The sequence below is a fragment of the Lampetra fluviatilis genome, chromosome 2 (genome assembly GCF_964198595.1).
Source record: "Lampetra fluviatilis chromosome 2, kcLamFluv1.1, whole genome shotgun sequence".
In the NCBI taxonomy this organism is placed as follows: domain Eukaryota; kingdom Metazoa; phylum Chordata; class Hyperoartia; order Petromyzontiformes; family Petromyzontidae; genus Lampetra; species Lampetra fluviatilis.
Window position 1 is genome coordinate 14,633,846 of NC_136276.1, and position 274,240 is coordinate 14,908,085.

Genomic DNA, 274,240 nt, shown 5'->3' on the forward strand with positions numbered 1-274,240 from the left:
GGCGCGTGCCGCGGGAGTCTCCGGCCGCCGTTCCCGCTCTCCGCTCGGTGCAGACAAAATGGCGTCCGGCGGCCGCGTGGTAGCAGGCGCGCCCAAAATGGCGGCCGACGACTCCGGCGCAGCCGCCCCACCCAAGACGACGGCGTCCTCCCGCGTGGCAGGAGCAATGGCGGGTCCCGCTTCCATAGCAGGACCCCTTCCCGCGGCGTCCAGCTGATCGGCGATCTGGCGACCCACGGCTGGTGAGGACGCCACCGCGGTCACCAGGCTTAGCAGAATTGCGCGCAATGACTCAATCTGCTCCGCCATCAGCCGCCATTCGTCTCTCGGTCCTGCGGTGGTCGCATCTTCCCGCGGTCGACGCTGAGAGGCGTCGAGGCGAGCGTCGTCAGCCGGCGGCACCAGGGCTGTAGCTCCCAACAGCTCATCTTCCTCCGACAGAGGCACGGGCAGGTTCTTTTTTCTGAGGTGCTTAGACATCTTGACGATCGTCCAAACAGTCGCAGAATTACTTCTGACACCAGTGTAATAATCCTTCAGGAGACGGCTTCGGAATCGGTCCTTTTATTTCCACTCCACAATACACTTGCTCACTCACTCTCCGTTGCTGGCAGACAACGGAGAGAGGACAGACCACGCACTAAGTCCCCACCGCGCACGTGGCAACCCCAGCCCCCGTCCGCGCGTGACCCTGCTCTTGTCAGTTTCAGTCTGCTCCCGATCGTTCTCCTCCACTCGCTCTTAATACCTTCGTCACGTGGTTCCCCCAGCCAATCGTTCATGGACAGCTTCGACCATTCTCGATGGTTCCCTGTCAATCCCGGGACCACGCCCCTCATCCGGCTCCCCATTAGCTGGGGCCCCGAATGGCTAGGCCAATCACTCCTGATGACCTGTCGTGATGACGCATGGGCCATGGTCCCTATCTCAACCCTTATTGGCTACAAGCAGGACCGGCAAGCCAATCCCCACGTGAACCCTCTATGGCTGTTATTACATAATGATGAACTGGTTCAACAATTACTTTGTATTCTTTTTGTTCACAATAATACATCTGTAGTGGGTTCAACTGAGTCGCAGACGTAGACTATGGAGGCAGCATATTTATTTAGTTCCAACACATGGAGTAACTTCCCCTTAACAGAATAACAACCTCGGGTGATGACCACCCAGCTAACTACACTAGTTACGACGTAACTGTTACTACGGACCTGGGACCAACAGCGTCTGCCCGGGTCCACGTGCTGGAAGACTCGTAGAATGGAGATCGTAGACGAAGGGTTCTTTTCCCAGGATGAACAACCCCGGTCCCTCTCGGGACCCGGCTTATATTCTCTGCGGCGTGGCCGGCTCCGCCCTTGGCCACTTCCACATTCCAGAACCATTGGGAAGGATCTGGGTCCCTATCACGTGACACCCCTAGCCCCCTCCTGGGGGCCCCTCTGTCATCTTAACCGGTCACGTGTCCCCCTGGGTCAACCAGAGTGCCATGGCCTCACACGACCTTCCCCTTTGGTCAGCACCCACACACCGTGTCTTGTAGGGCCGGCACTGCACTTACAGCATGGTGACATCCAGCGATGTCACTACACATCCATCAAAATACATGTGTAAAAAAGATCGTACTTCGCAAAGGTGATTCTGGTCGATATCGGCTGGCTAGTAAAAACCTCATTCCAGCCAGCCAGTAACGTTCACAATCACCAATGAATTGTTTTGCCAATGCCCATGTATTACATTTCAATGCTGACTACCACTGGAACCTCTTTGACCACCGCTCAAATTACCGACGCCAACAGAACTAGCAGAACTGGGATCATTAGTATTGTGGATTTACTGGGGCTTTTTAGTCTAAATTAACTCATCTGGCACTTATAAATTGTATGAAGGCATGTACAGTCACCAAAACTGTCGACGTAATTATATTGCATTAACCAACAGGACACTTCGATGACCACAAAGGCCTGTGAACTGTTGTGGCGCTCCAAAAAGAAAATATTGCAGCAATTTTGTGCAAAGTGAGTTTCCGACGTGCAACAAGGTTTTATTCCACTCACATCTGTCCACAGTGCGTGACAGCAGCATATAAATACTTAATGGGTTTGGTAATGGAATGACTTTGCACACATGGGTAGGCCACCTGACAAGGAGCAAGCTGAAAAAATGATTTCACTCACTTGAATTTACGTCAATTCAGGGTGGCTTGGCACTGTGCAAGGCAACATTTATAATGCAGTGCATTCCAATGGCATATTCAAATTTCTGTATGCAGTGTTATTAAGCTATTTCTGGATAAAGGGCATTATTATCAATTATAATTTTTAAATGTACTTAAGTATAGCATAGTATATGATTGAAACATATCATGGCATACTGTAGTTTACTTTGACTTTTTAAAAATACAAGTGACGTGACAGACATTTTTCTTAGCAATACACCCACTACGTATGTGGGATAGAAATTACAGGCAATCAGGAACACGTGGATTCGAGAACGTAGACCAGTTAGACACATCGTATTGACGATTAATACGAGTGAGTGGGCTTGGGCAGGGCACTTTTCTAGAAAGAATGGGGTGGTTAACACAAAGGTTAACACAAAAGATAGAGTGGCGGTCAAAGGAGGGAACGCACCTGAGAGTACATGTGTAATGGCCTCGAGGGTGGCACCATGGTGTAGCGACAGTGCCGAGTGAGGAGTGGTACTGTAAGGGCAGAGCCCGGGTGTCACTGAAAGAGAGGTTGCGTGAGGACGTGACAGCCAGTTGAACCCGAGAGGGCACGTGACCGGACGAGAGGGGCAGGGGGACCCCCAGTTCGGGGTGAAAGGATCAAGTGACCCAGGGTTCCCACGAGGGTTCTGGAGCAGTTATAAGCGGGGTCTCGAGAGGGATCTCGGCGGTTCAACTCTGGGAATGAAGTCGCCATCCTCGATCCTCTGTCTCTGGTCTTCACACGTGGACCAGGCAGCCTGTTAGCTGTCCTGGTCCGACTATATAGTTATCCCTCCGAGTGTTAGTTAAGTTAACCGTGGTGGTCATCACCCTATGTTGTTATCCTGTTAGAGTTACCTGTTTGTGTTAAATAAACGTGCTGCCTCCAAGTTCAAGTGTGCGCCTAAATTAAACACACTACACATGTGTAGTGAGTCACTTCGGAACCACTATTCAGTAGACAACAACGTTTATTCTACATTACATAACTCCGTTACACACAGGACTACAATACACCTGACTATAACATGCCTATCTCTTGCGCACACGGGATAACTATAACCGTGTCAGAGCAGCCAACGTGCTGTCTGACTCACGATGTCGGCTTCCACTTCACATGCAGACAGCCCCAATATGCGAGCGGAGCTCCCTTTTTATCCCTCTCGGCGCGACCTGACTCCACCCTCGGCCACGCCTCCCTCTGGAACATTTCCGAAGGTTCCAGACTACCTTGCATGTGCCACCTGCCCGGCTCCGCCCTTAACCACGCCCCCTTCAGGAACCCTCCAGAAGATTCCCAGCTACACTTCCCGTGTCCCCCCCTCCTCAACCCGGCCCATCACGTGCTTCACCGATGCCGGGGTGACTCGTCCTCACATGCCCCCCTCCGCCAGCAGCCCTCATCACGCTCCCGCGTGACCAAATATGCGGCAATTACTCGCTGCGCTGGCGGAGTGGCTGCTATTCCCTGTTTTGTCGGTAGGACTCATTTGCCTCTTTCTGCGAGCACCCAGTAACACGCCCCTAGTGACCCACTGTATGGTACTGCACGGTGTGCTCGCCTCTGCACCCATATTTTCTTGTTTTACAGCACTTCGCGCTACGCGCCGTAGTGATCCATTTTACATCACTACACATGCGTCGCAAAGGTGTAGTGATAGTGATGAACTTAGCTAATGTGTAGGTGAACTTAGCTCATGAGCTATCATTTGTGGCCAGGTCACTTCTGAAAAAGAAGCTAATGGCTCAGTGGGCTTTCCCTGGTAAAAAAGGATACTTTTATTTGTATATATTTTTAAAGTTATTGTTTACCTTTCGTATACTTTGCACTCCTATCCTGTTTTTGTATTGTTTGTTGTTGTAACGTTCTGACCCGTCCTTAATGGATATCTTTGAGAAAAACCTTCATAGTTCATCGGATTCCTTTATTATAAATATAAATTATCATTCTTATTCTGAGGTGCTAGATGCATTGTATGACTGAGAGATATAGGCATGATTTTGAAAGACCTTCATCAGTGGATAGATCGTGATTGATGATGATGTGTTCACTTTAATTAGCATTAGGATGTGTTGTAGAGCAGTTTTGGATGTTAGTTCAAAATCGGCACAGAATACGTAATAATTTTATTTCATGGGTTAAATTCATGAGGGGGAAAAATTATGGTTATAAATGCAGTGCAGAAAAAAAATCCGAAGTGATTCTCTGTTCAAATAAGCAATGAGGCGCAGTGCTCATCGCCTATTTAGAGCCCTGGGCCAGTGTATGTAATTCCGAATTCCTATGGTGGGGGCGAGTCTCTCTAGTGTATGGCAAGCATGTGCAAATCACACATCCAAGTTTAAGTCTGTGCACCATGCGAAAGCTTCGGGAGTTGTGCGACTAATACTGCTCAGTCGGCCGGATAGCGGGCGTAGGATGCAGTTATTTGCGATATGGTCCATTGTCTGGTTCGGGTGGCCACAGTCACACTGTGGGTTGTCTTTAATTCTCCACATGTGGAGGAGTTCTGCGCAGTAGTTTTCTTGGCAGATCAAAGCCGTGCGGAGTAATGGTGGGATTGTCGATGAGGCTTTTAATTGGAGCTTCCGCAAAACTCCATAGTGTTGGCCAGCGGTCTTCAGTTGACCCCACGTCATCGAATTGTCTTGCGTGATCCCAGATTGGTTTCCGGGATTTCAGACAGGTTCATGGAGGGTTGAGTAGGTCCCGGTATAACAGTAGAGGCACACTTCCTCGCATTTTTCCCAGTTGGTTTGATATCGCAGCATCCCAGCAGAGGTTTGCTGGAACAATGTTGGCCAAAACCGGTAGCTCAGTGGAAGTGCATTTCAGTGTGCCCGTTATTGTTTGAAGGACGCCGTTAATCTGGACATCTAATTTCTTTGTGTGGGCGCTTGATGTCCAGACTGGCATGCAGTACTCAGCACTGGAGTACACGAGTGCGAGGGCGGCCGTGTGGAGAGTTTTGGTGGCGGCTCCCCACGTTGTACTGGCCAGGGTGCGTATCAGAGTCCCTCTAATTTTTGTTTTTTCGCACACCTTTTCGATGTGCTTTTTGAATGTGAGGTTTTTGTCTAATGTTATGCCCAAGTACTTGGGATATGGCCCGTTTTTGAAAGGGTTACCACAGAAAGTCACTTCCAACTGGGCGGTTATGTCATAGTTATTGAGATGGTGGATTGAGACAATCGTTTTAGGTGGATCCAGCCGTAGTCTCCACCTTTGGAAGTAGTCTTTGTCAGTGTGTCACTAAAGGGTTTCAGGTTTGTTCCATGAGTAGCCATTGCTATGTAGTCTGCATAGACAAATTTGCGGGATAATGCCTTTGGCAGGTCACATGTGAAGTTGCTAAACAGGATTGGAGCCAGTACTGATCCTTGAGGTAACCCGTCGTTGACATACTTTGGACGGCTTTCATTACCGGAAAATGTGTACCTGGAAGTTTTGGTTGTGGAGCATCGAGTTCAGCAGATTCCGTGTTAAATAGCACTTGATGATGTGCACTGCCTTGAGTAGGAGCTCATGTTTCCAGATGGCGTGATAGGCGGATTAAAGGTCTATCGTGGCGGTACCAGTGTTTTGCTTTAGCTAGAATCCAGCTTCGATGTCGCTGGTGAGGGAAAGGACCTGCTCATATCAGGTTCTGTCAGGTCGAAAACAAACTTGTTAGACGGGCAGGTGTAGCTCAACTGTGGGCGCGATGCGTGTGAGCAGCGTGCGTGCCATCAATTTATATACCATGGGTAGCAGTGAGATGGGCCTGTAACTTGAGGCCTGATCTTCTGGCTTTCCAGGTTTCAGCAGGGTGACGGATTTTGCTCCCTTCCAGACTCTGGGGATTGTGCCACTTAAATGGACAGTGTTAAACAAAGCCATGAGCCAGTCTTGGCCGACAGGTCCCAAGTTATTGAGGAATTCGGGATAGATGTTGTCATTATCTACGGCTTTTTTGGCTTTAGTGGCCCGTAGTGCGTCAACGATCTCTTCCCTTGAGTACAGATGGGAGAATGTGGAGCTTATTGGTAGGCTCCTCTCGGTTGCAGTAAGGTATTTGCACACGTCTTGTTTGTGCTACTTGTTTATTGCGGCTTTTTTACAGGTGAGGAGGAGAGATGCGATTTGGTTGCCGGTGACTTGCGGCGCCCTTTTTATAGGTAGTACGCTGGCGCCAAGATGGCGAAAGAGATGCCACATTTTGCAGCTGGAGTGTGCCAAGTTAATTTCTTCAACTGTTTCTCGCCATCACTGTTGTCGGACTAAATTTAGAGTCTTTGTGAGTGCTGACGCCTTTGTCTCATCGTTAGTTATTTTTAATGCTTTCATCACTCTCCAGATTCCAGCATGAAGTGAATCGCTTTTGGTGGCCTCTGGGGATGTTGTTGGTGGCCGCTTTGATGATGGCGGTGACAAAACGTTGTAGTTATGTGGTATCGGATCGATGGCTTGCAGCGCGATTTCTGTTTCGGCCTGGAAGGCCAACCAGTTTGCCTTTCGGAAGTTGCAGCGAGCAACTGGTTTGGATGTGATCATCGGAATCTGAAGCCTGATGTGGATGACTGCTGGTTGGTGTTGGCTTCTGGGGAACGGTCCGAGGATTTTCCTCATTGCGGAGAGCGGGAGGCCATGGTGATCTTTGGACACAAAGCAGAGGTCTGGATTGGGGCGAGTCAATCAATAAGACCACCACTGTGTATTTCCCCCCACAAGGTGGTACTTATTTTAGGATCCGAGAGGAATGATAGGCTGAGTCAAACCCTGACTTGAACTCACAACCATCCCATTAAAAACCAGGTAATATAAATTGATACTACTAAGCAGTACTACTGTGTACATGTTTGCGGTTCATTTCCTAAAGAAGCTCCCAGCACGTGAAGTGAAACGTTGGACATCATGCCATACAACACGCGGTCCAACCTGGAACACACACTGGAGAGCTACTCGACAGAGCAGTGCTGTTGTTAGGCTTAGATGCTCTGATGCTCTCACTTTGTTCAAACACACATTGTATAAAAACACATTGTTGAACACTGTAGCAGATGATTTTGGATAATATAAATACATCGACCTATGCTCCGTATCTCAATGGGTAAAATATGTATATTTTGCACACAGATGCGAGCACACGTTCATATAGGCGTGTATTTTTCTGAAGGGGTTATGTTATAAGTCGCTGGAGAAACATAACAAACATAATTGTTGATATGATAATATAATTTGCAATTGAGTTAAACTCCACTATATATCTAACAAGTACCACGTAATGTACTCCGGATAGAATGAGGATATAAAATTATTGGAAGAAATAAAAGGAGCATTGCTACATCAGAATTGAAACATAATGTAAGTATCGTGCTGCATATGCAGAATAAAATATTTTACTATAATGGGTTTATTGGAATGAATGTCTCATCTGCAGAATGTAGACATTCGTTCCGATATAGCATAAAAAGACACCTCTTTTGCACGTACACAGATGAAAAAACTTGGACTTCATTTATTGTGACAGCAAAACTATTTCTAAAGTTCACGGTAATTTCGCGGTATTGATTGACAATAAAACATAGATATCTCATGATGTTAATCATAAATACATAAGCTAATTGTAGCCATTCTTTATTTGCTTAAGGAATGCAATTGTTTGTTTGGGATATATTTGCATCAGGATACATGGTGTGCGTCTTTATTTTGTCTTAACAGCACCACGCTGTCCTGGGACCAGCAGGGGGGTTGCAATTCTTTTTTTCTATAACCCCTCGGGATGTGCTTTTTGACTGCAATTTTGAGAAGGGAATTGTTCTCGGATATTTTTGGGGGGGCGGAGGGGGGCATATGGCGGATGGCTATGTCGGCCGCATTTGGTGTACGTGTTAACAGGTCGCTTTTATAAAATGCCTTCTCAGTTCTGGTTGCAATTTTATCACCGGCACCCCATTTCCAACGTGTATGAGGACAGGGCGACATTGGACGGTGTTTTAATTGGGCATAAGTTTGCCCGTGGTGGTCGGTGGTCCGGAGAGTCTTCTTTTTTTCAGTGTACAGAGTGAACGTCCCTCGCTGGGTTGAGTCGTCGCAGGAGGATCCATTCCTGCATTTGAGGCCCATCGTGTACGGTATTCTTCACCTTGTCATCTGCTGGGTAGCCCAACATACATTGAAAGGGTGGTTTACGTGCGGTAGTGAAGGCCATTCGTGATTTCATCGGCTTGTAAACGTTCGTGATGTGCAGGTCACCAAACTTTCGCCGTTGGCCGGGTTCTGCAAATGTTCGCGAATTATTCATACGACTGCATAAACAACCTCGCCAACCTCTTTGGTAGAACATTCTGGGCAAGCTCCGGCAGAGGGCGCGCCACTGAGGACCGACATCATAGCCCGGAGCTCCGCTCGGGGGCCAGAACATCCCGGGGCCTCTCACTGAGCGCCACGTGCTCTGCTTCCGGCGTCGTCATAATCGATGTTGAAGCCAGTGCATTCCATTGGCCGCAATCACCATGCTGATACAAAGGTGGGGATATCCACTGCAGTATGGTATGTACTAGGGCTGAACGATTAATCGATTTCAAATCGAAATCGCAATTTGAAACAATGCGATTAGCAAATCGCAAAGGCTGCAATTTTTTTGCAATTTGAAAAGTCCTATTATTTTCTTATTAGAATTGTTTTGTTTTATTTTAACGTTATTAACTTAACAATTGTTTTATGTTTGATTGTTATATTTCAATACATTTTTAAATAAATACATGTTGGAAGAAATTCATATATTTTACGTTCTCATACTTGCATTAGAATATATTAATCAGTTCATATTTTGATGGTATCATGTGGTAATGTTCCATCACATGTTTTAAATCTATTACACAGTGAATATTGAACTGAAGCTTGATTTTAAAAAATTAATCACCAATCAAATCGCAATATCTGTCAGAAAAATCTCAATTGGATATTTTCCCCAAATCGTTCAGCCCTCGTATGTACACACGTAGTGGTATGTACAAATAACTACCAGGGCTTCGAAATTACAACGTTAATTTATAATTCACGTTAAGTTCTATATTTAACAATTTAACGTCATGTAGTGAGCCACAATTGCGAGGACAAAGTCAAAAATGTGCCCTGAGCAAATGTACTCAAGCCTAGGACTGGCCTTGAGGATCCAGGACTAATATATAATTGGCTTACCTGAAAAGTGTGGGGCAATTGATCATTGTTCATTCAATGGCAGGCACAGGCTGAACTGGCTGTTTGTCAAGTTTGAGATTCCATGTTACATTGTTTACACTCCAGATTCAATTTAGTCTTGAAAGGTTTTATAAGATTGACCAATGCACGACACTCGTCCGTGTGTGGCCGTGTGAATATAAGCGTCTTGGGGAATAATTGCAAACTAGAACAACATCTGTTAAAGTTTCGATTTTTAAGCTTTCGTGACTGCAGAGATTAATCTTCTTGGTTCTTTCGGTAAAGTCACGTAGAAGGGAAGTAATAAAATAATAAAAATTAAACATAATAAAATAATTCTCACGACGTTTCGGCTGCTTGCGTTGTGGCCGAAACGTCGTGAGAATTATTTGATTGTTTTATTTTTATTATTTTATTACTTCCCTTCTACGTGACTTTACCGAAAGAACCAAGAAGATGAATCTGTTAAAGTATTTGAATGTGATACATGTAATTTAGTACGTGAAAAAGTTATTCTATATTCGGGCAAATCGTTTCATTGCATTGCTGTTAACCGAATGAATATAGAAAATTAGGGAGCTACCACAGTTTAAGAGCACGCTAGAATCAATGGCGCCCGCCCCTGTCCACCAAGCGATATAAATGGGGACACCACAGATGTTATTGAGACGTACATTACTGTATATTATTCACCTGAGGCTTGCCATCATGTGGTTTACATGTTTGAGCATGCCGATAGGTGCGTTCACATTACTATAATCCCACTGGAATCGGTGATTAATTATTAAAATGGTTACCGGTTTTTATATAACACCCCCAAAGTTTATACGCAGAAAAACGCCTCAAGACATGAATATACAAAATACAGTATTATTTTCTTGCTATAACGTGTTTCAATTACTCAAATTGTGAAACTTCTGCTGGCTCATTACAGTAAAATTGTTTAGAAAAATCGGAAATGCCAATGAATGACATCGTATATATCTTTCCACAAATGGCTTCTACGTGTATGGCAGTAATCCATACCTTTTCCACAAATGGCTATATGCAAAACGCAACTGTATTTATATAAGTCTGGTGGCTCCAACATCGTCACTGCAGTTTGATTAAAACCCATACTCCACTCCCTCTAGAAAACCTGTGTGCAATGGTACAGCATTGGATTTTTTAATTATTCGAAATTATTAAGTATATAATAGAAAATTGAAAATATCACTTGTGTACATATTTATTCTGAAGTTTATTTTCTCATTAGAAGTGGATAATGAACCTGTATAAATTGCCTTTCTAAAACCTCCATATTTTTAAAATAATAATTTAATTAGCATTGAACAGTTGCGAAGCACATTCTGTTTATGTTGGTTGTCTTCACAGTGTTTATATTTATGGGTATGTATAATGCTTATGGGAATGAGCGTGCACATTTATAGTAATGTGTGCGAGTCTGATATGATGACATGATGTATAAGCAGCCGCTGCATTTGAATTATGCAAATATTTTGTCAGCCTTCTGTGACCAATGTAGATGTCCACATGTGTGTGTGAATGTGATCGCTATACATATACATGAGGCAGGCTTTTCCCCGTATGTTCAAGGAGGCTTTTAGACATTATTGCACTATTATATCTTTTTATTTGTTAAAAAAAATTGTTACACAGCTAAAAATCGGTTTATTTATTAAATAAATCTGCAGAACACACCAGCGACTGACTTGCGGCACTGCCTCTTAAATATACCTCATGTCATCTGTACATTGGTGTCATACACATGATATCATTGTGATCGACGAACCCAAACTCAAAGTTTCAGGATTACAGCTGTCTTGTACATTTCATAATGTCTTTAATCTGATTTTAATGGTTTTCAAACTGTTATTTCCTTAAGTATAATTAGTCATAAGTATATTTTTCAAAATCAATAACCATTCAGCATGTGGCCATCTCTCAAGATTCTGCATATAGATGTAGTGGTTCAACGCGCGCATATTCGAGAACGGCTGCATGTTCTCGCTGGGTAGCCAGAAGAGGTGGTTGGTGAGCATCAACAGCTAGGGTCAGGATCAGTGGCGGCTGGTGATATTTATTTTTGGGGGGGGGCGCATTTTTTTATTTTATTGAGGGGGGCTAATAAATATAAAGCAGTACCAAAAACCATTTTGACTACTTGAATATAAATTTTGATGATCTTTATTTACATTTCAGACCAAAAGAAGTACCAAAAAGCATGTTTCCTACTTGAACATAAATGTTTCTCTTTTATATACATTTCAGACCAAAGTACCAACAAGCATGTTTCCTACTTGAACATAAATGTTTCTCTTGTATATACATTTCAGACCAAAGTACCAAAAAGCATGTTTCCTACTTGAACATAAAAACTTTAGTTTCATGCTATTATCAATATGGCTGCGGCTACTTTCATGACGTTTGCATTTGTCAGAGAGATGTTTGAGGTCTCTTACCCCCGTCGTTGTCCACAAAACTTCAGTGCCGACACTTTGAAATAAAAGACAGGGAAAACAAAAAAGAGAATTGCTAACATCACATCCAGCCAGCCACCTCCGTTTCTCATAACAAGCGCGGGTGAAGCTTCGTGTGTAGCTTCGTCCTCTGTCACTGGCCTGCTGCTGGATTTGTAAATCGGGTTGGTCCGGTCCGAGATCCTTTATCTTTTTTATTTCTTCCAGCGAAAGCCTTGTGAAAGGGTTTTTTTGTAAATAAATTACAGAATTTGGATGAACTGCTGCCATTGTTTACACAAAAATTTGATCAGCCTAGCAAGTGTCGAAGTGGTGTCGCCTGCGCACTCGCAGTAGTGGCCCAGAGCGTAAATTTGAATGACAGGTGACGAGAACCAATCAGATTGGATAAAATAACATGTATCCAATTCTGATTGGCCAGGGACGCAACGACTTGCGCCCCGAGGAGAATCTTTAAGAAACCAATTAGTGACCAGCTTCAGGTCACATGCTGTCCGAAAATTTAAAGTCTCACATAGACATCCATTTGTCCGACGCCCCGCATGAAACACATTGAAAAACATAGAAAATAGTTGACCGATTAAAGCCAGTTTTTATTAAATGCTGATGCTTTTCTTACTACCAGCCGGCACATCGTATGAAAAAAATATTTTATTTATGTATTTTTATATAATTTTTGTATATGTATATTCTTGAATCTTGATGGGGGCGGCGCCCCTGCGCCCTCTATTGACGAGCCGCCACTGGTCAGGATGACCATTGGGGTCATTCTGTTGGGGTAAACAAGGGGGGAGGTGGACCGCAATTCAAAAGACCGATATCTGCCAATCATAGAGGGTTCTTCTGAAGAATGTTCTAGAAGGAGTCGCGAGGGATATATAAGATGGGCAAAAACGAGCCCGAGAGTCAGTATGATGAAGACAGAAGAGAAAATAAGCTGAAGCTGGACCCACCAAGCTAGTTAGAGTATTATTGGGCGAGAGTAGTCCTGTGTGGACCTGGGTAGGCTAGAATAGGGTCGCTAGGGGTAAGCACAGTCCGTACGTCGGCACGCTTGACCCCCGGGGCTACCGTGGTGTCGACCTGCTGAGACAGCGAGACACGGGCCCCGGACAGACCAGGAGTAGGACGCTAAAGGCGTGAGGGGTGAAACAAGGAGAGTAGAGAATAGGATAGGGAAGGAGAGTATGGAATAGGATCGGGACACGGCGAGTGAGGGAGCGAACGAGCGGCGGATCCTCGGCTTAACTAAAAAAGTGTTATGTAAACAAACTGTAATAAAGTGGCCCGGACAGAAGACAAGAAATTGTCCACCTTTATTTACAACACTACATAAACACTATGAAAACAACTTTAATTGAGAAAAACATAGTTCTTGCACCACCGATGAAGCTGCAGCGTGGCCTGTGAGAGGCTTCTATGCCAGCAAAAGGATGGGGAACAAAATGAACAAATACAGAGGATGGGAAAATAAAAGTTTATTGGATATGGTGCTGCTTTTTGGTACAATGATCACTTAAATGCACTTGGTTCTAGACTTGAGTATTGCGGTAACTCTGTCATCTATTTATAGTGCATAGCCTGAAACATTTAACAGCCATAATGTGCTGCTGAAAGGGTCATAGGCCAAAAAGCAATTAAAGTCCATCTCATTACGCTGCCTTGTAATTCCATAACACACCGTGGAACCAACCCCATCAGAATAATACACAACACTTCCGCAGAACACAGCACCTCAACCCCCCCCCCCTAGCTTGTTCAATAGATTGACATAAGCTCCCCTAACGACACCATAAAATATTCAATTAAGCATTTTATTTGGGAGAGGAACAACGATAGGAAGCACACGGTGTCTTGCATCAGATTTAAATTAACATAGCTCAGTCACAGAGTGCAACGCCATTTTCCTACACTCCATGCCAATGATTCGTGATATTTTGTTTCAAAAACTCTATATGTTGTGACTAACAGTGATCATACATATGTTCGCGAATGTTTTATTGAGAGCTTTGAACATGCATGTAATTTAAAAATACAACTATGTTGATGGCTAAGCATACAACGATGTAAATGTATAGTTACGTTTTGTATATGCAGTTCTGCAGGAAACAAACATTATAATCAATTTGTGTCCTCACACTTAAGCTTCTCCCCATTGTTGGTCTGGAGTCAGTGATACTAATTTTTTTTACAACTTTTGAGGTATAATGAGCTGAGTCAAGCACCAATTAACCGCACTTTAAATGTCCTGTCTCCCAGTTGAGTCAAGTGCTCTGCTACATGGCTATAGCACCATCCAGATAGTGTTTAGTAACTGGACTATGCAGTATATCCAGGTACAGTTAGCTGAACACATAGGATACACATAAATCATGAAGGCACAGTTATACACAGTCCTTTTAATTTTGTACCTTGACGTGGATTTATTGTGTGTGTGTGTGCATGAAACCACAAAACAGGGACACACATGGCTGTATATTATGGTTATCTATTGCATGGAAAGGAAAGGCCTGCATTTAAATGAGAATTAAGGGTGAGCACAATTAAATAACTGTTATCTATATAATTCATAAACAGTTTCTTAAAACGTTAATTAAGTATCACATCAAATGTATTTGGTTTAATAAGATGGCTTAAATAAATGGCCCTTGCGAACATTATGTTCGCATGTTGCCAACTGCAGCGTTTTATTTTGTTAACGCTGGAATGTTTTTTTTTATCATGTAATGAGTCATTATTTTCATTCCAGCAATTAAATGCATGTAATCATATAAACCGTAATTAATTTTGTGATATCACACAATTTAATTATTGATACCGGTAATGCCTGATTGAATGTCACATCCCTATGTTACTGTTGGATGATTTGGATAAATGTCAACCACACAGCTCCCTGTGGGGTTCGCTCCTCGGCCACCTCATTTTAATCCTTTGTTCGTTACAGTTTGGCTGACTTAGCTAATATGCATTCCCCTACATCCTACCCACTGCGACCTGAGAAATAATTGTTCCATTTTACTGCACTTCACAGTGAACAATCTACAGAGGGACTAAATATGGAATGGAACAGCCTGAGTTAACCCGAATGACCCTGTATGGAGCATGTATGTGTACAATAATGCATATTTAAAGCAAACACTATCTATAAATTATGAGAAACTCTATCACAAAAGGAAATGTATGCTGGTATACTGTATTCTGAAACCAAATCCAAAGATTGTATGAAACTGTGTATGAAGAGATATCTACATATATGGTTTACTGGAATGCAGTTCTCATTTAATAAAAAAAAATGCTTGCTGCAAACATGATTTCACAATGTGCATCGTTATTGTGCTACTGAGAGCGAACACAGATTAATTATGCACTTGTTTTACCACCAAATTAAGATACTATTGGCATGAGCTCTCATAACCGTTTTTACTTACTCTCCATAAAGAGGTCTGTTGAGATTTGGGGCATTCTCAATATGTTCGTATTTATTTGGTGTGTTACATTTGCAAGTAATGCATACAGCATTGCATGGCACTGTCGGGTAAACTTACAGGCACTCTTGTCAGTGCGTCAACCAGTGCTAGTGCCGTGTATGGTGAATACTTGTGCATTGCAGGAAGGCACTGCAATAGATGAAGTACCTTGGCATGTTAAGCTCACATTAATATAATTTACAGAAAAGAAATTAAATTACAAATGCTGTATAGTTACCATGGGAGAATGAGTGGGTACTTCGAATTAATCTCCCAGATGTATGAAACATTTTAGTCAATTAATTATGCACCATTTATCCTGATTTAAACAAGCTGGATTCTGCCGTAAAATAACATTTGCAGAATTTGTATAAACTGATGAAAGCCGCGTTTGCTTTTTTTAATGCGATGCAAGCCCGTTGTTCCTATCGAAATTAAACTGTAACTGTGGCTAATATTCTAGTGTAATTAAAAACAAAGTCAACGTTGTTTTTAAGGCACTTTTAATGATAACCACACTGTTTTTTTTACTACTTCGGTGAACAATAGCCAAGAACACGTGGTGAGCAAGCACTTATAGCAAATTACTTAATAGCCAGAGCATCTTAGGTATGACGACACAAAAGGCCGAGCATTAGCGCTGCCCACCGTAACTCTCACAATCAGGTAGGAGCTGCTTAGAATGGTGCATGGATCACTGCCCAGCCACAGGGAGCAGGTTTGGAGTAATCCCTTTAGGTTTCAACAGGAGCATGCGTTCAGTGGGTCAAAGCTCAGAGAAAACCCAGCTTTAGCTGCACACAGAGCACTCCGGCTGTGCTCGCAAGGAGAAAGCAGTATCAATAATAAAGGTCATGTTCTCATTTACAAGAGTATTTTGCCAGACAGGTGCGCACCCAGCATGCTGCCTGATATCAGCAGGACATTCCTTTGGAGTGAAACATAATGCATTATTTTATTAAATTCACATGCACAGAGGATAAAAGATGCATAATTACTTCTTTTTTACGTTATCAGTAAATGGAGAGTATTAATGTTTCTTTTCAACGTGGAATGATTCTCAGTTTTATTTGTCACAATAGTTAAAGCCACGATTTAACCTCTTTTTTTGGAAATTTTAAGATTTAAAGTTGCACCTTCTGGCCTAGATCTTTATGTTAACTATCTCCGTTTTGCCTATAATTAGCTTTGCCCTCTGGTTATGTTGAAGAGCACTTGCATTGCACCAGACTACGATTGCTTCCTGTGTTGAAATTTCTGAGGACAGAAACATTTCTCTGAAAATCTGGGGTTTGGTCGACAGAATCAAGTCTAGCTCGTTCATAATTTCACTATTTGAATCAATCAATATTTATTTTACGGGCCAATATCGCCCTCATTAAAATAGGTAGGTATCAGTGCACATTACAACAGAATGGGAACGGCACAGGGGCATGAAACAACAACATTTAGATTTTTCCATGTCCATTTTCTACATACATTTATTAAGGTGTTAAGTTTATTAATAACGTGTTTTAGGCTCACGCTTTACCCTTTCTACAATGATTCAAATTCTTCGAAGAGCAAAACAATTATTGGCTGATGATGTTGGCTGGCATTGCTTTTTCTGCCATTGCCACTTCAATCCTTGCAACCTTGTGTCAGCACCAGGTGATGTTCACGATACTAATCTCAGCAAACCTTCACTGACGTGAAGGTAAATTCATGTTTAGTGCTAATTACAATTTTAGCAGGCTGTTGGCATAGCAACAAATGAAAACATGTGCAAATTTAATTTTAAATTTACGTAAAATTATGCCACCAGCTGTCAGCAAAATAAATTAACGCAGCGTTGCTCACGTGGACGTGGGTGTACACGATGCTTTGGCTGAGAAATGTGTTCGGTTCTAATGACTTGGGATAGGTACTCATATTTTTCAAGGGAGGGGATATTGTCATTCGAAAAAGTAAGGAGTATATACAGCAAGGAGTTTTGATTGCTGCCATGCAACCACGTGTAAGAAGAGCAGCCGCGTGACAGCGCGGCGCAATGCTGATATGTCTTAGCACACATTATGAATGTAAATGCATCATTGCAATGCTGAGGTATTGTAAGCGATGTACGTTGACATTCATACTCGCACATGCAATCATTAAAAGAGGCATAAAATGTTCATGAAGTAGACCTATTCTTATTGACGGGAGTCTGACTTATGCATCGTTGACGTAGAATATATTATTCTTTAAGAACCCATAACTATGTATGACTATAAATGCATTACTGATCTAATTCTATTTTCATTCACTCGAGTCAATTAGTTTTTTAAGTGATAATTTGTTCATGAATATCTTGACATTGATAACACAAAGTTGTGCCAATTATATAATTTTTGCCATTTTTGTAATTATTAAATAGTTTATCTGCAAACTGCATAATGTTTCAGCGTAAATTTCTACATATTATATTAATGCTCTCGCTTTTTGTGAGCGTTTTCATTTTCAATTTAGCTAAACTGCAAAAATATTTGGGATCACAGCGGTGCCTGTTAAAGAGTCCCTTTGCAGTGTGGCGACCTCCAGTCGAGAGGGGCAGCTCATTACCTCTTCGTGTTGTTCCAGGCATCAGACTTCACCACCGCAGAGCAAAACCTCCTATGGGCTGTTTACGAGCGAACAACTTTTCCTCCGAACGAATCCTAGCCATGGGAAGCAATTAAAGCAGAGACACTGCAGCAGAGTTGATGGCCCTGGCAAGTTTATTATTTTCTTCACCGCTCCGTGTTCCCGGGCACTATGAAATGTCCCACGACGCTACAAGCTGCGTTTGCGATTGCTACCCCGGTGGGCCTTTTCGCCGCAGCAAAATAATTCAAGGCTTTCCTCCGCCGCCCCCAACCACCCCCCTCAGCTCCATCCAAAGCTGCTGAGCAAAGTCTATTCCACAATTCCTTGGCAGCTACGTGCTTCCTGTTTAATCAGAGAGACCACGGGGGCACCTCCCATCTGCAAGTGCTTTATTATGAGGTGATAAATAATGCATCTCTCTCATAAGCAGCGGTCACCTTTCCCATCATGTTTGAGCAGCAAATACCCTTGGGCTGCTGGGCATAATAAAAAAAAAACTAAGCAAAGAATGAGAACTCACCAAAGACAACCATGTTCAATATTGTGCTTTGGAATATTCTTCCACTTTTTATAGCAATTTTTAATATTTTCAACGGTTTTGCATAGTTATATAGGTTCGCCAATAACTAACGCATCAAGTAGTTCAAAACATGTATTTCTTTAAATTTTGACTTGAAACTTTCGTGACTGAAGGAATTCACATTCTTTGTTTCTGTCGGTAAAGTCACGAAGATAGAAAAATTATAATAAAAATAAAGTTAATAAAAAAATGAAAATGAAAAAAACTATTAATGTAGACTGTAGCCTCGTTCTTAATCGGAGTGAGTGTACCGGCAGTTTATGATGTAGACTGTAGGCTGGTTATTATGTTTGGTGAGTGTACTGGCAGTCGATAGTGTAAACTGTAGTCTGGTTTTTAAGCTTGGTGAGCGTATTTGGCATTCTATAATGTAGACTGCAGCAATGGTTATTAAACTGAGTGAGCGTACTGGCAGTCTATATTGTAGACTGTAGCCTGGTTCTTAACCTGAGTGAGCGTACTGGCAGTCTTTAATGTAGACTTATTCTTAGTTCGTTGACAAGGTTGTTATTAATCTGAGTAATAGCCCAATTTCGGATGGTCTAAAGTCGGTTTTGACGAAAGAGTAGAACTTCGCAGTCACCCCCAAACACATACCAGTGGGTTACATTATTGCCCAGGTCGATGTAGCTCTTCAGGGTTTGGGACACATCGCTGCAAATGTGACAAGATCTGAAATCGCTGCAATCCTCAACAGCGCTAAGATACCAGTCAGCAACATCAGTAAGGAGGAGCATTTTGAGTTATCTCCATTGAAAAAGAGGGATGATATCGTCATCCTCTTAGCCGACAAGGGCAATGCCACGGTCATCATGGACAAAACCGTGTACAATAACAAAATTCAGGACCTACTTAATGATGGTAGCTACACAAAAATCAAAAGAGATCCCACCAACAGTCTTGTTACAAAAACGAACAGTATCATCACTGATTCAGCTTCATTAATTGAACAGACCAAACGGTTTTCCTTAAAACCTTCTGCTGTTAGACCACCCAGATTACATGGCTAACCATAAAGAAGGTACACTTCTTCGTCTCATCGTCTCCACCATTGGCTCACCCACCTACAAACTGGCCCGATATCTGCCTGCGACATTGCAGCCATTCACTGGTAAGACCACCTCTTCTGTACTTAACCCAGCTCACCTGGTATGGTCAATTAAGGACATCTCACTGTCCCCAGGTGATTTGCTCGTTAGTTTCGATGTAGTTTCTTTGTTCACCAAAGTTCCTGTGCCTGATACTATTGCAATCATTGAAGATTTGGTCCAACAAGGACTGAATGCTGATGTACTGGTCCTGGTGAGACACTGTCTCACGAATATATACTTCATCTGGAATGGAACATTCTACAAACCAACTGAAGGCACCCCAATGGGTTCTCCCTTATCTTCGGTTGTTGCCAATATTTTCATGGAAACATTTTGAGATGGACGCCATCCAGGCATCCACTCTATGCCCGTCCTTGTGGAAGAGGTACGTGGATGACACGTTTGTCATCTGGCCACATGGTCGACCGGCTCTGAACCAATTCTTCAATCACATCAATTCCATACACCCAGCCATCACATTCACCATGGAGGTAGAAGAGGATGGCATGCTACCTTTCTTGTATTGATGATTTTGCAAGTCTAGTAACGCATTCAGTGCTACAAAATTGGCACTTACTGCAGCATATTATGGTACAAACTTGTAAATATCATCACGGGATAGTTATGCACAAAATGTTACCAGAAGACGGAGGTTATGTTGTACGCAATGACTCTGAATTAAAGCCAAATTACAGAGCACGAGAGCATCTAACCATCCTATAAAACACACCCAGTGACCTCGGGCAAAGGACGAACGTCTATTAAGACATAACGGTACAAACAATTCCACATGGTACCAAGTGGGCCACATATACGTATCACAGTGCAAGATGCACAGTTTGTTGCTTTTACTGAAGACTGCAGCAACAACAAATTTGTATAGAAATTACAAAATGCTAATCCTGCAAGTGTGGATTAAGTTGGTAAGGAAATTACTTCACCACAGCGATCACTGTGAATGGTGTTAATTGGGAACCACACTGCGTCACATTTGGGCAATGTGAGAAACAAAATGTGCGAATTAATAATCTATTTACTGCTCAGTAAATTGCATGTATTCACACCTATAGATTGGTATGATGCATACTTATGCGCATTAGCAATGCATGAATTAGGACGATATCACGGTCTGGTGTGATTGTTTTAATGGCGTACTGGACTGGGTTAAATGCTAAAAGAAACGTCCCTGTAGAAAAAAAACACAGTCCCTAAACATCACGTATTATCAAGGCTGCCTTGTCACACACAGGTGCTCTTTCACAAGTAGCAAAATGGTGGCACGTACAGGTGCAACGCATTTAACGAGGAATTGCTGTGGGCACCTTGACACGGCGACCAGGAGTGTTTGCTTAATGTGCTCACCTAAGATCAATTACGATGTCCACCCACCACTGCTTCCTGAAAGGTCTGCCACTGGGTTCTTCAGTGTCATGGGCTGTCTTTAAAATCCCTTAGAGTAATGGATATAATGATCTTCTCTAACAATGAAAGACCAAATGTATCTGGTATGCATTGGCAAAACAATTCCACTGACAGAAACATCATAAGGGGGCTTAGACTTGGTTCTATATTTTGGCGACTACATACTCCAGGGAAGCAACAGTTGAGATTAGATATCGATCGTCATGGACCTCTGTGAATGTTGGTGAACCAATCAAGCCAATAAGTCCTGTCAGACTTACACGCGTAGGTGACGATGTCAAACTATAGATTACACACACATCTGAGCCACTGACGCGGAACAGAGCTGTATGAGCACACATGTCACATCACATTACAATAAAGTGATAGTTTTCACTCATTTTCAAATGTTGGAGAACACTAAACAATACTTTTCTTTACTTTTTTTTATTTGGTGTTCATGAAACTGCATCAACCCATTGCAAATGTGAAAATGAAGTAATTGTTTTAAATAAGAAAGACCTTCATGGTAATAAATTGTATTATCATTTGGATGCTAGTTATACTTCTCAAAACTGGGCCAACCTAATTGACACTGGGAAAATGGGAGCGTGCTCAGTTATTGTAAAATGAGTTTAGCGGCACAGTTGCAGCACACCTCTCATATATATTATATCAAAACCTCTCTTTCCTCTCATCCTTCCTGACATTTTTCTTTCTGTCCATATTGATGCCCATTCGTTTATGAAGAAAAACATATGCTCTACATCAACGCTTTGCTTTAAACAACGTATTAAACATGTTTTTACTGGGATGCACTAAGGTATTTCCTCTCCATTACAATGTGGCCCACGTGGAATTGTGCGAGTTTCATTTATGACATGCCAGACAGTATACACTTTAGATGTGTTAAAATAGTTACAACAATTACCAACCAAGTTAAATGACCAAAATTTGATTTGAAGCTTTCGTGACTGCAGGAATTACTCTTTGGTTATTTCGTAGAAATATTTTTTGTAAAAATAAATGTATTTCTACGTGACTTTACCGAAAGAACCAAAGAGTAAGTTAAGTGATCGTCTGCTCTGGTAACGGACTTATTGTGGGGGCAGGTGCCAACATGCCAATACATCTTGGTAATCAGGACTGACTCCATTTATAGCATAGTAATTGATTGCAGCTCCTTAAAATTCCCCACACTAGTTTGGCCAACGGCTTAATATTGAATGCTTTGTTACCGTACCATTTTTCAATCGGCCATATATAGTGCGGGTGATCCTAAGGACCGTAATAGATTGCTCTCTTTGTTGCTGGTGGAGTTGAGAGGCAGCCCTGCCGCTTATTTAAACCCCTCGTCGAAGCCGCAAGCATGTTGTGTTGAGTGTACTTGATGGAGCTATTAAACGGAGTAAAATACTAAAAACACCATTCTCTCCCTCTCACCACCCATAGATTCCCCCCCGCCCCCTCTACTTCCCATATAAGCGTTATTCACATGTTACGACTGACACAGTTTAAACTGCAAGGGTTGCATACTACTGTTTAAATATGTTTCATATAAACACAGCCAAAGTGGCCTTAAACTAATGCATTTGAATTGGGCATTGGTGGGTTGCTTATGGTTTTAAAACCACCGATTATGATACAATCAATATTGTATAAAGCACACTATTCATTGTTTTCCTGCTTTTATAAGAGCGCTTTAAAATGAAAGTACAGTGGACAATGCGCTGACCCTAATCTAAACCCTGAATTATTTTGTACTGAACACAACATGATTCTAAATTACTTGTGTCACCGATGCTGGTTATAACTTTGGAGTTTGGATACATCATTTGTCAAACTGGCCGATATCATTCGGTAATGGGATTCCTGTTTGTTTTCACGAGTGTAGTTCTTGCACACGTTCATAATAAATTACGTTAAATATTTGTTGCTGGATTATGTGGATAGTTTTATTGGTCACATGAACAGGAACATTTTTAATTACTCTCCACACATTCCCCTTATTCTTATTTTGCAATCCAATTATGAACCAAATTCGTATCATGAAAGAAAAACACAAGACATGAACAAAATAAAAAAAAGTATTCGTGCATCAGCTTACAAGTGGATGCTACCTATTTATATGCGCATATGCTGTCCTAAATATATTTTAATAGAATACAACTATTATAAGGTGCAAATAACACGTATCGTATTATTAAATAATACACATAAAACAAATAAATATAGATAAATAAGTAATACAAACTATGAGCATCACGTAAACATTTATCTGCTGATGCCACTATGTGTGTGATAAAGTGAGCTCATAGTTGATGGCCATATTAAAACAAGAAGACCTTCATACAGGAAAATGTGGTCATGGGTATACATGGATTATTACATGGGGCCCTCTCAGCCGTGTGGTGGCTGACTGCTCTGTGGGGATCTTGAAGGTCCCTCTGTATCTCCGGACATACATCACCAGGTTTTCAATCTGCTCTGGTCAAGCCTCACGGCATCCGTGCAGTGGCAGCAGTTCAAAAGCAAATAGTGGCCATCCCAGACGCACACATCTAAATACAATCTGAGAAACTTTTCTGCTTACTATTGCTACCACAAAAAATAAACTTTTCTGCACAGCCTACGGTTTTGTTGAAGACTGATGTGCATTGTTGACATGCCACAAAACATACCGGATAGGCCATCTGTGCATGCCTATATAAATATGACTTCTGCAAGTGTTGCTTGTAACTTTTGTGCATAGTTCAGTTATATGTGTAGCAAAGTTATGTGTACAGTTTATTAAGCTATGAAACGCTGATATTAAGCCAGTCATAATACAATTTCAAGTTTATGTTATAGCTTGAATTGCAAAATATCATATACTGTATTAGCACTGTATTAACTTTGCATGTACGTTTACTGAAATCCAAAAATTGCAGTGGAACTAAAGGGAAATTGGCCGAAAGGCACAATAAAAAAAATTGTACAGAAGAATATTTTACCACTTCTCGTTTTGTAGATTTTTGCACGACAAAGAACATGCATGCTCCTGGACGCTACTATGAAATATGACACTCCTCACAATTTCTCAATGTACCTAAATTGGGTAAAAGATTATCAAACATAATTATATCCAACCATACAAATCCTTAATGCATCTGTCGAGGCCTGACAGCACAGAAATTGTTATAAGTTTTGAATACATGTGAAATGGTGCAGCTGAATAGATCAATTGGACAAGGGCTGAAATGTAATAAGTATACACACTGCAGCCAAATCGCATTACTGTGCATAAATGCTGGAGCATGAAAGTGGGAGAGGTCATTATCTTGGCCACATTAAGATGGTAATTGGACTCTATGCGGTTAATTAACCATTGTGCAATTAAGTGACCCAGTCTACCATTAAGTAATGTGGAATAAAATTGGACACAAATACTTAAAGTGATATTCTAGTGCTTGCAGAAGATTAATTCATATTCCTTTTTTATTTCCTTTTTAAATACATAAATTGGAAGGCTTCTCGTGTTGAAAAAACATTATACAGTAACTTAAATCAATGAAAGTACTGTACAGTTAATGGGCATGAACTGATTTAAAATAAATAGCATTTGTGATTTGTAATCTGATAATGCAGGTAACTCGAGCCATTCTTGTACATTAATTTAAGTTACTGTATAATGTTTTTATACAGTAACTTAATCTTAATGTTTGTCAATCCACTGCTGGATGAAGGCCTTCCCACACTGTGTGGATTGAAGTTTTTTTTATCATACTTTACAACTTGCCAGTGTAGGTTGCAGGCAGATGTGCGAGCATAGAAATACAATACAACAATGTTTTTTTTTCTGAACTGCCCTCTGCTGTCCCCAGTGTACCGCATAGCAGCCAATAGAACCTGTTCTAGCAATGCATGGTTGTCACCAATTCAAACACTATCCAGGCTCAACTCTCTTTAGTACCGAGATCTGATGGTATCGGGTGCATTCTGGGTAAGTTGGTCATCTTCCATCAAGATAAATATATTTACGAAATATATAAGTTATTTATTGGTGTGTAATGCTAGTTTTTGATCGGCCTTTTTCATGTAATCTCTCTGCGTTTTATATATTGTCAAAATGTGTATCACTTCATGGGAAGTGAATAGTCATTATCTCACGACTGTTCAACGCGAATATAGAATTTAGAATATAGAATGTCCACCAATACGCAAATGTAAACGTGTGCTGCCTGATTACGCTGTTGAGCAGTGAGACACGGGCATATCCATATCGTAGTAATTTTTTTTAGAAAATGTAACTTTAAAATGTAATTAGATACTCATCACAGTATACTTTTTAAGGCATACCCTACCATGCTCTTTAACGCACAGTATACAGAAAAATAGTACCTTAAAGTAAATTCAGCATTCGATTTGGTCTTGGAAATTACTTGTTCAAAATGCCCATTGTGATAGAGTAAATGGATTGCACATGTCACAAAATAATTTAAGGGCAAAGCAGGCTCTCCCAAGTGCTTGTCTGGCCGTCGAATAGGCATGACAACACAATCGATTATACACACACGTTGATTTTTCAGATTTTCAAAATTCGTCATTAATTCAAGGCAAATTATTAGGTACTTGGCGATTACAATTATATACATTTATTGCCTAATTCTGATCATTAGAGTTTGTGAACTTTGTATCGGATCACACCACATATTCATTTATATGAGAGTTGTGCTCAATTCATATACAATTTAACATTCAGAACGTGAATGTATCACGTTCGGGTGGGATAAAATTCAGACATCAGAACTGCTCATATTTTTTCCCACCAGTACTCAATAATCTGCATCCAGTTTGTAACATCAATTTGTTTAGTGAGCACTTTGAAGCCTCCGAGGAACATGAGTGGTAAGCCATCAGCACCAGGCCAGCCTTTTCACAGAAGTGCCATTTCCATTCCACTGGTGCCATTTCACAGATGTTTGCTTAAATTATATTCAGTCTGAAAGTAAATTAAAATGTATATATATAATAAATAAACAAATAACATCCACGAGCATGGCTACTATGAATGCATAAACGGCTTCACACTTCATCATTTGAGCAGTTTTGCCTTAATGTTAGAGCCATACTCTGCTGAAGCATGACATTGGCCATGACCATATAGAGATGTGTAAGCACTAAATGCCTTAAGCAGAACGGCATTTAATTTTGCAAAATGAATGCTTTCCTTGGCAAGTTTACATTTCACTTAACATGCACTTTTCTCACATGTCAATTTTGTTTTATTGCAAACACTGAATAACGTTTGTTCAGTTCACTCGGTGTCTAAAATGTTGAATTTGACCGAACGATGACGTTTATATTAAATACGTGTTGAATCTGGATTGAACATACAGACTTTTCCATGCATGAACAAACTCTAATTTTGACATTTAAGTCAACGAGGCAATCGGCTGAAGAGAGCTCGCAAGGCTGCACCGAAGGTCTTTATGCTGCACTCGATCAAAATCAAAGCCTCAACAAATAAAATGCGGTCACTGCCGTGCAGGGCATGTACTGTACGCTTTTGTTTAATAGCAGTATTTCGTTTGTTCTTCCCCCGCACCTCCGATTAGCACGGTTGGCTACGTACGGTGCAAAAGAAGTTCAACATACATACATTCATTTAATTACATTACATGTCATCCAGTGAGACTATTTAAATGGTGATTGAGATAGTGACCATACATTGATCGATAACCGAGGAGATGGAACACTGAAGTCAGAGCACGTGGCAGTTAAACAGCACAGCGCTGATTATGATAACTTACGACTGAATTTTCTTTCTCAAGAGCGGTGAACTGAAAGGATGAATTTTCTTTAAATAAGCAAGCTTTAATTAGCGTCTCTCTCTGTGTCTACGAGATAAACACAGACAAAAAGAGATGCAAAGAGACAAATGGAGATACTCAAAAAGGTATAGTAAAATAGCTATGGGACCCTTTCACCATCATCAAGCGATTAAATGATGCATATTGTCTCACAATGTAAAAATCATTAACTGTGGACCCATATGGCTGATTTTCTCCATTTGGGTTTTGGATAAAAATAGCAAAACTTCTGTAATCCGCAATTTTTTTTCACAAACCTAGGGAGTTGGGCATGGCTAAAAACTCCTAAAATACATAAAATACCATGATTTTTCGTAGTATTTTCGTGGTGTGCTGCAGATTAATGGGGTCCATGGGGAAGTCCCCCTACATTACCACACGTTTTGGAGGTTTAATCTGTTCCATGAAATATATTATGATCGTAAATTGACGTAGTTGTATTTGTACTTGGGTAATTTCCAAGTAGATATTGCAATACTTAATTGTATTTCAAGTACTCTCGTTCATAATATTTAATTACAAGTATCCACTGTATTGTTATATGTTGGCAGTAGTCCTGTTCTTCGTCATACAATGAGAAGCACAAAGGAGTTGACCAGAGCTTAAAGTAGGTCAAGGGAAGTTTTCAGTCTCCACGGACTATCCTTTTCACCTTGAGCAGAGTGGAATTCTCCAAAGTCCCTCTTATAGCTTATCACTGGATGCAGGGCTGGGATTTGGAGTTTAAGCAGAGTACAAATAAAATTCTGCACAGATATCAAAATAGAAAAAGTAGTAGGCATTTGGATAGCTCTGTCGGATAAACAACTTAATGAAAGCTTCAAGTTCATATGTGGGCATGGGTTTGATTGCTCATCTATGCAGCAACAACTATAATTTTACATCATGGGACCTCCTTTGCCAGTACCAATATATGTGAATAGGTTTTTATCCCATTTCTCTTGGCTACAAAGAACACATTTTACAAGGAATCATGTTTGCATTAACCACAATACTTGTGGTCAGAATGCAAACAAAAAACATACTCTGATAATATATGCATTGTATGTGAAACCTATTGGTCCACACCAGAGACGGCTTTCTTTTGAGCCTCGTCTCAAACGGTGTTAGACCAGAGGACGCGAAAAGGCGTACATCACAAAGACAATGCACCATCAGAGTAATGAGAGCTCGGGGTGAGCATCTAGATCATGTTTGTCTCTGTATGAGTCTCTCTCTGCTTGTGTGTCTGTCTCTGTGTCTCCGTGTCTATGTTTTGTCTCTCTCTCAAATTTAGCAATCTTTGGAAGAGCGTAATCAACCAGGTGGGGTGTTGACTGTTTTGTTGGCCGACTCTCTGTGTTGTATTGCATTCTATTTCCAAGTTTACTATGTTTGTTTTCTCATTCATTTGTACCTGATGATGGTTGTTTGTGTTGCAATCGAAACGTTGTATACTATTATTATTTTATTCATTTCTACGTGACTTTACCGAAAGAACCAAAGAGTAATTCCTGCAGTCACGAAAGCTTCGAATCTAACATGTCTACTTTTATGGAATTAATACGTGTCCATCCACAATTCTAAGGTATACAACCTTAAACTGATACAGCCATAAGCTGATAGAAGATACCCACCAGAATCCAGGTGCTATAATAAAAACAATGAATGAGTAAACAATCGAATACACAGTTAATATTATATTAAGCCCATTTCCTGGACTGCATAATGTCCTGTCTGACAACTTCCAATTTTAATGTGCATCTATTATGCCACTTCTTGCCTTTATTTGACACAATTACATTAACCTTTAGTTACGTCGACTTAGCTAACACATCCTAATGTTTCTATCAGTTAATGATTGTCACTTCAAGATAAATTGAGATTATTTCGGTGAGGATGTTGTTTTTTTTCCAGTGGTCTTCTTTGTCAAAACATGCCGTGAGAATTTGGTTTCCGAAAACAGATGAGATCAGGTGCTTTAATAGGACATCGTGCTGGGTGATGATTCATGCGGAAAGCTGCACAGGCCATTAGCTGGATGGATTGAGAAGACCCACCGGTGGATGATTTTGAAATCGGGAAGCCGAACAAACTCCCTCGATTCCAGTTGTTAGAAAATGTGCATTTTCTGTGCAGCTACAAGCAAGCAGTTAGGATAACAAAAAGTGATATGGTAACATAAATAGCAATACACTCATGTGGACTTTTCCAGATTTATATTCATATGATCCTCAACGATTTTCCCTATATCTCTCAAAATAATTTATATCAGATTGTACGCCTCATAACTTAAAACGTAATCGCATAGCATTCATACATATTGAAACAATTTTTATTTTGATCCATTTCAATTGAAGTATGCACGCGATATGAGTAACTAGTGGAGAATTATAGCACATGCCGTAATTCATATCATTGCAAATAGCCTGCATTATTCTCTTCATTTTTATCCATCTCAAAAAAACCCATGTATGGCAGGTGACCTTCCTGTGGTCACAGTTTAATCAGGCAAATATGCCAAAGAAACTGCGACCTTGTGCTTTCGCGTGAGAAACGGCCTGCCAGTCTTGTCATGCAGCTAAAATGGCATCACAGAAATATACGCCCAACATTAAAATCTGCTTTTGCATTTTAAGGGCATGGAAGGCACACTCTCCCAGCTACAGGTTTGCAAAATTGTATACCTGCAATGGAGAATACTTTTATTGCATTTTTCATATTGCATAGGGCAAGGGTTTTTTGAAATGCATGGCTACAGGTATATTGCGCCACTGGCTACACCATCACGGCAATGATAGCATTTTCCCCCTGAACTGTGACCACCATCCTGGATGTGCGCGTGTGGTTTCATTTGTGCTGGAAGGAAAACAAACATGAATTGTCATCTCACATTAGTTTGAGTTCATGTAATTTTTCTAAGTATAATTTCCTATACAAACAAAACGTTCGTAGTTAAATTCAAATTAAAATTTCTGACAGTTGGATGCTATATATTCCAAATAGCATATGAAAGAAAATGTTTTTTTTTTAAACAGGCTTTTGAAATTGCCGTTAGAATGATTAGGGAGCCCTGTGAAATTTTGCGGATAATATTTTGTGAGGTTAGAAATTTGTGACATTACAAAACCTGCCACATTTCTAATTTTTGCCAGGATTTTCTAGCCAAGACAGAGCAAGCTCTTATTTAGACGGTCACTTGTTGTTGTGATCGAAACGTCGTGATTTATTATTTTTTATACCTACGTGACTTTTCCAAAAGAACCAAAGTGTATGGATTCCTGCAGTCACGAAAGCTTCAAATCAAGAATCTTATTCAAAGTCACGTAAGAACCCCAGTGAAATTGTTTCTGGTAAAACCACCAGACTCCACAGTTAGGCTGGTGAATTAATCTGCTAGGAAGCTTGCAAATGTCACATACCAGCTGAGGTCGTTATCATTAGCACAAGGCTCGATACACACTCTGCAGAGAAATATAATTTTGATTCATATAACAGCTGTTCTACTCACATTACGTACAAATGCAACACAACCAGCATAGGGATAATTACATAAAAGTTATTTAAGATGGAAGTTTAAATAATTCAATTGAATGTAGAAAATGTAAAAATGTATGTACATGTGATCAACAAAAAATGTACTATCTAACATTGTCGAAGAAGTATATCAATAATAAAATGTAGTAGCTTCCAAGAATCTATGGTGATATGCGAGCAGGTTTTTGCAGTCCCTGTAATATGTAATGCCCCGCAATTTTATTGCAGAATGTTGCGAGAAAAACATGCAAATTTAGGAGTTTTTCACCACTTTGCTCTAAAATAGATGAAAAAATACGGATTACAGCAATGGCGTGGCAATAATCTTAAATGCATAAGCATTATAGAAGTGTTTTCCATTAGCCCCCCCCCCAATTATGGAGCAAATCTTCCATAGGGGTCCATACTGAAGAATGTTTCTATTGTTTAGGCTTGAATTCCAAAGTGCATTAAGGCTTCTGGTCAGCGGACCAGGTCAGCACAGTTAGTCTGTCCAATGTAAACCAATGCTTTTTGCATATTAATTTGTCTCTCTGCACCTCCTTGTGTCTCTACATCTCTGTCTCGTTCGGGATTTCAGAGACATAGGGAGAGACACGTTTGAAGTGCTGCAAACACGTGTCTTACTCTCTGTGTTGGGGGCAATGCGACGTTGTGTGCAATGGACGGCTGAGCAGCAAAGACATTGTTGTGCTGCACTTTTCTCTAATGCATGTACACACCGACCCTTACTGACCAGCATGGTGAGCCCCGCAGCATGGACAGACCCTCATTCAGCAGTGAACTGAAATAATAAAATAATACACACCCATGTACACAAGGTTAGGGCATACTGTATGTTTTGTTTCAATATAATCGTGCTTTCCTCATTTAAATATGCTGTGATGTCATACAAAGGGTGCTTACATGACCTCACTAAATATGGCTATGTATTTGGACTGGGACTTTTTTGCAGTCTATTATTCAATGTAAGCTTATAATTACGTGGGCGACCTTGCCCTGTGCTGAAGTAGACCTTCTAAAACCTACTGCTGAAGTCAGACACTCCAGAAGTCTCCGCAGGTATTATTAAACTGTTATATTTTAAATGTTATGCATACATGTTTAATAGAAGCGTGACACACCCACGTGCCCTATGCAATCTACAGAGATACATAATGCATATTGTGATGTTTCTCTAGGCATTTTGAATGTGGATTTCATTGAACCGCATTGGCCGCTGGGTCAACATAAGGATTGTATATTAAGCCTGTAATGCTCAGGATATCACGCCAATAGGCAGCACAAACAAGGTAAATCGATACGCTTTGAGAAAGAAGAGCAAGATTGTCAATGTTGTGGACAATTGGCCTTCGGCTGGTGTGTTGATTAAAATGTTGCTCGTGTTTTTCGTTGTGTATATATATATATTTTTTTATTTTTTATTGTCATACATAAATACATGTAGTGACTAACCGGTCAAGGTATATTTAAAATTCATACACCATCTTGAGATTATGTATACATGTTTTAACGACGACATCTATAATTCGTGTACAGCAGTGGCGCAAGATGCGTTCAGGCTGTGCAGTCCACGCAGTGTTGGAACCTCTATTATTCACGTGCCTGCAGGGCCACAGGTGTTGTCAAGAAGCGTTTATGACCACATCGTAGGGTGCTCTCAAACAAGAAATATACGTATCTCTACACTGGGAGAGAAAAAAAAACATCCTCGTAAAGTCTGTACAGGAATTATGTTATATATCATCTAGAATACTTAAAAAGGTGTATAGCAAAAAAATGTAATTAACGCAATAATGTTATTACTCATTAACCAATTAGAGATGATATAACAATGTCGCTTCCTGCTGTGTTATAAGAACAGCACTCCCCTGCACCTCACCTCAAGCTATATCACTCTGCCTAATGCAAAACAATTAAGCGGAGTTAATTTGCTCGAATTTCATTTCTAAATGTGGTTGATTCACGTGTGTGAATATTCCAATTCTGCGGAGTGCACTTTCCATCATATTCAACTGAGTTTTATTCCATAAGCCTATTAAATAGGGAGATGTATTTCTATATATCTTTCGTGGTAATTTGTTTGGCATCTTCAGTATAGTAATGGGAGCACAAACATTTGCGGCTTGTATTGTTGAGCGCAAACGAAAGTGGAGACCCTAAGTAGGTCATAGATTCTATAGGTCAGGCACGACGGAGGATTCTCATTGGGCTTCATGATCAAAAGAGAAATGGATATTCCCCTTGAAGAATCTCACAAAGAAACATTGCTGTGAAATCAAAGTATTGTGTTGCTTTGAAGAACATGCGCATTAAGTGAAATCTCTGGGGAGACAAAACTGTCTAAATGGGCATCCTCTATTGCATCATCAGGCCACTTCGTGCGAGTGTCTTTTATGGATTACAGCTCAAGACAATAGTGCTTTGTTTTAAAGCTTAGCCATATGTAATGCATCAACCTGACTCAAAGCTTTTTGATACGTACGTAACTATATACTGTACTCTTTGGTTATTTCGGTAAAGTCACGTAAATAGAAAAAATAACAAATAGATCACGACGTTTCGAAAGCAACACAAGCCATCTTCTTCAGGTGAAACAATACAGCAGGCCGACTGCTGAGGCAGGAGGAAATGTAGCGAGAGAGCTACTGCCAACCAAAGGTTATAAACGTTTGTGGTGGGTACAACCCAAGGGTGAGTGGGCGGGACTAGGGATGGAATTTGCAAGTCAATGTAAGATCGCAGGGAGGGTAAAGGGTGGGTGACCTCGGCTAATCCAAGGAGGGGGAGGGGGGCTGCCGCAACGGGCGAGAGGGTGGGGGGTGAAATTTAGAGAGAAAAAGGTGATAGAGATAAAAAAGAAAAAAGATATCAAACTTAGAAAACTTAATTCTAGATTTGAAGCTTTCGTGACTGCGAGGATTCATACTCTTAGTTATTTCAGGAAAAACACGTAGGTAAAAAATGAAATTAAAATTAATAAAAATGAGTAATATTTTTATTAATCTAAATTTCATTTTTTACCTTAGAAAACTTAGAAATGTAATGCCACTCAGAGAGTCGGCCAACACAACAGTTAACACTATACCTGGTTGATCAACGTCCTTCCAAAGATTGCTAAATTTTGCATCCATCTTCTCTGCGATTACATTTGCTTGCAAATTGCATTCCTAGTCCCGCCCACTCTCCCTTGGGTTGTACCCACCACAAACGTCTATAGCCTTTGGTTGCAGTAGCTCCCTCGCTACATTTCCTCCTCAGCAGTCCGCCTGCTGTACTGTTTCACCTGAAGACGATGGCTAGTGTTGCTATCGAAACGTCGTGATTTATACGTTATTTTTTCTATCTACGTGACTTTACCGAAAGATCCAAAGAGTATGAATTCCTGCAGTCACGAAAGCTTCAAATCAAGATTAAATACTGCACATTATACATAATGATGTACGAACAAACTACATATATGCACGGTTTAATATTTACACGTGACTTTGAAAATGTGTTAATCAGGCAGTGATGCACATACATTCCAGCTCTCTTGAAAAGGTACAAGTCTCGCAAGACGTCATTTTTTTTATTGGACTCAAACAGCATTTTGGACACCTACCTGACATCTTCTTGGTTCTTTCGGTAAAGTCACGTAGAAGGGAAATAATAAAATAATAAAAATATAACATAATAAAATAATTCTCACGACGTTTCGGCCACAACGCAAGCAGCCGTCCTCAGGTGAAGAACAGGTCTGTCGGAAAGACAGCGTCTGAATGAACACCACCAAGCTTGGCAGCGTATATTTAAGCTGGGTTGGAGGGGGAATGATTTGCTAATTCCTTTGTCAAGGCGCCCTTCCCCCTCCAACCCAGCTTAAATATACGCTTCCAAGCCTGGTGGTGTTCATTCAGACACTGTCTTTCCGACAGACCTGTTCTTCACCTGAGGACGGCTGCTTGTATTGTGGCCGAAACGTCGTGAGAATTATTTTATAATGTTTTATTTTTATTATTTTATTTTTATTTTTTTTCTACGTGACTTTACCGAAATAACCAAGAAGATGAATCCCTGCAGTCACGAAAGCTTTAAATCGAAATTTAACCTACCTGACACTTTGGGGTAAAAACGGCCATCCTTGGACGCGACCAATGATCCCATCTCCCAGCTGTTGCTCACCCCGGGACTCGGATTAATTGGGCGCCAACTGTCCTCAATCTGCTTAGCATTCAGGAATGCTTGAGGGCAGATTAGTAGTAAGAAGGAAATCTATTCTGGTGGGTAGATGTAGGTGATGGTGTCACGAGCCATGTCAATTCACGCAGCCTGATTAGGGAAGGTGGCTTATGGATATACTCGTTATAACTTGTTGATCTATTCATTTAGTGCTTGCAGAGAGTTTGATCAAAATAGCTTTAAGCTAAGCTTTTTAATTGAGTATAAATCACATCGTCATCAGCTATGACGACGATGATGATGGATGAAGCCCTCTCTACGCCGTTGCCATGCCACACAGCGCTGTTGCTCCCACAATTCATCTCACTCTGGCACCTGAGTGGATTTCGTTGCTGCACTCCAATTGTGGTTGTTCTCTTAGGATGTATTTTCTCCATTGGCTATCATCTCATCACCAGCCTTGTACATTCGTCATCATACTTTCCTGCCCAAGCTAAAAGTCAACATGTCTCCAATTTATATTTGTTCTCTGAGTCACGTGTTCCTCTTTCTGTTTCTCAGTGTTATTCCAATCATGCATTCCCTTTGTCAGTGTCAAACATCCACGGTATATACTGCATGGCATAGCAGCTTATATGCACTGATTGAAAATGTTCTTCTTTGAGAGACCTACACACTTTCAAGAAACAGCAACTCGAGTGCTGGAACGTATGTGCATCACTTGCTGATTGACACATTTTCAAAGGCGTGTGCAAATATGTATCCTTACATATATGTAGTTTGTTCGTACATTATTTATACGGCACAGTATATAGTTATATATGTAAACGCTTTGAGTGAGGTTGATGATTTACATATGGCCAAGCTTTTAAAAAATAAACTGCTTTTTGTGTTTAGTTTGTTGACCTTCCCCCACACCTCCGATTATCACGGTTTGCTGTGTACGGTGCAAAAGAAGTTCAACATAAATACATGCAAGCACATTTGTATGTTGGTTTTCATCGTCAAGTTTAGTACTCTAAACCCACTCCAACCCTCTCTTGTTCGACGCTTTATTTAGTCATTTTGACCCTGATCTGCCGTCAATAATTGCCATTGGCAGGGCCAGATTTATGGATCAGCAAATGGGACATTTCCCTCGGGCACAGAAGGGCCCACAGAAATTTTATTTTATTCAAAAATATATGACTCTTGCTTAATATCATCATCATTTCTATATGTATTTAATATGCTGTTGTATTTGGCTGTTTTAATGCAATCCTCCAGTTCTCTTTATGGGACGTAGATAGACCCTCCCATATTGCACCATATCAATCTCTTATCCCCCATCCATGCCTTGAACACGTCCCAGTGGTAGCAAGGGTTCGGAATTCTGTGTGTGTATCTGTATGTGTCTGGTCAAGGCTATATGGGGGGTCTTTGTCTTGAAGAATGTGTAAGGAGAGGGGGAAAAGAGGAGAGAAGAGGCTATCCTTGCCCAAAAATCCTAACAATGTTTTTTAATTAAATTTGGCCCTGACTATATATATATGAAAATCTGCACTGTTTTTCAATTTGGTCGTTCCAACAATTATTCTGAAATGTTATTCTAAAACTTGTTGAGTTACTTTTCATGCCAATATATAGTTTTGAGCCTAATTTGGCAGTCCTCTTTGTTAAGTTATTCGATCGTTTCTTGTAGTTAATTTGTGATGGTTGTTATCATGACTTTTGTCAGAACATGCGAGATTGTAAATGTCTTCCTCTGCTCATGTTTATATCTTTAACCAATACAAATTCCAGAAAATATATTGTTAATTTGCCTGGAACAGCCTATTCTGGATGGAACAGCCTTGTCGATTATGTATCTCCTTGTCTGACTCCCCTACTGATTTGTACTTAGTTACCTTCTTTGTGTAGTCTCATTGTACAATAGAACCCCTTTTATTGGCACCCTATTACCTGCAACGCCTGCTATCTGTGGGAATTGTAGGATTAAGGTCTGCGAAAACCCCAATTAGCTAGAGGCATATTGTTCCTGTTACGTGTGATAATTATTTGCGTTTTTACCCAAAGTGCATAGCAGAGTAATTTCTGTTTACCGGCATTTTTGTTCACAAGTCACCCAGGAAATTAATCCTATTACTCACAGGTTATCCTCACTTTTTTTTATTAAACATGTGTTATGATTAAATAAATGCAGGTGCAGCAATTTCTTTGATCACACACAGCACAATACACACAGGCACAATTCAACTCACAGAAACACACTGACTTAAACACACAGTCACACACTTATAAGGAGATACACAAATACGGAAACATGGCAGAGAGACATGGAGACACAGACATGGAGACAGACGCAGAGAAATACAAAGACAGATAAAGAAATGGAGAGAGAGACATGGTGAAAGAGAGACAGGAAAACACTAACAGGGATGATGGACGATGGTCAACAATAATATCAAATTGGTAGCCGAGTAATGGAATGTGTTCGAAAATATGTCCACTGAGGAGATGGAGCAATAACATCAATTAAGATGTTGGTGCTGGAATGTTGCATGTATGTATGTTGAACTTCTTTCGCACCGTATGTAGCTAACCGCGTTAATCGTAGGTGCCGTGGAAGGACACGAAACTAAACACAAAAAGCAGTTCTAAATAAATTAGTTTTCCATGTAGATTTAAATGTGCATAGCTCCAGTGGCTTCCTCATATCGGAAGGAAGAGCGTTCCACACGGCCGCAGAAGCGCATCTGAAAGTGTGTGATGCAATGACCATCTTTGTTCGATGGTGAGCCAAAAGCCGCTGCGAGGGTGAGTTCGTGTGATGGTTTGCATTACAGCTTCGTAAGGGGTTATGGTTGCTTGAGGAGGTCTCATCCAGCAGTAGATTGATCGTGGCTGCTGATGCTGATATAGTAATGAGACCAACTGATGGACGGCAGCGATTGGTGGTTCCATGTCTGTTGTGCTTGATGGTGGGCAGTGGCAACAGTTATTTACTAAAATAACAAAAAAAACGTGAAATATTACATTCACGTCGGCATGGGCAATAGTTTATGGAGACATTCTACATGGTATGTTTGGCAAAAAATAAACGATACTTGTACCTGTGTGGATGACTTTTGCAAGGAATAATTTATGGATATATTTTCTTAAATCATTGACCTGCATATTTTTTTATTGCATGGTGGGAGCATCAATGTGCTCAGTGGCAACGAGACCAGTATCAGCCCGGACTCAGCTGTCGCATCCGGGACTGCACATGGGCCCATAAATTCGCGACTTCACTTGTAAGTTGCAGGTTCCTTACACTGTATGATTCTGGCTTTAAACAATTGAAGAATAAATTTCGATTTAAAGCTTTTGTGACTGCAGGGATTCATCTTCTTGTTTCTTTCGTTAAAGTCACGTAGAAAGGAAATAATAAAATAATAAAATTAAAACATAATAAAATAATTCTCACGACGTTTCAGCCACAACGCAAGCAGCCGTCCTCAGGTGAAGAACAGGTCTGTCGGAAAGGCAGCGTCTGAATGAAACGCTGTCTTTCTGACAGACCTGTTCTTCACCTGAGGACGGCTGCTTGCGTTGTGGCCGAAACGTCGTGAGAATTATTTTATTATTTCCCTTCTACGTGACTTTACCGAAAGAACCAAGAAAATGAAGAATAATTACCAGTAGATGGCACTGGTGATACCTTGGCTATGTTACGAAAGGAACGTTCCACAACACTAACCAAATATTGTTTTCACCTGAGTAACATTTGAAATTAATTACTTATTCAATTGCCTCACAAAAATATATACATGTGCATGATCCTAATTTAAAGTTAATTGGAATATCGGATGTTTCAAAAATGCCAACTATACACTTACATCTTTCTCAAAACAATTAAATATAACGTATTAACATTTCAATGGCATTTGTTTTCATTACTTTAAATTGTTTAACTTTTCTCCAATGTCTTCCTCAAGTTAACCGGCGAAACATATTTGTTGTGCATTATACACGAGTAGTTTATCGAAATATATCTCATTTTTTACTTGCAGGTCAGTCTGGGGGTTAATAAAGATGAATTATCTGCAGTGTTTGGCATTTACAAACACCCTACTCTGTAGGCACAGGTAATTAACCAAAACAGTGTGCCAGCAGAATAGTTAAAGGTCGTACCTGTGGGGGGGGGGGCGGCACGGTGGGGAAAAATGACCCCGTGCCCACACAACATGTTTACTGCAAACGATCGCATTTAATCAAATGCCCAAAGAAGGCTGAGCAAAAGCCACAACAGTGCCCCCTGGGTTGTGCCCTGTGCGATCTGCCGCTAAGAGTATTGTGATGGTGGCATAAACACAGAGGCGCTGTGTGGGCTGGGTGCAGTCTCTCTCTGCAGGGACGTGTAATTAATGGCCGTGGATCACAGGGTGTAATTCCCTCGATGCGGCAGATTGATGGCACTGTCATGCAACCCGTATGGCACAATGAGCATGCGTATCCATCATTTTTGCAAAACATTATAATAAAATAATAAAAGCAATCTGTTGAGAAGTGCCAATTTAACCATTGGGGGGGGGGGGGGGTTGAAAAAAGCCTCAAATTGTATATCTGTCTCTGACAAGAGAATACTGTTTTTCATTAATTCACATTTTTGATGGTGCACACTGTGTGATACATGCATCTGTGCGTATGTGTGGATATGCACACCAACATTTATATTAGAGAATTAAAGGGAACAAAAATATATGGAGAAAATATTATCCACCTCATATTTGCTGACGAAATAGTCCGTATAATGCCCACTGGGAATGAACTGCAGGAAACGACAGGAAAAGTCACAAAAATATGTTCCTGCATGGTGAGCTCAAAATAAATATGAACAAGAGTTATGCACAACAAGTTTCTAAACAACTGGATATATCACAACTTGAAAACACAACCTGAGTCTGAAACGTGGACATTAAGAAATGAAATAGAACTAACTTTGAAAAGTCTGTAAATGTATCATGGAGAGGTGCTGCTTAGAGACAGGTAAAGGAAAACGGAGATTAGAGAACAACCAACATCATACAGAAAATGTCAACAAAAGTGGGGTTGGGCTGGATGCGATGCTGGAAGAGATGATAGCCAGTTTTCATAACTAATTATGGATTGGCAGCTAAAGGAGAGAACATGTTCAGAGAAAACGTTCACTGTGGAGATGGAGCAACGGAAATCAGCGAGATGGATTGTTAAATTGCAGGACTATGAGAGATGGCGACAGCTTGGGAGGCCTTCATCCAGCAGTGGATGGATCTTGGTTGATTGTAACGTGAATAATTAAGACATGCGGTACACACTTTATGTTAAGTGATATAGATTTATGATGCACTTTTTATTTAGAGAACAAATCACATCATAAAGCTTGGAATATGTAGTATTATGCGTCTATTCAGAGTAAGACATCAATGTGTATTTATGTTAAAATTGGCACTGTGCAAGCCTGAGGCTGAAATGGAAATTCCACTTATTCTCTGATGGGGGAAATAATTATGTAAAGACATGCACAGTGCTTAAGCAAGCTATACAAATAGCTTCATAGATATAGATACTTTTATAATTGTTGAGTGAAATGTTTTCCCAACAAGTTTCACCATAGGAAAAAAATCCACAAGCATAAATCTGTTAAGTCAATACTTTATGATCAATAGATCAATCACACATATCGAGCAATGCACATGCTCTGCCAAAACATTAATATATGTATATGCAATAGTGTGCAAGTTGTGTATATGCACTGTGTGAGGTTAAACTGTCATGTTTTTGTGGAGGGAGAAACGTTGGTTTCAGTCCAGCTCGCACATGTCAGTTATAATTGGCACTTGTAGCCAGAATGTGACTCCTCTAGGTCATCTCAGCCTAAATAAGTACCAGACACAGTGCCTGAGCACCCGCACCTGGGAATATGTTTTTTCGGAATGTGTGCCTGCCGACCCCATTTCATGCAAACAGCGCTGGCCTTCAAAGCTTCCGAATGAACGGAATAAAGATGTGGTATTTTAGAGTATGCTCAATATGTATACATACTAAGGCCGTAATTATAATATATATTGGAGGGGGGGGGGACACACATCCCCCCCAATATTAAAATAGGCTCAAAATGTCCCCCCCAATATAATGATATAAAATAAATGTATCTTTATATGATTGTGGTTATGGTTGTACTTGATTAATCCCTAATCTCTGCCAATACATACAATGAAACAAGAAAAGGTAAAAAATATAAAACGGCAATTTAATACAATACACTATTAGACATTATTGTAAAAAATAAATAAAAAGTCCATTCTATGTGTTAGTGAATTTTTTAATATTTCAGGCAGGAAATGGTAGGAAATTCGTTTTCAAATTTAGATTTTTTTTCTGGGGGGGGACCCCAGACCCCCTGGAAGGTTTGGTCCCCCCCCAATGTTGGCTCCATGGCTACGGCCTTGATACATATAATATCATGGGATGTGGTGGGACATTGGTTAGACCACTGCACTATGCACCCGGTTACCTGAGTTTGCTTCTCAGCCATGGCTAGCAACAGTGCTTTCTGAATCGATTAGGGCCCTTCTATTCACCACCCTGCACTAACCAATCTGGTGAGGGATAGTAAATAAACCAATGACCTATACAGGGTTTGGAGGCTTTCTTCCAGCAGTGGATTGACAAAGAGCTGTAAATTACGTATAGAAAATGTCACATAGTGTATATATGTAATGGATAACGTGCCCAAGGTTATGTATACAAGGCTATATATGTGCACAGTGGAATACATACATTAATACAGGGATATTCACTGTATAAATGTGTAAGTTGAAAATTTCAAGCGTTCTTTTACGTGTCATTACGTGTTTGCTATGTACGTGTCAATCAATAACCTTGCAAACGAGATGTTCGAGCGGTTTTTCCATTTGGATGTTATTTTAATTAACAAAAGAAGCTCACACGCACGCGCGTGTACCACGCAGACGAGGTAACATAATTGCCCGTGGAGTAGTTTCCCCCCTCTTGGCGCTGTGGCACGGGCTTCGCCCAAAAAAATCCCACGTCCGTGCAGGAATCCCACGCCAGATGGGCTTTTGCAGTGGCCCCCCGTGTGGCCTGGCCTCGCTGTTACCGCACTTACAAGGAGGAGCCTCGCAGCGCTACCGGGGGGCACCGTCTGTCCCCAGTGCCGCATGAGCCAAAGCGTCGAGTGCTGCTCCAGCACCGATCACTTTGGGGAGATTTATATTGTCGGCCCGAGTAGCACAGCGTGTTCTCCTTTTTAAACTTTCAATTAAAACTGCCAGTGGTATATTTTTGCACTTCTAGGCCTTGCGACATACAGCTTTGGCGTGGCCTATTTTTTGTTATGCCTATAATTCAGTGGCGTGCGTGTATCCTGACCTCCGTACTTAACCTGTGCTGGAGGTAATAAGTAATTCCTATCAATTTAATTCCAGGCACGCGTGCCATTGTACAATATGTTGATTTGACTTCAAGATTTTAGTGTCAAATGTGGGACAAGTACAAAAACAAGCATGATATATACACGCATGCGTGTGCATATGTGACAAAATATCCCCATATAGCCTTTAGCGAGCACCTATCAAGGCACCACAGTGCACGAGGGGGTGGGTTGGATAACGCCATGCCAGGATGCAGTTGTTAATATTTACAAAACGCATCAGGTACCTTTCTTGAAGCTAAGCCAACCTAGGAGAGGCACAGGACCAATTCAAATATTCACCACTGTTATTGGGCGTGAGCAGGAATTGAACTCGGGTAGCTGGGTTTGTACAGCAAAGTCCTAACCACTGTACTAGCACTCACTACACTGCACAGCCAAAGACAAAGATCCCCCGTATAGCCTTAACAGACTGTTGGGGCAATTGTTGTTAGCGAGCACCTATGATGGCCGGCACAGTACACGAGAGCTTCGGTGTCCAATACCACGCACGGCCGCCTCTGTCTATCCAGTGGTGATGTTTACATCCCTCATCAAATACTTATTTGGGGCTAAGTCGACATAGGGGAGGCCCATGACCGGTTCAGATAATCGTCACTGGCTTTGGCCGTGACTAGGAATCGAACTCGTGTCGCCGCCACGTAGCACAGCATGCTAACCGCTACACTACCGCTGCCCCACACATTTACACACACACACTTACATTAAAAATGTCCCAACATACAATAGAAATGGGAAATCTCATTTGGGCATTGTGAATTGGTGCAACATGAACTGCATTGATAATAGACAAACTGCAGTGTGGAAGCTACTGTTGCTGTGTTTTATTGCACAACACAATGTTTCACAGCTCTGTGGCTGCAGGGAAACGTGAATGAGGTTGACGTGAGCCCAGGTGCATGCCTTTCATTATCCGGCACTGGCACCCCGATACAGACCGTTTCTCTTTGCCGTGCTTCACGATGCATTTCAGAACATCTTTAATGTTGAAATTTTGTTCTTGAAATTTCTCTTGGGTGTGCATGAAAATGAATTGTGTTAGGCATCATCGTTGGAACGTCAATGGCTCTTGATGATGTTGTCCAGCTGTTACAAATGATCTGCTCAATTAACACCGTGCACGTTGAATATCTCCGCACTTTGTCAGCTTGCTGGCCCAACCTATCACATTGGTAAACATCCCTCGTCTTCCGCTCCGATGGAACCCTAGTCTTTGAGCAGATCCTCTTTAAACAAACCGCTTTCGTGCTCGTTTGCACCAGCACCGCACACATGCAAATTGCTGTCTTTAGGGTATTACAGTGATAATGGCATACTGATGCACACAAATGTAGTAATATTATAGCACCACCGCCATATTCATATATAAGCATAATTGCTTACATACTCGTTGTTTGTGCAGCGGTAATTAGACAGCAATTACAGAAAGGTCATGCGTGTACTTGTGTGTCTGTGTTCCATATTTTGAAGGCTCTCTCTCCACCTCCCTATGCACTGAACTGACCTTAATCGAGTACTTGTTATTAAATGGCACAAGTCGGTAAATCTGTTCAGTCCACTGCATGCACAATATTGTCTTCAACTGCATGCTTACCTTTTCTTGCCGACTTGCAAACGTAGCCTGTAATCCCTGGTATTTTATAGTATGGCGGAGTATTTTTTAACGTCAAATTAAATTTCAACATCGAAAGACGGATGTCTGTTTTGGTGTGCATTTACACTTAGGCCATCGGTGAAGCCGTTAGCCTTCACAAACTACTAGCAATGCACAGACGCTGTTGATTTAAAAGGACAGGTCAGTCCAGCTGGTTTGTCATATACAATGAACGGAGTCAAAAGTTAAACACCAGGATGGAACTCATCCCTGTTGGTGACCCTTAGCTAGCAGTGGAAATTCCACATTTCTATAACAGTGTCAGTAAATCCATATGGCAACCACTGCTGACTTCCTACGAATTTGTAGGCTTTTCCTTGATTCTGGAAGTCAAATGAGTCAAGCTGATCCTAAACTTGGATGGTGTATTAAATATCAAAATTGCACACAAGAGAAAGTTAAGAAGTGTAAATACCCTCTCGTGAAAACCTATCATGCATCCTTAAAACAACAAACCATAACTGTATTCAAGCAGGCAGAGAAAACGCTATTCAGAAGCCAACAATATATTTTTCAAAACGTTTCAATTTCTATTCACATACAATGTGCACTGTGAGTAGTACACTATAACATTCAATCAGGTAATGGATATTTTGCTGCTTGGCTTCACTTGGAAAAGCTAGCCTCTAGTGAATTCATAGAATGACATGTGCAGCTTAAAGACTCTATCAAAAACCCATTCCAGTCTCCAAGGTTGTTGATGCTCGTGTAACAATATTGGAATGTCGTTCACGTGTAATGCATTATTCCCCCATATTGGTTAGATACTTTGTTGTGTAAATATTGCATGTGAATTGAGTAAACAAATAGTATACAAAACCTAATGAAGCTGAACATGAGATGGTAACATCACTGCCAGCCAGTTGCTATATATTCCCAAATGCCAAGAGCAACATCAACAGAAAGTGCACTTTAAAAAATACAGCTACCATCCAACAAAAGTACTGTAAACTCGGTTTTACACAGAACAAATTAATGTTGTTGCTACTGCTATTCCCATCATGACCACTCTCTCATCACAGTCACCCCTACCACTTTGGGTTATCCTTTCTATCAGCAAAACCTACCTCACCCTGGGAGCCCATGGCCTTGAGTGATGCTCATTTATGGATGACTAATATGCAGTTAACTCAGAAACAAATTACCGTGCACACTTTGGTTGACAATAAACCTGATCGTGATTTCTCACCAAGAACTTCAAAACATCCCAATCTCCGATACCCGACCACCCTACTAATTCTCTATGTCTGCCTTGAACAGACACTCCAAGCCTCACCTTCTCTATCTTAAATGTGTACATCGATGACTTTGTCACCACTTACACTGCTGTTGTTTACCCTGATCAATATCGAGAGGTCATCACGGCAATACCACTGATGTCACCACACCTAACTTTTGCTTATGGTATTTCTGCCAGATCCGGCGAATGCCGCAAAGCTGACACTGAGCTTTCAAGGTCCGCTCTTGGAGTGTGGTTACCATCTGGTTTAAAAGGCAATGTATGTCATTCATTGAACCAAGGTGATCTGTAGCTCAGCTTTTGTTCACATGGGAGTGGTTGCTGCAGCTTGCCCCTCCTGTTCGCAATGCCAGAAGCATGCGTGAAAGAAGATTTCCCAATAAGCTCTGCCTCCTGAGGGCACTTTTATACATATGTGTACAATGCAGATAATGCAAGAGCTCCAGGCCTTTATGGGCACATCTCATTCACCTACCTCCACTTTTTTACAATTTACTTTATGTGCCTCTGGAAAACACTTCCATTCCAGATAGTTACAGTATTTGTTAAATAAATTCTGCTGATTGTTATCACGTTGTCAATGTCTATTTCAATTGTAAAAGGCTTCTATATTCGTATTGATTTGTGGGGTAGGCCTTGTAATGATATGACCAAAATTGTGTCGTTAAGACCCTCCACCACCCATCATAACAAATACAATACAGCAATTGCCCCAAGTGCATACAGTGTGATATATTTTGTGTTGAGTTTGTTGTCCTTCCCCCACACCCCCGATTCGCATAGTTGGCTAAAAACTGTGCGAAAGAAGTTCAACGTACATGCACATACACCCTCCGATGCATCCGGGTGATCTATCCGGATGCTGGTGTTAACATATGTTGTATATTATTGACGCTGTCAAATTTAAATTGAATTCATTCCTTATTTAGAAACATGGCAATTTGATCAGTGATTCCAGCAATAGTTTAATAGTTTCAACAGTTACGGGTTATTTGTCATCTATGTCATTTTTTATTTCTACTATGACTTAAACCTCTCTATATTTGATATTTACTCTACCCATTACACTGTAAGGCTCGTTGAACATGCTGTAACTCGCCTCTCAATTTCTCAGCAGCTGACACAGTATTGACCTGGTGCATGAGTGTGTTGCTGAGGGAGAATCGTTGTTTTTTGATGGTTAAATTATTACATGTTTTCTAATGATACAACTTTTTTTTTTTTACCATGTGGATTATGTCCCAGCAGAACATCTAGGAAGGGTTGAATGCTGCCTTTCTCGACCTGCAAGGTGAACTGAATGGCCGGGATGTTGAGAATTAAGGTGAGTAGGAGAATTATATAATCTATCCCTCCTGCGGGGCGGATGTGTTATCCACAAATCTAAACAAATGAGTTGGTGTTTTATTTTATTTGGTGCATTTGTGAACAACAGCCATATCAGACATCAGTACATCTAAATCGGCATAATCATTGGTTCACTGCAGGTAAAAAAAACTTACTCCTACAAGGCGTGTTGTGAAGTTAAGAGATGTACATGTGCTCGGCATTTGTTGAAGCACTTACAGCTTCGGAGAAACAAAACCCTACATTAACTGTTTGGCCACATGGTCATCATCATCATCACGATCAATGGGTAGATAGCCCCATAGGTGTCCACTGCACGTTTCCCCATTTGTTTCCACTTTCCTCTGCCTTGTGCCAATATGCTATGAGACCTCCTTTACCAGTGGCAAATAGGTATTTACCCTTTCAACTGGTACAAAAACTGACACCTTTATACAAGGCATCATGTTTGCAATAACCACAACACAAGCAGTTGAGTTGTACGCCTTTTGGCGTCATCTGGTCCAACACCAATGGAGACTAGGCTCTAAGAAAAGCTGTCTCGGGTGTGGACCAATCAACTTCAAGGACAGTGCATATCATTATCATTATCAGAGTTGTTTCTTTTTGTTTGCATTTTGGTTGAGAGAATTGTTAAACTCACCAGTGAGCTTAAACAATAATAATTGGAGTGATTAATGGTTGTACGCCACGTGACAATTTTATTTATATGGCTATGTCAGGTAGTGGAGAATCTTAACAAAACACATTGGCTAGATCATTACATGGCCTAACCCAAACATCAATTATGAATCATATTGGCTGGAAAAACCTACGTGTTAAGTTAAAATGCATGTTGTTGGGCAAATATATGTTTTATTCTCAGAAATATAACAAATTAATGTAAATTATATTAAAATTGTGGTTTCATAAACCTGCATGCATGAAATTATATTTAAATCCTACAGATTTAATCAATGGATTCCGTTTGGAGTGAAAGAAATGAGGTTGTGAGAAAAGAGAGAGGAGTTGGATACCATGATAAGAGGGATTGTGATCGGGGTGAATGAATGCACTGTTGTAGGCTACCATAGGGCACAAGGGAGAAGACAACGCATCTGAATTTATGAGCTGGTATAAACTGCACACGAGGTAGGGACGAGTGCTGAGTTGGTGGAAGGCTGACGGGTTCGAGTGTGGAAAGTAAGAGGAGGTGGTGAGGAGGGGAGGGTGTTTTTTTATTAGAGGAAGAACACGTTATTATGTTGTGGCCTATGGCAATATGTGCTTGTATGTGTGTGTGCATGCGGGTTAGTGTACGTGGCGAATATCTGAACTAGTCCTGGGGCTCCCCTAGGTCAACTCAGCCTCAAATGAGTATCTGGTGCAGTGTGTCGTAAACATCGCCACTGGGGAGACAAAAGCGGCCAGGCGTAGTGCTAACCACCCACCCCCTCATGTGCCGTGCCGGCCTTCATAGGTGTTCGCTAGCAGCACTTGCCCCAACAGCCTGTTAAGGCTATACGGGGGATATTTGTCTTTGTTAGTGTCTCAGAAGAGCTGGGAATAACAATCGTGAGAATGTAACTCAGGCACTAAATGGATTAATAAGGATGGACGCTTGCATACAATGAATACTCATTGGAGAGATCAAGTGTACATAAGTATATATGTCCTGTAGTGTCTTCGTATAATAATAAAATACAGCTTTTTTCCAATCCCCTGCTGGACCAAGGCTTCATTATTACATCGTTGATCATTTGGGTTTCATCACGTTTGCCAGTGCGGGTTCATGAAGGGGGATGGGGGCAAAACCAGTTCAGATCTGACTCGCCACCGATGTTCGCCTAGGCTGGGAATGGAATGCAAATTGTCGGGTTCATAGTGCAGCGCACGAACCACTGCGCACCTGCATACATGAGTCAATAATAAACGCTAAAGAAAACTAATTAGAAACGTCGTATTCATCTCTCGTTATAACGACAAACATGTACCTGGTAATGATTCATGAACTTATTTACTGAGTTTCGACGTAATGGGCTTTGCTGGCAACATTCAGAGAGCTGGTTTCAACATTCATAATTTATTTGATGTAATTGTGTGCGTTATTTATACCTGAATAGTAGATTTCTTTGCTTTTTAATTCGTTTTTTTTGTCATTCATTGCATAACATTTAAATACTGAAAAATATACATTTATACCTACCTACCTACCTACACTTGTCACGACGGCTGCGACTCTAACCAGGACAAGCAGATTGAGAAACAAACGAACGAACTACCTCGATTTAAAGCGTTCGTGACTGCAGGGATTCATCTTCTTGGTTCTTTCGGTAAAGTCACGTAGAATAGAAGTAATAAAATAATAATAATAAAACATAATAAAATAATTCTCACGACGTTTCGGCCACAACGCAAGCAGCCGTCCTCAGGTGGAGAACAGGTCTGTCTTCTCGACAGACCTGTTCTCCACCTGACCTGTTCTCCATCTGTCTTCTCGACAGACCTGTTCTCCACCTGAGGACGGCTGATTGCGTTGTGGCCGAAACGTCGTGAGAATTATTTTATTATGTTTTATTTTATTTATTGTATTATTTTCATTCTACGTGACTTTACCGAAAGAACCAAGAAGATGAACTACCTCCACTTTCAACGTCTATTTTTTCATGTTTTTAGCGTGGCTATTAATATTTTATATATGTTTAAATGTTTGCTTCTTCATTGAAATTGATGTAGATTGTGTCATTTAATTTTGCAGAATAAAACTAATCTTTAAGCTTGTGAACCCGGGTGAGTTTAATATTTTATTACGAATTATGTAATTTAACTAAATGTATATTTATAATATTTGTTATATTCAGTGGCATTACCAAACATCTAAATATTGAGAATCTTAAAAAAAAACGCTTTCATAATCTTAGGCAATTTTACAGTGTCTAATGTAGGGGATGTGGATATGCAGCAGATGGTGGCCTAGAATTTAAACATCAATAAAGCCGTCTCGGAGCTATAATTTATGGCTTTAATTGACATAACATTGCTATAAGTAGTGTTTAAATTACAATGGTGTTATACTCAAATCGATAATAAATACGTGAATTATATTTCAAAAGTAACTACTTCAATAAAAATATAGACCTGGGTAATAATTGTCATATATTTCCTAGCTCATATTTGATTGTTTGATTTACTTATGTGTATTTTGTCAGTCTGCTTTCATGGGTTACTTTATAGACGCTTTAAACTACAGTAAAGTGTCTGGCATTACATCTAATTTGTTGGCAGCCTCTTATTAACACTTTTGGCATTGAGTGGTTGATTCATGGCTAATGAGGCACTAGTGTGTGAGCGCCTTAGACCTAAACAGTTTAACGCTTTTATGGGGGGGGGGGGAGTTCATGGCAAACCTTTTCCATAAAAGCTCCTAGCATGAACAAGCGGTCTCTGAAAAAACAAATCTATAGCTGGACTGATTCCACCTGCACTGCGCAGCTGATTTGTTCAATCGATATTGAGTAAAATTGCAACTTAATCTATTGCTTTCTTTCCTCGCGCTTTTTTTCTTACTCCAAATGCACACATTATTAAATGCTGTATTAGATGGGTTTCATTAACTCGTTCATATCCTTCAAGCCAGATGAGAACCCGTGTTTAGATGGCTCATCGCGGTGGACTCGGGAAAATACAGAGAGGAATTACAGGCACGAGTGAACAAATGATGTCATGTAACAAAATTGCTTAAAACACGCCAGTAAGCTTTTCAAAAACTTCATTGCAAATTATTTACGCTGCAAAATTACAAACGGCTGTACAGTGTTTAAGTTGCTGGCGCATACACGTCACGTGTGATCACCTGTTCTTAATGATTCTGGAGCAGACACTTTTTTATAATAAGGAAGGTTTAATAAGTAATGTAGGAAATTGATGCATTGCACCAAGTATCGCTTCTTAATGATGTATGCCAGGTTATATAATTGTACGAATGGTGCTATTCTTGCTGCACACGCAAAGCTAAAATGTCATTGTGCCTCAGCTCCAAGCACGTGGAGCATAATGAACGGCGATCGCTGCTCAAGTTCTGCATTCGGAGTTAGGGGCCGTCCATAAATGACGTCACGCGATTTTGGCCTCGTCACTCGGCGTCACAAAAAGTCAGACCCCCCTCAAATATGACGTCACAAAGCTCTGCCCCCCCCCCAAACCATATTTACATTTTGAAACTAAAACATGCTTCAAATCACTTGAAACTATTGTCATTGTAGTGCGTATTTAATGTGGCGCTGCACTCTGATGTTGTAGGACAAACACGTATTAAAAGGAGGCGTTGGAAAGCTGAAATTTAGCATAAATTTAATTTGAAAATATTCAACGTCTAACTAAAACTGCAGATGTTCAGAATATTATATTGAAATTATCTTATATTTTTAAAATATTAAAAGTAATTATAACTATTAAAAAATACTTTAAACTTTGTAGTAGAACGAAGCAAAATGAAGAGTACAATTATAACAATCACATATTCATTCCACATAATGAAAAGCCCTGGTAGAATCATTAAAATCTAAATGTTTAATAACAATCATTTTTTTTTTACAAAATGCATGCTTCTCCATTCTCCCATGGAGAAGCAAAACGGTCCTTCATGGAATAAATAAAAGGTGACCTCAGTAAATTTAAATAATCAAATAGTTAATAATGAAAATTGATCAAAATTAGTGTGATAACAATTATATTGTTTATATTTATTTAAAGTTGCTCATTTTGATGTGACGTGAAATTTATCAAACCCCCCCTCCCCCCCTCGCCACACATCGTCACAAATGTCTGACCCCCCTCTCCCCCCTAGGTGTGTGACGTCATTTATGGACGGCCCCTTAGGACTCGGCCCATGATAGGCTGCATACACTCCACCGCAAACCAGCAATGTTTCCTTTCCAGGGAAAGCAGTACAAATGGTAATCTACCTGGGTGATGCTTCGATTGCAGTGTTTGACTCATGACTAAGCGTATCATCATCCTCTCTGGGTTAATTAAAACATATAACACGTTGTGCAAAGTCAGCAGGAGTTGTCCTACGGGGAAAGACTTCCGACTAGCTGAAGGTCATCAACATTACAGTGAGGGAAAAAAGTATTTGATCCCCTGCTGATTTTGTACGTTTGCCCACTGACAAATAAATGACCAGTCTATAATTTTAATGCTAGGTTTATTTGAACAGTGAGAGACAGACTAACAACAACAAAATCCAGAAAAACGCATGTCAAAAATGTTATAAATTGATTTGCATTTTATTGAGGGAAATAAGTATTTGACCCCTCTGCAAAACATGACTTAGTACTTTGTGGCAAAACCCTTGTTGGCAATCACAGAGGTCTGACGTTTCTTGTAGTTGACCACCAGGTTTGCACACATTTTAGGAGGGATTTTGTCCCACTACTCTTTGCAGATCTTCTCTAAGTCATTAAGGTTTCGAGGCTGACGTTTGGTAACTCGAACCTTCAGCTCCCTCCACAGATTTTCTATGGGATTAAGGTCTGGAGACTGGCTAGGCCACTCCAGGACCTTAATGTGCTTCTTCTTGAGCCACTTCTTTGTTGCCTTGGCCGTGTGTTTTGGGTCATTGTCATGCTGGAATACCCATCCACGACCCATTTCCAATGCCCTGGCTGAGGGAAGCAGGTTCTCACCCAAGATTTGATGGTACATGACCCTGTCAATCGTCCCTTTGATGCGGTGAAGTTGTCCTGTCCCCTTAGCAGAAAAACACCCCCAAAGTATAATGTTTCCACCTCCATGTTTGACGGTGGGGATGGTGTTCTTGGGGTCATAGGCAGCATTCCTCCTCCTCCAAACACGGCGAGTTGAGTTGATGCCAAAGATCTTCATTTTGGTCTCATCTGACCACAATCTGAATGATTCAGAGGACCCAGTTGTCCTCTGAATCATTCAGATGTTCATTGGCAAACTTCATACGGGCATGTATATGTGCTTTGTTGAGCAGGGGGACCTTGCGGGCGCTGCAGGATTTCAGTCCTTCACGGCGTAGTGTGTTACCAACTGTTTTCTTGGTGACTATGGTCCTAGCTGCCTTGAGATCATTGACAAGATCCTCCCGTGTAGTTCAGGGCTGATTCCTCACCGTTCTCATGATCATTGCAACTCCACGAGGTGAGATCTTGCATGGAGCCCCAGACCGAGGGAGATTGACAGTTCTTTTGTGTTTCTTCCATTTGCGAATAATCGCACCAACTGTTGTCACCTTCTCACTAAGCTGCTTGGCGATGGTCTTGTAGCCCATTCCAGCCTTGTGTAGGTCTACAATCTTGTCCCTGACATCCTTGGATAGCTCTTTGGTCTTGGCCATGGTGGAGAGTTTGGAATCTGATTGATTGATTGCTTCTGTGAACAGGTGTCTTTTATCCAGGTAACAAGCTGAGATTAGGAGCACTCCCTTTAAGAGTGTGTTCCTAATCTCAGCTCGTTACCTGTATAAAAGACACCTGGGAGCCAGAAATCTTTCTGATTGAGAGGGGGTCAAATACTTTTTTCCCTCATTAAAATGCAAATCAATTTATAACATTTTTGACATGCGTTTTTCTGGATTTTGTTGTTGTTATTCTGTCTCTCACTGTTCAAATAAAACTACCATTAAAATTATAGACTGATAATTTCTTTGTCAGTGGGCAAACGTACAAAATCAGCAGGGGATTAAATACTTTTTTCCCTCTGTATATTCGACATTCTAGTAGGGAGACACTTTGAGCGTATTCCTGAGGAAACTCTCAGCCCGTAGAGTGAAACGTTGGACATAATGCCGAACAACACGATGTACAACCCTGAAAACCCAATGTAGAGTTAGCGCACCGCGATAAACCTTTTACAGCAGACACTTTGATGTTAACTTGACTTGATTAAAATGCATCCAGAGGGGTTAAACTGTGAAATGCAACACAGTAATAAATAATTGTAGTCGATGTTCTCTTGTGCACACATCTAATATCCCGTTAATAAAACTTTAACTTTCCTTCGTGGCATTTCATTACTAACGTCTAATTTTAATACCACAATATTTATTTTGAAAAGAGGGAACAGTTACTTTAATCTAATTTTTTTATTTGCACATATATTAGCTTTTGGCACGAGTTATGTATATGTATAAAAAAAAACTATAGCCACTACTGCCAGTATCTGTATTGTGTTATAACAAACGGAATAATAAATAAGAAAGCAGAGTTCTCAATCCACAAATGGACGAAAGCCTCCCCACGGTCAATGTGGGGAGACTCAGCGTCGGTTGGGGAATGTGGGGAGGGGCAGGACCCGTTCTGATATCACGTTGTTTGCCATGGTCAGGCATCAAACTCTGGTCGACCGATTCAAAGTGAAGCACGCTAACAATAAACCACGCCGCTCTTCAGTGGGCTAAAGTAGTGAACTATTTGTCTTTTGTCAACGTGACCCTTTTTTTGCTGATTGGCCGTGTCGGGTGGTGGAGGGTTACGACACATTTATAAATAACGTGATCTAACCCAAAAACGTTTATTATGAATACTTGCATTAGACAAAAGCAAGTGTCAGCCATAACTAATAAGAATGCTTGAGGAGCCATTTCATTTTTTGTGCCGTAGTCCATGTGGGATGCGGAGACCGTGGAGGGAACATGGTGGCTGTAAATGAGATGCCCCGCAGAATTTACAGCAAACGTGGTGGACGCTCACTCACTAATTAGGTCCCCAGTGAGAGGTGCTTCCGCTCTTGCAGAGTTTTTTTGTCTCTTGTGAGATGACATTAGTGAAGGAGGAGGAGGCATGGGTCCGAGTGCTTTTCTGTTTACTTTCTTTCAGAACAAGTTCGAGTTCTACTTTAGTTCCTTACAGGAAAATACAAAGATTACAGCTTTTGTAGTTTTCCTGTAACTCACCGATGCTGTTAGTGGTATATTAGTTTAACACATAGGCTTCCGCTACCAATATGATCCATAAGATAGTTTTTTTGGGTTAGATCGCGTAAATATAAATGTGTCGTTAAACCCGCCACCACCCGACACAGCCAATTAGTGGGGTTTGTCACATAAACAGAACATGCCAATTCATTACTAGTACAGCACACTGGGCTGTTGGAGAGCAAATCCACAACATTTACCATCTGAGTACGACGTTTCACCAATAATTACAACGAGCATCATGAGGCGGACAGGCAGATTTTTTTGATTTTTTTGCCAGTAATTTGTACTCATTGTAAATGTTGTGGATTTGCTCTCCAACACTGTGTGCTGTACTAGTTTAATAAAGGACTTTGACGACACACAGCTTAGTCTCCGTCTCTGTCTTTATTCTTGTTATGCCGTTCACATTCCGCCAGTCCCGACCGTGGACCGGCTGTTCCACTGGTTGCACTTCCGCACACCGTTGGCTGCCAGTGTGCTTGGAGCCGTCTCCAGCCACATGGCCGATGGCGCTGGAGACCTTCCACGGCTCGACGTGGTCCCACTTCGAGTCTATGCCAACTGCCACGAGCCTCTTCCGGATCCCCCTTGTATTCCCCTCTCTCGTCATCCCGTCTCCACCTTCCACCACGCCCTTTCCGAACCTTCCAGATCATGCCCTTCACTTAGCGCCCCCCCCCGGCTCCGCCCCTAGGCTCCGCCCCTGATCATCCGGGCATCCGATTGGACCGGAGGTGGGCGGTGGACCTCCCCATACGCTCGCATTACACTAGTAACGAATTATTATTTGTTTCTTTCGGTTAAGTCACGACTAAAGATAAAATAATAAATTAAATTAAATAATAGAATACGACGTTTCGATTGCAACACAAGCAATCATCATCAGGTATAATGAAATAGCGACATAAAATCTAACCAGAAAACTATAGACAGACATATTAGCAGACAGATATCACCAAGATACATAGCGAGAGCAACACAGGTAACAGAGAGGGGTGATCGTCTCTGTGTGGTGGCGTTAAATAGACAGAGGGGGGGGGGGGCGGAGGCAGAGAGAGGGAGGAGGGTTAGAGAATAAATTAGCATATCAATGAGTGGTCAACAGACGTGGTGCTGCGAATGCGATGGCACGGCAAGCAAGCCTGAAAATCAGGAGAAGCATGTATCTTGGTGATATCTGTCTGCTAATATGTCTGTCTATAGTTTTCTGGTTAGATTTTATGTCGCTATTTCATTATACCTGATGATGATTGCTTGTGTTGCAATCGAAACGTCGTATTCTATTATTTAATTTAATTTATTATTTTATCTTTAGACGTGACTTAACCGAAAGAAACAAATAATAATTCCTGCAGTCACGAAAGTTCTAAAATTAAGATTGAACCACTTCTACGGGGAAGTTTTAAGCTTATCTTTTTTCTCTCTCTCTGGCGACTTGTTTTCTCTGCCTGTGTCCTCTCTTTAGATTGTTCACACTTAAATTCTAACTTAGCAATCTTTGAAATACGTAATCAACCAGGCTATGCGTTAATTGTGTGTTGACCGACCCTCTGTGTTGTATTACATTACATTTCGATATTTTACTAGGTTATTTAATTTTAGTGTGTCCTCCTCCTGATTTTCAGGCTTGCTTGCCGTGCCATCGCATTCGCAGCACCACGTCTGTTGACCACTCATTGATATGCTAATTTTTTCTCTAACCCTCCTCCCTCTCTCTGCCTCCGCCCCCCCCTCTGTCTATTTAAGGCCACCACACAGAGACGATCACCCCTCTCTGTTACATGTGTTGCTCTCGCTATGTATCTTGGTGATATCTGTCTGCTAATATGTCTGTCTATAGTTTTCTGGTTAGATTTTATGTCGCTATTTCATTATACCTGATGATGATTGCTTGTGTTGCAATCGAAACGTCGTATTCTATTATTTAATTTAATTTATTATTTTATCTTTAGACGTGACTTAACCGAAAGAAACAAATAATAATTCCTGCAGTCACGAAAGTTCTAAAATTAAGATAGTAACGAATTGGCACGTTCTGTTTACATGACAAACCTTGCTAAATGGCTGTGTTGGGTGGTGGCGGGTTTAACGACGCATTTATATTTACGAAATCTAACCAAAAAAACTACATTATGAGTGGTATATTAGGTTTACCACCATTGCGTTTCCTTAAAATAGCTTTGTTTTGTGTATTAAACCCCATATTGTATATGTAGAGTTAATAAATAAGGCTAATAAATTACTCATGACGACATTTAACCTCGAGTAGCTCTCCAATGTGTGTTTCTAGTTGTACCACGGGTTGTTTGTTATGATGTCCAATGCTTCTGAAGAAGCTCCCAGCAAGTGGAGGCAAAATGTCGGACATCGTGCCAAACAACACGCGATACGACACGAAATCACATTGGAGAGTTGTACAGCACAACCGTTATAATATTATATACGGTAGTAATTTAAACTTTTAAAAAACATGGCGAGATATATATTATTGTCAACGAAATTAAATTGTATTCATTAATGTTTGTCATGTTAAACACTTGTCGGGGAGATTCAAACAGAAACACACAGCAGGTTATTCTTACAAATTGTCTTCTGTATTAGCAAAACTTAAATTATTAATGACTGAAAACACACTGACCTTTCAATTGTGCTCGATGACAAAATGTAAATAATAAATCCTGTAAGAAATTTAATTTTAAATATTATTACCACTATCCTTCACTTATTGTGTCATAGTTGTCAGAGTTGTAAATAGTGTTTTGATGATGTTCATTATTGCAAATAAACTATTGATGAATTGTTGAGACATTACTGTGGGCAGGAATCAATCAGCCAGTCAATCAATAGCCTTTATTTGTACCAAGTGAGAACCCATTGAGACAACATTGAGATTTGGAGAAATTCATTGTGCAGGAGACGTGCAAATATCCAATATTCCAGGATAGGATGTTATGGAAGAGAAAAGTGGAATGATATATATTTAAAACAATCACGCAACTGGCATTGAATCTTAACATCTGATTTCATATGTATGCAGTGCGTTACCACAATAATGTCTTAATCAAACTGGGGTTCATTAATCAATATGATTTGCAGGCATATTTGTGATTGATTTCTATGGCTTAGAAATTATTGGAGCCCAGCTGTGACAGCAACTAATCATTGCTTGACATTTCCTTTGCAAAAAAATGAATAGGTTCCCTATCATAATAAAATATATTTCCACATTTGTGCATAAGGCATTAAACTAAAGCATGCGGGTCTTTTTAGCTCTCTTTTTATAGAAAATGTATGCGATAAGTGTTTCCTTTCAGTTGAACGACTCACTCATGCTCATAATTTACATAAATAGTGCATATATGTTCAGTACTCTACTTGATGTGCATTGCCATCTGTATTTGTATTGTCTGCTTTCTGTGTTTCTATATTTATTCCCATATCCTATAATGTATTGTTGTTTTTTTTAAACACATTTCATTATATATTCCGAGGATTGCATGCGATACCTGTCAACAAATCAAAATATATATTTATAACCAGGTGTATACATGTGTCATGTTTTAAAATATAATATAATTCTACCATTTTATTTTTTATGACTTGGTTTCATCATTGAATGCCACAACATATATTTCAATTCAAAAAGGACATTTGTAGAAATCCAATGGAACAGCTGAAAACGAGATGATAGCCGGCAATGTCGTAGCGTACCGTGCCCTCATGTGAACACGCGGCTTGCATCTGTAGAATGTTCTGTGGAGGCCTGTGGGGAGACTTTAGCTTCACGCTGCATATTGGCAGCGGTGAGCCTCAGTACTATTTACTCGCCATTTCTGTGCTGCTCTGTCCAAGGAATGGATGATCCCATTAGTATGCTTGGCATGCCTTAGAAAGACTGACAGATGTTTCTAAAGAACGTTAAGAAAACGTGCGTGTTTTTTTTCATTATAATTGATCAGCTGATTACAAAATAATATTCACAACCACATTGCACTGAATTGAACATTTGTTTTACGTGGGATTCCTCACGCGATAGCCTGCAACAGCCCCCCCGCCCCCCACCACGGGGAATTACCTACCAAGATGGAAATACATTTCAAGTTGGCGTGAACGAAATGAGCATTGAGAGAATACGTCACACAAGGTCTGCAAACTTAAATGGGTACGTGCCTCACTTAAGAATAGATACAATATATTACTGTATATTTTAGGGGTACTTTATCATCTATAATGACCAAATCGCACGGAATCTGACCGATGAAGGCAGAGCTGAAAGGCTAAGTAGGCTCTGAGCCTGGATTTTGACGACCATGCACAGCATATGTGGTGAGCAGTGCAGCATAATCCATTAATATACTCCACTTCTATGCTGCAACGTTTATGCTCAGCTGACCATTGTGGTGAAATATGGTCGATTAACACCCACAATATGCATGCTATGTGGAAGCCCTCATTCGGCAATATATTGGGATGTACATGTACACTTTACACAGAACCGGCCCTAGACCTTTGGGGGCCCTAAGCAAAATTTGGTTGTAGGCCCCTTTGATGTATGATTTTTTTCACCCACTAGCTTGCAGTGACTCTAGGGGGCCCTCTGTTGGCCACGGGGCCCTTTGCAATTGCAAGGGTCGCTTAGTGGCTGGGCCGGCTCTGACTTTACACATGTAGTTTTGGTGATCTGTGCCTAACGCCTGACACTGTGTACACTGAATGGGACCTTTTTGCCAGTATCAAAGTATAAAAAATAAGAATAGGGGTTGTCCTTTCTGGCAATAAAACAGGTGTTAAATGTAAAACCTCTTCATATTTTTCATACTTTGATACTGGACAAAAGGTCTCATTTTAAAGCTGCTCACCCCGAGCTTTAAATGCTCTGATAGTGGCGTTGTCTTTGTGCTGTTCGCCTTTTGGCGTTCTCTGGTCTCGGCCCTAAAGAACGCTGTTTATGGTGTAGACCAATCAGTTTCAAGGACAATGGGTATATTATATTTGTTTGCATGTTCACCACAAGTAGTGTGGTCAATACATGCTTCATTCCTAGCAAAATATTTCATTTGGCGTTTGAACATCTTAACACCTGTTTTATTGCCAGAAAGGGTAAACCTATTCTTATTTTTCATACTCTGTACGTTGTGTGTAACGCTGGGTATGCTACCTGTATTTTCACGCAATTTTTTATATTTGTTTGGTTTTCATGACAGGCTTATTAAACTTGTAACTAATTATTAGTTTCCTACAAGAATAATACATTTTCTCCCAAAATCTACCAGCGCCACTTTTGATAAAAGCGCCATTACAGAATAATACGAAATAATCTATTCAGTTAATTTGTGTGACAATAGTTTTTTTTGGCCATTAAATAGAAATTGAAATGAAGCAGAACATGAAAATTTGTCAAAATTAGTGAACACCGACCTCTCCCCTTCTGGTCAATAATAAAGCCACTTTTTTCAAATTCACATCAATTCAGAATCCAGCAAGTTATTGTAACTGAGTGCAAATTCATTTTGGTAAAAGCGACCTTCTGCTCACATTTTTTGCGAAAATTAGTGAACACCGGACCTGTCCTTCCAGTTTATATATAGTTTTTTTTGGTATTCACATCAATCCAGAATGCAGTAAGTCGATACTTATAAGAATGAAATAATTCCTACAGCAATTATACATTTGCAACAAATATGAGTCGAGAACCACGTGTTACATTTTTATTATTCACTCTCACAGGTGAGGACAATTTTCAGTTTGGGAAAACAATGTTTGATTGAAACATTTCCTTTACTTTCTTCTTGGTAGAAAGGTAAATCAAACAGCTCTTACAACGCTACGATAAAGGTGATTTACAATTGTAATTTTTTATTGACAGATTTGTAATAAATTACTCTCAGAAAGAGTAAATTACATTCAGTTCATTACATTCCCTAATTTAGATTTATCTCAGATTACTACAGAAGAGTCAGCAGAAGAAAGAAGACGTCGATTAAACAGAGAAAGACAGCAGATACGGTGTAATCGCCAAAGTAAAGAAATACTGGATCCTTTACGACGTGAAAATACCCGTCATATGACTGGCAATTACACTAGTTGTTTAATATTACAGTTGCACATTACATGACACCTCTGAAATCGAATATATTCTCACACATTCCATTCGATATTAATTGCTGAATCTATCCATCGCGAGACCTCGAGTAAATGTAAAAGATTATATAAAAGCAGGAGCAAAAGATGTGTTCTGTGGGGGTATATCTGGTTGTAGGGGTTTGAGGTCAATTCTAGCTTTGAAGCTTTCGTGACTGCAAGGATTCATATTCTTAGGTTTTTTCGGTAAAGTCACGTAGGTAAAACATTACAATTAATAGGTAGGCCAGGTTGAGTCACAAACCGTACCTCTCCATAACAAAGTCTCACCCTCTTAAGCCTCACCTTACCATATGAATAAAAAGTGTGCTGTACTTGGCCCTGCCCCCCTCTCCAACCATTATATAAACGGAGTGGTAGCTCCTGCAATCTCTCATTTACTTGATACAGCTGTCGTGGCTGTGACGGTTCCACCTGAAGACGGAAGCTTGTGTTGCCTCCGAAACGTCGTGATTTTTATTTTATTTTACTTTTATTCATTTTAATGTTTAACCTACGTCACTTTACCGAAAAAACCTAAGAATATTTTGAGGTAAAATTGAGCTTGTGGGAAGGTTGGCATGGTAAATTATAGTCTTTTTTCAAAGCCCCTAATTTGCACTGTATGTTTGACTGAGTTGCCTTAAGGAATATTGTGCATCAGCTTCAATCGGCATTTGAGTGGTAAAAGAAATTGTCTATTACCACACGCAACATGTTTTAATGTGTATCGTGTGATGGTCTATAACTGGATAGCGAACTGCTGCGAGCACTGAAGGGCAACCAGCCTACACCGAGAGTATATGTGCCGGCGGGTGAGACAATAGAGGAAATGAGAACCTTCAATGTCACACCGGTATTTTAGCCCGCAGCCTGGATGCCTCGTATGAAGACCATTGAATATGAGTCGAGAATTGTCTTGCAAGACTGACCAGGAGAAAAGAGGGCAGAAATCACATCAACCCACATCAGTCTGGCCTGGAATTTCTTTCACAATGTATTCTGGATGTTGGGATCCATTACACCGATTATGTTGCATGCAACCTCCCACACATATGGTTGGAACCGTTGGACCAATGTTGGCTCAACGTTCCATGTTTACTGGGCTATTGGTGTTTAAATATAAATGCTTACTAACAGTTAACATAATACAGGTGAACGAAATGTATTGTGTGCATTATTAAAGATGTTCTTACAATTCAACTGAGACGAATCAATTACCTGGCCTGGCCTTGCAGTTCGATGGTTGGAGCACTGTGCTATCGTGTCTTTCAAAACATGAAAACGTTGAATTTGTATTTATTTATATGGGTGGAGAGTTGTCGAGATACTTCTGGTTGATTGGCGGGGTTAAAGTCCCTTCTTTACCAATGGAAATGGTATTGCTGGAAAAATGTAATAATGGAGGCGTGACGAGGTGGTGGGTAAAGAGAGTTTGAGAAGGTGCGGGACTTACAAATGAAGACAGAGGTCTATCAGTGAAGCGTCACCATATTAAAGATAAACGCAGGCTTTCTTCCCATTTAAATTACAAAGACGTTTGACAAGGACCTTTCCTTACATTTAATTAAAATGACATTTTAAAAAAGCAGTGGGTCTTGAGTCACTGATGGGCGGTTTGGAGGGCAGGGAGACCTGATCACGACATAGCACGAAGGGTGGCTCCAGTCACCACTGAGAGGAGAGGGCCCTGAGTGTGGGAGGAAGGTCATGGGCAGCATCGCTGCTTTTGTCCTTGGCCCGGTGTTGCTCTGCGGCCTGAACGGCCCTTTTTTATCGCAGGGAATGAGGATCACAGAAACTCCACTTTTCACTGCCCACACCCCCTCAATATGTTGGGCTCATTTGGGATTTTCTCCAGCTCTCTATTTCAACTTCAGTGGCATAGCAGTGCAGTGCTGGAATGGAGAAATCTAATATTGAGCATAATTTTAAATATAAATGCAATGCATTCCATTTACGCATGTATTGCTTTTTTGTACTTGTTTCAAAGAGAATGCATGCATTCAGGTGCTGGTTATGACATAGCCTATTTAATAAAATTGACAAATGGCTGCCGCTTTTGTTTGTAATTTGATTTAGCACCTTAAGTTGCATCTAATAGGATTTGGCTGCGGGTCACGTGTAAGGAATGCTTCTTGCTGAACAGGTCTTGCTATTTTTATTCTTAACAAAAAAAATGGCAAAACACACGCATCCTTCATCTTCAGAGCATAACATTCATGGACATCCTGGAAAATAATGGCAAACATTAGAAAACAATTAAATTGAGTTGTATTCATGCGTGTAGAATAGATATTGGAGGTTGAGGCGATGAGTGTGAATGTAAGTCAGGTTATAGATGTGTAATTGAAGTGTACCAACGGGAATCGAAGCAGAAGATGTAACTTGGGTGCGTTTTGTTCCATGGCATGCTTAGCTTGTGATTATACCATTATATAAAATCAGATTCTTCAACATCACAACCTTATACGTTGTTTTAGTAAAATATGTGCATATGAATATATCCATAAATCGTTCAGAGTTGAGAATGACAAACATCATTTAACCTCCACATAGCTCTCACGTACTGTAAGACACTGAGCACTACTTAGCATAACGATTATTGATAGGCATAAATGTGTTATTCTGAAGAGCAAAAATAATTGATTTAATTTGTAATTCGTGTGGTAAAAAAACGTGCTCTCGTTATTTCATTGATGAATGTGAAACGGCAGTGCCACGTATACGTGTGCATGTATGGTGATTTGTGCAATAATGGGAAGCGGTAGTGTAGTGGTTAGCCAGCTGCGCTACATACCCAGCGACCCAAGTTCAATTCCTGCTCATAGTCAAGACCAGTAACGATTATCTGACTCAGCCTTAAATGAGTACCTGATATGTAAACATCGCCACTAGGGAGACAAAGGCGGCTTGTCGTGGTGCTTGTCAAACACCCCCTCGTGTGCCGTGCTGGCCTTCATAGCTACTCGCTTACAGCACTTGCCCAAAAAGTCTGTTGAGGTTATATGGGGGGTCTTTGTCTTTATGCATTAGTCAGGTCGAACGCACCAGCATGTCACTTTGCCTCGCCAATAAATCCAAGATTTTGAGTTATATTGGCAATTCCAAAGACGAGCACAATTTACTAATGCATATCGATGGCATTTAACTCAAATTATAAAGTAATTCTATGTATTTTATGTTTTTCGAACGTAAATGTTCAGATTCATTTATCAAAGTGACAACAAATTGCAAGAATAATTACAGAAATTTCCCTGTTTTAATATCATACCTACTTCCCAGATACACGCAATACTCTAATAGCACGTGAAACATTCCAAAGCAGTTTTTTTAGCATTGTTTCTCACCATGACAGACGAATCTTCTGCTTGAGTACTATAATCTCCAATCAGGATTCAAGCGCAAGTCTGCGTGAACAGAGGCTGTAAAATCAGTCTGCCGGCTCCCACGAGACAAGACTGTCGTGGATTGCTTGGGTTTCAACGTGTGCCTACTTGCCATATTCATATCCTCAGCTGCATGGATGGATTTAAACATATACATGCCTTATGCAAACATTAAGGAACAAATAAAATTTTATTTTAGTAAATGGAATAAACCATTCTCGTCGATTGGTGAATTTGTGAAGATACAGAATATTTTCGAGAATGGCATGTGGATGATAGTGCAAATGAAGAAGCAATAAAAGCAGCTTAGAGTGCGATAGCACACTTCATGTGAGATAAGACCAGCTGCCATTGTATAGTGCACCGATGCCAGTCACAGTTGGATGCCACACCAATGCGGATGTGTTTATGAGGCTCTTGTTATTGCTCAGTGAATGCTTAATGATGCACTAATAACAGTAGCGCCTGAACTAAAATAAACATTTTATAACCACAAGCAAAATTCCAGTCGTATTTATTGCTGTTTAGCAAAGTACTATGCCGAGCCAAATGTAGGAAGACCGTAATTTGAAACGTGTCTGTGATACAAACATTATCGATTTATTTTGGCATTAGTTAACAATGACAATAAAATTGTAAATACTCTTTCTCCTGCCCAGCCATCTGTGCGTGGTCTGGTTTACAACATCCTTAAATACACAGCCAAGATATAAAAAGCTGACCTGTTGGAAAGCCTTTTGCCCGTCCAAGGACGGGTGTATTGTAGTAAATTTTGAAACTGGCAAGCGAAAAGCAGACCGCGACGTGATATTCATTGCATCAATTCGTGTGCAATTTGTAAGGGCGCGTTGACACAGACCTATTTCATTTGTAAGGTTATAATTCTTTGTTCATCATGACGTCCTCTTTACTTCTATGTCTCAATAGCGTTACGGATATCGCGTGACGTGAGGGTTCTGCCTTTGTAGTGAGGGTTGTAAGTTGACGCCGAGGAGGGGAGAGGAGGCGCCTCGGCCCCCCAAGTATAGTGACGTCAGCCGCTAATTATTATGAATTGGGGGAAGGGGTGTCCATTTGGAGGACGTCACCTGCTCATGAGTATTAATGAGGGGGGCTGGTCCATGTGGAGTGCCTTCACAAGCGTTGACAGACATTCCTGGGTGATTCTAGTAGGGATGGGGGGGGGGTCCATTTGGAGGGCGTCACCTGTTAATGATTATTAATGATGGGGGCTGTTCGATGTGGAGTGACGTTACGTGATCATGATTATTAATGAGGGAGTGTCCATGTGGAGGACGTAACCTGTTCATGATTATTAATGAGGCGGGCTGGTCGAGGTGGAGTGACGTGATGAGCGTTGCACACAGACATTTTTGGCTCATTATAGTCGATAATAATAATGGGGAGGGTGTCCATTTGGAGGACGTCACTTGCTCTTGATTTTGATTTAGTGTGCTGATCTTAAAGGTGGAGTGACTCATGCAGCCAGCTATGGCTGCAGGGTTTTGGTAGTACATGTTGTTTATGCCATTTATTGTGAAAATTCTGTCACAGTTCCTATGATTGCTTTTTCATTGCTTTCATGGCTTTATTTTGGTGATTTCGAAAAGTTTATTGGTTTAGCCATGTTTGTTTGTTGTAGTACAGAGTTAGACTGATGGCCTTAATTTAAGCTGTCTTGTGGTTGTTGTTGTTGTTGTTTGACTTGCATCCCACTGGGATTTTTGCACACAGCGTTGGTGTACGGTGTTTTTTCTGCAATATTTTGCTGTCTTTTCTTGGATTTTCTGTTTGCACTTAGTCACATATTCACTTTAAGATGTTTTTTTGTTCATGTTTTTGTTTTTTGTTTGTTGCGGTTGCACCCGATTCAAGAGCTGAATGGCTCACAGGGCTATACCTAATAAATGAACTTGAACTTGAATTAATGAGGGGGCTGTTCGATGTGGAGTGACGTCACGAGAGTTAAGAACAGACATTCCTGGGTGATTATAGGAGGTATTTAGTGTTGAAGGTGACCTAAATCTCTACCCCTTATGGCCATAAAGTTTCAATTCATTCATTTCTGTTCGTTACAAAAACAACAATTATTGTAATGGGAGCATTTTAGAGAAAAGTTTTAAACCAGAAAGTACATTTTGTAAAGGTTTTATAAAGTGTGACATATATATGTAACATTCTGAAATTGTGCAACATACTATTCTATCATCTTTTTTCTGGACAATCGCTCGTATCGTCTGAGTATGATGGTGACGCCAGGATAGTGTATACTTTCTACATTTTTGAAACATACATGAAATATTAGCAAACATACATTTTATATTCTGCTCCATGGCAGGTATGGGGGTGTTGATTACACAGCAACTTCCTGAAATGGTGTTGAGTTTGGTTACGTGACCAGGAAGTTATGATTTAAGATTCTCTAAGCCATGCGGCAGGGTGTCAGCCATTACACCGAGTACAAAATGGAGGCACAAATAGCCTCTCAGTGAAGACAGGTGCATCTGTTCATTGTGGGACTTTAAGAAGCATTTTCTGTAAGTTCGTTTATGTTCTTATAATACTTGGAATGCTGTTATAATGTTAGGATTGACGTTATAATGCTGTAAATGCATTTATAATGCTGTCATGATAAATATGAGGTCTAGTTAACAACGAAGCCTGCCACTTGCATTATTTTGAATGTTACTTATAGTTGGATTAGTAGAGCCAGACTTGTACCCATGTAACTTTAATGCGATCTTGAGAGCAAGGATGAAGAAGTATCTCATCCACAGTTCAGTGTTATGTGCAGCGCTGTACATTTAGGCTGCAGTATGGTGATTACACGATTGTGACCTTATTTAACACAGTAGCTTATGTAGGTGCCTGGTCCATTTAGGACCTATTGTTGAGTTTCATGTTATCTAAGACAATTTTAGGATGCTTCTTGTGTTCATTCATTGTATCGATATTGCAAGTATTAACAGATGCTGTATTTTTTGCTGTGTTTTCCCATCAGTTTTACCTCGTTCTAATCATTAAATACATCGGAGTCAGATTTTCACCCTGGCTCTGACAGTTTATTGAATGCGAGGTTAACTACTCGGATAGTGGTGCAATGCAGTGCACAGCGTGGCTGAGACATTTTATTTCAGGAGTGTTTTACATATGTCCAAGATAATGAAGAAACTAAAAATGGATTTTAGAGATTTAATGTACAATAACACGGACACCACAAAACATAGAATATTTTAAGAGAGTTACGGAACTAATATCAGCAAATGAGACTTTAATCACTATACGTCATAATTATAAATGGTTTCAAAATATATTGACTATGCAAACTATTAACAAGTGCCTATAAAACAAACTAGTTTGCTTCTATTAATATATAAAAAAGATTGTGGGTTTTAATTTGTAGCATTGCAGTTTGGAATATTGTACATTATAGAGTGCAGAAAGAAGCAGCTGTAGCATGTTTATTGAGACGAGTTTGATTCTTGGCCTCGGATAAGATGAGTGGCTCGTGTGGTATTTGAACCTGTCCTAACCCTCTCCTAAGTCAAATAAGGCTTACATGGCGTCTTATACAGTATACACACAGCACTTGCAATGGATCACTGTGGCGGTATGGGTTTGTGAATTACATATTTATTCATGAAACTCCAAAACATGCTTTGCTGGCAGATGGACAGGAGAAGAGAACACTGCAAGTGGGATCTTGAATCTGTTTGGATATTTGATTATCTCCTTTAAGCATCTATTTTCTTTGGGTACCCCATTTTCGCCCCACATGCAAAACTTTGAAAACGAGTATTTTCCTGGAACACAACCTCTTCTGCATCATCTTCATCTTCTTCATAATCATCATCCGCATCCTTATCAACAGCAGAAGCAACATCGGCAGCAAAGGCAAGTGGAAACAAAAATATCATTGTCATTCTCATCAACCTCACCATCAGATGTGTTAATAGTTATTCACATCATTATGAAAATTATCATTATTAAACTCATTGTTACCTTCATCACAGGCATGATCAAAACATCATAATCCAGATCATCATCTTTCATCTTCACCATCACTTTTATCTTCTGCACGTGCGCGTGCCTACCTCCATCCTGTCACTTTCCGCAAAGTTTGGAGCAAAACAAATCTGCTTTAAATGATGTGCAGGCATTCCACAAAATTTGGAGGCAATGGAGGCAACCTGAATTATGGCTAAGTGACTCACCGTGTCCTGCCAGTGCTGCCTGCGCAAGCCATCCCCTCAGTGTGATTGACGTGATTCTACATGACTGAGGAAAGTTTTCACATTCGCTCAAACTTTTCTCCATCGTTGGCCTCACCCCATCTCTAGCATAACCCTGGCCACTAAGGGCCATTGCACGCTTGCAGTATACACGGCTGCAGATGTGTGCAACTAGCCACACATATACTGCAACAGTGGAATGGAGCAAATTTTCTATAAAATCTGTAATTCCACCAAAAAATGAAAGAATGGCAGCCAGTAAGGATTCATGAACTGAGGTTCCTCTTGATAATTGTGACCTGAACTACTAAATTCCTGTTGTAATGTTGAGGCATTAGATCATTGTCTTTGTGCAATTTTATATGCATGTAGTGACACAGCGCTTACTGTTATACAGCAACTGGAACTGCAGGTGGACACTTAGCGCACACGCCATTGAGCATATACACGGGTGTACCGGCAGGGCAGAGGAACTGGGGCAAGGGTCACGGTAGACCTCGTGGGGAGGCTCCTGGAACCAACTAGTGGGTTCGAGAAGGGAGGCGCGGCTAGGGCATAGCCAAGCCGCACCGAGGGAAATATAAGCAGCGGAGAGCAAGAACTCTGGGCTGTCGGTTCTGGGAGTGGAATCGTCGTCATCATCGCCGCCTTTGTCGCTGCCGCTTTCGCTCGATCATTGTAAGGCTGTACAGTAGTTGGCTGTCTTGGTCAATGCTGTCGGTAGAATGTGGACAGGGTCATGTCTGGGCCGGATCGTACGGCAGCATGGTCGTGGGAAAGAGGGCGTTGGTAGCGTGAACACAATAAAAGGGAAGGACGGTGCTTCCTGCGGTGACCTCGTCTCCGATTGAGTGTGTGCATGACACACGCTACCCACACATACACACAAGCCTCGAGGAGAAGGAAAAAAAGACCTACAATACTACACGCGTATAACAACACACATAGAGGCCCCAGGATGTGAGCAGATATCTCTGTCCTCAAAAATATTCAACACAAAAAGTGAACGCAGGCTAGAGCGATGTAAGTTACAATTGAATATTGCCAAAGCGAGCACAAAGATAATTATAAGTAATACCAACACAACTAACATAAATAGTTCACAATAATTTGCACTGATTTTAAGTATATAATTAATCATTGGAAAATAAAAAAAACATGCAATGGATGTTGCCACAATAAATTAGATAAATAAACAGGGGTGTATATTGACGACAGGGCTTGAGCCATGGTGATTGTGACTCAACACGAATAAAGTCCAGCACAATCCTCTGGCTTTCCAGGCTTTTATCATCTGATGTATTAATTGACTCGCAAGTTTTTACACTAACGGTGGGCAAAGATACGTGACCGATCTAATAATATGCGTGAATGGAATATAATGGGTGCAGCCACACACCATTCATTACTAAACCAGTTTGTTTCCATCAATTATTGTTCCATTGTAATAAATGATATTAATTTGTATAACTTTGCGTTTTGGCATGTTCCTATGATTGCCAAATCAGCCATCCACTCGCACGTACTGTGGGGTGGCATCACCCCAGGGCCGTGACTACCGCGGCCGTCCGCTTCCCGGTCGCTGCTCTGCGGCGCTGCTATCACCCTCGCTTGAATATATAAATGTCTGTAAGAATCGGTTTTACCCTTTCTGGCAGTAAAACAGGTGTTAAGATGTTAAAACACCAAACGAAAAGGGTAAAAGCTATTATATTTTGATACTGACAAGGGAGGTCCCATCTAACCTATAAATGTATTTTTTTGTCTGTCTGTCTGTCCATCTGTCTGTCTGTGTGTGGCCAATACTTGCGAAGGATTTGGCTCGTAAACTGTGGGGTTCACTTTTTAAAAAGTAGCCAGGTACCATGCCATAAGCCCCGCAGTGAGCCGTCGCTATTCAATTATCTCATCTGTCAACTTTAAAGTAGTTAAAATGTAGCGCTATTTATTATTTATTTCCTTACGCCGCTCTGCGAGCGCCAGCGGTCGCAAACAGGTTTTTATTCCTTACCCGCACCCGTTCCCGCCCAGCCATTGCCTGCAGCGGGTACCCGTACCCGGTTACCTTTATGAAATCCTGTACCCGGCCGACTACCCGGCCGACTACCCGGCACACGATCGAGCTTAAGCAGTGTCTGGCAGTCAATAATGGTCAGAGTCCTTTTATTATCGACTGTTTTGGGACGAATAGCTCTAGTACAGGTCCGGGTTGGACTGAATGACCATGAGATTGTCCAATGCCGACGGCGAAAGCATTGTGCGTCGCTTGGAGAAGGTGTTGCTGGCCGCGGAAAAGTTGCACTCAGCTATGGAGCTGGAAGCAGGAATGCAGAGCACCGACCGTGCCACGCGAGCCATGATCGGTAGCTGAGCAGCAATTGTCGTGTGCAGAGACGTACCGCGCGTTAACCACCATGTCAAAATACCGTCGTTCGTGTCGAGCCACTTCTTCTCCGCCTTGGACAGTTTGATTTCGCGGTAGGCGGCCAGCTCCCGATCGACCTCATCCTCCAGACTCAATGCAGCATCATGGGCTTGAGCGCCCCGGTCCTCTTCGTCAGACTCTGATGAAGAGGAGTAACGACTAGAGCTCGCCGCTTGGGTCAGGTCGATGGTGCGTGAGGACCTAAGACGCTTCGCCGGATGCTCGTCCTCGTCGTCCGCGTGGTCAGCTTGTGATTTCCCAATAAAAATCATCATGGCTTTCAGCTGTTTGATCGCTGCTTGTTCTTGGGCAGGGGTGACGCCGAACTTGGCCAGGCGCTTCTGCAGGCCGGGGTCCAGGAGGGCGGCGACAATGACCATGGGCTCCAAAGTCCACTTGGCGTCCTGCGTCTGATTCAGCAGCATCTTGATGGCCGCAATGTCGTCCGAGTTGCTCTGCCGGACGGCAAGATGCTGTGACAACACGTGCCTCTCGTAGACGACTGTGTGGATCGTTGGCGACTTGAACACCTCCAGCCCTCGACATTTTGGGCCCAATTCCAACCTACCGACGGGGCCACAAGTATCTTTTGTCGGGGTCGAATACCTCACACGTTGGCCCATGGCGTGGCCCTTCAATATCAATCGGCCTCGTCTATCACAGATACCTTTTTGCATGGGTATGTATTAGATAAGGGTGCCCCTGAGCAACTGTTAATCGATCAGGGTCAGAACTTTTCTTCCTGGTTGCTCAAGGAGGTCTGTGATCTCCTCAGCACCAAGAAAATCCGGACCTCGCCCTACCACTCTCAAACCGACGGGATGGTGGAGCGGTTGAATCGCACCCTTACATCCATGCTGTGCCACTACGTGAGTGCGTCTCAATCAGACTGGGACCTGTTTATTCCGGGTGTCCTCGCCACGTACAGGTTGGCCCCTCGCTCCTCAATGGGGTTTTCGGCCTTTTACCTAATGTACAGGAGGAAACCAGAGCCCCCGATGCACGTGCAAATGGGCGTGGGGCTGTCTAAAAAGGGATCCGCTGTGCCTGCTTCGATGAAGGTCACGCTCGACAGGCTGCGTGACGCACGAAAGGCGGCTGTGGACAATTCAGCCAGCCAACAAGCAACTAACAAATGCTTATAAAAGCATCAGGGTTCTGGGGTTCCATGGGTAAAAGGGGAGAAGGCGTGGCTACATTGTCCACAGGTGCCCATTGGGACGTCCCTTGGCAGGGCCCCGTTGAGGTCGTGGAGGTCCGCCGGCCACAGCGTGTGCACATCCACTTCGGCCGCCGGCACTGGATTGTCCACCAGTCTAGGTGGACAATCCAGTGCCGGCAGCGCATACTGTCGTGCTGCATGGTCACTATGCAACACTTACCTTTGACTAAAGCACTACTGAATAAACCACTCACACTAAAATTGCACATGTTATCACGTTTTCAATTATTGGAATTGTTTGTACAATGAAACGACAATGTTTGAAGTGGGCGCACTTTGTTTATCGTAATACTTTCAGTGGCTATAGGGGGGTGCGAAAGTTTCAGCTGAGGCTATGGATTGCACAATGGGAAGGGCCTTAACAAGTGTCTACCAGACGCGGAATTATAATTGCTGAGTCCCTTAGGCCGCTGCTATTGGCTGAGCACTATACAGTCGCGACCATGAGCTTTGTTTCAAACTTCCAATGGCTTTGTTGCCAGGAGGCAACGGCGTTACCGTAGTGCCGCTATTGTCTGAGCAGTGCGCAATCTACCAGTGCTAAAACTGTACAGGGGTAACTACCGGTCCAGTAACTGTCATTTGATGAGGTTGAATGCTGGTAAGCCTAACAGTACGCTTACTTACGGTACTTATCTACCAGTTATGTGTTACTTATTTATTGGATATTTACTTTTGCTACTTATTTACTGTTTTAAGTTCACTCGTTTCCGATTAGTTTGTTTTCTTTGTGCACGTTATGATTTTAATGTTAACAATTCATAGTGGAATGTATTACAAATGTAACTTTGTATTAATATGATGGAATTAAGCTGCTGTAACGACGTTAAAGATATGAATGCATGCGGGGTATATGGAGGTGCGGGCTATCTGAAATTTGTTTTACACAAAACGCTATTTTTGCGGGGTATATGCGTCTGCGGGTTATATGCGTATGCGGGCTATATGCGGGAAAATACGATATTTATGCGATCTAACCCCAAAACACCTGTATTATGGATGATATTGGTCACGAAAGCCTACGTGTTAAACTTCTTATTCTTCTCCTCCAGTTGCTAAGACCTGGCCACGCCAGAGACCTCCTCCGCAGACTCCAGTTCCACCATGGACGCACTCACAAAGAGCGTTTAGCCACCCACCCGTCGCCTTATATAGCCCCCCAAACTGCTGAAATCCCCTACAATCCGGTAATTTGCATATCCAGGGGGGGAGCTGGGCAGCCAAACTGGATGACTCTCTGATGATTGGTTGCCTGGGATCTCCGCCATCTGCTGATTGTATGGCAACATCAGAGGGGTCCCCCCCCACCCCCGAATTAAAACTTCACAGCGATCTGGCTTTCCCTGTGCAGGAAATGTAAAGCTATAACATGAACGTTAAGAAATGTCCAATGCTCTGCACGTGATGGTTTAAGCAGTACAGTGATCCCTCGTTTATCGCGGTTAATGGGGACCGGAACCCCTCGCGATAGGTGAAAATCCACGAAGTAGGATTGGTCCCCTAGGAATTTATGTATATGTGTGTGTGGGTACCAGAATGTTTAAAATATGTATATTTATACTTTTTATATATATATATTTTACTTAAATCTATTTAATTATAAAACCTTAATATTATACATTCACTCTCTCTCATACGATACGTGTTATGGTGTTCTACACTCACCAATGACAGTAGTATCTTGAGACTTGACTCCAGTAATGACGACGACGACGATGACAATGACAATAACGACAATGACAGACCTGTGCAGTTCGATGAATGTGATGATGAATGATGATGATGATGGTGTTACTGCACAGGTATAATGAGGCCTTTAAATCAGTTCGAAAAATCCGCGATGCACTGAGGCCGCGAAACTTGAACCGCGAAGTGGCGAGGGATTACTGTAATTCCAAGTCAAATGATGTCAATATTTTTCGAGATATCTTTTTGAAGATATTAAATCACAATTACAGTTGTTTGAAAGTAATTTGTCATGATTATTAATTTATATAAATATGTATTGTGTCCTGAGTAATGCACCTTACTAATCTCTAAAGAAAAAAACATTTACATTACTAAAAGGGTGAGGGGCCAGATCACTAATCCATGCCCACTCACAATGGAGGTGTGCCCTAACCTCCACTATATTGATAAATAGAACATTCACCCACAGTGTCAGTTGCAACATATGTCACCCCTCAATTAAATAGTTCACCCTTAAAACAAAGTAATATATGGTGGAACTCATATATTTTTAATAGCAGACTTGCTACATCCACCTATCCTTCTTTACACCAATATTACAACACCTCATCTACTCTGAAACTACAGCAATTTTTCAAATACACCACCCAAGATACCATAGGTTTAGAATAAATATTTCAATTCCAACGTTTTGGACACGACTGGGGCTCCAACATGCGAGGGACCTTGTTCTTTTGGGCAGATTTTATGCTACCTACTCCACAGATTAGGAAGGAACCAAAGATGGCCATTCCTCCATTGTCTTCTTTTTAGCAATGTCATGACGTTTACACCACACAATCAACAGGATCCCCTTTCCCTCCCACATGGTGGTATCGCCCACTCAACACTTGGGAGTGCTTTCTTTAAATGTGGCTCGCCAGCAAAATGCACCCTCCAATGTTCTAACCTTATAAGCCAAACTGAAGAGTAACTGATTGGGCATACCCAAAATATTATTAAATATCATCCAGCTGTCGATAGGCCAATGCTAATGATGAATACAGCAACACTCATCATTTTACAATGTTGATGTAATTTTTCAATACGTGTTTTGAGTTGTTCATGTAGTAAAAATGTAAAAGCACAGTGTGTTTATCAAGAATAGGTAATGTATTTTCGTGGCTATAGTAAATTCCAAAATAGAGATTTTTCTACCTGTGCTCTGAAAAAACAAACCCTTTGCAAGATGTAATCAAAAATACAAATTGTGTCTTTTAACTTCAAGGCTAGATATGGTGGCTCTTTTAAAAGCTTAACCTGATGTTGGTGACGTTCATTATTTATGCGGTACTTTAAAGTTATATTGATTTTTTTGGTGATCTTTTGTGGATTAAAAGTGATAACTACATTTCCATATAATCTTAAACTTTAAATCATAAATGAGGAGCTTTTCAATTTTTAATGTCATTGTAGAAACCATTGAACATTATATGTATACCTTACACGGGTTGTTGTGAAATAAATAAATATAATATAGCTGGATTAAATAAACTGGTATTTTTTGTTGTTCACGGACCTTAAATCTAAATTCAAGAATGCCAGCTCTAATCAGTTCCTTGTTTCTGCTTATATTTCTTGATTATATAAAATATAAATACAGGTATATACTCAAAAAATTGTAGTTATATAATAATGTATATTCTAAATAAATACAGGTATATACAGTACGAAAGTGTGATGTCTGTATTCACATTGTGGCTATAGACTGTACTTCCCTGAGAAGTGAAACACCGTATTTATGTAAAGCAGAAGAGAGATATGCATATAAGATTTAACTCACTAACCCTGACCTTCCACCAGAGGTGTGGACTCGAGTCATGTGACTTGGACTCGAGTCAGACTCGAGTCATGAATTTGATGACTTGCGACTCGACTTGGACTTGCATAACAATGACTTTGTCCCACCTATGAGATGTGGACTCGAGTCATGTGACTTGGACTCGAGTCAGACTCGAGTCATGAATTTGATGACTTGCGACTCGACTTGGACTTGCATAACAATGACTTTGTCCCACCTCTGCCTTCCACATATCATACTGGTTGCATGCAAGTTATGATGTTGACTTAGAGAGTGTTTCAAATAAATGGCATCAATTGTAAATGTACTTTTAGCTGTGGTGCATTGTCTGAGACACAAGCTTGTATCCAAGAGCTAAATTGGAACCTGCGGTGCATATAGGTATCTGTTTTTGTAGTTAAGAATGTATAGGCATTTGTTACTATCCCACATAGCACAAGAAGGAAGGTACATTTATGCTACCCAATTATGAAGTGCATAGTTGCGCATCACTGAGCCATGCAGGACTGGAACAATGACTGTGCTGATTAGCAGAGGGGAGGTGACGAATGGGTGTGAATAGGGACAATGGAGAGGGCAGCATGGCTCTCAAGGTGATGCAAGCAGCAGCTGCTCCCAGCACAAAAGCCAGGGCTGCAAGGGACTCGAAATCAGCTTTCCCCATGCAAACCGAGATGATAAATGAATTCTGACCACGTAGAGTTCTAACATAAAATAAAATACAAATTTTAAGTTTGAGATATTGCAAAATTATTTTAGTCATTACTAAATGCCACGAACAGTGAACATAAGAGGAACGAGGTATTCAGTGTGTCGTTTACAGCCAACTCGTGGTATTTAACCTTAATGTTACTAAGACAGGGATCAGGGTATTCCAGTCAAGTGGCAGAGATCCAACTTTTACCAGGAACCTGCTACTTCACAAACTGAACTAAGTTGTCCATTTTTGTAGCCTACAAGTTAGTTACCATTTTGTGAACGTTGCATTTGCAAATTTTCAACAAATTTTGCAGATAAAGAAAATGTCACGATTGCATTTCATAATGTAAAATAGATTATTATTATTATGTTTGTGATTAACACGTGTAATGTTTGTTGATAAATCAGTGAGATACAAACAAAAATTTGGTAATTTTCTCCAAATTTATTCCAACTGCACGTTTGGTGTAATATCATTCGATAAAGAATCATTTTGGTAATTTCACGGAGCAGTGCATCCTGTATGCCAGAGAATGGTTGTAGAAGAGATTAATCATAGGAATTCTGTAAAATCCTTCAAGTGGCAATTTTAATCCTTTACATAGTAGGGGTCGCACTTTCTCATCCACTGTGCGATGAGATTGTGTTTGTGTTTGCCACGTGAAAGCCAAACTAGTCAATGTTGAGTGAGGTTACACCGTGAGCTCATTTATTCCAGATTTGAAGCTTTCGTGACTGCAGGGATTCATATTCTTAGGTTTTTTCGGTAAAGTCACGTAGGTAAAAAAATAAAAAAATAAAATACATTCAGTGTAAATTGACAGTAAATTTAGCTGTGACGGTCCCACCTGAAGACGGAGACTTGTGTTGCCTCCGAAACGTCGTGATTTATTATTTTATTTTATTATTATTTTACCTACTTGACTGTACTGAAAAAACCTAAAAGTGCCATGAGCTCACTTCATGAGTTGCTGCCTAAATTTTAACCCACGATCTCAGCAGTATTGGCTCATTCCTCTGAGCCACTTGGGTCATGAGTGACATTTTCCCAGTATGAATAATTTGTCATTGTGATTTTATCACAAAAGGTACTTTACTTTCGTATTAAGAGAAGGCTAAAGGAATTATCACTGGCAGCCACAAGCTTATTTTCAGGAATGTTGATTTACTCCAATTGCCAACAATCTCTCAAGAGTTTACGCTGGGGTTAACTTCTACTGGCACTGCCAAGTAAACACAAAACGAATTGATGTGTTCCCCCAACCTCCCCAATCTATGAAAGCCTATGGTATCCCAAGGAACTGCGTAAGTGTTGAGCAGAATATTTGGTTTAATGACCGTGGGCATAATGTGAAGTGTTCAGTCTTCACAAGTCACTTCAATACGAAGTCGCGTTTTTTATGTATTTGAAATTGAGCCAAACGGCGTGCTGTGTTAACATTAAACCGTGATATTAATTTAAATTGCACATTCAAAAACACTGCTTTAGCTATAATGGGCTTGTCATTCTGCAGCTATAAATGTAAAATTATTGCTTGTCTAGGTGAGCCTTGGTTGAAAGGAGATCAGACAGTTGCTAGCTTCGCTAGCTGGCAGGATATTGCATAGTGTTGTGTGTGTAAGGCATGGTTCTATTTCATGCGTTTCTCACAAGCAATATTAACAATAATAGTTCTAGTTATACAGTTGCAATACTGTTATTCTTTACACTGTTTGCCAATAACAGATCACTTCGCAAATAATTTTAAAAAAATTTAAATGTTTTTTTTTCTTTCTGCAGTCCTTGATGAGCTTGAACCATCAGCTCCCTCCACTTGAACAAACTTGAACTCAAATTTTCTGCCATAATGGCTTAGTCATTTGATCTGATCCAAGCCAATTAGGTATTCAGTGAGCCCTTTCCAGTGTTAATCATTCATCATCATTGCGCTTTTTTTACTGAAGTAGAAATTACATGCACAATAACTATGCTCAATATGAACATTTACATGCTGATAATAATGGTGGAGTGGTGGCCCAGTGTTTTGCACACCGCGCAATGAGCCTAGTGACCTTGAGTTTGATTCCTGCCCATGAATAACATAAATGTTCATATATATTTACGGTCCTTGCCTCCTCTTCATCAACCCACATGAACCAACATGGTGAAATAGGGGCAACAAGCCATCCAGAAGTTGATTGACATAGGGCTATACATTATTTAATTATAATCATAATAATAATACCAGATAACGTTTTTTTTTGGAAACAGTTCATTGCATTAGTGTGATTATCAACAAAATAATTGTTCACTAAAGATTGGGCAGTAGATGTAATATTATGATTACGAGCAATAAGAGTACTATATCCACTAACTGCCTACTATTCCAACATTATCAGTCAGTAAACTCGGCACACATTGCATTACATGTAAGCAGTGCTATACAAATATAATGAAGCAGATCTCTCAATAATAGCACAAACTAACTGATGTAGTAATCTATTATTTGCATTCTTAATTTCCCATTTAGTACATGGGTTGGAACACTGTTAGAACACAATATTCCAACGGCAAAGAAGTACTGAGCAATTTGGCCACAAAGAACCTATTGTGTCATGATTGCTAATACAGGAAATTATGCAAGCGTGCGTTTTATTCTCCATTGCACACATTTAGCACACAGTTTTAATTGCTTTGCAAATGCTTTTTAATTGGGTTCAGTTCCCAGTGAGAGTTTCACCCACATTCACTAAATTCAAAATGTGCACGCTATACAATTTTAAATGATGCACAATTGTGCACTGAACAAATACTGCACATAGCATTTATTGGGTCACGTAAGGTTTAAGGCAATATCACGTTCCTAAAACATTTCCACCAGTGAGATCCATCAAACCCATGTCCTTAATATTGGCACTTGTACTTGCCCCTGTCGATCAGAGAAAGTTTGCTACATCACGTGTGGATGGGCTAATGTTGACATATGTGCCAGATGTCAATTCAAATTGCCATATTCTCATAGCTTACTTAAATTGCATAACTATTTAGTTTCCACTCATATATGAAATGTTTAAATTTAGTTGTTATTTTATGCTTCAGCATGTAATTATTGATATGCAATTCAGCTAAATTTAGAATTGATCTTAAACAAATTCATACCAGTCAGTCAATGCTCAGTGTGTGACGGGGCACATCCTATTTAAATTGCTAAAACCACACGTGCCTCTACCCAGTGGGAAAGGTTACCGCTAAATGGGATCCAGATGTGCAAATCAAGTGAAGCTAACTGTCCTGGCTGATTAATGACTTGGTGTTCTGAATTGCAAATTTCATGTTCTTTTCTTTGGGTTGCATTTGCAGCTCTGTGGCTCTCATTTATGCGCTCAGTTCTCAGTTTTAACAATGAAGTTGGGCACACTGATGTTACACATTTTCAAACCTCATTTATCTGATACATTGATGCAACTCAACAGCAAGTTGCTAAAACTAGACAATTTTGCATTCATTAAAATGATAAAAGTTGGCCACCTCTTAAAATTCACAGAAAATGAAATCACGTGAAACTTGTGATATCCTTCCGATAATGATAATAATGAACATTATTTAGCTAATTACGTATGCAGCAGACACTCTCCTCACCAAGACACTGAGGCAGGTCTGGATTCCAGTTCGTGTATTCAACCTCCGTAACACACAGCTCCCTCCTTCATACACCGCTCTCTCCTCCCGTCCCTCCTTCGACGTGTCCTCTTATCCCAACAGTCCCCTCTCCAATTTCCTCCCCCTCCCCTCATCCCTGTCACCTAATTTCCAGGAAATCACGTATTGTCACATCTCGGTCCATGTCTCCTCATCACCCGCTACCAATTACAAATACGGTCATACCGCGGAGTTACTGCAGGTCAAGTAGGTGCAGGGATGGACATCAACGTGTGTAGTGCGGACCGTTATGGAGAAGGACCGTTACACGAAAACAATGCTGCTGATTGATGACTGTGATGTTTGTATTCGTCATGTTAACTACTTATAATTGTGTACAGTTGCAGTTAGTGTGTGATATCTGAACCGGTCCTGGGCTCTCCTTAACTAAGATGCCCTGACCACCGTGGTCGTGGTAAAGTATGGTGAAAACAGCCCTCGAATCCAACAGTGTGGGAATGCCTTCATCCAGCCGTAGATTGGCAAAGGGGTGGGAATTATTGTATCATTTTGTTTATTACAGGCACTAACCTGCACTGACCAGCATAGTGAAGTATGGTCAAATAACCCCTCATATGGCATGGGAAGGCCCTTGCCAAGCATATGATTTACACACTGCTGTATATATTAATAATATTTTAATTACAGAAAAATATGTGCAATAGAGTGAATTATAATGCTGCAATTGATAATGACTCATCAATTTTATAGATTTTTTTTAAGTATGTAATTACAATAGTAAACTAGGAATATGTGTTACTAACTTCACAAGTCACATCTGATGGCTGTGTGGTCAGGAGGCTGCTTGTCACTGTCCAGATAGTGAGATAAGCTGATAAGATTGCAGGTTCTCCCCAAGCTTACAAAATTAATCCTGGACAAACTGTCAATAAGCATGTCCAATCAGCTTGACTTACAATCCATGCTGAGCCAGTGAGGTCGATAAAGCAGCAGATAACGCCTGAGAAACCAGCAGGCAGCAAGCACAGAGATAAGGAGAATGAGATCTCTCAAGACAGCTGAAGAGATGGTTGTTGCTTAAATAATGTAAAAGGTATATAGTAAACTACTGTGTGCTGATTCTCTCATCAAGAAAAAAAAGTGTCATACTTCCTTAGCAGTAGGGCACAAGGACACATTTAAAAACTCCCAACACATTTATCAATAACACGGCTCTAAAGAATAAAAATAGACGTTTTAGGCACTGACCCTTCTCATTAAGTGGGTGGTTATGGCTTGTATGCAAAAATGTTTGTACTCCGCATACACTAATTCCTTACTCTCATGATTGGAGAAGTTGATGTTTGTTTTATTTTTCACGATTAATTATGTTTAGAGTTTGCATTCTTGCGTAATATATTTGAGTGCAATTTTGTCTGCAATTAATTGGGAAGTGGACCAATGTAACTCAAAATATAAGGTCCACGCGAAAAGTGTAACCAGGCAGAACATCCATAATTGTGACAATACTCGCCTTGACACGCTTGTGGGTCATGTGAAGATGTTATCAGCAATCAAAATACTTTACATCAGATGTATTTTCAAATATATTTTTGACGTTTAAATATAACTTGTTAATTAATCCAAGACACCCTTGCATATAAGACTATTTATGTTGTTGTCTTTAAGGCCTTTTGATCCATTTGGTAAAATATACTGTCCAACAATAGTACTCCTGGACGTAATATTAGTGAATTCTGCCGTGGTGTAATGATTAGCACACCGGACTTGCAATTATTTAAATGTTGCCGGTTCAATCTCCTGGTACAACAGTTGAAACAATCGGCACATTTCATAAATGCCTCCCGCCACTGTCCACCCAGCAATATGAATCGGTACACCGAAATTTGTTAATTGGCAGGTGGTGTGTGGTGGGGTAAAATGTGGGGATCGCCACCTCTTGCAAGATGTCTGGCCAGTGTGGTAGAGGAGGCCGCAATGCCGTCGAGAAGGTCTCTCTTGATCTCCCTCAAGAGGAGGCATTTCCGTCAACAGTGGCATGTAATTGCAACGTTGCTCCTGTTCTCGTCGCCTTTTACCAAACGTATTGTGTGCATGTGTCTGCATGTGTGGTGCATTTGCCATTTACGCCAGCTGCTATCTACGGCTGGAACGATGCATTAATGCATAGATGGAAAACGAATCTCAACCAACATAATACTGCTTTGAATCGCTTGCCCAAGGCACTTCGATACAGTAACTTTCATAGTGTCAAATACAGCAAGCTATACGATGTAATATGCGTGTCACGTGTAGCACAAATAAGTACCCAAGTCCTGTAGCAAATCTTGTGGCTGTTGCAACCAATTGGGAGCAATATATGCAGTATTTAGAGGGAATACTTATAGACTCTTGGGCTATACACTGCACTGTATACACATCTCTTTGCGTTACTGCACTGCATAAAGAGTGTGAATTCAGTCACAGTGTCTCCCTGCTCAGAGCAATAGGGTGGTGCTCATCCCTGTTGATGGGCCTGAGCCAGTGCAGTAATATTATTCCACTTTTTTGTATTGGGGGGAAATCCCTCCATACGATGTACCTTGAACAGAATTTGAACTTGCAGCCTACAGACTTTGAGCGAAGTGCCTGTCCTGGCTGGATGTGTCTGTATTTCACAGCATAAGGTTGTCAAATTATTGGGAACAGCAAATTGTCAAAGTGAAATATTAACTCCAGTGACGCAAAAGCCTTAAGAGAATTGAGAGGAAATAAAGATATTTAAATTATTGCTGCTGATAATCAACTGTTATGATGCTCTGTGAGGACTACAATAATAAAATAAAAGATTTACTCTATTACCTTAAAATTAAACGAGACCTAACAAACACCTTGGAACGTAAAACAACGGCAATCATTGCCAAGTCATCAATTTCCAAGAAAGAGCAATACCTGATCAAACCAAGGGCATCAAAACTACCAAGACTTTATGGGCTACCAAAGATTCACAAATCTCATGTCCCATTAAGACCCATATTTAGTACAATATATTCCGCTGCATACAAATGAGCACAATACGTAATTAAACAAATACAGCCCAACAAAGGTAGGACCTCTTCGTTCATCAAAAACTCTGAACATATTCTTGGTTCTTTCAGTAAAGTACGTGACTTTACCGAAAGAACCAAGAATTGAATGCCTGCAGTCACGAAAGCTTTAAATCAAAACTCTGAACATCTCGTAAATATAATTCAAGATATTAAGCTTAACCCTAATTATATTCTCGTAAGTTTTTAAGTGACTTCTTTGTTCACGAGGGTTACGGTGAACGAGTCAATTCAATTACTCGACACTCGAACATAGGTTTAGCCAAAGATATTCCACGACTAGCTGAACACTGCCTAAATAATAACTATGTATTTTGGAAAGGTGACTTCTATAAACAAATGGAAGGAGCAGCAATGGGCTCTCCTTTGCCTCCTGTGATAGCGAATCTGTACATGGAAGATTTAGAAACAAAAGCAATAGCTTTAAGCACACTAAACCCTCTGCTTGGTTTAGATATGTGGATGACACATTGGTGGTCTGGTCACATGGCAAAAATACACTTAGTGAATTTCTAAATCATCTCAACTCGCAAAACCCATCGATCCAGTTCACCATGGAAGTGAAAGCTGACAGAACTCTACCATTTCTGGATATTCTGCTCGGACGGGGTCGAAATGGTAAAATAACAGCGTTTACCGAAAGAAAACGCATACTGATGTTTATCGGAATGCAGTCACACCATCACCCCGCACAGAAATCTGCTCTCATCAAGACGCTCATTCATCGAGCTAAGAAAGTGTCAGATGGTGACAGTCTGAGAAGTGAAATTCAACAAGTTAAAGAAGCGCTGCAATTTAACGGTTACAATGATGCACAAATCAACAGGGCATTGAATGCCAAAACCAAATCAAATAACAAGAGCATTGAAACTGGTCAAGTAATTCAAACTATTAAAATACCGTACATTTCCGGAGTAACTGATAAACTAGCCAGATGTTTGGAAAAACAAAACATCTGAGTCAGATTTGGCACGGTACATAACATGCAGAAATTAATATCTGGTATCAAAATATGTATCACCGAAGCTATGAACAGAAGGTGTGTACTGGATTAATTGCACTTCTGGCAAATGCTATATTCTGCAAACAGGACGAATGATCAGCACGAGATTAAAAGAAGACCAAATAAATATGAAATACTCCCAATACAACTGTCAGGAGTAGAACACGCGTGCCAACATGGATACTCAATTGATTTTGATAATGTTAAAGTTCTGTGCAAAACCAGTTACTACTGACCAAAACTAATTAGAGAATCTATCGAAATTTAAAGAAATAACAATTATTTCAATCGTTCTTAGTGCTGCGTGGAAGCGAATCGTCAAATAATACATAGTTTAAATGCATGCCTATAGAGGCCACCATACTTCAATAGGGATTACCGTTGATACGGCTATTTTAGTACACACAATGAACAGGAAGGACAAGATCAATGGGCTCGCATAATGTGCATGCGTAATGTACGCGGACTCATTAATCCCCCCCCCCCCACTTTGCACAAGAAGGAACGAAGCAGGTGGACTTTTCCACAAATCTGTCGCCTAATGAAGCTATTTGTAATTCCTGACGAAACGTCGTACTCAGATTGTAAATGTTGTGGCTTGGCTCTCCAACACACCGGTGTGCTGTCCTAGTGACGAATTGGCCACGTTCTGTTTACGTGACAACCCTTACGAGTTGGCTGTCGGGTGGGGGCGGGTTTAACAACACATTTATATATTTATGCGATCTAACCCAAAAAAAACTTTATTATGCTAAAAACTCTGAGATCATTCAATATAAATAATGCACATTGAGTGTGTGAGGTAGAGTAATGGAGCAGTAAGTTGGCATACTGTGATATGAGCGCAGGGAACTGAGATCACCAACCCCTCACCAACTTGTACTGTCAGCATGGTGAAGTCTGGTTAAACAACGCCTTAGATTGACACAACACGAAAGGGCCATTATCCAGCAGTGAATTGAAAAAGTGCTATACATATTATAATTAAGTGCATAGTATATCTGCAATATAATTTCAGTAAGATATATGACCAGTTGGTCATGCATGATGAAACAGAGAAATACATATGTTTGTAGACTTAGAAAATCGCTTAATTAAAATAAATTATGTCATTACTTAGGCCTGCCAGTGGAAACGTATCAAAGCCTAATTCAAGTGTATGTTCGTGTGTACAGGCTCATAAGAGATAAACACACAAAAGTGAGTCCTGAACTGAGTCTCTGTGTGAACTGTGTTAATTTTGGAGCTTTCGTGACTGCAGGAATTATTCTTTGGTTCTTTCGGTTAAGTCACGTCTAAAGATAAAATAATAAATTAAAATAATGGCATATTACGACGTTTCGATTGCAACACAAGCAATCATCATCAGGCATAAAAGAAATAGCAACAAAAATCTAACTAGAAAACTATAGACAGACATACAAGCAGACAGACATCACAACGGCACACAGAGAGAGGACACAAATCGGCTGTGTGAGCAACAAACATCTAACTAGAAAACTATAGACCGACATACAAGCAGACAGACATCACAACGGCACACAGAGAGAGGACACATATCGGCACAAAGAGAGGGGTCGTTTCTGTGACGGTCCCTTAAATATAGAGAGGGGGGGCGGGGACGGAGAGAGGGAGGGGGCAGAGAAAATTAGCATATCAATGAGTGGACGGCAACGTACTGCTGCTGCAAGTAAGATGACGACGTGGCACGGGCACGCAAGCTTGAAAATTAGGAGAAAGGCACACGAAAATTAAATAACCTAGCAAAATATCGAAATGTGATGTAATACAACACAGAGAGTCGGTCAACACACAATTAACGCATAGCCTGGTTGATTACGTATTTCAAAGATTGCTAAGTTAGAATTTTAAGTGTGAAAATTACAAAGAGAGGACACAGGCAGAGAGAATAAATAGCCAGAGAGAGAAAAAAAAGGATAAGCTTAAAACTTCCCCGTAGAAGTGGTTCAATCTTAATTTTGGAGCTTTCGTGACTGCAGGAATTATTCTTTGGTTCTTTCGGTTAAGTCACGTCTAAAGATAAAATAATAAATTAAAATAATGGCATATTACGACGTTTCGATTGCAACACAAGCAATCATCATCAGGCATAAAAGAAATAGCAACAAAAATCTAACTAGAAAACTATAGACAGACATACATCGGCACAAAGAGAGGGGTCGTTTCTGTGACGGTCACAGAAACGACCCCTCTCTTTGTGCCGATATGTGTCCTCTCTCTGTGTGCCCTTGTGATGTCTGTCTGCTTGTATGTCTGTCTATAGTTTTCTAGTTAGATTTTTGTTGCTATTTCTTTTATGCCTGATGATGATTGCTTGTGTTGCAATCGAAACGTCGTAATATGCCATTATTTTAATTTATTATTTTATCTTTAGACGTGACTTAACCGAAAGAACCAAAGAATAATTCCTGCAGTCACGAAAGCTCCAAAATTAAGATTGAACCACTTCTACGGGGAAGTTTTAAGCTTATCCTTTTTTCTCTCTCTGGCTATTTATTCTCTCTGACTGTGTCCTCTCTTTGGAATTTTCACACTTAAAATTCTAACTTAGCAATCTTTGAAATACGTAATCAACCAGGCTATGCGTTAATTGTGTGTTGACCGACTCTCTGTGTTGTATTACATCACATTTCGATATTTTGCTAGGTTATTTAATTTTCGTGTGCCTTTCTCCTAATTTTCAAGCTTGCGTGCCCGTGCCACGTCGTCATCTTACTTGCAGCAGCAGTACGTTGCCGTCCACTCATTGATATGCTAATTTTCTCTGCCCCCTCCCTCTCTCCGTCCCCGCCCCCCTCTCTATATTTAAGGGACCGTCACAGAAACGACCCCTCTCTTTGTGCCGATATGTGTCCTCTCTCTGTGTGCCCTTGTGATGTCTGTCTGCTTGTATGTCTGTCTATAGTTTTCTAGTTAGATTTTTGTTGCTATTTCTTTTATGCCTGATGATGATTGCTTGTGTTGCAATCGAAACGTCGTAATATGCCATTATTTTAATTTATTATTTTATCTTTAGACGTGACTTAACCGAAAGAACCAAATAATAAGTGAACTGTGTTCTTTGCTTAAAGGAACAATACCACAGTAGCATCAGAGTGATTTCATTAGAAGGCATATTCGTTCACAATTTCACCTCAATAATACAGAGGATATAGTGTGGCACTGAGCAGTTATCTCAAGATGTATCATTCTTCAGAGGCCATTTAAATTGCTGCTGCCCTCTGCGCTTTAAAACAATGCAGATTTTATTGGCATTTCTGTTAACAATGGAGAATTGCACATTAGTCAATTGACCATTTTTTTGGTCAATTGACATTAGTCAATATATACTATTAACATACTATTAACATTCCTTCCCTTTATTAATGCTACCCCTATCCCCTCCCTTTGATGCTGCTAATCCTGCATAATGCATGGGCATAATATGACTTTGAAACCCACCGCACACCTCCTACGCATTTCACAAGTAGTACTAATCACATACCTGCATTTCCCATAAATATGCTAAATTCCTCTTGATATGCAAATTATTTGTCAAAGCGCCCTTCCCCCCTTCCAACCCAGCTTAAATATACGCTCCAAGCGTGGTGGTGTTTCATTCAGACGCTGTCTCTCCGACAGACCTGGTCTTCACCTGAGGACGGCTGCTTGCGTTTTGGCCGAAACGTCGTGAGAATTATTTTATTATGTTTTATTTTTATTCTTTTATTACTTCCCTTCTACGTGACTTTACCGAAAGAACCAAGAAGATCAATTGACAATGTTTAACGGGTGCAGAATTCTGCTGATGTACATTTAAATTTGGAATCATGAATCCACTCTGAAATAAGTAGCATTGAAATGTTATTCCATCTATCACTTTATTTAATTCATGAATACGTTTTTATCAAAATAAAAGTGCATATTTTAAAACAAAACATTAACACTTACATTGTTTGACAAGAGATTCCTAAATTAGTTGGCATTATGATTGTAGTTGGAAGTACTATTGATAGAATATGAATTTCAAATAAACAATTGGTGTATATGTAGTGTGCCTCAAACTTACACCTTCCTACACATCTATATTATGTTATGCTTCTTATAATTTCATGCTTGTGCTTTAATTTGCACATTACCACCATGAATCCATGCAGCAAATAATCGTATCTACATATTGACACTTTATTGAACTGAATATACTATTGTAGTTTAGCTTCTGATTTGGTATTAATTTTACATTTGCACCAAATATGAGCAATGTTTCATACTTTTAGTTTTTTCGGTAAAGTCACGTAGGTAAAAAATGAAATTTTTATTGTTTTATTTTTATTAATTTTAATTTCATTTTTTACCTACGTGACTTTACCGAAAGAACTAAGAGTATGAATCCTTGCAGTCACGAAAGCTTCAAATCTAGAATGAGTAATGTTGTCTAGGCAATCGGTCGAACAATGTTGAAGCTACATTTAGGATTATATAATTATCTGACATGCAGATTCATACACAGTGACACATGAGTCCCTTCGCGAGGGTCAGCACCACACGATTACCCTTGATCGTCATCTTGGAGCTAATGATGGTCTGCTATTTTGAGGACAAGTCCTGTAATGAACACTTTCAGTGGTGCCTGCATATTGATATTAGTGTATTAATCTTTTAATAATCTGCCTGAGAATGACACTTTGTAAAATATGTTGGATACTATCGTTTATATGAAACAAATAATCAGCAATAATGTTATATCCTTATCTCTGCTTGAGTAAAGATACCCTAAGTGGTTTTGTGCATTCCCTCCTTATTAGGTCCTTGTTGTTGGGAGTGTTTAGGAGAGATTAGACTTCCAACGAAGCCTGTAGCCAATAAATCAGCTTAAGATCCATTCCCAATTGAGGGATCCTGATGTGCTCTACTCGAGATAATGGAGCACTGGTCAGCGCTTGGTTAAGGGCCATGGTCTACCCGATCACAGAACAGGAGGCACCTTTGTGCACTTAATCAGCCAGACATCAGTGAATAGTAGAAGGAGGCCACAGCGGTAGCTTTGGGAGCTGCCTCATATAAATAACTTCCTCGATTGATGAAACACACAAGCAGTGGGCACACAGGAACTGCAAGACCAATCCGATATCAGATGTGCTTTCACCCGAACTAACCCCAAGGAAATCCACTCTGGTCTCCCAAATGACTCATGGTTATTGGGTCGTTGATGTGTACGTGCAGTTTTAACACTGCACTTTCTGACTCTAATGGCCTACATGTTTGAACATTCCAATATTCCATTTCAGTCTAAAGCTAATGAATTCCAGCACCGAGATGTGAGTGTGCTCATATTTGTTGTTCCATAATTGCACCTCTGTTAATACGTTAATTATTGTCCGTTTTGACCAAAAATATCTGCTGGCCGGTATTATGGCTCCAACTACTTTGATACAGACATACGGAGAATCTGTTAATATGGCGGGGCAAATACCTTCTCATTTCAGACCATAGATCATTCTCCCTCACAGTTCTTCGAGACCGTTTTGCTGTTTTTAACAACGTAGACCAAATTACGTAGACGTCTCTGGCACATTTTTCTCATGGTGCTACTCCCACCTGTCAAACTGTGCATTTTACATTTCCATAGAAGGACTGTCTTCTTCTCAGAAACCACTGCGCCTTGATGTCCCGTAAGGCACTATCTTCGCCCACTGCTCTTCTCAATATCTCTCCTCCGTCTTGGCAAAATCATCTTCAGTTTTAATGTCAACAAACATTATGCTGATGACACCCAGCTCTATATTGCCATTGATTCCGTGAACCCAGCCTCGCTGTGCAATCTCACATCCTGCTGCTCATTTCCTTCCGCTGCCCAATCTCAAACTCCTTTTCCCTCCATCTATCTCTGATGTGGCCAAGCGGTAGCACGTTTGCCGCTTGTTGCAGAGGTTCACGGTAAGAATCCAGCAGCTGCCCTGGTTAATGGTGCGGTGTGTAATAACCATAAAATACTCGCCGTCTACTTCACAGTTGAAGTTAAAGATCCTGTGACGTCATTCACAAGAGTAGGCCATTGTGTGTTGGCGTCATGGTCCGAATTTGTCAAATTTGAGAATTGTCCACAAATTATTCAATTGGAATCTACATAGCAATCGTTGATCCTCTACTGTAAATAATTGGCAAGAGCCTCCTGCACAAAGTCATGAGACTTTCATGCGTAAATAAATGTAATAATATTCTTTACAACTGCCTGACTCCTTGCCCCTGCTTAAGTCCAGGGTCAACATATTATTTTTTTCCCTTGCCTATGACTGACTGCCTCTTTCTACACTATATTAAAAATAACTTTGTTTTGTATTAATGGTACATTCTGATATCTAATGACCTTGAATTGACCTATCTAACACACTGAAATGTGCAGTAGTACTGTAAAGCAATGATACGGTATACTTAATTGCTTAATAAATAGTATTGTATTAATTGAACCACATGCTAATCGTATTATTTTACCTCTAGCGTTAATGTACAAAAAAAAACATCTCAGTTCATTAAAAGCATATCTGGCCTTCTAATGTGCTTCTAATGTGCCTCAGTTTGCCATGCAAATCAGACCAAACTTCAAGACCTGTGCAACTTTTTCCCCATTAGATTTTATTGCCTCGAGTGAATGTCCTTGATTTGCTCTGAAAAGGGCCAATGCTCAGATAGTGTTCTGCACTTACATATACGGTTACACTCTATTGTAGCACAATACAGAAGTGAGCTTAGTTGTCCACTCAGTTGACAATCAATTTAGTTTATAAATAATAATGTAGTTTAGTCTTTGTTGTTTGTTTGGAGGTAGCAGAGGGAGATATATGAACAGGATTGCTAAAAGACAGATCATGTTGTGCAGGCACTTACAGCTTAAACATGTATATCGACAACATATGATAATGATGTTTTGTTGACAATATTTAAGCCATTCGGAAAATAGATATTCTTAAATCCACAGTAGTTGACTGTTTTTTTTCCTTTTAAACAACATAGGACGTGTGCAAATCAATGTTTCTTTCCTGCATACAGTGTTTAATTTGTACTTAATAGAGACATCTATGGGTTAGTCAGTTAAACACGTAGGCTTTCTGGGCCAATATCATCCATAATAGAGGTTTTTGGGTTAGATCGCGTAAATATATAAATGTGTTATTAAAACCCGCCACCACCCGACACAGCCAACTAGTAAGGGTTGTCACGTAAACAGAACGTGGCCAGTTCGTCACGAGAGAGCCAAGCCACAACATTTACAATCTGAGTACGACGTTTCGTGAGTAATTACAACTAGCTTCATCATGCGACAGATTTGTGGAAAAGTCCACCTGCTTCGTTCCTTGTACCTGCAACTTTTTTGTGCTTGATGCAGCATGTGATCATTTAGCCACTGTCTGGCCAGTTTCCAAGGGCATGTCTCATGCAATTTCTGGAGGTGCTAAATTTTTTTTTTGGTATTCTCGAGGCATGAATTGCATTTTTTAATTAGTAGTGGCCTCCAAAATTATAACATCGGAGACTGTTATCCCAACAACAAACTGATGTGTTATACGACGAATTCTAAGAATAGCATGGATTTTGAGTTCATATAAGCTCTGCCTGATTTATTGCTGTATTTTGAAAAAGTTTAAAATGTTAATTAACATCTATGGTATTTGTAAAGCTCTAAATTAGTATCATTATATTGTAGAATTTTGGTCAATGGTTTCCTCTTTTGTGGCATTATTGCAGTTTCTTCTAATAACTTCAGAACGATTTAATTTTGTATGGGAAATGAAATTGTTCAATTTACCTTCAGATTATATTACAATCTAGCTGCAGTTACCTGTGTAATAAATCACCAAGTTTAGATCTGACGTGATTTTCTTCAGTACATACACATCAGTCAGCTGAATAATGTTGATCTGAAGTGATAACATACGTATTCTTTGGGTCTTTCGGTAAAGCCACGTAGATAGAAAAGAATAGAAATATCACAATGTTTCGATCGCAACACAAGCAATCGTCATCAGATACCAAAAGACCAAAAGAATATGAATTCCTGCAGTCACGAAAGCTTTAAATCAAGTGACAACATATGACTTAGCTGTCTTCCTTTTAAGATGAATACGTTGGTGTTTTGTCTGGCAAATTTAAATAACCTACGGTACATACTACTTTAGACACAGCCACCCATATCTTCCATGACGTTTGCCGTCTGTGGCTATGGTGAGTACCTACATCTATCACTACAGAGATCGTTCTTACAGTTCACATTGGGTTACAAGCACCGTGGTTTAGGCATGTCGGTATAGTTTGACCATACTTCACCATACTGATAAGTGTAGGGTCGTGGAAGTACATTTTGTCTCTCTTTTCAGTGAGTGCCTGATTGATATGGGTGGGTGCCCCTATCCACTATAGCTACTCAGTTTACTACATTAGAGCACAACCCATTTAAAAAACAGCATTGTATGCTTTCTACTTTTTCACTGTTCAAATGTCTTATTTGCCTTTGTGCATTTGTAAATACATAACAGTGCATGGAAATACAGATGTATATATGTGTAGTGACATAAGAAGGGAGGGGCTGCTGGGGGCTCTGGGTCCCTGGGAGGGCCAGGCGCTTAATCCCCTTGGCGCCAGGCGTGGGTTCTCAGGCGGGTCAGACGCTTAAGCCTCTTGGCGTCAGGCGTTGGGTTTCCAGGCGCTTAATCTCCTTGGCGCCGCCAAAGGGGGGGGGGGCTGTGTGTGCTCTGTGGGAGATCTGGGGGCGCACACGGCCCCACCCCTCGTTGGGGACTAGTTATAAAAGCGGAGCTCCCTGGACGATCAGGGCCAGTCGTAGCTCAAGACCCAAGACCCAAGACCAGCCATCTGAGGACCCTGGGACGATGTGAGAGCCAGTGGTGGGACTCTGGAACTCCCGACTCGACGACCTTGTGAGGGCGAGTTCCAGAGCGTAGCCAGAGTAGAGTATCTAGGCTGTGTACCTAGGCTGTGTACCTAGGCTGTAACAGAGTATCAGGACTGTTGGAGTGTTGTATTGTAATAAAGAAGTTACCTCTACGAGTGTCTCCGGAACCCGTTACATATGTAAGGGACTATGCGAGACAAACCCTATGAAGCAAATTAATAGAAAAATATTACCAACTCTATTGTAAGTTCAAATAACGTGTTGAATTTCCATTAGCGATTCGTCACACGGAGAGCTGACGAATGGAGTACACGATCTGATTGGAGTATGGGGGTAATTTGAAAAAGCCCGGGAAAAGTGAATTGTAAATGAGGGGTCGGTTGGAGGACCGTTTGGTTTAAAGGAAGGGAAAAAGAATACAATGAATTGGTGCAAGGGAATTTCGAGGCTCCTGCACGAAGTACAGTAATTCCTGGAAGTTTGCACGTGCTGTGGGCTATACGTGTTGAAGAGATATAAAGAAGAGTTTCGAGACTTATCCACAACTTTACATACACAGAAATCCCTACTATACATGAGGAAAGCATGCCTGGGAAATGCCACTTAACTCGAAATTACTTCAAGCGAACTCTAATTTCCCATATACATAATGTGAAAATCAGGGGTTGAATTCCTATTTGATGTTTTTGGAAACAAAATGTGTGACTAAATATCATAATGTTTACAAAAATACATATGATTATAAGTTGACATATTTTATCCATAATAAATCAAAATAATGAATAAAAATTACCAGAGATGGTTGAAGAGTTTGCTGATATTTTGCCACAAACCGTTCATGTTTGACAATTTTACTTCATATTTTACCACTGCCTTTTCACTTGCTTCAAAACGCTTTCAAATGTCTAATTTATCCTCTACATTAATACTTTCCTGTGCCTTTTCTTGCCATACACTCTTTCATCAGTTACTGTGTGTTAGGCACTCATATTTCTGAGCCCCATCACCTCACCTTGTATTTCTACCCAACACGTGCACAGCGATCACACAAAATGTTGGGCTGGCAGACGGAGAACTGAACACGTGGCGGAGAGGTTTTTGGTGGTGTGCGTTATGCGCGTATGGTATTGTATAGCAAAAATAGTTAGTTTTCACCAGGTGCACTCCTAATTTAGAAATAGCACAAACAACGTTCCCAATTTTTTGTTATTAATGTATATTTGAAGCATTATACTTATCAGGACATATGTTCCCTAATTAATGGCCAACGGGATATGCGAAACAACGCATATGAAGCAACTTATATAATTCAGTAACTGTGTCTCATTTAGATTATAATATATTTAGTGTAAAAACTCACATAGTAAGTGTTTTTTTTTATCAGATTGCACTGGTCTACAGCCAAAATACTTCCGAACTAAATGTAATCAAACTTTACTAATTCTGGGTCACTGAGACTGAAAATGATGCTTAAAATTGTTGATTGGCTCGAGTTTTCAAGATATGCTACTGGGTCAGTATATACGACCCTTGACTTGGGAATGGCAGAGGATAAGTGAGTTATACAGGTGTAATGCGGGCGTAAACGGCCTCGCGGATATGATGTCACGGGGGGAGGAGTTAGGTCACGTGAGAGAGAGGGGTGAGGTCTTAAGGGAGAGATACCGGAAGAGACGGGAGAGAGTTGGGAATAGAGACAGAGTGAGGCCACGCAGGGCGGAGGTTGGAGAGTGGCGATATCGCCACACACAGTAAGACTCGGCACCATCGGCCAGCGGTGACCGAGCACGGAGGAACAGGGAGCAGCGGTGGAGCTGCAGTGAGAGCAGCCGGAGGACTGCACAAAGGGGACCTGCAGCGGAGCTGCATCGGAGCGAGAAAGGCTACGGGAGCGAAGGCAGCTGTCGAGCTGCCAAGCGGGGAGGCTCTGAGCGAGGGCCGTGTGGGACAAGTGTAAAGAACCCAAATAAAGGACAACGGAGACAGACCCAGTGAATGAGTCCTTTATTACACTGGTGTCAGAAGTGAAACGGCATGTCAAAACAGCTCAGAAGAAAGAATATTCCTGCGCCATCATCTGCTACATCATCCGACGACGACGACCTTCCTCAGGCGGTGGACCTGCCTGCGATGGAGGAGGAGATCCGTGCGGGAACGAGTACGGGTCCGGGAGTCCAAGATGTCGCCGCGTCGGTGGACCCGTCTGCGCCGGAGGACGCGGACCTGCGATGGAGACAGATGGCGGCGCAGCTGGAGACACTGAAAATCGTGCTGGCGCAATTGTGCGAGCTCGTCACGCCGAGGACGGCGTTGGGGAGAGCCGATGGTGGTCTGCAGGCCGCCGCCTTGCCTGCGCTGTCGGCGCCATCTGCCACGCGGCACGAAGACGCCATCTTGGGCGTGGCAGGAGAAGAACGGCGGGAAGCCGCCATCTTGAACACGTTGCGATGCGACGCCATTTTGAATATGCCGCATGATGAGTCATCGGCTGAGGACGGCACAACAAGGAGTCGCAGTCGTCATTTCACAACTGTTAAAGAATTCTCCATCGGTGGCGGTTGGAGTGCTTTCGCCTGCAGATTTTTGGCGGCGGTACGCTCTGCAAGGTGGACTGACGCCGAGGCATTGGAGGTTCTACCGACTATTCTCGACGACGAGTCGGTGAGATTCTTCCGTTCCATAAAGGCCGAGAAGAAGAAAACATTGAGAGGAGTTTTCGACGAGATGGCAGATGCATACGAGCCACCGGATGATGCTCATCGCCGGTTTGTTCAACGCCAGCGAGCACCCCAGGAGTCGCCGGTGGCATACAGGGGTGCAGTATTGGAGTTGGCCATGGCCGCATACCCGGAGACGGAGCCTGACCTGCTCGAACCTCTCATTTTGGGAAAGGTGCTCGAGCTGTCCCGGGATTTGGGTATCCCTATGCCGGTGTGTGGCCACAAAAAGCTGACATCCCGGGCGGCCGCTAAATGTCTGGATGCCCAGTTCAACCTGCGCCGTTGGAAGCAAGTCACGGCGTGGACGGGGGGGCCCATCGTCGAAGGAGGTGCCGTGGGTTGGGATCCCAAGAAGGCGGTGTACGTTCCTGACGGGGGGGGGGGCTCGCAGGAGCTGACAGCCGCCTCTGCTCAGTGGTCGGCCCGCAGTAGGCCGGGGCCGCGATCTGCGCCGCCGACACGGGAGCGTCGGGACGGGGGGCCTGCGGCGCGGCGCAACGACATCGACTGCTTCCGCTGCAGTCGTAAGGGCCATTACGCTAGGGACTGCTGGGCCCGTGTCCCAGGTCTGCCCCAGCAGGAGGCCTCGACAGCGGACGCGCCGCGGAAGGATCCTCCAGGACAGGCAAGTCGGTGCGCACCAGACACCCGGCAAGGCTTGACACCTCACTCATCACCGTTGTCGTGCGATCCGGGTGTTGTTAATAACGGGAGGCCATCGACTGGGCCATGTCGCTCGGTAACGCAGTGGCGTAAATTGGCACGGCGGGTCGTCGCGGCCGCTACTGGTTCGTCCACTGTACCTGGTTCTATACAAGGGGTGGACGTGCGTATTTTAGTGGATTCCGGAGCGTCCGCAACCATTATATCGGATGTAATTTTCCATCTGTTGGGTATCCCACCAGAGGCCGTGCGTCCGGTTTACGATTCCTGCGTCGCTGCGAACGGGGGTAGCATGGGCATTGTGGGCCAGGTGGACGCAAAAATATCTATCGGGGGAGTGTCGGCCTCGGGAATTGTGTTAATTTCGAGGTCTCTTGCAGTTCCTTGTTTGTTGGGAACTGATTTTATGGCCAAGATGCCCATTCTAATTAGAATTAATGAAAACTGCATTGAATTACCGGGTGGGCGTAAAATTACATTTCTGCCGTCGCCCTGGGGGCGAGCTGCTCCGGTCGTCCAGGTGCAGGCGCTGTCCGAGGTATCTGTTGACATTCCACCTGGCTCGCAGATACTTATCCCCTTGCGATATCGGAAGCCTGTGCCTGGTCGTCAAGGTGCAATTGGGGTTTTGTTGTCGCCGTCCGCCACCATAACGGGCGGATCGGCGCTCGTCGGGGCGCAAACTATTGTCCGGCCGGACCAGCAGCCATTTCTGCAGGTGCTTAATGCAAGTACTGAAAATGTGTGTGTGCCGGATGGTACGGTTGTGGCACATGCCACTACGGCGTTTACGGCACAGGATTATCTGGGCAGCCAGGTCATGGTTGGCGGTGTTTCAGGCCCTGGGGCCGCAGATAATTGCTGGATCGCCGAATTGTGTGGGGAAAATCCTTCCCTTTCCGGGGAACAACGTTGCGCGCTTCGTAAATTATTATTGAGTTATTCTGATGTGTTTAGCTCCGACGATTTGGACTTGGGACGCACCTCGTTGCTTTACCATCACATTGACACAGGGGACGCTGCCCCTATTCGGTTAAACTCGCATCGGATGAGTCCGGCGGAGCGAGATCAGGTTCGAGGGGCAGTGGATGACATGTTGGCTGCGGACATAATATCTCCATCTAACAGCCCATGGGGCGCGCCTGTTGTTTTGGTTAAAAAGAAAAACGGCAAATTGCGATTTTGTGCAGATTTTCGGAAATTAAATAAAGTGTCTGTGGCAGATGCGTACCCCCTGCTGCGTATGGACGACTCCCTCGATGCCTTGTTGGGGGCGAAGTTCTTTTCAACGCTAGATCTCTCTTCGGAATTCTGGCAGCTTCCCCTTGACGAGCCCTCGCGGGAGAAGACTGCTTTTCGTACGCCGCAGGGGTTATTTCAATTTAATTGTCTTCCGATGGGGTTGAATGCTGCCCCTGCCACATTTCAACGTTTGATGGAGCTGGTATTAACGGGGTTGCAGTGGGAGACATGTCTGATATATTTAGACGATATTATCGTCTTCAGCCGCACATTTGAGGAGCATTTACTGCGGTTGGAAGCTGTGTTCGCCAGGATGCGTTCCGCTAATTTGAAATTTAAGCCTAAGAAATGTCACCTACTGCAACGGTCCGTGCGCTATTTGGGGCATATCGTTAGTGCGGATGGGGTGGCCACGGATCCTGGCCAACCCCGGCCACGGTGGTGAATGTACGTCGGTTTTTGGGGTTTGCCTCATATTATCGGAGGTTTGTTCCGAATTTTGCGACGATCGCGAGGCCCTTGCACCTCCTTACAGGTAAAGGACGGAAATTTGCTTGGGGACCACCAGAAGAGGCGGCGTTTCAAGGCCTGCGCGATCGGTTGGCTACGGCGCCGACGTTGGATTATCCAGATTTTGATCACCCCTTCATTCTGGATACGGACGCGAGTGACACGGGCATTGGGGCCGTGTTGTCTCAGTCCAAAGGTGGTGTGGAGCGCGTGGTGGCGTACGGTAGCCGGGTTTTGTCTCCCGCAGAAACCCGCTACTGTGTCACTCGCAGGGAACTTTTGGCTATTGTTTTCTTTCTCTGCCAATTTCGACCGTATCTCTACGGTCGTTCGTTTATTGTACGCACGGATCATGCGGCCTTGCAGTATGCTCTCAAGATGGACCAACCATCCGGCCAGTTGGCACGGTGGTTGGACACGCTGCAAGAATTTTCCTTCCAAATTCACCATCGGAAGGGGGTGCATCACGCGAATGTGGACGCGCTTTCTAGGTTGCCGCAGCGATCCCCTTGCGCGTGCGCGTCTGGGACGCATAGATGTGCGCCGATTCAGCATCCCCCTCAGCCTGTTGCGTTGGCGGTCGAGGTGCCTGAAGCTCCAATGGAGCCGGGACCGGCTGATGGGATTTTGAATCTTCCAAGGGCTGTGTGGATTCGGGAACAAATGTTGGACGATTCATTGGTGACTTTACGGAATCGGCCTGCGAAGGAGAGTGGGGGACCGGGTACGGGGGGTATGCCGGAAACCGCTCTCCGCGATGGTCTGCTGATGTGGAGGGAAGGGTTACAGGAACGCTGGCATCTGGTTGTACCGGCATCCTTGTGGTACGAATTGATTAGGACTCTGCATTGCGACACGCTCTTACATCTGGGGGTGCAGAAGACCCTATTGACGTTGCAGCGAGATTACTTTTGGCACGGCATGACAACAGATGTCGTCGGTCACGTTCGCGCGTGTCCCGATTGTGCCCGGCGGAAGCCACCTAAACACCCATATGTGCCGCCGATACAGTCCATTCAGGTGTCTCGAATTAATGAATTGGTGGCGTTAGATATTTTGGGACCCTTCCCGCCATCCGCTAAAGGTAATAAATACTTGCTGGTTGGGGTGGAGTACCTCTCCCGCTGGCCGATGGCCTGGCCGTTGCCCGACCAGTCGGCGGCGTCTATTACAGACGCCTTTCTATTTGGGTATGTTATGGACAAGGGGGCGCCGGAGAGGCTCCTCACAGACCAAGGCCGGAATTTTTCTTCTAAATTGTTGGGGGAAGTGTGTGCGACTCTTGGAACTAAAAAGATACGGACATCTCCCTACCACCCACAAACGGATGGTATGGTTGAACGACTAAATCGGACTTTGTCCGCCATGTTGTGTCACACGGTGAGTGTAAACAATCAGATTGCGATTTGCATATCCCTGGGGTACTTTCGGCATACCGGATGACGCCGCATGCGGCTACAGGATATTCGCCGTTTTTCCTTATGTACGGTCGCGAAAACGTACCGCCGATGGATGTGCAGTTGGGAACTGGAGTGAGGGGACCTGCTAAGCCTCTTCCTGATTACATTCAGGACACCGTTCGCCGTGTTACTGAGGCGCGGGAAGGGGCCCACATGGCTACGGCCAAAGCCCAGGCCCGGAACGAGCGGTGTGCTCGACGCTCTAAGGGGGAGTGCCCCTCGGAAGGTGGGGGACATGGCCTGGCTCCATTGCCCACAGGTGCGGCCAGGTATCTCTCCTAAATTACATAAACCATGGCAAGGGCCGGTTCGCCTCATCGAGGTTCCCAACCCACAGTCTGCGCGTGTTCGGTTTGGATCTCGGCGTTGGTTCGTTCACACGTCTCGCTTGAAACCATATGTGGCCCCTCGAACTGATGCGTCATCTCCTGATGTTACCTTGCCGGGGTCTGTTGCTGCCGACTCACCCTTGCCTGTGCCTGTTGACCTTGCAAGAGCGCCTGTCGTGCCTTTTACAGACAAGCCAGCTGTGACACTGCAGGAGACAGGGGACTCTGCTCGGGGTGTGCCTACCACGGCTGCGGGGACTCCGAGCCCCGCCGCCCTTCCGACCCCGCCGCAAACATGATTGCGGGACACCCCCGACGCTGGGCCTTCAGGGATACGGGACCGGGACGTTGGCGGGCCTCCAATAGCGACAGGAGGACTTCATCCTGTCCCTCCTAAAACCCCGTCACGTTCCCGGTCTGCAGGAGGGCCGCCGCTCGTCCGGGACGGACCGGCGACCCGCACGCGGTCGAAGTCCCTTACATTTCGTTGAATTTTACTGTTGTGTTCTTGTTGTTATTGTTATATTTATTGTATGCTTCGTTGTCCTTGCATGTGTGATGGTTGTGTTCGCTCGCATTACTTGTTGTCGTTATTGTTCAGCCGAGGTCGGCTGGATTTTCTCTACGGGGGAGGGTGGTGTAATGCGGGCGTAAACAGCCTCGCGGATATGACGTCACGGGGGGAGGAGTTAGGTCACGTGAGAGAGAGGGGTGAGGTCTTAAGGGAGAGATACCGGAAGAGACGGGAGAGAGTTGGGAATAGAAACAGAGTGAGGCCACGCAGGGCGGAGGTTGGAGAGTGGCGAGATCGCCACACACAGTAAGACACGGCACCGTCGGCCAGCGGTGACCGAGCACGGAGGAACGGGGAGCAGCGGTGGGGCTGCAGTGAGAGCAGCCGGAGGACTGCACAAAGGGGACCTGCAGCGGAGCTGCATCGGAGCGAGAAAGGCTACGGGAGCGAAGGCAGCTGTCGAGCTGCCAAGCGGGGAGGCTCTGAGCGAGGGCCGTGTGGGACAGGTGTAAAGAACCCAAATAAAGGACAACGGAGACAGACCCAGTGAACGAGTCCTTTATTACACAGGGAAGGGATCTCAATTTAAACCAAAAATGACTAAAATACATCTTTGACTGGATCTATGAATAAATATATGACTTGGACAGTACTTGATTTTTGAACAAAACAATGAATGATGCAATCTGAACCTGGTATTGCATCATACATGATATAAATTGCATCATGTTATTCCTAGAAGTCATTGATGATGCAATCATAACTAGGCTTACATTCCTCTGCTGAACAAATTGCCCTATATCAGCTCTAGAAATGATAGTATCGTCCTCTCTTATTTGTCAGCGTTTGATTTTGCAAAGGGACACATTTCCGTTTAGCAAAAGTGAGCAGCAATGCCTCGTACTGTACTTGTTTGAACAAAGCAGATAACTTCTGCTATGTTTGTGGTGAAGTGACTTTTGCATCACAAAAGCACCAGTATAACCACTATGGTTAAGAAAGCCTAGCACCTTTATTTTGGCTGTTAAATTGGAGATCAGGACAAGATGTGGACCCCACGCATATGCTGCAACACTTGTTCAACAAATCTATGCCACTGGTTGAACAGGAAAAGGAAATCTATGCCTTTTGCAGTGCCAATGATTTGGAGAGAGCCAACAGATCATATCAGCAATTGTTACTACGGCATGACGCCTCCAGTTGAGAAAGGTCTGTCAAATAAGAAAAAGTGTACTGTGCATAATTATCCAAACATTCCATCAGCTATACGTCCAGTACCGTTTCTTGATGCGCCAGAATCATTCTCACTTGAGTCAGACGAGGAAGATGATGAAACTTCTGGTCCTGAACCATCAAGGTCACATGACCCAGAATTTATCCCATCCTCCTCCTTTGAACCACACGTCATAACACAAGGTAAATTGAAAGACCTTGTCAGGGATTTGGAACTACCCAAGAGTAAGGCAGAGCTGTTGGGCTCCAGACTGCAGCAGTGGGGTTTCCATGTCCCATGGCCGTCAAAAGGATCTTGTCCCATTCTTCTTCATGGAAGATGATCTTGTAGCCTGCAACAACATCGATGGTGTGATGGCAGCCCTCAACATCGTTCATGATCCAGATGAGAGGAGACTGTTTATTGATTCATCGAAGATTAGTCTTAAAGTTGTTTTTCTGCATAATGGAAATGTTTTGCTATCAATTCCAGTTGATCATGCAGTCCATATGAAGGAAACCTACGACAACATAAAACAACTTTTGAGGTGCATAAGCTATGACCAACATCAGTGGCAGCTTTGTAGCGATTTGAACGTTGTTGCTCTCGTGCTTGATCTGCAGACTGGATACACAAAGTACTGCTGTTTTCTCTGTGTATGGGATAGTCATGCAAGAGATTCCCACTACATCAAGCTAGATTGGCCACTCCGACAGTCATTTGAGGGGGGAGAAGTGTTCAGCATCCACCACTTGTTAAATCAAGGAAGATTTTGTTACCACCCTTACACATCAAGCTAGGACTGATTAAGAACTTTGTCAAAGCCATGGACAAAACACAAGCAGCTTTCCAGTACCGTTGTGAAAGATTTCCAAGGTTAGGTGAAGCTAAGATAAAGGAAGGTGTCTTTGTTGGTCCTCAGATTCGTGAACTTCTTTAAGATGATGCATTTTACAGTGTAATGCGTGGCAAGAAAAAGACGACATGGAAAGCCTTCCAGTTAGTGGGAACACATTTTCTCGGACACAACAAGGCAGACAACTACAGGGAGTTGGTGGAAAACTTCAAGGTATACAAAAGCCTTGGTTGCAACATATCAATAAAGAGAATAGGGTTTTCCCCTTTTTTCTGGCAACAAAACAGGTGTTAAGTTGTTAAAACACCAAACTGAAACCTTTTACAAGAAATCATGTCTGCATTAACCAAAAGGCGTCCTCTGGTCTAACACCGTTTGAGACGAGGCTTTAAAGAAAGCTGTCTCTGGTGTGGACCAATCAGTTTCAAAGACAATGCATATAATATCAGAGTATGTTTTTGTTTGCATTCTGACCACAAATATTTTGGTTAATGCAGACATAATTCCTTGTAAAATGTTTCAGTTTGGTATTTTAACAACTTAACACCTGTTTTGTTGCCAGAAAAAAGGGGAAAAACATATTCTCATATTTTGGTACTGCAAAAGGAGGTCCCATGATGCCACTATAGATACATTTTTGCACTCTCACGCTCGTCGCTCACTGCATGGCGAGCGATTTCACCAGGACATTGCAACAATGTAGAAACGCTAATGGCAAATGGAGCCCATCAATGCTTGCAGACTATTGCTGGATAATGACAAGAGATGCTCCATTTAATGAATACAAGAGACAAGCCAAGAAGTGCCGAGCAGACACCGAATGAGGACTAAACTATGTACTTATATACACATAATAGTTTTTTGCCTTTTGTGTCATAGTAAAATTTATTCATATAACCATTTTGCTGATTTTTTAAGTGTTACATGAACAGGACAAGTGACATGTTATCATGTAAATCAACCATAAACACGTGAAAAGACCTAGGTTTACAATTTATGAGTAAAACTGTACGATCTACACTATCTACATAGACGTAAAATGTAAAAACTTAAATATCTTGGGAACAGTAGCCAATCAGTTGTTTTAAATGTCAGATTTGAATTCAGCACATCAAAATCCATAATAAAAAGCACATTAAATCTCTGAAGCAGACGACGTCTAAAAACATGTCGACCAGTGTTATCATAATGAAGCAGTCTATCACATTTCGATCATCCAGCAATGCAATCATATCAATATCGCTTGCAGTTGAAACACATTTAATAACACGCAGGAAAAATAAATGTTCTTACTCAAAGTGGGTTGGCCATGAAACCCACTAAAGCTTGAATAGAGTGTGATGCGTGTGTTATTCTGTTTTCAATGAATGCTTTAAATTGTCCAATTTTCACATCTAAGACTGCAAGAAACATATCTCATGTGACAAGAGCATCTTGTTCATTATCTGTGCTCTAAACTTTGGCCTTGTGAGTTTCAGTAATTGGGATTTTTTTTTTTACAAAAGTGTTTTTCCAAATGTTTTATAATTGTTGGTATGCCTTATCTTCGTACCACCTACAGTCACAGATAGCTAAGAAAACGTTTTAAAATTGTAATGGTATATACAGTATGTATATAACCTGAGTGGTAAGGAGTTCATAAATGACTTGATCTGATTCAGATTAAAGGGTAATCATCAGAATCATTATTTGCAAATTCCAGGGTTTACAAGGAATGGTATTTTCAGTACCAGGTGCATTGACAGCCAATTTACAGCTTAACGTTAAAATAAATAAAATAGTGGCTTGCTGACAAGAGTGAACACTGGGCATGTTCCTTGAATTTTAATCTCTTGGCTTACTTTCATGGGTTTAGTTGGCCTTAATTGGCAAAATAAAATGAGTTTTCCTGCCGACATAGAAATTGATTACTTCAGATAATTAGCAGGGGTGATTAGGCAGAGAGCCATGGTTATGATTTAACTATCCGTTGGTTTTTCTATTGGGAAATTTTCCATATTATAGGAATATTTGACCATGTCCATACCTTATTATATGCAAAATGTTGGCACGAATTTTAATATTTAATTCACAAACTGACATGCTACATGGCTAAAGATAGAAACAAAAAAATAAGGATTGCGTGAAAAACACAATTTATGTTACTGTAATTAATATTTCTTGCATATTGTACAGATTTTCATCAAATAATTTAAATAATGCTTGACCATTATTATAATCCATTGCTTTGATTCCTACTTTTCGTGCTGGTGCACAAGGTAAAGTTTATGATTACTTCTTGAAGCATTAACTCTGAGTCTTGGTTAAAGGGAAATATCATTATTACTACACTTGTTTACCCAGGAGAATCTCATCACTGAGGCTCAAGGCTCTTCTGAATAAGGGCGCTGCCAAGTATTGATGCTGGCTGTGTGTCATCCCAATTGAATAGTTTTGCAGCTCACGTTTCAGTCTTGGAATGTATTCCTAACTTTTTGTTTTAGCTTTGGGAGGAAACTTAAGGAGCCGGAGGAAACCAATGCAGAACAGGGGAGAACATACAAACGTAATGCAAAAAGCAGCCTAAATTGGAAATCGAACCCAGGCGCCTCCTTCCTGCGAGGCTTAAGTTTTACGTGGACCACCACGTATTACATCCAAATATTTGTTCTTTTAATGGAGTTTGCAAGTGTAGTGATCAGCAGTGTTTGATGTTCCTACTGTATGCCGAGTGCTCTCTGTATATCTGTAAGATCAAACGGTTCTATTTGACTTACACCGTGCAAGTTTACCTTCACCTCATTTTCAAACGATGCAAGTACCTCCAGGCCATTACTGCATGCCGTCACAACTCTCGTCTTTCCTATTCAATGGCGTGAGACAACCTGGCACGTGTACTTGTTTGAATTCACCCAGCTGTCTCTAGAATTTCAATTAGGCCCCTTTTAGCCAAGTAGAAAAAGGAAGCTGTGGATTGTAGCTAATTCTGAGGATTATCTGAGAGATTCGTACGTGATGCTACATGCATGGCAATTCATTCATTCAATTCGTGTCCATCATACTAACTTATATTAATTATGGCCATTTGTGGCTACAGGCCTGCACAGTTCAGTATTGGTGCTGAAATCATTAGCTGTACGTGGCTGCTCTAACAGATTTGACACTGGAGCAGATGGGCGAGGCATCCTCTGCTCTTTACTGCAAATGCAACTCTGGTCCTGGTCGAGATGGCCCCACTTCCTGAGGTTTGCTTTGCAGCGGCCGACACCTGCTGTAAGGAAATGGTTCACGTTATTTTGTTTACACATGGCAATGAGAACGTCATTGTCATTAAAAATTATCTTAAGTTTAAGTAATATGTGCGTGTTGTGCATTATGTATCTTTGTTGTGTTTGGTTTCACTTGACCGTGGCATATCCTGTTATATCTGTGATGGAATGCTATTTAAGCGTCTGTCATCAGGTGGGAAAGCATGGTCTGCTGCTGAGGCAGACTGTTTTAAAAAAGGTTTTAAATGGGTGTAGCCCAAGGGTCATAAAGAAGTGGCCATGGCTAGTGATGTTAATGTGAGAAATTAGCATGTAATTGTAAGATAGAAGAGCAGCCTCTTCGACGAGGGCATGGAAGTGGCTATGTTAATGTGAGAGATTAGCATGTTAATGTGAAATCGAAGAGTGGTGCAATCCAAAGGCATGAGTGCAACCAAAAGGGTGCAATCTAAAGGACATGTGAGTGTGATGCCGCAGCCGCGAAGCCGCTCTGCGGGCGCCCCACCTACGACTCCGCCACCACCAAGCGACGGGGCCGACGCTGCTTCCCCCTCACCAACCCCCCAAAACAAACACACACACACACCCACATAGAGCCTCGCGGGGAAGTCGCCTGGCCCACAGGTTTTCACCCAGGAGCCCCCCTCGTAGGGGGGGGGGGGGAACATTCTCCACGGTTTTCCCTGAGGCCAGGGAATTGACTGAGGCTTTCCCCAGGCTAAATTACACTGCGGCACCGTGGATCAATGTGGAAGCACACGATCACGACGAGGCTACGCAGCCACCACGGATAGAAAACACACATGACACACACAGATCCGCGGGCAGAGAGGGGGACAGAGCCACGAACGGTGGGAAAACGGGTCGCCCTTTTAATGTAGAAGGCAAAATGCGGACGTCGCTGAGATCAACGGTCCGAGTAGAACTAGAGTACAGGTGAGCGATTTGATTGGCGGGAAAGCCCAGCGATCTGATTGGCCAGCGGGTCGGCGCCGAGTTATTATTTGATGTAGGTAACAATAAAAGGACCGTAGAAAGGGCAAGAAACTCTCTTTTCCTCAAGTCAGCATCAGGACGGGCCTGCCGGAGCGCCGTAGGGATCGAACCGTGAGTAAGAGAGAGAGAGTTGAGATTTCGCTTAATAGCCGAAGAAGTTTAAGTCCTAGCAGACTAGGTAAATCGGGTTCAGACCATCGGGAGATAGGTTAGTCCTGCCTTGCTGATTCCGACTTAGTCGGTGAGAGTGACTAGCAGACGACATCACACTGTGAAAAGAAATCGGCAGCGTGATGTGGATATTTATTCCATGTTAAACGCATAAAATAAAATGTCCCCCGTGAGCTGGAGCGAACGCGCATCACTTGGCAGGGTCCGCCCCCCCCCCCCCCCCCGCAATTGGCGTCAGTTGGTACGGTCGACGGCGCGCAATAAGTAAATAATTAATAATAGAAACGGCACAAATTTGTTAATTAAACTACTTTAACATTTACGGATGAGAAAACGGAATAGCCTATTCCCACCGCGGGGCTTAGGGCGTGCCGCCCGGCAAATCTTTTTCTACGTGAAGGCCACCGTCCGAGAGCCAAATCCCCCGTAAGCGCGAGCGCGCGGAGACTTTTATATATAAGAAAACTGTATAGGTTTCACGATAATCATCCGTATTTGTAGCACAGTAGTCATTTTGATATCGTGAGTTTTGCTGTTTCTTTATTTCAAACATTTGAATTTGTGACAACATTTATGATGACGAAGCAAACACAATGGGTTCTAAATAAATAAGAATTACCCATTGAATTAGTGATTTCAAACACATTTCAATGGCATGGCAGATAAATGAAACCATAAATTTAGCCGTTTATTTTATTATTTCTATTTGCATAACCTTCAGGATGTAAAGCAAAGTACAAACACAGTACAACCTAAATGCTCGTAACATTACAACGTTATTAAGAAAGTCATACTGCGTTAATCGCCATATTGTGAAGATATACCATATTGTATCGTAAAAAAAATCGCGAAAATCCTCATGACAGCAGAGTTCCAGGCTGTATTAGGGGTCAAGTAGCCTGCTGCCAGGTGGCCCAGTCCAACCCTGTAATGATGTTCCTGTCATTTTACGGCCATCACGATCACACAGGCGGACGGATACATTACCTAAGGCTCTATCTACAATGCAGAGAAAGCATTACTTTCCCACTGGTTCACAACCTTTAGGCAGATGAAGTTGTGGATTGATGTGAATAAAGCGAATGTGCAGCCGTTTATTCATCTACTGTCATGGTCCTGGGGGTTTGCATAACCAAATTTAGCTAACACTGGTCATGTTGAATTGTTTACAATGATCTATTCAGACATAGTGGCTGAATCATCACTGGCTCTTAGAGCTATTTGCATAGCCCTTCTTCCCAGAGCCCTACTTCAAAAGCCTAGAATGCTTGCATACATGAATTAATTGTTGGAACTTCAAGTTGATTGATATTTTAAATGAGCTTTGATTTTCCCATTGGCACAGAATACACGAGCCCTAAATAAGCTATCTAAATTACTACAGTAAAGTTGAATGCTTCTAACAATTATCTCGTAAAGCTTGACGACACGATGACGTCTTCATTGTTATGTAAGGCCCTTTTACGTATTGTTAAATTGCTTATACCACAGACACCATATTGTAATCTAAAACTGCTGGCATTATTATCTCTAGAGTTCTGGTTCACATGTGCGCAAAACTGTATTCGAAGATTAATTGTTATTGTCCTCATTAAACATTTTTTTGCGTAGTATGTTAGACCTCTTTAATACTATTCTTTGGGTCTTTCGGTAAAGTCACGTAGATAGGTTGAAAGAAAATAACAAAAATAACAAAACTACGACGTTTCGATCACAATACAAGCGATTGTCATCTACGTGACTTTACCAAAAGACCCAAAGAATATGAATTCCTGCAGTCACGAAAGCTTTAAGTCAACACTTTAATAACGTCACAAATACTATTCTTGTTGCATTAAAATGAATTAAAACCTATTCAGCTCAGGATAGCCATTACTGACAGCAATGTATTATAATACAAGCGGAGGTCATTACCATTTAATGAATTTTACATTAATATATTGTGGATTCCAATACCATGTACACCATTGTTGCCATTATATATGACATGTTTTGCTGAATTTGAGCTGTAATTATCACTTTTTCTTACACTGGTTTTTAATATTAGCTTGTACATCTTAAAATTGTCTCTAAATCGTATTTTTATACATGCCTTTATATATATATATTTCTTATGAAATATACATGGTCTCGTTGATGCAATACAAACCACTTTTTAGAACATTGAAACTATTATAGATCAAAATTATAAATGTGATTTTTTAGAATGATAAATATTGAAAACTTTCTTCGAGAAGAAATGTTTAAAAATGTACATCACCCTTGATGATAATTTAAAGAACTCAACTTTTTATTTCTCAACAAACTTATTCACCAACCTTAATATCCACCTCCTCCCTCACCCCCACCTTTGGCCAAAGTCACCCCTTTATTAGATTATTTACCATTCATTTCGTGGTATGGTACAGCACAACAGTATGGATTCTATGAATTATTCACTGCCATCATATTTCAAAGGCACCACAAAAACAACCTCTAGAAATACCGCTTTGCTGTTTTTCAAATGAATTATTAGATAAATGACCATACAATTCATTATATTACAAATGACCTCATCAGTGTAACTGTTTCCTGAGACAAAATAATTGCTTATCATCATCAGCTATGATCTGTCCACTTTCTATGCCATTATGATATGTCACAATCAATGTCATTCCACCGCATGAACTGATCTCATCGTTCCCTCACTGCAGTGATCATCATCTCTGGCGTTGTTCCCTCCTTCGGCTGCCATTCTGTCACCAATCTCGTCCACCAGCATCATCCCTTCTAAGCCCAATTACTGCTACCTGCTCTAAGATATTACCTGTGGGTCATCAATAAAGAGATCTTTGCTGAACACCACATGAGCTGATTCCCTTCACATTGTGGCCATGATCCACGTATTTTTCTTTCGGTTTCTTTGTAATTCCAATCATGCATCTCGCCATGTCCCTTTACACAATTTTCAGCTTTTGTTCCATTTTGTTTGTCAGTGGGAATGCTTCTGGGACATACTTCATCGCAGGCAATATGCACTGAATAGAAACAAAACAAATTGGAATGTTGATTTTCATTGGGAAGTTCAACCTTCTAAGAACACTCAATCGTACTCTTGTCCACCTCTTTATTTCATAATTCAATAACTGCCTTGGGTATCCATACACCAGTCATTTCCCTCAAACCTTGTTGTACATGACACTTGTTTCTGTTATGCATATCTCGTGCTCAACTTAGCATTCTATCCAACACTACACGTTATTTATTTTCACTGGTTATCTAATGAATGACTGTGTCACCAGCATATGAGATGGTTAACACTTCCTCCATTTATGTCAATGCCTTTATTTCTTTTATTCAATTTTCGGAGTATATATGCTAATATTGTTGTAAAAAATAATGTTCGTAAGAACGTAATATCCTTGCATCTGTCCTATTCTGATTGTTATCTTGCTGCATTATTCACCCGATCTCAGTGTGGCTTTTCAGTCCTTGTCAATGGTATTGATCATTTGTTTATATATCATTCAAATCTCGGTTTGTGAGAGCTTGGATTCCTGCATCGCTTTTCACTGACTTAAATGCATTTCATAGTTTATAAAAGCCAGATATCATGGTATTTAATAATTTGTCTTTTTCCAGGATCTCATTGAGTATTTAACGTGTTCGTGGTCAGTGGTAGAAAACAACAACATCTTTATAAATCCAGCTTGCGCATACGGATCTCCATAATCTTTGTGAACAAATGTTATGCATGTGTAATAGGAAGGGGCTTTAGGGGCCCCACCCTGAAGCCTTGGAATTTGAGGGTTCCCCAAAAAATATATAGTACCATTTAGCATACTCTGACGTCATTGATCAAAACACCACCACCAACAACAACACACGAATTTTGCTGTTATTCAGCTGGATCGGGCCAACTGATCATTTTTTTCCACGATAAAAAAAATCACGTGTCGGTTTTGTGGGTTGCGTTTGGGGAGAGCGTCATGCAATTTACTTACTTACTCCTCTTCATCCCCTATGGGACATAAGGCTACAATGAACTATCTACATCTTTTCCTGTCCCTGGCTGCATACTGTGCCTCTCCCTATCAGAGGTTCATCTCACCGACTTCTTTAGTTGCGATTTTTCGCGAGGTGGTTTTTGGCCTCCCCCATTTTCTTTTTCCCGGAAGCGTCCATCTCAGGGTAATTTTAAAGATGCGGTTTTGTTCCATTCTTAGGAGATGGCGCCCATAGCCATAGCAGTTTTCGTTGTTCTATCTCCTTTGTGATGTTTCGGCTTCGGGTCCTCAAGTACAATTCATGATTGTAAATTTTGTTTGGCCAAAATGTACGGCAGATATTTATTGTGGAAGGCCTCAACTTTTTCCATCTCTGCTTTCACGACCCTCCAACATTCAGAGCCATATAGGAGGATGTACTTGACCTTCAGGCCCTGTAAAAATAGTGGTCAAAGCAACTAGGAAAGTGGCATAAAAAAAACGGAAAAAATCGCAAAGAAGATATGTAAAAAAAAAATAAGCTCATAAGCTATTTTAAGAAAAGTACACTAAATCCTGATGGTAATTTGGTAATGAAAGTCATAGCATCACTTTTGTGTATTCCACCAGCTTTGTGCACAAACCATTATTTTTTGTTGGTTTTTATTTGGATTTTACTTTAGAATTCATGCATTACCTTCCAAGCCGAAAATTTAATTACTAAGAGATTGAACAATCCCTTAGTAAAATTGGGCATTGGTGGTAGTAAAACAGTGAACGGGAGGAACTGAATATTCAAAGAGGGCCTTCCAAAAAACTATAACAGCCTTGCCCCCCTCTGAACTTAATCTGGCCCTAAGGATAACATAACTTACAGGATGTTTATTTTTCTCAAATGACATTTTCTTTTTTCCATAATGTACCACGAGAGGTAACGACGTTACCTCTTATCTCTCGAGTTGGTAAGTTTGACAGTTAAGCCAATCGCCATTGTCATCTCATCGCATGACATCAAGTTTCATCAAATAACTGCTGATACCAAACTGTATGTATGGATGTTGAACTATTTTTGCACTGTACGTAGCCAACCGTGCTAATCGCAATGAAGTCAAAGTTATATATGCAGCGCCTATCCTTAAAGATTAAACGTGAGGGGTGCTCATGTTGTTTGCACAAAATTAAATGCTGCTTAATCCAGGTAAAATTAGAGGTTCTGCTGGTTGGCATTTGGGCTGAGGTTAAAGTATTTATATTTGTAGGAAGATCAGGTGTGGTGGTTGCAGACTCCACGATTCAGTTTTGTACTCATCAAGAGCATTGACACATGTTCAAACAGAATATGTCGTGTGAATACCATGTGCAAAAAATAGTCAGGTCCTGCAATTTTTACATCAGGGGTCTACGACACATTTGGCCACTATTGAGTCGTGACGTAGCCAACACGGTGAGGTGTAGCATAGTATCGACAAGGCTCGATTATTGCAACTCACTATTCTACGGGATTTCTGGCAAAGCAAGCTGCAGCATGTACAAAATTCTTTGGCATGTGTGGTGACAGGTACTGCAAGATCCTGCGAGCCGCATTGGCTTCCAGTTGATGAACAAATACATGATAAGGTCACACTCATTACACACAAAGTACTTGGCGCAAATGAACCACAATCTCTTGATGAGCTCGTCAAGGAGCATAAACCATCACGCAAACTCCGGTCATCCTCGCAGTCGCTTTTGCATAACCATCGACTAAAGACGGTCACTGCATCATGTGCTTTCAAATGCACTTCAGCGGCCGTCTGGAACGTTCTTTCTTCCGAAATTAGGAAACCACCAGAGCTATGCACTTTTAAATCTAAATTGGAAACTCAATTCTTAAGGACAAATTTTTGTGTTTTGTTTGTTGTTATTCCCCTGCACCTCCGATAAGCACAGTTGGCTCCGTGCGGTGCGAAAGAAGCCCAACATACCTACAAGCCGCTACGTCGGTAATACTTTTCTCTTCACTCGCTTGGATGGGCCACTTGGCTTCTGAGGCCAGTCCCTATGCCAGCTTATGTAGGCCCAGTGTCATTGAGTCTCTGCCAAATGAAATGAGTGTGGCGGTGCGTATGGAGTGCTCCCACTCGAATGCAGCTCACCAAGGACCAAGCCAGCTTATAAGCATACAGAAGTTTTCTGATTTGTATTTCTGTCTCGCAATCGCTGGCAATCCTTTATTGCTATGAGACATTAATTTACGTACATTCTTTTGCTGATTTTGAATAGATTTTTGGTATGGTTAGGGAAATAAACTCCATTACTCCAAAGTTGTCGGAATGAATATATCAAGGCGGCAATGTTGTATTGTTCTCCAAGTGTGTTATTAGATTATAATCATGTAACTAGATAATTATAATATGTCCTATTCTGATCGGTTTATGTTGTGATTTTTGATCCATTTTATATGTCAATGTTACCTTATAATGCATTGCTTGTTAAACTTATCCAGCTGTATTGTGACATTTAATAGCATAATTTATGTCATGAAATGCAACATGATGCCATGATCAATGCAGTTAATGAACGTCTAGAGGTCTCTTGAATACCCTGCTGTGGAATTATCAACCAATGACACGTTCTTATATTTACCGTGTTCACGTCAGAACAGCTAATTAATGGAGTTACCAGCAGTGTTCCTGTTGGCAATTGTCCTTGGTAAAATGTCATAGGAATTGTCATTTGGTAACATAATTTTTTCGCAAAAGTAACAATTCTCTGAGCATTAATGCAGTAATGCATTGTGCGTGTGTTGTTCCAGCTTAATACATTTTCCGAATAATTCTTAGGTACAATGGATTTTACTTTTCTTATTGTATTATTTGCAATATTTTGGTATTGTTCACTGATGGAGTGAGAGCTCTATTGTTTTCACTTCGAATGGTGTGAATTATAGCATGTGTGTATTTGAAGGTTATCCAGTGTGTGTGTGTGTGCACGCATGCAAAATCGAATTATTTCATCACAATTGGCTTGTTTAACCAAATGAGCCACACTGTTTCGTATGAGTCTTTTTCAGGAGGGTCCTGCATTGGGCTTTTATTTTAAGATGTTTCCAGCCAATTGATGAGTGTTTATACACGTGGAAGGAAACTCGAACGCATGCATGTACGAGGGAGCAACACTATCCCCATTTAGATGTCGATTTGTTCACCGGCTGCACTGCCTACTCCTGGCAGGCCAGGTTGTAGCACCCCATCGACGCCCATGGAAGGGAAGTTTCACAACATTTGTGTGATCCATCAACCCTCACTGCCTCCACATTGCTGGATAACAGGCGTGCGCATAGCCACCGACTTTTTAGTGAAATATATCTAATTAGAAGCACAGTATGCCCAATCACCATGGTGGATGCATTTTTTGGATTGATTTATATTGGTTTCAAATATGGATCGAAAAATTGACGCTTTCATTAAAATAGACAAAGGCGTTTACAAAAGGATCAACTGCTGGAAGAAACAAAACAATCTGGAATACTGTATATTGCATTTGAACATAGCACGGTATGAACAATTACGTGGGCAAAATTGTTAAAAGGGATACCAGTTTTTTTGACTTACATAATAATACAATTGTTGTGTACTATGAATTTGTGCCTTAAGACAAACTGCATATTTTGTTGGTTATATATGTTAATCTTTCTTGCCGCTGATTAAATTAAACAAATTCATAAACAAAAATGTACTACATTCACAGTAACAGCTTACCAAAACGGAGTATTCCCTCGGGAACTTAATGGGAATGTCTTTTAAGTTTGAATCTGAAAATAAATCTTATTTTCACTTGTTATTGAAATGTGTTCAAATTGATGGCTGGTTGGAATGTTTTCAAGGCTTTGTTCAATCATTGTAATGGTGTGGAGTCTCCGGCGAAAAAATTGAATTCTAGATTGTCTCTCAGTTGGGCAATGCATCTCAGCGTGTTGCTGTTGAGCCATTTTCTTTGGTTCGTTTAGCACATGCAAACACGTCCATATTTTTAGACACACCATCAGTGTACCTTGGATAATAAGGCATTAAACGGTATTAAATGTGAATTTTATTATTCAATATTTGTTGTTCTCAGCAGCAGAGGTAGAAATTAAACATTATTTTCACAAGGATCAAGTACATTTTTATTTTATTTTTTTAATTTGCTAAGAAGGTTGAGGAGCATCTGGATTAATTCGTGTGAGGATGGATTTTCGCTCCAAGGTGCTCAGGAATTAAATCATGGGGCAGCTTGGGCAGCTTGTAGGATAGGTGCTTTGGGGTCCCAGCGAACCGTGTCCCAGAGCCGATTACATTTACAAGAGTGAGCTGTCCATGCTTAAAACCATGAACAGAATGAACCATGAATAAGCTGTTTTTTATAATTTCAATTATACGTGATTTATTAAAGCTCTATTGTATATGTTTTTTTATGATGTGATGTATATTTTTACGCATTCAACAACCGAATGTATAATTTTAAATGGAGACATGTTTAGAGCAATCTGAAATACACTGATACGTTGTTATCCTTCCCCCGCTCCTCCAATTAACACGGCTGTCTACGTACGGTGCAAAAGGAGTTCAACATACATACAAAACTCCGTTATAGATACACTGCAGTTGCAATTATTATCATTTTCTGAAAATGTATGTCCTGTAATTTACAGAATTATTACACTATGTAACACAATTTTTGTTCCTGGGTAGTAAGTGTTATTTCCTCATTGCTTATGCCTAAAACGGATATAATTATTCTCCACAAACTTTCCTTTAGTGACCAGAACAGTGATGTTTTGAAATTTACCTATTTTTCAAGGAGAAATCGGGCGAATTTGTGTATTTTCGTTCACATAAAGTCAGAAAAAAACATATGAATCAAAATGAACATGTATTTATACTAAAGTAATACAAAAATGACTACAACAGATTTAGAAGTGAGTAGCTTTTCGAGATTTACGATTATACGATAAATCACTTTCACGAATCAGCCCCCAAATGTAGTCTCCCATCATGTTCTCGTGAAACTGTCCTTGGTAGCGGTGTTCAAAGTCCAGTATATCCTGGTGGAAGTGCTCACCTTGCTCCTCCGAGTACACTTCCATGTCCTCCTTTAATTTATCAGGATGGGCATCAAAGATATGGACTTTGAGGGACATCCTACAGCCCATTGTGCCATAGTTCTTCACCAATCTCAACCAGCTCCACATAGTTTTCGACCTTGTGATTGCCCAGGAAGCCATGAACCACTGCGACAAAGCTGTTCCAAGCCGCGGTATCCTTACTAGTGAGCTTCTTGGGGAATTCATTGCACTCCAGGATCTTCTTTATATGTGGTCTGATGAAGACACTGGCTTTGACCTTTGCCTCAGACAGCTTAGGGAAGAAGTCTTGAAGGTATTTGAAGGCTGCCGACTCATTATCTACAGCTCTGACAAATTGTTTCACAAGGCCCAATTTGATGTGCAGTGGTGGCATCAGCACCTTCCGACGGTCCACCACTGGCTCCCACTTGACGTTGTTCCTCCCCACAGAGAACTCGGTCCGCTGTGGCCAGTCCCGCCTGTGTTAATGTGCCTTGGTGTCACTGCTGTCCCAAAGGCAAAGATAGCAGTGAAACTTGGTAAAACCGCCTTGGAAACCTATCAGGAATGCCACCATTTTTAAGTCTCAGATGACCTCCCAGCCGTACTCATCATACTTCAAGGCGTCCAGCAAGGTGTTTATGCTGTTGTAATCCTCTTTGAGGTGCACCGAGTGAGCCAGGGGAAGAGACAGGAACTTGTTACCATTATGGAGCAGCACGGCTTTGAGGCTCCTGGATGAGCTGTCAATGAAGAGGCGCCACTCATTCTGGTTACAGGCGATTCTGATTGCCTCGACCAGACTGGTCACATTGTGGCAGAAGCAGAGCACATCTTTACGGGTGATGAAGCTGCAAAAAGGTTGGTGACGCTTCCTCTGATCTGCAACTTGCACACTTTCATCCAACAAGTTCCACTGCTTGAGCCTTGACGTCAAAAGCTTGGAATTGGACTTGGTGAGACCAAGATTTCTGATCAAGTCGTTGAGGTCTTTTTGGTTGGGGTAGTATGGGTTTCTCTCCTCAGCTCCACCTCTGAAATTGTCATCTGGATCTACAACGTCTTCCTCGTTCTCTGACTTGCTGCTCTCTTCTAAAGTTGGCTGCTCTCTCTCCGGAGGAGTGGGTATGGGGAGCTCATGGCAGTGTGGCACCGGGGCCATGGATGAAGGAAGGTCCGGATACGTGATAGCAGGTGCATTCTTGCCAGTTCGACGTTTGGAAGGGTTCACCATGCAGAAGTAGCAGTTGCTTGAGTGGTCAGTGCGTTCCTGCAAATTCTTGGGATAGTAAACTTCATGGCTCTTTTTTCTCCTATGTACCATCCAAAAAATATATATTTATTTTACCCATGACTAATGTGTAAGAGATTCTCGCAACATGTTTCACGTGATATATTTTTTCAATAACATTTAAAATTGTTAAACATTTTAAAATGTCAAACTTTTACAATTAAAAAAATTAAACACATTTTATAACTTAATTCTAGATTTGAAGCTTTCGTGACTGCAAGGATTCATATTCTTTACCGAAAAAACCTAAGAATATAAATTGTATAACATAAAATTCCAAGCAAACATTGTCCATCTTATCTTCCAGAGTTTTTTTGCATTGCTCACAGATGGAATGAGGTGCCCAGGGTTTGTCTTGATCTCCGACAGGCATGCCGAAATATGCCTTGTTGGCCTTACACATCTTAGCAGATGCTTCCACAGAGCACTTTTTCGCTCGTCTTGATAAATTGACCGCAGATATAGCAAAATGCGTCTGCCGGATGCTTGCAGCCTCTTGATGCCATCTCAGAAAAATGCAAATATGTCTCCACTTAGGAAGATGGAACTAAACTGAACTGGTGGGTTTAAGGTCCTTGTATTTATACCACTATTTATATTGCTGAAAAGTTCTAGAATGTTCTAGAATTTACTCCAAGTTTATTCAGCACTGAATCTATCTGGAATGTTCAGGAAAATAGGTACATTTTAAAACATCAATGTCCTGGTCACAAAAGCAAAGTTTGTGGGGAATAATAGTCATTTCCTGTACTTTTGAGGCATAAGCAATTAGGAAATAACACTTACTACTCAGGATCAAAAATTTAATAAAAATGTGTTACAGTGTTATTTATCTATACGGTATATATAAAAGGGATATTTGTGAATATGTGTGACTGTTCGAAATGTTTAGCATACTTCCCAACATGCAACAAACTTGAAATTTGGCATGTGGGTAGCTTCCAGACTGTACACAATGCAAAAAGTATAAAAATAGACTTTTGTATTTGGGGGGGGGGGGGGGGCGCAATAATGGGTATATTTGCACGGCAAGTGAACGGTGACGTCACATCTGTGATGTCACCCGCATGCGGAAGCGTTACGCAGTGTGCCCGCTGACGTCACGCATCCCCCCTCACCCTCCACATTGACCGTGTATTAATCCAAGACAAGAATCCAAGTCTCGGGCAAGATATTTAATAGGGATACAACGATACATCAATTCATCGGCAAATATCAATTATTAAGCTTAAGAAATATCTATCAAATCTCATGTGTAAGAATGGCAAATGATCAATTCCTATATGTTATTTACTATGGAATAATATACCCGTACAACCGCTAAAGGTGCTCCACTTCATTGCAATGTAAAAATGTATTAAAAATAAATTAGTGTTCCATTAAATCACAAATCTGAATCGCAGCATTTCATGCAATCCCTGAGATTGCAAGGTGAATCGTTCAACCCCACATACTGAGTAGACATTCTTGCTTCCACCACAAATAAAAAGGAATACACTGTTTACTGTATTGTGCATGCATTGTTTGTTTTAGGTGAGGTGCAGTGGCATAGTGGTTAGTCGTTAGCGCATCGTGCTATGAACCCTGTGACCAGAATTTGTTTCTCAGCCAAAGACGACGAAGCATGGTGCCTACCACACCACCCCATCGTGCGTTGTTCCAGCCTTAATATGTTGTCGCTAATGGCACTCGCTCCAATAGCCTATAAAAGGCTGTACGAATGATCTTTATGTTTGTGTTCATACATACACTGCACAATGTCCTGTAAAATGATAAAGTTTCTTTCACTATTGATGAGATACTAGATGAAAACGGCATGGGAGGAATCAAGATTTGTTCATGTACCGTCACTGCTGTGTTCCTGAAATAAATTGTTGCCATCTTATAAGTTGCTAACGTGCTACCTGGTGTAGCGGAAATTACATTTGTAGTGACATCACAGATGTCACTGTGTAATGCCGGCGTGCGATGTATTGACATCGCGGACACCACTCATATGTGGGTGTAGTACCGGCCCTAGAGGGGCTCGGCGAGCGCTGACTGACAGCGCTGGATGGCACAACGCTCTGCGTGCAGTGCCGGCCCCTACAGGATAGGGTGTGAGAGTGCCGGCCACGGAAATGGGGTTACTATAGGCCATGACACTCTGGTTGACCCCAGAGGACACGTGACCGGTAAAGTCTACACAGGGGCCCCAAGTGGGGGCTAGGGGTGGTTGTGTGTCAGGGTCGAGATCCTGCTCGAGGATTCTAGAAGGTGGTCGTGGCTAAGGGCGGGGCCAGCCACGCCACAGAGGATATAAGTCAGGTCCTGCATGGACCGGCTGCTGTTGTTCATCCTGAAGAATCTACGTTCTACGTTCTACAGAGTCTCCAACACGTGGACCTGGACCCAAGCTGTGGTCCGGTCCGTTGTAGCTAGTTACAGTGTAAGTAGTGCAGTTAGCCTGGTGGTCACCACCATAGCTTGTTATTCTGTTAAGGGGCAGTTACCCCGTGTGTTGGTGTAATGACATGATGATACCTGCTGGCTGGGAAAGGGAAGCACGGGTTTGGGCACCGCAAAGACAACATCCAATCTGAAAGGGAGAGGTATCTGAGAGGTATCTGGGGCAAAGGTAATCGCAGATTTATCTGGGGCGGAGTTGGCCAAGATGTTCCGGGAACCTGCTTGAAGGTTCCACAAGAGGGTGTGGCCGGAGGCGGGGCCTAGCCACGCCTGTGGAGATATAAGGGCGAGGGGACCCGGGGCTCGGGGTTCGTGTGTGGATTCTTGGGTGCGGACTGCGTCGCTGCTCGCCGTCATCTCTCTCCGTCGTCCGGCCACATGGAAGATCTCCTGTGGGGTTTCCATCGCCATCCTCGTCCCGCCGCCAGCCACCGGCGTAGCCGAGTGAGGGTGGTGGGACCATGCCGAGTGATTGGCCACGTGTGTAGCCAGTAGAGACGTTAATATCTAAAGTGTTGTACTCAGAGTGAGAAGGATAAGGTTGGCCTGTGTTGTGCCCGTGTAAGAAATAAAAGAAGTACCCTCTACACGATGTGTCGCGGAAGTCGCTCATTACATTGGTATTAATAAATGTGTTGCCTCCAAGAAGTGCGTCTGCGACTCAGTTGAACTTACTACACATTGATACAATGCAATCACTACTTCCTTTCACACTATATCAAACAGCACAATTGAAGACAGGTATGGGCAATATGATATTATGAGAACAATCTTATGCATGTGAAATGTGTTGGTGTAATTGATCACAAATGCACATGTACCATGTGTCTGGGCAGCTTGACTTACAGCAAAGGCAATTTCAAGGGATTTATTGGCACTTACGTTCAGGAGTTGTCATCGTGTATTGTATAGCAACAACTGTTTCTCCATGCAGTAATGTCTATGTCCATAAACGCTGCCTTTTTTACAATGCACTTTTGGCAGTTGTGTGTTGATTACCGGAGTTCACAGGCCTTCGTCATGAATTGCATTGTACTCATGAAACGAGGCAAAATAAAATTAAGTTTTAAAATGTTTTCCTCTATTACAGATTTAGCCACAAGACAAAATATGTATTACGTTTCGGGAAAATATCAGTGGCAATAATTTCCAGTGCTGCTTATTAAACGCTGATTATATATAACACGAGTATCACCATTACCATATAAACTACATTATTAGGGCTGATCAAGAGCAATTCTTTCAATAAATACAGTATCTATATAACCTTCCCCTCCCCATGCCAACGAAGTAGTTAAGGGTAATTGGAAGCTATTGGCATTCTATATTTTGAAAGTTGGTCAACCGGAGTGTTTGACATTGCCAGTTTAAAAGATGGTGGAAGCAGTTTAAATATTGGAGGTGAAGCACAATGATGATGCATGGACCTATTGCCCAACAGATTTTCCACATCAAAGATCAATACCTTGCAGCACTAAACCTCCCCCTTGCACTTTTTCTGCACATGAAGGACCTCTTTGCCACTAAGTCCAAAGTGAAAACCTTGATCACTCGTTGCTGGCCACTACTGTGGTTTAAAGTAATTTTGTTAAGCAAGTTAATTAATAGTAAAAAAATTTGTTTCCCACTGAGAAGAGAGATCATTATGTTTCAGCTGATTGGCCTAAGATTTCAGTAATATTAAGCAATACTTTCACTGCAGTAATTTTCCTGAAGACCATCTGGCAATAAAGTGTACAGTTACATTTACTGTTAATGAGGGAGGAAAATCATATTTATACATTTACTTTAATCAATCTGTATATGGTTTATGAAGCAGAGACAATGCAGCCTGCCATAAATTTCATGATCCGTTTGACACACGTGATTTAGTAAAAACACTCTTTTCAACACAATTTGGATTTATATAGTGGCTTCATGTGGTCACATCTAAATATACTGGAGATAAACATATTTATTTTTTAGTCGGTCAGTGGCAAAGGAAAACGGAAGAAGTCCTTGAACCTGGACTTGAACACGAGCAGAGAGTCAGGGAACCAGCAGCACCGACTGCTGAGGTAATTGAATTCCAGATAAGGAGGCAGTGAACGGAGTGGGGAATGAGCAACGTCCCCACAAGGTTGATTGAAGGCTTTAATGGGAAACCTTGGTTTCTGGCATGTAAATTCCACAGGGGCGAGTAGAGGTAGGTAGTGCGGAGTCCATGGAAGATCTTAAATATGTTGAACGCGATCTTAAAATTAAGCAGGGAGTGGATTGGGAGCCAGTGGAGGGGGCTGGAGTATGGGGGTGATGTGGTCTTGTTTATGGGTGCGGATAGGGAACCTGCCAGTGGCATTTTGAATCCTCTGGGGTTTGGAGATGAGGGTTTTGGGGAGGTTTAAGAGGAGAGGGTTGCCATAGTGGGGTAGGGATGTGATAAAAGTATCAATAAGAGATATAGTGCAGCTATGGTAAGGATAAGATGGGGGCAGGAGATGTTGCGCAGAAGGTACGAGGTCCTGCAGCGATTAAATATTCCTTGATATGTGTGTGTGAATGAACATATTACTTAATCACTATAATCACTGAATTCAGTAACAATTTAACATCAAAATCCCAAGTCCTAACCCTATTTTAATTAGCATTAAGGGATTGGGTAGGTTAATAAGATCTGTATAGACTTTTGATTTAATCTCATCAGCTATGTGTCAATATATCCTTGCAGCAAGCTTGGGATGGGATCTTTTTTTCTTGTCTGTCATAATTTGCTGTTAGCACTGGTAAGTGATTTTTTAACCCATTATACAGGAATTGCAATTTCATGTTTTTAATTCATGATATCATAGCATCGGCTAAGTAAATTGTACAACAAATGGCTCACATTGATAATCTGCCATCACTGTGTTGAGTTCAGCCATTGTGTTAACAGAATTACCCTTGTGAGTATTTAATCTTCATGAAAAGTGTGATTGCTTGCAGACTATGCAGTAAACTCTTGACCAGATTTAACAGGAGATGAAAAGGCTGAAGCTAACTGACTTGCTTTTGTCCCTTTTGTTATCTAATGAGAACATTAGCATATGTAACATCAACAATCACACAAATTAGAACATTCGCGTGAATATGGTCATATATACCAACGATCACACTGCAGATCTGCCTAAATCAGATATGTGTTAATTATTCACGTACTTGAACAATTCACAATGTAATTTGATGAACGTCACAACACTGTTAGTTTCGCGTTGATAACGCTACCTTTGTAGCCAGAATGCATTTTCTGTTTCAAGAATACAAAAAGGGAGAGCTCAAAAACTCAAATTTTCCCCCCACTAATCTTTAATGAGAGTATTACTTCACGAATGAAATAGTTTACACTGTAATTGGTATGCAGGTATTGTAGTGAGATGGAATTGTTTGGACACATTTGAAGTTATGAATGGCATTCTCAGCTGAAAGTGTAATCACTGTGGAAACCCCAGCACAAAGTACCAAGTGCTGCATAAACTATGGGTATTTACAATTCAATACAATATTCAATATCTGATTAAATCAATGCAGCAGTTAATCCTGTAATACTAATGAAGCTCATTTTCGTGACCTGAGAATGAGCATTTCAAATCGTAATTCATGGTGCTTCATCATCATCATCCATGATCTATCCATTGATGGACGAAGACCTCACTACATCATCGCCATCCCTCAGAGTCGTTCGATGCCAACACTCATCTCACTCCTGCACATAAGCTAATGTCAACCATCTCCACAGTGGCGTTCCCTCCTTTCCCTGCCATTCCATCCTAACTGTTATTCCAATGTGTCCTGCCCAAGCCTCGGCTACCTATTTTTATTATCGGTAAATTTCTCTAATGTGTGTGTGATCGTTGTACTTCTCTTTCTGTTTCTCATTACAATTCCAAAAATGCGAGACTCCCTGTTCATGCAGTGTACTTCTCATCTATTCTTACATTTATCTCTTTCTTACACAGCTGCCTGGCATAGGCCCAAAGGCCCTAAAAATGAAGCAGCCAGCAACAATCAGCATGATCAAAGTTGTAATGGGTCAGAGTTGTCACTCTTCTTTTTTTAAATGAGAAAGGTTATACGAGCTTGAGAAAACCGACGATGTGAAGTCGAGCAGCGCGTGGGACGAATCACTTGCAGTGTTGTGGTTGAACAATGTGGATGAACGAAACGGTGAGTCTTCTTAACCGAGTCGTCAACATGGGTGGATGTATTAATGAGTAGAATTCATGTGAACAGTAACCACAGCACTAGTATCGGTAGAAGGGTGATAAGGAGGCGACTGACCACCGGTGCGCAAGTGACGGGAGTGAATCGATGAGTGCTTGATGATCGATCAAACTGACTGTTTTGCGTTGAATTCTATTGCGTACAGTGAGGTAAAAACTGGGTGGCCCACCACACAGATTTGGCGACAGAATTCCAACTTCGGCCGGATTGTGTTTCCATAGTCGAAGTAATTGCTCTGCGTGAAAGAACATTTCACACTGAAAAGAAAACCAAGCGAGAATTGCATTCAAGTCAGTGGTGATTGATTGTACCATGAACTTGTTGTTTGGTGCACATAGATACACATTTCTTCCATAAAAGTGATTTTCTTTAGAGACTCTCAAATTCTTCCATAGTATATCTGAACACTGTATTAGCTGACGTATCATTTTTCGTTTTATGAAGCTGTCAACGGTATATATTTTTCAAAAACAATTGTTACGTGTCAGACATTTACAAAGGAAACGATCACTGGAAACTTGGGTGATTGTTAAGAACTCGCTCATGCATATTATTGGCGTTTTCAACGATTGGAGTTTATAATTGTTGGTAAATCTTAACAACGATTGTTAAGAACTCACTCATGTACAATATTTATTTTGTAAGTGAAACGTACACAATTGTGCATACACCGATGAGATGGAGCAATGAAATCAGTTGGTGTGCAAGTGCTGGGTGTAAGTTTGTAAGAGGTGGCGGCGGCTTCGGGAGGCCTTCATCCAGCAGTGGATTGACCATGGCTGATAAATATGATGATGATCAATCACAAATTATGTGTCAGACATGAATTTATTTCATTTCGATTTTTATTCACATCATGTAATATGCATTTCAGTGATGGTTTTCAACTGTAATACTGTTCAGTTAAATGTTTTTTATCAGGGTTGGATTGTGTTATCTTTTTGCAAGATAATTAACTCAAAGGAAGAGCAGCGCACTAGACTTTGCTCTCTGTCGTGGATGCCAGTGCTGAATGTGACTGCCAATCTAAAAGTAGCATTTTTTGTGTTGCTTTCACACATATGTTGGTAGATTTTGTATAAAAAATAAAAAATGGATTTTTAAAATTCTCTTTCCATGACAATGCATCTTGCTTTCTTTCTTTTTATGTGGAATGCTAATACGTGCACCTAACTGTTGCTGACGGGTCTTGGTTCAGTGATGAATGTCTTGGGTCATTGCTGTACATTCATACCTGATTTTTCTTTTTTTTGTGAGGGTTTCTGCTGTACGTAGCTAAATCTATGAGGTCGTGCTCTCCTACATCACTGTTTCCCCTACCTCAGATGATTTATTGATTTGTCCCTTTCTTTCACTCGCTATCTTGATGACAAATGTGTCCATCACTGAGTGGGCTGAGCAGCCAGGCATAGTGGTTTCATGGGAACGCCCACAGGCGCAGCTTTCAATTTTGACACCATTTTTGTAATGGTCACACGCCCGTATTTTTTATAGATGCACTTGGAAGAACATAGTGTTTCCTTTTTCTGTCATTTTCTTCCACCAGCATCTACAGAAGATTCCCATTTCCTATAAAAGGCTCTATTATGTTCTGCTTGCCTTCTGTCTATGTTTCTTCCCGTTTATGTTCAATTATTTACTAACACGATGTGTCCGCATTCCATGCAATCATTTTAGACGAATTGATATTAAATTATAATTACCGTGAACAAAAAAATTCCTCTCTCCTAGGCTTTATTACGGTTAATTAAATATATGTCGTTTTTGAGTTTAAGATACAGTATGCTGAATACTTTTGCACATAAATGCCTTTACGGGGTTGAAAATCCGAACAAAAGACTATACTGTGTGTGTGTGTGATTTTGCATGTAAACTATAACAGTGCCTTATTTAGCTTTCATTGCTGCACAATTTATGATGTTGGGTATCTGCCAAGACCACCTGGGACCTTGTGAGCACTTGCCCTCAAGCTCACATGGCCGGCCCACACTCCCAGAGGACCTCACACGCATTCGCATCACTTTGCACCAAGAGGCGTTCCCATTTAGAATACGATGATGGCAGATGGATGAACGTTTAGTAAGTCAAGATTGTTTATATTTCTGCAGGAGATAAATGTAAACAAACGATCATTAAACGACATTAATTTTGTTCGTACGCCAAAACTAAGTGTGTAATTGATAAATATATATCAAAAGCAAGTAGAATGTTGGATGCAATATTACTTTTTGGCATTTCCAGAAAAAAACTAATCCACCGTTGTAATAATTATACATGACATATGAGCAAAAAACACATACATTTTTGCAGCACTTTAATGAAATACAAACATCTGTTTAATTTGATATCCAATGGTATTAAATTAAACACATGTAGATAATATTGATATGGTTGTCTCACAGAAATATCCAGCTCCCATGTAGCTCGTTTTTATAATTCATGTGAGTCATGTTAATAACACACAACAACATATTTTTATTAATAATGTCACTGGCTCGGTTAATGCCCACTATGGTATGGTATTACACATATTACTAAGCAGATATCGGTATTTAACTGCTTTCCCTGTGTAAACTCGCTGAGTGAAGCACACTTAATCTCTGGGCTACCCAGACATCATACGGCATTTTGTGTCGCCACTAAAATACTATTTGAAGCAATTTTTTCACATTTGTATGAAAAAACCAGAATATAGTTTTTTTTCCTCACAATTGTCTAATAAATTGTACTACAGTATTCGTTTGCCATATACTATGGCTTTGATTACACATTGCTAAGTTTTGTCTATAAATGTAGGGGCGCTTCAGTAATTGGATGTGGAGTGCATGGAATTGAAGTCGATTTCTTTGGCTGCACTGTTGCGTTTAACACCCTTTCTGTGCGTTTCAAGGGAGATTTATGCATGGACCTTACATTTATAGGCGTTTTCGTCCCTCAAGGAATGGAAGCTAATGACGCCTGCAGTTATTCACGTGCACTGCTGCTGATAGCGGTAAACTGATACGACTCCATGTGGTCATCTGGCTGCAGGGACTGCTGATGCCAAGCAAAAGGTTGATTAAACATGACGGTGGCAGTCGACTGCGAGCTGAGTAGTTTGTAATCGCCACCTGGTGCCACCCTGTGTTGCGTTTTATTTCCTGAGAACAGCACTGTAGAGTTGGGTGGGCGACGTATCCCCGTGAGAGAGTGTTGAATCGCCAGGGATATCTTAGCTCACATTCTCATTCCGGGTGACGCGATCTCACCGTGCCCTCCATCTCACTTTGACTGATCAATAGCATAATGAGATTTTCCCCCCCCTCTTTTTTCTACATTTCTGACCTTGTGAAAAGGCAAGCGGTATAAGGAAGGTGTGCACACACGTACGCATATACGTGTGTGTGTGTGTGTCAAATATAATGTGAAAAACATTCGAAAAGCAACTTACTAAATGTCAGTGGCTGTAATAGGCTTTGACAAAATATTTGGGAGCCAAGTACTAAAGTTGCCAAACTAACACTGGGTTTAATTGAAACCTTCATCTTCATGTTAAATTTGCATGTAATGTGTTAATAGAGATTTTTTAAAATGCACCAAAATAAAATACCCCATTCCACTTTGTGCTTACTTTTGATATTTAATTCTCAAAGATTCTTGACTACCCCTTAAACACTACTCGATCAATAGAACAATAAGAAGAAGAGTAGATTAAAGTAATGCAATTTTATTTTACAATAAACATTTGTAAGATTAAAAAATGTTCGTGATAAGTGGTTCATTATTGCTATATTTGATCCAGTATGACAAGCATTTTAATCGTAAATCTAGTACAACCAAAAGGCTTACAAATGGCTTAAGAAACGAAATAGATTTTGCCATAAATATATACCTCATAAAACAAATATACATAAAATATTTTCAAATGACATGCAAGTTTGCAAAAAAAAGGTTCACTCGAATATATAATAAGGGCCATGTGAAAATTGTATTAATCGATTGTGCATAAATCCTCGCTGATTATTATCGATCCCAGTTAGCTGCTGTCTTCGCTGCATGCATGTAATGTCTTATTTTGTTTCTGAGAGTGTCTTTTTAAGGCTGCTTGTCAGTTTTTGAACGAATTCAAATACTGTATAATAATCATTTCAAACTAGATTCGAAGCTTGCGTGACTGCAGGAATTATTCTTTGGTTCTTTCGGTAAAGTCACGAAGAAATAAATTAAATTAAATATTTGTAGAATACGACATTTCGATTGCAACACAAGCAACCATCATCAGGTACAAATGAATGAGAAAACAAACATAGTAAACTTGGAAATAAAATGCAATACAACACAGAGAGTCGGCCAACAAAACAGTCAACACCCCACCTGGTTGATTACGTTCTTCCAAAGATTGCTAAATATGAGAGAGAGACAAAACATAGACACGGAGACACACAGACAGATACACAAGCAGAGAGAGACTCACAAAGAGACAAACAGAGAGAGACACACACATAGGCACACAGAAAGACAACGTTTCTTTGTCGAGGCCTTAAATAGAGAGAGGGGGGGGGCAGAGGGGGAGTTGTGTGGAATTCCTGCCCATAGCGACCGGAGGAGAGAATGGACTTAATATAAACAAGCACGAAACAAGCACGGTAGAAAGCAAAATTTGTCAAATTAGGAAGTGTAATGCAATGCAACACAGAGATTCGGTTAGCACACAGTTAACGCATAGCCTGGTTGATTACGTTCATCCAATGATTGCTAAATTAGAAGTTAAGCATGAAATAAACAAGCACAGCAAACTCTCCCCGCAGAGGTGGTTCTAACTAGATTCGAAGCTTTCGTGACTGCAGGAACTATTCTTTGGTTATTTCGGTAAAGTCGCAGAGACGTTGTCTTTCTGTGTGTCTATATGTGTGTCTCTCTCTGTTTGTCTCTGTGTGAGTCTCTCTCTGCTTGTGTGTCTGTCTGTGTGTCTCCGTGTCTATGTTTTGTCTCTCTCTCAAATTTAGCAATCTTTGGAAGAGCTTAATCAACCAGGTGGGGTGTTGACTGTTGTGTTGGCCGACTCTCTGTGTTGTATTGCATTATATTTCCAATTTTACTATGTTTGTTTTCTCATTCATTTGTACCTGATGATGGTTGCTTGTGTTGCAATCGAAACGTCGTATTCTATTATTATTCAATTTTATTTCTTTCTACGTGACTTTACCGAAAGAACCAAAGAATAATCATCATTTGTTTTTAACTTAAAACTTTCGTGACTGCAGGAATTCATACTCTTGGTTCTTTCAGGAAAGTCACGTAGATAGAAAACAAAAATAAAAAATGAAAATAATGAAATAAAATAAAAATAAAAAATTAAAATAATAAAACATGTTTTAAAATATATATAATAAAAGAAAAAACCACGATAAAAAAAGAGTAAAATTTAATTTAAAATAAATTGAAAATAATAAAAGCAAAAAACCCACGACGTTTCGATCACAACACAAGCAGTCTTCATCAGTCTTTTATTATTTTCAATTGATAATTTGTTTTTAGCTTTTTGCTATCTACGTGACTTTACCGAAAGAACCAAGAATAATAATCATGATTATCAGCAGCCATGTTATACCGACTGCTGGATGAAGGCCTCTCCTAGCCTTGCCATCACTCGTGGTGTATTTCGTGCACACGAGTTGATTTATAATTAAATAAAGAGGCGGATGAGATACATTTGGAGCGCATTTTGGAAAAATAAACTGCATAATGAAAGAAACATAGACATTGACAAAGAATAGAAACATAATAATATCAAATGTACACTACAGTATGATTATAAACTATTGTTGTTATTTTAAGCAAACACATAACACACGAATGACCCACAATACTACATTTTTGTTACTCTTTATATATGGCGAGAATATAATCCCGTGCTCTTATAATAAATGTTCTGCATAGTTGTACTGCCATGCATTGCGTATTTTTGTTTTCCCAGAAAGCCCAAGGGTTGAATAGTTTGGCTCAATGAAACGTGGACATCGTCAGTGAACCTTAAGAATTCAAAAGGTGCCTTAGTATGCCTTTGGCATGTTGATTCCTCAGGATGCCTTAGGCTGGCCCAGTGAGTTTTATGCATGTCCACTGAAACCGTATGGTGCCTTCGGCCTGTCCTCTGCCAAGCTTTATTTGTTGTTGAGACTAGAGTGGGAGCACAGTATGTCTCTAAAATTATAAGTACTGCATCAAAAGGCCCTTCAGTGGGGTAGGTGACAGGGGGTCGCTGCTCTTCTCAGGGTGGGCAACCTGCCCCTTTGCCTCAGAGCTGAGCGTTGCCACTGCGGTGGAACACGAGCGGATCCCGATGACAGCTGATGTGTAATTCGTTACAGGCTCAATTCAAAATCAACCTGTAATATGCAACGTAAACAACCATCTTGAGGAGGTAACGGGTAATTATGCACCTATCTGCAGGCGTATCTGCAAAAAAATCCATCTTTTGTCAAGACATTTTGAATATTAATTATCTTCTCCAGCGATGCAATGAGAAATGCAGTTTCACACATGGGCGGCACATTGAGGGCTTTACGCGGTTTATATTTTTTTTATGCAGGACAATCATTTCCACAAGCAAACGATAGGGTCACAAAGGCCACACATGCGATTGGCTCATCACGTGCGATGGCACAGGTCCTTGTGACATCTGCTGTGAGGGGGGTGGGTGGGTGGGTGGGGGAGGTGGACATGTGAAGAAAACTTAAAACGTAATAGGCTGATAATTCATGCAGAATGCGTCAATGGAAGGTTCTGTATTTTATATTTTAACAAGCGTTTCATACTCAAGCCATGGTATTATTCGTGCAAACATTCACAATATTATATTTGTGTTGTCGCTTTTGTCTGATAAAATGTCCTGCAAGCAGTGGCTCTGAAACGTCATGAAAGTGATTTAAAGCTTTCGTGACTGCAGGGATTCATATTCTTGGTTCTTTCGGTAAAGTCACGTAGAAGAGAAACAATAAAATAATAAAAATATAAAATAATAAAATTATCACGACGTTTCGACTGCAACACAATCAATCATCATCAGGTCTGAAAAAACAGCGAGAAATTTTGAAAAAAATGATTGTGTTGCAGTCAAAACGTCGTGATAATTTTATTGTTTTATATTTTTATTATTTCATTGTTTCCCTTCTACGTGACTTTACCGAAAGAACCAAAAAAGTCATTAAAGTGGTTACACATAAAGCTACTTAATAAGTGCCCCGTACATTCGGCTCACATTTCAGTGCTGTAGTTAAGTGCTTTAAATTTCCATCTCTTCTGCAGCTTGTTGACTATGTTACACCCCTCATTTAGCTGGTTCACATGCTATGCAGGTCAGAACATTGAATGAGTGGCCCACCATATGTTACTCACACTTTGTGAACTGTCAGTTATTTCATGAGATCACGTGTTATTACTTGTTGCGTGTATGTTGAACTTCTTACGCAACCGTACATAGCCAACCGTACTAATCGGAGGTGTTATTTTTTCGGCACTGGTATAACATGTTTCCAAGTATAAATAATCAATTTAAATAATTTTAACGTCATTTACTATTGTTAGTGGAATATTAAATTGTATATATTGTGCAGGAAACATGTGGTATTTCTTATCGAGTACGTAAAAACAAATGAATTTGCCACAATTTATAGAGTGCATGGGCAGCATTTGTATGGACTTTCCCATTTGCTTCCATACTCACGCTTGACATTTAAACAGGGAATTCATGTCCAAAACAAAGGTTACAATTTATAGAAACGCGTTTGCAAAGTCACGGTGTTTCTATTAATGTTAATAATGTGGCACCGTATCTGTGTGCTGTATATTAATGTAACGATATACCAGGCAAAACATCACACCGAAGCTTTACACAAAAGCCATCCTGAACAATTTTGTAGATAAATTGTTGTCTATCAACAGTGCCGCACAGCCACAAGACCAGCAAACAAACATCTACCAATGTCGAGCCAATATGTGGTGACAGTAGGTCTGTGTAGCAGTGACACAAACTATTTGTTACTCTACCCACTCCAAGACGAAGTGCAGTGTCCAGGTGCTGTAATAAGTCTGAGTCTGGACCTTACACTTTTAACCCAAGCAAGCTGTGTACTATCTCAGTGGGAACATTTACACCAGTGAAGCATTGGAACATGGATGTTGCGTGTCGTATCCTCATCACTGTTTATATGGTGCACCACCATATGGTGAATTCTCTGGAAACAGAATTGCAATTTTAAATTTGGAAATGTAGGCTGACACAATTAAAGCAGGATATTTGAAATGCAATCAAGTTCGAGTGTGTAAGTGGTTAAGGCTTGATATGTCACCAATGTTCACTCATCAGATTATCTGATCTGCGTGGAATTAATTATTTGAAATTGTTCAAAGCAAAATTCTCAAATTCACGTTTAAACCAGCATTTTTGCCAAATGTACACAATTCTACATACATACGTATGGAACTTCAGGGCCTGTGCTGGCAGTGATGTACAAATACGGGCGAAAACAAATGCCTATAAACCTTCATCATTTACACTGCCTAATAACAAATTGACAATACAGAAGGCCAATGTTTCGGCAGCGGCCTTTCTCAGCTGAAGGACCTTTGCCCAAACTATTGGTCGATAATATATCTGTCCTCGTGTAAGGGATTGCTAATGATCGGAGTGGCGACGTGTTTTTCACCCCGCACACATATTCTCTACAATATGCTCCCCACCCCTTGTCCCGCTAAAGTAAAACACTTCCCCCCCACCACCACCCTTCAAGGATTTAGAGTGAGACGGCCAGGAGATTGACAGCAAAGATGTATGCGAGGCTGCCTTTGCTTGGCTGATGGAGTGGAGATGTGGGTGGTTGCAGATGAGCAGGCTTGGGATGTAATTCATTACCTGGGCTTAACAGGTTTGGCTGCTTTGGTCACCACCCTCGCTTCAACCCTGCCATGAAACGCCACCTTTTCCCATTACGCTGTGCCGCCTGCCGCACAGTGTGTTTGTGTGCACGTGCGAACGCAAGTATGCAATTGCGCTTCTTGGAGATGTGCGTGTTGTTTTGTTTATTTGGTTGCCTGCCTTTCAGTCTGTTTGACTTTCATTCTCTCTGTCACCCCCCATCCCCCCATTCCATATAAGATTGTCTGTCATGCAAGGCTTCAGGAATTATCTATCTACCCAACAATGCTACTCCTCCACCCATGTTTTACAACTGGTTTATCGAACCGAGCGGAAAGTTATTTACTAGAATAACCACATTATGCATATGCCGCGCGTTCCATTGCTCTGTCCCCCTACCCACCCCATCTGCGCAGTAATGTGAGGGAGCTCACACGCTGTGCCCACGTCAGGTTCATTTTGAGCACAGTTGGCCACTACTGGGCAGCATGTGTCTTATTGTTATGATTGAGGCAGCTGGCAAATTCGGTTCCTACATTTCTACATTGTGCGGTTTTCTGTTCACATTTTCGAGTGCGTCATGCAGGAGATTGCCACTTATGCGTTGAACCATGTGATGATAATGACATTTCAATCGTATTTGCAATTCGTAATTTATTCGATGCTAATCAAGACATTTGTATAAATAAAAGCTCTGCTTTCTATCCCCCCCCGCCCCAGTAGATTTATTTTAACCTTTATAAATAAAGATCTGATTGAATCGGAGCTAAGTTGCCCTGTCTATGCCGACGATGAAATTCACGCACGCACGCGCACGCACGCGCGCGCAATCACACACGCACATTGCGCGCAATACACGGCGAACACGCAAAGCCACGTGCCAGACGTCCACAGGCAGCAGCAACAACAGCAGTAACAGCAGCAGCAGCAGCATGCTCCCAGACCACGCATTGCCAGTATCTCAGACTGGCTGTTTAGCTGAGCTGGGCTTGCTCCCATGTGACCATCTCCACAGCAAATGAGGCAACTTGATTTCACCGTCCTAAAAAAAAACAGCAGCCCTTATAGAAGAAGCCTGCAGCGTACGTTCCACAGTGATTCACGCGCAACGGAGAACGGACAGACGGAGGCAGGGAGCCACTGCAGATAGCAAGGCTGTCGAAAGCTTCTCCCTCCTGTTTAAAAGAGCAAAATAGCCAGCGTTAGAATTCCAAGCGAGTATGCCTTTGATTCACCACTTTTTTCCGGACGTGCTTTAATGTGTCTCGCATTGCCCTTTCGGTAGAGAGACTGTTATTACTTTCAACTGCTGCGGGGCGTTTAAGTGTATGCAGATCAGCTTTCTGAGAGCAACAGACGCCGCCCGCTTTACCGGCATGTGTACGGTTAACGCATTGAGTTGAGTGACAGTGACTATCTGAAGGGATTGGCAGCAGGATGTGTGAAGGGAATGCAGACGTGTAACATCGACAGCTGCGTCTCGATTTGCCTGGAGACTCGGTTGTCCCCGAGACAGCCAGTCGGCGGCAGCTCACAGCCGGGATCGTGCGACTGATAGAGGGAGAGTCACTTTCTGGGAAGCATTAATGCTAAGTGATAGGGGCTTAACGAAGAAATGGATTGTGAGCATACATCCTTAATACTTGCTCACGATGTAATTTAGGACAACTCGGTCAGTGTTGACGGATTTACGCGATCGATGTTTACGTCCTACGCCGTCGGCTGCAAAATATAGAACTGAGTTTAAAGTGTGACGCTCCAGGTGTTTCTTAGCCCTTCCCGGTCTTCTCAGCTCCTTTTCAATTTCACACCTGCAGCATGGCTTGCTACTACCTTGTCATCAGCTCCCCGCATCTGAGCAATGGCCACTTCCGCAACATCAAGGGGGTGTTCCGTGGACCCCTCTGCAGAGGTGGCAACAGAGAGCCGGTAAACGCTCTAGCGATGATCTCTCTTCTTGTGTGCGCGTGTGTGTGTATTCATATTGTTGAGATCCTGCGTGTGTGAGTGTTACATTATCGAGATATTTTGGGCATGTGTTGATGCTGTTTTTATTAATAGAGGCCACAATAAGTGCGTGGACAATTGAACTCAAAAATAAGCAAGTAAAATGTTACAATATTCATGAATGGAAAAGTGTGTGAGATGTTTATCAAAGTTTTTTTGCATGCTCAGATATTGTACCTATACTATTTGGTTGGTCGAACGTGTTGTTAACCCTTTTTAGAACGATGAAAGTTTAACACAAATGTGCACATTCTTACAAATGTTTGAAAAGGTACATTTTAATTTTGAAATAAATTGTTCACGTTACATTTTTGTACGTTTTGCTATAAGAACATTAAAAAAACTACCCAAAGAAAAAGTCCTATCAATTCAATAATTATGGAACGAAGTAAAGTGATTAACCTAGGGACAAATCACCCAGGAAGTGCCCGATTTAATTAGATATTGAAAGCTAAGCGAGTTTGTACCTGGACGGTGCTTGAATGGACAACCACCACCGTGCATAAACAGGTGCTATAGGCTTCTGCGTGGCTACGCTTTTGGCAGCAGAAGCAGTGCAGCAAAATCCATTGTTGTCCTGTACATCTATGCTCTCCACCTCCACTGACCAGCACAGTGAAGTATGGTCAAATAGCCCCCATGCTCCGCATGGGCCGGGAAGGTCCTTGTTCAGCAGTGGATCGTTCAAGGGCTGTACTTGTACATGTTCCGTGGAGCAATGCCACTCGAGTAAACAAATCAAAGTAATGTAGATATGAAGATAGAACAATAAAATTAGTTTGCGTACAACCTTGCAAATCCTTGAGCTGTGACACTTCCATGTAATTAACTTTGATATACATTGGTTTGCGAAGCGTGGGATATAATGTTTGGCAGTCTGGAGACAGTGGATGAAAAAGTGGTTTGATTTAAGAGATCCACATGCACTGCGTGACTTTGGTAATCTGCATGCTAATTGAATTGATTCAGCTTGTGAACAGAGAGGAACTTGTTTTACGAGTACCACTACTCGACACTGCAAACGGCGAAACTGGTGACGCTGGCACAATTGATGCAATCTGTGAAGCCATATGGTGACACTTACTCGTTGGGGTAATGCGGACAGAACCTCAGAAAATAAGACGTACATATACAGACTAAGTGGTGGAGGGGATAGTTAGAATAATTATTAATGAGTCTGCCCTGCACACAGTGTTCATGTAATTATAAGCACTGATGTAAACTTTTTACAAGGTGATAATAAATACTGCATATGAAAGATATTAAAGGCGCTTTATTTTCGGAGTACTCTCGAGTCAATTGATATGCACGGTTAGTGTGTCGGTGCTTGCATTCGAGGTAATCGCTTAATTGCAGGATAAGCACACCACGTTTCAACATCTTGATATGGAATATGTGACGACTGTATTGGCAATCACGGAGAGTGCTTGGCTAGAAGGGGTGCTAGGGTTGCTCCCTGCTCCATCCAAATTCCCCCACCGGAACACCCAAGTTCACTCTCCTAAGCGGTTTGTCACTGGTATGTATGTTAAGCTTCTTTCATACCGCACATAGCCAACCGTGCTAATCATAGGTGTTGAGGAAGGACAAACAACTAAACACAACAAACCGTTTTAAATAAATTAGTTTTCAATCTAGATTTAAAAGTGCATAGCTCCAGTGGCTTCCGAATATCAGAAGAGCGTTCCAGACGGCCGCAGAAGCACATCTGAAAGCGCGCGATGCCGTGACCATCTTTGTTAGATGACTAGCCAAAAATCCTCTGCGAATTATGTTTTATGTTCCTTGACGAGATCAGAAAGGTATTGTGGTTCATTTGTGACAAGCACTTTGTGTGTAATGAGTACGACCTTGTGTATTGTTCGGCAACTGGAAGCCAATGCAGCTCAGCGACCATTGGGATGGTAGCCTCTCTCACAATAACTCTCCTGCCCCCCATTCGAGAGGAGCTAAAGCCACGCCGATTGGCAATATGTAACTTGCTCAGGATGCGAAGGTCCTAACACTTAATAAAGCACCTTCATCGCAGCGGGAAAGACTTGGATTTTTTAATGAAATCAGCCACTATCAATGTGATATTCATGAAATATGTAATGCATTTAAGTACATTATAGAAGTGAATAACGAGCACAGTTTTCTCTGAAGGACACTTCCTTAAGATCAGCTTGCAAATGGCGTTATGTGTTTGTGAATACATCTTCATACTGTGTTTCTCTCAACGCCGAACATGTGTTGCTTAAAGTGTCTCATTTGGTACCACATTGTTTCCCGAGACACATTAAAGTCTGCGTAAATATTATTTAAGAGTAATTATAGCGTTGGTCAAAACACCCCCTCCAGATCTTCAGCTATTTGATCTACTAACAGATCACTCAGATAAAAAGAATTAACAATTTTGTGTTTGTCCCGACAGATGTCAAAAATACTTTGTTACCAACCAAGGCCCGTTATATTTGCAGCATAAAAGAAATTGGAATAAATAAAGTGATCCATGCATTGTTCATTCAAATTGTTTAAATGTGTGTTTGCTGCAGATAATGAACCATTCATTGCGATGAACTTATACTCAATGGCATAACATGCCGTTAAAGAATTTCGTAAATGTCGCAGAGCTTCTGTAATTAAATGTGACGTTTTACATGACTCCTGCTAGCAAGATTCTCATTTCACTTCATTTTAAACGATACATTGAACTTATCTGCCATTTTATATATGATACAATTCAATATTGTATCACTGAATATTCACTCATTGGGGTGAAACATTATTCTGTGTTAATTTACCAAAAATACAGAATGCCATTACTTAATGACCTCTTCCACTCCAATTCCATACGTGTGCCTTTGTCCAAATCACGCAGAAAGTGATTTCTCACATTAAAGAATGTACATTTTGCTGAGACAAAACTGCTGTCCAGTAAATAAAGGAGAACAATATCAACAGCTTCTATAAAGGGGTTTAGCGGTGGCTGATGCACTGTGCTATGAACCTGCTGACTTGAGTTTGACTCCTGACCACGACTAACATCAGTGACAATTGGAATCAGGGGCGCCACGGTGGCGAGATGTTATCTCCCACGCCTGGTATAGAGGAGTTCGTGGGTCGATCCTGACCTAACGTCTGTATATTTGGAGTTTTAATGTTCTCCCCGTGGTCGCGTGGATTTTTCCCTGGCTTTTCCATCCACATTTAGAAAAATGTATTTAGAGTATTTGGCTGCTAGAAATTTCCACGTGATAAGCCACTTCGTTGAGCTATCATTTGTGGGCCAGGTCGCTTCTGAAAAAGGGATACATAGCTCAGTGGGCCTTACCTGGTAAAATAAAAATATATAGTTTAGTTTAGTTACCTGGTTCTCTGGGCCGACCAGCCATTGAGCAACCAACACTGACCAACACGGTGAAGTATGGTCAAACAAGCCCCATGACCAATGTGTGCATTTACAAATGGCTGTAAAAATAAATACAGTCTAATGAAAGTAACTGCGTGGTGATGATCTGGCACATTGCACTGCTTCCCAGTCCAAACTGATACAGGAATTGTTATATTGGAACAAAAATCTAATTTATTGAACAACAGGTCCATTTTACATACTATTTCACAAAGTTACAAATATATTGTAAAAAAAAAATACATTATCCGCTGAGGTAATACATTTTGAAATGTTATTTATTTTAGACAACTTGCCCAATTAGCTTTTTCAGTCGAGCGGACCAAAAAAGGGGCTCGAAAAACAGCACTGTGGCGGCGTACTCAGCTTGGCATCAGAACTACATGGGTTCAAATCCCAGGTGTGGATCAACTCAGCCAATCATCCTTTTGAAGCCTCTAAAATGGATATTACTTTGCGGACAGTCAACAGTTGTTGTCTTATGGATACTATAATATAGGAATGCAGGATTTCACCAGCGGTTAAGTACTCCCAACAGAGATAAACATCAGTGTATGTGTTTTTTTTAGTCTTGGAAACACAATAAAGGGCTGTAGAAGACAAACACAGAACAAGTGGGGTTGGAGATGAGGGAACCTGCTGTTGCTGGCTTCTAAAAGCAGAATCTGGTTCATTGGAGGATTCTGAGTGATACCACTGAGATGATGGTAACAGTTTGCCTCCAGCAGCCACGGGAGAAGATATATAGCAACGCTTACACTCGTGAGCGTACTGCCAGACTTCTCAAATAGAACATTGTATGAATACTTTATAGGGCTAAGTTCATGCATATAGTAGCTGCATCACCGTGTAAGTCTACAAGACCTGAGTTTGTCCTGTGACCCCTTCTCAGCAAGCTGTCACCACACTATTTGGCCTTAAGAGTTCAACTTGCCTGGCACCAACACCTTATTGAGGTTACAGGGACTTAACAGAGACGGGCATTCACTGGATGTTAAAATATATTTTAATGGTGTCTCCTGCTTTTGTACAGTGCATTTGCATTCCAGAGGTGATGGCTGCAACCTAATTATACGCACATAAGAGCACTTTGCAAGGGGAGGAATACGTTTGGTTCAATGTCAAGCAGTTACTTGGATGGTTTTTCAGTCCCAGATGGAAAACATTTCAATGGCACTACCCACTCACTAGGATGTGGTGTGACGGTTCCAATGTGGGCAAAGCTCCCAAATGAGGTGGCGGTGAAGGGGGTGCACCTCCTCCCCCCCCCCCAGGTTCTGATTACTGAGACTCATATGGCAAGAGTTTGAGACAACCTATACTGGTAGGAACCTCCTGATTACACCAGCCCACAGGAGATTATTGTGTCTGTCGTGCAGGGAGGGGCTGGGTGGGGAGGGGAGGGTGGGGAGGGGAGGGTGGGGAGGGGGAGGGTGGGGAGGGGAGGGTGGGGAGGGGCTGGGTGGGGAGGGGAGGGGAGGGTGGGGAGGGGCTGGGTGGGGAGGGTGGGGCTGGGTGGGGGGTGGGGCTGGGTGGGGCTGGGTGGGGAGGGTGGGGCTGGGTAGGGAGGGTGGGGCTGGGTGGGGGGTGGGAGGGGTGGGGCTGGGTGGGGAGGGGCTGGGCACCCCGTGGTGCCATTATAAAATTCAACGTTTAACCTACTCACGCCGGCTTGTGCCCGCCCTCACAGTCGGCCATATTTGCGGAATACACCACGCCGCCGTTGACCCTGGCCATTGACCGAGCAACCCAACGTTCCTACCAGCTCCCTCCGCAGGAATGTGTTGGGTGCACCTTTACCCAGTTGCCGCGCATCTCTTTCAGCATCCGTATAGTAAAAACGCAGGTGGCGTTGGCTGCTGGTGATTGTGTGCACGCTGGTGTGCAGGTACTCCTTCGTTCGTGGTATACTGGACAGCGCGTGGATACATATTGAGCGTGTTGAATTCAACACGGTGTACGATTTCTCTCTAACGTTTCATACACTTTGATACATTTAAGGCAAGAGGTGTATAGATCCACTATAATTAAAACAATATTATTACAGTGTAGACTATATATATAGTATACATAGAAACATGCGTTGAGAGTATTTGGCTATTATACATTTCCACATGATAAGCCATCTCGTTGAGCCATCATTTGTGGCCAGGTCGCTTCGGAAATAATAACTGTATAGCTCAGTGGGCCTTAGTTTACATAGTTATAGTTTACTGTATAATTGCATCTCATTGACAGTAATTCTAATGTTCTGAATATAATGTGAGCACTCAAGAGGAGCATGTCTTAATTTGTTTGGCTGTGAATGGCTGAATTTGGTAATGATGGATTTTCAGCAGAAAATTCCCATCGAGACCGAGCTTGGAGAACCTATTGGATGATCTTGCTTTAATACACGTCCCCTCTTTTACAGGCACTTACTCTGTGGGTAATTTTGAAATGTTTCTGCATGAATTACAAATGAAGGCATTGGCGGGTAGATTGAAACAATCACCGTCTGTCCCTCAGCATGCCAATAAGGGGTGTCTGCCTCCAAACAAAAAAAAATCACGTAACAGCACTGCACAAAAGACAGGAAATTAATACGATGGCTCCACCAGGCTAAAGCTGTGCTGCAATATTACATTTTCACAAAAATATGTTTTCATCAAAGTAGTGGTGATAAAAGCGTGTTGTGGATCAAACATGATGCATTTAGAGTGTATTGAAGCACAGCCATGAATGTACCCCAATGAAAAAACTGAAAGCGTAGATTTATCGTCTTGTGCCATTTTCACATTATGTATCTCCAATGTGTGCTTGTGCTATCTCTGGTGACGTGTTACTCATGCAATACATGTTGTACTGTTCATATGACCAAATATTGAAAATAATTACACAACAAACTGGATCTGTATCAGGAGGAATTAAAGCATTAATACAGTAAAAAGCGCGCGATGCCGTGACCAAGACTTTTGAGCATTGCAAGTTTATTCACGTGAGTGCATTCCAAAAGGTAACAATGGGACAAACAAATATGTATATATGTTAAACGTTTCCTATTACTAAGCCAAGTTCGGAGCTCTGTGCCAGAATGGTTGAATTAAAAGTAACCAGTAGGTACACGAAGTAGAATATGTATATGTGTGTGTATAACTATTTTATTTATGCAGTGATAGAATATTTCTCAGTGGGATGAGTGGTGGTCCAGTGGTTAGCACACTGCACTTTTAAGTCAGTGAACTGAGTCTAATTCCTGGCCACAGCTAACATGAGTGGCACATGACATTTCAACTGCTCTGGACCCCCCCCCCCTTTCACTTCCCACACTGACGAGCGTGGTGAAGTATGGCCAAATAAACCCCATGATGGACATGTTGTGGGAAGGCTTTCATCTAATAGTACTGACAAAGGGCTCTAAAGTAGTTATAATAGTGTAATAAAGGTCGTTGAGAACGTCTGGAATGCAGTATTCTTTATGAAGTTTCTTTCACAGCTCTCACTATACTCATTCCTCTGCTCTATGGCTCGTTCACGCTGTTGGCAGACAGCGTGAGAGGGAGAGAGGGAGAGAGAGACTGCCGTGGCCCACTACGTGGCAGGCTCCAGACCTCCGCACCAGCGTGGCTTCCACATTCGTTCCTCCAAGCTCTGACCACGTGCTGTCCGTCTCCGCCCCTTTTAATCCCTGGCCCACGTGATTCCTCGCAGCCAATCCTCAGCCACATCCCTGGAACCTTCCAGAGCCCACTCTACGGCCCCAGGGCCACGCCCCTAACTCGACTCCCCATTGGTTGTGGGCTGAGGCCAGCAGAGTCAATCATTATCATCCAGGTGTAACCAATTAATCATCCAGGTGTAACCCATTTATCATCCAGGTGTAACCTCACATTACATCACCCCCCCCCCCCCCCCCCGTGCAAAAAGTCAGCCGTCTCGTCTGGGAAAAGGGCGATGGGCCAACCCCTGTGACTAATATTTAGGGCGCCAATTACGCGTAACGAGGTAAGGTTAGTAGGGCGCCGAACAACATGCAGTTGAAAATAAACATTTTAGGGCACGAAACAATGTGCGCTGTAGGAGCAATACAACATTAGGGCGCCAACTGTAGTGCGGCATAACAGAAGAGGTTAAAGGTAAAACATGGCAACGGTGTTAACGAAATGGGAGCGACTTTGATCGCGTGCTCGACGCCAGTCCCTCTCCCCCCATGGAGCGTGGTCGTCTCGCCGACTGTTCAGTAGGAGGGGGCAGCGGAGAAGGAGCGGGTTCGGCGTCCTCCGTGGATGGAACGGGCCTCATCGGAGGCTGCTCGTCAAGGGCCTTGACGCTTTTCAAGGCCTGTGTGTCTGCGGGGGGTAGAACACGTCCCCGCTGGGGATCAATTGGCGAGGCAAGTGGCACGCCAGGCACATCAGACCCGGGCAGGTCAGCAAGTGGGGATGAAGGGCCAGTGCGTGGTTCGAAATAAGGTTTCAGACGCGACGAGTGGACATACCAATGACGCAGCCCGTACTGGATGCGAACACTTTGGGGATTCCGGACTTCTATTAGTCTCACAGGCTCTCGCCAAGGCCTGTGCAGTTTAGGAGATGTGCCCACAGGTACCTGAGGGCAATGGAGCCACGCCACGTCACCCACCGTCCAAGGCATGTCACGTCACGATCGACGCGCGTATCTCTCATTCCGTGCCTGTGTACGGGCCGTTGCACTCCTGGCGGCATCCCGCGCCTCCATAACACGCCGAAGCGAGTCACGGACATGGTCAGGCAAGGAAGGGGAGGGTTCCTTTCCCGCTGTACCAAGTTGCACATCAATCGGAGACACGTTTTCCTGCCCATACATAAGAAAAAATGGCGAATACCCCATGGACGCGTGCGGGACCATGCCGTACGCCGACAGAACACCAAGTATGTGCAATACCCAGTCGGTCTGCTTTTCGCTCACTGTGTGACAAAGCATGGCTGAAAGGGTACGGTTAAATCGTTCCACCATTCCATCCATCTGCGGGTGGTAAGGGGAAGTGCGGATTTTCTTCGTACCCAAAGTTACGTCCTTGATCCGTGAGTAATTTCTCAGGAGCCCCCTTATCCATTACGTATCCATTCAAGAAAGCCTCGGTGATGGATGAAGCCAATTGGTCAGGTAGAGGCCAGGCCATAGGCCAACGAGAAAAATATTCGACCCCGACAAAGAGATACTTATTACCCCTAGCCGATGGGGGAAATGGGCCGAGGATATCTAGAGCAACCAGCTCATTAATACGAGATACCTCGATCGATTGCAAGGGCGGAACGTAATTTTGACGTGGCGGTTTCCGCTTCGCACAATCTTGGCATGCCCGGAGAGTCCTGGTGATATCCGCCGTCATACCCAGCCAAAATAAATCTTGCTGCATCTTGAGCAATGTCTTCTGCACGCCAAGATGCATCAGCTTGTCGGCGTACAGCGTGCGGATAAGATCATGGTGAAGGGATGATGGCACAACAAGGCGTGAACGGTCCGACAACCCGTCCGTGCACATCAGCAACTCTTCCCGGTCAGTATATAACTGCGATTTCCCCCCCGACAAGTGAGATCTCGGCTTTCCAACCAGATCCTGCAGTGGAGCCAACGAGGCATCCGCCCTTTGTTCACGCAGCCACACCAAGTGCGGCAAATGCAGCGTGCCATCGGCCCCAACGGGCGTACACCGGCCATCATCTATTGGCATCGCACCCACAACCGGACAGGGAGGGGTGAGCGGTGCTGCGCAGCGATGTGTACCTATCAAACAGGCGCAGGGAGGGTTCAAGGGCAATCTGGAAAGAGCGTCTGCATTGCCGTGGCGGGTACCTTTACGGTATGTGATATAAAAAAAAATCCTGCAACAATTCCAACCATCAAACTAATTGTCTGGATGGTTGTTCCAATTTTAGCGAGTATTTCAAGGCAGCATGGTCAGTGCGCACAAGGAATTTTCTACCATACAGGTACGGCCGGTACTGGCGAACAAAATGGACGATCGCCAGCAACTCCCGACGAGTGATGCAATAGTGCTTTTCGGCGGGAGACAAAACCCTGCTGCCATATGCCACCACTCGTTCAACACCGTCCTTCCGTTGCGACAAAACAGCACCGATGCTGGTGTCGCTAGCATCCATGTCCAGGATGAACGGTTGGGAAAAATCGGGGTAGTCGAGTGTCGGCCCGGTGGCCAAGTGATCCCGGATAGACTGGAAAGCCAGTTCCTCTTCCGGACCCCATTTGAATCTCTGATTCTTTCCCGTCAGGACATGCAGAGGTTTTGCCAACGTCGCGAAATTCTTAACAAACCGGCGATAATAGGATGCAAAGCCTATGAACCGTCGCATGTCACCCACGGAAGTGGGCGTCGGCCACTCACGGACATACGACGTCTTTTGAGGGTCAGTGGACACACCGCTAGAGCTGACGATGTGTCCGAGGTAGCGGACAGAACGTTGCAACAAATGATATTTTTTTGGTTTAAATTTGAGGTCGGCCGATTGCATTCTTTGAAAGACAGCCTCCAGTCGTTGAAGGTGTTCTTCGAAGGTGCGACTGAATACAATAACGTCGTCCAAATATATGAGGCACGTCTCCCACTGTAGCCACGCCAGCACCAACTCCATCAGGCGCTGTAATGTCGCCGGCGCGGCATTCAAGCCCATGGGTAGGCGGTTAAATTCGAACAAGCCCTGCAGCGTGCGAAACGCCGTTTTCGGCTTTGACGCATCATTGAGGGGGAGTTGCCAAGAACCCGACGAGAGGTCGAGAGTATAAAAGAAAATGGCCCCCGACAAGGCGTCCAACGAATCATCAATTCGTGGCAGGGGCTACGCGTCTGCCACGGATATTTTATTCAACTGGCGAAAGTCAACACAGAACCTCAATCCGCCGTCCTTCTTTTTAACCAACACCACTGGTGTGCTCCAAGGACTGTTGGACGACGAAATAATGTCGGCCGCCAACATGTCGTCCACCGCACCACGCACATGCTCCCTTTCTGCAGGGCTCATGCGGTGCGGGTGCATACATATCGGTCCTGCCGCACCGGTGTCAATATGGTGTGACAAGAGCGAGGTGTGGCCCAAATCAAAGTCATCTTTACTAAAGACGTCGGCGTATTTTGACAATAGTGAATGCAATGCGTTCTGCTGCGTGGATGACAAAGACGTATTCTTATGGCACAATTCGGCAATCCATCGATCGTCTGAATGAGTGGCCCGAGACACGCCGGCAGCCATTACTCTAGGTTGGTCCCCATCAAGGCTAGTCGGTAGTGGCATGGGCCAATACTGCACCCGCTAGAACGATCACTCGTTCCGGGCCCCCATTCAACACTTGTAAGAACGGGGCCTGCCCCACCCGAACAATAGTCTGAGCCGCGACAAGGGAGAAGGCCTTAGCCACGGAGTTCGACGGGGACAGTAACACACCCGCCGCCCCATCCGTGGCTTCCAACTACTTCCGGTAGCGCAGCGGGATGAGCATCTGTGTACCCAGGGTATCTCCACAGTGACATCGGCCAGCGCGTGAACGGCATTCCCTGGAGGCGGCCGGCCCCACAGGGACGGCAAGAAGGACATCCTATCGCCCCCAGGCATCTCTAAACAACCCTAATCCACAAGGATTTTGACAGGCATCCGACAAAGAAAATCGGTACCCAACAAACATGGAACCGCCAGCGATCGCGAAATAAGAATCGAATCTGACGTGGCAACATTCCCAATGGCAATGTGGACATCCACCCGTCCTATGATACCTATGCCACCCCCATTAGCGGCAATGCATGTGTCGTTAGCTGGTTGGACCCGCGACGCAGGGATAGATAATAGATGAAAAATCACATCCGAAATGATGGTTGCCGACGCACCGGTGTCCACCAAAACAGGCACGTCTACCCCTTGAATCGTGCCCGGCACCGTGGAGGATCCTGATGCGGCTGCAACCACCCTTCAAGCCAATTTTTTCCACTGCGTAACCGTGTGCCGACAATTAACATCGGATAAACCTACGGGGGTGCAAGTGGATGCGTGAGGTGTTTGGACCTGCCGGGTGCCCCGATGCGTGCCGACTTGCCCGAGAATGATGTCGATCCGCGTCCGGTGGAGGAGATGGAGGAAGGCCCGACGGGAGCTGCGGAGGTCAGAACCGGCGCCCACAATCGTGGGCGAAGTGGCCCAGTGGGCCACACTTGAAACATGTGGCGGCCGCCCGACGGTCGGTCGCCTCGGCACCCGCTCGTGACCGACCGGCCCCATCGCGCTGCGTGTCCTGCTGGCGTTGCGGGGTCCAGCGAGGAGCAGCAGCCACCAACTCATCGTCGCTGCACTCGTCCGGGATGTGCACGACGCGACGTGGAGCCCATCCCAGCGGTTCAGCATCCTTTTTGGGGTCCCCCGTCCAAGCTGCCATCTGGTCCCAATGTCGCAAATTGTATTTGGCATATAAACATCGCGCTGCCCAACGAGACGTCAGCGGCTCATGGCTGCACACCGGCAGCGAGATGTTTAACTCCTGCGATAGTTCAATCATTCTTGCAAGAATGAGAGAGTCCAGGAGATCGGCGGAGGACTCAAGGTAGGCGGCCATAGCAAGCGCTAATAGCGCACCACAGTACGCCAAAGGTGTTTCTTCCAGCCCTCGACGTCGCTGCATAAATTTCCTATGAGCAGCCGATGATGGCTCGTAAAATTCCGCCATTTCAGCGAAGGCGTCCTTTAGCGTCTTCTTCCTACTCGCCGGGATGGAGCGGAAAACGGCCAAGGACACGTCGTCCAACAGCATAGGTAGAGCCTCCAGTGCCTCGGACTCCATCCACAGCACCGATCAGAAGGCGGATTCGAATCTCCACGTAAATGCACTCTAGTCGCCTCCGACGACGAATTCTTTAATATGAGGAAGGCGATGGCTGCGGCCACTGTCGGAGTCCTTGGCCATGCCCGTTCCCGCCACCCGCGCAGCACGCGGCTCCGCCAAGATGGCGGCCCCCGTCAGTGTGGCAGCGGCCCCGCCCAAGATGGCGGCCTCCTCCTCCGCAGCAGGTGTAATGGCGGACGCAGCCCCCCGTTGGAGGTCAAGGTCGTCCGCACTCGGATGCGTCCCATGAGGCCGACCCAGGGCGGCAGACGACGCGACCACCGTCACGAGATTGAGCATCACCGCACGGAGAGCCTCTATCTGTTCTGCCACTCGTTGCCACCCTTCGTCCATAGCTGGAGATGCCTCCGCGCCGGCCTGTCGTTTTTGCGCGGCGTTGGGGAGAGCAGTAGTCGGCGGTAGCGGTCCCGTTGCGCCCAGCAGCTCGTCCTCGTCCGCATTGTCGTCCTCTTCCGACGGCGGATCCGGTGGGTTCCTTTTTTTGACATGCTTGGACATCTTGGATGATGGTCCAAACAGTCTCAAAATTTACTTCTGACTCCAATGTAATAAAGGTCGTTGAAACAACGTCTGAAATTCAGTATTCTTTATTAAGTTTCTTTCACAGCTCTCAATATACTCGTTCCTTTGCTCTATGGCTCCTTCACGCTGTTGGCAGACAGCGTGAGAGGGAGAGAGGGAGAGAGAGACTGCCGTGGCTCACCACGTGGCAGGTTCCGGACCTCCGCACCAGCGTGGCTTCCACCTTCGTTCCTCCAAGCTCTGGCCACGTGCTGTCCGTCTCTGCCCCTTTTAATCCCTGGCCCACGTGATGCCTCGCAGCCAATCCTCAGCCACATCCCTGGAACCTTCCAGAGCACACTCTACGGCCCCAGGGCCACGCCCCTAACTCGACTCCCCATTGGTTGCGGGCTGAAGCCAGCATAGCCAATCATCCTCTTCCAGGTGTAACCTTCGCATTACATCAGGGCCACGCCCCTGGCTCGACTCCCCATTGGTTGTGGGCTGAGGCCGGCAGAGTCAATCATTATCATCTAGGTGTAACCAATTAATCATCCAGGTGTAACCCATTTATCATTCAGGTGTAACCTCACATTACAATAGTGTAGTGAGTCCAACTGAGTCGCAGACATTGTTCCATTTAGAGGCAACACATTTATTTGTAACATGTAACACAAGGGGTAACTGCCCCTTCACCAGATACAGCATAGGGTGGTGACTACCTTGCTAACTACTCTATACAGAGGCGTTACTGCTACGAAGGATCGGACCCTCACTCGGGTCTCCGACCACGTGGTTGCCTCGTAGGACGAAGAGCTTCAGACGCGAATCCTATAAAACTCCGCACCTCCCCCAACGACGTGGGGGTCGGCCAAGTTCAAACACACGCAGTTTTGTCCGGGTCCATCGCAATTCCCAATTTACTAATGATGTCACCGAGATACCGAACCGATTTTCGAAGGAGGTGACACTTTTGCAGCTTAAATTTTAGATTGGTTGCACGCATTTTGAGAAAGACAGCAGGTCAAGATGTTCTTTGAATGTACGGCTGAAGACGAGGTGCTTGGACATCTTGGTATGTCAAGCACGAGTCCCACTGAAGGCCAGCCAGGACCAGCTCCATCAATCGTTGGAACGTAGCCAGCGTGGAGTGGAGCCCCATCGGAAGCCAATTGAATTCGAATAGGCCTTGAGGTGTACAAAAGGCTGTTTTGGGCCTAGAGGCTTCGTCTAGTGGCAACTGCCAAAATCCGGACAGGATATCAAGAGTAGAAAAGTAGTAGGCTCCTGCTAGAGCGTCCAGGGAATCGTCCATCTGAGGGAGTGGATACGTATCAGCCACAGATATCTTGTTAAGCGTGCGGAAGTCGACACAGAGGCGCAAGCTACCATCATGCTTTTTAATAAGAACGATAGGGGCTCCCCACGGGCTGGTAGACGGTGAAATTACGTCTGTGGCTAGCAGCTCATCAACAGCTAGCCGAACGTACTCCTTCTCTGCAGGGCTAAGCCGGTAAGGGTTCTGCCGGATGGGAGTAGCGTCCCGCGTATCGATATAATAATAATGCAATTCATAACGCGTGCAAATTTGTGGGCACAATGGCCACAACTCACAGGCGCGGAGCCAAGCTCAGAGTCACTCAAAAGCGTGGTTGTAGAGGTGAGTTTTTAAGTGTCTCTTGAAGGAGACGATTGAGGTGATGCTGCGAATATGCAGAAGGATTGCGTTCCAGACTGTTGAGGCAGCCACGGAGAAACGGCGCATAGACGTGACCATCCTGGATCTTGGTATCAAGAGGAGGTCGTGAGTGGCACTGCGAAGGCATCTGCCATGTGCTGTGCTGCAAGTCGATAATAATGAAGAGAGGTACGGGTGGCAGGCAGATGTGAAGGCACGGTGGCAGAGCCAGGCGATCTTGTATGTGACCCTGCTGGTAATGGGTAGCCAGTGGAGGGCACGGAGACAGGCAAGTGAGTTGAAACGGCGATTAGTGTGGCCAATGGCAATGCATACCAGGTTGTTTTGTAGTCTTTGCAGTTTTTTTAGATTGCCAGAGGAGGACCGGACTAGGACGGAGTTGCAATAGTTGAGGCGAGACCCAACTATGCAACATGCCAATGTGTTGGCAGTTTCAGTGGAGATGAGAGGACGTAGGTGTCTGAGACCTGTGTATGAATGTCAGCAAGAACATCTGCACCAGAGCTAGCAGACCGTTAGCTTATGAACCCTATTCTTGTTGTAGCATTCATTTAACCAGGAGATTAAACAAACCTATTGAGACACGTGTCACAGCAATGTCTCTTATGCAAGGGCGACTTGGGTTATATCAATAACTATTGAATATTTTTAAAAGGTAAGCATTCAACAAATTTAGAATAATTTAACGATACGTTGATACGGTACAATGTGAATGAGGCTAATTTTAGGAAAGGAAAGTGAAGAGGAAAGCTAATGGAGTAAACTGCACAAAATATGTTAGAAGTAAACACCCTGGCTTTACGTAGTCAGGAATCATTCAAATAAGTAGCCAATCAAGACATGGTTAGACGTTAATGTTGAGCCTGTTAATACATTTCTCTTAAAACGAATGCAGTGATCTGTATCCAGCAGTGTGTATTATACTGAGTGTGAGGCACACTGGTGACAGTTTGTTTTTCTTATCAAATTTACAAGCCTTCTCCACCTCAAATTAGCACGATTGGTTATGTACGGTGCAAAATAAGTTCAACATACATTGTGTGAATTTTTGTAACATATTTTACATATTATAATTTATATATAAATTAGTCAGGGATTGTATTGCTTGAATATGACAATGTTGTAAGATGTGTTGAAGTGATGGAAATGTTTTTAAATATGTAGTTGTTGGTCTGTATGTAGAAGAACATTGTCGTATGTATTGTACATATGTTGTTGAAACTATCTGCAGATAAAACTCGTAGGGGCACGTATGATAATGTATTATTCAGGCAGAATGTAAGTACATAAAACACTCATTTAATGCCACTTGTGAAACATTAATACAGTCATCGTAACTTAAAGGCAAAATCGGTTGTAATTTAATTAAACACACTCAATACCCACACAAAAGGACTTCACAAGTTGATTTTAGAGGAATTGAAGACACTTATATTATAGTAATAACGTGAAACTCATGTTCAGCTCGTCTTGTTCAATCAGAACCACGATAAATCATTGTCATTGTGATTATTTTCTCAATGTGATGCATCATTCTTATCATGAAAAGGAAAAGCTTTCCCTCCTAAATTATTTCTGATTGGGCGTTTTACGAAAGCCATGACATCTGTATGCTTATTTTCACCAACCACCTTATCCCAATTCATATTTAATGTGTTATTCTGAGCAAGTGGTCGGTGCAATAGTGACTCTTGGAAGCTGTAAATTACACCAATTGCTCAGGTCCCGATAGGGAACCAATTAAGTCTGCGATGAGGCGTTAAAGCTGCAACAATCATCTCCCTGCAGAACAATCTGTCCTGGCAGATAATTCACACGTTTTGACCAATATTAATAATTTATCTTGTTCGTGTAATTGTACTTCTATCTTCAAATCACTTTACTCCTGTACGTATTGGATCCCAGAGAAGTTAGATAGTACTTTGATTGCCAGCCACAATGCATAACAGCAGAGGGTAATGCAGAAAACATGTTTTATTATACGCTTCTTGTGTACTCCCATGGCTAAGCTCCACATCTGCAACACATTTACACTAACCAACATAGTGAAGTATGGTCTAATAATTCCCACCATTTGCATGGTGTAGGGAGGCCCTCATCCAGTAGTGGATTGACATTTACATGTGCATGCATCATTTAGCAAGCACAACAACTCGGTGGGTTATTGGTAGCGACTAAATTATTTTCACTGCCTAGAATTATGGCCCTCAGCCATATCAGCTTCTTGGAAGATCTCAGACGACAAGCTGGTTGCTGCCCATTCCATGTGTGTGTAACATTTATGGAATGATTAGGCAGGTCCTATTCCAGATGCCACACATTATGGAAAATGTCTGTAACAATAAAAGATTAATACGGTTATGTTCAGCCTTATGACCCAGGAGCTCACGCTGCAAATAGCTTGCATGCAGTGACGTTTCACTTTGAGGGTGCCTCCTAGTGCCAACTGCTGGCAGGGACCTGAACACTGCAGTAATGCACATTTTCCAGCAGTAATAAATGATAGCTGCTGAAATTGAATAATAAATTAATTGCTATTTTAACGTGTCTACAAGGAAGGGGAGGAGGTGGGGGGTCTTACCATTGGTCCCTTTTAATCACATGTGGAAGGGAGACAACCAAACAATGACCAAGTCACCCGGAATGCAACCTAATGCCATCAGATCTCAGAAGCTAATACTGCAAAAGTGTTTTAGGCAATACAGTACAGCAACATTTATTGTTGTATTACACTTCGATGCATTCACGTCTATGCTTTAGACCTTTTGCTTTCTGCGTTAGCAGTAGAGAAAGGACATACTTCACTGGCCTGTCATTCAACTATTTCCGAGATGTACTACTGGATTGTGGAGCGCAGTGCATTGAGTAGTGAAACATTATATTTGATGTTCCTGATATGAAGCATGTAACTTGCATTTTTTTAATACATAACTTGCCTTCCTTAAATATACCTGTTATACTGAGCAAAAATAAAGAATAGAATTGTGCACGTGATTTCAATTCCATTAATTGAGTATTTATCTCATTTGCATTGCTATTTTATGTCTCTCTGGATTAGCTATACAGTTAAAAAAAATTTGACATTTTTGATGGAAAACATTTCAGGATAAAAACAGCTGTTACGTCAAGTTTTGTAGAATATGTATTTTGTTTTTATATCACATCGTAACTGTAGCTTTAACCCTTTGCGTCCGATATTATCTCTGTGAGACAATATATTAATCCCGGGCACACTGTGTTTTCAAAAGAAGAACCCACACAGATGTGGATTTTTATTGTTTTATTTTCAATGACTCACACTCATCACCGATACAGTTCAATTCCATTACGGAATACAATATCCATGCAACTCTGCTTTGATGCCATCGCTGTGTCTATTCTAATTATTTTTAATTGAAAGACAGTGTGATTTAAACATAATAAATTATTAAAATTCATTTCGAAAAATACATAGAATAGTTATTTATTATTTGGTTTTAATTTTACAGTAAAAAATACGCTCATATGAAGGTACATGAGTAAATCAATTCCATGAACGAGCATATCGAGAATACTTATGGCATTGAAGTCTCTGTACAATTGGTAATGATATAAATACACATATCAACGGAATTGACTGTGATATGCACAGAGATGATGTATTTTTATTGCCAGTGTCACATTTCAAGTCATTAAAATTATTGTTTTGTATATTGCACATTCAGCATGGTATGAACTAATATGGAAATACATCTGTAAATTCTTCATCGAATAATGTATTTAGAAAATAAGTATTGGTTAATTGTATGACATGAGAAATTAGTGAGCGTGTAAAATCCCATTTTGTAGAAATGTTCAAAAGGTCTGGAATTCAATTCAGTACAATAAGGAAATGGGCACAAGTTACTGCTGCCACGAAGAGCATATATATGGGTCTATCTTTAAATATGTACATTGACTGTTTTGCATATGTCAACGGATGGCAGGGGCTCAATTACAGTAGGTCAAATAATCCATGATAAATTTGATGCATAAGGAACCCATTGGTGTTGAGACAACACTGGTTTTATTCAAAGCATTATTGTGATATAACAAAATAATGCTAACCACTCCACCATAACCAGTAGCAATCTTTATTATTGGTCACAGTATATTAATGAATAAAAAATAGTTCATGAAATTTTGAGATTTGTATTATGTTGACTGCCTTAATTTCCTGGATTCTCAACATAATTTTTATGACAAGTTGGGTTAAAATTTATTATAAGCAAATTCTGCTGCAATACATTTCTTGAAATCCTTCAATTACATTTGGTATCCTTTTTTTCACATGGCCCACCTTAATTTCATCCCCATTCCACCTACAAGTTCAAGTTCATTTATTAGGTATAGCCCTGTGAGCCATTCGGCTCCTGAATCATGTAAATGTATGGACACATCTCCGATACTGTCTGTTGGTGCTGATGCGTTTTGATGCCCAGTTGATTCCTTGAGCAGACCAGATCTTGTCTTTATTTGTGCTGCACATTAAACTCAATTGAAGCTGTTGTGGGAACTTCTTGGAAGATTGTAATGTTACGTCAATGGTTTGAGTACATCTTGTACGTGTACCTATGTCACACATACTAAATCGCAAAACAAATATGGTTTACACACAGTAGATGTGGAATTCTAGCCACTGCAGATGTGTGAAAGTCATATCTGAGAGAGCACACATAATTAATACGGCAGTTATGGAGTGCAAATATAGAATAAAACTGCCTTAGTGGGTGTGATGAATTATTGCACCCAGCATATCTTAAATCCTTAGTGGACAAAGTTCAATAATGCGTGCTTCAAAGATACCATTTTTAGTTAATCCACTTACAAATACTGACCTTGATGTATGGGGGGAGCAGCTGACCTCGCAGCTAAGTGTGGCAAACAATGTCACTCATCCAGATGTTTTAATTGGTTTCTGTGCGAATGCGCAAATATTGCTGTATTGATATTCTTAGGTTTTTTCGGTAAAGTCACGACTTTACCGAAAAAACTTAAGAATACGAATCCTTGCAGTCACGAAAGCTTCAAATCTAGAATTGCTGTATTGCTTTTGTGTGTTTACGATCCACAATTGTGCACATTGGTGGGCACACACCATCTTGTCTGCTGAGCCATGAACAAGTACGCAATAAAAGCACATGGTGTTTTATTGGGCTCGTGGGAAAGGTCAGAGTAAAATGTGCCCTCGTGTGTAGCCAGGTTCATCGTCGCAGTCGACTCAACAATGATTGCACTAAAAAGCCCATCCAAGAATTGTAATTGAATCAGAATCTGCTATTCCCAATTCTGGAGGTATAAAGAACAGTATCCGAGGCAGAAAAAGACATGTGTCTTCTGAACAGCTAGGATGCCCTACCGTATATGGCTCAGAGAGATTAATTGAATAGACACTAAGAAGCTCAGCAACATCGGACAATAATAGTTATTCTCAACCAGGTAATCAGCATTGGTGGAAGGGAAGACGAGAAAGATGGCATGGCGATAATTTAAAGTCATGCTATTTGATTGACACCGATATGAGAATTGGAATGCAGCTGGAAAATATTCCTTAGCCCATTTGCTCTAATAACAGTTTTTGTATGAGATGGAGGGGGGGGGGAGAGAAAACTGTTACAAACGATGTTTGCATCATCACAATAAGTATTTTCATACGTAATTTGGAGCAATAATCAGTTTAATTCTTCCATGCCCTTGATGATGCTTGCCAGTAAAATGGTACTTGTTTGTAGATATAGACACTTGATGGTTGGTGATTACGGACACACTCTCACACTGACATTGAATTATTTACACTCTCTGCACTACACCGTCACAATAAATTAATGCTTCAGCAGCAATATATGTATATTACATTGCTTTTAGCATAGTGGCTCTGGCAAGGTATGTCGTTTGCATTGCAGGCACAGCTTTGTACAAGTGCCAAGGTCAAGGAACAAAATTAATCCTACCTCACTCCAGCGAGCTTACTAATCCATAATTAGCACAATGGCAGGTGCTCCGCCATAAGCCTCTGTGCTTTATGTTACATGCACTTTATGTTAATGTATTAATGGACAATAGTTATGTCAATAACAATAACTGAATAAGGACTACATTGGATTGCACTTTAATTCACGAGTGAAAATTAAGATGATCATTGTTTGAAATTTTAATACATTACTTATACATATATGTATTTAGTCACTAGAATGCATATTCACTTTGCAAAGAGCTCTGTGAAATTTGTTCATTTGTCTCTCTGCATATCAATTTGTCTTTCTCTGCATCTCTATTTTGTGAGGTGCAGGCATTCTGTGAGCCAGTGACTGCTTTTTAAACAGAGCAGTTTTTTTTATTTACCATTGAGGATTCTACTCTAAATCATGCAGCATGCCGTGCATACCGATAACAATGTTAATAACAATTCAAAGATATTTCAAGTTATTATTTAAGTTATTACCACAGCCATCAAAACCATCACAATTAGTATCAACATCCTGGCTCCTCTTTTTATCTAAACCAGTCTTACTCTTAAAATATGTATCAATACTCCCTTGAGTATAATCAGTTTTACCATTACTTTAGTGATTAGAAATTAAAAAAAAATACACAATTATTAGTGTCATGTATTTCACTCGCTCGCAATGTATGGATAAGGAAATTGACAGGATTAGTAAAACAAGCATGATGACCTCAATAAAGATAATAACTTCAGCCTTGAGATTCATCACCACCTTCTGTAGTATTAGTCATTTTCACAAGAATATCTGCCCAATGTTTATGAAGCACAACACGACATGTTCTGACAGCCACCATCACTTCAGAAATGGAAAAAATTAATATAGTAGGTGTAGCCACGTCACATGAAGGCCACCAGCAGGCGTGATGGATTTGATACTGGTACAGTGTATTCTAAATTGACTTGTCATGAACTATGCTAGGCACTGCTTGCCCCAAGAGTTGAATGGCAGATGCTTGATGGGACACCCATGAAACCTGCCCTCTTAAGTGTTCACTCATCTTCCCCTGGATGAGTGCAGCTTGTCAAAAAGAGCACATCCATTCAGCTTCTCTTTTTCTCAAAGTGGAGACTCTTTCACTGTGCGATAGCCACAATAGCCAAAGCGGCAAGAGAGGCCCACAATTCATGTCACTTTTTTTAAGCCTGTTGCCAATTAATCGAGTTCTGGGTGCCTTCTCAACAAAATCCAACCGACATTTTGAGGCTCATAGTTGCATCATGCTATTACTTAAATTGCATACTGCATGTGAGGATTTGTACTACCAGAAGATATTTAGGCACAAAAAACTAAAATATGCTGCAAAAATGGCAAAAACCGTGCCACCACTGGCATTAACAGAGCCATATGACTGAAAATGTGTAATTGGTAAAAACTTTTGGGCAATGATTAGCCTTTAGAAATAGGTGATGATGATATGTTTTGTATGATTGACGCTTGTACACCACTGAAAATGCAGTCTTCTAAAAGTGTGCAGAGATTAGACAAAACACGGCTGTTCAGAGACAGGGCATACATTATCTAAGCAAATTCGTTTGCATTTTTTACCATACATATGTGTGGTTAATGCAGACATGATGCCTTGTAATAGGTTTTGGTGTTTGAACACCTACTTAACACCAATTTCTTGAAACTGGCAAAAGGGTCCCATAGACACTGGTGTTTGACCAGTCGGACACATTTTATAGAATTCAAAATTCCCCATGCACAATATGGCCAGTATGGGCAAATGAAGAGTGCATCATTCATAAGTTAGCAACATCCCATAAATCATTGCACTCTTGATTTACCTGTGCTCACGCTCTTGGTTCCAGGCATTTTGATATAGAAGGTAAATCACTAAAGATTCTAGAAACACAGAGCGTTGCCAAATCGCTTACAATTATAGTAAAAACAAAACATACTGAGTTACATTATAATTCAGACATTCTCACACCATCTTTTTCACAACATTTTGCTGCTGTTGAATAGCAATGGGTCAAGTCGCCCTTCGCAAAACATTTTCAGCAACTCGAATAAGCCAGCAGTGTTGTTACAGTACAATCACCAGTGACAAAATCACCTAGAATGTGCGGATTTTATAAAATCTCAGAAGCAATGCAATTTTGAGCCAGGATAGTGCTTCGAGAGGTGACCACCATGCATTAAAAACAGGTATAATAGGCTTTTTTGGGGCCATATTGTCAGCCAAAGGCAATGCAGCAGAATCCATTGTTGTAATGTACTGTTCTACATTGCCCACCTTTAACCTGCAGAGGATCAGTGTGGTAAAGTATGGTCAAATGATCCCCACGACCCACATGTCGTGGGGAAGCTCTAACAGCACTGGATTGACAAAAGGGCTGTAAGTGTAAATACTAGAATCCACCCACTGCCTTATGGGCTATATATAGTCTCGTTTCAATGACAATTACAAAAGACTGCATTCTGTTACATCACATTTCAGAATGCGTGTTCAGGTATTACCAGTGTTCACATAAAACGAGACCAATTTTCAAGCATTAAGTGGCAAGAGCTTGCTCAGAAAGTGTCGCTATGCAATGTGGATGCCTTTGGTGCCATTCACTCCTAATTATGTGCGGCTGCTTGCATGCCTCAATGTATATACTATTTTTTGTTTTTTATTAAATCTATCATAGATACCCACATCTTTGCAACTGGAAGAGAAGATAGATGAAAAGAAAGGAGTTATCATAATACGGATCTTGAGAGTGTCACGCATATGATGAAAAAATAAGAATAGTATTTACACTTTCTGGCAATAAAACAGGGGGTGTTAAGATATTCAAACAGCAAATAAAAACCTTTTGCCAGACATCAAGTCTGCATTAACCACACATACGTGTAGCAAAACATGCAAACAGACATGCTCTGATAATATATGCATTGTCTTTGAAACTGATTGGCCTACTCCAGAGACGGACCTACTTCATGGTATTGTCTCACCAGACTCAGAAAATGCCAAAAGGCGAACAGTACAACGGCAATGCAAGTATTAAAGTACTGCACTAGCTTCTTTGCCCGTCCTAGGACGGAAGCTGTAATATTTACGAAAAAATTGAGCAGAGTATAATTGTATCTTGTGTAAATTTAATGGCAGTGAATCTTGCACGAAAGTATGTCATCAAATACTTCACTGCATTTCACTGTAGCACTGTATTAATGGAAGTTAATCTGGCATAAAACGAAGTCATAAAACACTTCACTGCAGTTCACTGTAGCACTGTATATAATTGACCTTCAATTTGTTCAAATTCACTGCTCTGATACTTTTTTCTCTTCTGCTTTCGGTCGTTGGGGTTTAAATAAATTGGAAATCCATATAATATCTGGAAAATCACCCAGAAATGTCTATTTTACCATAATGTAAAAGCATAAATTAGACTTTCCTTTTGTCTCAAGTGCTGAAGAAATAAATAAAGACACCAAATCCACTGTGTTGCTGCGTATAATTATTTATTAGATTCACTTTCAATAAAGACACGTCAAACTTAAAGCGAATTTGCGAAAACATTATTTCCGTTCGACCTTCTTCTGCGTGAGTGGAAAAATCCACCCGCTCATGAATATTAATGATGGGGGGGGGGGGTGCGGCATGTGGAGTGACGTCACGCCGAGACACACAAACAAACATTCTTGGCTCATTATAGTAGTAATTAATAGCTTGGGTTGAGCAGTTATATATATGATACCTTTTTGCTAGTATCAACATCTTAACACCTGTTTTATTGCCAGAAATGGTAACGTTACGCATATCTTATTCAGTTATTTACGTGATATGATTGGGGTTTTATCCTTCACCTATTGCGTAATTTATCCTTGGTAAATAAGGAAAAATGCCCGTGCATTATTTTATAAAACACAAAATACTGTGCTGTATATAACACAGCCATATCAAAGGTAAAATCGGATTTGATGTTATCACTAAAATTAACAAAAACAAGCATAAGTAGATAACATTATAAATGCGGCATATCCACGTATGTTTAGCACTTTGTGAACATTTCGCCCACAATAAACATGTTTACCAAGTAGCTGTATCAAGCAATAAAATCAGTGCTGTAGTCATACACCAAGTGTTTTTGCAGTCAGGTGTGGGGCTTGGAGATGGCATGGGAAGTGATGTCCTCAGGGTTGTAACTGCCCCTTGAAAATGCGAGGAATACAGACTAATGATGATGATGATGACAACAACTTTAGATATCATCTTCTTGGTTCTTTCGGTAAAGTCACGTAGAATGGAAATAATAAAATAATAAAAATAAAACATAATAAAATAATTCTCACGACGTTTCGGCCACAATGCAAGTAGCCATCCTCAGGTGGAGAACAGGTCTGTCTCCTCGACAGACCTGTTCTCCACCTGAGGACGAAAGCTTTACATCGATATTTAACTTTAGATATGAGAGAGAGAGTAAACAGTTTCCCATATTGCGTCTGCATACATTTAATATGAACACAATACACTGTTGGTGGCTGAATCTCTCCAGAGGCCAATTTCTGCATTAGGTAAATTAGCACACTTGGTTTAAAGCCTATTATTGACCAGTCAAGATAAACATGGTTCCAAAGCCATCGGTTTCAGAATCAAAATCTTTGTTTATCCTGTAGGAATCCGATGACATTTGAAGCTTTTTTTCACAGATGTCCAGTCGGGGCGGGTCAGAAAGTTACAACAACAAACAATACAAACACCGATATGAGTACAAAGTAGAAGAAAGGAAAGCAAGTCACTCAAAATAAATAAATATAAAGTTCATATTGGAAAAGTACATCAATTTCTGCCAACTTTTCAACACTAAATACAAGCTTTGGCAAAGCAGAAAAACAACAACAAAAACATTCCCAGATCACGCCAAGACAACACACAGTCCTTCATAACATATTAATGGTCTCATCCCAGTTACCAATGATTGCATAAAATGGCATCATAAAATTTAGATGTGTTGTTAAGTGAACCATCTTCTGCTTAAATTAAGATGTATCAGAGATGAAGTTAAACATCTCCGACTTTTCAGAAACTAGTCATTTTGTTTGTTTATTTTTGGCGCAGGTATAACCCATTGGGCAATACACGCTCAATTTCGATGGGAACCTGTTACGCAATAGAAGTCTGGGTACAGAAAATACACGTGAATAAAATAAGCAAAAAACAACTGTGCAAGGTCATGTTTTGAAATCCAAGGTTGTGCATTAGCACAATACAACCAGCATGAAGAATACAACAAAGCTGGGAGAATTGATCACATACAAAACATATATTTCTAACATAAAATCTGAAAAGTTGAGCGGTCAATTGTACATATATGTGAAGGAAAATGTGAGGTCCAAAGTGATTTAACGGAGGACAAGCATAGTAAGGTTTTAATCACAAACGTTTTCGCTCAGTTATTCCTGAGATGAGAGGAATCTAAACCGAGTTTGGTTCTCACGTTTGTGGACTTTGAGCAGGAACAAGCAGTAGTTTCTAACAATATGGGAAATTACCTGGGGATTATATGATGCGGAAGATATTTAGCTGACTTATTTTATAACACTTTGAGGATTACGATAGCACAATGCCTTTTCCTGCATACATCAAGGGGAGGCTGATTAGAGTTTCAACAAAGTTCACAGTGATGGGCACTGAGGGCAAAGCAGGGTGCGAAGTGAGATCAAGTAACTAGTTTGTTTAGCACTGAGCCAATACCAAGTCTGCAAATAAAATCACAATGTTTTGTCTATGGAGAGTATAGTGGTTATAATAAAATAATATGCAGTCGAATGTAAAGTTTATTTTTGTACGAGAAGACACATTTATTTCAATATATTTTTCTTGCAAATATGATCGTTATGTGCAGTAATTCAGAACCTCATTGGAAATGTTCAGGGAAACTCAAACTGAGTCTGATGTTGTATATTACCTCTTATGGTATATAAGGAATATCAAGAATGTAAACATAGATACATCTTTTTTTAATATGCAATAATTACATCTCTTGGAACTGTCACTTTACAACTTTACAGATGTTAACCAAATCTTATCATACACATCTGCTTTTTCCTTATCCGACTGCTTGAATATCCCTTTAAATGTTGATAAATTGCATGTGTTTGATAATTTCTTTTGTGTATACATTTAAGTGACATTGCTGGTATAAACAATACCACTGTGTATTGGAATCCTATACATTTGCAACAATGACTTCAAAATTCAACAGCAGCATCTAACAATTAATTTGTATTTATAGAAACAATTGATATAAAGGTGTTCATCTCTGCGATCCAGGACTGAAAGGCTGTCAGAAGCACTGGAGTGGAATTTCTCTGATCCTTTCCGTACTTCAAGTGCATTGCAATAATCGAGTCATCTGGCATGAAAGACATTTGTCTGCACGATTCATTGCTGTTTACTAGTGAGTGACTGCTGGGAAAGATAACACTATGTAACACAATTTTTGTTCCTGGGTAATAAGTGTTATTTCGTAATTGATTATGCCTAAAAAGTATTTTAAAAATGGCCATTTTTCCCCACAAACTTTGCTTTTGTGACTAGGACAGTGATATTTTGAAATTTACCTATTTTTAATGAGAAAACATGCGAATTTGTGTTTTTTCGTTCACATAAAGTCAGAAAAAACAACATATGAATAAAAGTTAACATGTATTTATACTAAAATAATACAAAAATTACTACAAAAGATTTAGAAGTGAGTAGTTTTTTCAAAATTTGCGATTATACTGTAAATCACTTTCACGAATCAGCCCCCAAATGTAGTCTCCCATCATGTTCTCGTTATACTGTCCTTGGTAGCGGCGTTCAAAATCCAGTATAACCTGGGGGAAGCGCTCGCCTTGCTCCGACGAGTATGCTCCCATGTTCTCCTTGAATTTCTCAGTATACATACATGTTAACTTGTATTCATATGTTGTTTCTTTCTGACTTTTTGTGAACGAAAAGACACAAATTCGCCAGTTTTTTCATTGAAAATAGGTCAATTTAAAAATATCACTGTCCTGGTTACAAAAGCAAAGTTTGTGGGTAATAACAGCCATTGTCTATACTTTTTAAGCATAAGCAATTGCGAAATAAAACTTAATACCCAGGAACAAAAAAAAATATGTTTCACAGTGTAATTCTACTCGTGGAAGTTGAAGTTGTTCGCACTGAGCGCTAAACATACATAGCGTGCATCGGAAAACAGAGTGCTGCCACAAACCGCATTTCACGTGACATCAGCGGAGCAGGCGAAAGGTAATGAAATGGCTCAGCAACTCAAGTTTGTTGTCCGTTTTTAAGGCGAGAAGTGAAATGAAGGAAGTGACATTTGGTCCGGCGTGTGCTGTGCCTGTGATTCACATTGCATTACCACCAGCCTGATATATATGAAAAGGTTCAATCTAGTGAGGCCGCATGTTGTTATTCAGTAGGGAGTGTTGGCTCCATATTTCATAATGCAGTGATAATAAGACACAGATGCCATGGATGAGACTGCCTGCGGCACTTTTGCAACTCTGCAATATTTTTCTGGCAGTCGGAGGACAAGCAGGCATTTCCCACATAATTGTGTGCTCATATCAAGCAATTTGCTACGGGCCAGTGGCTTATAGCCATTACACTGACACCTCGCAGAGGTGATTTGAACATAAATGTGAGTATAATCTATCTGCAGTCAAACAAGTGTGAGACACTGCAGCTCACTTTATTAAAGCTTTTACTTGAGGCAGACACCGTTAAAATATGAGCAAGACCATTTGTGGAGGTTTGTATGCATATGTACTTGTTATCTACTTGCATATGTACTGCATATGTGCTTGTTAACCGTGGGTAAACGTTGTGGAATCCACAAATTATGCCATTCATTGTTTTAAGTCCTCTTGTTCAATGTAGTCGGATAATATTCTGAATTAGAATCCATATTTTGTTTGATTGCTATGCAACTTTCAACAAAAATGGCATACAGTATTTACTATTTTGCAACAATTTAGGTAGAATATAAGGAATCACATACATATAATTTTACATGTCAATAAGAAAAGTAAAACAAAAGAAAAGTCAAGCATTTGCATGAGCATGTTGATTCTGTAATGATTTCAATATGCGTTTGTCCACAGTCATATTTATATATAATTTCAATCCAAGCCACACAACATAATGTCATATGGCGTGTGACGTGTGACTTCAGGAGATGGCATCCCACTTACTGATGTCATGTGGAGGCATGGCATTTGACATCATTCTCTTGGCTGAAAAAGCTTACCCATTTAATGCTGCTTGTCTATCGCCAGATTTTGGGTAACCCATTCATTAATTTGGGCATTTTTTTTAGAAGGCAAGTCCTGAATAGTAACACATCTTTATACTAAAATTGAATTTGTATTGGATCATTCATACAAAAGGTATCATGATCTTATGTTCCAGACAGAGACAGATGGACAGAGCTAATGCATTAATGCTTTCAACCTTAGTTCAATGCATAAAATATACTCTTCATCAAAAGTCATTGTGTGTATGAGGCATGCCAAATCCCATTAGTTTTCCAGATGCACTGTGCCATGCTTTTAGACAAGCCCAATGAAGCATACACCTGTAATTAATTTCATCCACATATTATGCACACAGTATATTACTGACCAGACATTACGTCAAGGGTCTGCGATGCAATGAATACAGCACTATTGGGAATTCTTGATATTGGTTAAATATATGTTATAATATTGAAAAAACGTTCATTCATGTTCTGTATACGTTTCAAAAGTTAAGTGTTTTAACTGTGACATGTATCCCATTCCATCCATCAGATGAGCCGTATCCCTGTGGAACGTTTCATAATCAAACATAATTTCTGAACAGATGGAAGTGTTATATTTGCGTCAGATATGACAAATTGATGGGGTTTATAATGTATCACCCCTTTATGACTTTTTCACCTCTCCAATATAATTCCTACAAGCTATTCGCATTGAACGCTGAGATTAAATCACCATACAATGAATGAGTGCCGGCTTGTATCAATATTTACTCTATTTTAATGGTGAAAATATATCTCACTTATGCTTTCGAGATACATCTGTGATATGATCACAAAACTACTTAATTTTCATTATCAAATAGGTACTCAATAGATATATCCATATCATAAAAAATAAGGTACAGAAGTTGACATACTGGGCTGTGTACTTTTGTATACCTCAAAAACAATAACACTAAAACCATAATCAATACTAACAAATGGTATCATTGACCAAACTGTCATTTGAAATGCTCTCATGAAAATAATCCAGATGGCAAAAGAGGGACATGCGATAATTTGGCTTGTACTCATGTTCACAAGATGGTTCAATTCAATAGGCTTGTGTGTCTCGAGAGACAATTCCTTTGCACCTTACGAGGTCAGCTGTAGGTTTTGCAGTGCCTAGAATGACTTAGGAGGCCAATCCTTGAGTGGCAATCCTTACCACAGCAATTGCAAGTGAATGCGGTGGCAGCTCCAGAGGTATTTGTTGCTTTTTATTTACGTCGCTCCCTCTTGGTCTGCCAAGCAGTGTGTATTTTCTCCTCGCCTTTCCTGAGGCCTGTTTTCACAGCCTGCTGCCAGCTGAGTCGGTCGTCGGCAGTTTGCTCTCAGTCACCTGGGTTGATGTCGCAGCTCTTCATGTCCCATTTGCAAGCATCTTTTAAACGCAGGACTGGACGAGCAGTGGCCCGTGTGCCTGATGCCAGCTCGCCGTACAAGACATCCTTGGGTATTCTGCCATCTTGCATGCGGCGCACCTGTCCAAGCCATCTCAGGCGCCTATGACTAAGTAGAGAGTACATGCTGGGAATGTTGGCCAAGTTGAGCACTGAGATGTTGAGAATGCGATCTTGCCATCTGATACCGAGGATGCGCCTGAGACAGCAGAGGTGGAATGTGTTTAGTCGATGTTCTTTTATGGGCGTACGTTTCCCAGTACTCAGACTCATAGAGGAAGGTTCTAAGGACGCAGTCCCGGTACACCTGCACTTTGGTGTTGAGCGTTAGGGATTTGTTCTCCCACATTATTTTGGTCAACCTGAACATAGCTGTACACGCTTCCCAATGTGCTTGTCAATCTCTGTGACAAGGGACAAATTGCAGGTGATGGTGAAACCCAAGTAGGTGAAGTATTGTACGGCTTCCAGGGTGTAGCTGCCAATGTTTATGGAAGGGGTGTCTCTGACATCCTGGCCCATGACATTGGTCCTTTTCAAACTGATTGTCAGGCCAAAGTTGTTGCAGGCATTGGCAAGGTGGATGATGAGTGTCTGCGGACCTTGTTCTGTGTGAGCTGTCAGTGTAGCATCATCAGCAACATAGGAGTTCTCTGATGAGGACTTTGTGGACTTTGGTTTTGGATCTGAGACGGCCAAGGTTTAAGAGTTTGCCATCAGATCTTGTATGGAGAAAGACTCCCTCTTCTGCTGTCCAAAAGGCATGTGTGAGAATAATTGAGAAAAAGATGCCAAACAGTGTTGGGGCAAGCATGCACCCCTGCTTTACACCGCTGAGTATAGGAAATGCCTCTGAGGTGGTGCCGCTGTGCTGTATTGTTCCTTTCATGTTGTCATGGAAAGAGGAGATGACTGCTAGCAGCTTCGGTGGGCAGCCGATCACTTTAATGAGTTTGAAGAGGCCTCGCCTACTGATGAGGTCAAAGGCCTTTGTAAGATCAATGAATGCCAAGTACAGGGGCATTCTCTGTTCTCAGCATTTCCCTGTAGCTCACGCAAGGAGAAGGTGCATATCAATCGTGGACCTTCCTGCTCTGAAGCCACACTGAGCTTCAGGATACGTCCTCTCAGCTAGTATCTGTAACTTGCTGAGGACCACACGGGCAATGGTTTTCCCCATGATGCTCAGCAGGGAGATGCCGCGGTAGTTATTGTAGTCCCCATGGTCACCCTTGTTTTTATATATGGTGATGATGTTGGAGTCTCTCATGTCTTGAGGCACTGCTCCTTCTTTCCAGCACTGGCAGAGACGTTAATGGAGTTTTGTGAGGATGGAGGGTTTTGCACATTTCAGTACCTCAGGTGTGATGCCGTCCTGTCCCGGGGAATTACCGCTGGCTAGTGAGTTGATGACATTGTCAAGTTCCTTTAAGGTTGGAACATTGTCCAGTTCGTGTATCATTGGTAGGGGCTTTACAGCAGGAAGGGCAGCTTCTGACACACCGTTGTCTCATGAGTAGAGCTCTGAGTAGTGTTCTACCTACTTGGCCATTTGCTCTTGTTTATCAATGATGATGGCCCCTGTGCTCGATTTCAGAGGGGCAGTCCTCCTGATGTTTGGACCAAAGGCTGTCTTGATGCCTTCATACATAGCACGGATATTACCAGTGTCAGAGGCGAGTTGGATCCTACTGCTGAGGTTCAGCCAGTAGTTGTTGGCGCAGCATCTGGCGGTCGTTTGAGCTGCACTGCGGGCAGCTTTCAGAGTCCTTAATGATCCTGTACTTGGGACTTGCTTGTACTTCAGGAGTGCCAAGCACTTGGCTTGGAGGATGGGTTCCAATATAGCCAGGTGTTCCTCAAACCAGTCTGTGTTCTGCCTTGTCTGCTTGCCGAAGGTATTGATGGCTGCATTGAAGATGGCATCTCTGATATACGCCCACTTTGTCTCCACGCTTCCATCTGGTGTGTCATGTAGAGGCTGTGTTGGAATGATTGAGTCAGCTCTGGGAAGGAGGTCTTGGCAGAGTTGATGCGTAGGTAGCACTTTTGTTTAAGGCGGTGTATCTTTTTGGGGTGTAATCTGACCTTGCTGGATACCAGTGAGTGATCGGTGTCACAGACTGCACTGTGGTAGCTGCGTGTGATGAGTACTGAGTTGAGGAGGGCTTGTCGGGTGATGACCAGGTCCAGTTGGTGCCAATTAAGAGACCTTGGATGTCTCCATGACACTTTATGGCAAGGTTGTGTGAGAAAGAATAAGTTTGTGATGCAGAGATTGTGGTATGAGCAGAGCTCCAGTAGTCTTTGGCCACTGGCATTCATCTTTTCCGATGCCGTGATAGCCAAGGCATGTGGGCCATGCGTCGTGGTCAGCCCCAACCCTTGCATTGAAGTCTCCCAACAGAAACACGTGCTCAGAGCTGGGGATTTTGCTAATAATATTGTGAAGCACTTCATAGAACTCGTCATGAATCTCCGGAGGTTAGGAGAGTGTTGGGGCGTAGACACTCAGGATTTTTCCATGGCCAGAAGCAGTGAGCAATCTCATTAGCAGAATTTGCTCAGAACCTGCGGTTAGTGGTTATATCATGCCAAGGAGTGTGTTTTTGACGGTGAACCCAAAACCGTGTTGCCTTGGTTCGTTCTGCTGTTTGCCTTGCCAGTAAAAAGTGTTGTGACTCTCTCATAGTGAGCCACTGCCAGCAAGCTGGGTCTCCTGCAGTGCTGCAATATCCACACGGAATCTCGCCAGCTCCCTGTTGATAACTACAGTCTTGCAGATGTCCTCAATCTGCAATAGATCTTCGGAGAGTTCAAAACACATTGTACGTACATTCCAGCTTGCAAAATGAAGGTCTGGTACCTTCTTTCCTTTTGTTTTGCTTTTGTCTGGTGCAGGTGTTGCAGCCCACTTGTCTGGTGATGAACCATAAGCTCCAAGCACCCATTGGAGTAGGTGAGCCGTGGCGGGAAAGCACCTTATTGGCCGGGGGCTGCCCAGCTTGAGGCGGGCGGTAGCTATCCATTTGGGTTCAATGACCCCGCCCACCGACAATGGCAACCCGTGGCGCCCATTTTTTATGCCCATCCAAAATGAACTTATAACCCGTGACTGCTGCCATCCATGTTTCTTGGCCACGATTAGGTGGCCGAGGAGTGTCCTCTCCCCATTTTTGCACCTCTTGTTGGCCGCAACGGTTTATCTGGAAATCCTGAGTTGCCAACGCTTCAAGATCTCCCCCTCGGCCTTGCTGGTAAGGTCCAAAGGTGTGCGTAGCACGACGTTTGGTACCGGTTTGGCTTCAGGGGCTGCCAGGAATGTGCCGCTGTGCATCACAAAACCGCCTAAGGGTTCCACTCCTGATTTTCTGTAGGGGTTTACTCCCTTAGCGATTGACTCTCCCTAGACACTCATAAGGCAGTGAGAAAGCCGCGTAACCCTGGGAGAGGGGCCCTTACCAGGCACTAACAGCCAGGCCAGCTGTGCCTGGGACTCGCGAAAGGCAGGGCCGTCACGCCCTGAGGTAGTTTATCGCAAAATACCCGCTACCAGGTTACATGTACACTAACCAGTCTCTAAAATGCAATCAAGTATAAACTAAAAGTCACTAATTTTAGGATGAAATTGGAGGTGACTCGACTTAAAGCTTTCGTGACTGCAGGAATTCATATTCTTGGGTCTTTCGATAAAGTCACGTAGATAGGTTCAAAGAAAATAACAAATAATGACTAAAAAAACTATGACGTTTCGATCGCAATACAAACGTCATCTTCAGGAAGACGTCTTCAGGAAGATGGCTGCTTGTGTTGCAATCGAAACGTCGTAGTTTTTTGTTATTTTTGTAATTTTCTTTGAACCTATCTACGTGACTTTACCAAAAGACCCAAGAATATGGAAGTGACTCATCATTGTTCCCTCAGCTCGACCATGAAGTATATATTTGACTACTTGGCAATTCCATGTATCTGATGTAAAAGAGGAAACATCAGTAACATTATTATTTTTAAGTTGGATCAAAGAACACTTTCTATTTATGTTTTGTCCCTGGAGCCTATGTCTGTTTTAGTGTTTATGTAGGCAGCAGTGGCGTAGCGGTAAGCGCTCTGGGATAAGAACCCAGTAACCCGAGTTCGATTACCACTCGATGGCCAACACCAGTGACGATTATTTGAATAGGTTCTGGGCGTTCCCAAGGTAAACTCAGCCTCAAATGAGTACCTGGTACGATGTGTAAACATTGCCACTCGGGAGACAAAGACAACACAGGTGACCGGGTGTGGTGCTGGCCCCCCACCGCCTTGTGTGTTGTGCCAGCCTTCATAGGTGCTCGTTGGCAGCACTTGCCCAAAAAGTCTGCTATGGCTATATGGGGGACCTTTGTATTTAAGACACACAACAGCACTGGGTACCATTTGGTGCGATAAAGTGCTGCACTCTCTTCGTGAGTACCACACAGACTGCTTTGTTAGAATTGAGCTGCCTTGCACTGAAATCATATTTTGCTTTGATGATGATGTACTCATCATTTATTTAGTTGAGTTAGTGATCGTGATGAATGTTCCATGGTGTTAAAGCTATTTTTAAAGAACATCTTCTGATTCTCGGCAATTTATTTTATCTGCTGGTGCCATGGATACTGACAGAGTTAATGGACTAAAAGCTGAAAAGTGCACAGAAGCATGGAGAGGTGCATGCATGGATTTACACTGAGAGACAGAACATTACATGGATCAGGGAACAAACACACATTTCAGGCATAATATTGACCAGTGAGTAAGATTGAAGGATTAGATAATAATAATAATAATAACAGTTGTCGGAATTCTAATTCATCAGCGATGATTAGCACGGTTGGCTCCGTATGGTGTGAAAGAAGTTGAACATACATACATACATGCTGTTATGATCGTTTACATTTTTTTCTTGCTAGCATTTAAAGTCGTGTTACTGTTAATTTCTCACTCGTGAAAAAAACTGTCTTCATGGAGATAATATGGGGGATAATCCAACACGAGACTGTGAATATCTGCATCAATTTCCAGCTCCAGTGACCAGGCTAATAGGAGAAAGCCATGAACCCTCGATATCCCAGTCCTGTCAAAATAAATGAAAAAGTCCACGGAATTAACCGAACTTGCATTTCATTGAAGAGCTCTCATAAGCAGACATCTAAATTAAATCGTTATAGCTTTTAGAAAAATGACAGATACATTCATTTAATTATGTTGTGAATAATTAAACAATGTGTACTTGTGTCCATGTTGGATATTTTATGGTGAAACAATGAGTATGTATACTTATATGTTGCGTGAATGTCTTTAACAAACTTGAGGTTGTGTATTTTTATATACAGTATGTTCCTATATTGCACATGTATATAAATACAATGGACTGCTTTCATTTTTTGGTATCTGCTGTAGTAATTGCTTTTCATTTATTTAGCTTCACGGAGGTGCATTGTGCAGCATCAAAACATAATTACTGCTATTGCTTATATTTGTCGCCAACCTTTAGTTCAATTATAAGTCATCAAAATCAATAACACCTGAGATGTTGTCCTATTTTTAAAAGTCATTCAGAAAAGGCTTTTGAGGTTGAGTACTTTTTGTAATCCAAAATAAGTATTTTCCAATGATTTCGCAACAAAAATCGAAACAGAAATGTAGGTTGTGACATAATTGCCAAAATTGGGATCTCACCAAATTGGGATCTCACCAAAAATATTGTAAAAAAAGGTCAATAAACACTACAGTGCATCATAAATCAGAAGGACAATTTAAAAAAAGAAAAAAAAACAGCAAGGGAATTGGCTACAATGGTAAATTACTAAGCCGCCTATATTCCCACAATGTACATTATTGTTCCAAGAGAAACCTTGAACTGTGTTTTGAGAGCATGTGCAAAGGTAGCATTCAATGCATACAGGACGGGTTACCTTTCAAAAAGGCAATGGTGTTCCAAAACCCAGAAAACCTACGTGCATAATAGCTTGACCAACGATTTTACATCTGTTGCACAACATTTTCCATCGACTTATTGCAGCATTTAACTAGGATGAATCTTCGTGCTATACACACTGTACAGAATAGTGAACACCCGCTGCACACTGAATGCACCGGTCAACTGAATAAATGTTAGGATTATTTTTTATTGCCACTTATTTTGAAAGCAGTTGCAGTTATTGTGAATTTGTCAAATAATGTGCTATTACTGAGCTGGTTGGTAGCGAAACAGGCACAGGTATTTTATGTAACCTTCCATTTCATACTTGAGGTATTATTTTTAACTGTGGCTATTTGCAATGTTTACAACACCCTTTTGCATCTTCAGTGCAGTCACACTCTATGACACAAAGTGACTCATCCTTTAATACAGAGCATTAGGCTGTTCGCACACAACCTAATTAAGCAGGTGACAAGAGATGCATTCGATGCTCATTATTAAAGATATGCACAAATAAAATGAGCTCTGCAACGACGAGTGACGCAGTGAAGCAGGTCCCCTGTCACATCGACCATTAACTCACCCACCTACACACTGGCCCGATTTACGTCTGAGACCCTGCTTCCTTTCACGGGCAAGACCACCTCAGCTGTACTTAACTCAGCTCACTTGGTTTCTCTAATCAAGGGCATCTCAATGTCTCCAGATGATTTGATTGTCAGTTTCGATGTAGTCTCCCTGTTCACCAAGGTACCTGTACCTGACACCATTGCAATCATTGAAGACTTGGTCCAAAAGGGACTGAATCCTTCTAGATTTGAAGCTTTCGTGACTGCAAGGAATCATCTTCTTAGGTTTTTTCGGTAAAGTCACGTAGAAAGTAAAATAAAATAAAAATAAAAAACAAAAATCACGACGTTTCGGAGGCAACACAAGTCTCCGTCATCAGGTGGGACCGTCACAGCCAGATTAGCTGTATCAAGTGAGGCAATGATTCAAGATGTAATCCCTTAAAAGCGAGTTGAGGGGGGAGGGAGAGGGAGGGGGGAGCTCATCAGACTATGGTAGCCAATGAAAGGAACGTATCGGGAGGGAGGGGGGGGCGAGGCCAAAAGGGTGGGCGACGGACGTGGAAGCGCTTGTGCGCAAGCGGCCAATTACTGCACACGCCAACACAATGGAGAGAGAGGGGGAGGGGTCTGATACACTTCATTGTTCAGCCAGCATTGGTATAAACATGGGCATTTTCGTTCTTTTGTCTATCATGTGTATCAGACCCCCCCCTCCCCCTCTCTCTCCATTGTGTTGGCGTGTGCAGTAATTGGCCGCTTGCGCACAAGCGCTTCCACGTCCGTCGCCCACCCTTTTGGCCTCGCCCCCCGCCCCCCCCCTCCCTCCCGATACGTTCCATTCATTGGCTACCATAGTCTGATGAGCTCCCCCTAAGTTTGTACCCATCATCATTTTCGTTCTTTTGTCTATCATGTGTATTAGACCTCCCCTCCTCCTCTCTGCCTATTGTGTTGGCGGGTGCAGTGGCTGGCCGCTTGCGCACAATCGCTCCATTGTGTTGGCGTGTACAGTAATTGGCCGCTTGCGCACAAGCGCTTCCACGTCCATCGCCCACCCTTTTGGCCTCGCCCCCCCCTCCCTCCCGATACGTTCCTTTCATTGGCTACCATAGTCTGATGAGCTCCCCCCTCCCTCTCCCTCCCCCCTCAACTCGCTTTTAAGGGATTACATCTTGAATCATTGCCTCACTTGATACAGCTAATCTGGCTGTGACGGTCCCACCTGATGACGGAGAATTGTGTTGCCTCCGAAACGTCGTGATTTTTGTTTTTTATTTTATTTTACTTTCTACGTGACTTTACCGAAAAAACCTAAGAAGAGGACTGAATCCTGATGTACAAGCTTTGGTGCGGCACTGCCTTACCAACACTTACTTCACCTGGAATGGTATAATCTACAAACAAAATGAGGGTACCCCAATTGGTTCTCCCTTATCGCCAATGGTAGCGAATGTTTTCATGGATAAATTTGAGACAAATGCCATCCAGACATCCACCCTACATCCCTCCTTGTGGAAGAAATACGTAGATGACACGTTCGTCATCTGGCCACATGGCCTGGCAGCACTGAACCAATTTTTTCAAGCACATCAATTCCATACACCCATCTATCAAATTCACCATGGAAGTGGAAAATGATGGCAAGCTATTCCTGGATATTTTGACCGAGAAGAGACCTGATGGCTCGTAAGGACACTGTCTACAGCAAAGCCACCGACATGGATTCCTATCTAAAGCTTGATTCTCACCACCATCCAGCCCAGAAGAATTCCCTCATCATAACACTACACCATAGAGCCCATTGCATCTCCGACCAGCACCACCTATCCAGTGAACTGGAGCACGTACGCCAAGCCCTCAAGATGAATGGATATTCCGATGACGCAATCCGCATAGCTGTATCCCCAACCATGGGTAGAGAACCATTTGAGGACCCAATCAAAACCATCACCTTGTCATACATAGCAGGGGTTACCAAAAAGATTTACAAAATCTTAAACAAACACAAGATTCAGGTTCGATTCAACACAGTACACAAAATCCGTGACCTGATCCCATCTGTAAACGATGTGATTCCTGACATGCAATACCCTGGTGTCTACAAACTAAGTTGTGTCTGCAGTAGCAGTTACATTGGGGAAACAAAACGACATGTCTCGGACCGTGTTCGCGAACACAAGGCAGATTTGAAACACGACAGAACCAATACTTCTGCCGTGGCTGATCACTGCTTGAACGCAGTCGGCTCACACGAAATTGTTTTTTCGGAGACCAAGAGACTTTGCAAACCTTCGGGCTACCATCAAAGATTCGTTCATGATGCCATCCCGATATAAAAACACAGACACGATTTCAACCGAGTACAAACTGAGCAATCATTGGAAGGACGTTATTAACCAGTTTAGGTCATAACTGGCAGTGATGTTCCCTTCCTACCTGCCTATGTTAGCAGTTATTTGCGACTCTCTGAGTTACATTCACTAACACAGCCACCATCGTGTGCTTGCTCCGATGTGGCTGTGGTTCTTTCCGAGCTTTTTTTGATCTTACATTTACATGCAGTCATCAATGTGAAGGCGCGCTGCGAGCTTACATTGACATGCTAATCACATTTACACAGTACATATACATGCAAATTTATCACTTTAACATCACTAGCCACCCCCACTTCGTTTATAACTCTGGGCCTACGCCCACCTTTAAAAGCAGCCTGCATCAGCAGCTTCCCCCTTTCTTCCGCCTGAAGACGATTGCTTGTGTTGCGATCAAACGTCGTGATCTATTATTTTCTCTACCTACGTGACTTTACCGAAAGAACCAAAGAGTATGGATTCCTGCAGTCACGAAAGCTTCAAATCAAGATTGATTAGTAAATAATTAAACATGTTGGGAGGTTGACGTGCAGAAACCCTGTTTGAGCTTAAATCCAGAGCAAACAACTCAGTCTTTTGCTACCAGGCAGGGTCCGAGCATACTTGCTTAGAAAAAGTTTAAAAAAATAAGATTTTGCATCAGACAAGCTCCAAGCTGCTCTGCTCGTAAAATAATGGTTTGGCAAAGGCTTCTTCAGAGGGTAATAGCTCACAAGCACATGTAATGCATTGCTAGTGAAGTAAACAAAGCTGTTTGCCCTCGTAAAGCTCTGAGCAAGACTGATCGTAAGCTAACTTGGCTTTCATGCCAATTCATGCTTCTCTATCTGAAAGCCTCTTTCTAAGCTGACTTCAAACTGAGGCATCCCTTACCTTAAGATTGATTGAACAGTAATTGTAACAACGCTTTTGGGCTTTGAGCACCTCTCTCCCTTTTGGTGAGCTGGTAATTGAACCACGCTTGGGGGTCTCAGCTGAGGAGCATTAAGCCATTGGTTTCTACCATCACAGGGTGTGTGTTTTATTAAGTTTTTGTAAATAGTGGCGTTGCGATTGGCATGCTTACCAATGAGCGTGCCACACTAATGTGTGCATACCTCAATGCCATTCATACAAGACCGATTTTGTTTTGAACGTACCAGTCTGAAGTAAGGCGAACCTGTCATTGAGTCAGCAATATGTGATGTCTAACTGAGTGTGACAAAGGAGTCTCTGTGCGTGACACCAGAAGCAACACTGAGAGGCACTATGAGCTGGACAAATGTGAAACAGCCATCCATCAGCACAGGCGGGGACAGAGTGGCCAACTGTAGCCCCATTGGATGGTCATGGTCTTCAAACAGCAGAGAAAGATATTTCACACAGGAAGGAATCGCTTGCATGGATAATGAAGGTGTTTTCGCATACAGAGAGAAGATCTTGCCTTCCTAATCCCAGCAGGTTTCTGCTATCCATACGAAATCACCAAATCACAACTTTTATCTTTCATTTAACCATCTCACTGAAGGACATGTTGGTGTCTTGCCACCTCAACTCCACACAAACTTGGACACCACTATCTTACCATTGTTGCGTATGTGTTTGCGTGTGTGTTTGCTTGTGTGTTTGCGTGTGTGTTGCGTGTGTGTTGCATGTGTGTTGCGTATGTGTTTGCGTGTGTGTGAAGTACCGAATGTTAATCTGAAATATTATGTTACTCAATGCTGAATCTGTACCCTACTGATAAGATGTATTAAGTTATGGCCACTAGGTCTTATTATTGATAACATAGAAAAAACCATACCCTTAGTTGAGGAAGAATAATACATTAATAAGACCAACCTACACAACATGCCCCATCACACGTGTGGGTTTTCTATGGGTGCTCCTGTGTCCTCCTACATATAAACATCCATTACATTCATTTATTGGTCGATAAAACCTTCATATATAGAGGACCAAAAAGCTTGGGGGTGGAATTTGGCACCGGCTCACCACGTGTGAATCGTTTTCCCTTTTCATGAGCGAGCGAAGTAATGTGGGCATGACACGTCTAGATTCTGATCATCATTATATATGTAACACGATTTTGTTCCTGGGTAGTAAGTGTTATTTTCTAATTGCTTATGACTCAAAAGTAGAGAAAATGGCTATTATTCCCCACAAACGTTGCTTTTGTGACCATGACTTTACGTTAAGGAATGACACATGCACACGTTTTCCCATTGAAAATAGGTAAATTTTAAAATATCACTGTCCTGGTCACAAAAGCAAAGTTTTTGGGGAATAATAGCCATTGTATGTACTTTTGAGGCATAAGCAATTAGGAAATAACACTTATTACCCAGGAACAAAATATTTGTTTTAAATGTCACACAGTTCCACTGTTATTAATGGAGTGGATTATTAACTTTGCTTTTGTGTCCTGGTCACAAAAGCAAAGTTTGTGGGAAATAATTGCCATTTTCTGTACTTTTGAGGCATAAGCAATTAGAAAATAACACTTACTACCCAGGAACAAAAAATATATTTTTTAAATTACACAATGAATAATTTAAAAGCAGACAACTTTATTAAATTGTTATTCTTCATTTTTATCCTGCCAAATTACTGTTTAATTATTGGGAGGATTTTTTTTATTGCCTACTTCTTAATGGCTGATATAAAATCTTGACAAATACTGCTCAATTAATTGCAATGTTTGCGTGTGTAGTTAGAAGAGAGTGTGTTATGAATTGTAATTGCTTTTGACAGCAATAAAAAATAATGAATCGCATGACATCACAAGGCTGGCCACCAACATTACTCCTCTTATCTCTGTCCAGCAGATAATAGTGGCTTTTGCAGTAGGTTTTTTAAAAGAGAGATCAATGTCTCAGGAAAACATTCAATATATCCCAGGTATCCTTATCGCTTTCCCAGCCTCGCTGGCAGTGTTATTAAGGGATTAGCACTTCTTGCTCTTCTTTATTTAGTTTGCTTTAGTGACTTCTCTACAGATGGGATTCGCACTGGCCATGCTTAGGGTACCTGATGGATACACAATGTATTTGCACAAGTAAATCGGTCCGCATCAGCAACTGTTTTGGCACTGCCAGAGACCATGCAGCAGAACATCCACAATTCCTATTCCTTTGAAACGTTTTGTTTCGTTCGCAGGTCTGTGTTACTCTGCAATTTTTCAACATTGGTGCAAAGGTCCAAAAATGCAATTTACTTTGTAAGATTGTGAGGAATCGTTAGGGAGAGGAAAAAGTAATAAAACTGCAACTTTATTTCCTTACGGTTCGAGAAGCTGCATTTGATCAATGTCCCGCTGTAGTGTGCATTCACACAGCACCTTATCTGCACTGCACAGTTCTGTGTAACATGTGGTGGGCAATCACTGCTTGTGTAATGAGATTTAAAATGAAAAATCCTTTGCATGTTAATATATTCATATGAACTGTTGTAAGCTGGCTACAAGACAGAGATACAAAAAATAGGCAAGTAGGCAGTCGATTAAATGTTTAGGTATTACCGTCAGCCACTCTCAGTCTACTGCTGGATGGTAATCTATCCACGGAGCCACCACCAAACTTTACATATATGGCTATAAACTTGCTTTAATCACTGGCGTGTTTATGCATGAATTTGTATTCCTTCTAACGGCCAATCTTGCCAAATTCATTTTGTATTAATTATTAACTATTTTGTTTGAGCTTCTTTTCATTCTCTAATGGAAGAAAATGATGAAGTGGAAAAATTAGAACAAAAAACGATTGAAAAGAAATTGTATAAATGAGAAATACAGAATAGAAAACAAGAAACACTGTATTAATGGGAAGATGTGGCAATGTGCCTCTGGTGCATCATTAATAGGATGAACAGAGACTGTCTGACACAGTTTAACTGGCTTTCAGGGTCTAATTAAGGTAGATGTATCATCTATGTTGCCTGCTAGGCGTAATTAATGCTGCAGAGCACCTTCTTCGGGTACAGAAGGCAGCAATCAGGTGCTGCACCACAGCCTCCCTTTATGACAAATTAACAGAGAGAAGCTTGAGCGCTGATCGTGTCTCGCTGATGTCATGCTCTGCCACCCATACAAAAAAATTTGTCAGGGTTGAAGCCTCAATGAACACCGGGCGCTCATTAAAAACCATGGACCGAGAGAAGCGAGCATTAGCACCCGCTCTGTTTAATTGGCCAGCTCCACACATTAAGATGCCAGAGTGACATTTGGTCTAATGACAGAGTCGGGCCAATCATTGCAGGTTATGAGGTTGTTGGCGGAAGAAAACTATTGCCATAAATATTTAATTCAAACAGTCTGATAATGTATTTTGCTAAAAGTGCAAGGATGCTGGTAATTGTATTATTTTTATTTATGTGTACGGAGAATAGTGTTTCTTTGTTGGTCCTGGTTATTTATTTTCTCTGTTTTTAACAGTACCTCTGTTAGTGATTTATTTACAGCCCGCAGAATAACATCGTGTGTATCCAAAGAATAATTGCTCTCACTATGTCGCCAGAGATAGAGGAACACACAGATTAGAGAACCAACACACATTAGGAAGATGATATTGAATTACGACAAAAGTAAGCGGGCTTTGGCAGGAAATATCATTCACCGACGGTGGCCATTGAATGAGATTCGTGACGGAATGTTTAACCAATAGAGGAATTGCAGCCAAGAGGATGACCACTCCAGTGATCGAGTGAGATCAGCTCATGTGCAGGAGTGCTATAGATTGCGACATCAACATTATGTGGGGAGGCCTTCGTCCAGCAGTGAATAAAACATGATGGATGATAATGAAGAGGCTATCATATTCAAGAAAAATATTTGATGTTTTACAGAATTATATTTGGATACATGATCATTTGAATATCACATGAACTAACATGTGTAGATTAAATATTTTCGGATATTACATTAACTGTTAATATTTTAAAGTTAATTATTTGAATCCAGAAATATATTGATAGAAATGTTGAATAAAACAAATAGTAATATACAGTACTAACAACTATAATCATTTTACCAGTCTCTTGTTGTGCTAACGCAATTAATCATTCTTCCGTGATCATGGCATGTTGTATAAGATACTGCCATAACATACATTGCGTTGTGATATCACAGAGGATCACAGCTAAAGTAAGGAATGCCATACATGAGAAGAGTATTCAATGCATTATTTTCGTCATACTGCATTGGCAGTGGAGAAGCACAACAAAAACCAACACATTCAACTATAACACTTCCTGAAAAAGAAAAATGTACAATAGGTGATGCTTGGGGCAATAATGGCCCTTCTACATAGCATGTAAATAGCTATTATGTAGCACTTACGTGCAATTAAAATAGTGGAGTAAGTTGGAACGAAAAACACTTTCGTCAAAATAGTTTCCTTGTCCTCTTGTGATGGTCTTCAGCATCTGACGTCACAGATATTGTGCACAAACATAGCATGCCAAGTATACTTATTTTAATTTAGGTAGGTATACAGTACATAGTTAAATTAAATTTGACAGCCATGTAATGTGTTTAACTATCTGACATTCCAGTATGATAAATTATTTCTACCTTTTAAATGAAAAGTTCAACAGAAATTCGATGCTCCAATAATCAGTGAATTTCTGTTATTCGCAGATTACCCATGGTTCATGGCTCCTCCAGATCTCTGTGGGACCGTTGATCCTGAAATCCGCAAAAATATATTTATGGATCTCTACCGGAAGTGGCTATTTCCTCCCCATGGATCCACAGAACACCACATCAACAGCATCTGTGGATTGTTATAATTAATCATATCATCTTGACAATTTTTTATATTGCAGAATTATTTGTTTAAGTGTAGTGCATTGCAAAGCAGGCAGTGACCTCTTTAAAATAAAACTCTGAGAAGAGTTTTAAGAGTGGAGATGAAGATACAATCACAGTGGTAATCACCAGTTTTTCCATATAGGCCATGGGCACAAAACAAGTGTTGAATTGTTGGTACCACCTGAGATGGCTACACTGGAGTAGTATCAACTTATTTAGATCACCGATAAAAGTGAGTCATGTAATAAGTATGTTGTTACGATAAATATATTTTATTAGTCATATACAATAACTGGTATCACTAAATATTTCCTGCCTTCAGCAGTTCTCAATTCTGCTTTGGCCCGTGGAGGAATGGGGCAACCACTGTTGTCAAAGCAGTGTGGAATGCATTGTCTGAAATGGTATAGCTTTGCATGCCACATGTGTGCTTGCATAACGAGTCATGTGACCATGAATACATTCCACACAAATAACTCTAACACTTTAGCTCTAATTATGAAATTCTTTACTGATGATACCGTCCCCTTAATATATTCTACATATTATACCCAAATACATGTATTTGGTAAATAGTAAGAAATGGTAATACACTGTTCTCTTTTTCAACACATGTATGGAAAATTTGTATAGGGATCATAATTTATAATGATCATAATTTAGTTCTACATCTGACAATCTGACAATGTAAAGTCTACATGCTTAATTTTTTTCTATCAGCAAGGCTTTTTGGATGTGTTGTGTGTATTTGTCGTAAAAAGTATATATTTGACATTGCTGGTTGAAAAATATGATCCATATTTTCGTGTTATAAAGACTAAAAAATAATTTGAAAGTATTGATATATAAGTTAAATTACACATTTCAATCCACATCCTGATTTTAAGTGTGCATGATAAAATGTCATTACCTTAATTTAAACATTATTTCACAATTACTGGTAATTATCAAAATCCTTTGACATAATTTCTGTATGTGATGGGTACATTCTATTTTCAATTACGACATCTACTTACACTTATGCATGACGAGAGTGTAGTGACATGTTAGCTGGCTTGCTAAACAAAACGTATCAGGTTTGATTCCTGATTTCTGGTTAAAGTAGTTGAAATATTTCCTTTCCTCCGACATAGCATCTGTTCACCCAGTAGTAAATAGGTAAACCCAATTCGCACATCGCATGTGATGGCACAAAGTGTGGACGCTCCTAATTCTTACACTTGGACCACGGTGGGTCCAACTTCCCTCGAATGTGGGAGGCAGTCAGCCAGCAGTGGTTATACAGCACAATGTGCACCACTGGATGCATTTGTTAATCATGAATACCCTATACATTCATCATACTGAAGTTCAGCCCCTTTGTCAATCCACTGCTGGATGAAGGCCCGTGTTGTTCCTGGGATTATTTGACCACGCTTCACCACGAAGGTCAAGTTGGGTTGAGATATCACTCACAACTGATGTTAGCTGTGACAAGGAATGAAAAATGTCATGGCGTTCACAATCCAGTGTGATAGCCACTGTACTATCGCTCCCCCCCCACTTAGGTATACCTACTATAATCACCCAGGAATGTCTGTCCTTAATGCTCGTGACGTCACTCCACATCGAACAGCCCCTCTCATTAATATTCATGAGCAGGTAACGTCCTCCAAATGGACACCCCCCCCCCCATTATCCAAGAATGTATGTGTGCAACGCTCGTGATGTCACTCCACGTCGACCAACCCCGCTCGTCATGAACAGATTACGTCCTCCACATGGACCCCTCCCTCCTTAATAATCATGAGCGGCTGACGTAACTCCACATGGGGGGCCGAGGAGCCTCCTCCCCTCTCCTCGGCGTCAACTTACAACCCTCACCACAAAGGCAGAACCCCCACGTCACGCGATCTCCGTAACGCTGTTGAGACATCAAAGTAAAAAGGACATCATGATGAACAAGGGATTATAACCTTAAAATTAAATAAGTCTGTGTCACCGCGTCCTTACAAATTGCACGCGAATGGATGCAATGAATATCACGTCGCGCTCTGCTTTTCACTTGCAAGCAGGGGCGATTTCTTCATTAGGGCGATTGGGCGACGCACCACCAATGTCATTCAACCACAGAGTCACGCTAGCCGTCACTTTCAGCCTCTGGATATAGTCCAATCAGCGTCATGTCACGTTCTGTGGAGTACCGCCTCTTTTTGGGCAATTTCACTACGGCTGAGAATCGCCCCGAGTGGCCCCATAGACTTACATTCAAAGATGTTTTTTTTCGAACGGGGGCGCTGCAATGCATTCTCTATGGCTTCCGGGAGGGCATGCACTAACGTGCTAACGTCATCATACGTAAGCACGTTTCATCCAACAATATAATTTATCGCCACCTAGTGGAATCTTTAATAAATAAACTTGAGTGGTTTGTTTTAATAGTGAGTATATATACAAACAAGATGTATTGTAAGAGTCACTTTATTTTTCATTAATATTAAAGAAGTGAAGTTGCCTTTACATGCTTAAGCTGTTAATTTATTCATTGCATGGGTGGGCCTTATCAATCATCCAGACATTTGCCCCCCCTGAGAGATTTTGCAGGAGCTGCCACTGCTTGCAAGTTTCAGATTTACTGCAATACACCCGTCCTTAGACGGGCAAAAGGCTAGTATTATAGAATTTACTTTACACGAGCGCATAGTGAATTCGATAACCACTACACACCCATTTGAGTATATTCTAATGTCACTGTGAATGATACACATGTGTAGTGTCAACGATTCAGAGACAGAATTTATAGGAGGCACCTTCTTTACTAACAACTTCCATGGTCTCGTCCACACACTCTCCACAGTAGCTTAGCAAAGCCTGTACACAACACTAGCCGTCTAACACTGACGGCGCTGACTGAGATAGCCAACTACTATCCTTCATGGCGCAATATCTAGCGGAGATGTTCAGCGACAACAGCGACGAGACGACAGCGACGACGAGACAAGTCCACTCCCAGAACCGGCAGCCTCGAGCTCCCCGCTCTCGGCTCCTTTTATGCTCCCAGCGTGGCCTGGCTCCACCGTGACTGCACCTCCGTTCTCGAACCCGCCAGCAGGTTCCAGGGCCTCCAGATGGGGTCCTCCATGACCCTTGCCCTAGTTCCTCCTCTCTGCCAACACACACCGTGCACACCCTCACCGGCGTGTGTGCTGTCTGTCCACCACAGCTGCTGCTGCTGCTGTCCACCAGCTGGCGCTATTACACGACACGTGTATATACATATATGACCAAATCACTCAATGCAACCATTCTAATCAGATCTTCAAAGTTAAGTGGAGTTGAGCCTGGATAGTGCTTTGATGGATGACTGCCGTGCATAACAGGTGTTATAGACTGTCAGAGCTATATGGTGGGCAGCAAAGAACAGTGCAGCATAATCCATTCTCTTTGGTTCTTTCGGTAAAGTCACGTAGGTATAAAAAATATATAAAATAAAAAAGTACATAAAATAAATATAAAATATATTTTATACCTACGTAACTTTACCGAAATAACCAAAGAGTATGGATTCCTGCAGTCACGAAAGCTTCAAATCATAATCCATTGTTGAACAGTAGTTCTATGTTCCCGTGAATATGCTGCCCTTCACCAACCTGTTTTGACCAGAATGAGGAGGTATTACTCTTTGGTTCTTTCGGTAAAGTCACGTATAAAGATTAAATAATAAATTAAATAATTGCATACTACGACGTTTCGATTGCAACACAAGCAATCATCATCAGGTATAAAAGAAATAGCAACAAAAATCTAACCAGAAAACTATAGACGGACATATAAGCAGACAGATATCACAAAGATACACAGAGAGAGAACACGCATCGGCACAAAGAGAGAGAACGTCTCTGTGAAGAGGCCTTAAATAGAGAGAGGGGGGCGGGGGCGGAGAGAGGGAGGGGATAAATTAATAATTAGCATGTCAATGAGTAGGGCGACGTGTGGTACGGTACGCAAGCTTGAAAATTAGGAGAACGGGAGAGAAACACACTAAAATTAAATAACCTACGTAATCAACCAGGCTATGCGTTAATTGTGTGTTGACTGACTCTCTGTGTTGCATTACATTACATTTCGATATTTTGCTAGGTTATTTAATTTTAGTGTGTTTCTCTCCCGTTCTCCTAATTTTCAAGCTTGCGTACCGTACCACACGTCGCCCTACTCATTGACATGCTAATTTTTTTTTTCCCCCTCCCTCTCTCCGCCCCCGCCCCCTCTCTATATTTAAGGCCCCGTCACAGAGACGATCTCTCTCTTTGCGCCGATGCGTGTTCTCTCTCTGTGTATCTTTGTGATATCTGTCTGCTTATATGTCTGTCTATAGTTTTCTGGTTAGATTTTTGTTGCTATTTCTTTTATACATGATGATGATTGCTTGTGTTGCAATCGAAACGTCGTAGTATGCTATTATTTAATTTATTATTTTATCTTTATACGTGACTTTACCGAAAGAACCAAAGAGTAATCCCTGCAGTCACGAAAGCTCCAAATTAAGAATGAGGAGGTATGTTCAAATAACCCCAATGACCAGCATGGCATGAGAAGGCTTTAAAACCACGATTGGATTGACAAGGGGCTGTACATGTACATATTTACTGATAAAGGATTACGAGTACTATATGAAGACTACATGTTAATTATAAGCAAGGCTATTAAAATAAATAAAAATGCACTCTCAATTGTTTTAATGTAATTATGCGAGCCCAACTGCAGGCATACTTCTCAGTAAAATGCAGGCACAAAAACCAGGCTTTTGTGCTGCGCGTATTGCGTACAAAGAAGCACAAATGTGGCATTAGGAAGGGAATTACCTTGTGCACCATTGGGCATGCTGGCCTGTAAACAAATTTAAAACCAGTGTCGCGCGTTTTACAAAAACAATAACGTACAGCCAGATCCCCAGCTCTCTCTCTCTCTCTCTTTTGCCTTTGCAGTGTCTGGAAATTGTGTGGCGTTTTGACTATAAATCCCAAGTCTAGGCGTTATCCTTCTTAGTGACGAGTCTGAACCTCTAACACCTCACCACTGAGTTGTCTGCTTGTACTCTAGGTAAATATGGGGCGCCACGGTGGTGATATGTTAACTACCTCGCCTGGTATACAGGAGGTTGTGGGTTTGATCCTTACCGTGGTCATGTGGATTTTTCTCCAGCTCCTCTGGTTTTTCCCTCCACATTTAGAATCAATATGCGTCTAGAGTATTTGGCTGCTATAAATGTTCACGTGATAAGCCACTTCGTTGAGATATTATTTGTGGCCAGGTCGCTTCTGAAAAAGAGCTATATAGTTCAGTGGGCCTTACCTGCTAAGATTTTTACAAATTGTTTTTAGTTTAAAAAGTGAAAGCTATACATGCAGTGATGAGTAATTCATACGTTTTAAAATCAAATGTTGAAAGACGGGTACAGTACTCATGTGATCTTGATTTGAAGCTTTCGTGACTGCAGGAATCCATACTCTTTGGTTCTTTCGGTAAAATCACGTAGGTAGAAACGTAATAGATCACGACGTTTCGATTGCATCACAAGCAATCGTCATCAGGTGTGACAACCACAGCAAGAAACAACTGCTGAAGTAGGCGAGAGATCTGCCGTGGCACGAGGTTATATAGGCCTCGGCAGTAGGGGGGGAGAGAGAAGGGGGGGGCAGAAAGTGGATCCCGCAACACTTTCTGCGCCCGCCTCCTCCCCCCCCCAAATGTGATGATGATGGTGGTGAAGAGGATATTTGTATAATGTGCATTATAAGTGACATTTTTATAACTCTCAATCTGTTTGCCCTGAGGTTGGATTTTTATAAGGGGCCGTCCATAAATGACGTCACACACCTAGGGGGTCAGACATTTGTGACGATGTGTGACGAGGGGGGGGGGGGGTGAGAAATGTGACGCCACATCAAAATGCGCAACTTTAAATAAATATAGACAACACGTTCTACTTAATTAAATAGACTTTTTAATAAATGTTTTCTCCTACAACATCAGAGTGCAGCGCCACATTAAATACGCACTACAATAGCAATAGTTTAAAGCGATTTGAAGCATGTTTTATTCTTTTTGGAGGGGGGGCTGAGCTTTGTGACGTCATATTTGAGGGGTGGGAGTTTGAATTTTTTGACGCCGTGTGACGAAGGGGGGGGGGGTCAAAATTGTCCAAAATTGCTTGACGTCATTTCTGGACGGCCCCTAAAATATTTGTTCCATTCAGAGCTGAGTGCTGCCTTCATGCAGAGAGCCCTGTTGTGAATGGGGAACAACCTTGGATGGCTGCAAATCGGTAAAGCAATTTGGAAACAGATTGTTGTGGTCTCACGAGGCCTTCATCTCTTCAGAAAGAGTGGAGTTGATAATTCATTGACTGTACGCGATCCATGTTCACTGCTGATGATATATATACCTTCATTTATATATGTGCATTACACATCAATGAGGTTTGAAGAATTGTGTTTAGTAGATATTGCAATTAACAAAAACCTGCCATACCCTCTCCCTTTTGCTCTCCCTGAAACACCTCTTTTCTATTGAAAATGATTTTGCGACTACATCTCTGCATATCAATGTCAAACCTTCTTTTTATATAAGGTTAGCAAAATATACATCAGCAGCAGCCATGATCCACTGCTGGATCATGGATTATGATCCACCTCTTTTCTGCAAGCCAGCAGATCTCATCCCTCAATTTCCGCTGTCGTCATCCTCCCTTTCTTTGGCTACCATTCCGTCACCAGTCTTGTCCATTGACGATCATCCCTCCACGTGTTGTATCCTTCCCAAACCTACGGTCAATATGCCTCCAATTTGCTCTCTAATCCATCGGTATCACTTTCTGCCTCTCAGTGCCGTTTTAGATTGTCATCTCCGTATACTTGTTTGCACACATATCAGACTTAATTTTATTTTCTTGTCAAATGTAAATTTCTTTTAACTATATCATAGCAGATAATAGGCACTGATAGAAACTTGTCCTCCTCAGGCACATTTCTATGCTGATTTTCATGATTAAATCAAGTCTCTCAACAGTGGTCCAATCTGCTTTTGTTCCCATCATATGCATCATTTGTATTTTCAAGAGTTTCAAAAGATATTTACAGGCTGTATATATTTTTTTGGATTCCCTGTATATTGAATAGGAGCAATATTATGTAATAGTTGTCCGATTATGAAGCAGCAGCTATTTGTCTTGGATGTTGTTATTTGTCAAGATTTTAGATTTTGCTAGTCTGGTTACAATTGCATGTATGTGGTGTGTTTGATAGTGACATGTTTTGATCTCTTAGTTGCTGCATTCTGTACAGCGCTGTGTTGTGGGCAGCCTGTTCCATTTGCTTACTGGTGATGCTGGAAAAACCCTAAAAGAAATATAACAAAATGTAAAATAACATGTATGCGGATTGCTCTGATAAGGAAAAAAAGCCGTAATTTCCTCAAATTGTATTCATCGCAAAACATTCTAGGAAGAGTAATTTTGTGGCAGCAAAAAGCACGCCAAGTTCAGCCTTTTACATTTTTTTTACAATTCATGTATGCAAACAAAACATTAATAAAAAAGGAATTATTCAACGTAACTTGCTTGGAACTGACTATAATAAATATAAAATGTATTTTGTCCATTGCTTCTTTTGACCATGGTAGCACGATAAGCCGACTGCCCATTCGTTGTGTGTGGTGTTGTCAGTGGAATATATTGTACCTGGCAACAAGGGAAATTCAATGTAATTTTAAAGTCCATGGTCAATCATTCAAACACATGTTGTGTGAAAGTACTGCATTTGTATGGATAAATGTACTATTTCAGTGTTTGTGTTTTGTGCACGCCACAGGGGAATGAGTATTCTTATTACAGATTTCCAGATATGGGCTTAATGACATGACATCTGTCATGCTACGTGCTGTACATTGTCTACAGTAATTGGGTTCGACTGTGTTGATATTTTTTTCTTTAAAAATGTACAGAAAAAAAGTATTTTCTTTCTCAGTGAAGGCTTGGGGGGTGGGGGGGTCTTCACCATTTGTATCTATGAGCCAGTAGTCGAAATTTCACATTCCCATTGTGAGAAAAAAACATGGTTAAAATTGTTATTGGATGCACTTTTTTTTTATGAAACTGGGGTTTATGTGAGTTCCGATGACATTGCCATTTGCAAAAATTTGACTGACCAACAATATGATTGCTTTAATATATAATACTATTGTTACATAAATTCAGTAGACCTAACTTTCGTAGGATTACACATTTTATTCATAAAGTTTATTTCTGATATGTTGAAATATTTAAATGACTTTCTGAATCACTTGAAGATCAGAAAATTTCTGTTTTTGTCTCAGTAAAACTAAATCCTTGTGTTGCCCCCAGGAAAATTGTTCGAGTTAACATCAATCACTCACAATCACCTGTGTTATGAATATCCAAATTATTTTTTATTGTGAATCACCTCAAAACATAGCCTCCCCACCTTGTTGTATGTAAACACTTCAGCATATAAAAATCTGTAAATTGCCTTAATGTCAAAATCATCAGCTTTTTTTTTATCCACTGCTGGAATGAATATCTCCCCTTGCTGGCAAAATCCCTCACGGTTTTAGGTTGCCACCATTAATCTTACTCAGTCTCTTAGCGGCGTTCCCCACCTTTGATATGATTCCTTCACTTATCTTGGCCTTCAGCCATCATCCTTTGAAGTCTCCTCCCCAAGTTCACACCATATTACTTGGCGACAAATGCAACACTTTTCTACTTCTACGTTTTGTTAAGGTAAATGGGTAAAAATTAAATTTAAATTAGATGTAATATTTTAATTGAGGTCTCCAAAAAGATCAAGTAAACTGTATTGATATATGACAAATATATTGTTTGTTTTTAGTTGTTCAATATTCCTTAAGTACTTGGTATCTGCAATATTGATGTTTTTGTCTTTTGTTTTTGTCGTTGCTGAGCTCACAAACCACGCATCTGCCTTGTAACATAGCCAGGAAACTGGCTAAATGGGATTATCTGTGCAATAAATAAAATAAACGTAATCTCAATGTATTTGCATGAACTTTTTAATATGCTGCTCATTATATTTGAGAGGGGAAAAAACCTTAATTGGAGGTTGAACAAACATATCCTTGTATTTCAATGGACACAGATTATTCCATACAATAAACATAGAGCATTTCAAGGTTTAATTCAAGAACTCTGATATTTTATTCACTAATACTGCGAAAATAGTGCACCTGATCCCTATCCAATGTTGGGTAGTTATATTAAAACATATATCACCACATTGAAACATGCCAATATATGTCTAATCTGCTGGCCAGACATTTGTGTTCTATGGAAATTTAATTAATTATTAAACGTAATTATGTTAAAGTTGCTCAGTGCATTTCTGGCGTTATGAACAGCAGAGTTACCTGCTAAGGATGTTATTTTAATTGTCACAGTTATTTTAAAATTCGTATATCGACATCACAAATGATGCACATCTTCCGTGAAGTAATTTCAACCCTTCTCCACACAGGACTTTCCTTCTAAAAGTCATGTAAACTAGGTGATTATTACGAACTCAATTTGTAATATGTAATTTATGTAAACTAAATTTCGATTTAAAGCTTTCGTGACTCTTGGTTCTTTCGGTAAAGTCACGTAGAAGGGAAATAATAAAATAATAAAAATAAAACATTATTAAATAATTCTCACGACGTTCCGGCCACAACGCAAGCAGCCGTCGGGTGAAGAACAGGTCTGTCGGGAAGACAGCGTCTGAATGAAAACTAAGTAAGACAAAGGTTACAATATCAGGTAAAAATGGACAACACCGGATTACCCTTTATATGTGACTAGCTTTACTACCCGGCTTCGCCCGGGACTTAGATTCACCACGCCCGGCCGCCTTTGTCTCCCCAGTGGCGATGTTCACACACACCAGTTACTCGTTTAAGGCTGAGTAGACCTAGGGGAGGCCCAGGACCGGTTCAAATAATCGTCACCGGTGGTGGCCGTGAGCGGGAATCGAACTCGGGTCGCCGGGTTCGTAGCGCAGCGCGCGAACCACTACACTACAATGCGTTACACGTTCACACGCGCGGGTCACGTGACAGATATGACGTCACAGCTGACTTGGCGTGCAAAAAATCTATGCATTATTGAGCTCCCCCCCCCAAAAAAAAAACAAGTCGATTTTTATAATTTTTGCATGGTGTACAGTCTGTAAAGTACCCACATCGAAAATTTCCAGTTTGTTGCATGTCGGGAAGTACGCTAAACATTTTGAACAGACACACATAATCACAACTTTGCCTTTTATATATATGGAGATTAAACATTCCTTTCAACTTCAACTGTAATTTGTGCTACAAATGGGAATTAATTTGAGTTTATTTTTGCACAACATCAGGTTCGTTTGCATTAAGGAATGGACACGAACTACTCTGAGTCATTTCATAACACAGCGATGTGATTTTTTGCTTTAAATATGATGTTACTCAATTCCATCATTAAAAGTTAAACTTAATTTGTGCCAAACAATTTTTATTAAATTAAATTAAAAGTCACTGATAAAAGTTGAAATATGCTGGTGATGCTTTCAACTTCTAATCATGTAAAAAATAAATAAAGGACCAACAAATATTTAACTGTGCATTCTGTTCAATTTGAAAGCTCAATGAATACCCTAACCCTAAAAGAAATATAACAAAATGTAAAATAACATGTATGCGGATTGCTCTGATAAGGAAAAAAAGCCGTAATTTCCTCAAATTGTATTCATCGCAAAACATTCTAGGAAGAGTAATTTTGTGGCAGCAAAAAGCACGCCAAGTTCAGCCTTTTACATTTTTTTAACAATTCATGTATGCAAACAAAACATTAATAAAAAAGGAATTATTCAACGTAACTTGCTTGGAACTGACTATAATAAATATAAAATGTATTTTGTCCATTGCTTCTTTTGACCATGGTAGCACGATAAGCCGACTGCCCATTCGTTGTGTGTGGTGTTGTCAGTGGAATATATTGTACCTGGCAACAAGGGAAATTCAATGTAATTTTAAAGTCCATGGTCAATCATTCAAACACATGTTGTGTGAAAGTACTGCATTTGTATGGATAAATGTACTATTTCAGTGTTTGTGTTTTGTGCACGCCACAGGGGAATGAGTATTCTTATTACAGATTTCCAGATATGGGCTTAATGACATGACATCTGTCATGCTACGTGCTGTACATTGTCTACAGTAATTGGGTTCGACTGTGTTGATATTTTTTTCTTTAAAAATGTACAGAAAAAAAGTATTTTCTTTCTCAGTGAAGGCTTGGGGGGTGGGGGGGTCTTCACCATTTGTATCTATGAGCCAGTAGTCGAAATTTCACATTCCCATTGTGAGAAAAAAACATGGTTAAAATTGTTATTGGATGCACTTTTTTTTATGAAACTGGGGTTTATGTGAGTTCCGATGACATTGCCATTTGCAAAAATTTGACTGACCAACAATACGATTGCTTTAATATATAATACTATTGTTACATAAATTCAGTAGACCTAACTTTCGTAGGATTACACATTTTATTCATAAAGTTTATTTCTGATATGTTGAAATATTTAAATGACTTTCTGAATCACTTGAAGATCAGAAAATTTCTGTTTTTGTCTCAGTAAAACTAAATCCTTGTGTTGCCCCCAGGAAAATTGTTCGAGTTAACATCAATCACTCACAATCACCTGTGTTATGAATATCCAAATTATTTTTTATTGTGAATCACCTCAAAACATAGCCTCCCCACCTTGTTGTATGTAAACACTTCAGCATATAAAAATCAGTAAATTGCCTTAATGTCAAAATCATCAGCTTTTTTTTTATCCACTGCTGGAATGAATATCTCCCCTTGCTGGCAAAATCCCTCACGGTTTTAGGTTGCCACCATTAATCTTACTCAGTCTCTTAGCGGCGTTCCCCACCTTTGATATGATTCCTTCACTTATCTTGGCCTTCAGCCATCATCCTTTGAAGTCTCCTCCCCAAGTTCACACCATATTACTTGGCGACAAATGCAACACTTTTCTACTTCTACGTTTTGTTAAGGTAAATGGGTAAAAATTAAATTTAAATTAGATGTAATATTTTAATTGAGGTCTCCAAAAAGATCAAGTAAACTGTATTGATATATGACAAATATATTGTTTGTTTTTAGTTGTTCAATATTCCTTAAGTACTTGGTATCTGCAATATTGATGTTTTTGTCTTTTGTTTTTGTCGTTGCTGAGCTCACAAACCACGCATCTGCCTTGTAACATAGCCAGGAAACTGGCTAAATGGGATTATCTGTGCAATAAATAAAATAAACGTAATCTCAATGTATTTGCATGAACTTTTTAATATGCTGCTCATTATATTTGAGAGGGGAAAAAACCTTAATTGGAGGTTGAACAAACATATCCTTGTATTTCAATGGACACAGATTATTCCATACAATAAACATAGAGCATTTCAAGGTTTAATTCAAGAACTCTGATATTTTATTCACTAATACTGCGAAAATAGTGCACCTGATCCCTATCCAATGTTGGGTAGTTATATTAAAACATATATCACCACATTGAAACATGCCAATATATGTCTAATCTGCTGGCCAGACATTTGTGTTCTATGGAAATTTAATTAATTATTAAACGTAATTATGTTAAAGTTGCTCAGTGCATTTCTGGCGTTATGAACAGCAGAGTTACCTGCTAAGGATGTTATTTTAATTGTCACAGTTATTTTAAAATTCGTATATCGACATCACAAATGATGCACATCTTCCGTGAAGTAATTTCAACCCTTCTCCACACAGGACTTTCCTTCTAAAAGTCATGTAAACTAGGTGATTATTACGAACTCAATTTGTAATATGTAATTTATGTAAATTAAATTTCGATTTAAAGCTTTCGTGACTCTTGGTTCTTTCGGTAAAGTCACGTAGAAGGGAAATAATAAAATAATAAAAATAAAACATTATTAAATAATTCTCACGACGTTCCGGCCACAACGCAAGCAGCCGTCGGGTGAAGAACAGGTCTGTCGGGAAGACAGCGTCTGAATGAAAACTAAGTAAGACAAAGGTTACAATATCAGGTAAAAATGGACAACACCGGATTACCCTTTATATGTGACTAGCTTTACTACCCGGCTTCGCCCGGGACTTGGATTCACCACGCCCGGCCGCCTTTGTCTCCCCAGTGGCGATGTTCACACACACCAGTTACTCGTTTGAGGCTGAGTAGACCTAGGGGAGGCCCAGGACCGGTTCAAATAATCGTCACCGGTGGTGGCCGTGAGCGGGAATCGAACTCGGGTCGCCGGGTTCGTAGCGCAGCGCGCGAACCACTACACTACAATGCGTTACACGTTCACACGCGCGGGTCACGTGACAGATATGACGTCACAGCTGACTTGGCGTGCAAAAAATCTATGCATTATTGAGCTCCCCCCCCCCAAAAAAAAAAACAAGTCGATTTTTATAATTTTTGCATGGTGTACAGTCTGTAAAGTACCCACATCGAAAATTTCCAGTTTGTTGCATGTCGGGAAGTACGCTAAACATTTTGAACAGACACACATAATCACAACTTTGCCTTTTATATATATGGAGATTAAACATTCCTTTCAACTTCAACTGTAATTTGTGCTACAAATGGGAATTAATTTGAGTTTATTTTTGCACAACATCAGGTTCGTTTGCATTAAGGAATGGACACGAACTACTCTGAGTCATTTCATAACACAGCGATGTGATTTTTTGCTTTAAATATGATGTTACTCAATTCCATCATTAAAAGTTAAACTTAATTTGTGCCAAACAATTTTTATTAAATTAAATTAAAAGTCACTGATAAAAGTTGAAATATGCTGGTGATGCTTTCAACTTCTAATCATGTAAAAATAAATAAAGGACCAACAAATATTTAACTGTGCATTCTGTTCAATTTGAAAGCTCAATGAATGCCCTCGTGAACGTAAATGCTGTGAAAATATATATAGGTTAATGCGCCACCGAATGTGCTTCAGACCATTAGTATATAATGTACTGTATTGTGTGAATCCCATTAAATTGTTGAAGAACCTTCACCGACCACAAATGCTGCTTCCTACTTTGAAGCCTGATTAGACCATTGTTTATCTTCAATAAACAGGCCTCATAGCTATATTCTTAGGTTTTCGGTAAAGTCACGTAGGGGCTGCTCTTCAGTTTCTACGTTCGTTCGTTTCTCAGTCCGCTTGTCCTGGTGAGGGTCGCGGCGGCAGCGTGTTGCGTAGGGCAGTCCAGACCTTAATTTCCCTGGTGACAGACTCTAGCCCTTCTTAGGGAATTCCCAGGCGTTCCCAGACCAGCTGAGCAACATAGTCCCGCCAGCGTGTCCTGGGCCACCCCGGGGTCTTCGCCCAGTGGGACGGGCCCGGTAGAGTTCCAGGGGGAGTTTACCGGGGGGCATCCTTACCAGGTTACAGTGGTAATACACCACGGGTCATACATATAACCAGACAAATAATGTCAGAACCTAAGGTGACTTGTAAAGCACTTGACATTCGACTATATCATTTTCTATGAGATAGAGACTACAAGGACATGTTTATGATTTCTCAATGCATAGCTACCGATAGTGCATGTTTTTTATGATGTCTGCCACTTATGTTCCCAGGGGGACAACATAATGTAGTGTGGTGCCTGTAATATTGAATTCCCTCCCTTTCCACGTAATTTCTACTACTTCTCCCGTCAAGTTATAGGGCACCTAGTTCCGTGCTCTGAGAGCTTTCAGAATTTTAGTCTGCCACCAGCTCAGCTTCGCCACGCTGTAATTGTGGAAATCCAGCCAATCCAACCACTTTCACTCTTCAGTGCAGATCACTGAGGGGGCCCTCATCCTCTGAACCCACAGTCTTCCCTTGAGGGAAGAATTTCTACCCTTCTGACTCTTAGTGGCTGTCCTTGTGCTTGGCATTGTGTGGTTGACAGATATTGCCTTCAAACACAATTTTTTCATCACCTAAAATATTGACAGACTAAATAGAGGCAAATTGCAGTAATTCAGCGGATGAATATGTAAAAGTTAATAAATTTAAATTCTGTGCTTTTTTTTACTTGACTCGACGAACAAAGAAAACATGTTTTGAAGGAATATATCTGAAAAACACCATAGAATATGTAAATCTGGGGCAGTTATTGAAGGCAGGTCATGATAAAAATTATTAAATATAGAGCTTTGAGCAGGAACAAACATGTTTTGAAGGAATATATCTGAAAAATACCATAGAATATATAACTCTGGGGCAGTTATTGAAGGCCGGTCATGATAAAAAAAATTATTCCATATAGAGCGTTGAGCAGGAACAAGTTGGAGTGCTCTTGTAAAATATAATTAAATCATGACAATCAACATACTAACGTGCCGAAAGAGGCACAATTTCAATTGGGAACATTTACCTGCAATAAATAGCTCAAAAATATGGACAGGAAGACAGCTGGACGGTGCACAACGAGTCACGAAGATAATTACATTTACAGACGTAAAAGAGACGCGTGAATATGAGAACAAATGCAAATAAGAGATTTTATTGTGACTGTTAATAGCTATAGATTCATATTCACGCGAAGAGATGCTGGCCAATGGATGAGATTGGAGATGGAGTGGTGGCCAGGGGAGGGATCACGCCTGAGTGGATGACCGCTGGAAGTGGTGATATCAGCTGCCGTTCAAGAGTGTGATGGATTGTGACAGCGTTTGAGATCGTGGGGAGTGGACTCAGGATGTTTATTTTAACTGGGGAATCCGATGAGCTATGAAGATATTTTTTCACAGATGTCCAGTAGTGGCTCGTCAGCGAGGTACATCAACAAAAAAACATATAAAAGTTAAGCAAGTCACTCATGAATAATTATAAATAATGTAAGTACAAATTAAATTTCGATTGAAAGCTTTCGTGACTGCAGGGATTCATCTTCTTGGTTCTTTCGGTAAAGTCACGTAGAAGGGAAGTAATAAAATAATAAAAATAAAACATAATAAAATTATTCTCACGACGTTTCGGCCACAACGCAAGCAGCCGTCCTCAGGTGACGCTGTCGCCTCGACATACCTAGTTTTCACCTGAGGACGGCTGCTTGCGTCATGGCCGAAACGTCGTGAGAATAATTTTATTATGTTTTATATTTATTATTGTATTACTTCCCTTCTACGTGACTTTACCGAAAGAACCAAGAAGATAAGTACAAATTGTTGACAAATCTGCAGGTATTTATGTACGAGTGCAAACATCAACATCAACTGCAAGCTTGGGCAAGGCAAACAACAACAGTCCAAGACCAGCCAAGACAATATAATCCCTCGATTACATTTCACTTGCAAACGTAACTATAGATAAGTAAGGTCCATAGTTGAAACAAATTTACTCATTAAAAACATCAAATTTACATTTAATAAAAGTTTCCCAGCAGTATATAGAACATAGCTCATGATGATGATTAACAGTCTATGATATCCAAGACAATTGTCATCTGCTTTACAGAATTATAGTTGGGAACACAATCATGTAGTATATTTTATTAAATAGGACACTATAACACAGACTATTGCAGCTTATTGTTGTGAAGGTACACGTAGCTAGGAGCGTACGGTGACTCATTTTCCTCAAAATAGGCATCGACTTCCCGATGTCTCTATAATTCACCTGAAATGGGAGAATTTCGACTGTATATACTGTACAAGACTGCAACGTACACATATACATGAGGCTCCTCATTATTAATGTAAATAACAAAAAAAACGCGCTGGACTAAATTGTATGAATACTATTTATTACGTTACTTCCTTTCTTGATTTCAGGTTGGAAATATATCCAAAAAAATATGGCAAATCTTTCTATTCCATTCTTCAAACAAAGATCTCATATGGCAGTAACCAATGTGCCAATAAAGTGTCTCTATGAACAATGTCTTACAAAGCAAAAATGAAAAATGTCAGGATATCAGCAGCATTGATTCAACCCAAGCAAACTCCGGACTGATTTCGGCATGCAGTGTTTTATCAAAGACGGGCTTGCTTGAACCAATGCTGGTGAACTGCAATGTGTTTATAGGCAAGGACCCTCCCTGTTAATTATGAATCCTCGTTCTACATACACTTCATAATACATCGTCAAAGAATGATGGCAAATCGTTATATTCCATTCTTCAAACAAAGATCTGAAATGGAAGTAACCGATGTGCCGGTAAAGTGTCTCTATGAAAAATGCTTTACACAGCAAAAAATAAAAATGTGAGAAAATGCATTGCCCGTTCCAAGCCATCTTGCAGAACTTACACGACTTGCCATTCATGCAGGGGCGGTTTCTTCATTAGGGCGATTGGGCGACGCAGCACCAATGTCATTCAACCACAGAGTCACGCTAGCCATCACTGTGCCTCTGGATATAGTCCAATCAGCGTCATGTCACGTTCTGTGGAGTACCGCCTCTTTTTGGGCGATTTCACTCCGGCTGAGAATCGCCCAGAGTGTTCCCATAGACTTACATTCAAAGATGTTTTTTTTTCGAACGGGGGGCGCTGCAATGCATTCTCTATGGCTTCCGGGAGGGCTCGCACTAACGTGCTTACGTCATCATACGTAAGCACGTTTCAGTCAACAATTTTATTTGTCGCCACCTAGTGGAATCTTTAATAAAAGAAACTTGAGTGGATTGTATTAATAGTGAGTATAGAAACAAACAAGATGTATTGTAAGAGTCACTTTATTTTTCATTAATATTAAAGAAGTGACGTTGCCTTTACATGCTTAAGCTGTTAATTTATCCTTTGCATGGGTGGACCTTATCCTTATAAATCATCCAGACATTTGCCCCCCCTGAGAGATTTTGCAGGCGCCGCCACTGCATTCATGTATGATAATGAATTAATCTAGTAACATTTCAAGTCTGTAGCGACCTATTGAGCATCCTCCTCTGGCTCAGTCAAAAAAAATGTGTCTGTGTTGGCCAAGGTGCCCAAAGTAATTAGCTTTTACCTGCACCCTGCTTGGCACTCGACCCTTGATACTCAAAGGAACACAAAGATAAAATAAATGTTGGCCTTGTGCACAGAGCGGCAAAGCTAAACCAATTACAGTGAAAACCGTGAAAGGGTGCGACTACTCGCTGGGGGAGACTGCCCCTTGGTGTGTCATGGTTAGCTCACTGGACTTGCAATCCAGAGGTCACCGGTTCTATTCAATCTCCCAGCGTGGCAGTTGCAACAATTGATAAGGTTTCACAAACGTCCCCATCTCTGCCCACCCAGCTGTACATAACAGCTGCGTAATGTAGCTCTCAGAGACGCCGTCTTGTCTTCTGTATATTATTAAGAAAGATAAAGTCCAATGACAACTCAACACGTAACCGCGAGTGACTCTGTACACTTGGGTAGTGGCACAACTCTATTCTGAGACAACAGAGCTTCCGATCTCAAGACAACTCGCAGACGACGGAGACGACCCGATCCAAGGGCAACTACGATGACGACGACTGCAGTCCCCAACACCAAGCAGCTCCACGCCCTTCATTCCCAAATTCTCACCGCACGTGGCCCTGTCGACCACCGCCCTTATTACACTTTCCCACCATTGGATCCCGTGCTCCCCCACACCTGATCTTGTCAATGCTTGTCTCGATAATCATCATTAGCCCGGCCATTAATAACCATGGTCCCGGGGAACCACACTGTTCAGCTATCGCCCCGCACTGTCATTACAGCTGTATATAAATGGGTAACACCACAGTTAACCACGTGCTGTGGGTTGTATTATGGGTACTCCCCCATGTCTTCTAAAATCATAGGCTATAGGAAATTTACAGTGCAACCCTTCTTAGCCACTGCTCCCCATCTGTTCGAGAGACGCAGCTTTAAAGGTTAAAATAACTTGAAGTAGAACACAAATGAAAAAGGAGACATTTTACATAATGAAGATTTTAATATTTCCATGCGAATCGCTCACGGATCATAGCCCTCACAATTGCAACTCCAGTGCCAACACAGACGTACATACGATTTTCTATTGCTGTATATTTATGTGATAGTTTTACGTATTTGCATTGCATGAATACTGCCACATTTGAATATTATAAACACTAACCATGCATGCACGCATTCTGTCTTCAAATATTGCACATTATGATGATTAATTTTGTTCTACCAATAAGTAAAAAAACGTTACCCAGCTGAATGTTCTTCCATTTCATAACGCATCACGACGACTATTTAACTAATACCTTAATTTAGTCTCATCGGCCATAAATGAGCAAAATACATTTGGCAGTACGTTTTTTACAATTACTTTTTAGCTGACTATAAAATAAGCATTCGTTTTTAATATAATAATTGCTATTTAGTCTTGTTTTAAAGGTTACTTGTTCTTCACCTGATGATATATTTATTTCACTTAAAGGGAATTTAGGTGCTTTTCCACAATACTAAAATGTCTGGTCCCAATACTTCAAAATGTCTGAAAAGATACTGTATATGTTTTTTCTCACAAGAAACAATTTCTAGAATGTTTCCCTCGTTGTAAGAGTTCAAGGGCCACAAAATAGACCATTGTGGCCTCACAATTCAAGTTTAGACTGGAGCCGAGGTTTCCAAAAATTGTGCCAGGCATAGTAATGAAATGGAGCCTCTTGGGAAGAAGACATTCGTGAATGTTTCATAGGAAAAGTTATCCAATGCTTTATCTATGATACAAGATAGGTCATAATGTGTCCACGTGGCTATTTTTTTTCAAGATACAGTATATAAATGTGTTCGTATCTCAGGAATGGAATAAATGTTTATATAACCATCAGCAGAATGCAGTGATGGAACCACTATTCAAACTGCCACCACATTTAAGCTGCGTCAATGGCTATACACAACGTACAAATTAACTAATTGTTGCTTCATTCGAAGTATACATAATATAGCAAATGCTCAAAAACAAAAAAAAATGTTTTATACATCATTGAGGCTGAAAGGAACATCTTGACATGTTGGCCCACTAACCTTCTTCGGAAAATATCGAGGTGTACACACAGAACAGAAGAGTCCTCAAATAGTTCTGATAGATGAATGCATTTGGATGGTGGGTGCTGTTGGACGATGGGGTGCAGTAAGTCATCAGCGTTTGAATATGTTTAACGCATTCTAGAAATAAATACGGGTGTTCGGATTGTCTGAGGGAAATGTAAGGCGTTTTCTAAATTTGTGGACATCTAACAGTTGTTCAAATGTAACTGATGGCATCTGTTGTGATGACGAGGAATGTGGACGTGAACAAGCTCTTTGAAGAACAAAAGCCACACGTAGTGCATGTGTACTCTAATATATCACTGCAGAGAGACGAGACTTGTCTTAATGTAAGACTTGCCATTAGTAGAGGCTTATGACATTTCCACTAGGTGGGGCTGTTGTGAATGACCTCTGAAAATATGGCGTTATAATTAAGAAAAACCTCGTACTGGTAGGAACCTCCTGGTTACACCTGCCCACAGGGGATTATTGTGTCCGTCCGTCGTGCATCCAAAAATGGGAAGGGTGGGGCTGGGTGGAGAGTGGAAGGTGGGGAGCGGCTGGGTGGGGAGGGTGGGGAGGGGCTGGGTGGGGAGGGTGGGGCTGGGTGGGGGGTGAGAGGGGTGGGGCTGGGTGGGGAGGGGCTGGTCACCCCGTGGTGCCCTTATAAAACTCAACGTTTAACCTACTCACGCCGGCTTGTGCCCACCCTCACAGTCGGCCATATTTGCGGAATACACCACGCCGCCGTTGACCCTGGCCATTGACCGAGCAACCCAACGTTCCTACCAGCTCCCTCCGCAGGAATGTGCTAATGTTATTGGCCTTCCCGTGAAAGTGATATAACTGTCTTATCAACCAACGGTAAGAATTTATAAACAATACGAAACAAAACAACAAATCACTCAAATGCTGTCCCCATGACCCTCAAGTTCACACTACACAACCCCTTTGACACTGCCAAAAGCCGTGACCTGTTATATTTGCACAGCGCATCCTAGCGTCGTGACATCGTCTCACTACAGCCATGGGCGTCTTTTTCACTACCCGGAATGGGTCTCGAACGGCGGGGCTACAATGAATGAAGAAGGGACATCTCTCACTCGGACAGCTTCACAGCTGCCCCTAGACCTCCCCGAGGCACAAATCAGACTGTGGTTTTGCAGCGGTTTCTAATACGAACAACCTAAAATGTTATCTTCATGACAAAATTCACGCCTCTAATAGACGAACCGCGCCGGTTTGTCCTCCTCTTAACTGCACAGTTCATGTTGTTACAGGCACACCAGGGACGTGCGGTCAGGGGAGGCAGGGGAGGCAGAGCCTCACCTGTCATACTCCCATGAAAATAGCTGTTACTAAAAAAATCAAATTAAATTAATATTAAGATTTGTACACTGATCTGTGTTATAAATGTCATTTCTGTACGATTCCAATCATTTTTATAGTCAAAATTGCCAAATTTGCAGAAACTCCGCTGCAAATACAGGAAGAGACGAGAGGTGAGGAAGAGACGAGAGGTGAGGCAGCGACGAGTTCAGCCTCCCCTCTGATTGCGCAACCTCTCAGTAACTGGATGGAGCGCGGGCAATAAGCGCGTGCCTGTTACTATCTCAGTATGTCACCAATGTAATGTTTGTAGACCCCTTCATTTCATTTCCTCGCCTTCCATACTCCAGGTAACTTATTTCACCTATGTGTATAAAGATATTTAGGCTCGCTGGTCTCGTCATAAAATTGCAATAAAAAAGCACCAGGGGAGGCAGCTATCACATCTGCCTCACTGAGGGGGACGTGTCTAACACGCCCCCCTCAGTGAGGACACGCCCCCCTCTGTGAGGCCACGCCCCCCTCTGTGTGTGACTCTGGCTCTGACACTAGCCAGTGCCTCCCCAGCCATTGACTTCACCGCACGTCACTGAGGCACACACTTGCAGGTTGAGTGCAAATCCAATGTCTATGCATGTTCGTATGTCACAGATATCCTGTGGGTTATACATGTATGGTTGGTGACTTATGTATTCATCATTTGGGCTTAAAACTAATAATTAAAGCTGTAGTTCGCATTCCAAATAGCCCGATTCAAACATGAAGGAATATACGTGCAGGCCATTTCTTCTTCAAACATGCTTATTCACATTGACCATTCTATTCACGAAAACATGTTTAATTAAACAATCACATTTGGCCAATGTTGGATGTCCAACACACTGATAAAACATTACAACTTCAGGAAATCCTCATAATAACGTTTTTTAATGCGTTAACAAAAAGTGACAGGCGCCAATTACTCTTTGCACCCCCATTGAGTCCAGCATCTGACAGCACCAATGGAAAGGAAGAGCATGCCCAAGCTCTCCAAAAATGACAATTCATATATTTCTTAAATGGATCAAATGTTTCGATTTAAAGCTTTCGTGACTGCAAGGATTCATATTCTTGGTTCTTTCAGTAAAGTCACGTAGAAGGGAAATAATAAAAATAAAACAATAAAATTATCACAACGTTTCAATTACAACACAAGCAATCGTCATCAGGTGTGAAAACCATAGCAAGAAACATTTTTCTTGCTGCAATCGAAACGTCGCGAGAATTTAATTGTTTTATTTTCATTATTTTATTATTTCCCTTCTACGTGACTTTACCGAAAGAACCAAGAATATGGATGAAATGTTGTTACTTGCAACGTGTGTTTATTATGTTCTATTTTGAACCACTTTTAAAGTAAACATGGAGCATGATAATTTATTGCAATGGTTAATTTAACAAATTATGTAAATTATTCAACAAATATTGCATGTCAAAATAATAAGTTATTATTACATTTGACGGTGCACTCTCAAGGGTTTAATCGTGCTTGTGCCAGACTTTTTTTTAATTCACCAACTTCTAAACAAATGCAGTTGCTTCAAAGAACCTGCGTAAATAAAAACATGATATCCATTCAGCAGTTTGTGAACTTTATTGATCTTCCATAATAGAGTTGTTTTGGGGTTAGATCGCATAAATATATAAATGTGTCGTTAAAACCCGCCACCACCCGACACAGCCAACTAGTGAGGGTTGTCACGTATACAGAACGTGGCCAATTCGTCACGAGTACAGCACACCGGTGTGTTGGGGAGCCAAGCCACAACATTTACAATCTGAGTACGACGTTTCGCCAGTAATTGCAACTAGCTTCATCAGGCAACAGCCAGATTCTTAACGACACATTTATATATTTACGCAATCTAACCCAAAAAAACCTTTATTATGGATGATATTGGTCACGAAAGCGACCAATATCAGAGAGAGCCGCCTCTTTGGTTCGATTCAAGAGGTCGAATCAGTGATGACATTGTTGGTTTTCGTAACGAGGTGGTGGGTAGGATCTCTATTGATTTTGGTTTAGCAGCCATCATTAAGTAGGTCCTGAATTTTGTTATTGTATGTGGTTTTGCCCATGATGACAGTGGCATTGCCCTTGTCGGCTGAGGATGACGATGTCATCTCTCTTTTTAAGTTGAGAAAGCTCAAAACACAGCCACCATTGCGGTGGTTTTCTTACATTGACATGCTAATCTCTCACAATACAACGGCCACCTCCACAGCTTTGTTTTCCTCGATGTGACGGTGGCGCCCGGTTTTCTTACATTGACATGCTAATCTTACATTAACAGGCTAAATGTCTCGTTAACAAAGCCACCGTTGCGGTGGTTTTCCTACATTGACATGCTAATCTCTCGCAATACAATGGCCACCTCCACAGCTTCGTCGTCGTGGAGGTATATCAGCTCTCCGATCTTACATTTACACGCAAATTCCATCTCTAGCCCCCCCCCACGTACTCTTGGGCTACACCCATCTCAAACCTATATAACAGCCTGCTTCAGCAGCTCTACCACTAGATTTTTTCCTGCCTCAGCAGCTCTCCCGCTATATTTTTCACCTGATGACGATTGCTTGTGTTGCGATCGAAACGTCGTGCTTTTTATTTTATTGTTCTATCTACGTGGCTGCACTGAAAGACCCATAGAATATGGGTTCGGAATGCAGTGTCTCATCAAAGACAACCAATGCTGGTGAACTGCAAAAGTATTTATAGGCAAGGACGCTCCCTGTTATATATGAATCCTGGTTCTACATAAACTTTATCATATATAGTCAAAGATCATCTATATAACCACAATATACTTTTTTGGGGCAAGTGCTGTTAGCTAGCACCTATGAAGGTCACACAGCACATCAGGGGGTGGGTGGAGAGCACCATGCCCAACTGTCTTTGTCTCTGTATTGGCGATGTTTACACACTGCACCAGGTACTTATTTGAGACTGAGTCGACCTAGGGGAGGCCCAGGACTGGTTCAGATAATCGTCACCGGTGTTGGTGACAATTATCTAACCGCTGCACTACTCCTCCCCTTATAATATATAGCACAAATATAATTTGCGTCATTGTGGAAATATAAGTAACAACATAAATCAACAGCCAATACGCCTCACTCTGTTATAACTGCAGAGTATACATTTTTATAAAAGCGTTGTATCCCAGTTTTGGGCGATTGTACTCTCACAGTCGCCTTTTCCTCTTTATTTATCAAAATCTGAATCTTTATTTATCTTGGAGAGATCCGATAAGCTATGAAGCTCTTTTTCAGAGATGTCCAATAGGGATGAGTCGGAGAGTCACAACAACAAACAATACAAAAAAAACTATAGGAGTGCAAAGTATATGGAAGGTAAGCAATACAAAAAAAACGATAGGAGTGCAAAGTATATGGAAGGTAAGCAATACAAAAAAAAACGATAGGAGTGCAAAGTATATGGAAGGTAAGCAAATCACTCAACATAAATAAAGAAAACTAAAACATTTCTTATTTTACCAGGTAAGGCCCACTGAGCTAGTATTTCTTTTCCAGAAGCGACCTGGCCACAAATAATAGCTCAACGCATCAGTTGAGCTCATTGGTGATTTTGTTCGGCATTTTAGTCACAGATTTCAAATCATAGAGTTAATCAGCTGCAAATTCATCACCAATTAAGAAAAAAGTGCTCCCCAAGATGTAGTTTAGTTTTCTAATGCTATGGAGCATTTACAAATCAATACCAGTTACTCAGTGGATTCATTGCTGGCTAAAATAGCCAAACCATTAGAATGACTAGCTGTTGTTGTCTGACAGCATTAGAATTGCATTCAAGGAAATCTACTGGTCTGGGGTGAGGGTGTACAATTCGATCATTATGAATTTTGTGTTTGTTTATATTCTGAGTAAAAAAAACTAATGTTTTTCCCATTAATAATTCTAACGTTTTCGTACAGAACTCTTATCCACGGCAGTATTACCCACGACTCATATTTTCTATGGGACCTCCAGGGTCTGTGGAACTCCTATTATCCGTGCTCCTATTCCTCCTATTCGAGGTGATTATCCATGATTTTTCCTATCCTCCATTGGGGAACGGCTTCCTATTTTTCACAGTATTTGTCGCAGATGGAGTCAAGCAGCATACTCATTCTATAATCCGCGTTTATTTGTTGGTCTTGTATGGAACAGAGTGTTGCCCCCTATCACGCGTGGGTTTTTCCCCCGGGTGCTCCAGTTTCCTTGCACGTATAAACCGTCATTAATTGAGTCGTAACACCTTAAAAAATAGAGAACCGCAGAGCTTGGGCAAACGGTGGTGGCATTGCTTCCCCAGTGGCTATACATTTCCACGTGATGAGCCACTTTGTTGAGCTACCATTTGTGGCCAGGTAGCTTCTAAAAAATAAGTTAATACCTAAGTGGGCTTTGCATGGTAGGATGGGGATGGTTTAGTTTTATTTGTATGTTTTTGGATTATTCGTTTACCTTTCTTGTATTTTGCACTACTATCGTGTTTTTGTATTGTTGTTACATTTTTACCCACCCCTACTGGACATCTGTGAGAAAGAGCTTCATAGCTCACTGGATTCCTCCAGTACAAATAAATATTCTGATTCGGCTCATGCGTGCATAATCCCCCCCCCCAAATTTGACGGACTCATTTTCTCGTGCCAGAGCGCTGGCTCACTGCATGAGTGCCATCGCGCCTCTGAGTAATTTATTTCAAGAGTATCGATTACAGTATTTGCAGTATTTAATGTAAGTATAGTGAAAATTTGTTTTCCGGGGACATCTGTGCAAGTCGCTCATTGAGCCAGCAGCCCAACTTGTACTTTGTTCGCTAATTATAATGTCTGCAATGCCTATTATTGGAATATTACGTGAGGCTGCATTTCGTTCCCATTGTTCCTGAGCTAAGGTTGTCCTAGGGCTCTCGGTCATATTCGTCGAAATAATCTAGTCGGCAAAATACTTTATACACTGTTGGGTAGAGATCTATCTCCCGACCCTCAGGCTCCAAGATGACATCGACAATCATGATATATATATACGCTAATATACTCCCCAAGCCTTTTATCTTACAACTTGGAAAATGTTAAAACTGCTGTGCAGCGTGCAATTAAAAAAATGTAGCTAACGCTTAAAGATATAAAACATGTATTTTTCATAGATATCACAATTTGTTTCGACTATTTTCCTCCAAGGGTTTGATCAGCTGCCTAATAAAATGATTACTTGTGGAAAAAAAGTGTACAGAATAAATTTATATTAAAATACATTGTAAATGTCGTGGAGGATTTATGGTTATGTAAACATGTGAAGAGCATTAGCTACTTTTCAGATCATTAAAAAAATGTGGACCCATCAGACTGAATATCCTTCCCAATTTATAAACGACAGTGTTACAAGGCACTGATGGTGAATTGCACAATGTGTCTGGCCTACTGTACACCACTTAGAAACATGTGGTCATATTAAAGCGACTTTGACGGTCGAAGACTGGAAACATTTATCATGTCTCAGCAATACATTGTGTTCACGTCTGCTTTGTGGGCCCTCATGTGACCTTGTTGTACATCTTCTGGCTTCGGAAAATGACACCTCGACAATGGTATTCACAAATGCATTGGTATGTCTGGCCAATAAATCCATGCTTGGATTATAAAATGTACTGAACTGCCTTCGGCTTTTTTTATTAGTTTACCATAATAGATTGAGTATCTGGGCAGAATTTTTCGATTTAAAGCTTTCGTGACTGCAGGGATTCATCTTCTTGGTTCTTTCGGTAAAGTCACGTTCGGTAAGGTCATCATTCAGACGCTGTCTTTCCGACAGACCTGTTCTTCACCTGAGGACGGCTGCTTGCGTTGTGGTCGAAACGTCGTGAGAATTGTATTTTATTATGTTTTATTTTTATTATTTTATTATTTCCCTTCTACGTTACTTTACTGAAAGAACTAAAAAAATGTATCTGGGCAGAGTTGTGGAGAAGTGTGTATTTGCCCGGATTCTATTCAAGCCTAGATATTATCGCTGACAAGACCTCTTCAGAGGAGCACAATGTAAATAGAAAACTGATTATAGCAGTGTCCATAAGAATAAGCGTTTCTTGTACGAAAGCGATAAACACATGCAAGCCTTAGTAGCACTTGACTTGTACCTACAGTGAAGCGTGGCAGGGTTTTCCAGGTTATCCATGCCAAGTGCGTTCTATTCATCATCATTATCCACGTTCAGTCGACGACTGATTGATCGACAAGGTGGCATCTCAGTGCGATTGCACTGAAGGCCAGACTGAATGTGATATGGCTGCACTGGTTGGTAATTAACGATGCTCGCTATGCCTGTGTGCTTGTGCAGTCGTATGTTAGCATTGATAGAATACGCAAATCTGTTTGGAAAAGGCATGTTCTGTAAAGCGGACAAGTGCAATGTTGAAGAGCATTGCTGGAGACTTGGAATCCATTGTGTTCTCTGTATAGCCCCAGCAACCAGGTGCAACAACGAGGATATGATATTCACTAAGATAGAGGGAGACTGTTTTGGGTTGCACTGGGTAACAAGGTCAGCGAAAAGTGCAGGGAAATGTCCTAAGAACAAGTCGACAGGAATTGACATTCAAAAGTTGTCTGACTGAAAGAGAATAAGCAATGTTGACCATTTAAAAAAAAATAATAAATGTGACGTTTCAGAGGATATCTAAAATGAAATTCGTAGCTTTGACCTCTGAATTGTCTGCAGGGGTATTTTTTTAATAATGCTCGCTTACCATGCAAGGCACATTGCTGCTGTCGCAAATAATCATTGCAGTTGTCAGCCTTATACAGGGTCCATACATGTTTTGCTGTGTCCTATATTAAACATGCTTTGGTCTGCTTATTCTCTAGAGATTTGGATATTTTTTGCTTTAGAATCTTAATACATTAATCTAAAAATGAAATGTCAAACCGAAAAGACTGCTATTTCACTTCGTGCAACTTGCTATCTGCTAACTTTTATACGGCCATCGAGTTCGCTCCTCCACATGCCGTGGGATTGTAAAAGATACCAAAGTAGTTTCATATAATATTCCTTTCAAGATAGCTTACATCAGCTTTTTGCAGAAATATGAAGTGAATGTTAAATGTGATGGCATTTTAAAAGAAACTGGAATGTGCTTGTTTTCATATAGCAGTTCTGAGTATCTGAAGCTAAATGAGTCACCATTTTCAGATTAGTTGACGTGAAAATCCTGTCCCAAAATATTTGCAGTCAACCGGGAGGGGATGAAATGAGAAGATGGAGCGAGCACAGAAAATAATTAGTCAAGACGCCCCAATGTTTTCAGTGAAAGCTAATCCATTGCAATTTACCAATTAACATATCCTTACCCCACCCACTCGCTCACCCGATTTACAAACCTATTCAGCCTCCCGTGGTGTTAAAAGTAAAATGTTAGCAGTGTTGCTATTATTTTTATACTTGCTTGGTAACCTTATAACCGGCAGCCATTAGAGTATTAAGTAAGCAAATCAGTTGAAAATATGATAAATAACATTATTAACGAGACAATACGATTACAGCACTGGTGTTGATGTGCTGTTAAATTGGTGGAAACAATTCTCGAAATGTAAAAGGACGATGTGCATGATATTAACAATCGCAAAAGTATTACTAAAATGCTGTGTCAGAACTCAAATTTTCTACTGCACGCTTTAGTGAGACTACGCGTCCTGGTTTGACACAACATATGTTTTTTTTTGTGAATGTATTAAATCCATAAAAAAAATTGCCAAACATTTTCTTACTTAGAAAGCCTTGCTCAACAAACTGGAAACGTGAGAACTTGCAGAAAATGGTAAACCAAGTAAATTTGCTTAGGCAGCCGTGCAAAGGAGTAGCGATGTTGCGTCTATATATGTGCGGTCACATTACTCTTCTCCACATTTGCAAACCCAGCTCCACACCACCATGTAACGGTGCATTCAATTAAGGGCCGTGAGGCAAAAATGTAATGTGATGGCTTGCTGAGCTGTGCTGTTCCCCTGCAGAGAGCCTGAATATGGTAGCCTTATCAGCAGCAGATGATAAGGCTATGCGCATTTTATGTCTTTGTTTTATAAACTTACTCCGTATGGAAAAGCTATACCACAATTATAAGCATCACTTCCAGCAGTAAAAATAACCTCAATTTTATTTGCTACTCTAAAATCATTCTCAGTTTGGCCCTTAATTTGTATAATTTAAACATTTGGAGACAAGAAATGACACTGCAACTCATTATTGCTTCTGTTTGTTTTTCATCATTATGCATCAAAGTCAATGGGGGTACTGGTGACGTCGTGGTTACTGCACCGTATTATAAACCTGGCGACCTGAGTTCAATTCCTGGTCACATCCAACGTCAGCAGCAAGTGATATCTGAATCACCAACCAAGTATGGTCGATATGGTCAAACAATCCCTGTGACTGACGTGACATGGAAAAGCCTTCATGCAACAGTGGATTTGCAAAGGGCCTGAAAAAAAATCTAAGTCAATAGAGGATTCTGGACACTTTTCAGTTTAATCCCTGAATAGTGTCAGAGATCCAGTTAATGAACGACCATTTCTGTCATACACACCAGACTCAATACTTCTGGTGTATGTCACATATTGGCACCTAATATGCCGTCTGATGCATAAAACAGTAACGCCTTATGTGGCAAGGTCAATGTGATAATGTTTAAAGCATAGGATTTGCTTCTGTGGATTATCTTTTTATCCCAAGGACATGTACAGATTTACAATATCAGCACTGCAGAAATGAAGAATTTAGCTAGCATTTTTGTTTTGTCAGCTACAAATTTAAATAACTTCAATCCAGCCTATCTCAATTGTATACCTACATTATCTCTCCTGTAACTTATTTAAAAATGGGATTCTATATTTCAAGATTACTTTTAAATTATTATTTTCCATTTTCATAGTATATAATAAAGCAGCAATGATAACCTGCTATAAGCTTTAAGTGTTATTTATATTATACCATTATTTTTTTACACGGTTATAATTTACATAATAACATTAAATGATTTTTCTGACAGTATTAAATTATAACGCCTTTAATTATCATAAAGTATCAGTGCTCCAGGAGTATTTATGCTATATATTTTAATGCAAATGAATATTGACTTTTCTATCAAACCACTGGGTCAAATATGTACCTGCTCAAGGAAAATATATATATTACATTTTTTAATCATAAAACTGCAGGTGTTGGTTTTTATGTGTCAAGCATATGATGATGATGTACATGACACCCGCTAATACATAACCCTAATAAAACTCAACAAGGCAATATTCACGCACCAGTCAAGCCTGAACTATTCTAGACTATACACTTGTACTTTGTAGATCTGATACGTCTGGGATCGTTAATATTTATTATATCTCTTTATATAATTCGTATTATTGTAACATATGTATCCGTATCCTTGTTTAAATGAGCTTAGCCTGCTAAAGACACTGCAGCCTGCCAACCTTACAAGATATTGTTAGACCGTTTGCCTCTCAAATATTATTATGTGCAGCCCAGAAGTTGGGTAAATGACCACGATTTGCTTTGTTTGTTTTAGCAATCTTCAGCCCCTTTCAAGTTAAGTCGGTTTGCCACATTTTGACAAGTATGAAACGTACATGGGCGGTGGTGACAACAAAAAGTTTTAGAACAACAGGCCGACGCATTTAACAGCTGCCAAATTACCGTATCGAGCTCATGGCTGCGCATCACTGAGCCATGCAGGACTGGAACAATGACTGTGCTGATTAGCGGTGGGGAGGTGACGAATGGGTGTGAATAGGGACAATGGAGAGGACAGCATGGCCCTCACGGTGATGCAAGCAGCAGCTGCTTCCTCTGCAAAGGTGAGTCTGCACAGACCTTTGGCAAAGAAGGGACAAAGTAAAATGCAATAAAATTAAAGCTGGAAAATAAACAATGCGCGCTTTATTTTAATGAAGCTATTTTTGAATTTGCTGCCCAATCTCAGTGGAGGTTTTTTATATATATAAAGAAACGGGTAGCACGTTGCACTGATAATAGGTGCGCGATTTTTGTGAAATAGACCTAATCCATCTATACCCCCAACGTGTGATACAAGGGAATTCACGTGGGGTGCGGTAAATTACTTGTGATACTTGACATCAAAGAATGTATTCTAATTCTGGGGTGATTGAAATGGCAATTAATAGTTTCACATTTATACTGCGATTGAAAAACTTGATTATTTCTGTGTAGTCAGAAGTGCAACAGAACATGAATTTACTTTCCATTTGTTTGGGTCATGAATATGGAATTTTGTTTTAAAAGTATTAGTGCTGTTAATTATTTTTTTCAGTCATGGCAAGTTTGGGTTATTAACCGCATTTTAGCGTGGGATTTGTTTTCATTGGTAGGTCTTAAAGTTAAGAAGATTACTGGTGGAAATATAACTCTGTGGGAGCAATTAGAGAGTTCCAACTTGTTTATACAGCTGATATGCTGCTCTGCCCAACAGCATGAACAATCTCCTATTCTAATCCCATTCAAATTTGAAACCACAGTAACCTCAAATTTGATTAAATTGACCCTCACTGCGATATACCCTCAAGTTTACGAATGTCCTAAAATGGGCACTTGACCCAGTATGCATTGCTGCTTTAGGGCGGCTTCAATGAAGCTAGGTGTCTAAGTAAATTTCATGGAAATTGAGGAGGTTTGAAATTTAAATTGGGTAGACATGGATTTGACCTCAATTCTCATTTTGCTGTGCTTTGCATTGACTGCTATGCCGTTACTAATATTTTTTTGGCTGTGACCATGCGACTAAGATAATCAGCTAGCTGAAGATTGGCAGTCATGGATTTCCAAATAAACTTACTTTCCTTAAACATACGATGCTAGGTCATTGATTTGAAAGTGTATACTAATTTTCACTTTTTAACAACGGTGTGGCATTATAACCAACAGCAGGCACAATGTAAGCTTCTGCTCATATTTATATATGACCAGGAGGTGCTCTTTCAATCGCATGAATATTGATGTGAACAACGTTTGAATAATAATGCGTGTAAAGTTTTAAATTTCATGCACGTGTGGTAGAGGAAAGCTGCTGAATGAGACATTGCAGTTACAAACAAACAATGTTAATTCGTGCCCATCAGTAAAACATACAGGGTAAGGTACTAAACTATTACTTTTATACATAAGCTTGACTTATACATAATATCAGGAAAAACCATGGTGAAGGTTGCCACAAGTAAATAACAGACAACCATTTTATTATAGCCAGTTGACATGTTAGTCATCAGATCCCACAGGTACGAGTAAAATAAAACGATTGTTTGATTGTAATGCCACACTGAGAAGCTGATGCAGCACCATGGTTACATAACCGAGTTCAGTTTAAATCATATTTCATGAAACACCGCATGGCAGCAGGAATTACTGTGCAAATATTTATCATCACAAAACAAAACTCAAGACACCTCCCCAAGGGCTGCAATGCCCTGTAACTGTGCGTTTTTGACCCGGAGTAAATTGAAACTATGCTTAACCCTACTCGTTCCTGACCTGGCTAATAATGGCATTGGGGCAAGCAAGACCTTGGGCAGATGAGGTAGGGCTCAGAGTAAGCTTTGGGTAAAGAGCCTGCGTGAAGTATCAGCGAGAGGGCTGAGTGGCAGTCATAAAGGTTCGGCAGGGGTGTGAAGATTCTCCCCCGGCCCCCCCCTGCCCCTGCAGCTATTTGATGAATTGTGATTCATGGTCTTCATAATTCCTTCGATACTTTTTTTTACATTTCCACGAATGGTCATGGCTGCAGAGATGATGTGGACCCATTAGACGTGCGATTCTATGCATACGTAATGAGCTTAAGAATCAATATTAATGCATCGTTCCACTAAGCATGTAAGTATATTGAACTTCTTTCGCAGCGTACGTAGCCAACTGTGCTATTTGGAGGTGCGCTATCAGTTTTGGCATAAGGGAGCTGAATTGGGGAAGCGAGGTGTGCATGGTCTGAATCTGGCTGGGACTTACTGGCTGGTGACAAATGGAAGGGATTGGCAGTAAGATAAAAGAGGCATGAGAGGGTATATGGAGAGTGGAATGATGGGGTTGGCACAGTCATCATCACTATTGCTCAGGAATCTGGTGGTTTTTAGTTGCTAAGTGGCCTCCTTAGCGTATCCACACTGTCCTGTAGAAGAAGCCTGGCATTTGTGAAGAGAGCTCAGGACATAACTCTCGAATTGACTGTACATGTGGGGGGAAAGAAGACAGAATTTAAAAGCACAAACATCCATGCTGCTTTAAAGAACAAGCAATCACTCCACAATGGGATGTGATTTGTGCACAAAGCATGCAAACAGATCAATTACTAAAGCTTGTCAAGGTATCTGCATGTGCATGCATGAACAAACTCTTGTAATGATTAAACCCTAGAAACTCAACAACCTTTTCTGTTATTTGATATCAGAAGTGAAATAATTAATGAATGTGTCGATGAATATCAATCCTCAAACTCGCGATACATAAATCGAATTGCTTTTGTAAGAATCAGTGTTTATTATTTATATATAGTATGTAATGGGTTCACGTGTCCCCTATAACCACCAGTGGCCACTATATTCCCCACGATGTTAAACACAAAATTTATTATTGCCTGTTCAAAATGTGTGTTCTAAAACAAGTGTCTGGTTAAATACATTAAATAAAACAAGAACTGTAAACTGAACTATTGTTCTGTGCATAAAATGTGTTAAAGTAGATTTTTTTTTTTACCAGGCCATTCTCAGAACAGGAACTAAAACGATATCAAATCAAATCATCAATATCTGTCCCTGGCTCTACATGAACTAGACAAGGCTGTGGCAACTCATTACCAATCAAATGAAATCCTTCCCCCCCCCCCCCTTCATGTATCATTGGGGTGATTAACCAATAGCTCATGAACTTGATGTATTTTCTATTAGGATGAAACTTGAATTAGTATGAGATCGATATCAGCATTTATATGAACTGTGATAAATCAGGCTGCACCTCGTATGTGTCCTCCTGCTACTCTGAATGAAGCAACGGTGATAACCCAGAGACGTGCAGATCATTTTTACCAATACATTAACCTTCTGATTTTGTGTGTTTTGAATTCACATGTTTGACAACTTGCATCATCAATATCTCACGATCTGTTTGGATGCTATACCAGATTTCTGTGTAAAGTCCATTAGCCTTTGCAAGACAGAATTGACACATCTTAACGTCCACCTGTGTATGATGTAACTATCCCATTTAGACTATTATGTTCAGACTGTATGTAACAGAAATGATAGCTGTGTCATATTAGTACCTACAGTCTGAGAATGTGACACACATTTTAAAACACATAATTCGGGTTCTTGTACAATTTGGAGTTATTCTAATAGTAATTTTATTAAGGTTTTTAATACATCAATGAGTTACACATGAAATATCGTAAAATACAACACTGTAAAAAAGGCATTACTGTTGTTCATATATCTTTTATAACACAATGAATAAGCAAACAATGTCTCCTTCATATATCCATCCATCCACGTAAAATAGTAAGCATATTTCTTAGACAACTCAGCATCCACACGGCCTTCTGAGAGTGCAGAATTTCAACAGCATTGATTACAGACCAGAAAAACTCTATATTCTCCACCTTTACACCGATTATTATTTTTTTCTGTGTATTACAAGTTTGCTTCGAACTAGGACCCGTACAATCAAGAGAGAGAGAGAGAGAGCCCTTGCCTGCAAGATCGGGCTGTTCACCAGCATTGATTCAAGTAAGCCTGACTGCTGATGTATGTCAAAACCGGTCCAGAGTTTGCTTGTTTGGAATCAATGCTGCCCAAATTTTGCACTTCCAGAAGACCATGCAGCAGATGGGCTGTGTTATAAATACTTTTATTTTATTATGTTTAGAGACGAATATGTGAAGGGGACATTGCTTATTTATTTTGTTATGTATATTCTCTTTTATTAGTTTGTTCAAACAAAATTGTTGAAACAGCTTACATGTTCAAAGTGTGGCATTGATAAGTCTATTTAATTAAAAATAATTATCATACTTTATACATGTCAGTGTGAACACTATTTTTTCATTGGAATTTATCCAAGTGTGTGTGTGTGTTTTTTTATCTGAAGATATATTATATATTTTTAAAAACTGCATTTTTGTATGGTCAGCTAATTAAGGCCAGAATATAAAACTCAACATACGGTTTTATAGAAAATAATAATTATATATTTGAGAGGGAATTGGATTAATATTGTTTATAATTTTTTACTGGTTTATAATCAATTGAATAAACAAAGTGCATACTATGCTGTAACCGTTTGTCAACACTGCACATTTTAGTCAAACAATATTTCAGTCTCCTCTTCGGTGCCGTTTTATAACATGAAAACGTTTCGTTGATCTAATTTTTTTCTGAACGTATCTGTTGCCATTGCAAATTTGACACATGTGCCAACGTTAAAATGTAATAGCTTTTGAAAAAATTCAATTTATACATCATATCTTCACAAATTTTGCTTGACAGGTCCACTCAAGAGCCCTCAATTCTTACATTGTTGGCCTTTGCAAGTGCAGGATCTCACGTCTTAAGCAGCAGAGCTGACACATTACATTTTGTGACATGCATCTACACTACTGTAGTAAGTTAAATGCTGTCGTGAATTTGAGATTTCTGACCCTACTCGCGCTGGTATTTTCAATTCACAATGGCATCGTAAATTGTCAGAAAATCTGTTTTTCATGGCTCAGTGGTGTCATTTACTTTGGATTCATGGCACTGTCACAGACCTGGAGACTACAGTAAATAACCTCCCATTTAAGGATGAGCAAAAGAAATTCAAGAACGTGACAAGGCCATTAAACCCAATGTATGGCTTCAAATGAAAAATGTAGACCGATTGACCAGATCCACTAAAATGCTCCCTTAGTCATATCTATGAGGGTTTTATGTCATATTAGTCCTTTGGAAATTATTCAGTGCAACTGAATTTAGACTGCAAAATACACAAGCAGGTAATGTACATAATAAAATACTATATCAATTAAATCATTAATGGCTTGCCTCAAAGCAACGTTGTGTGTTATAGCGATATGGTTTCAGGGTTCAAGTAATTCGTAGAACCAAATATACTGGGATGAGACCATGATAGAATTGCTTTGGGAAAAAAAAAACAATGAGCATATTGTAGGGTCACTCCTGTCATTAAGAGTGAGTTGAAAGTTTAACAAAACACTTCATTGGATACATAGTTTGAAATCAAGCCTTTATATATTGAAACGTTCGAATGTTTATTTTAAGCAGGAGTGAAAATGTCAAGGTTTTTGTATTTTCATAACAAAAACAACAGCAGGCAATATCTCCTTTATATATGTCTGCACGTAATAAAATAAAAGTATATTCTTTACACTTCCCATCGGCCCCATGGCATTTAGGGAGCTATTCATTTCAGCAGCATTGAATCAGTGCAAACAAACTCTGCATTTCCATAGACTGATACATTTGAATTACGAGTAATTAATCTTAAACATCTGATAAAACACAGTAGCAAAAACACTTGAAATTATCTATATCCCCATAGTCTTGGCCATTTGAAATACACGCAAGTAATTTTTCATAGGTGATATTAAAACCCTTCTTGGAATTGGCAACTTGAATGACTGGAATGCACCTGTGATATTTGTGACTTTGTTGAAAATGTACTGTATAATTGTATTCAAAATAAAATGTATAAGTACATTTGTATAAAATATGAAGTTCTGGGCCCAATTCATATCACTCTGTTGGCCATTATGTTACCATTACATTTTGGTGGATTGACAGCCATCTTTGCATAAAAACAGTTCCATTCAGAAATGATAAATTTACGGGCAATTCCATTGAAAAAGGTACCTATTGCGCCACTGTCAATACAACAATGGCATAATGCCCCAGAGTGGTGGAGTTATGGTGAAGCGAAAGCTGGCAAAAATGCTTGCAATTATGCGGCTTTTGTGTGTGGAACACTGAGAGGACATGGCGCTGATTGGAGTCATGCATTCCACAATAATTATTTTGCCTTTGTACGTTAAGTGTTGAACAGGATTTTTTATATTCTTGGGGTAATTCGGTAAAGCCACGTAGATAGAAAAAATAATTTAAAAAATATCACGACGTTTCGATCGCAACACAAGCAATCGTCATCAGGTGAAAAAATATACAGTGTTGGACCAAATCTTCAATGATTGCAATGGTGTCAGGAACAGGAACTTTGGTACACAAAGATACTACATTGAAACTGACAAGCAAATCACCTGGAGATAGTGAGATGTCCTTAATTAACGATACCAAGTGAGCCGAGTTAAGTACAGCTGAGGTGGTCTTACCAGTGAATGGTTGTAAAGGTCTCAGACAGAAATCGGGCCAGCTTGTAGGTGGGTGAGTCAATGGTGGAGACGATAGGCCGAAGTAGAGTACCTTCTTTATGGATTTTTGGTAAGACATAAAATCTGGGTGGTCTAGCAGCAGAGGGTTTTAAGGAAAGCTGCTTGGTTGGTTCGATTAAAGATGTCGAGTCAGTGATAATATTGTTGGTTTTCGTAACCAGGCTGTTGGTGGGATCTCTATTGATTTTGGTATAGCTACCATCATTAAGTAGGTCCTGAATTTTGTTGTTGTATGTGGTTTTGTCGATGATGACAGTAGCATTGCTCTTGTCGGCTGAGAGGATGACTATGTCATCTCTCTTTTGTACTTGAGAAAGCTCAAAGCGCTCATCCTTACCGATGTTGCTAATAGGTGTCTGAGCGTTTTTGAGGATTGCAGCGATTTCCGATCTTGCCACGTCTGCAAGAATGTGTCCCAACCCCTTTTAAGGGCTACGTCGACCTGGGCAATTATATCATCAACTGGGATGTGTTTAGGGGTGACTGCGAAATTCAACCCTTTAGCTAGAACCGATTTTAGGCTGTCGGAAATTGGGCTGTTACTCTGATTGATAACAATCTTGTCACCGTCTAACTTTTTAACGTGTGGATCTGGCTACTTCTTGGACATGAGGTTGAATTTGGCAATCAGGTTATCTTTGCATTTATCTGATATTGAGGCGGCTGGCGAGGCAGTCATGTTATCTACATGTTTTCTGTCAATGTTAAGTGTGATTGTAAGAGAGTCTTGTCTAAATTGTCTAGTTCAAATCGGAGCAATCTTATTCTCTCTGAGATCAGGGCTAGGCCGGCCCTGAACAAGATCTGTTTAGCATTAGGAGAAGTGACAGCAGCAGATGTCCATGTAAAGGCGATCGGTATTACCTTTCATGAACTCTTGGAAGTGCTTGCACAAAGGATAGTAACATCTCATCCTGTGTTCTTAGGAATCTGAATATCTGGACTTGTCCAGTGACTGCTGAGAAAGATCAGCTGACAACAGGGGAAAGTCCTTGTGGCGGCACGGAGAGACGGCTGACAGGAGGGAAAAGACCCCACCGGGACAGTCATGGGTTAGGTTCCCATTTCTGTAGTTTCCCATGCTTCGCAGTATGTTGGAAACACCCGCTTTAGCTACAGCAAGTCAACATACGAGAATACCCCTAGAGTCTGCGAGAGCGGGGGTGGAAGATGACTCATCGACTGACAACATGGTAACGACTGGACCGGAAACGACTACGAGTAATGAGAGCACAGCACAAGAGAACACCACAGATTATGTTTTTTGTTTGCATTGTGACCACAAGTATAGTGGTTAATGCAGATATTATTCCTTGTTAAAGGTTTCAGTTTAGTGTTTTAACATCTTAACACCTGTTTTGTTGCCAGAAACAAGGGGAAAACCTATTCTCATATTTTGATACTGGCAAAGGAGGTCCTATGAAATTACTGAACAGTTTAAGGATTGGTATTTAACTTTTGCACTTTGAAAAGTATTATTTACTTTAATTCAGGAGACTTTAAGCTATCAGGTAGCATAGTTCTAGGGGGTTTGTTTCTGTCTCCCCTAACGTAAACACATATATGGTCGTTGTGTGGGCTGGTAATGTGTGTGGCTTCTTTCAAACCCACTTGAAGCTTTATAAATTTTCAAACATGATCAAAGCCCAGCAGATAATTCATGCAAGTCAGAAAAAAATTATAATAAAGCAAAATGTTTGTGACGCACATGATGCATTGCTTTTTTGTTGATTGAAACTATTTTATGGACAAGTACAGTTAAGGTTGGTGGCAAAATGCTATTTTTGGGAAGACAATAAAATCTAAATCTAGAGATTGTTCTCACCAATCGTACCATTGTCTTCTTATAATAGACCATCATAAGTGAATCTGAAACGTTTTCAAGGTTCAGGAATACAAAGTTGAGTTGAGGAATCGTATTTCCGGATCTAGAAAATAAGAAATATCATGAATCCATAATACTCTGTTTCCTCTCCTACTCATTAATTCACGAATACAATTCTATAAAAAAAAAATAACATTGAAAAATCACACATATAGTACAGCCGCTAAAAACGCATGCTTTTTTCATTAAATTTTGTTTTTCACATTCTTATTGGTCATAATGCCAGTTGACCTTTATGATCAGGAACAGGTGTAATCCAAAATATCAAATTTACACTTTCTGACTTCATTGAGACCTGTTAAATATTTAAAGTACATATTTAAATGTATTTCTTAATCAGATGCCATTTTAGCACTATTAATACTATAAAGTGGTTTAAGTTTCTTCAAGTTTATTGAATGTAAACTAAAGCTTCTCCATTACTACTGTAGTGAGTTCCAGGGAGACTAACGACAGAGTCGAGGCACACTCTTTTATTAACTCAAGGACAGATACAATAGTTGAAGGGGTAACGGCCCCTTCACCCGTACTGGCTGGGAAAACACCCCTAGTACTAATTCCCCTGTCCTGTTCCCAGTCCTCCTCTAATAGGCTATGGGAAGCTGTCTGATCCGGCCCTGGTAAGCACAGATCCCGGCACCCAGCTAAGCCGGCCTTGCCCTTACAAGGGCAGCGAGACAGGGGAGTCCCAGGGCCTATTCTGCCGGTCTTCAGACTTCACTGGCAAGCTTCTTCTTAAAACTGGTCACGAGCTCTCTGGCTCCCCGCTTTTTATAGGGATCCCCTCGGAGGGGCGGGGTTATGGGGGATCACAGAGCCCCCATGGCCCCCCAGTGGTTAACGGATGCAGACGTAGGTGTAGCCACCCGTGTGTGTGGGTGCAGACACCCTTGTGTTTCCCGTCCGCCTTTTCACCCCGTAATAACCCCTACATCACCCCCCCCCCCCCCCCCTGTACAGCTCACAGCCATCCCGGCTGCAACAACCCCTCAAAAACCAACAATAAAGACTTAACACAGTCAACACGCGTGTGCCCCGTAACAATAACAAGAACAAGTGTAACAACAACCGACGGTCCCCTATAAATACCCACCGCCCCCACATGCAACATATGTACAGAGTGTGGTTCCCCCTCCCCACCCACAAAAAATAAAAAAAAAGGTGAGCGAGCCCTCCAGCAGCGGAACACGCGCGGAAAGCAACTCACAACAACCGGCGCGTCTTGGCGCGTGTCCGTGCAGTGGGCTCGTCACAAGGGCCCGACCCAGCGGGGTCGGCAGCAGGTGTTGGAATTGCAGGTGCACGGCTGTCCGGCTTCCTTGACGATCCAGCACCGACCCCCTCGGAGGAGGCTGGCGGCCGAGAGGGCGTCAGTCCTTGGGCCCCTGAAGACGGAACAGTTAGCAGCGGATCAGAGGCTGGTGGCGACCCCGCCCTCCAGGAGTCAGTGGACCCCCCACATGTTCGGCCATAGTCATGAGAGGAAGCATGTGGCGCAAAGAACGGCTTCAACCGTGAAGGGTGCACGAACCACCGACGCTTCCCCCATTTAATGCGAACACATTGAGGCCGCATAACCTGCACAATTTCCACGGGGCCCCTCCACGGTCGCACCTGGGGACAGTATAGCCACGCTCTGTCGCCCGGGTGCCATTCATGCGTGTGTGACCGGCGCGATCGCAACCTTTCATTCTGCTTCTGGCGAGAGTCTTTGCATAGCCGCCTCCCGTGCCTCAGCCAACCGGAGGATGTTAAATTTAACATGGTCCGCCAACTTGGATTTAGCGTGTGGTGCGGCAATTCTCAGCTGAGTCGCGACAGGCGGGTCAACTTCGCGGCCATAAATTTAAAAAAATGGTGAGAATCCGGTCGCCGCGTGAGGAGCCATCCTGTATGCTGCCAGGACTCCCGGGATCTGAAGGTCCCAATCGGTTTGGGACTCAGATACCTGGTGGGACAGCATGGACGTAAGAGTCCTATGCAGGCGTTCTACCATCCCATCCGTTTGTGGGTGGTAAGGCGAAGTACGAATTTTCTTCGTACCCAGAAGCTCACACACCTCGTGTAAAAGGGCACTAGTGAAATTCTTTCCCTCATCGGTCAACAACCGTTCCGGAGCGCCCTTGTCGAGGACATAGCTCTGGACAAAAGCCTCCGCAACGGCTGCTGCCGACTGGTTGGTGAGGGGCCAAGCCATAGGCCATCGCGTGAAATATTCCACGCTAACCAGAAGGTACTTATTACCCCTCGGCGTGGAAGGAAATGGCCCCAAAATATCAAGAGCGACAAGCTCATTAACCCGGGTGACCGAAATAGACTGGAGCAGTGGGCTGGCTCCCCTCGCTGGCGGCTTCCATTGAGCACACTGGGTACAAGACTGCAACAGATCGTCCACATCCCTTGCCATGCCCGGCCAAAAGAAATTAAGCTGGAGCATGGCAAGGGTTTTGAGGGTGGCAAGGGTTTTGAGGGTGCCCAGGTGCAGGAGCCGCTCATGAGCGGCCCATACAGCCCTACCCCTCAACGCGGAAGGCACCACCAGCCTGTGGCGGCGAATCGTTCCATCCCAATGCATGAGGAGGCCCTGGCACAACCCCCATGAGTCAACACCCGACTTCCCCTGACCGGATCCTTCCGCGCGACGCCGTAGCGCCAGGAGGGAAGTATCCTCCATTTGGAGGCACCCCCACTCCGCACCTGACAAGCCCAGTAGGGAATCCTTCCCTCCCATATCAATAGGGCCAACGTCCGAAGGAGCCTCAACGGCGGCCGCAAAGACCCGATCCTGGCCGTCGCTCGCCGATTTGCAACGCCCCGAGCCCAAGAAACAAGTGCAATCAGAAGCGACCGGCAGGCATGACAGGGCATCGGCATTAGTGTGGCGAATCCCCTTGCGATATGTTGTTTCGAAATCGAAATCCTGAATGATCTCCAGCCATCGGGACAACTGCCCCAATGGCTGGTAAATATGCAGGGCATACTGCAATGCCGCATGATCTGTACGGACGGTGAAATGCTGGCCGTACAGATATGGCCGGTACTGTTGAATAAAGAAAACAATAGCCAACAGTTCACGGCGGGTGACGCAGTATCGCTGCTCGGCAGGAGACAATACTCTACTACCATAAGCCACAACGTGCTCCACGCCACCCACAACTTGGGAAAGCATGCCCCCAATCCCCGTGTTGCTCGCGTCCGTATCGAGCACGAAAGGTAGAGAAAAATCGGGGTAACTCAACGGTGGGGCCCCCACCAGTGCGTCACGAAGAGAGTTAAAGGCGGCCTCCTCTTCCGGCCCCCAATGAAATTTCACCCCCTTTGCCGTTAAGGCATGTAACGGCTTAGCGATGGAAGCGAACTCCGCGACAAACCAGCGGTAATATGAAGCAAAACCGATGAAGCTTCTAACCTCCCCCACCGAGGTGGGAGTCGGCCAGGAGCTGACACAACGCGTTTTGGCGGGATCAGTTGAGATACCTGACCGGCCGACGATGTGACCCAAATATCTTACAGATTCGTGTAGCAAATGGCACTTTTGTGGTTTGAATTTCAAATTAGCTGCGCGCATTTTGAGAAAGACGGCCCGAAGCCTATCAAGATGCTCCTCGAACGTCTTACTAAATACGATCACGTCATCTAGGTAAATCAAACATACCTCCCATTGCAAGCCAGCGAGAACCAATTCCATCAGGCACTGGAACGTTGTGGGAGCGGAGTGGAGCCCCATAGGCAACCGATTGAATTGGAAGAGGCCGTGCGGCGTACAAAAAGCCGTTTTGGGCTTCGATTCGTCGTCCAAGGGAAGTTGCCAAAACCCTGAGAGCAAATCCAAGGTGGAGAAGAATCGTGATCCTGCTAGGGCATCCAGAGATTCGTCCATTCGAGGAAGCGGGTAAGCATCGGCCACCGAGATCTTATTCAACCACCGAAAATCAACGCAGAACCTTAGGGACCCATCGTGCTTTTTAACCAATACTATGGGTGCACCCCAAGGGCTGGTCGAGGGAGAAATAATGTCAGAAGCCAACATGTCATCTACAGCCGATTTGACATGATCCTTTTCGGCGGGACTTAACCGAAAAAGATTTTGGCGGATAGGAGCGTTGTCACCGGTGTCAATATGGTGGCGCAGCAAATTTGTACATCCGATATCGTATTTGTGCTTACTAAAGACGTCGGAAAATTCTCGCAAAAGGGTACGCAATTTAGCACGTTGTGAGTCGAACAGGTCAGGTGACTCAGCACAAAGCGCCTCCAGCCAACCCTCGTCAATGTCTGAGTGCAGTCGCGGCTGAGAAGCGGTGGCCGCCTGGCCAATGATCGGCGTTTCCGCAGGTACCGGAATCGCATGTGCGAACACGGTTCCCTGTGAAACCACCGCCGTCCGTGTCCCGACATTGAGGACCGCGATAAATGGGTCCTCATCCCCTTTAACAATAGTCTGGGCCGTCACCAAATCTGGCCCATTCACCCCGGCCCTAGACGGCCCCAGCATAATGCCCCGGTCTGAGACCCCTTTAGCGAACGGTCGACGCAACCGCAGGGGCACAAGCATCTGTGCCCCTGGGGGTACGTGCACCGTTCGAGCAATGAGCGCCTGTATCGTTGCACAGGCAGTACGCAAGGCAGGGGTGGAAGGCAGGAACGTTATACGTCGGCCCGATGGAAGCTCGATGCATCCCTGGTCAATCTAAATTTTGACAGGCAATTTGGCCAAAAAGTCCGTCCCCAACAGGCACGGATTTGCCAGCGAGGAGGAGACCAACACCGGGCCAGATAATTTAATGTCCCCGATAGAAATTTGCGCTCAAATTTGGCCGATGATACCTAACGAGCCCCCGTTTGCAGCGTAACACGGTATGTCGACGGGGAGCAACGGGCGACTCTGAACGGGCAGGATATTATAAATCAAATCGGAAATGATAGTCGCCAATGCTCCCGTGTTGATCAGTACCCGTACCTCCACCCCATCAATGTGCCCTGTGACAACGGATGACCCCGCCGACGCAGCCACAACACGGTGAGCCAACTCAGACCATTGGCCCGGTTGGAGCGCCCTCCCCATCAAGCCGCGACCCGACGCACCAGCACCCGAACCCTGAGAATCGTGTGTCGGGCCATGTGAGAGGGATGTGGGTGTGCGTGCAGGCCGAACATGTGGGGTGCCACGACTTGCCGGAGCATGTTGTGAAGCCTTTTGAAGAGGACCGTCCTCAGCCGCAGTTCTTGCTCCGCGCTGTCGAGGAGCCCGGCATCCCGAAGCCACGTGGCCCCGGAGGCCACAGTTGTAGCACACGACGAGTGCTCCAGAAAACTTGGGCTGCTCTCGGTGGCTCGGTACGTCCCGAGCCGGTCGCCCGCCAGACCGCCATCCCGCAGAACGGCCCGCAGCGAAGCCCCCCTCAGATTCGGAGGTGGTCGCCGCCACGGTGTGTCCCACAGCTGCCTTGTTAGCCTTCCTCTGCTGGGAAATCAGATTGGCATGAATGTGCCTTGCAGCCCGTAATGACGACATGTCCGCATCATCCTGTGCCAGGATGACGAAGTTCAAGTCGTCGGCCAATAGCAAAATTTTCTCGGCCACCATCGCATCGATCCCCTCCTCGTCCATGCGCGGGAAGGCTGCCTTCGCCAACGACAGCAGGGCCGTGCGGTACGCAAGTGGTGACTCCTTGTCGCCCTTCTGCCGCTCGTAGAAAAGCTGGCGACAATCGGAAGGCGGCCCATAAACCGTGGCCAGCACCTGCAGCACCGACTGAAGCGTGGAGCGTGCCGACTTGGGTGCAGCGGTGAGGGTGCCAAGGGCGTCGCCATCCAGCATCGCCGGAAGAGCACACAGCGCCTCGTTGTCCGTCCACCCAGCCATTTCTTGGTGGGCGAGGAAACGGCGCTGGAACCCACCCCAATCGCCGCCGCTCGATACGAACACCTGCAGGGCCGGCAGGCATTGCTGAAATGTCGGCTCCGTCTCCGATGATCTCCCAGCACTCGTACCGTGTCCATGGACAGTATGGGGAGCAATGGCGGACCCTAATGGAGGTCGCGCCGTTGGTGACGCGCTGGTTCCAGCTTGGTCGGTGCTGTCGTCCGCTGGTGATGACCTGGCGACCGCTGATAGGTAGCCACTGCGACCCGCCCCCGCCGACGATGTGGCGCACGCTGGTTGGGCCCCGCTGCCCGCGTGACGAGCTGGGGCCCCTCCTTCGGCTCCTACTGTACCCATGGCGGGAAGTTAAAGCCTCCGGCCCATCGCAAAGGCGGGAGTTTCTGGCGGGCGCTGTCCGTCTTCCCGCTGCGCCGCTCCCCCCGACCCCAGGCGAGTTATCTGCTCCAGCATGGCGGCCGCTGCATATAGGAGCTCCGCCAGTCGGGAGTGGGCTAACGCCAACTCATCAACCGACGTCCCGACCCTCTCCGACTGCACCGCAGGTGTTGGAGCCGGCAGCGGTTGGCCAGGTACGTCGGCGGCGACGTCTTGCACCACCTCTCCCTCATTGTCATCCCCTCCGGGGTCTTGGGCACGAGTCGTCCGTCTCGTATCCATGCTTTGGACCACTCCTGACGCCAGATGTAGTGAGTTCCAGGGAGACTGACGACAGAGTCGAGGCACACTCTTTTATTAACTCAAGGACAGATACAATAGTTGAAGGGGTAACGGCACCTTCACCCGTACTAGCTGGGATAACACCCCTAGTACTAATTCCCCTGTCCTGTTCCCAGTCTTCCTCTAATAGGCTACGGGAGGCTGTCTGATCCGGCCCTGGTAAGCACGGATCCCGGCACCCAGCTAAGCCGGCCTTGCCCTTACAAAAGCAGAGGTCCGGAAGCTCTTGGGCTGCGCCGCTGGCTTACCCAGCTTGACCCTGACAAGGGCAGCGAGACAGGGGAGTCCCAGGGCCTATTCTGCCGGTCTTCAGACTTCACTGGTAAGCTTCTTCTTAAAACTGGCCACGAGCTCTCTGGCTCCCCGCCTTTTATAGGGATCCCCTCGGAGGGGCGGGGTTAAGGGGGATCACAGAGCCCCCACGGCCCCCCAGTGGTTAACGGATGCGGACGTAGGTGTAGCCACCCGTGTGTGTGGGTGCAGACACCCTTGTGTTTCCCGTCCGCCTTTTCTCCCCGTAATAACCCCTACACTACTATAATGAGCCAATAATGTCTGTTTGTGTGTGACGTTAATATTCATGACCCGGTGAATTTTTACACTCACACAGAAGGTCGAGAGAAATTTTTTTTCCGCAAATTCGCTTTAAGTTTGACGTCTCTTTATTAAAAGTAACTCTAATAAATAATTATATGCAGCAACAAAGTGGATTTGGTGTCTTTCTTTATTTCTTCAGCACTTGAGACAAAATAAAAGTTTAATTTATGCTTCTACATTATGGTAATTTCAAGTTTGTTGCATGCCAGGAAGTACGCCAAACATTTTGAACAGACACACAAAATCACAACTTTACCTTTTATATATATGGAGATTAGTAATCAGTTAATTGTTATGATTAGATGGCGGAGAGGGGGGGGCAACGTGACCACAACGCACGCCGCAGGTGTTACCTATTGTTGATGAGTGCCCCCTGATCGGATTCGATGGAAGTGTCAAGGCCCTCCCTCCATCCTGCTGATGAAACGGCTGTTGCCCGGCTCAGCAAGGCGAGCGTACGCTAATGATAATAAACCTACGATGAGCGTCCAGCTTGCTATCCCAACCTATGTGTGCACATAGCAAGCATCTAAAGGCACACGTAATATGCTTTCGGAAATTTCATAATTAGCAATGCAGCTGATAGCCACACACCTGGATAGAAACATTGGTAATGTTAGTTGGCATATAATATAATTATAGTTGGCATATAATACTTATTCTTATTAAATAAATTTGCAATAGCACCTTGGAGAAAAGCTATATACCATTAATACCAATATCCACCATATTAAAAGCTAAAATTGTATTATACAACAAAAATTCTATTTTACTGCTGTTCAAACAGCCTCATGCACATGCGGTGTAAAATATGACAATAAATTATGCCAACGTGTAACGTCAACACAATCCTTTTCATTGGGCTCAGGGATGTGACGGGAATTCACAAGGCCACGCGGTTTGTTTTGGGGCGCGCTGAGCGTAGGTGTCAGTGCCATGTGTCATGTCGCAGCCGGTGGCCACCAGATTTATGTTTCTATTAAAGCTGACAGGGGGTCACTGCTCCTGAACCACCGGGGTCAACTCTACATTCTGTAAACTAACATATGAGCATACGCACCTTTTTGTCTGGCTTTACATTTGTCTGTGGTATACGTGGTCAAAGTGTGCATGTAATATACAGTGCATGTTATATGTTTACTAGTGAACACTCCTAGGTACGTGAGTGAATTATGTTGTTGTTGTTATTATTATAGTATGCACATGCACGTGAGTACCGAATATGCATATATTGTATGTGTATATGCTTATACAGTATATGTAACATGTATACATGTGTATGTATAAACCAATGACGCTCAGGTGCCACTAATATCCATTATAGGTATTTCCTATTACTGCTTGGAACAAACAGCCTAGCCAGGCTATAAATCTGTCTTTATCTAATTATGTCAGGCAGAAATCTCCTGACTGCATTTGCAATTTCATTTTAATATGCACTGCACAAATATACAGTCTATGCATTAGCATGCACGACAAAGTGTAGCATGAATCAACCCGTTCAATGGAATATAATGGTTATCTTGTTTGTCTCTTCTGCAGTATTTATTACTTCTCGAGAAGATCAATTCACCTCCTTCTCATCTGCAGCGTGTTAATTGATTAATGGCCACTGGGGTGGTCGCAGACGGCCTGGCGAGCCAAGAAAACAGTACACCACAACCTCGCCTGCCAGATTCTTGTCAGGATAGAAAAAGTTGCTCCAGCCAAACAGAACAAAAAAAATTCACCGCCTTGTCTGGTCACATAGCACGTTAACAATCCCCTCGGAATCACCACTTACAATTACTTGTTGATATCCGTTATTGACGCATTCAAATAAATCAGGCTGGGATCTGAAATGATTAAAGGTATGCCATTGAACACATTTATTTGAATGCTATTCAGTTGACATTGTTGGGTTTCCGACAACCTTTTGTAAAAGCCATGAACATCCTTATATACACACAAATAGCATCTAAGTCTGCAAATATACATAGTATGTAATGCAATTAATGCTGTTTTCCAGTATTTGTTCAATAGAGGAATGAAATTGCAAATGTAAAAAAATATATTCATGCATTAGCATATTCATAGAAAATATGTATAATATTTAATGAATATATTTTGTACTGCATACTGTATAGATAAATATGTAATATGTACATTACTTCTTCATCCACATTAAATTCATAGACAATGCATACCTCTTACGTGTCTCCATTCATTTGTTCCTTTGACACTGACAAGAGAAAACGCAATTAAGCAAATTGTGTTTAGTGGTTTTCTCTGTATTTTTAAGTCTGATTCATGCCACCATTTGAATATATTTTACGTGTCCGTTTATTAAGCCAATTTGTGTCACTGTAGAGTGCATTTTCTCTTTACTCATGATGTTTTAAAAATTTAATTGAAATAAATTAGTTACCATCGTCACCTCAACGCATGTGCAACGTAATGAGAAGGAAATTATCAGCAAATGGGGATGCAGAATTGCTTCACAACACTTTTGTTCTCATTTCAGTCCATTTGTTGTTATAGTACAATAAATACAAATTAGCCTTAGAAACATAAACACAGAGAGCAATATGCTGTTATGTCTTCAATACGTGAAGACTACTCTTCTAAACACATGTTAATGCGAATATGTGTCATTTAAAACTATGAACATAAGTACATGCTTGTGGATAGTGTGTGTATGTTTATGTGCAGTGGTGGAGCAGTGGTTAACTCACTGCGCAATAAACCCGACGACCTGAGTTAGATTCCCGCTCACGACCAGCGGCAAATATTTGAACTGATCCCTGGGCCTCCCCTAGGTCGACTCGGCCTCAATTGACTACTTCGTGCGGGTGCGTAAACATCGCCTCTTGGGAGACAAAGGCGGCCGGGCGTGGTGCTACCCAACCCCACCCCCCTCGTGTGCCATGTCGGTCTTCATAGTTGCTTGCTAACTGCACTTCTCCCAACAGTCTGTTAAAGGCTTTACGGGAATATTTGACTTTGTGTTTAGGTGTGCGTGGAATATGAATAACAGCAAGGCTGCAGTGAGCACATGTTATGGCCGAGACCAAATCTGCCTCGCTAGGCGTTGTAATGTATTCTCTTTTGTTGAATCGTTGAAACCCCAAGGCCTCTGTGGTCATGCCAGCCATTGGAATATTATTCTCCGAAGTGGCGCTAGTCTCTATGGAAGTAATTACTTGGCAGCATGTTGTCTTCCCAGCGTTTGAGTCATGAGTTCGCAAATAAACAGCTTTGGCCTCCTTTACATGTTCCCACCTGCTTACGGACAAAGCGATTATTTATCACTGGTGGATTACAATAATAACAGCATTACTCATGTCAAACCTGCCCTGCACTCGGCACTGAGATGCAAAAAGTGAAAGGTCAATACAGTGTTATGGAAATGGAGAGAGGGCTGCATAACTCACGCAGTGTGGTGGCAGGTAGTTGTGAATGTAGAATAGCATTGGAGAATCTACGCACTGGTGGAGTACTGCACACAGTTTTTGTTGTAACTCCTGAAATCAATCGGGAAAGAGGGCAGCGGGAGGGGTGGGCTCTTCTGCTGTTAAGATCTAGAGCACTCTGGAGATCAGCAGGGATGGATTGGGGGGGGGGTGTTTATGTGTTAAACTAGTGTTTCTGTTGACAAGCCCATTAAACGCTATGGTAATGTCCCTTCGGGAAGCATCTCACTGAGCCTATCTGGAAACACTCAGAGGCACTGTGAAGCACAATAAATTCCACACTAAGCTATGTGTTGCATACCATTCCTTTCCCCCACTGCCATTGGAAGTCAACAGAAATTCACGGTGGAGTTTAGCAGCGTGGCTCTCCATTGTATCAAAAAGTTGATGTGATGGAAAACTTCATAATGAATGGCTCGCTGCTTTAATGCAGTATCATACATCTTGGGCTCCTCTTTCTATGCATACGATGTTTAACCATTATCCAGGGTATATTTACAAATGGAAGCATACAACTTGAAAATAAAATGCTTTACTCTCATGAAATTGTCCCCGAGCTTGCCAAGACAAATCTGAATATATATCTGTGCAGAGTTTTTTTTTCTATAAAGTCACAAACTAAATTTCGATTTAAAGCTTTCGTGACTGCAGGGATTCATCTTCTTGGTTCTATCGGTAAAGTCACATAGAAGGGAAATAATACAATAATAAAAATAAAACATAATAAAATACAATTCTCACGACGTTGTCTTTCCGACAGACATGTTCTTCACCTGAGGACGGCTGCTTGCGTTGTGGCCGAAACGTCGTGAGAATTGTATTTTTTTATCTTAAGTTTTTATTATTTTATTATTTCCCTTCTACGTGACTTTACCGAAAGAACCAAGAAGAAGTCACAAACTGGTAAACAACAGTATACCCATGACTGTGATACGTGTGCAACGCTTATCACGCAAAGTAAACACGGTACAAAGTACATGCGTTGACAGTTGTGCTGCAGCGCAGACGGCACGCTGCCGTCGAAATGCCCGCTGTGCGTTTCCAACACAACAAACTCCCGATCATTAAACAAAACTCAATGCCACACAAGTAAGTTTTCGTGCCGTTATCTATTATACATGTTTAATTCAGTATTTTTTTCCTTCCTTTTATTAAACATGAATCTGCATTATATTCTACAAGAATGTAATGTTTTATTCATGTACATTTCTGGAAGAAAAAAAAGAGTATGCACGATTGATGTGTTGGCAACCGTGCAGGGCTGCTGGTTGCCACTTGCTCACCGTGTCGACCTGCACGCGGCTCTCTAGGGAGCGTCTTGTGGATGGACTGCTCGTGCTTCCTGCCAATATTCGAACAACAACTAAAAATATCAGGTTTTAAAACGTATCCCAAGCAGCAAGGTTTTACCACATTCTGTATTGCTTCGATATTGTCTTTTATTTGAGATGTGTCTCAGCACTGCACTGTTTGATGGACATTTCCAGTAAAAGTTTGCAAGTGTGTTTTTTTTATGGAGGATTCAATGAGTTTGATACTATACTGCTGCGGGAAGAGGGTATGCAGGGTGGTGAAGTCGTACTATGAACCCAGTAGCCTGAAATCGATCCCCAGGCATGACTAACATCAGTGACGAGCGATAACTGAATTGATCCTGTGCTCCCCACCATTCACCTACCCGCACTGACAAGTGTGGTGAAGTATGGTCAATAAACCCCCACTATTGACAGTGGGCGTGTTTTCGTATATTTGGAGTTTAACGAAGAGCTGTAAAAAATATTTTGGTTATATTATTATACAGCACTGCATTTGTTGGAAGTCGCATGACAGACATCTAAGTATGATTCCTGGCCATAGCTAAAATCAGTGGTCAATGATATCTGAACCGAGCCTGTGATGCACCCCCCTTTACCAACCCACACTGACCATCGTGACTGATATAACGTGGGGAGTCCTTTATCCCCCCCCCCCAAGGTGAATTAACAAAGGGGTTGTACATCATTATTTGAATTAGTAAAAAAAATACTTCATCCTATTGGAAGTTAGGAATTCCGTATGTTGCTTTTGCACGTGCGTAAATGATCTAAGGCGATGTGTTATATTCTTCGGACGCATTCATTCTTCTCCTTCATTATTTTTTCTTTAAAAAAAAAATGTTGTATTTTTTGTTCCAGTCCTATCCCGATTATCGTCGCGAATCCATTCAGACCTCTCGTAGGGCAATGCAACCCTACATGTTAGGGAGCAGATCACAGAAATGGCTATTACATGGCTACCTCTGAGGTCACTTCAAAGTTACTTATTGTCCACGTAGTACAGGGAAACACTCTGAGGGCAATGTCCATGACAGTCAAACTGATATTTGAATTCTGAGTGCTGGAATTTAACCAAAGTGCAGCACCAAATTGAATGTGATGGTTTTACTGGTAGGAACCACCTGGTTCCACCAGCCCACAGGGGATTATTGTGTCCGTCCGTCGAGCATCCAAAAATGGGAGAGGTGGGGCTGGGTGGAGAGGGGAGGGTGGGGAAGGGCTGGGTGGGGAGGGTGGGGCTGGGTGGGGGGTGGGAGGGGTGGGGCTGGGTGGGGAGGGGCTGGTCATAACCTACTTACGCCGGCTTGTGCCCGCCCTCACAGTCAGGCATATTTGCGGAATACACCACGCCGCCGTTGATTCTGGCCATTGACCGAGCAACCCAACGTTCCTACCAGCTCCCTCCGCAGGAATGTGTTTTTGAGTGCAGTCATTGGTGACCGCCTGAGACCATCATCTCAATACACTTAGGTACCCTGTTTAATTACAGGCTGTTGGGTGCCTGCATTCATACCTAGGATCTCATAATCATAATCTTTATTCATCCTGGAGAAACCCGATGAGTTCTAACGCTCTTTTTTCACGGATGTCCAGTAGGGGCGGGTCAGATGTCAACACGGCACTCCGACCTCTGAGCCGCCGGGGTCACTTCAACATAAATGCTTGCTCCTGTAATCCAGTGCCGTCTCCGTTTTGCAGGAGCGGGGTGAGGAGCAAGGGGTCACAAAGGCCCTTGAGGATCTAAAGGCCAACTTTTACTGCAAGCTGTGTGACAAGCAGTACTACAAGCACCGCGAGTTCGACAACCACATTAACTCTTACGACCACGCACACAAGCAGGTCCGTTACAGCCTCGCTGGCGACTGACTGTGCACAATGCTCCACTCCATATAGCGACTCACTTATTAAAGAAAAGGAAAAGCCGTTTATTTATACTGGAAGAATCCGATGAGCTTTAAAACTCGTTTTCACAGATGTCCAGTAGTCTCCCTCCTTGGCAGCAAGGCATGCTGGGCCAATATCTGAAATGGTGTGCTTATATCAGAAGTTGTCCTCGGCCTCCCCCTATAATTATACTACCCGGTGCAATTAACTATTTTTTTAAAATAAATCCAACACGTTCATCAATAACATTTGATTAAATGGACAAACAATACGTTACATACAATTGTTATATAGCATAAGGATGTGTTCTTTAATTTGAATCTTGTTTATATAAGGTGCACTTGTATGCAGTTTACACCTTGGTAAACATTTATTGTAGAATTACTTGGAATGTGTTTCTCTTACCATGATAGATAACATAATCCCTTGTTCCCTGGAAGTGCACTTCTGAAACTCTAGAGGCAAAAGCTCTGCTTGTCGTGCCTCTGTCCCCACCACAGAGGCTGAAGGAGCTGAAGCAGCGGGAGTTTGCGCGGAATGTCCTCTCTCGCTCTCGAAGGGAGGAGAGACGGCGGGGACGAGCCCTTCGGCGTGTGCATTGCCTGGCGGAAATCAAACAGCTGCGCTGGTGAGCACATCCTCGCAACTAGCCACCTCAGCTGCAGATCACCCGCGCGATAGCCCGCAGCTTCGTGTGTCTTCTCTCATGGTTCCAAGCAGCATCTACGTGGCCGCTCAAACGCCTTGCCATATGCAGGATGCAACGCCGGACACACGTGGCCTGATTCACCTGTTTTCCCGGAAACCTTTTCTGCCGATTGTCAGCAATACAGGCAAGGAGGAGCAGAAATTAGATGGTTTTGTGCCTAAAATTAGGGTAAAGTTATTTTTTATCTTGCGTGTGAATTAGGCCTATGTTTTTTGCACGTGATCAAGAGTTAATATAATTAATCGTATTTACACAAAGAAAAAAGCATTCTTGTTTCACCTGTTGTGTTAAAAAAAACTGCATACAATATTCGCATGCAAATAATGCATAACCATATGATCGCATGATAGCATTAGTGACATAATATGCAAATTAGCATTTTTTTCTAGACTCTGGAGGGTGAGAAAAAACTTAATTGTGAACAGCCCGTCACTGATTTAATATTATACACAATTGGGTTATTGAATCGACAGTTATTAATCTAATGAACAAATGCCACCGAAATTCAACAGTTATGTCTTATATAGGTTATTATGCCCTCTGCCTGGCTATGATTATCTTTGGCCTAATAATAATAATACCTTGTTTCAATTGGGATCCTGTGAATTTAGAATATATTATAGATGTCACCAATTGGTCTTTGACTTCACATTCTGGGAATGATTTGCCCATTTTATTTCCATTTAAGTGACCCGGTAAAATGGAAACTATCATGTAAGCAGAATCAATCACCCATGCTACCACACATTCTGCAGGTTGCTACATTACTCCTCTTACACACATTATGCAGGTTGAAACATTACTCCACTTACATTAACATTAGCTGCCTCGCCGTTGCTGCGACACCTGAGCTACGCCCATGTTAAACCTTTACCTGGCAGCCTTTAATTGGTGGAAACCCACCACCAGCACCATCGTTGTCGACCACTCCCTTCACTTACATTAACATTAGCTGCCCTGCCCATGCTGCTGACACTTGGGCTACGCCCATTTTAAACCTTTATAAACAGTTTGCCTTTTAGTGGCTTACCCCCATTTTCCTGATGACGACCGCTTGTGTCGCGATCGAAACGTCATGGTTTTTATTTTATATTTTTTTAATTCACTTTATTCTTATTTTTCTATGTGACTTTACCGAAAGAACCAAATAATATTACTCCTCTGTTAGGCAACAATAAGCATTTTCTGAGATAAAACTCAATGCACTCCGTAAAAGTGGTTGAATTAAAGTTTTGTAATACATTTTGTTAGTCAAGGTTGTAACACATTTTTGTAACCATATTGAAATTGAACTTACACTTTATTTTATTCTTAATGTGAAAGTGGATCAGTGTTCATTTGGTGTAAAATCTAATTTATAAACACAGAAATGTATTTATGTCATAATTGTAAAGATTGTTTGTTTCTACTTCAGAGGGAAACTACAAATTTTGGGTCTGGTGATAAATACAATATATATTTTTGTATCCCAATCAGCTTGCTGGCTGCAAACATGAGCAGATGCTCACTTCTATTATTCTTCACTCCAATGCCAAACTTACTAATCATTCTATCTCTGAATTTGTTTTTATCAGTGTTTGCATAAGTTACCCTTTGAAATTTTCAAATGCATTTTATCTTTAATAGTTGCTAAATAAAAACAACCCCCTGAGACGCCGATCAAAACCATCACGTTACCATACATAGCAGGCGTTACCAAAAAAAATTCCAAAATCTTAAACAAACTCAAGATCCAGGTCCGATTCAGTACAGTACACAAAATCCGTGATCTAATCCCATCTGTGAAGGATGTCATTCCTGACATGCAATATCCTGGAGTCTACAAATTAAGTTGCACCTGTGGTGGGTGTTACATTGGGGAAACAAAAAAACATATCTCGGACTGTGTTCGCGAGCACCAGTCAGATCTGAAACACGGCAGAACTAATACCTCCGCCGTGGCTGACCATTGCTATAACGCTGTGGGCTTTCATGATATTGTTTTTTGTCGAGACCAAGGTACTCTGCAAACCTTCGGGCTACTATCAAAGGTTTGTTCATGAAGCCATCCAGTTATATAAACACAGACACAACTTCAACCGAGATGATGGGTACAAACTGAGCAATCATTGGAAGGATGTCATTAACCAGGTAAAACCTTAACTGCTTCATGGTGTTGCCTTCATATCCGCATCTCCAGTCTTCAGCCTCCCACTCCCAGCCCCGCCCACTTCTCCCCCCCCCCCCTCCCGGCATTTTGCCGTGCTCGCCATTTAATCCCTTCCAGCAGCGCCTCACTTGGCAGCGCTCCCCTACCCCACACCCCCCTCTCTATCTCTCCTCCCTGGCTCCTCCCCCCTCTGGCTCCACCTATATAGCCTTTTGTTACAGCAGCCCTTTTGCCCACTTCACCAATTGTTTTATTGCTGTGGTTGTCCCACCTGATGACGGACGCTTGTGTTGCGCCCGAAACGTCGTGATTTAATTTATTTTATTTTATACCTACGTGACTTTACCGAAAGAACCAAAGAGTATCGTATAGCCACACTTAACTCAGTGATTAGTGAGGTTGTTTTTTTAAAACGCGTTGCCTCAAACAATAGTGTGTGCGCCTCTGTAATAACACACTACACTAGCACGGGTAAAGAAGCTTGTATTAAATAGTTTTCCTTCTGAGTTTATACACACGTTGGTTTAAAAAAAAAGAGTAACTTTAATGCCAAATAAAACTATTTTGCTGCCACGGAGGAGGAAAAGAGTTGACGCTTTATCAGACTGAACTGCTGTGTTCATAATGCGTATGCACACACCCTGGCGCGCAGATGTATTCAAATTAGATATTGCCAGCATAACCACAGGGGCCTTCTAACATTTGCATTGTCTGTTTTCATCACAGGAGAATGATTCAATTTGCAGATGAAATTATCTTTACGACAGATATCGCTATGAATAGATTCTCTATAAATTCACATTGTATTAAATTGCTAATTGGATAACGTGTTTTTTTTGTCTTCAGTATATAGGTCTTTGTTGTTTGATTGTATTAACAGTTAGAAGACTTCACATATAACGGTCCAATTTAAAAACGTGTTCATATAGTCTCTAAACGGCGAGTTATGCGATTCGACCATAATTTCTTTACTTCTGTACATTTGTAAACAACAATATGAATGCCCCCCTACCTCCACCAAGATGGCTTGTCTGCCTTAAATACAGCGCAAAAACAAGACACAATCAGCGCTCGCGTACTCAAGTCGTGCTAAGACTGACGATTGACCCAGGCGCGTCGTGTACGTGCGGTGACATTTCATTGCTGCTGCGGCTGCCGTTGTTGTTATCAACCTGCAGTATCCCTGGGAGCGACTCTGCCGCCCAGTGCAGACAACCAGGCAAGGAGACGGTCCTGCAGGGCGAGTCGCGAGCAGCTGGGGGCACGCAAGGGACCGGCTGCACTGACGAGACGGCGGAACCCCGTGCCCTCGGAGGAAAGGGAGATTCAGCCACGAATGATTCTGCGAGCGGATCAAAGGGCGCAGTTCAGGGCTTGCGGGTGCCAGATTCTCCGCTGCTGAGATCTGTCACGCGCTGCCCCGCGGTCTCTGCGCACAGGGTCGGCCTCTCCTTCTCGTTTGCTCGAAAAGTTAACGCGAAATTGGAATCGTCGGCAGCCGTGTTTAGCGAAGATACAGAGGAGGTCGTCGGAAATAGGGGTGTGAGGATGCTTGCAAACAATGGCAGACTCACATCAGTGCCTGGGCTGGTGAAAGCGGATATTAAAACTGGAAGCAGATTAAATATAACTGAGGATCACACGTTTGCAAAGTCAGAAAGAAAGAAAAATTCCGTGGAAAAATGCCAAAAAGAAACCGCACACCTGTGTACAGAGAAGCGACAAGTCTTGAGCTCTTCAACGGCATCAAACATACAGAATACATTGTCTGTTAAGAATATTACCAAGGCGTCGTCAGAGCAAATTATCAAAATAAAGGAACATTTGACAGACAAAACTAAAGATAACATTTTAAGCAGTGGTTCAAATTCCATCAAACAAACAGTTGATTATAATAATGATCCTGCCAGAAACAAAAATGTGCATCGAAAACAAGCTCCGACAGAAAGCCATAAAGCTGGCGCCCCACGGGATTTAGACGCTGATCAACTTTTCCCCAACAAGAACTGCCTTCTGGAGGAAGCGTCGAAAAAAATACCAGAGATGTTTTTTCCTGTGACTAATGCAGACGAATCCGCCACATTGCAGTGGCCAACAGAACTTGTACAGTTCACCAAGACAGAGCCATCTCTCTCTTTCAGCTGTAATCCACTTTCCTTGAAGTCTCCTCCTGAGCAAATGAGGTTAAGCCAAGCCTTCGATTGTCAGCAATGTCATCCATCTGTCATGGCAGACATCAGTATTGAAGCGCACACTCGACAGGACAGCAAGAAGTGCGAACTGACAGGACTCTGCCTTGAAACGACACATGGCCACAGCCTAGATCCGGAGCCGTACGTTATACAGGACTCTGAGACAAACGGTACAACGAGCAGCGCCAAAAATCACCCTTTGTGGCACGAGGGAGGTAATTTGATACAAAATGAACTTTCAGATTGTTTTTGGAAAGAAAAGAATCGTTCAAAGCTGAAAAACAATTTTAAAAGAAAATTTGATCGAAAATGCATACTCCCGGGGGAGAGCAGAGACAAGGATTCGGGTTTTGCTAAAAAATGGTGGGCATACAAGCACAGAAATAGGAATACAAAATCAATGGAGCATTATGTGAAATCAAAGGTAAGTAAAGCAGAATCACAGTTGGAGGAAAACACACAGAAGAAAGTTGAGAGTCAAAATCAAACGGCTATAGTCTGTAGTTTTCATTCAAAGGAGTCTACCGACAATGCTGAGATTAACTGTAATAACAGCATTAGGGAGGTGGAAAGTAAATGCAACGATTCTGCATGTAGATCAGCATTAGGATTTGATGATGTTATTTGTCAGAGGCCCAATGGCATGATGCATCATTCTGTATTCTCCAGCTACTCTCTGCATGACAGCCCTCGCTCAATGCTGCAAGGAAACTGGAGGAGCAGTTACAAATCTGTGAGTTACTCGAACTCATCTGTACGATGCAGCAATAATTTATGCGGAAGGAAACACCACACATCAAACGGAAACCATGACGCCAATGAATGTTACGGCAGCCATTTCTGGAGGAGCAAACGTAATCGGCATTGCTGCGTCACTGCCAATAGGACCGAGCAAAAAGGCGCGGCCACAGTTGAGAGTTTGAGCTATGTTTGTAACTCGGGCTGCCAGGAGCCCAGCAGTATCAGCCACGCATGTCAGTGTCCTACGCAAACACAGCTTGCCTCTAAAGTGAGAAAAAACTGTTTGTGTCATGATCATCTAAAGAACACCGGCGTAAATAAGAAAAGCTTGTTTAAACAACATTATCTTCATGACAGCAAATCTCATTCCCATTTTGGAGTTTACAAAATGTCCGAAAAGAAGAGCATTCAGGTGGATGGTCCGTACGTGGAAAACACCAACGTGCCTGTCCACGTGCCACAGATAAATTGTGAGAGCCAGGACTTCATCGAAAAAGAAAGCTGTGAGACAATTCAGACAAAAAATGTGGATTCTCACAATAATACAAATGAAAATGAGAAATGTACAATCTCAATGCTCAAATCACAATTTACATTAATGGATGTATCTAGACAAAATTGTGGACAGACTCTTTCACATGGTGCAGACAATTTGGATTTCGATATGTCCAGAAAATCGTATTTGATCCAACACGTTGCTGAACAAGAAATGACCACTGGAACTCCACAGAATGTGAGTATACTTACAACAAAAGAAGTAAATCCAGACGTCATTGTGTCCCAGAGTGGCAGCGTGACCGACGCTAAAGCAACCGTTTCAAACAAGCCCGGTATATGCCGGGTAACAAATACTCTTGAATTAAGTCCAGCTAAGAATACCTACATTGCTGATGGAACTAACAGGGCTGGAAGTTGCAACCCTTGTTTAGAAAATGAGCCTGCTCAAATGGAAACCATTCAAAATGCAATCTCACATAATTTGGCAATGGCAAACAACTCATTCCCATGCTCCATAGCCCAAACAAATAACAGGGTAGCACTGGAAGCAGAGCATAGCGTGAATGGCCATTTATATTCTGCCGACACAATTTCCTTTACAGTTGAAGAAACAGAAAAATGTGGACATTTGCGACATGAGGCTCATCTACACTTTCAGCAACAGTTGTTTCCCAGACTGAACATCACTTCAAATACCCAGCCGCAATTTCTCAAAGCACCTTGTCACAATCCTGTTTACTACCAGGCGCCAGTGCCCCAAACAATAGCAGCGTCCTTTTCCAACGTGAATCAAACCCTCTTGCAACATCAGGCATTGATTTATACAGCACAGTTTCCGATCTCCAATGGGCATATACACCAAATTCAGCCCTTCTTTCATATGCAGCCTTGGGGACAACTGCACGCAATTCCTCAGCAAAACGTGGCACGCATTTCTATTGCACCGACAGCAATTTTATCACCGCACCAAGCCATTGTGGCAACTCCTGCTTTGCACTTCATCCCAGCTTCTAACACGCTCAGCCAAGCCATATTCAACATCCATCCAATAGGGTCTCTGTGCCCCACTATACATGACCTGACACATGACAGCATTTCCATGCACCCATTGTTGCACCCTGCATTTGTAAGGCAGGATGTCCATCATCAACCACATTCGTTGCTACATTTCGGAATCAAGAGACAAGAGATGTGCATTAGACTTCCGGCAATGTAATTGTATATGTTCTTGAGACAAATTACTCCAGAGTCATTGTTAATTGAAGATATTTACGCACAAAATTAACGACCAGGTTGGTCATGGGAAAATTGAGTGGCTCGCAGTCAGACGGTTGCAGATCCAAATCCTTGTTGGGGAATGGCTCAGCCCATCAGCTATCCGAGATCATTAAATAAGTACTGTACCACTTTGTGGAGAAGTCAACAGTATTATGTATGGATAATCTCAACCCTGTCATAGGAATGGGGACTTTGGTTCATGCCTGTTAACAGGCTCATTCGAACAAGAAATTACTTTGACTTTTTAAATTGACTTATACAACCTACATGTTTTTAACGTGATTTCGCAATTGTATTGTTTGATATTTTTTCATATTGTAAATATTTTAAATGGCTCTGAAGCTTTGATTGAAGTTTCAATTTACATGAAACAATTAAATGTCAAACTTCATATTTGCATTAAAAGTTGATACATAAATCACAGACTGATTACAAATCCCCTCAATGTCAAAAAAGCTAGTCATGTGTTTGGTTATTCTTCGAGCTTAGGTTTTAATGCACCCGGTGGTCTGGAATTCACTTTATGATCAAATGTACTGCCATTATAAAGATATTAAGGAAAAAGCACCGAATATATTAATTCAATCTGTTGTTGAAAATGTTTAAGTGGTATTTAATTATGAAATTAACTTAATATATTCCCACAAGTTTGGCTTAGAATCACGCAATTCCATAAAATAAGAAAACCATGTTCAAAGGTGTGTTCACATTTCATCACCCTCAAATGAACCAGGAGTATAACAAGGTTGTGATTTTGAGACTGTGAATTATGGAATATTTATAGCATGGTTTGAAAATATTTGACCTTTGCAGTGCCATTATCTTTAATGTAGAATATATGTAAATAAAAACATGTGTAGGTAATTTCACCTGACTGTATGGGAGACATGTGCTATGTTTATGATAAGGTATTCCACATTGTGTGAATGTTTTGTCAATCAATTGCTACTTGCTTCATATGTAAATGCCAGGTTTTTGGAAATTAATGTGTTCATAACAAAATATGTTATTTTTAAACCAAATTATTTGAAAGACTAAAGAGTATTTACAGATTCTTAAACGAGATAAAGTATGAATCTTTTCAACCACCGTACTGAACTTTAAGCTCAGTTTAAGCAAATATTTAAGCCATCAAAGTAATGTTTATTTAAAGCATGCTTACTGTGCAATGCTTTTCGAGTGACACTGTTTATGTCAAAAATACACTGTACATGCCCAATTATTTAAATGACATTTCATCATTTATTTAGAACCGATATAAAAATGCACAGTTCTTGTTGAATTCATATTAAGTACATAAAACATTTATTTTCCAGTATTTAAGCCATCCTGTACTGTACTCTTGTAATTCGGCAGTGCAGCGAAATCTATGTTGTTCTGTACACCCCCCACTCTCACCAACACACAACTGACCAGTGTGGTGAAGTATGGTCAAATATCCCTCCTTGCCTGCACGGCATGGGGAGACCTTCGTCCAGGAGTGGATTGACAAACAGTCTGTACATGTACTTATACATTCGTCATTAAAGCTGCATGAGTGAACATATAATTGTTGTACTGTACTGTCATAAAAAAAAAAGCTTTTCTCCAGTCCAATCCCATCCCGACAATGCCATCGTTTCTTTTAGACGAGCTGTCTGTAATTAGTAATGGGTATTTGTTTTTTTGTTATTCCATAAACTGCAGTATCTTTACATTTAGAAGTCTGGGTATGGAAAGGAGTGTGAACTTTGGTGTGTGTGCTTTTGGCTGCCACGTAAGCCCAGTGAATAATTTCATTGAAATAGAGTTATTTTTTAAATGAAATAATAGTACTCTCGTATTTATTGTAAACTCGTAAATTGGTTGTAAATAACTTATACAGTATGTGGAAATTAATGTCACCATGGTGTGTTGAGGTACACATGTTATTCTCTAAAATACTGTGGTGTACGTGGAAATTAAATTGCTACGTACTATATAATAAATAATGTTGATACCTTGAAAGAGCAAACGTCAACCAAATTAAATCAAGTTATTACATGACAGTATATACTTATATTCTTGGGTCTTTCGGTAAAGTCACGTAGATAGGTTCAAAGAAAATAATTAAAACATTTATTTTCTTTGAACCTATCTACGTGACTTTACCCAAGAATATGAATTCCTGCAGTCACGAAAGCGTACATACTTAATTTATTTGAACCATCAATTATAATTCAACATTGTTTATTGCTTCGTGTACAGCCGAATTCAACCATCGCATTTCTGGACATTTCTTTACACCTGTGGGTGTTCTTTTCGTTTTAAAATGACATTTACGGAAAATATTTTGCATCAATGTGTGCGCTTCATCATATAGGTGTGGGTGCTCTTAAGATGCTGCCACCGTTATCAATCCACTCTTCTACGAACTTTGCATTGCTGACACCATCACCTCCAGTTACATGCCCTCCTGGGTGCCTTCATTTAATCACTGCATCTTCTGGTTTTCTATCGATTTGTTGGTGTTTTGTTAGAGTCCTCTTCCATAACTCAGTTTGTTCATCAATTGTCTTTACAGTAGCCATGTTGTTCCAGCCCAAGTCAACTTCTTTTTCACGATAATAATGGTTGCAACGCTTCAGATTCATTGCTTACACAGTATGCTGTACTGGATTATCAGCATTTTATTTTACGTAAGAGCAGTCTCTCCAGCAAATTCATCTAATTATACGTGCGTTTTCACGGATAATTGGAGTAAATTTGCAGATAACATTGCGGATAATGGGACTTGCGATAGCCCCCCACCTGCGGCCCTCCACATCGCCACGGATAAGATGAGTTCTAATCTACTCCCTGGGGTGACACATACTGAACAGCCAGCATATAATGTTTATATCCACCTTGTGGGTAAAATAACAACGAAAAGATAAGGGCAATTTCACATGTTTTGAAACTGATTTTGAACTGAAAATTGGAATAGAAAAGAAAATGCATGCCCAATCTTGTACATTGATTGCTGTTAAGACAGAGTTTATGATAAAGATAATGATCGCGCTGATGATGACATGTGTTAGATGTGGCAAGCGTGCGATAAATTATTACAGAGTTTGCTTGCACTGTCAGCCTGCAGCCATGCAGTGACTTGAGCTGGTTACATATGCATCAGCTGAGAGAGGCTAGTATGTTACCATCACTGCACATGTCATGAACGTTGTTCTCTTGCATGTTTGATGTAATATTTGATCACTTAATGCAGCAAACAGGATGAGTAATTGCAGTAGCTGATGTCAACGTTGTAACTCGTGTCAATGTATCCGTGAAAGCTTAATGGCTTTGGCTGTATTCGTTGCGAGTTGCAGTTCCGTTTCTACCGTGGCTCGATCTTGGGGAAGGACAAGAGCCCGTTTCTGTCTTTACAGAGCACAATGTAGGTGGTCACTAATGGTGCCATACATCACAAAGTTGCCATGCATTATATTTTTATTGATTAAACCTACGAGAGTTCATTGCAGTGTTTGATTTATTATTGTGTTAATGTGTGGATATGATGGCAAATTTGTACCTCTGATGTATGTTATAATAACATAAAGTAAAGTGATTTTTCACTGGTGTGTTCTCACGTGGGTGTTTTTTGTTGACCGGAATAAATACAATTAAATGTGTTGTTGTAGTACACGTTGCTGTACTTTGTAAAAAAAAATATACACCAAGATATGTATACTGTATATTAATTTTTGCTGTACAATAAAATTTAAACGTCTTGGATCAAATTCATGCATACTGTGCGAAAATTCTTACAAAAGCACAATATATAAGTCAAAAGAATGTTTCATATATTGGATAGTACTTTTGAGACTTGGAAATTATTTTAGAAACGCAACAAAAAACACAGAAAATAATTAAAACATGCACCTATGGCTCACCTAACCCGATTTTAGACTGGGTTATATACTGTACGAAAGCTATGCAGTGTGTATGCATCATGGTTTGAACGAGACCTAAAATACTGGCCCCATTGTGTATGTGTATAGTGCATAGCAGTAGTGCAGTGGTTAGCACACTGCGCTACAAACTCGACGACCCGATGTCGATTCCCGCTCATGGCCAACACCAGTGACGATTATCTGAGCCGGTCCTGGGTCTACTCTAGATCGACTCAGCCTCAAATGAGTACCTAGTGCGGTGTGTAAAAATCGCCGCTGGAGAAACAAAGGCGGTCGGGCGTGGTGTTGGCCGCCCACCCCCACGTGCGCTGTGCCCGTCTTCATAGGTGCACACGAACAGCACTTTCTGCCCCGCCCCCTCTCTCCCCCCACCTCTTCTCTCCCCCCCCCTACTGCCGAGGCCGACTATATAACCTCGTGCCACGGCAGATCTCTCGCCTACTTCAGCAGTTGTTTCTTGCTGTGGTTGTCCCACCTGATGACGATTGCTTGTGATGCAATCGAAACGTCGTGATCTATTATTTTTCTACCCACGTCACTTTACCGAAAGAACCAAAGAGTATGGACTCCTGCAGTCAGGACAGCTTCAAATCAAGATAGTATGTTAAGGCGATACGAGGGAGCTTTGTCTTGTAGCCGTGTTATTTTGTTATAAATAAGGGGCAGACCGTAGAGGAGATGGCTGGACAAGCTGAAGTTCGACTCCTCCGGAACTCCGACGGGCAGTGAGGGATAGGATGTGGATGGTGCTGGGGTCATGGATGCCTCCATAGGTTGTACTCGACCTCATGGTACAAGGTGACATATGCGTGTTTGATGTTTGGCCTTCATCCGTACGTTTCATCTCATATATTTGACGGTAAAGGGTTGCGTTTGTTTATTCTGTAAATTTCACTGGAATTGTACATGGAGCATCTACTCAATGCAGTGAAATTAAGAAGAACAAGAAAATATTTTTCAAGTGAAATTCATCCCTTTGTGTTTTCCTGACGTTAAACACTGAAAATAATAATAACGTGATATCGGCCCAATACAATTGATCTTAACACCTGTTCGTTTCAAAATAATTGTATGAGGATCAAAATGTTGAATGATGTGAGGGAAAAGCAAAATATAAAGTGACAGAGATTGTGTGATTGTGGAAGGAGGGGCAGGGGGGTCATGGAGAGAGAAAAAATGGAAAGGGATGGGGAGGAAGTGATTGGGTAGTGGAGTGGGTTGCAGGTGAGATGGGTGGATGAAGGAACAGATGTACAAATGAACAGAATGACAAATTCCAAGGCAGAAAGCAAAATGGGAATGGAAATAGTGTGATATAAGGGAAAAATGAAATTAGATGGTCATCATACACCGTAGACTAGTGGCCTAACAATATAGTGTCCTATTATTTTTTTGTTGTTGTTGCAACAATTGCTGCAAAAAAGTGGAATTTTTCTATTGCTTTTCCACAATACATGTAGAAAGAATATTGCCTAGAAAAAATAAGATCAGAGGCCAGTATGATCTGCATGTTTTAAATAAAAACAATACATTATTATTCTTTGGGTCTTTCGGTAAAGCCACGTAGATAGAAAAATAAGAAAAATATATCACGACGTTTTGATCGCAACACAAGCAATCGTCATCAGATGAAACAATAGTAGCTCTCCTGCTATTTTTTTCACCTGGTGACGATTTCTTGTGTTGCGATCAAAACGTCGTGATATTTTTATTATTTTTCTATCTACGTGGCTTTACCAAAAGACCCAAAGAATATGAATTCCTGCAGTCACGAGAGCTTTAAGTCAAGATTTTATACATTATTAAATAATAAAGGAACTCGGTGGGGTACTCATTTATAAAATGAGAATTACTTATAAATTTATAAAACAAGAATAATTTTCACTTCAGCTTTGAGTTTGCAATTAACGAGCAAATAAAGTAGGACATTACTCTGGGTAATTGTGTAGTGACGCACTCAGAGACACTAGGAGTAGGAGGCACTCTATTTATACTGGTAGGAACCTCTGGTTACACCAGCCCACGGGATTATTCTATCCGTCCGTTGTGCAGGGAGGGGCTGGGTGGGGAGGGAGGGGCTGGGTGGGGAGGGGCTGGGTGGGGAGGGTGGGGCTGGGTGGGAAGGGGAGGGTGGAGAGGGGCTGGGTGGGGAGGGTGGGGCTGGGTGGGGGGTGGGAGGGGTGGGGCTGGGTGGGGAGGGGCTGGGTGGGGAGGGGCTGGTCACCCCGTGGTGCCCTTATAAAACTCAACGTTTAACCTACTCACGCCGGCTTGTGCCCGCCCTCACAGTCGGCCATATTTGCGGAATACACCACGCCGCCGTTGACCCTGGCCATTGACCGAGCAACCCAAAGTTCTTACCAGCTCCCTCCGCAGGAATGTGTTTAAGAGCCTTCACAGGTCACAAGGGATAACTACAACTCTCAGTCAGGATAGCTGGCAGACTGCCTGACTGACGATGCCGAGAAAAGGTGAAGACGTTGACAAAGACTCCAGCAGTCCGGCGGGATTCCCTTTTATCCTCCCAGCGTGGCCTCGCTCTGCCCTGGCCACGCCCCCTTCTAGAACATTCTAGTGGGTTCCCGGGCTTCCCTCACGTGCCCCCTCTCTCACCTTTGCCCTACATCCCTCTCTCCGGCTTATCACGTGACCTGCTGACAGACAGGGCTGCTGCAACTGCAAATCCCCTTCTCTGCCAGCAACCCGCGCTATGCTACGTAGTGACCCATTCCATGTCACTACAAATGTGTGCCTTCACAGAAATGACAAGATCCCGCAGATATATTTTACATTCAAAGAATGATACCTCACTTAGAGCTTCAAACTAAGATCAGGGAGCCCAGATATATATAAAGTGACAATGGTTATGTATGTGATATTTAAAATATGAAACGAAAACAGTGACAACAGTAAAAGTGATTAAATAATTTTGCTCTATCAATTTGGCTCACGAACAGTTACATTAAAAAGTAGCATGGTAAGGCAAGTGGTGTGGGAAGTTTATATTCAAATATGCTTTCAAATTGATGTAAGATAATATACGAGGACAAGACCTTCACAAATGACGAATTCAAAATCTATTAATCAGATCATGTATTATTAGATCCTTTTTAAATTGCAGTCAGTTTTATTTATTTCATTTATCAATGTATAAAAAAGGATGTACATTGTATAGATAGCAAAGGCTGAAACGTAATTAGAAGGGGATATATAAGTTCATAACTTCTCATCAAGACAGCATAGAAAGTTGTGCCCTGAGGGGCAACATTATATAATGTACCACTTAGGCTTAATGTATACGACTTACAAATGAGTCCACGTGATTACAGATCTTTTAATTCTATCGTAGAAAGGTGCATGGCTTTGGGTGATCTTCATTAACTTAGCTCAATTGGAGCAGAAATATGTAAGGAATGTAACCGTTCTGTTATAATGGTCAGAATTTCCAAGTCAAAGTATTTCTGCAATCTACTTTCACAATCACAGTACAACCATAAGAAATCATTGAATGTCATAAAATCCATTGAGGGTAGCCAAGTCTTGTTTGCTACCTACTACAAAAGCCTCAATGCCAAACAAGGTAAAATATAATCAATGGGCTTAAGACACACTTTGTTTCAGCATGATCATTTGGTACAACAAAACATTCCCAATATTGGTACGACCAATTCGCTTGATATTGGCATGACTGCTATGCCCGCAGATAGCGAGGTTCACTTTTCATTTGGTGGAATCTCTGAATTGGATATTCGCTAAGAAATCCATAGCCTTAAAGAGCCCTCATCTCCTGGAACTGATAACATTCCAAATTTTTGCTCTCAGTATGGCAGCCCAATTCATCTGCCAAACTTTAACTCACATATTCAACATTTTCAACCTTTTCCTACTAAAAGCAAAGGTTTCTGGAGGTTGAAAAACGGTATCCATCAGGCCCTTTGATAATGGTAGTCCCGTTGATCCAAATAATTATAGACTGATATCCATACTCTCTGTTCTTCCTAAAATTATTTTAAAATGTGTGAACGACCACATTATCAAGTTCATAAATGAAGATAATCTTTTTAATTTCTATAAGTCTGGTTTCTGGTCCAATCACCGAACATCCACGACAGTTATTTATACACTACTAGCGGAAGTACCCGGCTTTGCCCGGGTGAAAAATATATTTCTTAAAAACCTTACATATATATACACAGATACTAAGGTATTGTCAAAGCCCGGTGGGCTGTTTGTACATTTCTCCACCAACAAATATATAAGAGGCTTTCACAAGTCAAAAAAGTTGTAGAAAGTGTGGGGTAAATAGTTGATGTCAAAATGTTTCAGAAAATTGCGGTCTCCCCCCCACCTCAAAAAATATCTTTACCCCTCGTAGGTATATATACTAACAACACCTTACATACAACAGAGTAAGTGGTATCTATTGACTCTGTAGTAGTATCTACTGACTTTACCGTAGTATCTACTGAGCCAGTAGTAGCTACTGACTGTGTAGTAGTATTTAGTGACTGTAATAACTACTGACCATAGTAGTATTTACTGGGCCTACAGTAGTATCTACCGACTATATACTCGTAACGACTAACTGTATAGTATCTGCTGACTCTATAGTTGTATTAGTAGTAACTACAAACTCTATGGCAGTATCTACTCACTCTATAATAGTATCTACTGACTCTAGTAGCTACTCACCGTGGTAGTATGTACTGACTGTATAGTAGTATATACTGACTGTAGCAGTATTGACTGACTGTAGCGGTATATACTGACTGTTTTAGTATTTACTATAGCGGTATCTACCAACTCGATAGCAGTATCTACTATCGCTACAGCAGTGTATACCGACTGAGGTCGTACCTGCTATCACTACAGCAGTGTATACTGCTGTGTTGGTACCTGCTATGATTACAGCAGTGCATACTGCTGTGATGGTAACTGCTATGATTACAGCAGTGCATACTGCTGTGGTGGTATCTGCTATGATGAGAGGAGTACAGATTGTGGTGGTGGTACCTGGTATGATAACAGCAGTGCATATTGACTGTACTCATCATTCACCCTCACCACTCACAACTCACCCTTACCACTCATCCTCACCACTCACCACTCCCACTCACTATTCACCATTCACCCTCACAACTCACCACTCACCAAACTCCCTCACCAATCTCCCTCACCACTCACCCTCACCACTCACCCTCACCACTCACCTTCACCACTCACCAATCACCACTCACCCTCACCACTCACTCTCACCACTAACCCTCACCACTAACCCTCACCACTCTCACTCACCACTCTCTCTCACCACTCACCACTCACTCTCACCATTCACCCTCACCATTCAGCCTCACCACTCACCCTCACCACTCACCCTCACCACTCACCGTCACAACCACCACTCACCCTCACCACTCAACTTCACCCTCACACCTCACCATTCATCCTCACCAATCACCACTGACCAATCACCACTCACCACTCTCCACTAACCCTCACCACTCAACCTCACCACTCACCCTCAAAACTAACCACTCTCTCACCACTCACCCTCACCACTCAGCACTCACCCTCACCACTCACCCTCACCACTCACCCTCACCACTCACCCCTCACCGCTCACCACTCACCCATCACCACTCACAACCGCCACTCACTCTCACCACTCATCCTCACCACTCACCCTCACAACAACCACTCACCCTCACCACTCACCCTGACCACTCACCACTCATCCTCACCAATCACACCCTCACCAATCACCACTCACCCGCACTGCTCACCCTCACCACTCACGCTCACCCTCACCACTCACCCCTCACTAATCACCACTCATAACCGCCACTCACCGTCACCACTCACCACTCACCCTCAACACTCACCCTCACCACTCACCGTCACCACTCACACTCACTACTCACCACTCATCCTCACCAATCACACCCTCAACAATCACCACTCACCCTCACAACTCACCCTCACCACTCACTCTCACCACTCACCACTCACCCTCACAACAACCACTCACCCTCACCGCTCAGCACTCACCCTCACTACTCACCCTCACCACTCACCACTAATCCTCACCAATCACACCCTCACCAATCACCACTCACCCTCACCACTTGCCACTCACCCTCACCACTCACCACTCACCCTCACCATTCACCCTCACCACTCTCCCTCACCACTCTCCCTCACCACTCACCAGTCACGCTCACCACTCACCCTCACTACTCACCACTCACCCTCAACACTCACCCTCACCTCTCACCACTCACCCTCACCACTCACCCTCACCACTCACCCTGACCACTCACCACTCATCCTCACCAATCACACCCTCAACAATCACCACTCACCCTCACCACTCACGCTCAACACTCACCCTCACCCCTCATGCTCACCACTAACCCTCACCACTCACCCTCACCACTCACTAATCACCTCTCACAACCGTCACTCACCCTCACCACTCACCCTTACCACTCACCCTCATCACTCACCCTCACCACTCACCCTCACAACAACCACTCACCCTCACTACTCATCCTCACCAATCGCACCCTCACCAATCACCACTCACCCTCACTGCTCACCCTCACCGCTCACCACTCAACCTCACCCTCACCACTCACGCTCACCCTCACCACTCACCTCTCACTAATCACCACTCACAACTGCCACTCACCCTCCCCACTCACCCTCACCACTCACCCTCATCAATCACCACTCACCCTCACCACTCACCCTCACCATTCACCCTCACCACTCACCCTCACCATTCACCCTCACCACTTTCCCTCACCACTCTCCCTCACCACTCACCCTCACCACTCACCAGTCACGCTCACCACTCACCCTCACTACTCACCACTCACCCTCAACACTCACCCTCACCGCTCACCACTCACCCTCAACACTCACCCTCACCGCTCACCACTCACCCTGACCACTCACCACTCATCCTCACCAATCACATCCTCACCAATCACCACTCACCCTCACTGCTCACCCTCACCGCTCACCCTCACCACTCACCCTCACCACTCACGCTCACCCTCACCACTCACCCCTCACTAATCACCACTCACAACCGCCACTCACCCTCACCACTAACCCTCACCACTCACCCTCACCACTCACTAATCACCTCTCACAACCGTCACTCACCCTCACCACTCACTCTTACCACTCACCCTCACCACGCACCCTCACAACCACTCACCCTCACAACAACCACTCACCCTCACTACTCACCCTCACCACTCATCCTCACCAATCACACCCTCACCAATCACCACTCACCCTCACTGCTCACCACTCAACCTCACCACTCACGCTCACCCTCACCACTCACCCCTCACTAATCACCACTAACAACCGCCACTCACCCTCCCCACTCACCCTCACCACTCACCCTCACCAATCACCACTCTCCCTCACCACTCTCCCTCACCACTCTCCCTCACCACTCTCCCTCACCACTCTCCCTCACCAGTCACGCTCACCACTCACCACTCACGCTCACCACTCACCCTCACTACTCACCATAACCACTCACCACTCACCCTCAACACTCACCCTCACCGCTCACCACTCACCCTCACCACTCACCCTGACCACTCACCACTCATCCTCACCAATCACACCCTCACCAATCACCACTCACCCTCACTGCTCACCCTCACTGCTCACCCTCACCACTCACCCTAACCACTCATGCTCACCCTCACCACTCACCCCTCACTAATCACCACTCACAACCGCCACTCACCCTCACCACTCACCACTCACCCTCACCACTCACCCTCACTACTCACCACTCACCCTCACCACTCACCCTCACCACTCAACCTCACCCTCACCACTCAACCTCACCCTCACCACTCAACCTCACCCTCACCACTCAACCTCACCCTCACCACTCAACCTCACCCTCACCACTCAACCTCACCACTCAACCTCACCCTCACCACTCTCACCCTCACCACTCTCCCCCTCACCACTCTCCCCCTCACCACATGTTAAGGGCGATCCTAAAGGAATCTACAACCTTCGATGATTCCTTTGCGCGATTCAAAGAATCGATTCCTGGCGCATAGGAGGTTTCCATTTTTAATTACAGAGTTTTATTTTCATTGTTATGTTATGTTTTAAAGTTTTCAGGAGTTTTTAATTATATTTTAGCCCCGGTCAACGCCGGATATTTCCCATTCGTAGCAGTTTATATCAACTCTATAACCAACTAATATTAAACGGAAATAAGGCGATTCTAAATGAATCTACAACCTTCGATTCGTTTTCGCGATTCAGAGAATCGATTCTTGGCGCGGTCGGGTTTAGAGTTTTAATTACACAGTTGTATTTTCATTGGGATGTTATGTTTTAAAGTTTTCAGAAGATTTTAAATGTATTTTTCCCCCGGGCAACGCTGGGTATATCGAGTTTATACCACAAAGTCGACGCCTGACAGACTTGCGTGTCGAGGCCTAGTACCGTGCAGAGCCTCCGGCCTCGCCTAGATTGCCCACCCGGCTGAGGCTGGGTACTGGGGCCGTTAACCCCCCCCCACCGCGCTACAATAATACTGTCTAATCGCTATAATTTTATTATCTACCGACCCTATAATAGTAATTGCACACATTGGGGTGGGGGGGAGTGAAGAGGACGTGAAACTTTGATGAATTTACCTCAGAGTCGCGTGTTAATGCGTGCGCATATTTTTAACGGGAATTAAAAATGGCGTCCACCCCGCAGCGAAGTTGTTGCTACCCGTTGCCAGGGGCAACCGCCGTGGTCCGCGCCGGTCGGCGATATTAAATAAATAAATAACGCTTTAAATAACTAAATAAAGAAAAATCGCACTAAATCGATAATCGGGTCAGAGACGAAAAATCGGAAATGCCTAAGTTTACCGCGGGGCCGGGGGCGTGCCCACCTGCAAAATTTAATCTCGGCGAACCCCACGGTCCGAGAGCTACATCCCCCGCAAGGGAGCGTATGCAGACGGACGGACAGACATATAGACAGACAGAGAGATAGACAGACAGACAAAAAATGAATTATATAGGTTAGATTTCATAACGATGCTCCTGTGACCGTGCTGTCTAAGCTAAGTCCAGTGTTTCATTCTGCATTGAGATTCGTCTTAGATGTACCATTTAGAGCACATCAATGTGTAGTGAGTCCAACTGAGTCGCAGACGTTGTTCCTTTTAGAGGCAACACTTTTATTTGTAACACTGTAACACAAAGGGGTAACTGCCCCTTTACCAGATACAACCTAGGGTGGTGACCACCCAGCTAACTACGCTATACAGAGGAGTTACTGCCACGAAGGGTCGGACCCTCACTCGGGTCTCCGACCACGTGGTCCCTCGTAGGACGAGGCGCTTCCAGCATGAGACGCCGAGCTTCCAGCTTGTAGAACGAAGAGAGACCCCGTCCCTCTCAGGGACCCGCCTTATATCCCTCTACGGTCGGGGCCGCTCCACCCTCGGCCCCGCCCGCCTTCCTGAACATTCTCGTTCCCTCCCGATCCCTCTCAAGAGCTCTCCCCGGACACGTGATCACCCCCTAGTCCCCGAACCTGGAGCCCCCTGTGTGGACACTCGGGATCACGTGTCTACAGGGTCAACCAGAGTGCCACGGCCCGGGGCCGTGGCACTCTGGGAGCCCCCACCACACGCTGTGCGTGGTGCACGCACTATCCCAGTGCTCGCCAATCCCCGCTAGGGCTGGTGTTACACACAGCCACCCACACGGCGCTGTCTACGATGTAGGAACATCGAACAGCACGACCCTTCTGGGCCGGCACTATAGTGACATTCCCGATGTCACTACAAATGTACCACTCAGCTGACCTCCCTCCCCTGACTATCGACAGAGATGATCATTGGGCCATGTTCATATACCTATAAAGCAATCATGAGCATATCTACTTGTGAGTCATAAACTTTGCTGCCAAGCCCCAGGAACCTGCGCTGTGCCTCCAACCTGACTACTACATGTACCCAGATGCAGAACTCAATATGGTTACAAAATCTTTCGCATGCAACACCTGTAAGAGCCATTTTGTGTTCAACACAATGTACAATGCACTATTTAGTAGAATATGTACATTTTATTTTGAACATTACAAGGGTAAAGTTTTAAACAAATGCATAATTGGCTGCCATGACGTAGACTACAAACGTGGATACTGACAAAGGAAATGCAACAAAAGAAGTCTGGAGAGGTGCATGCTTTAAATAACAATGACACATAGGAAGGGAAGCACATGTATCTGAAAACAAATGGAATATAGAGACACCATACTGACTTTTAAGTGCGTAGCCAGCCGATTAACAAGGTTGGCTATGTGCAGTGTGAAAAAAGTTTAACATGTGGGCAAAATCAGAGTAGTGGTGGAACAGCAACCAAAAACGGGCCCCCAAGAGGATGACCGCCACAGATGTGATTGAAAGAGATTATCTCGTGAATTATTATATTGTAAGGCAATGAGAGCTGGCGACAATGTCAAGCAGTGGATTTACTTTGCAGGATGGTGATGATGATGACAGAGGCTGTGTTGGTATAGGCATGGCCATATTGAAAATGTAAATACGGTGAGAACTTTGTGGTGTAATCATGCAAGCTGCAAACATGTATTATTTAAGTTTGTTATAATGGTAATTGGGATTTAATATTATTATGGTAACGTATTTAAAGAGTGGGATTTAATTACCATCAAGAAAGACAACATGCTATTTGTTGAATACAATAAAAATGAATAATTGGTAGCACCTCCAATAAAAGTACATCTCATTATCGAAACGAAATTTCACCACCATGAGCCATGGATGAAGGTCTCCCAAAGTCATTCCTTCCCTCACGTTCTCACAATGCCACAATCCTTCGAGCTCTTGTACTTGGGCCGATCTCATCGCTTCACCTCTGAAAGTGGACGACCCTTTGCACATTAATTCGCTCCTTTGGCTGCCATTCTGTCACCAGTCACGTCTATTGGCCATTATCCCTTCAAATTATGTATCCTGCCCATGGCCATTTACTTTTATTTACATTCAATATGATGCTTCTAGTTTGTGTTAGTTCTCCGATCCATGTGTGTCACTATTTGTCCCTCGGCGTAATTGCTGTCATACGTGTGTCTGTGGTGTATATTGCGGTCTTTGTTCCATTATCATTGTCAATGTCCAGGTTTACAATCCATGTGTCATAGCAGCCAATTTCCACTGATAATGCACTGTTTGAAAATGTCTCTCTTGTCATTCCCAAGAAGCTATTTTACAGTTTCTGCCAAATATGACACCGACTTTAATTTGTACAAAAGTAAAACGCCTGCACTAAAAATACATTTTATATTAAAATGTTTTTATTACATGTAAAGTTTGTGTCATGAGCAAGTGGAAAAGACTGCATAGAATTTGTTAAGAGCAGATAAAGCCTAGACATAAATCCATACCTCCATATACTAAAACATCCAACCCAATATTGAATTAAATTGGGCTAACATAGTTTAAATGCATTTTTCGTGCAAAAACCCATAATTCACGTCAGTTGTTAGTTTGCACAGATCCAAGTTATTTCGTGTAACCTGAGGCAATCTCTGTCACCCTTAGGGTACATACATCAAATTACCTGTCTATATTGACCAGGCCCCTTTGGCACTATATTGACCAAGTCCATATGTAATCCCTCAACTACTTTAACCTTTGCCACTAATCAATATTGCAAGCTTTTCATATGTAATGTAAGTACTGTAGCAACGTTTAGGGTTCCGATTTTTTTTTTGGTACGGAAAGATAACCGTTACAATATTTGAACAAAACAGTTTTCTCAAATCTAAATACCATATTTGGTTGAATATTCAATTAGCTAAGTCAATATTGAAATTAACAATGCAGTTGTATACTTAGCTGGTTAGTTTCTCAGAAGTATTGTGCTTGCATGATCCATAGCACTCACGTTAATTTTACATTTTATCATGGTGTTACAATAGTTGAGAAAATATGCCTACATGCGTATGGATGCCAGAAACTTTTTCCCACGAAAGTTGATTCTGTTTGACTGATAAATGCCACCAAATCTACGGAATGCAACATTACATTGTTGCCAAGAAAAAAAATCACCATACACATTGCGCAGCACCACAGCTGCCTCGTTTTCTCTTTGAAGAAACAAAAAAATCCTGCGAGAGGAGATGATGCTCGGGGCGCAGAATATGTGCATGACTAATGCTCAAATGGATCGCTGGCTGGCCTCGTTTGTGGGAGCGTTGTCATTACATTGTTAGCGAGCCACGTGTGTATTGGCTTCTACGCACGTCTTGCTTGTGCTGGGCACAAAGTATAGGCAATCGTAGCTGTTGAGATCCTCTTTTATTTGTGTATGTAGATTCTGCTACAAAGCATGCAATTGTCAATCGCTTACACCACCAAACATACATCCAATGAAATGTCAAGTGGTGGTCGTAGTAAATATTAGCTAAATATATTTTACATTGCATCATCATAAGACATGACGTATCCACTGCGGGATGAAGGCCGCCTCCCAGACCATCGCAAACGCAAATGCGCTTGCGATGCATCAAGGGCTCTCTACCTCTTGCAGACAACTCATCTTATCGCTCAATCTCTGCAGTGGACATCGTCTTCGGCGAACCCACTTGCTTTTCTTAATATACAATGTAATGTCTCTAGATTGTGTTCCAAGGATTCTCTTTTCTGTCCATCAGTGCAATAATTGGCAGCATGCATATCTCTATGCTTCCTTTTGGCACTTTGCAGTTTTTATTCCATTCCATGTTAAAGCCACATACCTGTGTTTCTAAAGAAGTAGGTTTCCATTCAGTGCATATTGCCGGCGATGCCCGTGGACACATGGACACTGGACAATTGTAGATTAATTACAAATTATAACACAACCATGAACATAGATGGAGAGATTTTAAAAGATCAAAAGTAGTCTGCTGTATTGATGCTATTCTTCTGAATTAAAAAAAACTAAGACTATACATGTTTGAGCATGAAATCTATTTTACAATTGCATTCTATATTAACACCTAAAAAACTATATAAGCATCTGAAAATGAAATAAAGAATTATGATGTCATTTTCATTTATTCAAATAACAATGCAATTTTAACTTTTTTCTTTAGTCTTCCGCCCCTTTGCTTTGTCCCAGCATGATGCCCCCTGGCTGAAGAGACAAGGCATTAGGTTCATTTCACTGAGCACTGACCCAACTCTTGACAGGGCATGCTCAGACCCTATGGACTGAGTGCAGCCAAGCAAGATTCAGCACATCTGTGAAGCTCAATGCCTCCGAGCTGTTTTTGCTATTGCCATGCACTGGAATGGCTCCACTCCAACTGCTCAACATTATTCACGTGAAAGACTGAAATCAGGTCACGCGAAAAGCAGGTGCTCAGCTTTTCAGCAGATATTTAAAGAGTGCATAATACTTTTGAAGATGTATCGTTATAATTGTCACGCTGCCCTTGAACAGGAATATGAAGGATTGTGCATTTGCGAGCTGCTGTTTTAATTTCCCATTGCATAAAAATTAATGTTCATATGTTATTTTACACTGTAAAATAAGATATTTTTCCTGTAAAATATTATTTAAAATGCTATTCATTCACAAAATTACAACAGGTTAATGGTCAGGATAATGTACCGCTAAATTGGCTCATTTCATACAAGCCCAGTTAATTTCCTTAACACTCAACATAATCTCTCTAATTTGCACTATGGGTAAAGAGTGGTTCAGTGTTTTGTGTGCCGCACTATGAACCCGATGACCTGGGTTCGATTTCAGGTCACCGTTATAATCAGTGACGGGGGTGATATCTGATCTGGTCATGGCCCCACACAATCAACTCGTATTGACCCAGCAATGGCAGTGGCAACATCTCTGCCTCAGAGCAGGAAGAACCTGCGTTCGACGATATAGAGTTGTATGTTCTCCCCCTGTTCTGATTTGGTTTCCTCCAGCGTGTCCGGTTTCCTCCCATACCTAAACTGGTATTGACCAAACATCCCAATGCTAATATATTGCATGCAAATTGCTAAATTTCAGAATACCCATAGCAATGCTGCAAAAAATCTGGACTCGCCCAAAAAAAGAGTCCAAACTCTGAGGCTTTCTTGCGTAAATAGCCGTAATAATAATTACTATGTATAAGGCTACCTAAAACAATATATCTCAGGGTGCCATTCATACAGAGGAGGAAAATAAGGGAGAAGTAACTGGGGAGAGAAAGACGAAAGAGACCAAATGGAGAAGTAGAGAGAAAAAGAGGCATTTTTAAAAGGTTGGTGGGGTCTTAAGCCAGCTGTGAGTTCCTAATAATAAAATAAAAAGCGTGGTGAAGTATGGTCAGACAACATCCATGACTTACTCGGAATGGCGAGACCTTTGTCCGCAATGGACGCAAATATTAGTATTATTATCGAAAAGTTTTTTGTGTTCAATATGAATTTTCCATAAACAATTCCTCCACTCATTTTATGATTCCATCTCATGCATTCTTATTTTAGCATATATCATAATTCACATCATGGAATTGGTGGTGATATACCAATCACAAACTTTCTTTTTTCTGTTTTCATGCTGCTATTTTCTCGTTAGGATATCCTAAATCATACTCTTTTGTTCTTTCGGTAAGTCACGTAGGTAGAAATAAAACCAAATAAATCACGACGTTTCGATTGCAACACAAGCCATCGTCTTCAGGTGAAAATCGCGACAGCCGCGATGTCTGCTGTGAGCAGCACGATGTCTGCTGCCTTGTGAAGAGAAGCTGTTACCAGCAAAAGTTGATATACGTTTTTGAGAACAAAGGTAGCCGAAGTAGTGTTAACGGGGTATTATAGTGTAAAGGTAATAAATAGCGTGGCATGTTAAAGGAAATGAAATATAGTGCAAAGTTAATGACTTTCCGTAACGCATAAGAGCTTAGATTAGCATGTAGGATTAGCATATGTATTTTGATGAGAGAAGCATGTAAAAGTTAATGTTAATATCCTAAATAATTTTAGTTGTCTGGTCACTTATTTACGTCCAGTCTTTTCATGAACATTTCACACTTTCTACGTATGCGATTTTTTTTCAATTTTCATCCCTATTCCTATCTCTCCTTTTATTTAACATGCTTTTTGTTTCATCTTCTTGGTTCTTTCAGTAAAGTCACGTAGAATGGAAATAATAAAATAATACAAATGAAACATAATAAAATAATTCTCACGACGTTTCGGCCACAACGTCTTATCCGTCGATAAGACTCTGTCTTAAGACTCTGTCTTATCGACGGACCTGTTCTTCACCTGAGGACGGCTGCTTGCGTTGTGGCCGAAACGTCGTGAGAATTATTTTATTATGTTTCATTTTTATTATTTTATTATTTACATTCTACGTGACTTTACCGAAAGAACCAAGAAGATGAATCCCTGCAGTCACGAAAGCTTCCAATCGAAAAATGCTTTTTGTTTGTTTCATATAATGGTAATGACTTGTGGATAGAGCATAGCTGATTATGATGATGATGCAACTTTTCACGTCAGCAAACTGTTTTAAGGATAAACTGTATCAAATGGATACATTGCAGCAGTGCTATATTCTCTGTAGAGTAAAATTTCAATTAAATGTAACCATTTTCTCATTATGTATTTCATGAAAGAAAAATTTAAAACCAAATTACCGATATGTTTAAATCATCAGTTTCATATTTTAAAGCTTTGGACCCAAAGAGTTACTTACATTTTTTATTGGCATAGCCGTTAAATATAAAGGTTTCTGAAGATGTTGCTCATCTCATTAAGCTGTCTAAAATCTTAGAATGAGGAGATACATATAAACATAATTACGAGTGTAAATTTAAATGGGTGTCTGGGTGAAATATTTAAATTCCTCGTGGCAACCAGATGCAAATCAGGCCAAATAATGATTTATAATGAACTGCATTAATATGATTACATTACAATATTAAGATTTATAAAATTTTTAAATTTCAGTGACTTTTTACATGTTTCAAAATGACTTTGACATTTGCAAAGTCGCTTAATGATTAATCTGATTATGATTTATTGCACTTTAGATGATAGTAAAATGAAAATATAGCCTATGTAAAGACACACTTATATTTTAAGAGCTTGTGTTTTAGTTCAACACTAACTTTTTTTGCTATCTTAATTTGTAATGCCATCATTTGACGGAATGTCTGCCATACTTTACATGTACACCTCTGTGATTATAGAAACCATTTATCTCAATTTAAATTTGTTTCTTACATGACGATGGTCAAAGTGTGGGAGGTTCAATAGAAGTTAAATTGGAGTATATCTAAATCCGTGTTTTAAATACTTGCATTTATTTTAGCGTATTTAATCATGGACAAAATGTTTCACGTTATTGGTGGTACTCGCTCAGACTTACATGAATATTGTAAAATACCCAATGATTTGTCATCTTACCTGCATGAGTCGAGGCAACTACGGCTTATGATACATCACTGTTATGAACCCACTCTGAAGTCACCTATATTTTTTCAATATCTGGAGAGTTCATCTGGAAAACCTTGCACAGATCGCTGAGTTGGTCAGAAATTACCTCTAAATCGAGCACAGCATGGGGGATGAACACAGTCCACCCAATGCACACCCACTCTTAACTCGTAATCAAAGAGGACCGACCCATTGCTTTTATCTTATAATGGCATCCCTGCTGACTCAAGACTGATAGAAATCTCAGGCAGGTAAAGTACACATCCAACCCATATTTATCCAACAGAGAACACGTGAATTTAACCCGCGCATTGGAATTAAATGGAAAACCATACGGCCAAATAGTAACATAGCCCAGTAAAACTGTCAATGTTCTTCAGACTAGTATTTGTACTAATCTATTCAAAACAATCATACAATGTAATATCGATGCTGTATTTACAGAATACCGATGCACATTTATAAAACAGAAAAAAATCGATAAATTGTTGGTGTTTATGGAATATTTTTCAGGTAGCATTGTGAACAATTTAAAAGCATGTGATATGAGGATATATTTTACTAGTCTCTTCGTGCAATGTCAGTGTTACTGCTCTATTATTTTACATGGATCAAGAAGTATTTGCATCAGTTTGTCTTCCTTTTTTACATAATTATTCAGGCATCATATCATGACTGAAGCACGGTGTTTCATTTACGTGCAAAATTTTTGTGAATAGGTCCACTGATATTGATCCAATGCTTCTTTGATGATTTCCAGTTTATTCATCGAGTCCAGGAGTTTTCTCTTTTTTAATACCATAAAGGGCACTCCTTACCAATTCGGATGTGACATGGAAAATCCTCCTCCTTACCTGAAACATTTCTTTTTACCGAGCATATACCGTTTTTTGGCGAGAAAATCGTCGTATAATTATTCCACTTGTCCATGATTATCTCTATGATGGGTTGGCATAGAGGTAACACGTGTGCCTCACAGCAAAGAGGTATTTAATTCGATTCCTGACTCATACACCTATCTGTGTCGGGTTTGTATTTTCTCCCCCTGCTCCGATGGCTATAGAATATATACAATGGAAGAGGTATTCGCGAAAAACATCGCAATGCTGAAAAATGTACATGTAATTTATTTGATCGTGATTACACGTACACGTAGTAGCTGCAACATTTTGGCAAGAACCTCCTGAAATATAGTCTTCAGACTCACCGAGGCTTTCCTGGGTAAACAAGCGAAATACTACAATATTTAATTGTCATCTTGCTATGGTTCCATCTTCCCATCAAAAGGCCATCACGTAAGAGTGTTTCCATTCACTTTATTTTATTTTATTGTTATTTTTTTTCTATCTACCATTACTTTACCGAAATAACCATGGAATAAGAGTGTTTCCACTTTACCAATACAATATCTTTGCTTATTTTAGGCTCCCCTTTATAACATCTTCGGCCATAATTATTGTGTATTTTCATTATTTTCCAATGATATCATTATTGATTCGAGAACAACATTAAGCCTACTTTGCAATCGCAGTAAGTTGTATTATTAGTGTAATGCAGGTAGGTTGGCCTATAGCGCCATCTGTTGGTGATGTTATTTATTATGTTATACTCTTAGGTTTTTCGGTAAAGTCACGTAGGTAAAAAATAAATAATAATAAATATAATTGAAATAATAATAGAAATAAAATTGAAATAATAATATTTATTTCTTTTATATTTTATTTTATTTCTATTATTATTTCAATTATATTTATCATTATTTATTTATATTTGTAGTAAGTTATGTATTTAACTTTCCTATACTTTGCACGCCTATCATATTTTTGTATTCTTGTTGTTGTCACGTTCTGTCCCGCGCCTCCTGGACATTTTTTTTTTAAAAAGCTTTAAAGCTCATTGGATTCCTCCAACAAAAACATAAATGTTTAGATTCTGTTCCCCCACAATCTGGAGGGAGAAACCTTTAACGAGGGAGAGAGGGAAAACCTCTGCACTAACATCCACGTGATCTAGAGGGAGGGAGAGAGGGAAAACCTCTGCACTGCCACCCACGTGATCTAGAGGGAGAGAGGGAAAACCTCTGCACTGACACCCACGTGGTCTAGAGAGAGGGAGAGAGGGAAAACCTCTGCACTGACACCCACGTGGTGTAGAGGGAGGGAGAGAGGGAAAACCTCTGCACTGACACCCACGCGATCTAGAGGGAGGGAGAGAGGGAAAACCTCTGCACTGACACCCACGTGATCTAGAGGGGGAGAGGGAAAACCTCTGCACTGACATCTACGTGGTCTAGAGGGAGAGAGAGAAGGAAAACCTCTGCACTGACACCAACGCGATCTAGAGGGAGGGAGAGAGAGGGAAAACCTCTGCACTGACACCCACGCGATCTAGAGGAAGGGAGAGAGGGAAAACCTCTGCGCTGACACCCACGTGGTCTAGAGGGAGAGGGAAAACCTCTGCACTGACACCCACGTGATCTAGGAGGGAGAGAGGGAAAACCTCTGCACTGACACCCACGCGATCTAGAGGGATAGAGGGAGAGAGGGAAAACCTCTGCACTGACATCTCACCCCCTTGCCTCATCGTCGTCCCCCTCCCCTCCGCCCCGGAAGCGGCGTGTCGCGGTGTGCTCTGGGTTAGGAGGAGGCGGTCCTTCCCCGGCGTGCACCGCGCGTCCCCCCCCACCCCACCCCCCTCCGCCGCCGCCACCTCGCCCGGCCATGCCGCCCAAGAAGGTGTCCGCGCCGGCGGCTCCGGGGAAGAAGGCGGATCAGAAGAAGAAGGAGAAAGTGATCGAGGTGAGTCTTGGCCGCGACGGCGGCGGCGGCTGCGGAGCCTCAGTGGAGGCCAACCCGTAGGGGGAGCGCGGGAGGAGGGGGAGGAGGACGGACGACCCCCGGAGCGGAGCGGCTCCTCGGGCCTGGCCATTGTGGACGCGTGGCCCAGCGGCGGCGGCCTCGTCCAGAGGAGTTGTCGTCGTGTGTCTGACAGTGCGACCTGTGGGAGTGTAGAGTCTAGAGTCTATGCTGTGTAGAGTGGCGAGTGTAGGCTCTGCTGTGTAGAGTCTCCAGTGTAGAGTCTACTATGTACAGTAGGCTCCTGTGTAGGCTCCTGTATGGAGTATCTTGTGTAGAGTAGTCTCCTATGTAGAGTCTATGTCCTGTGTAGAGTGTGTCCTGTGTAGAGTGTGTCCTGTGTAGAGTCTATGTCCTGTGTAGAGTGTGTCCTGTGTAGAGTGTGTCCTGTGTAGAGTATGTCCTGTGTAGAATCTCCTATGTAAAGTATTCTCCTGTATGGAGTCTCCTATGTAAAGTCTATGTCCTGTGTAGAGTATGTCCTGTGTAGAATCTCCTATGTAAAGTAGTCTTCTATGTAATCTTCTATGTAGAGTCTTTGTCCTATGTAGAGTATGTCCTATGTAGAGTATGTCCTATGTAGAGTATGTCCTGTGTAGAGTATGTTCTGTGTCGAGTATGTCCTGTGTAGAATCTCCTATGTAAAGTAGTCTCCTATGTAGAGTCTTTGTCATATGTAGAGTATGTTCTGTGTCGAGTATGTCCTGTGTAGAATCTCCTATGTAAAGTAGTCTCCTATGTAGAGTCTCATGTATAGAGTCTCGTGCCGTCCACAATCCTGTTTAGCGTCTCCTTTAGAGTAGCCTGTCCATGGTCTATGCTCTATAGAGGCTTCTGTAAATGTTCTCAGCAGTGTAAAACGTGGAAAGTAGAAAACTTAGTGCAATGTCCCAATTCGTATCTTGTATCGTCTCTTGGCTAGATTCGCATGTCTTTGCTTCTGTGCTTATGTCAGTCTCCAGTCTCGATTCCACTGTCTAAAGGCAGTCCTTAGTCTATAGTGGTTAAGCAGTCTAAATTGTCGTCTCCTGTCAAGAGTTTACCTCCCTTATAGAGTAGCCTGTGTGAGTCTTTTAAAGGGGTCACCAGTCCAGGATCTGGAATGTAGAGGCTGTAGGCTAGGCTCTAGGCCTGCAGTTTAGGATCTTTATTTTGCATTCTAAAGTCTTCCATTATAAGATTTAGATGTATCAACTCAGGAGTGTGCAGGGTGTGATGCTGCTGAGCTCCCCGTATGGCGAGCATGTCTCTGGGTGACGTGATAACCTTGTATGTCATAACCCCGGTTGTGTGATGAGGCTCTCGGGTTAATGTGTTTGTTACTGAGCCAAGTGGAACACCAACACCAGGGAACTCTGGCCATCTTGACATGTTCTGTCTCCTGCCTGTCATTTGTTATGAGGTTTGTGTTGTTGAATTGTAGGTTCGTCACGAACCGTGTGCAGTTTTCTGAGAATAGTGGAATTTCACCATCCAATATAATCTCAAATTATAAAGTGATCAAATTAATTATCCTGTTTTTTTTATCAATTGTGGCTTTGACTATGACATATATAACTTATAATCCCTGTATTCTTTTGGTCTTTCGGTAAAGTCACGTAGATAGGTTGAAAGAACATTTTTTTTATTTTCTTTGAACCTTTCTACATGACTTTACCGAAAGACCCAAAGAATATGAATTCCTGAAGTCACGAAAGCTTTAAGTCAAGATTTATAATCCCTGTCTTGGAAATATTGACTGAAATGTGTCTATCCTCTTACCCTCTAGGACAAAACCTTTGGTCTTAAGAATAAAAAAGGAGCCAAACAACAAAAGTTCATCAAGCAAGTTGTTACTCAAGTGAAAAATCCAGGAACCAAAGTGGTATGGTATCTGTTTCTAAATATGTATGTATAACATGTTTCAATTATATGCACTCCGCCAATTACAAATGTTTGCTGTACTGTATTCGATATATTAAAAATAGCCAACCTTGTGCAGTGGAACATTTAAGTAATCTTCCAATTAAAGTAATCTTCCAATTAAATAATGTGAAATTAAAATGAGCGAGGGTAAAATTGTGCAAAACGCGCTCATTGTGTCAGTCGGAAACACATCTGATTATTCCAGGTACCAGCAGCAGATGACAAGAAGGGTAAAAAAGATGACAAGCTGAAAGAAATCGAGGAACTGAATGCACTTTTCAAGCCAGTAGTTGCTGCTCAGAAAGTAAGCAAAGGTAATAACAAGCCTTAAATGTTTCATGCGTTTTTTTATTATGTCTCAATATTCATTTACTAAAAAAATAAATGGAACTTTTCTGTTGTTGATTTGGTCTGATGACATTTTATTCAGCATTCTGGAGAATTGAGACTGAACCTTAACTGTTTCTTTCCAGGTGTGGACCCAAAATCAGTTGTCTGTGCCTTCTACAAACAAGGACAGTGTAAAAAGGGAGACAAATGTAAGTTCTCGCACGACCTGTCGTTGGAAAGGAAGGCAGAGAAGCGCAGCATGTATGTGGATGCACGAGATGATGATCTTGAAAAAGGTAAGTGGCCTCCGACTCATTCATCCACTTCAGTGAAAGTTGGATTATACTTTGCATTTTGTGAATGAACACAATTGAAATGCAACGTTGTAATGGCACTTTTATTTAACAGATGACATGGAGAACTGGGATGAGGCAAAGTTGGAAGAGGTCATCAATAAGAAGCATGGTGAAGATGAGCTGCAGAAAACCAAAACAGAAATTGTATGAGCTTCAGTAATTAATAGAAAGCAGTTGAGTTTTACGGTGTTAAAATGTGTGCTATTTGAAGATAGGATTATTCTTATTTTTTACATGACTTACAATGTTTTACTGTAAAAGACAAATAAGTCTGATTAACTCTAATCTGCATGTAATTTTTTTCCTGCAGGTTTGCAAATTCTTCCTGGATGCCATTGAGAGCCAGAAGTATGGCTGGTTCTGGAGTTGCCCCAATGGCCCAAGCTGCATGTACCGACATGCCTTGCCACCTGGATTTGTTCTCAAGAAAGAAAATAAAAAAGATGAGAAAGAGGAGGAAATCTCACTGGAGGACCTCATAGAAAAAGAGGCAAGGCAGACATGAGTCAGAAGTAGAGATTTGAAAACCTACAATATTCATACTGAACACTTGTAACCTCAAGATGCAAAATTTGCATTGCTGTTACCATTGCCAAGGAGTTTTTTGTTACATTAAACTTAGCTTTACAAACTGTCCAAGTAATCTTTCGTGAGTTGGTCCACTTGGATTTTCTTTTTTACTATTTTTGTGGTGTATATGTATGATATTGTCTACTTGTACCACGTGTTTTGAGTTGTAAAACAAGCTCTACAACCGGAAACCCCACCAGAGAGTGTTGTTTGAACATTTAGAAGCAAGCTCTTAACATTTAAAGACCTTCACATGATTGTATGACTTTGTGATAACAGAACTGCTGTCTTTTATTTTCCATCACATCATTACAAACAAAATGGTATATCTAAAATGGTTTGGATGTTTTTGTGTTTTCTCAGAGAAATGCGCTCGGTCCAAATGTGACAAAGATCACATTGGAAACCTTCTTGGAGTGGAAAATGAAAAAGAGAGAGGAGAAAGTCGTGAAATTTCAAAAAGCTATGGAGAAGAGAAAAGCAGATTACAAAGCTGGAAAAACACTTGGGGTGTGTATAGATAGACATGAGATGGTATTTAAATCTACAATTTGTATTACGGTGATTACGAGTGTTTTAATGCTCTTGTTATGCGTGTGCAGATTAGTGGACGAGAGGTGTTTGAGTTTCATCCAGATCTGGTCAATGCTGATGATGAAGAGGCAGATGAGACAGAATATGCACCACAGTCAGATGAAGAGGTATGTCGAGTTAAATTTTAGTCACAAATACACACTTTAAAAAGCACATGGTGTTATACGTCAACAAAATGTTTCTTTTTTTTCAAACGTTCCATTGAAAGTTATAAGCTTTGCTGATTTTTTGTTTTTTACAGATGGAGGATGAGGGGGATGTGAATGAGATAGACGAGAGCAGGTTTGTGGAGAAGGAGGTGGACATTTCAGGAATATCGGTCTCTCGGAAAGAGGACAGGTTCAACAACGTGCTATCCCGAAATGCAGTATCTGCTGATCAGGGTGCGTTAAGAGTGCAATATACACACACACACACATCTATTTTATATGTTTTTGGATTTTGCAAGTGCATAAATTGCAGTAGAGTTTAGCTTTGAAGAGTTATTGGATGGTGAGGTGACTTCCCATATTCCCAAACACTCTATTGGTGCTCTATCTAACAATCTTTCCATGGCAATATAGCACTCAGTCGAGTAGCTCCACATTAAATTTCGATTTAAAGCTTTCGTGACTGCAGGGATTCATCTTCTTGGTTCTTTCGGTAAAGTCACGTAGAAGGGAAGTAATAAAATAATAAAAATAAAACATAATAAAATAATTCTCACGACGTTTCGGCCACAACGCAAGCAGCCGTCCTCAGGTGAAGACCAGGTCTGTCGGGGAGGCAGACCTGGTCTTCACCTGAGGACAGCTGTCGGGGAGACAGACCTGGTCTTCACCTGAGGACGGCTGCTTGCGTTGTGGCCGAAACGTCGTGAGAATTATTTTATTATGTTTTATTATTATTATTTTATTACTTCCCTTCTACGTGACTTTACCGAAAGAACCAAGAAGATAGCTCCACATTACCTTTCCAAACTCGCCATTATCTTCCCAATGTAATAGTTATGCAAGTGAATACGATATGTTTTTTGTATCATTCTGAGTGCCTTTTTCAATATTTACCGATTAGCGGTATTCATTGAGATACTTTTTGACGCAAAACAAATTGAAGTCTTATTCCAGCATTGGCACGTGAAAATGTTCTCATTAAACACAAAAGGGCCACATTGTATCCCGCAGAAAATATTATTTGACACGTCATGTAGGATACAAAATAACTGTCCTCTTAAGTCATTGTATCGTGCTCGGCTTGGGGTTGTCTTATTAACTATTCATGTGTGGTTCCGATACAGAAAGCCACAAACTTGCAGAGGCATGTGGTGGCTCTGAGGATCATGCCAGCAATGGAGAGCACCTGGAGCCATCACTGGACAGCGGTCAGATTGATGGTGTGCCTGTGGACGAGAATCTCTTCACTGGAGATGACCTGGAGGACTTGGATGAGGAACTTGAAGACCTTGATGTTGACGATTAGAAATTAAAGAAGAAGAAGACATTTACCTTTTTGAAAAAGCAAAACAGTGCTAAATTTTCATTTATTTACTGCATTGATAATTAGATTCCGTTGACCACAATTGAAGCCACAGATGCCCAAATGCTATAGCTAGGACTGGATGGTATGAAACCTGTTCATCAATGATGGTATTAAATAGATGTCAATCAAATGTAAATATGGTGGGTAAGAGCCATTGCATTATTTTTCCTTCAGCAATTAGCCAGCATTGACAACGTTTATTTTAATCGGTAAATAATACAGAGCCTTGAGTTTATTTTAAGCTCCTCTTATGCCGTTTTGATTGGATTTAAGCCACTGAATATGTTTTCTTCACGAGTGAAGCATGAGTGTTTTAAATTTGAATAAAGTTCAACCATAAGTGATTCCATATAAACAGACTGGCTATTACATGTACATTCTACCATATGTACACTGGTATGTGATGGATTTAGGTATCACCCATTACAGGTCTGTTAAAGATTCTGAATAAAGCGATGCAACAACATTCATGCTTTTGGTGGTGCACCGTACAATTATCTAAGCCATGTATTTCACAACTTGTTATACATTTAAATGAAGTAGGCTGTCGTGTATATATGTATGTTGAACTTTCGCACCGTACGTGGCCAACCATCTTAATCGAATGTGCGATCAAACTTTTACATTAATAAAATTTGTACTGTACGTAAAATTATGGCCAGTTAATGGAAAGTTGCTGATTCATTATCTATCCATAGTACTAACATGTAAATATTGATCAATTAAGAGTGTGGCTCATGTATATTACATTGAAGCACGCAGTTTTACAGTGCTGATATAACCAAAACTACTTTATGCGCCTTATGACCAAATCATCTGGAATTAACCCGAACTCCATCGCTCCTGGATAGAGCTTTGACCACCATGCATAAAACTACCAAGAAAACCCTCCCCCTTTGTCAATAACACTGCCTTAAAATTATAAATGTACAGGACAATAGATGTTTGGGGCAATGGATTTTCATGGCACATTGGTGATGCGTACACACAAAGGGCCATACAACGTTTCCTATGTTTACATTCAAAGCAGTGCTAACGAATGTGTGGTTTTTAGTGATGTGCTTGAGTACCACTGCCAACACAACATATACATGAAAGTCGAGCTCTTTAACGACCACCGGTAACCGTTTTCAGAATCGATTACGGATTTAAAAATGTATTTTTTAAGTAATTTAACTAATGCCTCTTGGCATGCACGAACATACAAATAGCACGGTGTTACATTAGTCCTGCTTTCTCAGTGATCAAGTTAAAGGTACATTCGCTCATGCTACTGCTGGCGGAGAACCCTCCACTAGATGGAGCTACAGGAGGTAATTATTCTACTTTCCCACTGATTATACGTGTTGCGAGAGGTGGGTGTACCCACACCACACGCGACCTACCAAACAACTGTTGACCCCAATTATACTGCTAGAGAGACGGCCAGGGGAAGGGGTATGGGATTTCGGAACCTTGATTGCTTCAACTAACGCGCTGGAAGATGGAATCGAACCGGTGACGTCTGAATGACAAGTGAAGCGTCTGGAAGCTTCCTTCGTTTCACACACTACAGGCAGACCTCACTGAACGCGGGGGTTACGTTCTTGGAAAATGCCGTGTTGGGGAAAACCGGGTTCGACAAATAATAGACCTTAAGGGAAAACTAGGGTTGTGTTCTTGGGTCCAAAATTATCACCCCATCTCTAACTCATTCTACATGATTGCCACTTTTGTTATTGTCTAAACTCTAAAAGATGCCGAGTCGCTCTGCATTCCTTCTGTGTGTGTACCCTCTGTATTTTTCAAGTTCACAACACAAAACTGCCGTCTCCATCCCTCTTCCCGCACTTGAACGTGTTGATGATTCACCATCGAGGTGTCCGTCTGGCTGACGTCCTCAATGAGTGGATGGCTACATGCATGCTGTAATGTGTGAACATTTGCGTTGTGCGTCTTGGAGCGAATTACATTATCACACAAAACACACGCACATGGTAAATGAATTGTTCTCTCGGTCGATGTAGCACTCACAGGGTACTGCTTTTCGACGACGAAATAAGAATCTGTGCGGGCGCCAAGTCACGTACAGCCGAAACATCAACCCCCGCGTTCGGGGAAAACGGCGTATAAGCGACACGTGTTTGATAACGCCGCGTTGGACAACGTTTTTGTTATTGTTGTTACATAGAGTCCTGTTTAACAAAAAGTTATGTTTGCTGGCGTGCGGGCTGGACAAGTGCACGTTGGTGCCAGCACCGTTTAAAAAAAAAGGTTTTAAGGAATGTCATGTTTATTGCTCGACATTTCTAAATGTCCAGCAATAATTCTGTTACCGATAACGAAAACAATAATGATGTCGACGACCCTGCAATAACAGCATAACTCAAAATAAGCAGCGTTCGCGTGGAGACTATCCACAATATAATTAGGCAAAGTCACCTTATTTATTTTGTGATGCATATTTGCTATGAATGTTCTCCAAAAGGACGCCAATGGTTATTTTAAGTTAATATTTTATTGCAAGCTTGTTGACATCGTTTGTGATGGGTCGAAGCGCGCGACCCCCCAAAGCACGGGGCCCGGGGCGATCGCCCTGATCCGCCGTACCCTAGGGACGGCTCTGTTGATACATAAAAACTGGTGTTAAGTGATGACTTCACTTTCAACTAACTCGTTGGTATCATCCCTGTACTAACCAGAGTGGTGAAGTATGAAGACGGAAGCTTGTGTTTCCTCCGAAACGTCGTGATTTTATTTAGTTGTTTTTCATTTATTTATTTTTTACCTACGTGACTTTACCGAAAAAACCAAAGAGTATGGTCAAATAACCATGATTTGTAATAGCATGGGGGGTGAGGCTTTCATCCGTCAGTGGATCGTCAAGCTGACATTTACATGGTGGTCCAGCTGTCTTGTGACCTCAATTAATTGACCCCCAAATGTTATTTCCTTTGCATATTTATTTACGTTTTAAATAAACCTTACTTTAAATATTTCCTGTATTATGTTATAGAGAATACACAATGGGGGGCATAAGACATTGACCACCCTGTAAGATGGGATGTTCTGCAGTTGTCGGGAAATCCTGTTTAGTCTGTGAGAAATATTTACCACCAGAGGTCGCCACCTCCCTTGCGTGTCCTGCATGTGGACCACTGGAGTGTATGTACCGTACTTGAGCCCCCTTTTAGCTAATTACGCATCGGCCCAGGGAACAATTCTTGGCCGGCTCAAAGCTCCATTCTGAACTTAAGCTGGCTTTGAGTTTATGCTTCCAGGATTTTCCATGAGCCCCAGCCATGGCTGAGCCAACTTTTATTTTACCAGGTAAAGCCCACTGAACTGTGTCGCGCTTTTTCAGAAGCGACCTGGCCACAAATGATAATAGCTCAGAGAAATGGCTTATCATGTGGAAATGTATAGCAGCCAAATAATCGAATGTATGCTTCTAAATGTGGAGGGGAAAACCGGAGGACCCGAAGACTCGACCACGGGGAGAGAGACACTGCAAGCTTCAACTAAACATCGAACCCACGACTCTTGCATAGCAGGCGAGGAAGTTAACATCTTGCCACGCTCAAGCCAGAGCCCAGCCGTCACTTAAGAATGAATACGAACCACCCAAGACATGGGAAGAGAGAGACAACTCGTCTGCGTATTTATGTTATACTTCTCCACAACGACGCGGATTATTGTGTTACTTCGTTACGTTGTTACCTTAAAACAAATACCGTATGTACATATTTTATGTATTGGTCCACTGCGTATCTTTACTGTGGAGAGTTTCGCTGGGTCTCATTACTTTTTCTGGAGCGGCCTGACAAACGTTTGCAGTAGGGGGCGATTATTGTTCTGTACGGTACAGAGTATAGCATTACAATTGAGTAATTTGCGGGTAATGTTTACAATTTGAACCATGATGCCGACACACAATGGTGTACTCTTGCGGATGGCACAGGATCTTTAACATCCACAGTGCAGCAGACGGCACGTATCTTGTTGTTTAGTACACTTGCAGTATTAACCAGAGCAGCCGCTGAATTCGAACCGTGAACCTCTGCAACAAGCAGCAATCGCGCTATCGCTTGTCCATGTCACCACCGCCTTTATAAATACTGTAGAACACCAATACTGTACCACCCCCATACCCGAAAGCATGTTATTTCAACAATTATAATGGTTTAATCGGGCCTGAAACACGATGCATAGTAGCTTGTATGAATCCGAATTTGTTATGGTTGAGATAGCATTATTTCCCAGCCTTCACATGGGAAGCCTACTGTTTTGGATAATAATGCATCAACAACATTGGCCGAATTTTGATTAACGTGGAATTAAAGGGTAAATAATAACCCCGCACGAAAATGTCACGAGAGAAGCTTTGATCACCTCGATTGATGAGTTTAAACACATGTTGAGAGCGATCACCTTCAGCTCTGATGCTCTAAACTCAAGATGATCAACCCCAGATGTCTCCCGCCTGCAGATATTTGTATTCAAAGTGATACTTTTTTGCCGAACGGAAAGATTAGGGAGGAATGCTCATTCTGCCAAGCCCCACAGCAGCAGCATCACAGATTCAGATGAAAATACTTGGAAATAGTTTTGTAGGTTTGGTTTAACAATACAGATGTCCAAGGGTTGAAGTACCATCCAAGTGGTTGGTTTTCTGGGCGAGCAATCTAAGCACTGAACTGAGATAGCGGAGGTTTGGTTGAGTGTGTTTTGGGGACAAGTTGTTGGGCCAAGCTGTATTGAAATCGAGTGCCCGCCTACCAAGGTTATAAAAGTCCTGGGCTGGGAAACACTGCTTAAAGGATCATAGGTATCAAGGGTTCGTGTATTACGGCCCCCGTGTATCATCCCAAGGCATCTGTACTGTATTTGTTTCTCAGGGTTCGAAGTACTAAAGTAGCAATGTATTTGGTCCTGGTGTATTGGTGTCAAGGTACTGGTGTATCAGGTTCTTGGAGTCCATGATATCGGATATATGGTCCCAGTATCCTATTTTATTAGGGTCCACGTGTCTCAGGCTATGAAGATCTTTGGATCCCAGGTCTCGGGGCCCCACTGTGTCAGTGTTTCTGTTTCCCAGGTCCTAGGTCATGGGGCATAAGTGTGTCAGTTTCTGGGTCCTATTGTCCTTGGGTTCCATGTACTATACCTGGCTTTTCGTTCTCAAAGCATTTCTCTTTGTTCTGTTGTCAGGGTCCCAGGTCCAAGTGCCTAAGTCTCAGGGCCTAGTTCCCAGGATCTCAGGTTTGCTCTCAAGTTCTAGAGTTTGAGCCAAATGGCTGAAATCCCTGGCCCAAGGGTCCAAAGTCCCAATTCCAGTGCTCAACGTGTCAGGATTCCAGCCATGCAGCAATCTCTGGGCCCCGCGGTTACAGTTTCAACGGATTCTAGGGTCCCAGGTTCCTATGTTCCAGG

General features: G+C 41.8%; 2 protein-coding genes and 1 long non-coding RNA gene across 3 annotated transcripts; all 3 read left to right on the forward strand.

Annotated features, from left to right (window-relative positions):
- The first annotated feature begins 133,666 nt into the window (after positions 1-133,666).
- On the forward strand, positions 133,667-238,691 carry ZNF804A (zinc finger protein 804A). Its single transcript, XM_078864602.1, has 5 exons — positions 133,667-134,194; positions 232,533-232,673; positions 233,219-233,346; positions 236,755-237,983; positions 238,654-238,691. Exons 1-5 carry the CDS (start codon positions 134,084-134,086, stop codon positions 238,689-238,691), a joined length of 1,647 nt encoding a protein of 548 aa, XP_078720728.1. The 5' UTR covers positions 133,667-134,083.
- Positions 210,351-217,931, forward strand: LOC144937867 (uncharacterized). Its single transcript, XR_013637788.1, has 3 exons — positions 210,351-210,393; positions 214,235-214,323; positions 217,907-217,931. It is a non-coding gene; the product is annotated as an uncharacterized LOC144937867 (long non-coding RNA).
- Positions 238,692-263,361: 24,670 nt separating the features above from the next.
- On the forward strand, positions 263,362-269,294 carry ZC3H15 (zinc finger CCCH-type containing 15). The gene is made up of 10 exons (XM_078870733.1): positions 263,362-263,498; positions 265,324-265,419; positions 265,666-265,774; positions 265,934-266,086; positions 266,199-266,290; positions 266,457-266,636; positions 267,080-267,226; positions 267,319-267,417; positions 267,552-267,693; positions 268,587-269,294. Exons 1-10 carry the CDS (start codon positions 263,421-263,423, stop codon positions 268,766-268,768), a joined length of 1,278 nt encoding a protein of 425 aa, XP_078726859.1. The 5' UTR covers positions 263,362-263,420; the 3' UTR covers positions 268,769-269,294.
- The last annotated feature ends 4,946 nt before the right edge of the window (positions 269,295-274,240 follow it).

Excerpts from the sequence above, each read along its gene's own strand:
- ZNF804A (XM_078864602.1), top strand. The coding sequence starts at position 134,084 with ATGGCTTGCTACTACCTTGTCATCAGCTCCCCGCATCTGAGCAATGGC. Across the intron at positions 134,195-232,532 it reads GAGGTGGCAACAGAGAGCCG|GAGCGGGGTGAGGAGCAAGG; the intron begins GTAAACGCTCTA and ends TCCGTTTTGCAG. Across the intron at positions 232,674-233,218 it reads ACGACCACGCACACAAGCAG|AGGCTGAAGGAGCTGAAGCA; the intron begins GTCCGTTACAGC and ends TCCCCACCACAG.
- ZC3H15 (XM_078870733.1), top strand. The coding sequence starts at position 263,421 with ATGCCGCCCAAGAAGGTGTCCGCGCCGGCGGCTCCGGGGAAGAAGGCG. Across the intron at positions 265,420-265,665 it reads AAAATCCAGGAACCAAAGTG|GTACCAGCAGCAGATGACAA; the intron begins GTATGGTATCTG and ends TGATTATTCCAG. Across the intron at positions 267,694-268,586 it reads TGCAGTATCTGCTGATCAGG|AAAGCCACAAACTTGCAGAG; the intron begins GTGCGTTAAGAG and ends GTTCCGATACAG.